At 42.5% G+C, this 243217-nt stretch overlaps 23 protein-coding genes and 1 non-coding gene across 24 annotated transcripts; 6 read left to right on the top strand and 18 right to left on the bottom strand.

Moving 5' to 3' along the window:
- Positions 1 to 217: 217 nt before the first annotated feature.
- Positions 218 to 2146, bottom strand: LOC128400635 (vomeronasal type-2 receptor 26-like). The gene is made up of 2 exons (XM_053362971.1): positions 1868 to 2146; positions 218 to 1155 (listed from the first exon to the last, which is right to left on the bottom strand). The coding sequence occupies exon 2, from the start codon at positions 1151 to 1153 to the stop codon at positions 254 to 256; it is 900 nt and encodes a 299-aa protein (XP_053218946.1). The 5' UTR covers positions 1154 to 1155; positions 1868 to 2146; the 3' UTR covers positions 218 to 253.
- Positions 2147 to 9191: 7045 nt separating this feature from the next.
- Positions 9192 to 10151, bottom strand: LOC128398954 (olfactory receptor 4K14-like). Its single transcript, XM_053360218.1, has one exon. It carries the CDS (start codon positions 10149 to 10151, stop codon positions 9192 to 9194), a length of 960 nt encoding a protein of 319 aa, XP_053216193.1.
- A 4505-nt stretch (positions 10152 to 14656) lies between these two features.
- On the bottom strand, positions 14657 to 15613 carry LOC128398953 (olfactory receptor 4K3-like). The gene has a single exon (XM_053360217.1). It carries the CDS (start codon positions 15611 to 15613, stop codon positions 14657 to 14659), a length of 957 nt encoding a protein of 318 aa, XP_053216192.1.
- Positions 15614 to 20994: 5381 nt separating this feature from the next.
- LOC128398952 (olfactory receptor 4K3-like) lies at positions 20995 to 21933 on the bottom strand. The gene has a single exon (XM_053360215.1). It carries the CDS (start codon positions 21931 to 21933, stop codon positions 20995 to 20997), a length of 939 nt encoding a protein of 312 aa, XP_053216190.1.
- Positions 21934 to 27087: 5154 nt separating this feature from the next.
- On the bottom strand, positions 27088 to 28053 carry LOC128398951 (olfactory receptor 4K3-like). The gene has a single exon (XM_053360214.1). It carries the CDS (start codon positions 28045 to 28047, stop codon positions 27088 to 27090), a length of 960 nt encoding a protein of 319 aa, XP_053216189.1. The 5' UTR covers positions 28048 to 28053.
- A 5478-nt stretch (positions 28054 to 33531) lies between these two features.
- On the bottom strand, positions 33532 to 34473 carry LOC128399901 (olfactory receptor 4N2-like). The gene has a single exon (XM_053361745.1). It carries the CDS (start codon positions 34471 to 34473, stop codon positions 33532 to 33534), a length of 942 nt encoding a protein of 313 aa, XP_053217720.1.
- Positions 34474 to 40459: 5986 nt separating this feature from the next.
- On the bottom strand, positions 40460 to 41478 carry LOC128399650 (olfactory receptor 4N5-like). Its single transcript, XM_053361293.1, has one exon. It carries the CDS (start codon positions 41460 to 41462, stop codon positions 40509 to 40511), a length of 954 nt encoding a protein of 317 aa, XP_053217268.1. The 5' UTR covers positions 41463 to 41478; the 3' UTR covers positions 40460 to 40508.
- Positions 41479 to 44018: 2540 nt separating this feature from the next.
- LOC128400024 (olfactory receptor 4N2-like) lies at positions 44019 to 44933 on the bottom strand. Its single transcript, XM_053361968.1, has one exon. It carries the CDS (start codon positions 44931 to 44933, stop codon positions 44019 to 44021), a length of 915 nt encoding a protein of 304 aa, XP_053217943.1.
- A 6607-nt stretch (positions 44934 to 51540) lies between these two features.
- Positions 51541 to 52464, bottom strand: LOC128399919 (olfactory receptor 4N2-like). The gene has a single exon (XM_053361794.1). The coding sequence runs from the start codon at positions 52462 to 52464 to the stop codon at positions 51541 to 51543; it is 924 nt and encodes a 307-aa protein (XP_053217769.1).
- A 4447-nt stretch (positions 52465 to 56911) lies between these two features.
- Positions 56912 to 57962, bottom strand: LOC128400206 (olfactory receptor 4Q2-like). Its single transcript, XM_053362299.1, has one exon. It carries the CDS (start codon positions 57960 to 57962, stop codon positions 57018 to 57020), a length of 945 nt encoding a protein of 314 aa, XP_053218274.1. The 3' UTR covers positions 56912 to 57017.
- Positions 57963 to 65830: 7868 nt separating this feature from the next.
- On the bottom strand, positions 65831 to 66781 carry LOC128398950 (olfactory receptor 4Q2-like). The gene has a single exon (XM_053360213.1). It carries the CDS (start codon positions 66779 to 66781, stop codon positions 65831 to 65833), a length of 951 nt encoding a protein of 316 aa, XP_053216188.1.
- An 8134-nt stretch (positions 66782 to 74915) lies between these two features.
- TRNAQ-CUG (transfer RNA glutamine (anticodon CUG)) lies at positions 74916 to 74987 on the top strand. Its single transcript has one exon. It is a non-coding gene; the product is annotated as a tRNA-Gln (tRNA).
- A 1342-nt stretch (positions 74988 to 76329) lies between these two features.
- On the bottom strand, positions 76330 to 77280 carry LOC128400020 (olfactory receptor 4Q2-like). Its single transcript, XM_053361961.1, has one exon. It carries the CDS (start codon positions 77278 to 77280, stop codon positions 76330 to 76332), a length of 951 nt encoding a protein of 316 aa, XP_053217936.1.
- Positions 77281 to 83453: 6173 nt separating this feature from the next.
- LOC128398948 (olfactory receptor 734-like) lies at positions 83454 to 84531 on the bottom strand. Its single transcript, XM_053360212.1, has one exon. The coding sequence runs from the start codon at positions 84529 to 84531 to the stop codon at positions 83539 to 83541; it is 993 nt and encodes a 330-aa protein (XP_053216187.1). The 3' UTR covers positions 83454 to 83538.
- A 6672-nt stretch (positions 84532 to 91203) lies between these two features.
- On the bottom strand, positions 91204 to 92142 carry LOC128398947 (olfactory receptor 4D5-like). Its single transcript, XM_053360211.1, has one exon. It carries the CDS (start codon positions 92140 to 92142, stop codon positions 91204 to 91206), a length of 939 nt encoding a protein of 312 aa, XP_053216186.1.
- A 2055-nt stretch (positions 92143 to 94197) lies between these two features.
- On the top strand, positions 94198 to 105508 carry LOC128398946 (vomeronasal type-2 receptor 26-like). Its single transcript, XM_053360210.1, has 6 exons — positions 94198 to 94228; positions 98273 to 98607; positions 99300 to 100157; positions 101510 to 101734; positions 103493 to 103619; positions 104592 to 105508. The coding sequence occupies exons 1-6, from the start codon at positions 94198 to 94200 to the stop codon at positions 105506 to 105508; spliced, it is 2493 nt and encodes an 830-aa protein (XP_053216185.1).
- Positions 105509 to 109048: 3540 nt separating this feature from the next.
- On the top strand, positions 109049 to 112382 carry LOC128398945 (olfactory receptor 4Q3-like). The gene is made up of 2 exons (XM_053360209.1): positions 109049 to 109068; positions 111428 to 112382. Exons 1-2 carry the CDS (start codon positions 109049 to 109051, stop codon positions 112380 to 112382), a joined length of 975 nt encoding a protein of 324 aa, XP_053216184.1.
- A 30892-nt stretch (positions 112383 to 143274) lies between these two features.
- Positions 143275 to 145130, top strand: LOC128399868 (uncharacterized). The gene is made up of 2 exons (XM_053361685.1): positions 143275 to 143354; positions 143976 to 145130. The coding sequence occupies exons 1-2, from the start codon at positions 143285 to 143287 to the stop codon at positions 145004 to 145006; spliced, it is 1101 nt and encodes a 366-aa protein (XP_053217660.1). The 5' UTR covers positions 143275 to 143284; the 3' UTR covers positions 145007 to 145130.
- A 7910-nt stretch (positions 145131 to 153040) lies between these two features.
- Positions 153041 to 154896, top strand: LOC128399869 (uncharacterized). Its single transcript, XM_053361686.1, has 2 exons — positions 153041 to 153120; positions 153742 to 154896. The coding sequence occupies exons 1-2, from the start codon at positions 153051 to 153053 to the stop codon at positions 154770 to 154772; spliced, it is 1101 nt and encodes a 366-aa protein (XP_053217661.1). The 5' UTR covers positions 153041 to 153050; the 3' UTR covers positions 154773 to 154896.
- Positions 154897 to 208609: 53713 nt separating this feature from the next.
- LOC128398944 (uncharacterized) lies at positions 208610 to 211224 on the top strand. The gene is made up of 2 exons (XM_053360208.1): positions 208610 to 208699; positions 210194 to 211224. Exons 1-2 carry the CDS (start codon positions 208630 to 208632, stop codon positions 211222 to 211224), a joined length of 1101 nt encoding a protein of 366 aa, XP_053216183.1. The 5' UTR covers positions 208610 to 208629.
- A 7816-nt stretch (positions 211225 to 219040) lies between these two features.
- On the bottom strand, positions 219041 to 219982 carry LOC128398943 (olfactory receptor 4Q3-like). Its single transcript, XM_053360207.1, has one exon. It carries the CDS (start codon positions 219980 to 219982, stop codon positions 219041 to 219043), a length of 942 nt encoding a protein of 313 aa, XP_053216182.1.
- A 6402-nt stretch (positions 219983 to 226384) lies between these two features.
- Positions 226385 to 227335, bottom strand: LOC128398942 (olfactory receptor 4Q3-like). The gene has a single exon (XM_053360206.1). The coding sequence runs from the start codon at positions 227327 to 227329 to the stop codon at positions 226385 to 226387; it is 945 nt and encodes a 314-aa protein (XP_053216181.1). The 5' UTR covers positions 227330 to 227335.
- Positions 227336 to 231660: 4325 nt separating this feature from the next.
- Positions 231661 to 232590, bottom strand: LOC128399765 (olfactory receptor 4Q3-like). Its single transcript, XM_053361488.1, has one exon. The coding sequence runs from the start codon at positions 232582 to 232584 to the stop codon at positions 231661 to 231663; it is 924 nt and encodes a 307-aa protein (XP_053217463.1). The 5' UTR covers positions 232585 to 232590.
- Positions 232591 to 237749: 5159 nt separating this feature from the next.
- Positions 237750 to 239499, bottom strand: LOC128398940 (olfactory receptor 11H6-like). Its single transcript, XM_053360205.1, has 2 exons — positions 239473 to 239499; positions 237750 to 238709 (listed from the first exon to the last, which is right to left on the bottom strand). The coding sequence occupies exons 1-2, from the start codon at positions 239497 to 239499 to the stop codon at positions 237750 to 237752; spliced, it is 987 nt and encodes a 328-aa protein (XP_053216180.1).
- Between the last annotated feature and the right edge of the window lie 3718 nt (positions 239500 to 243217).

Below are 243217 nucleotides of genomic sequence, written 5' to 3'. Positions count from 1 at the left end.
AATTAAGGCCAGATGCAGATTTGCTTACATGTATATTTTGACAAGAATTGCTCTGAGTCTTGTTCTCAACACATGCTACAACAGAATAATGTATGTGTAAAGGTATCATTGTTTTCCTTAAAGCAAATAAGTGAATTTTACAAATGAATTTTAAACTATGAAAATTTGGAGTCTAGAAAAAATTATATAAAATTATATACTGTACAGACAGAGAAAAGCACAAAATACAGCAAAGGACAGGTTTATTATTTCTTTAATTTTTCTTCCTTATTAGGTGTTCTCTATTGTTCAGCTCAGGCCTCAGAATGATTATGTAACATTTGGGGGAAAAGATGCAACCCAGCAACCCACCACCGGAGGCTAAGATGGAGAAGATCTCCACAGCTACCATGTATTTTCCTTTGGTGCTCAGGTAGGAAGGAATAAAGGACAGCCAAACACTGCAGAAGACCAACATGCTGAAAGTGATAAACTTGGCTTCGTTGAAACTGTCTGGTAACTTCCTGGCAAGGAAAGCCACAGCAAAACTTACAGTGGCCAGGCAGCTCATGTAGATGAGGACACAATAAAACATGGTCACAGACCCTTCATTACATTCTAGTATAATTTCTGCAGTCATTGAGTGCATGTCCACATCTGGGTAAGGGGGAGAGGTTGCCAGCCACACAGTACATATTCCTGCTTGAACTATGGAGCAGAAAAGGAGAATGGAGTGGCCTAGTCCTTTGCCCACCCATTTCCTCATCCTGGATTCTGGTTTTGTAGCCATGAAGGCCAAAACCACCGTGAAGGTTTTTGCCAGAACACAAGAAACAGCGGTTGAGAAGATGATGCCAAAAGCTGTTTGTCGGAGGAGACACGTGACCTTCTCAGGTCGGCCAATGAAGAGCAATGTACATAGGAAACAGAGCAGGAGAGAGATGAGCAGAGCGTAGGTGAGGTTTCGGTTGTTTGCAATGACAATGGGTGTGTCATGGTGCTTCATAAATGTACCTAGTACCAGAGCTGTGATCAGGGAAAGGAAAAGAGAGAAGCAGGCTAAACTGATGCCCAAAGGTTCTTCATAAGACAAGAAGCTGATATCCTTGGGTAGACATGCATCCTGGTTTCTGCTTGGATAGTCTTTGTCTGGGCATTTATGGCAGTTATTCATATCTGGGGGGAAATAAAGAAATTAGCTCCTATCATGTCAACTTTCTGAAATGTTTACTTTCTGTCTGAGAAGAAAAGAGCTCTCTTTAAATCAAAACACATATCTAGTACTGTCTGGTGCTTGCAAAGTGCTATTACTGATTTTAATTGGTTCAGAGCTGTGTGGTGCCACAGCCAGTGCCACTAACACCTAAATGTTTATTCACACTTTCCGTGATACAGCCTGTGTAAGTCAGAAGGAGTAACAAGGCCCCCTCTAGATATGATTTGAACCGCATACCATCCAATTACTCTCAATGCATAGTCATTGTCATTTGATTGGCATATTTAAACTACAGTGGTACCTCAGGTTAAGTACTTAATTCGTTCCTGAGGTCCGTTCTTAACCTGAAACTATTCTTAATCTGAAGCACCACTTTAGCTAATGGGGCCTCCTGCTGCTGCCGCGCCGCCAGAGCCCAATTTCTGTTCTTATCCTGAAGCAAAGTTCTTAACCTGAAGCACTATTTCTGGGTTAGCGGAGTGTGTAACCTGAAACGTATGTAACCTGAAGCGTATGTAACCTGAGGTACCACTGAAAGGCAATGATCACAAAGAGGCAGGATAATGCATACAGTAGATTATCTATTTTGAAACGTAAACTCAGCTATCCTTACAACACCTTTCAATTATTACTGCTGAGTCTGGATCTATTTAATCTATTTATTTCTCTTACCATCCTGGTTTGCAATCTTCCCCTCTGCACATGGGATGCAATCGTAGCAGCAAGGTGGCTGTCCCTCCTTCACTTTCTTGCTGGATCCTGGAAGACATCTCTCAGTACAGAGAGAAAGAGGCCGAGTCTATTCCGTAAATGAAAAAGCAGAAGTTAACTCTTTTTTAAACTTTAAGAAGATAACTCTTTTTAAAAGACTAATGTATCCATTCCTAATGCCCAGTCACTTGCTGTTTACACCTTTCTTCTCAGCTCTCTCCTTCACTCTCTCAATCTTCACCACTTCTCCTGCTTCCTCCTCTTCCGCTTATGAACTTAGAAGACTAGCGGTCTCCTGCACCTGCTGCTGTCGGTTCCCATTTTCTTCCTCTGGTATTATTATACCTCCCTTTCCCAACCAGCTCATTCCTCCACCTTTTAGCAAGAAAGGTGAAATCTTGGGGCTTTTCTATTAATGCATCCTCTTTAACTCAGTTTAAAATCAGTATTTTGTAAATGTAAAGATATCCTAATTCTTATGTTTATATTAATATAGATTTCTATTTTTACTTAAAATTCACATTGCAGTCTTCCAGAGGAAAGGAAAACCCATTAGTTACTCCAACTAACCACTTATGTGCACTCTCTGATGTAAGATTGCTTCAAGGTCAAACAGATCATCCACTTCATAGTTTCCTGGTCTTTCACCACGTACACCCTCTTGTGCAAGCAAAATAAATTCAGAGGCCCTGATTGGCTGGGGGAAAACCCTGCACTCCTATCTCCAGGCCTTTTCATAGAACAACTGGTATTTGACCTGGATCAAAGCACCCATATTCACATGAAGGCGCTCTGTGTTCTGTTTTGTATCATCCTTAATAAAATATTTTCCTTTACTCCTGTAGTGGCTTCTAGCAGCAAGCTTTTGGCTCTTACTCTAGTACTTGGATGCATTTGCCATGTTCTACATAGTAACTTGCAGTTTAAAAGACAGTGCGTAGACATGCAGGTGAATGATCATTGCTTATGCAAGATTGAATCTCTTTGGAATTATCTAACAATTCGGCCCTACCTCATTAAACCAACTGTGCCATGTTATGGCATCTTCATCAAGGATGAATGATTGGTCTGGAGGAGCCTGTGGATCTATCCTCCCAACTCTCACTCTGTGCAAACTTTGGTTGGTGAATATAATCCAATTGATAATATCCAAGCTAGATGCTGCCTCTCCATTCTGGTTGATGAAGACCACATCTCCTGCTGTATTGTTAAATGAGATGCTTCTCAGAAAGTGATGGAGCTAGATTGAAAGCAGAAAAGGCAACTGTTTGGAAATGGCTGCAGTTCTAATACAGAACTGAGGTATCTTTTTCATGTGGCAGGACCTACAGCAATTGGTGTGTGGTGATTAAGTCACTTGGGAGTGTAGTCAGGTTCAAGTATGGAGAGACCACCAATTCATTCTATTCTTTCTTTCTTTCTTTCTTTCTTTCTTTCTTTCTTTCTTTCTCTCTCTCTCTCTCTCTCTCTCTCTCTCTCTCTCTCTCTCTCTCTCCACTCTTTCTTTCTCTCCCCCCCCCATTCTCCTTTCTCCCCCTTCATCTCAAGAGACACTACAATGGTTTGTGACCACCTGCTCTGAGGCAGCATTTGGGGTAAATGGGGTAAAGAGAATGCTGAACATCTCTCTCGGCCATGACTACTGCTTGTTATCTGTGAACACAGTGGCATCTCAGTGATCTCCAAACTTCTGTCATACAAAACCTTTTTTTCTCTGAGAGGAATGAGCAAACTGACAACATTTTGAAAACCCATACTTTATCAGAGAATAACAGGACTCTTCCAGTTGAGGATGTTCAGCCTATTACCTGCCAAAACTGTTGATTCTGATTCTTCCCTCTTCCTCTGTATGCCATTCCTCTGTGCCTGAGTCTGGATGTGGACATGGCATGTAAAGCATGGGCCATGGCGTAGACAGCACTGTGGATGCTGTAACTGTGGCCTGTCATGCTCATTTCAAAAAATGATCCAGGAAGGCTCTCCAGCTTCTCTTCTCCAGTGCAAATATTCCCCTCCACCTTGTCTGCAGTCATATCTGGGAATACACATTCAAAGGCCTGTTGCCAGAAGTCCCTGATAAAACCATCCCCATCTGTGCTGGAAGGGTTTCTGTGCAGAACATACTGATGAAATCCTGGTGGGTTTCTAAAGTGAATTTCAAAGGCTATAGCACCATTGAATACTCTTGAATCCCAGCTCCTTTGAAAGACAAATGAAGCAAACTCAATCTGGGCAGTTGTTATCCATACTTTACTTTTTATATTGTTTATCATGTCATCATGTTCTGATAGGTATGGAAGCCATCTAAAAGATGCCATGGAATAAGATTCTCCATTTGCCACCATAACATTAGCTTTGCTGCTAAGAATTTTATGGTTTATAATTGCCCCCTGTTGTAGCATGCCATTAATTTCAGAAATAAAACTAAAATCAGGGATTCTTTCTAGGAATGCAAAACACACACCACTCTTGGTAAACATTGGGGAAATGGTTTGCACAAATCTTTCTCCATTGTCATTGTCCGTTGCAATGAGTCCAATCCACGTCCACCTGAAATGCAGAAGCAAAGAGAGAATTCCCTCATACTGAAGGGCTTCTGAGGGTGCCATCTGGTAGAAGGGAAGCCCTGGGCTTTTATCATTCATCACTGGAGCAGAGCCATAAATGAGCTAAAAAGTAAATAGAAGAATAGAAGAGACAAAGTAGATTCCTTTCACAGTATTCATATACATTATGTGCTGAACCCTGTTAGTCAAATATGCCCTTTGCCAACGTTTCAGGGTTTGTTTGCCTCTCTCTCAGTTTTTTCAAAAGACACACATGCAGATGGGCTGAAACCTGGGATCATCTCCCTTTTCTCATTTTTAAACCTTTCACTTGATGACCTTTCACAGGGGACTGTGTCTGTTTTAGTTTTAGTTTTGGAAATTTTGTTAACACTTTGATGACTGGAGCAGGGCATTGTGTCTATTTTACTTTTAAAAAACCAAACATTTTTTGAGTCGTTGCAAAATTTGGCAACGTCTTGTATAATGGATAAAACTGAATGGGGAACATACCATGCCCCAAGCAGCAGATGACCTAGACATTATCTGACTTTGTCAAAATCGCAAGTTAGATCAGATACATATTTCTTCTCTGGAGCTTCTTTCTTCTTCATGATGCACATAACCCATCACACAGCAAAACTGTGCTGATTCTTCTCAGACTTTATTTATGAACATTTATTTCACTTGCAGAACTGGATGTTATCTTCAATTTTCCGTAACTTCTTTGTGTTTGGTGCAATAAAGAAGAATAATTATGGTACTGGAACCTACCTGTCAGTTGTTTTAGCTATAAGCAATTTCCCCCCTCTTCCCCAACAGCTTTTTTGAGATGCCCTGATCACTAATTTTACTATTGGCACCTACCTGTCAGCTTTTATCCTGTAAGCAATTTCCCCTATACCCCAGTTACTCAGTTCAAATACCCTCCTAACTAAGCAGAAAGTACTACATAACCAAAAAGCAGCTGGTGAGGGAGAAGCCCACTTCCCCATCACTGGCCTTTGGGATAACAGTGTTTTAGATACAGAAAGGTAGCCGTGTTGGTCTGCCATAGTCAAAACAAAAAAAAATTTTTCCTTCCAGTAGCACCTTAAAGACCAACTAAGTTAGTTCTTGGTATGAGCTTTCGTGTGTGCATGCACACGAAAGCTCATACCAAGAACTAACTTAGTTGGTCTTTAAGGTGCTACTGGAAGGAAAAAATTTTTTTAGTGTTTTAGATGGGTGTGTAAGACGGGAAGGGGGGGGATGTGACCTTTTTTCTGGTATTGCACATTTCCCCTTATTGATGTTTGTTTGTTTGTATTATAATTATGTACCACCTTTATTTTCCAAGGATCTCAAGGTGGTGTACATGGTTGTCCTTCCAATTTCAACTTCACCCGGAACTGATTCTGAGGAACCTGCCTCTTCCTCTATGCAAGCTAATAAAGGTATTGTACATAGGTGTCCTACCTGTGGAATCTTAAAGATATCCAAAACAGTGGCCACATAAAAGGAAATTTCAGAATCAAGTCCTCCAATGACCCCAGTCAGATTATTTTCAACATCACATATATAGTTAGGGACAAAATTCTTCACCATGGATAGAAGCAGCAGTGTGGCAAGATATGTGCTCCTTGCACTGATATAGCTGTCATATAAGTGGAAGCCCAAGGTGATATTGGGTAGGATGTGAGGGTCTTCATTGATCTCCTTGACTGCAAATGCCAAGGCCACGATGTGCTGGTAAATCTTAGGCACCACCCTAGAATGAGAGTTGCAAACTTCAGCAGATCTATCATTTTACATAACAGCACAGCAATTAATTATATTGTGTTCATTCGGATTAACTCACAGTCCCTTCTACTATTCAAGCTCTTATCAATGAAAAATTCTTCCTGATGTTTAGTTGAAATCTCCTCTCTTGTAACTTGAAGAAGTTAATTTGAGTCCTAACCTCCAGAGCAAGTGAAAACAAGTGTGTTCCTTGTGACAGCCCTTGAGATATTTGAAAATGTCTATCATTCCTCCCTCATTCTCATCATAGCTAAACATACCAAACTCCCTTATCTGTTCCTCATAAGACTTGAATTGGTTTCCAGACCATCTTTGTTGCCCTCTGCACATGTTCCAGTTTGCCAATATCCAATATCCTTTCAAAACATTTATATTTATTTTTCCTATTGAGAAATGGGAGCTTCTTCAGTATTCTCTTAATTCCCAAGACACTCTTATGGATTTTTATATCAGCCTATGTCCCACTGATTTGCAAAGTTGTTATTCCTAGGTAAATGGGCAGAAGTTTGCAGCCTTAGTCATTATTTTGAGGCTGCAAGGTTTGATCATTCATCTGCTGTAATAAATAAGTGACATAGTTCTTACACGAGCTCTTCAGGCAGCGCTGGTGGGGGTTCCTCAGTGAATGCTGCTGGAGAGGAGATGAAGCCACCATGGGAAACAATGCCACCAATGATAAAATCTCCTGGCTGATGATACGTGTGAAGTGGATCTTGTGGACCTTGGAGCCTGCATTTTGCTATGTCAGCCTGACATATATTATAAGAAATCAGTTCCAGCAGCAAGAACACTAAAACAAACATTCTCACTAAAAAACCAACTGTTTGTTCTACACGGAACCCATGATTTCTCAAGCAATATTATAATTAGCTTCTCCAGTTTAAAATTGTATCATTTGAATGGTAGTAACGCCTCCTGAGATGATGCAATCTGTGAGTATGTAAGAACAGACTTGTGGATCCCACACCCTATTTAAATCATTCTGGTTAATTTTTGTATCTTTAATGTTACTTATGCAAGTGGCCACTGAAAGTCCACAGGGTTTTTTGAGAAGCAGCAGATTTAATTATAGCCCTGTTAATAACCAAGCTGGAATTTAGTTATTTATTCAGTGCTTGTGAACCCCTGTGGAATTGCAGAAGAAAATGTGTTTGTGACACATTCAGAACTGTTGTGTTTAATTCCCTTTCAGCAGATAATAAGGGACCAGTGGTGTATTGGTGAATTTTGAAGTTTGAAGTTCAGAATAGAAGACCTTGTAAAAAATGGAGACTTCAAAATGTAGTACGGTGTTTTCAGCATCTTGGAATTTGGTTGAGTGGACCTGGATCCACATCAGCCATGTGGCATGAGTATAATAGCTGCTCACCATTTTCCCACGGGTTGACAGTTTCGTAACCTCACTCTCAGCCTCCTTCCCTGATGGCCTAGGCACACACATTTGCTGGCCTTTGGAGGGGAATTCTTCTTGGCCGGTGGATCTCAAAAGGGAGGGGTCTTTCCAACCCAAAAGGCACCATAAATGGGCCAGTCAGTGGTGCCTCCTGGAGTGCAATGCCTTGCTGGCTGTGGCTATTGGCTGCTGTCTTGTCTGGCCTGGCAGTGACGCTTAAAAGGGCAGTTGCAGGAGGCTCTTGCAGTCCGGCTGGGTGAAGAGCGACACCCTCTCACCCTCCTTTATTATTTCCACTCTCAATTTGGGTCAATTAATTATCATACTTGTAAAATGTATTTTCCTTTTCAGGTCATGATCTAACATAGCTTTTCTCCCTAAGCGTCATTCCATCTAACGGCTTCATTTTTCTTGTCATGGTTGATAAAGGTTGCCGTATTCGGATCTTGGAAGGAATTTGCTTGTAGACAAATTGTCTGGCCTGGAGTTTTAGACTCCCTAATAGCAAAACATCAAAACTTTTGGTGGTTAAACCATTGGATAGAATCTCAGTCTTCAAGAACTGGGTGAAGTAGTGCATCACCCAGTACCAAACCAGCAATGTATTCTGGGTACCCCATTAGCTCTACCTGCACCCAAAATTGCCTTGAGTCCTGGCTGTTCACCCCAGGTTGAGGGTGGTGGAACTGTGCAAAGCCCTCATATTTGTGCCATTTTCTGCCCCCATTACCCAAATTACTTCACCAGCCACTGGTGCCTAAAGCTCTGTACAAACTGGGACCCAGAAACCTGAAAGATTGTCTAATGTTGTTTTAAACTGTATTTAATAGGGTGAAGGATGAATGAATAATACTGGCAATTGCAGGTTCAGGGAACCTGTGGCTCTTTAGACAGAACACTCTCCCTGAATATGGAGAGGCAATTGTTTTTGAATAAAGGGAGAATGATATTATAGCATAACACACACATATTCTAAAAATGAAATCTGTGCACAGCAATCAAAGTTTGATTTGTAATATTTTTGTGTAATTTCATATATTAAAAAAGGAGATGATGTGTCCTCCACCCCCAACTGAGAATAGAAATTGAATCCTGATGGGTGCTGCTTGCATAGGAGCAACCTGGAACCAGCAGGATCAAGCCCTGCCCTAACCAACTGCTGAGCAGAGGTTTCTGCAGGGAACATGGTGGTGAAATAGACCCTGACAGCCTTCCCACCCACCACTCAACCATTCAAAACTCTGGATCACTCCACGTTGCCCATCTCAAAATGGGACAATCTGTGCTTGTCTTCACTTGGCTTGGCCCAAGCTTTGCATGATCCAGTTTGGACTGGTCTTCATCCAAACCGCTGACAATCCCTTGTAACAGCAAAGTCTATTGTTCAAGAATGTGCAATATTTCAGCTCCATTGGATCAGCCTGGGTTATACAATCAGGAGACGGGGAAAATTTCTCCTTATTAACTTTTTCCACCACGTATAAATGCAAATTAAATAACTGACCATTTGCTATTATTCTGTGACAGCCATAATCAGCTGCTAGAGGTGGCCGCCTCATGCTGTCTAATGTTGGGGACGTCCCTGAGTGGAAACCTGCCCAGAAAGCCTTGCTGAAAGGCTTCTAATTGCAGCCTTTATCTCCTTGTTCTTCAAAGCATAGATGGTTGGGTTTAGCAAGGGGGTGACACAGGTATAGAAGACAGAAAGCACTTTATCAATCATGAACCGGGCTGATGGACGCAGGTAAATAAACAAACAGGGCCCAAAGTACATGGTGACCACAATGAGGTGAGAGGTGCATGTGGAGGCAGCCTTGGTGGTCCCTTCAGAGGGACCCCTGGAGTGGATTGTGTAGAGGATGAATCCATATGAGATGAGCAGGCCAATAAAAGAAACTAGTGACAAAATTCCACTGTTGGTGACCATCATGACCTCCAAGGGATTTGTGTCAATGCAAGCCAACTTGATGACCAATGGGAGGTCACAGAAGAAACTGTCCACTTGATTGGGCCCACAGAAAGGCACATTAATAATGAAACCCAATTGCACAGTGCCATGGAGGAGCCCACCAGCCCATGAAGCAAGGAGAAGTGCCATGCAATGAGGCCGGCTCATAAGTGAGGCATAACGGAGGGGATGGGAAATGGCCACATACCGGTCAATTGCCATGGCTACCAGCAGGAGCATCTCACTTCCTACAAACACATGGAGAAAGAAGATTTGTGCCATGCAGCCCTGGAAGGAGATGATCTGATGTTGGGCAATGAAATCCAAGAGATATCTTGGGATGGCAAAGGAGGACAGGCAGAGGTCCAGGAAAGCCAAGTGACCCAGCAGAAAGAACATGGGTGAATCTGAGAGACGGTGATCCCGGAAAATGGCTGAGAAAATGAGAGTGTTGCTGAAGACAATGGCCATGTAGAGGAGGAGGAGGAAGACAAATAAGAAGAGTTGGATTGCCCAGGTTTCAGAAAGGCCAAGCAAGACAAACTCACTCACCATTGTCCGGTTTACACCCAGCATTCTTTTTTTGCATATCACTGTGAATATTGGAAAGGGAGAAAGGAGACAGTAATGAGATGCTTCCATCACAGTCTTTGGTGAAATCAGCAAAAAGTGCATCTTTGTGTTATCTGGCATTATTCTTTTTTATTATTCGTTTTTATTTGATATACTTTTGTTAGACAGTTACATATTCCAATCCATACTTTAACATATATTAAATATAAAATAAATCCAAACAATATCCACATTTCTTCACCCGTGACATCCCACCAACTCATTGCAGCTTCTTCTTGACTGGGTCCTGAGACTCCAATCCCAGTGGATCATACATTGTTCATAGGAACACCTGAAGGTGACTTATACGGAGCAAAGCCATTGCTCCAACTAGCTCACTAATGTTTGCAGTGGAGATGGGAAATCTGAAGGTCTTGTTCCCTTTCCTACACACACACACACACACACACACACACACACACACACACACACACACCTGCCTTTCATTGAGGGAGACCTCCAGTCTATTTTACTCAGCACCATAGAAGTCCACTTTTGGGGGCTGTGGGGGCTTCAGCCCCCACAATAAAATATTTGAGGGGGCCATGCTCCCACAAAGTTGATGGAAATTGCCATTCAAATGTTTTGTGAGCACTTATGCAAGATGGGGCTTACCTGGGCATCAATATTTTATTCAAGTTGGCAGTCCTGCTCAATATAGTCTACACTGACTGATAGCTGCTTTTCCGTGTTTTAGACACAATAAATTCACAAACTTAGCTGGAGATGCCAGGAATTGAACCACACCAACTGAATGTAAACAGATGCTCTGAACCCCCTCTCCATTTTATCAACTCAACTAAGATATGCTGCCCTCCTGCCCAAACTTTTGTACACACCCTAACCCACCACTACCCCCACCAATTATTTAAATGATCAAAAGTTCCCTATCCTTGATTTAGACACAGGGTTATTGTTTTTTTTAGGATGATAGGAACCTGCTTTATATTGAATCAGAGTTGGAGTGACAAGGAAATCAAATATGCCACAAAAAAGGCCAAACAATCCGAGGTACAGTTTGCTTAAGTTCATCAGTCTACTGGGACTGGGACTGGGTAAGAAAGAAATAGCTTCTAAATGGGGACCATATTGAGAGACTTGCAATCATACTCCCTCTTGCTTTGAATAAAAGAAGGGAATTGAATTTTTAAAAACATCTCTACTCAAACAATAAGAGATCAAGTACAAATGGGGCATAGCTTTTAAGCTAATTGTATATTGGGATGGAGAATGGAACACCATAAAATCTATTCAGAATGCTTATGGATTCAAAGAGGCTAGACATTAGTGTACGCAGGGGAAATATGAGAAGGCACTCTGTACCGGGTCTTGTAACTTTAATGGAGCAAAAAAAGATGTATGTCAAATCAATATTTGGAGAATCTGGAAATAATGTAGCAGAAAGTAGATGAACAAAAGAAATAAATGCCGGTTCAAAAAGGAGTCGAATTGCAAAACTTAAACACAAAAACCTAAACTGAGATACAGCAATAACTAACTAACTAACTAAATGGAGTTTCAGAAGTGAAGTAAATTCTCAACAGGTTTTTTGCCCCTCTTCCTTTTTGTCTTTTAAAATTATTTTCTTTTGAGTTATTTTCTTTATTTTGAGTTATCTAAGTTAATTATGAAATTATTTTCTCTGAACACAAAACTGTGAAATTCTCCTGATAAAAGTTGCTGGTATGCATGTTCATTAGCAAATGAAAAAGCTGATTTTATTATTTCTTCCGAAAACTAGTACAATTCTTGTGTGTGTGTGTTTTAGCAAGATAGGAAGCTCCTTATACTGTGTCAGACCATCGATCCATTTAGCTCAGTCAGGGTTTCAGAGAGCAGAAAATCCGCAACCCTTGGTCCAGTATACCTGAAGGAGCGTCACCACCCCCATTGTTCTGCCCGGACACTGAGGTCCAGTGCCAAGGGCCTTCTGGCGGTTCCCTCACTGCAAGAAGCCAAGTTACAGGGAACCAGGCAGAGGGACTTCTCAGTAGTGGCACCCGCCCTGTAGAATTCCCTCCGATCAGATGTCAAAGAGAAAAACAACTACCAGACTTTTAGAAGACATCTGAAGGCAGCCCTGTTTAGGGAAGCTTTTAATGTTTAATACATTATTGTATTTTGATATTCTGTTGGAAGCCGACCAGAGTGGCCGGGGAAACCCAGCCAGATAGGCGGGGTATAAATAAATTATTATTATTATTATTATTATTATTATTATTATTATTATTATTATTAATGAAATGCGGGGGATTGAACCTGAGACTTGATGCACACAAAGCAGATGCCGTCCCCTTCCACATCTCATCAACTCCTCTAAAATATGCTATCCTTCTGCCTAAAGTTTTGAATGCTCACCAACTATTCCTCTTCCTAACAATCCGTTCATATTCCAATATGCAATGTGAGGTGCTTGGAGCACAGCTGTTTGGAGTTCCTCAGAGTTACTGTAGAAGGAAATTAGGGGAGATTCTAAGAAGAACTTACCCTCCAGAGGACACTGTAGAAAAGAAAGCTGGAGGTACTCTGTGTCCTCTCACAGCAGGTTCCAGCAGCTGCTCCTTCCCTACCAGGGTGTGTGACAAAAAGTGGATCGTAGCACTGTGTTTGCAGAGAGTTCATCCAGACTTCCTTTTGTGCCACATTTCTAGTCACAGGTCCGGGTGTTAAATCTCTATGCTCGAGGCAAGGGGGAAAACACCAGTGGCAGAATGATTAACAGACCATATGCCACTACCACTATTTTGTGATTCCCTTCCAAATAAGAATCTGGGTAGGCACTGTCAAGAGACTGAGTCCTCAGCTAGATGGTCAGAGTCTGATGTGGAATGGTAGACTGGATTTCTCAAGTTCTTAAGTTTTTCCTTAGCAAGGAACACAACTTCTCTAACCTCAGTATTCCAACAACGTGCTGGGAATGATCTATTCCAGATCAGGCTCCAGCCATGTGGTTGAGCCTTCTGACAGTGGTTAGACGAGATGCCTATGGTAAACCCATAAAAAGAACATGGGTGCAATAGCCCTTTCCTGCTGTCCCCCCAGCATTTAGAGCCACACCACCTCCAAAACTGAAGGTACTAAATATAGTCCCCAGGTTCTTGATGGACAATTGCATCCTTACAATGCTGACCAGTTCTGAGAATACACCCGTGTCCATCAGTATTCTAGTCACCAAAAGGCATTTGGAGCACTGGAGTTAGAGAGGGGGAAAGGGAAGATTAGCAGATGGAAACTGCTGGACAGCTCCTTGGAGCAGTCTCCAAAATGTCACTTGCCCCAGAGTTTCGCACCTGCCTGTTGGAAAAATCTAATACACCCTCAACTATTTTTTTTTCACCCACCTGCAAATCCCAGCAGATATTCCTTGAGGTTTTCTGCAGCAACTTATTCTGTAAAGCTCAGAATCAGTATGGATAACTTTGTTCTCATTCCATCTGCTGCCTATGAGTGGTGACAGGATGAGATACCTGTGTGGATGAGATCTCTGCTTAAAAGGCAGGATGAAGAGCAAATCAAGAGTTAGTGAAGTGTGTGTGTGTGTGTGTGTGTGTGTGTGTGTGATTAATGGCTCATTCTTTTTGAAATGCATTAGCTGGTGCTTTTTCTGCTTCAAGGGAGCTAGCAAAAGAAGCAATACTTTGTCACTAAGGTACACAGCTGTCCTCAGGGATGTACTGCATGTTGATTTGACTTCTGGTTTGGTTTCCTAGTTAGAAGGCAAGGGAGAACAAAAGATGGGGATAAAGAGGATTTGATTTTCTACCCCTTTCTTGAATGTGTGATTCCATCACCTCCAGCAACTGAATAATGTCCAGCTATACCAATCAAGAGGAAAGGAAGAGCAAGATATTAAGTGGGTTAACACGATTAGCAAGATGATTTGTGGCTAAACTATTTCCCAGCTGCCACCATTATTACATGTGCCTCATAACATGCATCATAAACATGCATCCATGGAGAGGTGGAACTTTTGTGTGAGTCAAATACAAATGCCAGAAATTCACAACACAATTTAAAAATTGAACTTTTTAAAGTGTCGTTTTGGAAAATTGAGATTTAAGTTACTACAATGCAATCAATGTGATGCAAGACAATAATGGGTTCATTTTAATAATAATACATTCACAATGCTTAATCTAAAGAAAAAGAAAAAGAGTTGTTTTAAAGTAGAAAACAAAATGATGGAGCATAACCCTAAGCTACTGAAACCCCAGGAAAATAGGAAAGAATACAATGACCTAACTTGGGCCTTGCAACTATCTTGCTGTTATGTGTATGTGAGTTGTCTCTGGGCTAAGCACTGGTCCTAGTGTTTTTCTGTTTGCCCCACAGCTTTCTCCAAGAAAGTCCACTGTTTACCGCTTAGGGTTATCCACCCCTCTGTTTGCCCAAGTAATTAAGTAACTAGTGATTTGAGACTCCATAGTGACAGCCTAAATCCAGTGCTAGAGGAGGGCATATCAAGCTGCTTAATGGTGGGGATGGCTCTGAGTGGAAACCTGTCCGGAAAGCCTAGACAACAGACTTCCAAGGGCAGCCTTCATCTCCTTGTTCTTCAAAGCATAGATAGTTGGGTTCAGCAAAGGGGTGACAAAAAGGGAAACAATGTCAAGCACTTTATCAATCATGAGCATGGTGGATGGACAGAGGTAAATAAACATAATTGGCCCAAAGTACATGGTGACCACAATCAGGTGAGAGGTACATGTGGAGGCAGCCTTGGTGCTCCTTTCAGAGGCGCTCCTGGAGTGGATCGTGTAGAGAATGAAACCATATGAGAGAAGCAGGCCAATGAAACACACCAGTGACATAATGCCACTGTTGGTGACCATCATGACTTCCAGGGGGTAGGTGTCAGTGCAGGCCAACTTGATGACCAAGGGGAGGTCACAGAAGAAGCTGTCCAATTGATTGGGTCCACAAAACGGCGCATTAATGATGAAACCCAGTTGCACAGTGGCATGGAGGAACCCACCAGCCCAGGAAGCAAGCCCAAGCCCCACACAATGGTGCCGGTTCATGAGTGAGGCATAACGGAGAGGATGGGCAATGGCCACATACCGGTCATAGGCCATGGCTATAAGCAGGAGCATCTCACTGCCTGCAAAGAGATGGAGAAAAAAGATTTGTGCCATGCAGCCATGGAAGGAAATGACATGGTGTTCGGAAAGGAAATCAAAGAAATTTGGAATGGCAAATGAGGGCAAGCAGAGGTCCAGGAAAGCCAGTTGACCCAGCAGAAAAAACATAGGTGAATCTGAAAGGTGGTGATCGCTGAAAATTGCTGAGAGGATAAGAATGTTGGTGAAGACACTAGCCACGTAGAGGACGAGGAAGAAGAGAAATATGAAAAGTTGGACTTCCCAGGTTTCAGAGAGGCCCAGCAGGATAAATTCGGTCACCATTGTCTGGTTTGCCTCCATCATCCTCTTCTTGCATATCACTGTGAAAATCGGGAAGCGAGAAAGAAGATGGTAATAAGATACTTCCATCAGAGTCTTAAATCAGTGAAGAGGAGCATCCTTTTGTCAGTTTCCGCTATTCTTGACTGTGTCCTGAGACTACAGTCATAGCGGATCATATGTTATCATAGGAATATAGTGAGTCAGACTGTTGCTCCATCTTACTCAGCAACAACTGCCCAAGGGATAGGGAACCTGTAGCCCTTCAGACCACAATGGCTGAGACTGATGGGAACTGTAATCCAAAGGGCTGTAGGTTGCCTGTCTTTGTGATTTACACCCCTACCTCCCACGCCCACCCCTTTCAGGAAGACAGCAAGGTGCCTTATATTAATCATTGGTCCATTTAGCTCAGTTATAGTCTGCAGTAACTGGCAGTGTTTCTTCAGGGTTTTAGACACAAGAAAATTCACATGTTGGGCACTGGATCTGTGACATTCTGAATACAAAGCAGATGCTTTGCCTCTGTGCTATGATCCTGCCCCATCTTATCAGCTCCTCTAAAATATACTGCCCATTTCCCCACATTTTATATAGACACATGCACCTGAAATCACCAACTATCAGTCTTCCTAAGAAGTAGACCACTTTGCAAAATGCAATGTAATAAGCGTCTTCAGAGCTGCTACAAAAGGAGATTGCAGGAGATTATAAGGAGAAGTTATCATCCATTGATTAGTATGAAGAAAGCACAATCAGCTTTGTGTCCTCTCACACCTCTTTTATTTATCTGGTACTTAATTGTATCTATGGATGCTGTGTTGTTTAAAGGCTTATCTTAAAGGGGAATGCCTCTCCTCTTTTTATGTCTGTCTAAAATCCATCCTAGTCCTTGGTTTCACCCCACCCACCATTTGAATAAGTTTTCCACCCCCACCTCTTTTTTGGGAAATGTGGGCTGGTAGACTGATGTTCCTCTTCCTTACCCATTCTATTCTTAGCGACTCTCAGATAGGTCTAACCATTTCTGTAAACATTAATGGAAGAGAAGGGAATGTTACAATAAGGAGTGCTTCACTATCCTACTTAGCCATCTCCTCTTCCTGTAAACTCCATTGTATTCTCACTCTTCTAGCTCACCATCTTTCCACCCCCACCTTGAAAATAGCAAGAGGCAGTTAGCTTTCTGTGACCACTGGACCTGAGCACAAGAGCACTCTTCTCTGCTGTGGATTCCAGCAACTGGTATTCAGAAGCATACTGCCTCCATGGAGGTAGAGTTGGGCCATCATGACCAGTAGCCATTGATGGCATTGTCCTTCATAAATTTGTCTAATCCTTTTTTAAAGCTATCCACATTGGTGACCATTGCTGCTTCCTGAATTACTTTCCTTCATCCATCCTGAATGATCATTCAGTTTCATTGGTGTTTACTATGTTTTTATATATGCTGTAAGCTTCACAGAGTCTCTGGGGTGTCACAGCTGGATGGGAGGGGTAATAATAATAATAATAATAATAATAATAATAATAATAATAATAATAATAATAATAATAATAATAATAATAATAATTCCTGAAAGAATTTTGTTTTCACTTTTGATGACCTTCGGATTCCACTGAGGATGCTGACCTTTCCCTTTTGTTTCTCAGTGGTCCTGTTTTCACTACATCCCTTTTGGTGCCAAGATCACTATTAGACAGGACCACAGATGTTACAGCCATGATATTCCATTATGCAAAGTAAAAAGAACCAGCTAGAGAGCTCATGGGTAGCTTGTGAGATTTACTGCTTCAGCATATTGTAATGTTCAGTAATAACGAATCGCACAAATGCACACAAACACACAGACTTTGTAAACCACTTTGAGAGCTTTTTTATGATCAAGTGGTATATAAATAGATATCTCAGTGACTTCCACCCGTTACATCATGTTTAGAGTACCAGGTGTAGGAATTCTGGAAGAATTATTAATAGGTGTTCAGCTAGGTGATCACGGTGTGATCTGGAATAGCAGTTCTAATTCATCAAATTATTACATTTTGCTTAGCAAGGAATATCACTTCCCTAACCTCATTATTCCAAAAGCATGCTGAGACTGAACCATTCCAGATCAGGCTGTAGCCATCTAGTGGAATGTTCTGTGTTCTGACAGTGGTCAACCAGACACCTATGGGAAGCCCACAAAAAAGACATGTGTGCAATAGCCCTCTCCTGCTGCCTTTCCCAAGCATTTAGAAGCATGCCACCTGTTTCTGGAGGCATTCTATATAGTCTTCAGTGTTCTGGGTGGGCAATTACATCCTAATAATGCTGACCAGTAGTCATATTACCCCTATCACCAATCTACCCACCAAAAGGCATGTGGAGTGCTGGAGATAGAGAGGGGAGATTAGCAGATGAATCTGCAGGAGAGCCTACAAAGTAATACTTTGCAGAATTTTGCACTTGCCTTTTGGAGAAATCTAATGCATCCTCAACTGGGTTTTTACTCACCTGCAAATCCCAGCAGAAATGTCTTGATGTTTTCTTGATGTTGGAGGAGACCCCTGTCTAGCTCAGAATCAGCGTGAACCTATTTGATCCAGTTTCTTCTTCTGCCTGTAAGTGGTGTGGGGCTGTGAATATCTGTGTGGATGATATAGCTGCTTGAGAAGCAGGATGAAGAGCAAATTGACAGTCAATGGAATGTGTAGGATTAATTGCTCATTCTTTTTGAAAGGAGACTGCTGAAGCTGGTGCCTTATCTGCTCCTAGGAAGCTAGTGGAAAAGGTAATGCTTTGCCACTGTGGCAAATGTTACGTGATGTCCCTCAAGGGTGAATGGTGCTGGTTTAAGTTCTGGCTTGTTTCTCTTGGTAAATGGCAAGGGATCAAAGAAGATGGGAATAGAGAAGGCTACGATTTTCTGCACCTTTCTTGAATACATGATTTCACCAACTCCACCAATAGAATCATTTCGAACTGTTCCACTCTGGGTGGAAGGAAGGATAGGATTCCAAGTGAATAACAAGATTAGCAAGATTTCTGAGAGGTAGATCTTTGTGTGAATCAAATGGTCCTTGCCTGCAAAATGTACCTAAACAGTTCTCAATCCAGAAATTCACAAGACAGACAATTTAAAAAGCATATTTTTATTACACCGGGGAGGGAGAAAACGAGGTTTCAGTCACAATGGTCTAATCAATGCAATGCAATACAGTGGTACCTCGGGTTACATACGCTTCAGGTTATATATGCCTCAGGTTACAGACTCCGCTAACCCAGAAATAGTACCTCGGGTTAAGAACTTTGCTTCAGGATGAGAACAGAAATCATACGATGACAGTGCAGCGGCAGCAGGAGGCCCCATTAGCTAAAGTGGTGCTTCAGGTTAAGAACAGTTTCAAGTTAAGAACGGACCTCAGGAACGAATTAAGTACTTAACCCGAGGTACCACTGTACCTCCATGAGTCTATTTTAATTCTAATATCCTGATACATTTGTACTCCTCAATCTGAAGAATAAAGGGCCCTTTCCAAGTGGAGAAGAAAGTAGTGAACTGTAACACTTAGCTATAGAAACCACAAGAAATTAGAATAGATGTCATTGAACTATCTCAGGACTGGAGATGTGTTCCTGAAGCTCTCTGTATGTGTGTAAGTTGAAGTCAGAAGTCAGCACCAGGAATTCTGAGTCTTCTGGACTCATAAAACTGCCCTTGCAATTGTTTTGAGTTTCAGGGCTGCAGGAGACCCCTGTCTGAAACCCTGGGTAGCCACAGCCAGCTGGTATAGACAACACTGTGGAGATGGACTAATGGTCTGATTCAGTATAAGGTAGGTTCCTGCCTACCTAAGAAGAAGGTGTGGGATAACCAGCCTCAGTAACCAACATGCTTAAGTCTAATTGATGCATGAAGGGTTAAAACCATAAAGTAAGCTGTCCTGCCAGGTTTAACTAGAGTCACTCACCATCACCTTTGTAGGAAAGGTTATCAAGTCCCTTGTTCTGCCTTCATTCCACCATGTGAACCTTACTAGTAAAGAGGTCTAAGTTGGTTGTACAAAACTCAGACCACATGGCTTAAACAATATATGTACAAATGATTTATACACAAATGATTAAAAATCACTCACCACTTTGAAACCTAAGTTTTAATGCCCATGTTTTCAGACTGCTGTATGGAAAAGCACATGAACCTGACCGTTGAAGCGTTTGTAAGCAAACCATGTGTAACTTAACAAATGTGTGGACTCTTTCTATGCTGAGGGAAGATGGGAACTTTGGGAGCAACTTAAAATGGGACATTTTAAAAGTCTAACAGCCTATATTGCCACATTTTACTTTGCTGCATATCTTGTGATTTTAAATCTCTGTTGGGGTTCTCTAACCAACGAGTACTTGCCCGAAACCTAGATGACTGAGGAATACAGAGAGATAAAACACAAGCTGAACAACTCTGTATGCAGTTTACAAAAATTCATTAACAGTAATAAATGTCATTTCAGCAACTTCTAAAACATGGAATTTTAAATGATATCTCCAATGCCAAAATAATAATGACATATGCAACTAAATAACTCAAACCCAAACAGTCCAAATACTTCTAAAATAAGTCCGTAAGAACAACTCTACATGTGTATACTTGTGCTGGTGCTATCCAGATGGAACTCCAACAATGGTATTAAAATTGTTGTGTGATTCACCTCATGTTCAACATATTGGTAATTACCATAGAATTTTCTGGATACTGCCGGTAATGTAGCTATCATCAGCAGTAGCCATTGATAGCCTTGTCATCCAGGATTTTTTCTAATGCATTTAAGGCATTCAAAGTGGTGGCCATCCCTTGTACTAGCAAAATTATAATCATCATCAAACCTTTATTGGGATCACTTACAAACATTCAGAATAAATTGGGCAATGCGATCTCATCACCATTTCAACAGTACAGTCATTTACCAAAGGGAAGAAGAGGCAAGCAATCTATTTCACCTCTGTGGGACTCCAGCAAGGGCAGGGTCCTATAGCATACTTTGGTGGCAGAAAATCAAATAGAGGAACTTGGCTACTGTCTTGGTGAGCTGCTGGTCTCTCCCCAGTAATAAGAAGCATATAACCTCTGTCTCTGGTTTCCATGTTGGGATACATAGGTGGTCTAAGAATTGCTGGCGGAGAAGTAGCAAAATCTATTGGTCAATTGGTTGCTGTGTAAAGAAGCACTTCCTTTCCTGATTGACTGAATAACCCCAAGTTCTACAATTACAAGAGGAGAAAAAAATGCACCCTATACACTTTCTCCACATCATGTATAAATGCAACAGGAACAGTAAAATAAACAACTGACAATTTACTGCTGTGTTGTGAAAATCAAAATCAGTTGCTAGAGGTGGCTGCCTCAAGCTGCCTAACAGTAGGGCCATCAATGAGTGGAAACCTGCCCAGAAAGCCTTGCCAACAGATTTCCAAGGGCAGCCTTCATCTCCTTGTTCTTCAAAGCATAGATAGTTGGGTTCAGCAAGGGGGTGACAGACATGTAGAAGACAGAGAGCACTTTATCAATCATGAACCGGGCATATGGGCGCAGGTAAATAAACATAATGGGCCCAAAGTACATGGTGACCACAATGAGATGAGAGGTACATGTGGAAGCAGCCTTGGTGCTCCTTTCAGATGCCCCCCGAGAGCGGATTGTGTAGAGAATGAATCCGTAGGAGAGAAGTAAGCCAACAAAAGTCACCAGTGACATAATGCCACTGTTGGTGATCATCATGACTTCCAGGGGGTAGGTGTCAGTGCAGGCCAACATGATGATCAAGGGGAGGTCACAGAAGAAACTGTCCACCTGATTAGGCCCACAGAAAGGTGCATTAATGATAAAACCCAATTGCACAGTGGCATGTAGGAGCCCACCAGCCCAGGAGGCTAGCACAAGCCCCGTGCAATGCCACCGGCTCATAAGTGAGGTATAACGGAGAGGATGGGCGATGGCCACATACCGGTCATAGGCCATGGCTATCAGCAGGAGCATCTCACTGCCTGCAAAGAGATGGAGAAAGAAGATTTGTGCCATGCAGCCATGGAAGGAAATGGCATGGTGTTCGGAAAGAAAATCAAAGAGATTTGGGGTGGAAAAGGAAGACATGCAAAGGTCTAGGAAAGCCAGGTTACCCAGAAGAAAGAACATGGGTGAGTCTGAAAGGTGGTGATCCTTGAAAATTGCTGAGAGGATAAGGATGTTGGTGAATAATGTAGCCATGTAGAGGAGAAGGAATAAAACAAATAAGAAGATTTGGACTTCCCAGGTTTCAGAGAGGCCCAGCAGGAGGAACTCAGTCACCATTGTCTGGTTTGTTGACATTCCTTACAGTACTTGCGTATCACTGTGAAAATTTGGAAGGGAGAAAGGAGACAATAATGAGATACTTCCATCGCAGTCTTCGGTTAAATCAGCAAAGGGTGTGCCTTTGTATCATCTGACATTATTCTTGACTGAGTCCTGGGATTCCTAGCCTAGTGCTTCATGCATTATCACAGGAACATATGTAGGTGACTTATAATGAGTCAGACTATCACTTCATCTAGCTCACTATTGTCTTCACAAGGGATGGGGAACCTGTAGCTCTTCAGATGTTGGTGTTATTCACCTCACATCATCATCCCCAAAACTGAGCATGCTGGCTGGAGCTGATGGGAGTTGGAGTCCCGCCCCCTGAGAGGGCTACCTTTTAAGATGAGAGCAAGCTGCCTTATTTCAAGTCAGATCATTGGTCCATTTAACTCAGTATAGTCTGTAGTAACTTGCAGTAGTACTTCAGGGTTTTTGACAAAGGAAGAATGCTGGAGATTGAACCTTGAACTTTCTACAGCTGAGCTATGACCCTTCATCTTATCAGCTCACCTAAAATACACTGCCCTTGTGTCCATAGTTTCATGCATACACCCCAATTCCCTAATTACCCATCTTCCTAAGAAGCAGAACACTTTCCCAAAAAACTGTAAACAGAGGGAACTTGCTGGAACTCAGTTCTGGCACCTCTCAGGTGTGTTCCAGAACAATGACAATGGGTGTCATTGCCATTCTAAGAGAAAGAGTGAGTTCATGGTGAATTCCAGCACCTCTTTTTCTAGAAAAATAGCACTGCCTGGAGCACAATCCCTTTGGGTTCTTTAGATCTGGTGCAGCAGAGATTAGGGGATATTCTAAGAAGAAGTTACCATTCAGAGAAAACTGTGGAGAAGAAAGCATAAGCTGCATGGTGCCCTCCACAGCTCTTTACTTAGTGGCAGCTCCACCACCAGGGTGTGTGGCAGTGACTACATGTTAGAATTTTAGTTGTCACCCTCCACCTCTTTTTTAAGGAAATGTGAGCTGGTGAGCTGAAGCCCTGGTCTTTCTCTTCCTCACCCATTCCATGGTTCCTTGCACATGAAGTGTAAGTAGAGTTACAACAATCACCCTGTTCTCACAGTGGCCAACCAGATTCCTGCAGGAAACCTGTAAGCAAAACCTGAGCACAAGAGCACTCTCCCCTGTTGTGGCTTCCAGCAACTAGTATGAAGAAGCATATTGACTCTGACCATGGAGGCAGACCATAGCCATCATGACTTGCAGCCTCTGATAGCCCTGTCCTCCATGAATGCATTGAATGCTCTTTTAAAGCCATCCAAACTGGAGGCCATCATTGCCTCCAGAAGTACTTTATTTCATCTGTTTCCCCTTTCAGCTTCATTGGTGCTTCCTTATTTTATTTGTGGCACTTCTGTTAACCTTGGGGTTCCATTGAGGATGCTGATACACTCTTCTTCCTCAGCAGCCCTCTTTAGGCTACAGCCCTGTTGGTGCCAAGATCACTGTTAGACGGCATTATAGATATTACCCATTGTGTTCTGCTGTGCAAAGTAAGAAGAACTAGCTAGGCAGGTCATACCCTAGGAGTTATTGTCTCAGAATATTGTAATATTCAGTAAGAATAGAATAGACTAGAAGAGATGAGAAGAGAAGAGAATAAAACTTATATTCACACACACACACAGGTATCTCAATGACTTCTATCCATGACACCATGTTCAGAGGCAGAAACAAACTGGCAGAATCATTAACAGGTTCAGATGCATTATCATGTCTTATTTTGTTATTCTCTTACAAAGGAGCATCTTGTTAGGCACTGTTGGAAAACAGAGTCCTCATCTAGATGGTCACCTTTTCCAATGTTTCTCTAAATGTTAATTTTCACATTATCTTTGAGTTTTCATACATTGCAAAAGGCACTTTCAGACCTACACTAGAATATGGCACAAACCTTAGTGCTAATTTCTATGTTATTTGCTGCCAGGGAAAAAATAAATCATTGGAAATAGTATTGAAATAAGTGGTAAACCTAGGCTATATTTCTCTATAATTTTGGAAGTGGATTTTGCATCATGTGAAAGCTCAAATGTAATGTAAAAAATAACAGTTAGGGAACTGTTGGGAAAGTGGAATAAACATGCACATACAAGCCACAGTCTGATCTGGAATGGTAGCTCTGATTTCTTAAGATCTTATATTCCGCTTTGCAGGGAGCACCAGTTCCCTAACCTCAGGATTCCAACAACATGCCGGGCCCAAACCATTATTGATCAGGCTGTGCCCATATAACTGAGTGCTTTGCCTTCTGACGCACCTATGGGAAACCCACAAAAAGGACATGAATGTAATAAGCCCTCTCCCGCTGCTGTTCCCCAGGAATCAGAGGCATGTCACCCCAGTACTCAATGTAATATATATTCTCCAGTCTTCTAGATGAATGAGTATGCCGTAACAATGCTGACCAGTTCCCACATTGTCCCATATTCCATCAGTAATTCAACCACCAAAAGGCATGTGGGGTGCTGGAGTTGGAAATGAGAAGTTTAGGTGACAGAAACTGCTGAAGAGCTCCTTGAAGGAGTCTGCAATGTGTCATTCTTCCCAAAGGCACTTGCCTTTGGACAAATCTAACACCCCCTCAAATGGTCTATATCACTCACCTGCAAATCCCAGCAGAGATTCTTTGAAGTTTTCTGGAGCAGCTTCTTCTGTTCAGCTCAGCCTCAGCATGGAGCTGTTTGATTCAGTTTCATCTTCTGCCTATGAGTGGTGTGGGGATGAGTTATCTATGTGGATGTGATTTCTGCTTGAAAGGCAGGCTAAAGAGCAAATCAAGAGACAGTGGTATGTGTGTGTAATTAATTGCTCATTCCCCCCCCCGGGGGCTGCTTTAGTTGGTGCCTTATCTGTTCTTACAGAGCGGGGGGGGGGAGTAATACTTTTCTCACTAAAGCAAGATTTACGCAGCTGCCTTCAAGGATGCATTGTGCATTGGTTTGACTTCAGGTCTGGTTTTCTGGGTAGATGGTAAGAGATAAAAAGGGGGGATAAATAGGGGTGTGATTTTCTTTCCCTGTCCCAAATGTGTGTGATTCTACCACCTATCCCAATGGAATGATATCCACCTCTAATTAGGGGAGGAGCTTCTTTTTCATTAATGCTAATGCCCCTATAGGAACGGCATCAATTTCTATATCCTTGAGTGTTGACCACTGGTTTCACTTACTTGATGACATTGACTTGTCTTGAGAGACAATGGAAGAGTGTGATATCTGGGCTAAAGTCAATCAATCAGAGGCATTGTGTGGTGTGGAGCTCTGGGGTGGCTTCTCTGACCCCAGATTTCTGAGGGGTTGCATCCCAGTGGCCCTACAACAGGCTCCCTTGCCAAGGCTCCCTTCCAGAACCACAGGGAGATGAGCTGTGCATGGGCTGGGCCTTCAGGTCTGTGCTGGCACTGCTTCCCCCTCATGGCTGGTGAAGGGAGGCCTCCTACTTGACGTCCACAAGGAGGTTAGGAGGATTCCTGGCTCTTCCAATTCTGCACCAGCAAGATCACTCAAGAAGACATGTTAAAGTCTTCTCACACCATTCTCTTTCCTCTTCCTCTCTTTCCTTCCCTCCCTCCAGTCCCACCATTGTCTCTTTCTTGTTTCCCTTTGATCACTGCCTTCTTGGTCATAATCACCTCTCAGTCAAGACAAGACAAGCCAGCTGGCTAAATCAGTTGTGGGTAGCCAATCAGTCTTCAATTCTTAGTGAGCTAGGGACTTGTCACCCACTGCATGTGAAGACATCCGCAGATTGAGCGGATGAGAGCAATAATGGGTCCAATGGGTCAAGAAGGTGATTTCTAAATTTGCTGTAGAGGGAAATAAGGGGCAGACCTGGAAAGATAGCCCACCCAGGAAGGGGTGGAAGGTTTACAGGGTTTTCAGTAGACAACAAGATCAGCAATAAGATTTTTGTTTATACTTCCCCCCGTCTATTTTATTTTTCTGTTGCAAAATTGTACACATATAAATAATAAAACATGACATGACTGACAAAAAAATGGGTAGGTAAAAAATAAATTATGGTGCAGGTAAAAATAAATTATAGTACATAATGACGACGTGATTACAGTAAACCAGTGCAATGGATTTTTCAATAAATCAATTTGGTAAACACAGAACAATAGGAGTGAGCTAAGGAGTATTGCCTGCACCACCAAGTTATGTCTCTGCTCCTTCACAGGGAGAGTAACCCCCCCCAAAGGAAGCAGTCTCCCATCCATCCTGTCTAGGGAACCACCTACTAACAGTACCTCTGTCTTATCTGGATTGAGGTTCAGCTTACTGGCTCTCATCCAGTCTATTACCAAAGCCAGACACTGGTCTAGCACATCAACTGCCACACCTGTAGATGTAAAGGAGAGTAGAATATTTATTAAAATGTCAGTAAATACTGATTGGATTAAAAACAATATTCAGGACCTCCTGATAAGATGATGCCTTGGCATAGTAAATAAGGGGTGTGCTGGTCTTTCCGGTATCCTGGTCCCCAAGCTGCATAGGTCTTTGCGTACCAGTGGCTGGTCAAGTTATTTTGGTAGCTGAGGTAGAAAATCAAAGAAATCCTAGGGTGGCACACAGCACCCCATTTGACCTGAGGCTACCCAGAGAACATCTGGTCTACATCCAGGTGCAAATCAGTTTAGGGGTGGGTGGAGCTAATGTTGAATGAGGTTTCTTAAAAAGACTTTTAAAATCTTAGCTCCCCCACCCATCAGCTGTGTGCTGTGTAAGGAAGCACTTCATTTTCAGCTCCACTGTATGAGCCCGGGTTCTAGACTAAGGAGAAAAAACTTCTCTCTAACTGCTTTCTCCACCCCATGTATAAATGCAAGAAGATCAGAAAATTAAATTTGTTGCTCTTTCGTGACACCCAAATTCAATTTCAAGAATTGCCTTCTGCTGCCTAGTGGTAGGTTCATCCCTAAGTGGAGACCTGTCCAGAAATATTTGCCAACCGACTGCCAATGACAGCCTTCATCTCTTTGTTTTTTAATGCATAGATAATAATTGGGTTCTCCACACTGTGAGCAGTAAATGAAATAACTATTGATTTTGTCTCTTTTGTGACAACCAAAATAAGCTGCCCGAGGTGGCCATCTCATGCTGACTAATGATAGGGCTGGCCTTGAGTGGAAACCTTCCCAGAAAGCCTTGCCAGCAGGCTTCCCATAGTAGCCTTCATCTCCTTGTTCTTCAAAGCATAGATAGTCGGGTTCAGCAAGGGGGTGAAACAGGTGTAGAAGATGCAGAGCACTTTATCAGCCATGAATTGACTGTATGGCTGCAGGTAAATAAAAATACAGGGCCCAAAGTACATGGTGACCACAATGAGGTGAGAGGTACACGTGGAAGCAGTCTTTGTGGTCCTTTTAGAGTGGGGCATGGAGCAAATGGTATGAAGAATGAATCCATACGAGAGAAGCAGAGCAACGAAAGACACCAGTGACAAAATGCCACTGTTGGTGACCATCATGACCTCCAGGGGGTAGGTGTCAGTGCAAGCCAACTTGATGACAAAGGGGAGGTCACAGAAGAAATTGTGCACAAGATTGGGCCCACAGAAAGGTGCCTTAATTGTAAAAACCAATTGCACAGTGGTGTGGAGGAGCCCACCAGTCCAGCAGGCTAGCACAAGCCCCATGCAATGCCGCCGATTCATGAGAGTGGCATAATGGAGAGGATGGGAGATGGCCACGTACCGGTCAATTGCCATGGCTACCAGCAGGAGCATCTCACTGCCTCCAAAGAGATGAAGAAAAAAGATTTGTGCCATGCAGCCATGGAAGGAAATGACATGGTGTTGGGCAAGGAAATCAAAGAGAGATCTTGGAGTGGCAAAGGAGGACAGGCAGAGGTCCAGGAAAGCCAAATGACCCAGGAGAAAGAACATGGGTGAGTCTGAAAGATGGCGACATCTGAAAATAGCTGAGAGGGTGAGAATGTTGATGAACAAAGTAGCCATGCAGAGGAGGAGGAAGAAGACAAAGAAGACCAATTGGACCTCCCAAGTTTCAGAGAGGCCCAGCAGGACAAACTCAGTCACCATTGTCTTGTTTCCCCATGCCATTGTCTTCTGCAAATCACTGTAAAAACTGGAAAGGGAGAAAAAGGTGGTAATGAGATACTTCCATTATAGCCTTAGCAAAGGGTATAGCTATGTGCCAGCTGCCATTACAGTGGTACCTCAGGTTAAGAACGTAATTCATTCTGGAGGTCCGTTCTTAACCTGAAACTGTTCTTAACCTGAGGTACCACTTTAGCTAATGGGGCCTCCTGCTGCCACCGTGCCACTGCCATGCAATCTCTGTTCTCATCCTGAAGCAAAGTTCTTAACCCGAGGTACTATTTCTGGGTTAGCGGAGTTTGTAACCTGAAGCGTCTGTAACCTGAAGTGTCTGTAATCTGAGGTACCACTGTATTCTTGACTGGGTCCTGGGACCCCAGTCCTAATTGTTCATACATTAGTCATAGGAAGATGACATATACTAAGTCCATTCCTCTATCCAACTCAGTATTATCTACACCAGGAGTTGAGAACCTGTGGCCCTACAGAGTCCAGCTCCTTGCCTGTGACCATTGTCCAAGCTAGCTGGGGCTGATGGGAGTGGGAGCTCAACAGATATCTGAAGGGCTGTAGTGCACACACACACCTCTTTTAGGGAAACAGCAAGCTGCCTTATATTGAGTCAGACTATTAGTTCATATAGCTCAGTATAGTTTACACTGACTGGCAGTGGTTTTTCAGAGTATTAGAGGATAAAATTCACACTCCTACTTGGACTGAACCTGGGACCTTCTAAATGGAAAGCAAATGCTCTACTAGTGGGCTATGAGCCTTCCCCATCAATGCGGCTCCTCTAAAATATATTGTCCTTCAACACACACACACACACACACACACACACACACACACACACACACCATCTTTCCAACTATCTATCTTCCTAAGAAGCAGACCACTTTCCAAGATACAATCTAAATTTGTGGAATATCTGAAGAACTACCCATTTGGGTACTCCAGTTCTGCTGCAGAAGGAGATTCCAAGGAGAATTTACCACAGAGAAGAGCCCATGGAGAAGAAAGAAGTAGCTGCCTTGTGCCCTTACACAGTGGTTTCATTTAGCATCAGCTCCACCGGCAGGGTGTTTGACTGAGACTGCATCACAGGACTGTGCACACACACACAAAGGTGGATATGATAGATCCATTGTCTATCTTCATTACTGAAGTGTATCCACTTCTTTTTGTTGTGCAAAGACTTAACTTAATATTGTGTGTTGCTCTGATTGAATTATTAATAGGCCAGATGCATTAGCTTCCCCTATTTTGTGATTCCTTTCCAAAGTAACATCTGGTTAGTCACCATAAGAAGACAGAGTGCTCAGCTTGATGTCACAAGCTGAAATCGCACTACAGTTTATTCCATTTTCCCATTTCATGAACTGTTAATTTCTGCATTCACATGATGCAAATATCACTTCCAGAACTATAGCGCCATTTAGTCCTAGTTTCCATGTTATTCCTTTCCAGAAAAAAAAAATCATTTGCAACTAATATGGAAATGAGCATTCAATATTCACTATATTCCTCTATAGTTCTTGAAGTGGCGTTTATGTCACGTGAAAGCTCTACTTACATGCAGAAATGAACAGAGAAACATCAGGAAAATTGAATAAACTGCCGTGGGTATGTAGCTGCTGTCTGATGTAAAATGACAGTTCTAATTTCTCACATGTAACACGAGTGCAGTAGACCTCTCCCACAGCTGTTCCCCAGGATTTAGAGGCCCATCATATCAGAAACTGGGTATAGTATGTAGTCTTCAGTGTTCTGGGTGGACAATTACACGATAATAATGCTGACCAGTCCTCACACTGCTGAGTGTGAGGCATTTGGAGTGCTGGAGTTAGAGAATGGGAAAGAGAAGATTAGTTGATGGAAATGGATGGAGAGCTCCTTGGAGATGTTTGCAATATGTCATTCTTCCCATTGTTTCGCACCTGCCTTCTGGAAAAATGCAATACATCCTCAAGTGGTTTCTCACCCACCTCCCAAATCCAACAGAAATTCCTTGAGGTTGCTACAGCAACTTCTTCTGTCCTGATCAGCATCAGCATGGAGCTGCTTGATCCAGTTCCTTCTTCTGCCTGTGACTGGTGTGGGGATGACAATATCTATGTGGATGATATATCTGCTTGACTGCATTAGTTGGTGTGTTATCTGTTCCAATGGTGCTAGAGAAGAAAACAATACTTTGTCACTAAGGGATGTGATACACAGCTGTCCTCAGGGGTGCATCGCATGTTGGTTTGACTTCTCATTTGGTTTCTTGGGTGGGTAGGTGGCAAGGGATCAAAAACAGGGTAATCTCCGAACTGTGCGTGTGCACTCAAACAATTGAATAATCTCCAATTCTATTAATCTTCAAAGAAGAAAGGAAGGTTGTATATGATATTAATGTTATCAAGACATTTTGTGGCTATATCATTAACCAGGTGCTCAGGTGATCTGGGAGGGACACGGGTGGCGCTGTGGGTTAAACCACAGAGCCTAGGACTTGCTGATTGGAAGGTCAGTGGTTCAAATCCCCGCGATGGGGTGAGCTCCCGTTGCTCTGTCCCTGCTCCTGTCAACCTAGCAGTTTGAAAGCATGTCAAAGTGCAAGTAGATAAATAGGTATCGCTCTGGTGGGAAGGTAAACGGCGTTTCCGTGCGCTGCTCTGGTTCGCCAGAAGTGGCTTAGTCATGCTGGCCACATGACCCGGAAGCTGTACGCCGGCTCCCTCAGCCAATAAAGCAAGATGAGCGCCGCAACCCCAAAGTCATTCACGACTGGACCTAATGGTCAGGGGTCCCTTTACATTTTACAGGTGATCTGGCAACCCTGTTACATATGTCGCTAGGAACATGCATGTACCCATGCACCCAAAACACAGACCTCTGAGTGGTAGATCAAATGTTCACTGCTCTGAAAATGTCCCTAGCCTTAAACCATTTGGTCTATTGGGCTATGGGGAAATGGGAAATCATTGTTGCCCTTCCATTAAATCTATATCAACAAATACTGGACCACTACATTTAAATGATTCCATGTTCTGCCTCCAGAATCTTACCTTGAAGATCTATGTAGATCAGAGTTTTGTTTACCCAAGAGTATGGTTATTTTTGAAGGAGATAAAAAGGTGTAATCCCAGATCCACACGTTTCACACAGTCCAGGCATCTATAAGCCCTGTGACAGCCATTTGACTTTCCAATGCCATTTTGATGCTTTGTAATAATATGCCAATTTATCTTTAACCTTAATGGGGATTCTGGCTACATACACACTATACCTTTAAAGTACATTCAAAGCACATTGTTTCCCACAAATAATTTGGGGCACTGTTACTCCTCACAGTTATAGCTCTCAGTAACCTACTCACTGTTCTACAGGGCCCATTATTATTTGAGGGGAGAAATGTGCTTTAAATGTACTTTTAAAAAATATATGGTGCACATATCCTCAGTGACCAGCTTGTAACTGTTATGGAAAAATTAATGAAATATCACTTTTACCAGTAAAACCTGAGCTGAAAACAGAGAGCAATACAACAGCCATGTTTAACCCCTAGTGAGCATCGAGACTCCTCCAGCCACATAGCAGGAAATCCTTCCCGAGTTTCCCCTCTGGATTAATAAGTATTGATAACTATTTCCACAGACTTGCCCAAAGAGCAGCTATCTCTGTATGAATGAAACAGGTTCTTGAAAATGGATTCTGGAGTCAATGTATTCACTATTTCAAAGGGTATCTCAAACTGGTTTGGAAAAGGCAAATAGCAGGCATTGCAGGCATCTTGATTAACAGACTCTTAAATATGCTGGAGAAACATGAACTCTGAGCATGACCTGATTTACAGATACAACCCTTTTTGTGCCATTTAAAGCTGCCATTTGGGGGGTAGCTTTTCTGTTACAAGGGTGGGTACTATCTGAGGGTTAAAAAATTGTAACATGCTTTTGTTCTGGGCTCTTCATCTCCCTGCATGGACAGTGGGAGACTGCTTTCAAACAGAACAATAATGATCAACAGCTTGCCTTGCTTTCTTTGTTTTCCCATTGTTTTTATCTCTGACTAACATAGCTGAAGTGCACTGCAACACCCCTGCCTTGTGGCAAAACTGTGGGCCCAAGATCTTGCTCATATCACACCTCTGTGGCAGCATGGGCTTACACATCAGTTAACACATAATGCATGTGTGATCAGGGATCTGTGAGTGAGGACAAAATGCTTTTGATTGTTGAAGATCTAGCCCTGAAACCTGAGAAAATAATAACTAACATCTGAACATTGTGAGGAAGGAAAGAAAAAAGAGCTAATTCCTTATTCTTCTTCTGGGGTAAAGGGCAGTGAAAAGGGTCACATTCTTTTCCTCTTTGGGAAGAACAAAATACTTCCCTGCTCATCTAAAGGCCTTGGCACACAGACACTGGAAGCTGCCATAGTAAGAGCTCCAGAGACTCTAGGCAGAGACACTCCAGCTATCAGTCTTAAGGGAGCTCATTAAAAAGTTTGCATTGTGCATCAGAGAGAGAGAGAGAGAGAGAGAGAGAGAGAGAGAGAGAGAGAGTGCAGGTGACCTCTGGGATGGGAGTGGAAAAGGTGAAGCAGTAGGCCTTGATCTGGGCGCTAGTCCAACAACCATTTATCCAAGGAATAAGGCAGAAGAGCGTGTCCATGGAGAAAAATTTACAACCATTTTTACACTGTTTCAACTAGCCATTTCCCCTTTCCACTCAAAAAGGAATTTAGAATCCCTTGGCTGGTGAACATGCTCAGTACTTATTCAAGAGGGTTTATTTTTTGGGGGGGGGGGGCTGCCTTCCCCTAAGGCTATTTTGCATTTTATAGTTGTACTTTTGCAAACGTGGTGGTTCTCCCAGCCTGATGATGATGATGTAAAAACTAGAATTAAATTTGAATGCAAAGCTCACATTTCTTCAGGTGTAAAGTACATACTGTAGCTTCCTGGGAGCTCTAGTTCCACCTCACAGATCTACAGTTCCTATCATCCATAACAAACTACAGTTCTCAGGATTCTTTGGGGGAAGTCATGTGCTGTAGATGTGTGCTGAATGTGCTTTAAATGTATGGTCTGAATCTATCTACTCAGTTAGGATTCCAATGTGTCCTCTTTTTCCAGACCATGTCCTCTTTTTTAGAGGTAAAGTTTCTGTCCGGATGGATTTTTTAAATTTGCAAAAATGTCTTTGGCTATAATTTCTGGATGAGACATAGACTTAACTGGTGCCTGAAGACTTGCTTTCCTCTTCTCTCCTCCTGCCCCCCTCAGCAATGTATCACAGCTTCTATAGCCAACATATAGCAGAGGTATTTAAAATAAGAGTTGTTCTAGAGTCCTCTTCTTTGCTCTTCAAAATATGTATTGTTAATCTACTGTCGTCTCTGGAATTCACTAAGCAAAGGGTGTGGAAGAAATCTAACGAATAATGATTAAGTGCAAGGAAGCATAAGAATAAAAGCAAGTATTGCAATGCTATGCCATAGTTATCTTTCACTTGTCTGGAAATTTTGAATTTTTTTCAACAGTTTCCACATAGCAACTTTGATCTCCCTGTTCCTCAGTGTGTAGATCATGGGGTTCATCACAGGGAAGATCACAGTGTGGAAAAAGGCCACCACCTTGTCAAACGGGTGGTCCTGGAAAGGACGACAATAGATATAGATAGCTGGGCCAAACATAATGAAGATAATGATGATGTGGGTCATGCATGTAGAGGAGGCTTTGTTCTTCCCTTGGCTTGAGCCCTTCCTCACCTTGACAAGGAGGGCCACATATGAAATGAGGAGGAGGATGAAACATCCAGTAGTGACCAGACCACTGTTAACAAACATGACAAACTCTAATGTATTAGTGTTGGTGCAAGCCAGCTTGATGATCTGGGTTATGTCACAAAAGAAGTTGTCCAACTCATTGGGGCCACAAAAAGGCAGTGGGGCAATGAGAATGACCTGGATCATGGAGTGTATGAAACCTGCAGCCCATGCACACACCAGCATAGCCCAGCAAACCACTCTGGTCACCACAGTGACATAGTGCATTGGGTGGCAGATGGCCACATAGCGATCCACAGCCATGGAAATAAGGAGAATGATCTCTGCCCCACCAAGGAAATGAATGAAAAAAAGCTGAGCCATGCAGTCTCTGTAGGAGATGGTTCTGCAGCCAGCCAAGAAGTTGGCTATGATCTTCGGAGTTGTGACACAGCTGTAGCAGATGTCCATGAAGGCCAGGTTGGCCAAGAAGAAAAACATGGGGGATCCCAAATGGGGGTCATGCCTAATTGTCATAATGATGAGGACATTTCCAGGTAGGATGATGGCATAGAAGAGCAGGAGTAGGGTACAGAGAAACAGTTGCACCAACCAGATCTCTGATATTTCCTGGAGAACAAACTCGACCACTACTGTATGAGTCCCATTTTCCATCCTTGCAGATTATAGCCTTGAAGTGGAACAATGATGAAGACATTAAATAGAAAACAATCACAGCATTCCCTCCCCCTCACTTGTATGCATTCCTCTACATGCAGCCAGTTAGTAGGCTGGCCAAGAAAAGATGAACCTTCTAAGTTATGTCTGGATCAACTCAATTTTGCACAGAGAAGTGTAGATGTTGTGGCACATCTCTGTGGGATGCCATTTATTGAAAAGGAAGGGGTGAGTTGGCAGATAAGGAGACCTGTACAATCTGTTTTAGAACTTCCAAAATCTTATGCTTCTTAAAACTCCAGAACATATTTTAAAAATGGAGAGAGTTTGGATCATTAGTTCAGGGTTAGGCAACCTGTGGGCCTCCATATGTTGTTAGACTACAACTTCCATCAGCCATGTTATCAGTGAAGGACAGGAGTTGTAGTTCAGAAACATCAGGAAGAGCGAAGGTTAACTAATGTGGGATCCATAAACTATATGCTCTTTCCATCTGTTGGTAAAATTTATTCTCCTCTCTGCAAATGAGCCCTCACCTTCCTCAAAGCTCCATCATAAGTGCCCTTAATTCTTAAACCTGATCATGTTTGTGTATTGCCAAACAACACTATTTATATAAATCAGCAAGTGATGGCAGCAAGACAGGATCACACTTCAAAACGACCTTGACAGATTAGAGAACTGGGCCAAAACAAACAAGATGAATTTTAACAGGGAGAAATGTAAAGTATTGCACTTGGGCAAAAAAAATGAGAGGCACAAATACAAGATGGGTGACACCTGGCTTGAGAGCACTACATGTGAAAAGGATCTAGGAGTCTTGGTTGACCACAAACTTGACATGAGCCAACAGTGTGACGCGGCAGCTAAAAAAGCCAATGCAATTCTGGGCTGCATCAATAGGAGTATAGCATCTAGATCAAGGGAAGTAATAGTGCCACTGTATTCTGCTCTGGTCAGACCTCACCTGGAGTACTGTGTCCAGTTCTGGGCACCACAGTTCAAGAAGGACACTGACAAACTGGAACGTGTCCAGAGGAGGGCAACCAAAATGGTCAAAGGCCTGGAAACGATGCCTTATGAGGAACGGCTAAGGGAGCTGGGCATGTTTAGCCTGGAGAAGAGGAGGTTAAGGGGTGATATGATAGCCATGTTCAAATATATAAAAGGATGTCACATAGAGGAGGGAGAAAGGTTGTTTTCTGCTGCTCCAGAGAAGCGGACATGGAGCAATGGATCCAAATGACAAGAAAGAAGATTCCACCTAAACATTAGGAAGAACTTCCTGACAGTAAGAGCTGTTCGACAGTGGAATTTGCTGCCAAGGAGTGTGGTGGAGTCTCCTTCTTTGGAGGTTTTTAAGCAAAGGCTTGACAACCATATGTCAGGAGTGCTCTGATGGTGTTTCCTGCTTGGCAGGGGGTTGGACTTGATGGCCCTTGTGGTCTCTTCCAACTCTATGATTCTAAGACACTAGTAACACAGACAAAACCATAAATTAACATAGACAAAACCATAAAGTTGCCACCCACTTCAAACGTTCCCACTCCTCTCAAGGTCTAGATGTGGTAATGAAAGAGTGTGTTCCTTGGCCTTACTCACAGGTACTCCAGTGGTGCGGTTGATTATTCTTTTGTGTGCTCCACCCAGGTGCAAAAGTTGAGAGTTTTGCAAGTTATACCATTCCAGCAAGTGCCAGCAAGAAGCGCTGATCAATTCCCCCCAAAATTGAGTGTGTTGCAGTACTTCAAGCAGCAGGGAGCAGGAAAAAGGCTCATGTCGATCCATTTGGTCTCTGCAGCTTTAGCTCATAAATACAGCAGGTCAGGATCACTCTTGTGTGATTCCAGCACCCATGTGTCCTGTCCACAGAAATGGCAAAGCAAGAGGCAAGCTCTTAGTGGAATTCAAACCTTCTTAGTAGTGATTTCAGCCAGAAACAAGTGTGTTATTTCAGTCAATAGGAACTACAGCACAAGGATCTCTATGGCATAACTTAGCAAATCTAGCATTTGAAACAAGGACAGTTCAGCTCTTAGACACCCTGCATCAATACAACCTAACAACAGCCAATGGGCTCCTCATTATAAGGGAAGAAAATGATCCCTAGTTTCCTTCCTGATCAGATCTTCACTCTTGTATGCTTATGCTCTGGGTAACCTAGAAATGGATAGATCTGTTGATTTTTCTTTCTCTGATGCTTATTTCACCAGTATTAAATTCATTTCCCCAATTTCCACACCAGTATGTGAACTCTCCTTAAAAAAAGTACATTGTACACATTTTTCTATGTATTTCTCCCACTTTTCATATTTATGCAAGTATCCCCCCCCCCAATATCTATGCTTTCTTTTGTTTAAAAACGAGGTGCCAATACTCATATACTGTATGGGTGAAAGTGTTGTGGGTGCTTGTCCAGAAAGTCCTTGTCCAGAAGGGAATGTGCCTGTTCCTTGAAGGGCTACAGTGGCAGAAAGAAAGGAGCAAAAAAAATAATAATCAGTTTACCTCATTCCTCCGCCAGTGGCCCAATCTACTTTCCTTCCTCTTTAGTTGTGACTAGTGAGAAGGAGGGAGAAGGGGACGACAGAGGACAAGATGGTTGGATAGTGTTCTTGAAGCTACCAGCATGAGTTTGACCAAACTGGGGGAGCCAGGGGAAGACAGGAGTGCCTGGCGTGCTCTGGTCCATGGGGTCACGAAGAGTCAGACACGACTAAACGACTAAACAACAACAACAAGTGAGAAGGAAAAGAAGGGGTAAGAAGAGCTGCAGAAGAACAAGGAAGGATAAGGAAAGGGCTGTAGAATTGAGAGAAAGCTGCCTCTTACCAGTTCCCAATTGCCCTCCCTAATTTTCTAGCAGTCCTTGAGGCACCACTAGGCTCCCTCATCCATCTCCATGGTTATATGGCTTCTGGCCCTAGGAGAGCCAAAAGTGGGGAGAAGAAGTTGCCTATTCAAGGACATCCAGGGCCCTTAGGAGCAGCTCCTTCCATTGCCTCCCAAGGACCTTATTAAAAAGTTAGCATCAAGAACTTTATTAAAAAGTCAGCTTTGGAGCTTCAGCTGCCAGGACTTCAAAGTACAATGCAGGGAAGTTTGGAAGTCCTATAAATTATCAGTTTTTGGAGGTTCGGAAGTAGCATGGGGCTGTTTAAAGCAGGGATTTCAAACAGCTCGTGCTGCCCTTTGAATCTTCAGGCAATGTGCTGACAAAGCAGACCCCCAACAGGATTGAACCCCACTGTTCCACCCATCAGGTGATGTCACCCAATTACATTAGATGATGACAGGTGGGTGTGGTTTGCAGAATATGGCCTCATGAGTCATCTTGGACTCCCGGGAGGGGCAAGACTGACCCATGGGACAGAGGTTTCCTACCCCTGAGTTAACATTTGCCCATCAACACTAGATACTGAATAATCCCTGGCTTTGCTGACATGATTGTGATAGCATTTTATCTGAACAATCTCTTCCTTTGGTAGACATGATTGTTGCATTACTGTTAATTTCTCTCATCTACTTTTGATCAGCTTACTGCAACCAGGGCCAGATTTTGGTTTGATGAGGCCCTAAGCTACTGAAGGTAATGGGGCCCTTTATATGTCTAGCTGTCCTTTATCAACAACAAATTGTTGCTGTTTTGTGTGTGTTGAATACATGCTATATGGTAATTTATGGACCTAATAGGTCCATACACAACACAAAACACTTTTCCTCTATGTAGGTTTTATTTTATTTGTTTTTTATCTTATATTTTGGAAATGTACATCCAGGTTTTTTTCCTTTACATTTTTTGAGGGCCCCAAGAGAGTGGGACCCTAAGCTATAGCTTGTTTAGCTTATACGTAAATCCGGCACTGACTGCAACTGTTAGCTGGATTGTCACTCTTTGACTCCTGCCTTTCTTGATGACTCTGCTTTTGCTTGATGGGCTCTGAAATCCTGTCAGGCCTGCTCTGGATTCTTATCAGCAGTGGAGAAATTTGCTCTTTTCCACGTTGACAGAATGCCAGTTATTAACTGGCACTGCAACATGTTCATGTAGAATCAGAAGAATCTTTATTTGCATCAGCCACTAGCCAAAGCATTAAAATAAAATGTACTGAAGATAGAGGTAAAAACTTAACAATAAAAAATACATTTTGGGGATTTACATCAATAATCAAATAACAGATCTTATTCTAATTGTCATATCTTATGTAGCCATATCTTACAGGGAAGTTGTGTGATTGGTTATTTAGATTAGTGTTGCCTAATTTGGCTTTGTGGTGCTGTTAAATAGTAAAAATAGTAAAAATAGTAAAACTGGCTATTGTCATGAAATTCTACTCAATATCACCCAGAGCAGAACTCCAATGTATAGTTAGCAGAGTAAAAACTTGTAGAATTGTAGGATTCCCAGTAAATAGACAAGAGGCAATTGTATTTCATCCAGCAGAGCTTTACTGCTATTGAAGGCAAAGTAGCACAATGGTCACAAATCCAATACATTCAGGACTGGCACTGTCCATAAGAACTCTAGTTGCAGCAGACTTAACTTAAACTTATAATAAATTATAATAAGTCTAAACCTTAACACTAAGCATACTATGTACAGAACACCACACCAAAAGGAAAGAAAGACAGAAAGGAAAGTGAAACCCAGGTTCAGCTTCTCTGAAGGAATAATCCAAACATCATGAACCTTCTGCTTGTTTCTTTCACACAGAGAAGCTTCCAGAAACCATCTTGAATTAATTAGAATAAGAAAGATCTCTACATATCAGATCAATACTTTCTGTACTAAGAAATGCAAACTCACAGCTATATGGTAAAAGAATATCAGGGCATTCAATATAGGTAGATCATGAGTTTGGATTGCACAGAAATGTATCAGGTTTTTTTTTTTGTTTTCTGTGCAATTTTAATAATACAGGGTTCCTCTATAGGAGGCTTGGGCACATAAACCCTAAATATGTCACTGGACACCAACTCCCATCAGCTTCAGCCAGCATGGCCATTGGTCAGGAATGATGGGAGTTGGAGTCCAGCAATGTCTTGAGGGTCACAACGTACCCACCTCTGCTCCATAGATTACACTTGAATATTCCTAGAATGTCTAATGATTGGAACAAAAGTTGATAACTTATTACAAATACTCGTCATTATTAGGAGAATGTTCTCAACATTTCCAACACTTGGAAGTGTGTGTAAGTAGGAAGATGTGAAGGAAACAAATGTGCTTGAAGTGTTTCCTGTTAGTTTTGTACTGTATTTTACAAAGAAAATGGATTTTACAAAGCATAAATTGTATTGCCTTTTTAACTTGTTAACTGCCTTTAAAAAGTGTGTGTGTGTGTGTGTGTGTGTGTGTGTGTGTGTGTGTGTGAAATGTGAGGATGGGGGTGTTTGCTGTCATTTTGTTGCCTGAGAACATGGGAGTGTGAAGACTTCAAGCAGGCTCAGTCAAGAAAAAATTATGAAGACAGGCATGTAATGGACTAACGATTTATGCATTGCTATGAAAGTCTGTATTTTTGGAACAAGAAGACCAAACCCTCCCTTGGGCTCAAGGGAGAGAAATAAATTGTATTGAACTCAATATATAAATAATACAGCTTGTTCAGTTGTTGCCATCCTAACAAGTAAAGATTCATCTTCAAGTTTTGTTTAAGGAGTCTATTTTACTACAAAGGTTTGGGGGTGAAACTGCAGCACAAATCTGAATGACTCAAAAATAGCTAACATTTTCCAGCATGAAGATTGGTTTTGGCAAGTTATTCCAAAGTTATTAAAAAATATGTGCTAGCTTTACTACACAGTTAATTAGACTACAGTGTTGAAAATCAATTTCACTCACTTATATCACTTTATTTCATAGAAATACTTCATTTCAAATAAACTTTAAAATTTACCTTTGATGATATGCACTCACTATAAATACACTACTGTGTTACTACAACATTAGTCCAAGAAACTGGGATGATAAAGTAAAACATAAAGTGATCACTGAAGCACTACACTCTATTTTCCTTTCAGATATCTGCCTAAATTTTATACTTCATCATCAGTCTCCACATAGCAACTTTGATCTCCTTGTTCCTGAGTGTGTAGATCGTGGGGTTCATCAAAGGGAAGACCACAGTGTGGAAAAAAGCCACTATCTTGTCAAAGGGGAAATCTTGGAAGGGGCGGCAGTAGATGTAGATAGCCGGACCAAACATGATGAAGACAATGATGATGTGGGTGATGCACGTAGAGGAGGCTTTGCTCTTCCCTTGACCAGAGCCTGTCCTCACCTTGACCAGCAAAGCCCCATATGAAATGAGGAGGAGGATGAAACATCCAGTAGTGACCAGACCACTGTTAACAAACATGACAAATTCTAATGCATAAGTGTTGGTGCAAGCCAGCTTGATGATCTGGGTGATGTCGCAAAAGAAATTGTCCAGTTCATTGGGGCCACAGAAAGGAAGTGGTATGATGAGAATCACCTGGATTATAGAATGTATGAATCCTCCTGCCCATGAACCTACAACTAACATCCAGCAAACCACTCTGGTCATCACAGTGGCATAGTGCAGTGGGTGGCAGATGGCTACATACCGATCCACAGCCATGGCAATAAGGAGGTTGATCTCGGCCCCACCCAGAAAATGAATGAAGAAAAGCTGCGCAATGCAGCCCCTGTAGGAGATGGTTCTGCAGCCAGCCAAGACGTTGGCTATCATCTTTGGAGGGATGACACAGCTGTAGCAGATGTCCATCAAAGCCAAATTGGCCAAGAAGAAAAACATGGGGGATCCCAGATGGGAATATTTCAAAATGGTCACAATGATCAGGATGTTCCCAGGTAGGATGATGACATAGAAGAGCAGGAGGAGACAACAGAGGAACAGCTGCAGCTCCCAGATCTGTGATAATCCCTGGAGAACAAACTCTGCCACTACTGTATAGTTCAGTTGTTCCATCTCCACTACTGTATGGTTCCATTGTTCCATTTTTAGAGTGCATAGCTCTGCAGTCAAATAATGATGAAGATGTTAAACAGGAAAAATCTACAAGGTGGGTTTCCCCTCTCCCCTCTTTCATCTCAAGGTTATATAAACAGTGCATACAGCCCATTGATTGGCTGGTTTGTAAGAAACCAGTGGTCCAGTTATCGTTTGGGTATCTTGTCCAGCTGCTGCTTTTTCAAAAGGCAAATGAAAAGTCAATTTCAATTGAAAAGAAGTTTATCATACTGGTATAGTTTTCAAAGTGCCAGGAATAGATGCACTTTCTTGACTAAAGCTTGGTAATCTCTTTTTTACCAAACATGCATTTCCTCTAATAAACACTGGCTTCCTTGTTTTCCTAAAAGCAGAGTTTCAGTGTGATTATATCTGGGGGAAAGCATGCTTCTCCAAGAGGGGTTCAGTATTCAGTTCAGCTTCTGCTGAGAATTCACCTCCAAATGCCAACAACATAGTCTCTGGCCATTGTCCATACTGTCTGGGCCTTGATGAAGCCCAGCAACACCAAAAGGACCACAGGTTTTCCCTCCCTGTTCTAGTGAAAGAATTGCAAGGAGGGTTATTCTCTACTGGTCATTGACTGAAATAAAAAATGAGAAAAATAGAGTGGTGAAATTTCTATTTAATAAGCATCAGTTTGAGGCTCATCTGTGCATTTCATATTTTAGTGCTCTTTCACTTGCTGCTCAACTTAATGCAGTAGAAATAATGTTATGATTGGCTACTAATGTCCTCCTTGTTAGGTTACTGGTGTGCTAATAGTTTAGGCTGAGTGCTCAGTGTGTAACAAACTCTCTCTCTCTCTCCTCTGGGCAATATATATGAGATATATACATCTTTTGAATTAGATACCCATCAGATCAGGAAGAGATAAGAAATATCCAGCTGTGGGCAGGAGTGGGTAGAGAGAACGAGCAAAAATATTTGATTAGAGAGATCCTGTGCTTATAGTGCCTAAAGGGAGTTGAGTACAGAAGTTGTTCTCTGAAGATTTATTCCCTGCTTTAGGAGTGCCTGCTTGCTTCCATCATTCTTTGCTTGGATATTTGTAAATAAAGCAAATATGCTGAACCTTACATTCCATTCCATGTATAAATAATGGGACTGAATAAACATAGGAAATAGATACACATACATAAAGGCTCTCTCTCAGATACCCACATTATGGACCTGTGAAGTAGAAAATATGCAGACACATGAGTTTTCCAGAAGAGGGACCTCAACATATTGCCTTTCTTTTTCTGAAATCCGGTCCCTCCAAGAGAAAAGGTATGATTGTTCTTCTCTCATTAAAATGTATGCAAGTTTTAGACTATCTTTTGCAACATAGAAAACAATGAATGTATGTTTCCTTTTAAACTACTAACGAGAGAAAAACAGTTTAGATAAAGAACATAAGAACACAGGAACACAGGAACATAAAGAACATAGGAAGCTGTCTTATACCGAGTGAGACCATTCATCTATCTAGCTTGGTGTTATCTGCACTGACTGCAGTTGCTCTCCAGGATTTTAGACAGGAGTCTTCCCTACCTGGAGAACCCAGGGATTGACTCTGTGGCCTCTGTACCACTTCACTATTGGTAGCAGAGAGAATTCACAACCTTGCCCATCCCATCAAAGACCTTGTGGCTACAGGAGTGAATACAGCCACTTCAGCTCCCTCACCCTATTCCTTTATCGCTCCTCTTGCTTTCTTGAAGAAGGAAGGAAGGAAGGAAGGAAGGAAGGAAGGAAGGAGTATGATGGGAGACAGAGTAGGCTGAAGTGTGAAGATGCAGCTGTCACTTACCCCCTGCTGCCACTAAGTGTATGACAGCCCTTGAGGCAGCGACAGGTCTCCTCATCCTCCCTAGCTATATTACTTCTGGCCCTGGGAGAGCTGAAGGTGAGGAGGTGTGTATCAAAGGATAAGCTGGGCCCTTGGGTACAACCCTTCCACAGGCTCCCAAGGGCCTTATTAAAAACCAAACTTCTTTTTCATTTATTTTCAATACTTCAAGGCTACTTCAAGGATGTTGAGTGGAAGCTTGTGGCTGACAACCCCATTTTGCAATCCTAACTACACTTATTGGGAAGTAAATATATTTGCATAAACATGCTTAGGAAAGTATGGTAAGGTGGGGGTGCCATGATGATTTTCTGGGGGCAGTACACAGGCTATGGATTTTCTCCTATGCTACATTCCCCAAAGGAGACACATATTTGAGAACAATGACCAAAACACCAAGAGTTCTATTGCTTTTTTAATTATTTTTTATTTTTATAAAGGTTTTGCTTTCTCAGTGAAAAAAGGGTGTTTTTTATTTGGAAATATTTATATATGATTTTTATGATTTTATATTAATATGATTTTTGTCATGTAAATACCATGGTTCATCCAAGGAACACGAAATAGTATCCATGTTCCCCAATATACATTCATTGGAGTGTCAGAAAGCGATGATGTCTACCCTATTTGCATAAGATCTACACATCCATGAGAACCCTGTGCACCATGAATCTTGGGAAGAGGGACTGATTGTGAAATCAATAATTTCTTTATTTCTTCATCAGTTTCCACATAGCAGCTTTTATCTCCTTGTTCCTCAGTGTATAGATCATGGGGTTCATCAGAGGGAAGACCATGGTGTGGAAAAAGGCCACCACCTTGTCAAAGGGATAGTCCTGGAAGGGGTGGCAGTTGATGTAGATGGCTGGACCAAACATAATGCAGGCAATGATGATGTGGGTGATGCACGTAGAGGAGGCTTTGTTCTTTCCATGGTTTGAGCTTGTCCTCACCTTTATAAGCAGGGCCCCATAAGAGATGAGGAGGAGGATGAAACATGCAGCACTTACCAGGCCACTGCTAACAAACATGAAAAATTCCAATGTGTAAGTGTTGGTGCAAGCCAGCCTAATGAACTGGGTGACATCACAGAAGTAGTTGTCGAGCTCATTGGGGCCACAGAATGGCAGAGGGATGATGAGAATGACCTGGATTATGGAGTGCAGGAATCCTCCAACCCATGAACATACCAACATACCCCAGCAGACTACTTGGGTCACCATAGTAGCATAGCGCAGTGGCTGGCAGATGGCCACATACCGGTCAATGGCCATGGCAATGAGAAGGAACATCTCAGCTGCACCAAGAAAATGAATGAAAAAAATCTGAGTGATACATCCCTGGTATGATATAGTCCTGCGACCAGAGAATATGTTAGCCATGAGCTTTGGTGGGGTGACACAGCTGTAGCAGATGTCCAAGAAGGCCAGGTTGGCTAAGAAGAAAAACATGGGGGATCCCAGATGGGGGTCCTTACAGATTGTCACAATGATGACAAAGTTTGCAGGTAGGATGATAATGTAGAAGAGCAGGAGGAGAACACAGAGGAACAGCTGCATCTCCCAGAGCTGTGACAACCCCTGGATAACAAATTCTTTCACTACAGTGTGATTCCCATTTTCCATCCTTGCAGATGTAGTCCTGCAAAACAATTATATCTGAATTGTTAAACAATAAATGATTGCAATCCCACCGCCCCCATTTATACACCTTATTATAAATGCAACCAATTGGTAGGCTGGCCAGGAGCAGATCAAAATAGCTCACAGGTTCATGTTACATTCAGATTCTGTGGCTTTTGCGCAGAGAATTGATGATTGCCTAACAGCACTGTATGGGTTAGATGTCTCAGTGATATGTGGTCCGGCTGGACTGGATGGCTAAAATATGTTCAGAAAACTAAACCCAGGAGATGAGTCACATGGACTCCTCTGCAATTAGAACATGATGTCACTGATAGTGAAGAGGAGAAATTCATTTCAGTGTACAGTTAAAGCCAAATCGATCACATTTGCACTTTCAGGAACAATAAACAAACCACAACACAACTATTCTTTGAAACTTGCACTTATCTAAATGTATTGAGCCTGGGACCTTCTGAAGTGCAAAACAGATTACCACTGAGTTATGGCCCATTTCCCAAATCTAAGGATAACAAGACTGAGATTCAGTGCTGCTGCTGCTTCTGGACCCTATACCTTCCTTCCTCCAACCCCAGAGATTCTCAAGACCATGATAGAATGATCAGATCTGACTGAAAACCTTTTGCTGCCTGAAATGAGGAATAAGATCTGGCTTCCTTAACCTCAGCCCTCCAGATGTTTTGAGACTACAACTCCCATCATCCCTAACCACTGGTCCTCCTAGCTAGGGATCATGGGAGTTGTAGGCCAAAAACATCTGGAGGGCCGAGGTTGAGGAAGCCTGAATAAGATGGTGCCCCCACCCCACAATACCACACTCAGCTGCTGATAAAACTGGCAGCTTAACATTACTTTGATACCAGAGAATCCTCAACTACACATCAACTACAACCAGCTCAGGAGGCAAAGGGCAGGCCATATGGAACACACAGTTCTGCCCTCCACATTTCGCACCATCCAGCATTTGCCACCTGAAGCAGCTTCCTCAATTTGCATAAATGGTAGCGCTGGCCATACTTGCAGAGCTCAGGGACTAGGCACAGAATATTTTGTCATTTTCAGTTTTGTGGTTTCTCATTTTTCCAATTTTAAATTCCATTCCCCACATTTCAACATCAGCTTGATATTTGTTTAGAAAAAGAGTCCTAATCAAAATCAATCAGCATTTTAATACAAATTCCTTCTAATTTTTTGCATTTAAAGTAATGACTACCCCCTTAAAGGGGACGCAGGTGTGCTGTGGGTTAAACCACAGAGCCTAGGAGTTGCCGATCAGACCCATTGCTCGGTCCCTGCCCCTGCCAACCTAGTAGTTCAAAAGCACATCAGAGTGCAAGTAGATAAAAAGGTACCACCTCAGCAGGAAGGTAAACGGCTCCTCCGTGTTCTCTTTGCTTCCTTAGTATTGATTAGCAAGGAACATAGGAACATAAGAAGGGTCTGCAGGATCAGGCCAGTGGCTCATCTAGCCCAGCATCTTCTTCTCAGTGTGGCCCACCAGATGCCAGCAAGCAGGACAACTGGTATCCAAATTGAACCAAATGATCAATAGAGGAGCAAGGGAGGAAAACTAAAGCCATGTAAAAAGACAATGTAAAAAAGAGCAGAGATGAGACAAACACTTACCCTTTGTTCCCTTTCAATTTGCAGACAGCCCTTCTGGCAGAATAAATCTTCGTCATCCTCATATTTATATTGCTTATGGAAGAAGTGCATCCAAGGATATACTGAGCCCAGAAGAAACACCTTCCACTGATCCCAGAGGACCTCATTAAAAAGGATAGCAATTTCTTTTATTTCAGTGGTGCTTCAAGGATATTGATAATCAGCATGAGGTTTGACAACCCCATTTTCTAGTCACTTCCCCATTTAATTGTCATTTTTTTATTAAACCTCAACACAGAGTAAATAACAGCTCTCCTTTTTTGTACATGAATGATACATACATGGCTATGGACTATGGGTAGTAATAACACAGTTTTGTTAAATGATTATTTTTTATTTTTAAAATATTTTTATTAGTTTTCTCAGTAACAAACATCGCAAAAAATAAACATCAAGAAAGGACTCTTAACGGGGAAAAGAGAAAAAGAGAAAAATAGGAAAAATGGAAAAGAAAAAAAATCTATTTACATATTCAACATCAAATCCAAATATGGCAATGGGAGAGTATCCTCCTCCATTGTACCTGATGGCAGCAGACTAGTTTAGTGACTGTGTAGAAACATGGGAATCTGCCTTGTACTGACTCAGATCTACAGGTCAATCTGCCTCACTATTGTCCACACTGACCTGCTCAGATCATAATGCAGTGTTGCTGGAAATAAAATTGTCTCTGCAGGGTCTTACAGATGAAGAATGAAAGATGGTTTATTGAGGAATGAGCAGATGATTAGGAAGGCCCAAAAGACTCTAAAGGATTAAAGGTAAAGGTAAAGGTACCCCTGCCCGTATGGGCCAGTTGTGACTGACTCTAGGGTTGTGCGCTCATCTCACTCTAGAGGCCGGGAGCTGGCGCCGTCCGAAGACACTTCCGGGTCACGTGGCCAGCGTGACGAAGCTGCTCTGGCGAGCCTGCACCAGTGCAGCACACAGAAACGCCGTTTACCTTCCCGCTGTAAAGCGGTACCTATTTATCTACTTGCACTTAAGGGTGCTTTCGAACTGCTAGGTGGGCAGGAGCTGGGACCGAACGACGGGAGCTCACCCCGCCGCGGGGATTCGAACCACCGACCATACGATCGGCAAGTCCTAGGCACTGAGGTTTTACCCACAGCGCCACCCGCATCCCTCTAAAGGATTACTTTGAGACAAATATTAATTCTGAGGTGGAAATAAGAGTTGTTTGGGATGCAAGTAAGGCAGTAATGAGAGGATTCCCTATACAACAAAATTTGATCAAGAAAAGGATACAGAATGAGAAAAAAGGCAATATTCTGTCTCAATTAAAAGATAAAGAGAAGAACTTGAGATCTAATCCGAAGAATCAGCAGATTCAAAAGGAAATTAAAGCACTACAGATCTAATACTCCCAGATTATAAATCAGGAAATAGAATGGAAAATAAAAATGATGAGACAGAGAAACTTTGAATCGGCAAATAAATGTGGAAAACTGCTGGCTTGGCAGTTAAAAAAGAGACAGAAACAAAGTACTATTACTAATATTGTATCAGAAGGAAAGTCTATGGAGAATCCTGCAGAGATAAGAAGATGTTTTTAGAAATACTATAAACAACTGTATAAAAATGGAAAAGAAGATAATGGTAAAATTGAGCAATTTATCCAAGTACATGGATTGCAAAAAAATCCTGAAAATAAAAAGATCCTACTTAACGGATTGATCATAAAACAAGAGGTTGAGAATGCAATAAATCAGATGCAGCTTGGTAAAACACCAGGGCCAGACAGTTTGTCAGCAAAATACTGTAAAACTTTGAAAGACTGGCTTATTCAGCCATTGATGGACGTATGCAATAAGATATTAAGAGGGGACAAAGCACCTGAAACCTGGAAGGAAGCCTTTATAACCCTGATTCCAAAACCAGAACAAGATAGGTCCAATGTGAAAAATTATAGGCCGATCTCATTACTCAATGCGGATTTCAATTTTTTTGCTAACATTCTGGCCAATAGGTTGAAGAAGGTACTAACAGATTATATTCATAAGGACCAGGCAGGATTTCTACCTGGGAGACATATGAAAGATAACATTAGGAATATAATCGATGTGTTAGAAAGATTGGAAGTTAAAAAAACCTCTAAAGCAATGTTAATGTTTGTAGATGCTGAGAAGGCCTTTGATAATGTTTCATGGAGTTTTATGAAAAGGAATTTAGAAAGTATTGAGGTTGGACAATAATTTTTAAATGGTATTAATGCAATCTATTTTGAGCAAAAAGCTAAAATTATAGTTAATAATGTGGTTTCAGAAGAAATTAGAATTGAAAAAGGAACCAGGCAAGGGTGCTCACTTTCCCCTCTGCTTTTTATTTCGGTCCTGGAGGTTTTGCTAAACATGCTAAGGAAAGAGTAAGAGGTTAAAGGTATAACAGTAGGATCCAAACAATATGAGTTAAAAGCCTTTGGTCACAATTTGGTGTTAACAAGACCCAGATTCCAGTGCAGTGAAAGCACTGGAGTTGATTAAAGAGTTCGGGCAAGTAGCAGAATTTAAGTTAAACAAGAGCAAAACCAAAGTATTGGCGGAAAAAAATAGATAATGAGGTGAGAAAAATCCTTCAGGAAAAGACAGGCCTTGTTTTTGTGAAAAAAGTGAAGTACCTGGGTGTGAATTTATCAGTGAAAAACTTGAATTTATATAAAGACAATTATGAGAAATTATGGAATGAAATAAAGAGAGAACTTGAGATTTGGTCAAATTTAAAATTGCCATTAATGGGCCAAATATTGGTGGTTAAGATGAATGTACTGCCAATGATGTTGTTTTTATTCCAAGCTTTACCAATAACTGATAATGTCAGATGTTTTAAAGAATGGCAGAAAGCATTGTCTAAATTTATCTGGCAGGGGGAAAACCCATAATTAAATATAAAATATTAACAGATGCAAAAGAGAGAGGGGGATTTTCCCTGCAAGATCCGAAGATATATTTTGAGGCAGCAGCTTTCTGCTGGGTTAAGGAATGGATTCAAATAGATAATGCTGATGTGTTAGACTTTGAAGGATTTGACAATGTATTTGGTTGGCATGCATATTTATGGTATGACAAGATATCGGCTCATAAAGGTTTTAAAAATCATGTAATTAGAAAATCTCTACATAATGTATGGATAAGATATAAAGATCTCTTGGAAAGGAAAACACCCAGATGACTTTCACCAATGGAAGCTAAGGCTCAGAAAAGTTGAATATGGAGAGTAAATAGTTGAAAGATGATGATTTACTAGTGGAAGAAAATGAAGAATTTAAACTAAGACCATTTGACCAAATCAAAGACAAATTAGATGGATGGTTACAATATTATCAGATTAATGAATTATATAAATTGGATAGGAAAAACGGTTTTGCAACAGAAAAATCCAAATTGGAAACAGAATTGTTAGATACTAATGTTAAAAAATCTCTCCAAGATGTACAATTTGTTGTTAGAATGGCATACAAAGGATGAACAAGTTAAATCTGTGATGATTGATTGGGCAAGAGATGTTGGACACAATATAATGTTGGAAGATTGGGAAAAGCTATGGAAGAAAGGTGTTAAGTTTACTGCATGTACGGTATTAAAAGAAAACATTATGAAAATGGTGTATGGTACTTAACCCCAGTGAAATTAGCAAAGATGTATCATACAAAGGATAATTTGTGTTGGAAATGTAAAGAAAAAGAAGGTACTTTCTACCATATGTGGTGGACGTGTCCCAAGGTGAAAGACTTCTGGGAGAAGATTTATAATGAGTTGAAAAAAATGTTGAAAAATACATTTATTAAAAAACCAGAAGCCTTTCTACTTGGAATAATAGGAATAGAATTGCCCAAAAAAGATGTTAGATTGTTTTTGTATGCCACTACAGCGGCAAGAATTTTATTAGCCAAAAACTGGAAATCACAAAAGATACCAACAATAGAAGAATGGCAGATGAAGATGTTGGACTTTTTGGAGCTGGCCAACCTGACTGGAAGAATCCGCAACCAGAAAGAAGAGGAGACCCAAAAGGATTGGAAGAATTTTAAAGAATATCTAGCAAAATACTGTAATATAAGATAAAGAGAAATCTCTTGGAAGTAAAAAATTAGGCCTAGGGTTACAATAAGTTGATGTAGTTAAAAATACAAATGATTGGAATATTAATAATGGAGAAGAAGTTAGTAAATTAAAGAAGTTAATATTATTAGAAATATGAATTTAGAGAACTGCTAATTAGGTGATAAAATGAAATTCAGTTAGAGGGGATTCGAGGAAGTCAGTCATCAATGTAATGCAATCAGGATTTGGAAGTTAAAATTCTTTTCTATATGTTTTTCTGTATTTTTGTGTATTGTAATGTTTTTCTTTTGTCTTTTTTCTTTTTCTTTTGTACGTGACTAATGTGAAAATTAATTTTGAAAATTGGGGGGGTAGTATTGTCCACACTGATTGACAGTGGCTCTCCAGAGCTTCCCTACACTTCCTGGCAATGCTAGGGATTGAATCTGGGAGTGTCTACATGCTCTTTCACTGAGCTATGACTCTTGCAAAACAGCTTTGATCTACAGAGAAGGGAAATGACTGGTTGTATGGTAAGGAGGGGTTGCCATGATGATTTTCTGGGGGCAGTACACAGGAAAAGGATTTGCTCCATTTCTGCACTCCCCAAAGAAGACACATATTTTAGAACAATGACCAAAACACCAAGACCTTTATTGCTTTTATTTTGTTTTTTATAAAGGTTTTATTTCCTCAGTGGGGGAAAAAGTGGGATCTTTTTTATTTGGCATTATTTATTTGTTTTATTTTATGTTAATACCATGGTTCCTCCAAGGAACACAAAACAGTATCCATGGTCACCTGTTCCCCTATATTCATTCATTGGAGTGTCAGAAAAGCCTGTGCCCCATGAATCTTGGGAAGAGGGACTGATTGTGAAATCACTAATTTTTATATTTCTTCAACAGTCTCCACATAGCAACTTTTATCTCCTTGTTTCTCAGTGTGTAGATCATGGGATTCATCAGAGGGAAGACCACGGTGTGGAAAAAGGCTACCACTTTGTCGAAGGGAAAGTCCTGGAAGGGACGGCAGTAGATGTAGATGGCTGGACCAAACATAATGCAGGCGATGATGATGTGGGTGATGCATGTAGAGGAGGCTTTGTTCTTCCCATGGCTTGAGCTTGTCCTCACCTTTATTAGCAGGGCCCCATAAGAGATGAGGAGGAGGATGAAACACGCAGTGCTTACAAGGCCACTGCTAACAAACATGACAAATTCTAATGTGTAAGTGTTGGTGCAAGCCAGTTTAATAATCTGGGTGATATCACAGAAGAAGTTGTCAAGCTCATTGGGACCACAGAATGGCAGAGGGATGATGAGAATGACCTGGATTATGGAGTGCAGGAATCCTCCAACCCATGAACATACCAACATACCCCAGCAGACTACTTGGGTCACCATAGTAGCATAGCGCAGTGGCTGGCAGATGGCCACATACCGGTCAATGGCCATGGCAATGAGAAGGAACATCTCAGCTGCACCAAGAAAATGAATGAAAAAAATCTGAGTGATACATCCCTGGTATGATATAGTCCTGCGACCAGAGAATATGTTAGCCATGAGCTTTGGTGGGGTGACACAGCTGTAGCAGATGTCCAAGAAGGCCAGGTTGGCTAAGAAGAAAAACATGGGGGATCCCAGATGGGGGTCCTTACAGATTGTCACAATGATGACAAAGTTTGCAGGTAGGATGATGATGTAGAAGAGCAGGAGAAGAACACAGAGGAACAGCTGCATCTCCCAGAGCTGTGACAACCCCTGGATAACAAACTCTTTCACTACAGTGTGATTCCCATTTTCCATCCTTGCAGATGTAGTCCTGCAAAACAATTATATCTGAATTGTTAAACAATAAATGATTGCAATACCCCTGCTCCTTTTAAAATCGGGCTCCAGCGGCGCGGCGGCAGCAGGAGGCCCCATTAGCTAAAGTGGTGCTTCAGGTTAAGAACAGTTTCAGGTTAAGAAGGGACCTCTGGAACGAATTAAGTAGTTAACCCGAGGTACCACTGTACATTATTTACACAATGAGTCCTGTCTGAATGGCTGATTCTGCTTCCCTCCTGGAGCCTGATTGGTCTTTTCCTGCAGGGCAATCAGTTGTTGCATTCTAGGATCCTACTTGCCTATTGTTATAGGATCGAAGCTTAGTACATAATACAGAGCCAGTGTTTTGTAGTGGTTAGAGTGTGGGATTAGTACCTGTGAGACATTCAGAAAAATTTTCTGACACTAAGAGCTGTTTAGCAGTGGAACAGATCCCCACAAGAGGTGGTGGACTCTCCTTCCGTGTGGTTTTTTAAAGAGAGGTTGAATGGCCTTCCAATTCTAAGATTCTATGAATTGGGTCTGGAAACTAAATGGTAGCTAGTGCAGTCAGGCCAGGATCAGTGTTACATGCTGAAACCGTCTTCCCCTGGTGAGCAACCTGACTGTTGAATTCTCCACTAGTTAAAGCTTCCTAACCTTATCCAGTGGCAACCCCACATTGTAGTAATCTAATTTAGAGGTTACCAGAGCATAGACAACAGATGTTAGGCTATCCCTGTCCACAGGGTCACCAACTGAAGATGATGGAAGGCACTCTGAATCACTGAAGTCATCTGAGCCTCAAACAACAGCAATGAATCCCAATGTACCTCCCTCACATGGTAGTGAGAGCTAAATGAGGTGGGGGAGAACCGTGTATGCCTTCTTGAGCTCCTTCGATGGAAGGTAGAACATACATGCAAAGAAACAAAACAATCCTTTCCTTGTTGTTCTCTATTCCCAAGTTTGATAACACCTCTGTCAATTATATGCATGTTTTGCATTTACTTAGAAATAGGAATCAGGGACACATACAGCACTGATGCACGAGTACAATATTGATACAAACAAATGTATCATACATACATGTCTGTGTTTGTTTTTGCCTTCTAATGCCACTATTCCTTTTTTCATACTTCATTTTCTGTTCACAATCGGCCAAATTTATACAAGGAATATTGTCATGATGATAGGAAAAGTATTTCCTTTGCAATTCAGGTAGAGATGGGTAGATCTATCAGTTTCAGGTCCTCTCAGTTTCTCATCTTTCCAATCTTAAATTCTCTATATTTACACATCACTCCATGGTTTTTTAAAAAAGAAAACCACATAAATATTTATCATCATTTTATTGCAAATTTATCCTAATATAAATATTTTTGTATGCAATTTTGAAAAATATACACAGATTTCTGCAAAACAATTTCCTTTGATCTAATCAATTCCGTTAAATATTATTTTCACTTATGTGCATTTTAATGCACATTTTGCTATATTATAAGCTATTCTGTACATATTACTTAGGTGTAGGACTAGGATGGTATTCACCTCTAGTCCTACTCAGCGCAGACACATTGAAATTATTGGACATGGCAATCTTTTGTTCATTAATTTCAATGGGTCAACTCTGAGTAGGACTTAGGTGACTATAATTCCTACACTGCAAAATTCAAACAGGTGCAAATTTCAAAGGTTGTCTTTTCTTTGGTTTGCATATTGTTCAGAAAACTAAACCCAGAAGATGAGTTACATGGAGTCCTCTGTGATCAGAACATGATGTCACTGATAGTGAAGAGGAGAAATTCAATTCAGTGTGCAGTTAAAGCCAAATTGACCACATTTGCACTTTCAGAAACAATAAACAAACAACAACTATTCTTTGAAACTTGCACTTATCTGAATGGATTGAGCCTGGGACCTTCTGAAGTGCAAAACAGATTACCACTATGGCTCATTTCCCAAATCTAAGGCTAACAAGAGAGAGATCCAGTGCTGTTGCTGCTGCTGGTGGACCCTACACCTTCTTCCCTCCAACCACAGAGATTCTCAAGACCATGAGCAGATCTGGCAGAACTCTTTTGCTGCCTGAAGATATGAATTAGATCAGGCTTCCACAACCTCGGCCCTCCAGATGTTTTGAGACTACAATTCCCATCATCCCTAACCACTGGTCCTGCTAGCTAGGGATCATGGGGGTTATAGGTCAAAAACATCTGGAGGGCCGAAGTTGAGGAAGCCTGAATAAGATGGTGCCCCCCCACTCCATAATACCAAACACAGCTGCTGACAAAACTGGCAGCTTAACTTTACTTTGATACCAGAGAATCCTCAACTACACCTCAACTACAACTAGCTTAGGATGCAAAGGGCAGACCATATGGAACACACAGTTCTGCCCTCCACATTTCCCATCCTCCAGCATTTGCCACCTGAGGCAGCTTCCTCAATTTGTCTAAATGGTAGTGCTGGCCATACATGCAGAGCTCAGGGACTAGGGACAGAAGGATTTGTCATTTTCAGTTTCTTGGTTTCTCATTTTTCCTATCTTAAATTCAGTTTCCCACATTTCAACATCAGTTTGATATTTGTTTAGAAAAAGAGTCCTAATCAAAACCAATCAGCATTTTAATACAAATTCCTTCTAATTTTTGCATTGAAAGTAATGACTGTCCCCTTAAAGCAAGAGTAGGGAGCCACTAGTCCTCTAGATATTGCTGGACTACAACTGTCACCATCCCTGACCACTTGCCATGGTATCTGGAGCTGGTGAAAGTTGAACAACAGCTGGAGGACTGCAGTTTAGCCAACTCTGCCATAAAGGCTTGAGGCAGTCAGAAAAAAACAGCCACTATGCCTCCCATCCTGATCCTCCACCACACCCCTTCCACGTTCTCTTTGCTTCCTTAGTAGTGATTAGCAAGGAAGTTAAGAACATAAGAAGGGTCTGCAGGATCCGGCCAGTGGCCCATCTAGTCCAGCATCTTCTTCTCAGTGTGGCCCACCAGATGCCAGCAAGCAGGACAACTGGTATCCAAATTGAACCAAATGATCAATAGAGGAACAAGGGAGGAAAACTAAAGCCATTCAAAAAGACAATGTAAAAAAAGCAAAGATGAGACAAACATTTACCCTTTGTTGCCCTTCAATTTGCAGACAGCCCTTCTGGCAGAATAAATCTTCCTCTTCCTCATAGTTATATTGCTTATGGAAGAAGTGCATCCAAAAATATACTGAGCCCAGAAGAAACACCTTCCAGTGATCCCAGAGGACCTCATTATAAAAGTTAGCAATAGCCAATTTCTTTTATTTCAGCGGTGCTTCAAGGATATTGATGGCCCCATTTTGACAATCCCATTTTCTAGTCACTTCCCCATTTAATTGTCTTATTTATTAAACCTCAGCACACAATGTAAATAATAGCTCTCTTTGTTTGTACACGAACTAATTATATGATACATATATGGCTATGGGCTGTGGGTAGTAATAACACAGTTTCATTAAATGAATGAAATGTATGCTAGCCTTCCCCAACCTAGTGCCTTCCAGATGATGACAACTCTCATCAGCCCAAACTAGCACATGATGGAATACTCAGAAATGTATTAAACTTCAGAGACTTCCCTATGGCTTGAGTAAATTAATGATTTCAGTGTAGAGTGATAATAGCATAGATTTCAATGTAGAGTGATAATCATATCAGGGCTTTTATTCAGCTGGAACTCATTGGAACTCAGTTCCAGCAGCTCTCAGTTGGGCACCATTGTCATAAGACAACAATGGAGGTGTTCAGGGTGAATTCCAGCATCTCTTTTTCTAGAAAAATAGCAGTGATCTTGATAATGATTTCCTATAAACCATCCACCATACTAGCAAAAGAACAGGGTGGGTCATAAAATCATATATCTTTTTTTTTAATAGATATTTATTGAAGTTTTCAAAAAATAGAGAAAAAACAAAAAAAAACAAAAAAACAATTAAGAACACATAAAATTTACATTCCTTACTTTCAATACCATATTTCCCTGACTTCCCCACACCTCCCCTTCTTGTATTCCAGTTCCAATTTTTAGCTCAGCAAGTTCTTATCCCCAAATTTTACCTTATTATATTTAATTCATTTTAGTTAACCAATTTTAACTTATAAACCTCAGTCTTTATACATCAGTACTTATTCTTAAAAATCTTTTTCTAAGGTCGACCCCAATTCCCTTCCACGAATTCCCCATTTTTATATTAGTAGCAAAACAGAATAAAAAGAAACAAAATATAATTGTACACCCTTTGGATTCCCAAAGCCCTACCCCCCCTTTCCCAGTTTCGAACCCCAACAAATGTCCATCAGTCTATCTGCTGTCAGCCTGGTGACCTCACGTCCGAGGCTCTTAATTCTCTCTCAATTCCCATAAAATCATATATCAGAGGAGTCAAAGCATCTCACATTTTATCAGTTCATGGCTGTTTAGATAATTACTTTGGAGACTTTCCAGTTAACGCACTGTGTACATCTTAGCTGCTGTGAATGTCTTTATAGGGAAGAATGCAGGGAATCACATGTCTACCTTCCCACCAGAAATCGTTTCCCTGCTTCTCAGCTTCCTCATGGCTGACTTCACATCTTTGTTTCTCAGAGTGTAGATCAACGGATTCAGCATGGGGGTGATGATATTGTAAAGGACAGAGACCAGCTTATCTACTGAGAAAGTGGAGAAAGGCCTGGCATAGATAAAGATGCAAGGACCAAAGAACAATGTCACCACAGTTAGGTGGGAGGCACAGACATTGAGTGCTTTGCGACGCCCCTCAGGGGAGCGGATCCTCACCAGAATAGTGGCATAGGAGGTCACCAGGATGACAAAGCAGCTGCTTGAGATGAGGCCACTGTTGGAGACCATGAGGAGTTCAATAACATAGGTGTCAGTGCAGGCCAGCTTGATCACAGGTGGGACATCACAGAAGAAGTTGTCCACTTGGTTAGGTCCACAGAAGGGCAGCCTCATAGTAAGGATGGTCTGGACTGTAGAGTGGATGAAGCCTCCGGTCCAAGAAGCTGCCACCAACCAGCTGCAGAGTTGCCTGTTCATTATATTGGGATAGTGCAGAGGCTTGCAGATGGCCACGTACCTGTCATAGGCCATGATGGTGAGGAGGAACATCTCGGCAGCACCCACAAAATGGAGGAAAAAGAGTTGAGCCATGCAGGCATCAAAGGAGATGCTCCTTTTCTCGACCAAAAAGTCCACCAACATCTTAGGGGCTGTGACGGTGGAGTAGCAAAGATCCAGGAAGGAGAGGTTACCCAGCAGGAAGTACATGGGTGTGCTCAGCCGGGGGTCAGAGGTCACTGTAAGCATGATGAGGGTGTTTCCTGCTAGGGTGGTTGTGTAGACCAGGAGGAAGACCACAAAGAGGGCGGCTTGGGACTGCCATGATGGGGAAAGGGCTGCCAAGAGGAATTCATTGACCCGAGTGTAGTTTCCTTCCAGGTTCTCCATTTTTCCTATGAAAGCGAGGAGAGAGATTTATTTAGTTATTTATAAATTGCTAGCAGAGTAGATTACTGTCTCACCAGCAGGGAGGCCTTTTAATTAATCAAAAACTTCAATATCAATAACAGTGATCATTTGCCTCTAATCATCTCCACTATTGGCCAAAATTCAATTCAGCGCTCTCACATAGAACAAGGAAAAATTGATAAAGCTAATGTTCCAGCATTGTGTAGGAAAAAATGGACACCTGAGCTGGCTACTGTAGTTGAGACCGGATTGAATTCGCAAACTGCAATTAATTTAAGATCAACTATAATCAATGACCTATCAACAGATTCCTCCCTGATGGTTTACGATAATCTCATTGAGTTCTTGCAGGATGTGGTCTCTGTTAACACAAACCCAGCCAGCAAGCCCCATATAGCTAAAGGGTTCAGATGGTTCGACCAAGAGTGCTGCACGAAGAAGAAAGCCTTAAGGAATTCTTATTTGGCCTATAGAAATGCTGGCCTAAACTATTAACCCCCAACTTATTTCAAAATTTAAAAAGAGTACAAAGCCCTTTTGGCTTCGAAGAAAAGGCAGTCTGAACAAAACTCCTGGTCTCTCTTACTGAATGCCTCGCTAAACAATAAAACAAAACTCTTCTGGAAACTGGTCTCTGGCTTCCTGAGCAATTGCTCTCCAGCTCCTAGCTGTGCCATTCCAGCTCAGGTATGGGAGAACCATTTTAGAAATATATTCATGAAAAATTCAAATCTCCCCTCCAGTTTTTATGATGAAGATTCGGCAGAACTGTCACTGCTCCCACAGTGGAGCCTGGTTACAGTTCCCACATTAATTGGGAACCTGAAGAGTGGTAAGGCCCCGGGAAATGACTTTATCTTAGCTGAATTGATCATATCAAATCAGCACTGGTGGGCTCCTCTTCTGGTGGCACTTTTACGATAGTAAATAACTCGGGCAAAGTATCGTCTAGCTGGAAACATGCAATAGTAGCCCCAACCTTTAAGAGAGGCCAGCCAAATGTGCCTTCTAATTATAGGCCAATCAGTCTGCTTTCAATTTTGGAAAGCTGTAGCCCCACTTTCTCTGTAACAAACCGACAACTTTTCTAAATGACTATAATATACTATCTGAAGCTCAGGCAGCTTTCCACGAGAACCACTCAACATCAGACCACTGTCTAATGCTGTCCCTCCTAGCTGAGAAGTACACCAGACAGAGGTGTACACCAGACAGGGAATACTCTTTGTGACCTTTATGGACCTGAAATCTGCCTTTGACTCCATCCTCAGATTCTAACTGTGGTCCAAATTACAGCTAGTACTAAGGATAAACACCTCCTGCATCTTATTAAAGCCCTGTATTGTGGAAGCAATTTGCAGGTTAGGTGCAGGTTGCAGGGCCAGCTCTCTGACTGTATTGAGATGGCCAGGGGAGTGAGAAAGGGATGCATTTTGGCCCCTACTTTGATCAGTTTGTTTTTGATGACTTAGAGGCAAACTTAATGGACCCTGATGGCCATCTTCCAAAAATAGGGACGAGAAAGACCCCTCTCTTGCTGTATGCGGATGACATGGCCATCCTCTCCTCAACCAGACCTGGCCTGAACTATCAACTAAGGAAATTCTCAGACTACTGCTCTGGTAATGGGTTATCCATCAATTATGAAAAATCAAAAGTCCTGGTGTTTGAGAAGAGATTCTCCCCGAGTAAATGGGTACTGGACGGTCACAAACTAGAGCAGACCAAATTCTTCCGGTACCTAGGGCTTTCTATTCCATCATTCCAAGTCCTGGAAACATCATTGGCAGATCACCTATCAAAAGGCGGAGGTAAGCAAAGTGGCTATACTTCGATTCTTTTATCCAAGGGGAGGCCATTATGTTCCACCAGCCATTAAGGTATTTAATGCAAAATCTGTCTCTCAACTCCTCTGCGCCTCAAACGTCTGGTTCAATGGCTCATTCTCCAGGTTTGATGGCTTCCAGGCAAAGTTTCTCCGGTCCCTCCTACAAGTTCCAAATTGTGTTCCAAATGCAATACTATTTTTAGAAACAGGTGAATGTCCTCTATCAACTAAAGCATGGTGGGCTGCCCTGAGATACTGCCTCAAGATCTCAGTCTTTGGCCTAGGGAAGGGGTTACTTCCATACCTAAACAATGAGTTTACCAGCTCATGGATGAAAATTATGGTTAGAAAAGCCACTTCGATTGGTATGCCACCTTCTCTCCTGTACCATCTGGGCTGTGATACTGCCCTTGAATCTCTGAGGCAAAGGCTCTGGGACATATCACATAGTGATCTCCGATCTCAATCTCATGTTATCTGTGGCCCATTAGCAGTAGGAATTCACTATGGGTTCAATTTTCAGACATCTGCATATCTTAGAAATTTGTCTGTACCAACATATCAGCATCTTTTCATCAAAGCCAGATTAAATGTATTACCATCAGAAGTGTTAAATGGCAGCCTGAGAGGTATTCCTTATCAAAATAGGATCTGTGTATAGGAATAGCTGAGATGTGTCAAGGGCCGTTTCAAGGTTCTGTTCTACCCTTTTTCTTCTGGATAGGATTTCACTGTTAGTCTTGATTGATTCCACTGTGTTCAATGGGATGGGAAAAGTGTGAACCGAATTGCATCCTTTATGCACCTGCAGTTGATTTGACTTTTTAAAGCATATATAGTTCTGCCTTAAGACATTTTAAAATTCTATCTATATTGTACAATGGGGGAGATGGGTGGCTGGAGAAGAGAGGGTTAATGGAGCCAGGAGAAAGTGCCAAAGAATTGCATATTAGTCCTGATGAAGCAGCCCAATGTTGCATTTGATTGGAAGATTGGTTGACCGTTATCAACAACCGGCCTTTTAAATGACTAAGGAATATCTGAGATGAAGAGTTCTTTCTTGGCAGTATTAAAAAGGTAAAGGGACCCCTGACCATTAGGTCCAGTCGTGACCAACTCTGGGGTTGCGGCGCTCATCTCGCTTTATTGGCCAAGGGAGCCAGCCTACAGCTTCCAGGTAATGTGGCCAGCATGACTAAGCTGCTTCTGGTGAACCAGAGCAGCACCCGGAAATGCCGTTTACCTTCCTGTCAGAGCGGTACCTATTTATCTACTTGCATTTTGACGTGCTTTCGAAATGCTAGGTTGGCAGGAGCAGGGATTTGAACCGCCGACCTCCTGATCAGCAAGCCCTAGGCTCTGTGGTTTAACCCACAGCGCCACCCACGTCCCTCTCTTGGCACTATTAGAGTGTTGCTATTTTCAGATTAGAGTCAGTCACATTCTGGCAAACTCATCTTGAGCAATTACAGCTGTTTGGAGGTCTTGCAGGACAATACACTTCCCAAAATATTGCACTTTCTGTGATCAAGAAAATGCAGAGGAAAGTGTGAGCTTACACTTCATTGATGCAATGCTGCCTAACCTCCCCACAATTAAATCAGGATGCATGCACAATAAACAAGTCTGGAAATGTTCACTGGGAACCTGAGGGGGGTACAGTGGACATTGGCAGTCTGCTAGTATGCTTACTTTCACCTCTGTTCAGATTGTATCTTTTTAAATAAACACACATATTACAGAATGCCGGAAAGCCTCCAGGGATCTCATTCCAAAGGGAACCAAATCCAGGCAATCTGGTTCAACAGGCTGTGTAGGTTTCTGAAATGTACAAGCTTGCAAACCCCAGAAAGATGAAAATATCACAAGCAGCTACCCCTCTGCCAGATGCCTTCAGCTCCCTGTGAGAATGTTTTGTCTCTGCTTGGTTTAACTTTGCTTATATCAAAAATCTTGTCCCATTTCAGTTCCTTTTGTCACAATCACTTCATGCCCCTGAGTAGTGAGAATTTTGAGAAGTGTACCATTTATTCGGCTTTGATTTCCTTTAGAAGAAAGTCACTGAGAGTTGATATCATTTTGGAATGTGTGTGTTTACTTACAACCATATAAGTCAGAGACTCAGTGTCGAAACACTCTCAGGCAGCCTTTCCTAGCCTGGCGTCCTCATGATGTTTTCAATTTTCCACCATCCCAATCTGTTCAGGTAAGCATGGCTGTACTGTGATGGTTGTTGCAGTCCAAAATATCTGGACAACAAGAATTCAAAGCCCCTTGCTTTGGGATCAGATACCTTTGGGGACAGTCAGGACTCTAACATGGTTATGGTAAAGGTACTGCTGTGACGGGAAGGGAAACAGTGTTTCTGTGTGCTCTGGTTTCCGTCAAGGTGTTCCGTTGCACCAGAAGTCATTTAGTCATGCTCTCCACATGAACTGGAGAGCTGCCTGTGGACAAACACCAGCTTCCTTGGCCTGAAGCAATGCGCAACCCCATAGTTACCTTTGACTTTGCTATTTTGGTACTTCTAGAGTGTTGCTATGGTTTTAGAGGTCACTCTCTGCTTTCTATGTGTGTCCCTCTCTGTCTTGCTTTCTCTCTGAATCAAACTGACTGGGCTAGCAGTTGACTCTGGCAATGGGAGAGTATCCTTCTTCATTGTACCGGATGACAGCAGACTACTTTAGTGACTGCATAGAAAGATAGGAATCTGCCTTGTACTGACTCAGACCTATAGGTCAATCTGGCTCTGTATTGTCTACACTGATTGGCAGTGGCTCTCCAGGGCTTCCCTACCCTTCCTAGCAATGCCAGGGATTGAACTTGGGAGTTTCTGCATGCAAAGTGGTTGTTCTTTCACTGAGCTATGACCCTCTCTCTTGCAAGGCAGGCTGTGTGGCACACAGCTGTGATCTCCAGAGCAGGGAGATAACTGATGGGTGCTGCTACCACCTCCCACCATCAATGTAATAATAATCACCATTATTATTATCCTGAGTTAGTTGGCCACCTGAAGCAGTTGCCTCATTTTGCCAAATGGTAGGGTCAGCCCTCCTTCTGTGCTTGACAGGAGACAATTGACAATATTGTGGAATAATCACAACCTACCCCTGAAATCTTTCAGCCCAGAAGCATATATCACCACAAATACTATAACAGAAATAGAACATTGATAGGCAATGAGATGCCCTTTAAATGTTATTCAACACCAACTCCCATCAGTCCCAACCAACATGGTTAGTGATAAGGGGAGTTGTAGTCTGGCAACATCTGGAGGAAATGATGGTTTCTGTTTGAAGGGGGAAATGATTAGCAAATTTGTTTCAGGTCTCCCCCATCAGCCTTGTTCATTCCACTTGCTCTCTACTTACTCAGTTCTGAAGTTGTATGGAGAATGTCTCTCCCCAACTGATCACATCTTGGAATGAGTAGTGAGAAGTGGTCTTCTATTGTCACTCAACGACTTCGAATGCTCTCTGCAAGCCAGAAAATGAGGACAATGAAAAGACATCTCAATTTATCCATTTGGATCTTGGCGAGGCAAACAGGTGCTCTGGGCATTAAGGAGTTGCATGACTCTGATTGCAAAGGGAGTTTGTTTCCGCTGTTGCTGCTCTCATGTCTCCAATGAGGGAAAGACAGAAAACTCTGAGAAGTTGTAAAGGAAATTCCCCCTCAGCCTAATTTACCTTTAATTTGCACTGAAGTCCAGTAGAGTAGATTTGTACTTTGCAACCAGCTTCTTGTTTTTCATGTTTGACACTTTATATGCTGTATTGACTTCAACTTCCATCATCCCTGACCATTGGCCATACCTTCTGGGACTGATGGGAGTGGGAGCCTGTGATGCTCTGGTGTATATATAAATGAAAGTGTGTAAATATTAGAATAATTACAGTAAACTAGTATGTGATAGTATATATATTTTGCTAAATATATAGGTGAGTATAATTTCTTTCTTTCTTTCTTTCTTTCTTTCTTTCTTTCTTTCTTTCTTTCTTTCTTTCTTTCTGGTGTCGTGGTTAAGAGCAGTGGACTCTTAATTTGGTGAACCGGGTTCGATTCCCTGCTCCTCCACATGCAGCTGCTGGGTGACCTTGGGCCAGTCACACTTCTTTGAAGTCTCTCAGCCTCACTCACCTCACAGAGTGTTTGTTGTGGGGGAGGAAGGGAAAGGAGAATGTTAGCCGCTTTGAGACTCCTTAGGGTAGTGACTCCTTAGGGTAGTGAAAAAGCGGGGTATCAAATCCAAACTCACTCTCTTTCTTTCTTTCTTTCCTTCCTTCTTTCTTTCTTTCTGGACATGCACTGGAAGCCAGTGCAGTGCATTTCAAATAATGTTTATTAAAGATTTTCTTGGTTTACAAAAGTATGTGCATTGTCTCTTTTCTCAAATTGTATAAAAATTGAAATAAGGTGTTAGGCTGGGAGAGGGAGAGATTGTGCTTGGAATGTTGGAAGTAAATAGTAACTGGATAAGAATTTTGATAGGGAAATTGACTACTGGTGGGTTTTAGTTGAAAGGAGCAGTGGTAGTTGGAGTTTCATGGGGGTGGGGTAAAGTGTTTGGGTAGCTGTGGTAGTATTAGTGAGAGAGAGTGGGGTTGGTGTTATTAATGGTCATGGTTTGGGGACAAATGGTGAGTGTATATTTAGCCTGGATATATTTAGAATGGTAGAGTAGGTAGGAGTGTGCATATGAACCGAAGTCACATCTTAAGTATGTTACCGAAACCATATACTCCTTTGCACTGAACTATTGTAAAATCATTTATTATCTCTGTGATCAATAAAATTGTGGGTGACTGCTGACTGAGGTGGGACTCATTCAGTATCTGTGAAAGCAGAAAAATAAATAATTTTTAAAAGGCCTAATAGAAATCCAGTTCAGGGCTCTAAAACTTAGTGAGAGTGGGTTACAGGGGGGTTGAAGTAGATCTGAGGGTGGTGCCAGAGAACCACATAGCTGAAGGGAAAAATGGGCAGGACAGGTGGGTTTTTGTGTGAGATACAAACCAGAATGATACAGACAGAAGTAGGTAAAGAGAATAAATGGTTTTGGCTTTAAAAAATGTAGTCCCCTAGTGAGGATTGGGTATAGAGAGAGTGATGGGGGGGAGGGGAGAGATATAGTTTCTGAAACAATGACTAAGCCTCCACCTCTGTAACTTCGCCAGATGAAATCAGTGATGAGAGGGTTAACACTGTAGCTTATTGATGACACTGTTCTCATGAGTCAATCTGCATATTATACCTTAAATGGATTTTCCCGATGCTTCCTTTGTTCTCTTGGTCTTCCTTTTCCACATTCCTCAAATTGGAAAATGTCAAGGTTAGGGCTCTGTAGAGGTGCCATTATTTTCCATCACAGAGTTGGGCTGGGTGGGTGGGTTTGAACCTTGACAATTATCCAAGCATTGTGATGCTACAAATAAAATTATGTCTGTATGTCTTTATGCTACCCACTCACTTCAGATTTCACTGCTGACTCTCTCACTCACCCCACCCCAAAATATTTGCAGAGCCACTCCTAGTCTTCTGGTCTATGGAGAAGCTCACCAACTATATTACATTTTTAAGTTACATACAACATTTCATTCACACACACACACACACACACACACACACACACTACACCATTGTATTATCCTGTATATTAATGTTATTTATTTGAACATTGATATTTTGGTTAAATATGCATACTCAGTTTATTTGATTTCATGTTATATTTTCATGTGCTTGGTCTCTTTATTTATTTGATTGCATAGGCTGTTTTCATCATTGTCAGGGAGTAATAATTGTGATTCAATCTCAAGCTTCTACCTAGGAAATGAAAACCAAAGTGCCATAATATCAGTTTTAAAACGAAGTGTCATTGTTGATTAAGCATTTGCTGGTTACATTTGTATGTTGTTGCTGTTGTCATTATTTAAATTTGTCATCAACCCTTCTCCATAAAAGCAAAAGCATGGCTGTTTAGATAGTTTCTTTGGAGGATATTCTGTGAAGGTCTTTAGAATCACGTCTCTACCTTCCCATCAGAAATCGTTTCCTTCCCTGTCAGCTTCCTTATTGCTGACTTCACATCTTTGTTTCTCAGAGTGTAGATTAACGGATTCAGCATAGGGGTGATGAGATTGATATTGTAAAGAACATGGGTCAGCTTGTCTATTGTGATAGCAGATAAAGGCTCAGTGTAGATAAAGATGCAGGGTCCAAAGAACAATGTCACCACAATTAGGTGGGAGGCACAGACATTGAGGGCTTTGCGTCGTCCCTCAGGAGAGCGGATCCTCACCAGGATGGTTGCATAGGAGATCACCAAAAGGACAAAGCAGCTGGCTGAAATGAGGCCGCTGTTGGAGACTATGAGAAGCTCAGTGATGTAGGTGTCAGTGCAGGCCAGCTTAATGACCGGTGGGACATCACAGAAGAAGTTGTTCAATTGGTTGGGGCCACAGTAGGGAAGGCCTATAGTGAGGAGTAATTGAACCATGGAGTGGATGAAGCCCCCAGTCCAAGAGGCTGCCACCAGCCAGCTACAGAGCTCCCTGTTCATGATATTGGGATAGTGCAGAGGCTTGCAAATGGCCACATACCTGTCATAGGCCATGACAGTGAGGAGGAACATCTCAGCAGCGGCCAAGAGATGGAGGAAAAAGAGCTGGGCCATGCAGGCTTCAAAGGAGATGCTCTTCTTCTCAGACAAAAAGTCCACCAACATCTTAGGGGTTGTGACATGGGAGTAGCAAAGGTCTAGAAATGAGAGGTTCCCAAGCAGAAAGTACATGGGTGTTCTCAGTTGAGGGTCTGAGGTCACTGTCAGCATGATCAGGCTGTTTCCTACTAGGGTGGCTGCATAGACTAGGAGGAAGAACACAAAGAGGGTGGCTTGGGACTGCCATGTTGGAGAAAGGGCCACAAAGAGGAATTCATTGACTCTGGTGTAGTTTCCTTTCAGGTGATCCATTTTGCCTGCAAAAGTGGAAAGAAGCATTTTTAATTATTTATTTATTTAATAAGAATATTGATAAGCGGCCAATTCATTAAAGCAGATCATGGGGGTGCAAAATAAAATAACGAAAACCTCATAAAATTGGCTGCTTTGGGAGAAATGGCAAGCTATAACCAACCAACTAAATAAATAAATAAATATATGCTGTCTCCAATGCTATTCCTACTTAGAGTAGATCCATTCAAATGAATGGCCCATCATTTTCATTGGCTCTACCCTGAATAGGACTACCATTGAATTCAACCCTAAATCACAAAACATGGATCAGATTATCAAGACTGAATCTAATCAATTCTCTAAAAGTGCTTGGCGAAACTAAAAATATTAACAACAGATGGCCAAGTAACCACTACCATAAAAACTTTCAGTTGGTACAGAAAATAAATCAACAGGAGATAACTGTGGGACAGTCAGAAAGGCTTGGCCAAGGGATTATACTGATCTAACCTGCACACTAGGGAAAATTTGGTCCTTTGAGTAACCTGGATCCAGGTTGTTTAAGCACTTTATTCACTAACGATAATACTGTTACCTCCAAGGGGCTTTTTAAAGTGTGCAGTTGGACCTAGAATGTGGATGGCATATACGCAACTTAAATCAGGGTAGAATGTGCTCAGTGTTCATACTTAAAACAAACTGTCCAAAACACCTTCATATTTCTGGCCGCAACCTCCTCTTCTTCACCATCTTCAGGCTGGTAACATTTTGCCCCATCATTATAAATACAGTGGTACCTCAGGTTACATACGCTTCAGGTTACATATGCTTCAGGTTACAGACTCCGCTAACCCAGAAATAGTGCTTCAGGTTAAGAACTTTGCTTCAGAATGAGAACAGAAATTGTGCTCCGGTGGCGCGGTAGCAGCAGGAGGCCCCATTAGCTAAAGTGGTGCTTCAGGTTAAGAACAGTTTCAGGTTAAGCACAGACTTCTGGAACGAATTCAGTACTTAACCCGAGGTACCACTGTATACTGTATAGGTGACTGGAGACATTTACTGGTGTAAGCTTTTGGACACTGACAGCAATTGCCTGGGACTGCCAACTTTCACAGGTTGATGTCAATAGCAACAACATTTTAGGTATACAGTGTAATATCTTTCTGTCTGTCCATTCAACCATTTTACATATCTGGTCTCCAGAATGTCAAAATGTATACAGAATATACAAGGTGTAGGAATTGGTAAAACTGTCAATTTCATTTTAGCAATTTCCCATTTTTGCAGCATCCAGTTCATTACATTTCTATATCAGTTTGAGGGGATGCAAAATAATAATATACATTTGGGGGTGCCAAATGTGGCCTCATAAAGGCCTCTTATTATGAAAGATTACCAAGGTCTGCCCCTCCACAATTGGCTAGGGAACTACAAAGTCAAGTTTTACAAAATGCCAATAAACCTCTAGTAACTTCCAATAGAAACTAGATCCAGTTAAGCACTACATCCCTGGAACTACTCAGGGCGTTAAACAGGATAAGGGTAACAAGTTCTGTTTTCTTTATTTACATATTCATAAACAGCATTTTCATACGCAATATTGTAAGGTGGTATATAGTCTAATTAATACCATAAAACCAATAGAAGCATCAATAAGAGCCAAGACACTGCTTGTTCTAAGCACCCTTAGAGATAGGCTAACACAATTAGTAGTGGGATGCTTTCTTCACTAAATTTTCACAGCATACAGTGTACCTCGGGTTACAGACGCTTCAGGTTACAGACTCTGCTAACCCAGAAATAGCACCTCGGGTTAAGAACTTTGCTTCAGGATGAGAACAGAAATTGTGTGGTGGCGGCGCAGCAACAGCAGGAGGCCCCATTAACTAAAGTGGTACCTCAGGTTAAGAACTGTTTCAGCTTAAGAACGGACCCAGGTAGTGCATTTTGAGGACCCAGGTAGTTCTGCATCAGGACATTTTAAAATTCTATCCATATTGTACATTGGGGGTGGGGGATGGGGATAAGAGAGAGCTAATGAAATCAATAAAACTGCCACATAATACCTTATTAGTCCTGACAAATGTCAAATGTCTCCTTTAATAAGGTGATTGGGAGATTGCTATCAATAGCTGGCTTTTTGTGTGGTCCAAGGAATATCTAAGATTAAGATCTCTTTGTGGGCCTTTTCAGGGTGTCATCATCTTCAGGTAGGATTCGGTTACTTTATGGCGAATTCAGATTGCACATTTACTGTTGTTTGGGAAATCTTGCACTCTAGACACGCTTCCCCCCAAATATTTAACTTTTTTTCTGATAAGAAAAATGCAGAGGGAAGTATGTGGCAACACTTCCTTGATGCAATGTTGCCTAACCAAATTACAAATGAATTGGGCTGACTGCTCAATAAACAGGTCTTCTGCAAGTGCCCAGAAGCTCTGCTCCCCACCCTAGCTAAGAATTGTGCAATTGAGATGCCTACCGAAGAGGAGAAACTGCAGTTGGAGGGGGGAAACATACACAGAGAGAAGGCAAGAGATGAATTTGGGACTCGGGAGTTAACAGGGTTTGGGGGGGTACTGGATTGTTCCCTGCGAACCTGATGTTGGTGGGTGCAGTGGTCCTTGACAGTCTATTAGGGTGTTTAAGCTATTCCAGCACCTATGCTCAGCTTGTATTTTTGCAAATAAACACACATATTACAAAATGCCAATAAGCTTCCAGAGATCTCCCTCCAACAGGAACCAGACCCAGGCAACCTGGTTCAAGAGGCTGGGCAGACTTTTGAAATACACATACTTGCAGAAAGAGAAATAAACCCAATCCCAGAGAGAAGAAAATAGGAGAATCACAGACCCTTCTTTCTAATTGTCTTCTGCTCCATATGAGGACTTATTGTCTCAGTTTGATTCAACTGTGTCTGCCTCAACAATCTTGGGGACTGGATGTGGTGTGTGAGATGAAGCAGCCAGAGGGTTGCTCTCCACCCATCCCCAGCATTATCACCACCACCACCATTATCCTTTATTATTTGGCTCTCCCCCCCCCCCCAAATGTGACCCAGAGCAACTTTGAAATGAAACCACCACGTGCCACCTCAAGTGATTGCCTCACTTTGCCCTGCTTCTCTGTTTGACAAGCATCACAAGACAATTGAGAGAATTATGGAATAATCACAAAATGCAAAATCTCCCCCTAAAATCTCTCAACCCCAAAGCATCTATCATCACTAATCCTATAACAGAGAATTAGAACAGGGCTGTCAATTGGATGCTGCCCAGGGTTTATTCAACCCTAGCTCCGATCAGTCCCAGCCAACATGCTCAAGGATAATGGTAGCTGTGGTCCAGAAACATCTGGAGAACACATTAGCTAGCTGTGAATTACAAGACAAGTTCTAACCCTTTTTTCGCAAGCTAGTCTGTGTCTGAAGGAGGGAAATTGGTTAGCAAATTTATATCAGGTCTACCCCATCAGCCCTGTGTGTCTCACTTGCACTCTCTTCCTTACTCACTCTGAGGTTGCACAGGGAACATCTCTTCACAGCTAATCAAATCTTGGAGTGTGAAGTGAGAAGTGGCCTTGCAGTGTTACTCAATGACTTTGAAAGCTGGCAAATGGGAACAATGAAAAGTCTTATTTAATTATCTCTTTGAGTCTTGGCACATATGTGCAGGCATTAAGGAGCTGGTGAGTGTGGTTGCAAAGGGAGTTTCTTTCCAAAGTTACTGCTCTGGTATTCCCACTGAGAGAAGGGCAGTAAACTTTGAGAACTTGCAAAGGAAATTCCTCCTCAACCCAGTTTACCTTTAATCTTCACTTAGCAAGTCCATTAGAATGGATTTGTACATTGCAACCACCTTCTTGCTTTATAAATCTGAAAGCAATCCACAGTGTTGCAACACCAGTGTTCACGGTGCTTTGCAGTATTGAATAGACCAAGACTCTGCCTACAGAGTGGTGTGGTGTAGTGGTTAAGAGAGGCAGACTCGTGATCTGGTGAACGGGTTCGCGTCTCCGCTCCTCCACATGCAGTTGCTGGGTGACCGTGGGCTAGTCACACTTCTTTGAAGTCTCTCAGCCCCACTCACCTCACAGAGTGTTTGTTGTGGGGGAGGAAGGGAAAGGAGAATGTTAGCCGCTTTGAGACTCCTTCGGGTAGTGATGAAGTGGGATATCCAATCCAAATTCTCCTCCTCCTCCTCCTCCTCCTCCTCCTCCTCCTCCTCCTTCTTCTTCTTTCCTGTTTTGCCTTAAGTGGTGAAATGAGACCGGCTGCCTGTACTCTTCCCATAGCAGAGGTTCTGGTCTAAACCAATTTTAGTAGAGTCTTTTATTTACCAGAAGCAAGATGGTATAAATAGGTGAAGGGGAACTTGTGACCATTCAGCTCTCACCCAGAAAAATGAAGTAAAGGCACCTATAACAAAACAGGAACTTTATATGTTTATATAAGAGGTTATAGCTTAACAGTGATGTTTAATAAGTCTTCACTGAAGACATTCAAGTGGACAGAGAAATGCTTCCTAGGACTGGCTATTGTTTTACTCCACCCACAGAACACTTCCAGCCCCTCCAGATCTTAACCCTTTCTTTAGGTAAAGAGAAAATTGTTTGGCCACAGACTATTCCTAATGCCAACACTAACCCACTCTGTTTCATCTATCCTATCTGAGTCTGCTCGGTTAGCCAGAGCCCACGTTGATCACAGTGCAGGGACACATGGTAGACACGGAATGCAATCAGCTTTTTATTAACAGAAAATAACAACACAGTAGAGTCCTCTGGTTTCTCTTAATCCAGCTGAGATGTTGCTGAAATTGATCACTAGCCCTGACCTTCCCCCTCTAGCCTCTCACTCTGGATTCATCCCAAGCAAACAAAGGCTATGTCGAGGGGGTGAGCTCCTCCTCTAGACCTCTTTGGCCTGCTGTTCAGCAATGTGCAGGACTCTCCTCAAGCAGGGTGTCAGAGGGGGAGGAGAGCCAGTAGGACTGGGACTGTTCTGCTGTTGGTCAGCAGGGGCAACCTCTGAGTCCTCTTTGTCTGAATCTGTGCTCACACTGTGACTCTCAGTCTCTAACCCTATCCTGGAAGGCCCTCCTTCTCCTGACCATTCTTGATCACACAACTCCCCCCCCCCCCGCGCGCTTCTTGCACCTCTCAGCTCATCCCTTCTGCAGACTGCTCTTCAGTGTTCCACCACCGTGATCCAGGATCTAAGTCATTTTCTGTGTCCTTCCTGAGGGGCTCTTGGGTGGGCAGCTTCCAATGCTCTTCCTCATCCAGCCAGTCCTTGACATCCCATTCCCCCACGCCTCTTGATTAGTTGATCTACTTGTCAGCTCCCACTGGCTGTTGGGTCACAAAGAGGCAGACCCAAGGGTTCTCCATCACAACATTCATATACATATATATCTGGTATATTTTTATGTATACACACTGCACCATATATTAGCAGGTTTACTTTCTTATTGAATACTTAGCTTATTGTTATTTTTTACAATAATATTTTAAACCTCTTTGTTTATCTGAGTATATGTGACATTTACATCACAGTTAGGAATTAACATTTGGGATTCAGTCAGAAGCTTGAAGGTAATCTACCAAAGAAATGGAAACCATACTGCCATAATATCTATTTTAAAATGAAGATTCCTTACTGTCTAAGGACTTGCTCATTAAGTTTGTATTTTGCTGCTGTTATCATCATTCAGATTTCTTAACCACCATAAAATCAAAAGAATAGTTTGGGTCCTAAAATCATACACCCAAAGTTTCAGTGCCCCTCACACTTTTTTGAAACCACATCAGTTTAGATGGCTGTTTTTGAGACACTGCCATCACATATTTTGCCCAGCTTTGCTGTTGTGAAGGTTTCATAAGCAATAATCCAGGGAATCACATGTCTACCTTCCCATCAGAAATTGTTTCCTTGATTGCCAACATGTCTGTGTTTTTTATTCTTTTGCTTTTGACTTGTTTTTATTTTGTAAAATGATTTTACTGTATGGTTCGTATTTTGAATTATCATAAACCACTATGATAGATTTCTATGATACAACAGTATATAAATATATTTATAATAAAATAAATTTTAATCATCATTTTGTAATATTTATCTTTATTTGCAAATATACAGGTTGAGCAAATATGAAGGGACAGTTAAAATATGCATGCCTATGGATGGGACTTACTTCTGAGTAGATATGGATGGGATTGCACTGTCAGTCTAGATCAAATTTGGTGTGTTAAATGGGACTTGGACTAGGGAAAGGGTAGACTGAGTTGCATCCTTTATGTACCAGGATTTGCTTTAACTTTTGAGAGCATCAGTAGTTCTGCATTAAGAAATTTTAATATTTATCTATATTGTACATTGGGGGTTGTGGTGCTGGCTGGACATGAGATGGTTGGTGGAACCAGGAAAAACTGTTGTATAAAGCCTTATCAGTCCTGAAAAAAATGCCAAATGTCTCATTTCACTGGGGGGGGGGGGGTTGGTTGCTTTCAAGAGCTGCCCCTTTGAATGGCCAAGAAGTAAAATCTCTCTTTGGGCACTACTAGAGTATCACCATCTTCAGGTAGGGTTCAATCACATGCCAGCAAATTCAGGTTGTGCATTTACAGGTGATTAGGATGTCTTGTGCAACAAACATGCCTCCAAAAAATATTGCACTTTTGTGCTATGGGACAGACAAAAATATGAATTAACACTTCCTTGATGCAATGTTACCTAACCTCCCCTTGAATAAATCATGTGGGCTCACACTCTCTACTCTCCAACACAGCTAAGAATGATGAAAACAATCTGTCTGAGAAAAGAAACTGCAGTTGGTGAAAGAAAGAAAGGGGGTAGACAGAGGGACAGAGAAATGACTTTGGGGCTCTGGGATTTAACAGTGATTGAGGTGCTGGACAGCTCCCCAGGAACCTGACAGAGGTGCATTGGACCTGGACAGTCTGGGGGAATATTTAGGATACAGCTTCACCTGCACGCAGCCTATATATTTCTGAATGAACACATATACTGGAAAAATGTCAGCAAGCCTCTAGAGATCACCTTCCAAATTGAACCAGATGCAGGCAATCTGGTTTAACAGGTTGTGTAGGCTTTTCAAATACATAAGCAAGCAAAAAAGAATGAAAGAATCCCAGAAGAATGAAAAAGGACAAACAGAGATTCCTCTTTCAGCTCCCTATAAATACTTTTCATTCCAGTTTAGTTTACTTTTGTCTTTCAACAATCTTGGAGAATGTCTGTGATGTTGACAGAGGAAAACCAGGGAGCTGCTGCCTCATAGCAGTAATATTATCACCACCATCACAAGTATCACCACCATCACAATTAGCTGCTTTTTTCACAAAACCTAACCCAAAGCAAGTTATAAAATGGTACCAACATGTGCCACTGAGGGTGATTGCCTCACTTTGCCCAATGGTAATGCCAGCCCTGCTTTTGTGCTTGATAAGGACTGCTAGACAACCGAAAGAATTATGAAACAATCACAAGATGCAAAATGCCCCTCCTTAAAATCTCTCAAAAGTAGCTATAGTCACAAATCCTATAATAGAGAATTGGTGGCAGCCAGTGGGATGCTGCCCAAGGGTTATTCATCCCCAGCTCCAATCAATCCCACACAGCATGGTCAATGGTGATGGGAGTTGTAGTTCAGAAATATCTGGAGTACACCTATCCGGGAATTACAAGACAGATTGTAACATTTTTTGCAGCCTAGTTTGTGTTTTCAGGGGGGAAATTGCTCGGTGAATTTAAAACATGTCTTGCCCTGTCCATCTCACTTGCTCTGTCCTTACTCACTCTGAGGTTGCATGAGGAACAACTCTTCACAGCCACTAAAATCTTGCACTGAGGAGTGGGAAGTGGCATTCCAGTTTCACTCAATGCCTTTGAAAGTTAGCAAGTGGAAATAATGAAAAGACTTCCTGATTTATCTTGGCAGGGCAAACTGATATGCTGAGTATGGCGGAGCTGAATGATTGTGGCTGCAAAGGGAGTTTCTTGCCAAAGTTACTGCTCTGATGTCTCCAGTGAGAGAAAGGCAGAAAGCTTTGAGGATTTGTAAAGGAAATTCCTCCCCGGTCCTCCCCGGTTTACTTTTAATTGGCATCTATTATGTGCCATGTGTAAGGTTCCATGGTGTAATGGTTAGCACTTTGGACTCTGAATCCAGCGATCTGAGTTCAAATCTCGGTGGAACCTACTCCTTAGTTTTAAGGGACTACTCCTTAGTTTTTAAGGGTCTAAACCACAGAGCCTAGGGCTTGCCAGTCAGAAGGTCAGTTGTTTGAATCCCCGTGACGGGGTGAGCTCCTGTTGCTTGGTCCCTGCTCCTGCCAACCTAGCAGTTCAAAAGCACATCAAAGTGCAAGTAGATAAATAGGTACCGCTTTGGCAGGAAGCTAAACGGCATTTCCGTGCACTGCTCTGGTTCGCCAGAAGCAGCTTAGTCATGCTGGCCACATGACCCGGAAGCTGTATGCCAGCTCCCTCAACCAATAAAGCGAGATGAGCACCGTAACCCCAGTCGGCCACGACTGGACTTAATAGTCAGGGGTCCCTTTACCTTTTCCTTTTATGTGCCATAGGATGGATTTGTACTTTGTAAGCACCTTCTTGATTTAAAAATTTGAAGGGAATTGATGTTGTTGCACCATAATTGTCTAGAGTACTTTACAACATGAAAGAGAAAAGAGTTCTGCTTCCAAGGACCTTACAGTTTAAAAGAAGGAAGGGTAGAGAGAGATAAACAGGGAAAGCGCATGTAAATGATTTAGTAGCAGCTGCTTGGATTTGGCTACAGGATAGGTGACAGAAGGGCATAGGGATCTAAGGGGTTCACAGAAAGTGACTGCTAGTTTCCCCTTCCATGTTCAGAATAGGCAATCTAGATCAGAACCATAGTGTGGGGAGAAAGGGTTAAAGACCATGCATGTCATGTCCCCAAAATAATTGGAGTAGGGTGGTTGTTTAGAAATAATTACTTTGGTAGTGTCAATGAAATATGTTTTTGGACTCAAGAGTGTTCCCAGTTCTACAACTTAAAATATCACACTATCAGGTTTATTGAATGTTATATATCAAAAACTGATATTTTTGTTTAATACACATACTAAGTTTATTTAATTACAGGTTATATTCACATGCATTTAACCTCTTTTTTATTTGATTGCCAATGATATCTACATCACAGTCAGGCAGTAATAATAGGGATTTGACCAGAAGCTAGCAGGGCTTTTGCATAGGAAATGAAAACCACAGTGCCATAATATTGGTTTTTAAAAATGAAGCCTCCTTATTGATAAAGGAATCGCTGATTAAGCCTGTAGGTTCTTATTGCTCTTGTTAATTAGATTTCTTACTAACTCCTCAGCATTAAAAAAGAATATGATGGGTACTTAATTCATATTGCAAATGTGCCAAAGCACATTTTTAAAAGATCAGTCCAATTTTTATCAAAAATGGTTGCTTTCAACACTCTCCAATTACATGCTACACCCAACTATGCTGCTGTGAAGGTCTCTATGAGCAATAATCCAGGGAATCACATGTCTACCTTCCCATCAGAAATTGTTTCCTTGATTCTCAGCTTCCTTATGGCTGACTTCACATCCTTGTTTCTCAGAGTGTAGATCAATGGATTCAGCATGGGGGTGATGATATTGATATTGTACAGGACAGGGGTCAGCTTGTCTACTGAGATAGTGGATAAGGGACCACCATAGATAAAGATGCAAGGACCAAAGAACAATGTCACCACCATTAGGTGAGAGGCACAGACATTGAGGGCTTTGCGCCGTCCCTCAGGGGAGCGGATCCTCACCAGGATGGTGGCATAGGAAGCCACCAAGATGACAAAGCAGCTGATTGAGATGAGGCCACTGTTGGAGACTATGAGGAGTTCAGTGACGTAGGTATCAGTGCAGGCCAGCTTGATAACTGGTGGGACATCACAGAAGAAGTTGTCCAGTTGGTTGGGCCCACAATAGGGAAGCCCTATAGTGAGAACTAACTGGACTGTGGAGTGGATGAAGCCCCCAGTCCAAGAGGCTGCCACCAGCCAGCTACAAAGCTGCCTGTTCATGATATTGGGATAGTGCAGAGGCTTGCAAATAGCCACATACCGGTCATAGGCCATGATGGTGAGAAGGAACATCTCAGTAGCACCCACAAAATGGAGGAAAAAGAGCTGGGCCATGCAGGCATCAAAGGAGATGCTCTTCTTTTTGGACAAAAGGTCCACTAGAATTTTAGGGGTTGTGACTGTGGAGTAGCAAAGGTCCACGAAGGAGAGGTTCCCCAGCAGGAAGTACATAGGTGTTTGCAGTCGAAGGTCAGAAGTCACTGTCAGCATGATAAGACTATTTCCTACTATGGTAGATGAGTAAACCAGGAGGAAGACCACAAAGAGGATGGCTTGGGACTCCCATGTGGGGGATATGGCCATCAAAAGGAATTCATTTATTCTTGTATGGTTTTCTTTAAGGTGCCCCATTTAGCCTGTAAAAGGGGAAAGGAAACAGGTTTTTTATTCATTCATTCAAAAATATTTTCTAAACTGCCAGCTAATTGAAGAAATCATCTCAGTGTGCTACAAAATTGCTAAAACATCATAAAATAGGTTCCTTTGGGAGATAGGACAGGTTACAAGTAAGTAAACCAAAGCTAAACCCAATGTTTTTCCCTTTCAGAGTAAACCAATTAAAATGAATGAACATGACTAGCTTTCATTTGCTTCTAAGGGAAGGGGGTAGTTTTGATTCACTTCTCTATGCATGAAACATTTATTCCAGAACTGAGCTTCTGCGTAGCTTTTTCTGGAAGATGTTTGAATAGAATATATTGTATTAAAAAGCAAGGGATTTTTTCTGGGGGTACTCAAGGTTATGCAGTACTGACACCTTTCTTTCTAGAAGAAAAGCACTGTTTAAAACCACCACTTTATTCCACATCCCTTTATCCCTTATTTACTCAAACCTCTATTGTTGTTATTGTTGCTGCTGCTGAAAACTGTCTTTTTCTTCTGTGTCCCTTCCTTCCCACTTTGTTCAGACCATTTCCATCATTTAAAAGTGACTGCTATTTTCTTTTCTGTGTCTCTTCACCACTGCTTTGCGCAAACTTCTACTGTTATAGAATCAAAGAATCATAGAACTGTGGAGCTGGAAGGGACTCAGAGAATCATCTAATCCAATGAATTTCCAATGAAGAAGAGTGAAAATTGATGTTTTAAACTTTTCCCTCTTCCATTTCTCAGCTGCCTCATGTGGGAAAGATAAAGGATACAGGGCCCTCTAATATTCCATTGTATCTACTACCATCACTCCTGGTACCATTTGTTTTCTTTAACATGAGATTCTAGATTCAATGTGGTAATTTAGAAAGGATATTTTAAACATCCATATGTGCACAACATCCATCAACTGAACTTAAGATTCTCTATCTGAATAAGCAAAGTGACAGCTTGCTCTTAAGATTCTCATATTAAAGATGAGCAACATATATCAGTATGGGTTGTATACAAAAAGGGGGCTGCAGAACAGGAGAAGGTATGGAAATGATGGTGATCACACAGAAAGGGAGAACTAAGAAGAGAAAGGAGAAGGATGGAGAGATTTAAAAAAAGAGTGAAGCTGAAAATGGAAGTGGAAAGGCGGTTGCCAACGCCCCCCCCCCCACAAAAAAACCCCCAGAGTGAATAGGAGGAATGGGAATGAGGTTGAATATGAAAACACTGGCATAGAAAGGTATACACTAAAAAGGATATACCAAGAACTCAGGCCACAAGTTTCAATATATTCGAGAGTTGAAAAGAAAAACGTGTATATTCTGCTAAGAATAACAGTTTGAAGCTAATGGTAAATTTAAACACAACGTGTAAGTACAGTAGTTTTAAGGTAAAACTAAAACGTTTAAGTACAGAAATAATGTAGTTTCAAATATGCAGTGATATAGTATAAAGGTACATAAAATACCAGTACACAACAATTATTTTGTACAAGTCTCAATGGCAGTCAAAAGGAGTCCATATTATATAGAATCAGAATAAAGAATCAAATAGGGCCGAAAAGGAGTATCCGGAGTGTGAATCAGATGTACGACTCAGTAGTGGTGACCAGGACAGGGCCCTGTTTCGGAGTAAACGCCTTCTTCAGCTCGGTTTTTTGAGGGCTATAAATCTGTTGGAAGTCTGTATCATTTAATTCTTTTATGTTTCTTTTTCGACATGCGTCTTAGATAATGGAATGCTTCCAAGTTTTCATGTGTTTCTCTGAGACTTCCAACAGATTTATAGCCCTCAAAAAACCGAGCTGAATAATAATAATAATAATAATAATAATAATAATAATAATAATTTATTATTTATACCCCACCCATCTGGCTGGGTTTCCCCAGCTACTCTGGGTGGATTCCAGCAAAATAATAAAATACAATAATTTATCAAATATTAAAAGCTTCACTAAAGAGGGCTGCCTTTAATCCAGCAGCATGTGAAAGGCACAACATTGATAAGGTCTGAATTAAAATATAGATTCTAAACCTTCTTTGCAACTCAGCTCGTGTCTGAAGGGGGGTAATATTTTTTTAGCGAATTTGAATCTGAAATACCCCATCAGCCCCATCCACCTCACTTGCCCCTTACTCACTCACTCTGAGGTCACTTGAAGATTGCACAGAGAACTTCTTTCCACAGCTGATCCAATCTCAGTCTCAGAAGCAGCATTCCGGTTTTGCTTGATGACTTTGAACTCTCCATGCCAGATGGAAAATGGGAACAATGAAGAGGATGCTTGATTTATCCCTTTAGATCTTGGCAAGGTAAACTGGTGCTATGGGCATTAAAGAGCTGGATGATCCTTGTTACAAAGGGAGTTTGTTTCCAAAGTTACCACTCTGACATCTGGCTCTGGTGTCCCCAGTGAGACAAAGGAAACAAACTTTAAGAACTTGCCACCATCTGCAAAGCACAGCAAATTCATCCTCATGCCCCGTTTAGATTTGATCTGAACTCACTAAACCCAGCGGAGTAGATTTGTGCAGTGGATTAGCCTCCTTGTTTCACAAATGTTAAAGCAATTGTTTTGTTTCATCAGCAGTGTACACAGTGATTCACATCATAAAAGCAAATAGGCCTCTGCCTCCAAGGAGCTTACAGACTAAAACTTGATTCAAGAAAAACAAAGGAAGGAAGGCTAGAGAAGGAAAGACAGGGGAAAACAGAGAACAAATCTTTAACTTGGGTTCAGTTACAGGATAAAACCCTATTGGACCCCCTGGCAGGCCAAGAACAACCCACAAACCAGAGCTCCCCCTGCCCCCGAGTTGGAGGAAATTTGTTTTCTGCTGCTCAGGAGAGTAGGATCCAAACCAAGGAATTCCAATTAAAAGGTGGGGGTGATGCTTGTCTGATGGTATGAGCTGTGCAACAGTGGAGCAGCTTTCCTTAGAAGGTACTGGACTCTTCATTAGAAGTGTTGAAATATAGGTTGAAGTCTGCCTATCCCTACCAGGGATGATTATTTATTTATTTATTTAACTTTGATCCTGCCATTCCTCGAAGGACCTTAGGAAAGCTTATGTGGTTCTCCCCCCACCCCACCCTGCCCTCCCCAATTTTATCATCACAACAACCCTGTGAAATGGTTTATGCTTAGTGAAAAGGCCTCTCCTCCTTCCGGAGGGGAGGTGTTGTGGGCGGGAGACAATTCCTGCATCACGCAGGGGGTGTTACGCCCCCTGCCCCATCCACATGGCTGGTGCGCCATGCCCCCGGTTGAGCACCCAATCAGGCGGCTTGGTGGGGGCGTGGTTTGCTGCTCAAGATGCAGCCACGCCAGCCATTCAGCCCATTTGCTCACGGGTTCATCTTTCAGATCGGGGAAACGACATTTGGCTAGGTAACATCGTCAGCAGTATTAGGGATTGGTTACAGCTGTGAGGGTATTGGCGGCAAGCCTCTTGGGCTCGGGTGGCGGTTAGGCATTGGAATGTGTTGTTGGTGTGTGGAAGGGCAAGGTGTGGCCATTGCCTACCCCTTCAAATTTGGGTATTCTGTTAAAGGAATCCGGCGGTCGTGAATCCTGTCTGATGCCTGTGTGGCGGGGGGCCATGGCATGACCCTCGGTGACATCGGGGAGAGCTTATAGTTGTATTAGCATCAACAGGCTCCCCCTACTGGTGGCTAACCCCTCTGCAGACTCACCTCTCTTCGAGTGGGTGGAGTCAAATCTTTCGTGGTCCAATGTCTAAGCCAATACCTTCTCACTTGCTGTAATCAATAAAGTTGTGGCCTTTTCTTGCCCATTAACCTTATATTCTGTGTCCACGTGTCTTTATTCCACCAAGCGGGGGTCAGGTCCTCGAACCACACAAACCGGTCCCATTTTACAGCTTAGTGAAAATCAGTGTGATTTTAAAGTGGTGGGAGCTTCTAGGCCTTATGAAGATTTTTTGTGTGAGAGTGATGCATAGAAGGAATAAAATGAACACCATGGGATAACTCGATGTGCATGATTAGACATATAAGAACATTTATTTGCTTGCAGAACGCAGTGCACTTTAAGCTTCTAAGTGGGGAGGAAGGAAACTTAGTGGAGTTGCATGTGCTGAGCTGCTAATTCCACCTTCTGAATTAAACAGTGGTGAGGGTTTATGAGGTAATCCGCAGACAAAGAAGAGAAGATTGTTCTGGCACTTTGTTATGCCATGAACAACTTGACGCAGATCACTGTCATGTAGAAAAATGGGTGTTATTGCACTTTTATGGACTGAATCCAGAGGTGCTTCTACTTCCACAATATATAAGTTAATGGTAATGTATATTGAGCAACACGGGACACGGGTGGCGCTGTGGTCTACACCACTGAGCCTCTTGGGCTTGCTGATTGAAAGGTCAGCGGTTCGAATCCCCACAACGGAGTGAGCTCCCATTGCTCTGTCCCAGCTCCTGCCAACCTAGCAGTTCGAAAGCATGCCAGTGCAAGTCGATAAATAGGTACCGCTGTGGCGGGAAGGTAAACGGTGTTTCCATGCGCTGCTCTGGTTTCCATCACAGTGTCCCGTTGTGCCAATAGCAATTTAGTCATGCTGGCCACATGACCTGGAAAGCTTTCTGTGGACAAACACCGGCTCCTTCAGCCTGAAAGCGAGATCAGTGCCACAACCCCATAGTCACCTTTGACTGGACTTAACTGTCTAGGAGTCCTTTATCTTTACCTTTTATTGAGAAATAATGTATATTTGTGTACAACTACCAGTCATTGTACAACACATGGAAGATATGCACATACCGCATGTTTTGCCCTATAGGATGCACTTTTTCCCCTCCAAAAATGAAGGGGAAATGTGTGTGCGTCCTATGAGGCGAATGCAGGCTTTCGCTGAAGCCTGCAGAGTGAGAGGCGTCGGTGCGCACCGACCCCTCTCGCTCTCCAGGCTTCAGGAAGCTATCCGCAAGCCTTGCGAGCCCCACAGGAGTCCGGAGGACGCCCCGTGCTTCGCGCAGGTGTCCGCAAGCCTTGCGCACCTGCGGGAACTCCCCCCGGGCGCACAAGGCTTGCGGGTGGCAGCCTGCAGCCCGGAGCATGGGCCGCCCTCCGGAGGACGCCCCGAGCTGCGGGCAAGTGTCCGCAAGCCTTGCGTGCCCGGCGGGTGGTCCCGCCGGGCTCACAAGGCTTGCAGGCAGCAGCCTGTTCTGGGGGCTGGGGTCGGGGGAAGCTCGGGCTTCCCCCGTGCCAGCCCCGCGCCTGGGGGGGGAAAATATATTTTTTTCTTTATTCCCCCCCCAAAAAAAAAATTTAGGTGCGTCCTATGGGGCGGTGCGTCCTATGGGGCGAAAAATATGGTAATCTGTTCATGAATGGGAAATTGTGTGTACTCCTCTCCCATACATATTGGGGGACATGCATATCTCAGCTACATCTTATACATTCTCCAGACATTAGACATACTCTCTAACAGACTTTGAGGGATGTTCATGTGTCAGACCATTTTGTACATTCTCCAGGCATAATGTGTAATGTCTGTGGTATCTTAATTTCATTATGTAAACTCTCCGGCAGGACTCAGGTAATGTACACAACTCAGTTTTTATTATTTCACAGCAGGGTTTTGTATTCTGGCATTGAAAAGATTTCTTCATTTCACACTGCTGAAGTACATTAGCACCATTTAAAAAAATAAGCTTACTCCATGAAACTGAGCTCAGTAGAACAACAGAGAGAGCTTATTAATAGTTCACTTAACCAGCATGTACACCTTTAATATAATTTACTTACAGGCATTTTATCCCATGTACTTGTTGAAAGGCAACTGATAATTTGTTAGATTTTTTTTAAGGACTGCTTCTAAAATTTTATTTCACAGGAGTCTCTGAAATAAATTTATTCTGTTATAGAGCACACTAGAATTTAGTTGGAATTTACACAAGCAGCTTTAATGCAAAAAATATATATGCCATTTTCAGTTAGAATTTTCCTATAATTTGAGCGTAAGCTGATGAAGTCAAGAAACGACTATTCAAGAGGTAATTGAATAGAATATTTTATATGGATGTATTTCAATTTAATCATGTAAGAGTGTGAATGTGTAGAGGCAGAAAGTGGTTGGGGCGATCAATCATAAGCAAAAGAAGCCACTGGAAAATTGTGGAGAAATTGTGTTTCCTAATGATGTTTCCATATTAAAACTGACCATATCTTCTCACCCTTGGTCATGCAAGGAAGACCCCAGGATGACTACCATTCTATTGATCTCATGTTTTCTTGCACAGGAGGTATCTGTTGACCACCTTCTTCATAGCTGTGGTGATCTCCTTGTTCCTGAGGGTATAAATAATGGGGTTTAGGAGCGGAAAGATTATTGTGTGGAAGACAGAGACCACCTTGTCAGGAGCATATTCATCAAAGGGTCGGGCATAGATGTAGATGGCAGGGGTAAACATGAAAATGACTATGGTGATGTGCGAATAGCAAGTGGAGAGAGCCTTGCTGGCTGACTCACCAGTGGTGTTCTTCTTCAGCATGGTGAGCAAGAAGATGTAGGAAACCAAGAGGGCCACAAAGCAGACCACAGAGATGAGGCCACTGCTGAATATCATTACCATCTCCTCAGCAAAGGAGTTAGCACAGGTGATCCTCAGAACCTGGGTGATGTCACAGAAGTAATTGTCCAATTCATTGGGTCCACAGAATGGAAGGCGGAGGATCAGCACAACTTGGATGAGAGAGTGGACAAAGCCCCCAGCCCAAGAGGCTATCACCAGTAGGATGCACAAGCGCCGGCCCATCATAGTGGAGTAGTGCAAGGGACGGCAGATGGCAACATAGCGGTCATAGGCCATGACTGTGAGCAGGAACATCTCAGAGGCACCCACAAAGTGGAGGAAGAAAAGCTGAGCAATGCAGCCCCAGAAAGAAATGATCTTGCGCTCAGCCAAGAAATCAACTAGCATCTTGGGGGCAGTGATGGAAGAATACCAGATGTCCAGGAATGCCAAGTTGGCCAATAGGAAATACATGGGTGAGCTGAGATGAGGGTCACTCCGGATGGTGATGATGATCAGCACATTGCTTGGTAGGACAATCATGTAGAAAGTGAGGAACAGGGCAAAGAGGAAAAGTTGGACCCCACGTTCATGTGACAGTCCTGTCAGGATGAACTCAGTCACTTGGGTGCTGTTCCTCAGACCCTCCAAGTGGGTAGACTTCAGCAACCTAAGTTTGGCCACTGCTGTGGTGTCCTCCATACCTCAAGTGAAGTTTGAGTGATTTGCACCTAGATAGGAAAGTGAAGTTACAGAAGTGAAGTTACAGGGAACAATGCAGAAGGCCTTCTCAGTAGTGGCGCCCACCCTATGGAATGCTCTCCTATCAGATGTCAAACAAACAAACAACAACAACAACAACAAAATTTTATTTATACCCTGCCCTCCTCGGTCAGGGCTGTGCTCAGGGTGGCTAACACCGAATATAAATTACAATAAAACATAATAGAAAAAAAGAAAAAAACAGTTAATTAAAATACAGCTTAAAATACGGCTATCTGATGTTTAGAAGACATCTGAAGGCAATCCTGTTTAGGGAAGTTTTTAATGACTGATATCTTAATGTATTTTTTAATCTCTTGTTGGAAGCCTCCCAGAGTGGCTGGGGAAACCCAGCCTGATGGGCGGGGTATAAATAATAAAGAATTATTATTATTATTATTATTATTATTATTATTATTATTATTAACCTTTGAATTAAAGAAGGGCTTCTCGGTGGCTGCTCCAGGACTCTGGAACTCCTTCCCTGGAGAAGTTAGACTGGCTCTTTCCTTCCCTGCAGGTGAAGGCTTTCTTATTCCAATAGGTTTTTGGTACCTGACTGCTTTTAAGGAAAGTGCTGTGCTGCTTTTATTATATTTTTCTGTATGTTTTAGTAGATCATATATCTCTTGTTTTCTATGCAGTGATGGGTGAGTGATTGGATCAATAAATAAATAGACACATGAGTAGATCAATTTACCCTAGTCTTTTTAAACCCCCCCCCCACACCACCCCATATTATGATTATGTTTATATCCCACCTTTTCCCCTGACAGGAACTCAAGGTGACATAGAGAAGATAGGACCAGCTTTCTTTGTTCTTATTTATGTGTTCTTATGACTTAGCATAAAAGGGACGCGGGTGGCGCTGTGGGTTAAAGCCTCAGCACCTAGGACTTGCTGATCGAAAGGTCGGCGGTTCGAATCCCCGCTGCGGGGTGCGCTCCTGTCGCTCGGTCCCAGCGCCTGCCAACCTAGCAGTTCGAAAGCACCCCCGGGTGCAAGTAGATAAATAGGGACCGCTTACTAGCGGGAAGGTAAATGGCGTTCCGTGTGCTGCGCTGGTGCTGGCTCGCCAGATGCAGCTTGTCACGCTGGCCACGTGACCCGGAAGTGTCTGCGGACAGCGCTGGCCCCCGGCCTCTTGAGTGAGATGGGCGCACAACCCTAGAGTCTGGCAAGACTGGCCCGTATGGGCAGAGGTACCTTTACCTTTACCTTTTTATGACTTAGCATAACACAGCTTCCTTTGTTCCTTAATTCACCAAGGACCTGATTAGGTGCCATCCACACCAAATAAACCTCATTCTCTCCTTTTTGTGGTGTTTCACCCTAGAGCTCCACTTTACATTTTCAAACAAATCACCAATATAAGGGAAAGTAGGAGGGAGCTGGTGGCATCACAGGAGCCGACTCTTAGGGGCCGAGGTCCCTTCAGTTCCCCTCCCAACTTGATGGGCATTGCATCTTGTGAGTGGGGCTTACCTGGGCTCCCCCCCCCACCGTTTTATTCAAGTTGGCACCCTTGGGTGGCATTGTGTGTAGGAGGGCAGAGAAGAGCCAGTGGCGCTGAGTGTGTCTGCTTTTCATCAAAGCAGCAGCTGTGACATTAAAACAGAAAAGTATTTGTAAGCTACTCTGAGCAGCTTCCTATGGGTAGGAGTTATAAATATTTATATTAAAGTGGCAAGCCTGATATTGAGGACCTCATGAAAGATGTTCTAAGTCAGCCAATCTGATCCCTTTCAGATGTAGTTGGACTATAACTCCACCTGTAGTCAAGGATGATAGAAGCTGAAAGTCTAACACCTGGAGGACACTATGTTGGCTATTCCCGTGTTTAGCAAAGGATTTAGACAACAGAAATTACTTCTGTGTCTTTTGCTGTCACTTAAACACAGGAGCCAAAGGTCCATCCGACTGGCAGCAGCTCTCCAGGTTTTCAGAAAGGTCCATTTTTCCTAACCCTATCTGAAGATGTCAGGGGCTGAACCTTTGACTTTCTACATGCAAACAGATGTTCTGTCACTGAGCTGCAGCGCTTCCTCAAGTATGTCTCTGTCACACTCCCATAAGAGCTCCTTCCTAAAAGCAACAACAGAGTCTTGTGCAATCTTAATGCCTGACACTTTTATTATGGTATAGGCTTCCATGAACTCAAGACTGCAAAAGCTTATGCCATAATAAATGTATCAGTCTCTAATGTGCCACAAAACTCTTGGTTGATTTTGCTCCAAGAATAATTACATGTCTATAGAGATTTATAAAGGAGGTTTCTCTCACACCTCATTCCTTTTCTCAGTATTTTCTTATTTATACAGTCGTACCTCAGGTTACATACGCTTCAGGTTACATATGCTTCAGGTTACAGACTCCACTAACCCAGAAATAGTGCTCCAGGTTAAGAACTTTGTTTCAGGATGAGAACAGAAATCGTGCTCCAGCGTTGCGGCGGCAGCGGGAGGCCCCATTAGCTAAAGTGGTGCTTCAGGTTAAGACCAGTTTTAGGTTAAGAACGGACCTCCGGAATGAATTAAGTACTTAACCTGAGGTACCGCTGTATATTCCTTGGTGAACAGCAAATAGTTCAGCAGTGTAGTAGCATCAGTTGAAAGCAGACTTCTCCAACCAGGTGCCCTCTAAATGTTGCACAACTACAAGTCCAACAATATCCTGGACTGAGAAGAACTGGTCTAGAACATGGGAGGCCTGGGTTGAATCCGCTAATTCCAAAATGACCTCACATGGGGGAGAAGAGAGCTCCCACAAACTCTTTGGAGGACTCATGAAATAAATGTGAAATGAACAAATATTCTTTCAGTTTCATGGTTTCCCCAATGTTAACAATTCTGTGCTCAGTTATTTCAAAACATTCCTGGTTTAGCTTGCTAGTGGAAAAGAAATCGCCACCTTGTGCTTCCTTATTCACATCTTCCACACTCCTTATTTAGGATGTGTTCAATACCTCAGGCAAGTTGGCTGCAATAGGAACCTATTACTCTCCTCTCATTTGGACCTTCCTCATCCATTAGTCAGCTGTTTCAACATTCTTGCTCTCTGATTTCTTTCCATCCTCATATCTATTGTCAGCCTTCAGTCATACCTGACTAATACACACACCATACTCACTTCTTAGCCACACATCTTTTTCTGACCTACTTCAGACAAAACTCCCATTAATGAGGGGCGATCAAAGAAAAATTAAAAACAGTACGTCCTAGCATCAATTCTGTAGAGTGCTATAGAAATAAATTTCTGAAATCAAAGAGGTATTTCTTGCTGCCTGTAGCAATCATACTCTCTGAAGGAAAAGGCATTACCTTAAAACAAAGGGCATCCTGTAAGCCTTTTATGGGGAAGAATCACTCGCAGGACCATAGGGACTATGGATTAGCAAGTCTGCATAGCACCTACCAGCTAAAGTGAAGCCACTTCTTTCCACCAGCACAGCATTTGCTCTACCTGAGAGAGCATCTTCTTAGCAACATATGATTTGATCTACAAAATGCAACGCCCTTAATGGGCTTGGAAGTTCTGGATCAGTTGGGGCCCAAGAGAGCATGAGCGACTTCTGGGCGACATGCAAGTTGCAAGGGGAATTATTAAAAGTGCAACTTGGGTTTCCCCATGGGGTACTCAGAAGGAAAAAACTTTGAGGAAGTCCCCTGGCTACTGAAAGTTACAGTGGGAGATGAGACAGGCAATGGGCCAGCATCCAAGAATTCCCTGTCTGATTCATTATATCATCGCAACAAACCTGTGAGGTAGGTTAGGCAGAGAAGCAGGGCCTAGCCCAAGGTCATGCAGTGTGCTTTGTAGCCAAGCAGGGATTTGAACCATGGTCTCCTAGGTCCTAACCACTATACCACACTGGCTGTCAGTATTATGTAGGGATTGAAAAATCTGTCAATTTCAGTTTCCCTTAGTTTCTCATTTTCCCAGTGTTAATTTCAGTTCCACACATTTCCACAGTTCACAACCACCATTATCCCTTAAAAAAGTCACCACAGAAATTTGCCAGCATTTTAGTGTACATTTCCCCCATACATATATACATATATTGGAACGACATTTTACCCAATATACACATTTTTAACAGTGTGTGCTGCATTTTTTAACAATATGCAATGTATTTTTCTACGTTCTTTTCACCAATAGATGCAGTTTTACACATACATTCCCTAAAATACAATTTTGTGCCTTTTTGCATAGGATTGCACCGGTACCTTTACCTTTTTTACTTTTACCTTTTGCACTGGTAGTTTAAGATTTCAGCAGGAGCTGCTTGGTTTGGGATTAAGATGGAATGGGAGGTAGAGTAGTTTGCTCTTGGTTCATCTATTTCTTAATAATACAGTAACACACACACACACTGTACTTTTCCGTGTATAAGACTAGGTTTTTTTCTTTAAAAATTATTCTAAAAGTGGGGGTCTTATACATGGGTAGTGCATAGGACGGACGTTTGATTGGCTTCTGCCGTGGCTTTCAGCAGCTATTGGGCATGTCATTGGTTGCTGCATCAATGACTGGTGTTGATTGGCTGATGCTGCGGCAATTGGGCGGGGCCATTGGCAGCTTCTGGCAGAATGGGGACAGACAAGAGGTGGATTTTGTGACATGTGCCACCTCCCCCCATTTTCTTAAATTTGAGTCCCCCAAAACAGGGGGCATGTTATACATGGGGATGTCTTAAACATGGAAAATTATGGTATGTGAGAAACCAAGTTTTCCAGGAAGCTTACAGTAATAATAATAGTAATAAAAACCTAGAAGAACAGAAATGTATAATACAACATAAAATGGATTGCAGAAGCAAATTTAAAAAAAACACAACTATCTCAACCTTGGAACAAAAAACATACATGGAATTGTAGTGGTGTTATTGTTGTTGTTGTTGTTGTTGTTGTTTTAAAAATCTATTTATTTAATTTTCCAGATTAATATTTACATTCACATAATAACATAATATATAAAAACAAGATTCCCAAGAATCCCTTGGACTTCCCTCCTCCCCTTTGTGGGTATTATTGTTAATACTTTCCTTCTGCATCTTTTATATTACTCCAAATTTGTGTATCTCCATTATGTCCATAGTTCATTGTAACATTATGTTATTCCAATTCCGCTAATGATTTTAACTGTTTACAATGGTTTTTAAGATAAATTATAAATTTTTCCCATTCCTTGTTAAAGCCTTGGTCATCCTGATTTCTGATTCTTCTGGTCATTGTTGCCATTTTGGCATAGTCCATCAACTTAATCTGCCATTCTTCTCTAGGAGGGACTCTGTCTTCTTTCCAGCTCTGGGCTAATAACATCTGCACAGCCGTCAGTGCGTACATAAATAATCTTTTCTGCTCCCTTGGGATTTCTGCACATAACACATATTTGATCCTGTTTTATACATTATTGCTAATTTACTCGGCGTTAGATACCATCGATACATCATTTTCATATAATTTTCTTTCAAACGTACAACATGCTGTAAATTTTAAAATCACATTTCCATAACTTCTCCCATGCTGCAAATTGTATATCATACTCAGTGTATCATTACAGATTTAACCTGTTCATCTTTTGTAAGCCATTCTAGTGAAGTGGTATTATTAATAATAATTACATCATTTTGTTTGGCTCAGAGGAGAGCCATTAAAATTCTCCAAATATTTGGCACCATCATTTTTGCCTACAATATTGATGTATGTAGACAATATTGTACAGTATTATACAGCAGCCATCCAGGATTTCAGGCAGGGAATCGTTCCATGCCCTACCTAGAGGTGATGGTGACTAAACCAGGGACCTTCAGTTTTGAAAGCAGATGCTCTCCCACTGTGCCACAACCCTTCCCTTAATGTTCAGGCTGCGAATGCCATTGCTTATGTAGCATTTTTTGTATGTCGCTACAAACACACAATTCCCTGGAAAGATGCTAGGTCTGGGAAATTGTGGTGGATGCAAAGTGGTGTGGAAGTACTTGTTATCCATAGCAGTGGTAGAAAACAAGTAACCTCAGGAAAACAAGAAGGAAGCTATTTCTTAGTGCCACTTGGAAAGGTGAGGGCCCCCAAACCCTGAGAAACCATTAAAGAATTGCTTTCCTATCACTTAGAAAATTCTGGGATGTGGCAGCCCCAATTTCTCTCCCCCCAAACAGGGTGCAGAAAATCAAGAGGTTGCTGGAGAAATCAGTAAGGCCTAGACTTCTGGATAATTGACAAATCAACAGTTAACATTTGTATGAAACAAAGGATGGGGATAACTATAAACTGTCACATAACACTAAGAAAGCTGCTGAGCAAACCTATTTGAGTAACTTCTTGCAACTTTTGTAATTTTCCAGTATATTTGATAAAGCGACTTGTGTGCTTGTCGTATGTCAACTTCTGTATACATATTTTGCACTTACAATGTTCAGAACGCCTATGGCACAGGTGTACAAGGTTTCTCTCCTGATACGCATATCAGAAAATAAAGTGATGCCTTGGCATATGCTTCAAATGATTCTCTCATGGTCTGATTTCCACAACATGGTCATTTGCACACAGCTTCACCTTGAATGGTGAAGAAACCATACACAATACAAATGGGAGTCAGTTTCAAAGTCTGTCAGGGAGTCAATTTCTTCTGCTTCTTTCCCTTGAGCTTTTCTAATGCAACTTTGAAATCTTTGTTCCTCAGGGTATAAATGAAAGGGTTCAAGATGGGAGTGATGACAGTATAGAGAACGGAGATGGCTTTGTCCATGGGGAAGCTGTGGAAGGGATGGATGTAAATGTAGATGCAAGGCCCAAAAATCAGGGTCACTACAGTGACATGGGAAGCACAGGTGGAGATAGCTTTGCTCCGGTTGGGTGCAGACCCTGCTCTGAGCTTGGCCAGAAGGATGGAGTATGACACAAGCAACACCACAAAGCACATTAAAGTCACGAGGCCACTGTTGGACACCATGAGTAGCTCCACCACAAAGGTATTAGTACAAGCGAGTTTGACCACCTGTGGCACATCACAGTAGAAGTTGTCCAGCTTGTTGGGGCCACAAAAGGGCAACTGGGTAATAATGGCCACTTGGATGATGGAGTGGACAAAGCCACCAGTCCAGGAGGCACATACCAGGGCACCACACACTGCCCCATTCATGATGACCATGTAGCGCAATGGGCAGAAGATGGCAATGTAACGGTCATAGGCCATGATGACAAGAAGGAAGATCTTGATGCCGCCAATGAAGTGGAAGAAGAAGATCTGGCAAATGCAACCCATGTAAGAGATGGTGTTGGTCTTTGATAGGAAACCAACCAACATTTTAGGAGCAGTTATGCTAGAGTAGCAGAAATCAAGGAATGAGAGGTTTCCTAAGAGGAAGTACATAGGGGTATGGAGGATAGGTGCATAAGCCACTAGGCTAGCGATTAAGAGGTTGCCCAGCATGGTTGTGCCATATACAGCCAAGAAGAAAGCAAACAAGAGGACCTTCACTTCTGGCTTGCTGGTCAGCCCAAGAAATACAAACTCTCTCACAGTGGTGTCGTTCTCTCCTTCCATCATGTGTGTTGAGGCCCCACTGATGGGACTCTGAAAGAATACAGGATAGTTATCAATAAAAGCTATGGAAGAAAAAATTAAATAAAGAAAAATTGTTCCATTGATGTTGTGGACAACGTTTTATCACATTTTGATAGGACCATGAGAAACTGCATTATATTAGTCCAGACCATTGGACCATTCAGCTCCGTATTATCCACATGGGATGGCAGTGGCTGTCCAGGGTTTCAGTTTGGGGCATTCTCAGTCCTACCTGGAGATGATGGGAATTGAACTTGGAACTTCCTGAGTGCAGATTCTCTACCACTGATCTATAGTTATAACTTGATAGAATTGGTTGGATGTGTGTTTGTCAGGAAACAAGCATCACATTGTGGGCTGTATGCAGCTGGTGGTATTTCTGGGTACAGTGGAACCTTGGGTTACATACCATCCTCCTTACAAATGCTTTGGGTAACGAGCTCCGCTTACCCGGAAGTAGATCTCCGGATAGCGAACTCTGCTCTGGGATGTGAGTGGAAGTCGTGCAGTGGCAGCGGAGGCCCCATTAGCAAAAGCAGGCCTCAGGTTAAGAATGGTTTTGGATTAAGAACGGAGCTCCAGAACGAATTAAGTTCATAACAGGAGGTACCACTGTACTCATTTTGCTCTCATTCTTAAAACATAGGAACTGCAACAAAATTGCTATGGGCAGAGCTGCTATTTTGATCTCCAGTGTTTCTACTTCATTCCAACCCCTCTCCCATTTTATATTTCCCCTTTTCATGTGGGCATTCCATGACAATGGTCAGTTCTCGCTGGGAAGCTTTGGAGTCCATTTCCCTTAGAATATTTTCCTTCAAAAATGCCACGAACACTTTGAAGTTACTCTGTGCCTTCTGGTACATCCCTCTCATGACTGGTGCTATTTTGGTTACATAAGCAATGACACTCACAGCCTGAACATTAAGGGGAGGGTCAGGGCTCCATGGTAGAGCATCTGCTTTGCACCTTGAGTCACATGGATCAATGGTGTGATTCAGTATAAGGCAGGTTGCTATGCTCATATTGGAGACAGAGGGAAAGGTAAATTTGCCCTGTACCACATCAGAGGCCACTCATATCGGATCCGACCAGCTACAGACCTATCAGCCTCTTACCTATAGTTAGTAAATTATATGCAAAACACCTCCACAATAAATTAATCAACTGGATTGATGTGAGGCTATCCTTGCGGAAGAGCAAGCAGGATTCAGGCAAGGCAGATCTACTATAGACCATTGCTTCGTCCTAGCCCACCTCATAGATAAGTACACCAAGCAATCTCACGGTGTGCTGTATGCTGCTTTCATTGATTTGAAAGCTGCTTTTGACTCACTCTCACGAGTAAGACTATGGGCTAAACTGAACACCTCAAACATAGACAAAAGATTATTATATCTGATTAACTGCCTTTATAAAGACACTGTGCTGAAAGTGTGTTGCTCTACAAATGGCCAACTTACAGGATCTGTACCAGCCACAAAGGGAGTCAAGCAAGGATGCATTTTAGCTCCGGCCCTCTTAACCTATACATAAACGACATGGTCCAGTGCCTAACATCTCCAGATTTCCATGTCCCTAAACTGGCCTCAAAACCAATCACTGTACTATTATATGCTGATGATGCGGTCCTCTTATCCCAAACAAAAATAGTCCTAAAATGATTGATAAGAGAATTCTCAGTGTATTGCCAGAGAGAACACCTGGTCGTAAACTATCAGAAAACTAAAGTTATTGTTTTCTCAAGAAAATATAGGCCCCACAGTTGGTGTATGGACAATCAACCAATCAAACAGGTCAAAGCTTTCAAATATCTGGGCCTTTTCTTCCAGTCTACGGGGTCATGGGAAGTGCCAAGACTTTGACTCGCTTTTTCCATACAAGGGTGGCAAACATATACCATCAGCCCTAGAAGTCTTCCAAGCTAAACCCCTAGCACAGCTACTATACGGGGCTCAGATTTGGACTGGTAACCATCTTAGCACTTTGGAAGCTGTTCAATCAAAGTTTCTAAGGCAGATATTTTCCTGTACCGCCATGCGTCCCAAACGCATCATTGAGACTGGAGGCAAGTCTCCCTTCAGTAGAAGTACAGACCTGGCAAAGAACTCTTAACTTCTGGCTCCGCCTAAACTCAAATCCCCCCGGTTTACTAGCCCTAGTACTTCAAGACTCCCATAAAAGTGCCTGGCTTAAAACCATCTATCCAAAACTTCACTCTTGTGGCCTATCCCCACAACACCTACTTATTATGGGCCCTACTAAAGTAAACAGTCTAATTGGTCAATGTCCAAAAAATATCAAGCATCAGAATAACCTGGCCACTAGAAGGAAAATCTGCCCTTGGTATGTTCATTTTCCACCTCTCCATTTTGATTCTCTGGCCCTATATCAGCACAAACGTATTATCCCAAAATACAGATGTGCTTTTACACTTGCAAGATTGGATGTTTTGCCACCTGCAGTACTTGAGGGTCGATTCTAAAAGATCCTGCCTGAGAAACGTCTTTGCCCCTGTGGAGATGGTAGCACCGAAACAGCGGCACACGTCCTCCTGTCTTGTACTCTCTACAAAAACCTGAGGAACGAAATCATCACCCCACTCGTACTAACCATCCCAGGGTGCTCAACCACTGCCACAATGTCCTTTCTTCTATGAGATCAAAATGAGCAGATAACAGAAAAGGTGGCTAGGTTCATAGCAGGGGCAATCAGAATAAGGGCCACTAACTGACGGCTGATTCAGGACTTTAAATTGTGCTCTTATATCAAACTTCCTTTTCTGCATATACTGTAATGTTTTACTGTCGCTATGGCCATTGGGCAATGCTAATAAAGTTTTGTCTTATCTTAAAAAAATAAAAAAATAAAAATTTGAAGGGTGGAGCTAAGGTTGCTGTTGTTTTTCTTTTAAAACAAAGAAAAGAGGGGTGAACTTCTGCCTACACCTCTGCATCATGACTATATTGATTATAAATAGCAATTTGATTGACAGATAAGATACATAGTAAGAATTTGTAATGCCCCTACAGTGGTACCTCAGGTTACAGACACTTCAGGTTACAGACGCTTCAGGTTACAGACTCTGCTAACCCAGAAATAGTACCTTGGGTTAAGAACTTTGCTTCAGGATGAGAACAGAAATCATGTGGCAGCAGTGCAGCAGCAGCGGGAGGTCCCATTAGCTAAAGTGGTACCTCAGGTTAAGAACAGTTTCAGGTTAAGAATGGACCTCTGGAACGAATTAAGTTCTTAACCCGAGGTACCACTGCAGTTATGTAATGTTATTGTTGATTTTATGCTATTATGCTGTGATTTTTTTCTTCATTTTGGAAGTATAGAATAATTGCAAATAAATAAATACACAAACTACCTGACTTCATCAGGTTTCATCTTGCCATGCTGTTTTTGACCTGGATGTCCATTCAACAAAGTATTGCTTTACATCAGAGATGGGCTAACACCTGCCTTACATGACACAATTCCACACACACACACACACACGACCCCCACCTACATATTTTAAGTCTACAAAACAAGAGTGCTTACTCAGGTTCTCTTCACTAGCTGCTTCAGGTCAAGGTCTACCAAGGCAATAATTCTATCCAACAGCCTCAGCAACTAGCACAGCCATTAGAAATGCTGTAGTAAGCCATGGGAATGTCTTAATTGACTTTGGTTTGCAGGCATTTACCTCCATTGTCCTGCTGGTCTTCAATCTAACTTGCAGCTTCATTTAGGAGTGTGGAACTGTTACATTTCCTGGTCCCACCACACAGAGACCCCACCAAGATGGAATATGTTTGTGGCTGCTGATATATCACTTCTGAAGGCAAAGGAAACAAGTATAAGCACAATGAATGAATAGTTCATGAGAAGTTAGTGACACCATATCCCAGAGCTTTGTTGCAAAGGGAATTATTAATTTGTGACTGTGCGGTGCTCATTTGCAGACAGGAAGTGAAAGAAACTTCATGTCCTCAAGAGGGTAAGGAGACAGGGAGGGTGCATTATTCTGTGTGTCAGAAAGCTCAGTTGCACATGTACAAGACTTTTTGCATCATCCTAAACCACCATAGTTGTCAATGGAGACAATTTGTACCTTGAGTGATGAGAAACATTCTAAAGTCAAATAACATATTTTGCTAAAAGGAAAACATGGAATATGTTTGGTTCTTTTTTAAGTATTAAGGGACTTTTTTTTTATTGGGACCACAATGTGCAGGAAGGGATGTTTTAACACTCCTCTCGCCACCCACAATCCCTCTGCAATGAAGCAGTTGCCCTTCATGAACAAGCTCTCATTGTCCCCCCAGTGCAGGGTTATATGTCTTTCTTTGGGAAGGGCATTCAAAAAAATCCACCACCACAAAGGAGGCCCTTTCCCTGGTTTACCAACTGCATAAGGTCCAAAGAGGTATATATAGGAGAAGGTGTTCCTTTAGGTCTCCTGGTGCCAAGCCATTTAGGTCTTTTAATATTAAGTATTGGACTTTTAATTGGAGCCCAGCATTTTTATTATCAGACATGCAACAGAGAGAATGACCATCACACTGGTTTTTGGACTTCCAGGACCACGTGAATTGATGTGATTAAGAATGTAAGAGCAATTCTACTGGATTGAACCAAAGGCCCATCTAGTCTAGCACTCTATTTTCCCTTGGTGATTACAAACAGGACATGAAGCCAATAACCCTCTTGCTGCTGTTTACCCACAGCCACTGGCCTTTTTGACAGTGGGGGCAAACCTGTGATACATCAACTCACACCTCTGAATAGTCAACATGAACACTGTTGATACTTCACAAATCTAATGATTCATTTGACTCTAGCCTTACAGCAGGGATGGAAAACCTGCGGCCCTCCATGTGGACCCCAACTGCCATCATTCTCAGGTAGTGTAGACAATGGTCAGGGATGATGGGAGTTGGAGTCCAACAAAATCTGGTGGCCCACAGGTTCCTCTTCCCAAAGGGGATCAACAATGTGAGCAATGTAACATATGCTTCCAGAAATGGTCACCTCCTCTCTGGTTCCATCCAAGGACATTAAGGTACAATTGAGAGAAACTGAGCACAAGTGACCCTCCTGTCACTTCTAAGAGAAGAGATGCAGCATACTTAGACAAACATGTTTTCTTACACAGTGTGCCTCTGGAGAGAAGATTATGAATCCTGTAATTATCTGAACGTACTCCCCATCTTGTTCACTCCCAATCTTGGCGGTTCTCACCAGACTTTGGAGAGATCATAGTCAACATCAATAACCAACCTTGAAGGCTTATATAAAATGCCCTTTTGCCATACAGAACTGGGTGGGGGAGGGACTCTGGAAGTTTTTTCTCCATGCTTTATAGTTTGTGGGCAAAGTCCTTTGATAGTTTTCCATGTGATTTTCCACCCAGAAGGTGAAATGATTAGCCCAGGTGCAGGTTTGCTACCTCAGTGACGTTTGTGTTGGAAACTGCAGGACTATTGTCAGGAGAAAGGGGTTTGCCCCCCAGAATGCTTGGTCTCTTCCTGATTCTTCTAGTTATTCAGCCTCAAAGATACAGTAAGGCAAATCTGTCAATGTGCACTTTTGACAATCCAGTCCATATCCAGCACCAGTATTATCAACCAAGTAGCTTCATCATTGGTGGAATTGCTTCTCAACTCTTATTCTTCTCAGATAGCATAATATTCAATGGACCACCCCAAATGAAGCAGATAGAGGGACTTGCGTAAGTAAAGGCACTTGGAGACAGCAGTTCTTTGGGAGTGGGACTAAATTACATCCTGAGGTCTTTGGTGCAGACACTGCTAGTGTTTTATCCATGGTTTTGCACAAGCTGTGTAATCAATATTGTAGACCCAGTCTGAAATTAGATAGCCTCCTTCCCTGGTGAAGACTTTAAATAATAAATAATCAGTGGGCATTTTAATCTCACTTTTATGGTTACTTTTCATTGATTTCATTTCATTTTGTAACCTTATTGTACACTGCTCAGAATTTACAGCGTTAAGCAGTATCAAAATTGTTCAAACAAACAAACAAATGCTGATTAAGATATAGACACTAAGACTGCTCGGTTTGGTAATGGCAGTTTCTACCTTTGTCTCTTCTTCTTTAGGGGCTCACAGAGAGCAAAAATTGACATGTGATTCTTCTTGCAGATCAGTCCCAAAGAACTACCAGCATGTCCTCTCCTTGGTGTTTGCTGTGAAGGAGATCAGTGAGAACTCTGAGCTCTTACCCAACATCACTTTGGGTTTCCATGTCTATGAGAACTACTTTGATGCAAAGATGACTTACCAGAACACCTTGAAGCTTCTCTGCGGTCAGGATATAATTGTGCCCAACTACACCTGTGACACTGAGAAGAAGATGGTAACCATCATTGGGGGGCTGGACTTGGAAACCTCCCTCCACATAGCCACTATCATAGGCACTTACAAGACTCCACAGGTGGGTCACATGCATGGTATATGGGGGATTCATCACTAGTTTAGGTTAGGTTTATTAAATTTATACAACACTTCCCACTAAAAGAAAGTGTCAGGGATTGGACTGAGGGGGACTGGACCGAGGAGGAGTGGTGGAGATTGCCCCCCTTCTCTTCAACCTTCCAGAGAAGAGGAAGGCAGTATTGATTTACAGCAGTGGTTTGAGGAAGGTCACAGATCAGAGACAGGTGAACAGAAGAGTTGGGAGGTGTTGGGAGAAGATAAGGGGGAGACAGAGACAGAGCAGCCAGCTGATACATTATCACTGGAAAGCATTCCTGACCCCCCTTCTCCCAGAACCCAGCATGCATTGAAAGTGGAAGAAAAAAGGACTCAGAGACAATTAGCCCCTGTTGGTCACTGTAATGGTAAGTGCTGTTGCTAAGAAGTGAGAGGAGAGGAGCTCAGTTGGAGCAACGCCATTAACCTAAGAGTCAGTTTACCTATGCCTCTTGCTGTGAATATTGAATAAAGACTCGGTCAGAGCTTCTTTGTCTACTTTCCTTGGCTGTCTCCCATGAGTGGGAGAAGATCGGAATTCACTGAACTCTGACAGAAAGGACCAAAGTGATTTACAGCTAGACTACAAATGCAACAATACGACATGAACAAAAACAATTCTAAAACACACACTCCCCTCCTTGTTTTTCTTAGGTCACTTATAGCTTATTTGCTCCAACAGTGAATGATCGAGCCAAGCTCCCTTTCTTATACCAAATGGTCCCCAATGAAGCATATCAGTATGAAGGGATCGTGCAACTACTTCTGCATTTCCAGTGGCACTGGGTCGGGCTCATTGCAACGGCTGACGATAAAGGTGAAACTTTTTTGCAGAACTTGATAGCAAAGCTTTCCCTGAATGGCATCTGCACTGCCTTGACTTACAGAATACCCATCATGAAATACTTTTCAGACATGGTGAACGACTTTGATATCACAAAGAATGAGATCTTTTTCTTAAGTAAGACCACCACATTCAGTGTCTTTATTGTAAATGCAGACATTCAGACCATGCTTGGGTTGAACTGCTATTTATCTCTTGAGACATATATGGGAGGTGTGTATGCTGGCAAGGTGTGGATTATGACTGCCCACTGGAGTTTTGAATTACAGACATTTCAAAGGGCATTTGACACAGATCTGTTCCATGGTGCCTTGTCTTTAGCAATTCACTCCAGTGAGGTGACTGAATTTCAGCATTTCCTTCAAAGTCTAAATCCCCACTCAGCAAGAAGAGATACTCTTACTAGAGTCTTCTGGGAGCAGGCATTCAGCTGTTTACTTTCAGGTTCTGGAGAAGAGGATATGGAGGTACACTGCACAGGGGAGGAACAACTGGAGAACCTTCCTGGGCCTTTATTTGAAATGAGCATGACTGGCCAGAGCTACAGCATCTATAATGCTGTGTATGCCATAGCACATGCTTTGCATTCCATGCACTCCTCAAGATCCAAATGTAGAGCAGTGACCAATGGAGCTATGATGGAGTCTGAAATCCTGCATACATGGCAGGTAATTAATGTGCTCCACAATAGCTACACCATTTTAGATGTGAACATTTATGTATTTATAAAAGTATTTCTAGACTGCCATGTCTATCTATCATCTATCTATCATCTATCTGTCTGTCTATCTATCTATCTATCATCTATCTATCTATCTATCTATCTATCTATCTATCATCTATCTATCATCTATCTCTATCTATCTCTATCTATCTATCATCTATCATCTATCATCTATCATCATCTATCATCTATCTATCTATCTATCTATCTATCTATCTATCTATCTATCATCTATCATCTATCTACCTACCTATCTACCTATCTCTATCATCTACCTATCTGTTAGGTTTACAGCATTATACCATGTGAGGTTTTGTACAATCAAGCAGTATATAAATTTCATTAAATATATAAATACATAAATAACATAAATAACATAAAGGTAATGGTAAAGGGACCCCTGACCATTAGGTCCAGTCGTGGCCGACTCTGGGGTTGTGGTGCTCATCTTGCTTTATTGGCCAAGGGAGCCGGCATACAGCTTCCGGGTCATGTGGCCAGCATGACTAAGCCGCTTCTGGTGAACCAGAGCAGCGCATGGAAACAGCGTTTACCTTCCCGCCAGAGCGGTACCTATTTATCTACTTGCACTTTGACGTGCTTTCAAACTGCTAGGTGGGCAGGAGCAGGGACTGAGCAACGGGAACTCAACCCGTTGTGGGGATTCGAACCACCGACCTTCTGATTGGCAAGTCCTAGGCTCTGTGGTTTAACCCACAGCGCCACCCGCGTCACATAAATAACATAGATAAGGTTAAAAGTAGAATCAAATGGCTGCAAAGCCCTCTCAGCCTAAAAAGATCTTCAAGAGGTGCCTGAAACTCCAAAGTGAGAGTGCCTGCTTGATCACAGCTGGAAAAGTGTTCTGCAGATGGGACTGGTGACAGTAAATGCTCAACTTCTAGTTAAGATCAGTCGGGCCAGTGTAACACAGAGAAGACTCAACGGTGCTCCTCAGGATTATCTCAGTTGGTATATAAGGACACAAGAGGTCCTCAAGGTATCCAGGGTCCAAGTAGTTCAGAGCTTTGTATATCAACCCAAAACCTTGAATATGGCTTGAAAACCTATGGGCAGCCAGTGTAGATGATCTAGCAGATGTCTGCCCCATCAGCAGCCTCAGCTGTTGGATCCTGCAAAAGCTGGAGCTTCTGAACGAGGCCCAAGGGCAGCTCCACAGAGACAGCATTCTAGTAATCCAGTCATGAAGTGGTATCACATGACAAGTAGGGAAGTGTGTCCCACATGCCCTTTTCCATTAACATCTATATTTTGCCTTCTTCACTTTCATTCTAGCTTCACCCTTTTCTTCAGACAATCTCATTTAATAACAGTGCTGGTGACACAATATCTTTCAATGAGAATGGTGTGTTGACAGCTGGCTTTGATATTATAAACTGGGTTACTTTCCCAAACAAATCTTTTAAAAGAGTGAAGGTAGGAAGGATGGATCCCCAAGCACCAGGCAGAGAGTTCACTATTAATGAGGATATTATCACCTGGCACAGCACATATAATCAGGTAGGATATCAAAGTAGTTCTAAGGCATATTGAGAATGCTGGGTAAATTCTTTATCTTAAAGACCAAAAATTCATTGAGGACTGGGGGAAATTTGTTGAATATCTGAAAAGAATAAGTGATGTACAAACAACGCTGGCGGGGTTTCAAGAGGCACTGTAAAAACGGAGATATATTGTTAAAAAAAATATATAGAGGCGGGAGGGAAGACGATTGGCAATATAATTTGAGAAATGTGAAATTGAGAGTAAAAATGGATGATTATCAGAGAAGTCGAAGGAAGTCAAAAATGAATCAAATGTGTGAAATTTTGGAAAGTGTTTAATTGATTTGGAAAATTAATAAAAATTATATACAAAAAAAGAGAATGCTGGGTAAATTCTATACAATATCCTTGAATCTCTGGACTTAGCCCTTGCAAAAATGTTTTTATGCGCATATGAATCTTGCCAACAGTTCCAGGAGCTGTCTGTGCTCTTTTCCCTGTTGAATTCATATGAGGAACAAGCCTTAACAAAAATAATGATATACATGCTCTTTTTTTTGGTAGTTTAGTGATTTGTGAGCACAAACTTAATGTATTAGACATTTCATTTTAACGAGAATGTGATTGGCTTTTCACCAGCTAGCATGGTGTTGTGATGAGAGTGTTAGACCAGGACTGGGGAGACCCAGGTTCAAATCCATCCAAGCCATGAAGCATCATTTGTTACCTTGTGCTAGATCACCTCATCCTTGTGCTGAAGGGGGCTCATTAACCTTGTTTGAGTCTACATCTGCATATTGAACTGCAAAATCTTTGAAATATTCAAGCAGGCACTATCCAGTGAGGCTATCAATGCCAGTGTGGTGTAGTGGTTAAGAGCGGTAGACTCGTAATCTGGTGAACCGGGTTCACATCCCCACTACTCCACATGCAGCTGCTGGGTGACCTTGGGCTAATCACACTTCTTTGAAGTCTCTTAGCCTCACTCACCTCACAGAGTGTTTGTTGTGGGAGAGGAAGGGAAAAGGAGATTGTTAGCCACTTTGAGACTCCTCAGGGTAGTGATAAAGTGGGATATCAAATCCAAACTCCTCCTCCTCCTCCTCCTCCTCCTCCTCCTCCTCCTCCTCTTCTTCTTCTTCCTCTTCCTCTTCTTCTTCTCTTTCTGCAGGACTTTATTAATAGGGGCAGGAAATCTCAGGCCCAGGGGCTAACTAGGGCTTTTGGAGCTTACTTTCTCCAACCCAACCTGCTCACTGGCTCTACTTCAGTTTTCTTCTTGGCTGGAATGTGCCATTGAACTCTGATAAGGCCCCTTGTTTGGATGAAGCATGGAAAAGTTGGTATATGTGCATATTGTACAAAGCTAAACAAAGTTTCCACCCACCAACAGCATGTGGCTCTCAGAAGGCTGCCCAGAAAGGAATGCAGTTCTTTGGCTGAAGGAGGTTCCAATCCACACCCCTGATATAAAGTTTCAGTCAGATCCAGGCTAGTGCTTCTAGGCAGTTCTCATTTGCAGCCTAAACCTGCATATCCATTTACAGGGAGCTGTCTGTGGTCCTGGTCTTCAACTTTCTGCTCTTTATTATTTGTGGATTCCAGCTAGGAACAACATCTTTGTAAATGGCAATGCCATGAAGTGAACCTGGTTTCATTAGGTACCAATGTGTAGTGCTAGACTATGATTCCTCCCTAGGGTAGAAAATACAAGCCCTCTCTCTCTCTCTCTCTCTCTCTCTCTCTGTGTGTGTGTGTGTGTGTGTGTGTGTAGGTTCTGCCTCTTTCTTTGTGCAATGACAACTGCCATCCGGGCTATAGAAAAACAAAGAAGGAAGGACAGCCATTTTGTTGCTATGATTGTGTTCCATGCCCAAAAGGGAAGATGTCTGACAACAAGGGTAGGATGTGCAATGCTCAGTGCAGAAAAGCATAGTAGGATAAGCAAAATAGCTCAGTTCTGATTGATTTCAATTCTTCCTCCCTCCCTCCCTCCCTTCCTTATTTTATTTTTATTAGATTTATTTCCCATCTTTCCCCATAAAGTCTCAGAACAGGATCCAACAAACTTTATAACACAGGTAGGGACTCCCAGGCCTTTAAAAAAAAAGTAAAGGGCCTCTGTATGGTTAAGTCCAGTCAAACCTGACTATGGGGGGCAGTGCCCATCTCACTTCAGGCCAAGGGAGCCAGCGTTTGTCCACAGCTTTTCCAGGTCATGTGGCCAGCATGATTAACTGCTTCTGGTGCAATGGGAAACCACGACGAGTGCCAGAGTGCATGGAAACACTGTTTACCTTCCTGCTGCAGTGGTAGCTATTAACAAATGTATTGTGGCATATACTTTAGTTGACCAGACTCCCTCTTTGTTCAAAGCCAGTTCAGAAATAATTCTAAGAAAGCTATGTCTTTATTTGTTCTGATTTCTGACCTGCATTTAGAAGAATCTCCAAGGGAGTTGCCGCATGATGATGCTTCATGCTGATTGTATAGGCATAACCAGACGCTGGACATTATCTGACATGTTCAATTAGTGTAAAGATTTATGCTTGTACCATAGAACTTACCCCATCCTCCCTCCTCCCCATGCACCCTAAATCAAATCTTGGGAATTCCCACAACCCTCTGGAGCAGATCTGAGGAAACTACAGGGCACACCCAGGGAGAAGAGAAGGTGGAAGTCCCATTATGCAAGAGTAAATCTTTGCACTGATCAGATGAGTTTGTTGGATTCTGCCTTTGAAAGAAACCCTAGTTGTTTCCTTCAGCATGGAATAAAACAATTATGGCATGTTATGACGGCAAAACAGTTATGGTATGTTGGAGTTAAAGAGATCATATCTCTTCGTTTTTTTGTCCATTCTACCCCCCAGACATGGATGACTGTTTCGCTTGTCAAGAAGCTCTGTATCCAAACTCCAATAAAAATGGATGCCTTCCAAAGGATCTACACTTCCTATCTTTTGTTGAACCTTTGGGCATCAGCTTGGCCATTTTGGCTCTGACTTTTTCTGCTGCCACAGTTCTGGTGCTTGGAATCTTCATCAAACATAGGAAGACTCCCATCGTCAAAGCCAACAATGAGAACCTCACCTACACTCTTCTCATCTCCCTCCTGCTCTGCTTCCTCTGTTCCTTGCTATTCATTGGCCGTCCCCAGTTGCTGACTTGCTATCTACGACAAACAGCTTTTGGAGTAGTCTTCTCCATGTCCATTTCTTCCATCTTGGTAAAAACTCTTACTGTGGTTCTGGCTTTCATGGCCACAAAGCCTACATCCCAGATAAGGAAATGGATTGGGAACCGGTTTACAATCTCTCTTGTTCTCTGCTGCTCAAGTATTCAAGCAAGCATTTGCATGATATGGCTATGTGCCGACCCTCCTTTCCCAAATTTGGACATGCACTCCTTGCCTGAAGAAATCATTGTGGAATGCCATGAAGGATCAACCAACATGTTCTACTATATTCTTGGCTACATGGGATTTCTGGCTTTTGTCAGCTTCACTGTAGCTTTCTTTGCTCGGAAGCTGCCGGATACTTTTAATGAAGCCAAGTTCATCACCTTCAGTATGTTGGTGTTTTTCAGTGTGTGGGTCTCTTTTGTTCCAGCTTACCTAAGCACCAAAGGGAAATACATGGTGGCTGCAGAAATTTTCTCCATCTTGGCCTCCAGCGCTGGATTGTTGGGCTGCATCTTTTCCCCCAAAGTATACATAATTCTTTTGAGGCCTGAACTGAACAGAAGAGAGCAGCTAATAAGGAGTAACAAGAAGAAAATAAACATCTGAAACTATTGCTGGTATAGTATTATGAAATTGTAATGTTAACTGGAAAGTTAATATGGGAATGTGGATTTACAACTTTTGGGGTTTGGTTCTAGTTACATTAATATCAGTAGGATTGAAGTATGATTCAGTTTGTCTGGCTCCAACCCAAATTCTCTTCATTCTAGGGATGAACAAATCTGTTATTTGTGGTTCCTCTCAGTTTCTCATTTTTCACAACATTCCCATATCAGTTTGCAAAGTCCTCACAATAATTCATCAGTGTTTTAGTTTTTGTTTCTCTTAATATGTACATTTTGGAAGCTTAATAAAATGCATTTTTTATATGCTATTCTCATGAATGTACACATTTTTTGCACACATGTTTTTGGTTCAAGAACTACATTGCAACATTTGGAGAAGTATTAATTTCAAAGGAGAGCTGTGTTTTGGTTCATGTATTGCTTTGGTAAATGCAAATTAGGAGCATTAAAATGTGAGCGAAACCAAATTTCTCTCTCATCTTTACTCCATGTCTCACAGAATCTTTTCTGTGAAAAAGAAAAGTCATTAAAATATTGTCACTGAGCCAATATGTGTTCCAGATCTGTAACTTAAAGCTTTATCTGCAACTCTTCAATATGCATTAGGACAATAGCCATATGTTGTCACTGGATTTCTTCTAAAGCAAAAATTTAAATGAGATGTGGAAGCTTATCCACCGGCAGAATAAATATAAGTAAAAAATAAAATCAAAATCAAAACAGTATCAATATTTTCCTTCTAATTGAGAGAACTTATTTAAAGAAACTGGGAATGTTGAAGTACTATTATATCCCCCCGCAAAAAAAAAACACCAAAAAAATACTGGCTGGATTAGTTTTATTTTTCTTGGTTACAGTTTCTGTTGTATCTCTGCATCACAAACATGCAATAGATAGGTAGAACTCCTAGTTCAATCCCTGGCAGCTCCTGGTTAGCAGGTGCCAAATCAACATGGGCAATACTGATCAAGATGGACCAAGGGTCTGGCTTAGAGTAAGACAGCTTCCTATTTTCATAAAGTTATTCTGAACACAGTGGTTGGGAGAAAATTCATTCCCCATGCTTCTCCAAATGATTAAATGTGATAGCTGGCAAATCCAGAAGGAACCCATGGTAAAAAATACTGGATGCAGGAAAGGTCAAGAGTGGTTCAGAAAGAGGGTGGGCCTGCTCATCAGGTATATTGGAAGGGTGCTATATATGGTGCCCCAATAGGGAAATCTCTCAAATATCCATATTTGCACATGCTGAACTGTTTTGGAGCTGAATATTTCCCAAAATTTCTTGAATCATTATTTTTAATTACCCTCTGGGGCATTCAACAGTACCAAGCGTTCCCCGGAGTTTTGACACCTTTGTCAACAATTTTCAGAAAAGGTCACTAGGATGTTCACAGAGGATTCATAGACCTCTATTGCAGGAGGCTCATCCAATTTGTTGCACAAGGACATCCCATGGATCACCACCTGTGTGGTTCAAGGGCAGGCAGAGCAAGCAGGTAAGTAACAAAGGCAGAGGAGCCTCTATTGCATCACTGACTTCTTGTTACATCAGACTGCTTTGATAAAGCTGATGTGCAGGCCTCAAGGAATGTGGGCAGATGGGGAATGCATCTCCTGAAAGCAATCTCCAATTTATTTAAAATATCAAGCACAAATGAGACCCACAGGAAAATGTGGCATGGCTTGCAACTTTCAGGAACATAAAAAGCTGCTTTGTAGAAAATCTGACCATTGGTCTGAATAGTTCTAGAACATAAAAAAGTCTGGCACTGAGATGCTGGGAATTGACCCTAGGAACTTCTGCAAGCAAAGCAGATGCTCCACCATGGATCATGACCCTTCCCCATCCACACAGTGGATCCATGATTCTTTATTTCCTTGAATAAAAATGTTAGCTTCACTGACAAGAAAGCCCTGCGTCTTTCATGCTGACTTGCCTAAGACTCCAGCCCCGAGGGTAGGTTAGTTTCCACACACACTCACAGATCCCTTTCTATCCTTCATCCAGGCATCCAAAATGCATTGTCAGAATTCAAAGATGCATTCTTGCCAGGCCAAAACATTCTGTGCATGAAGCAGAGCAAGTGAAGGGCGTGGCCTAAGGAGGTGTGTGTTGCCAGGGGAATGTTCCAAAGGCCAGGCAGAAAGGCCTAGAGGGCCACATTTAGCCCCTAGGTCTGAAGTTCCATACCCATGAGCTGGATGGTAAAATTCTGGATGACAGGGTGAAGAAAGAACATTTCTGAATGCTCCACCCGAGTATCAAGGAGGGATACTGCACAAACATTTTGCATTGCATCTAATGTTAGTCATACTTGAAACAGACCTGTGGAAATTAATAGTGATGACTAACAGGGCAATTAATTTCAATGGGTCCCCTCTGAGTATGACTAATGCTGAAGGAAGCCCTTTCCCTGAAGTAGTATGTGTGAGTTCCATATCTGCTAGTGAAAATAACGCTGCTGCCATCTTGATCATAACTGCTTTATTAAATTGCTCAGTTTTACTGTTTCATTGCTGAATGCAATTCATGGCAGAGTTGAAAACATATCAAACAGCCTGGAAGAAAGGGTCATGAAATAACAAGTTTGAAGGTTTTATTTGTATATACAGTCATACCACGGGTTACAGACGCTTCGGGTTACACGTTTTCAGGTTACGGACCCGCCAAAACCTGGAAGTACCGGAACAGGTTACTTCCGGGTTTCAGCGCTTGCACATGTGCAGAAGTGCCAAATCACGACCCGCACATGCGCAGATGAAGTGTTGTGGGGTGCGAACGTCTTGGGTTGCAAACTTGCCTCTCGCATGGATCACGTTCGCAACCTGAGCGTCCACTATATGTCATGATCAATACATCGGAGATGGGGCAGTATCGGATACATACTCTTGAGATTGGTAGAGTGGTACATTGGGTTAAGTACAGTGGTACCTCAGGTTAAGAACTGAATTCGTTCTGGAGGTCCATTCTTAACCTGAAACTGTTCTTAACCTGAAGCACCACTTTAGCTAATGGGGCTTCCTGTTGCTGCTGTGCTGCTGCTGAGTGATTTCTGTTCTCATCCTGAAGCAAAGTTCTTAACCCGAGGGACTATTTCTGGGTTAGCAGAGTCTGTAACCTGAAGCATCTGTAACCTGAAGCGTCTGTAACCCAAGGTACCACTGTACTTAATTCGTTCCGGAGGTCCGTTCTTAACCTGAAACTGTTCTTCACCTGAAGCACCACTTTAGCTAATGGGGCTTCCCGCTGCTGCTGCGCCACAGAAGCATGATTTTTGTTCTCATCCTGAAGCAAAGTTCTTAACCCGAGGTAATATTTCTGGGTTAGCAGAGTCCGTAACCTGAAGCGTATGTAACCTGAAGCGTATGAAACCTGATGTACCACTGTACTAAAGTCATCTGGGTTTTTAAGCTGAGGACGTTTTTTCCCCCTTCCAACTTCTGAGAAAATGCATAATCTGGCAGGTGACAGTAGAAGAGATGGGAGCAGGAAGTCCCTGGGGTCTACATGGAGACTATGGAGGAGGAAGCCAACAGGTAGTGCCCCCCTAGACTCATTGTGAAGTTGAAATGGAGGCACATGGAGGCTGGCTGAGGGCAGATTGTGGTTGGTGGGACAGTGCCCCATTCCTCCTCATGGACTAACCTCCATCACATCTCACTGGTTCATTTTTAAGGGAGAGGTGAGTTCCAATCCCAACTCAGTCATGCTGCGCCCACTGGGTTATGTAGGTTATTGTCCTTGGGCCATGCTAGCTCACAGAGTTGTTGTGAAAATGAGATGGGAACATTGGAGACCCTTGAAGGGTTCTGATACAAAACAAATAAAACACACCAATATTTACTAGCATCAGATCTTCTCCCAAGTGGGGCGGGAAAGGCCAACATATTATGAAGCAGATAAGATCTTTTAAAACAGCTTCTAAGCCTCTTCGATTTTTAATTACCTCATTTGGGACCACACAGCAGCCAGTACACTCTCTCTAGGCTGCTAAGCAGCATCAAGAAGAGTTAATCCATGTTTAGTCACATAGGGTGTGAACCAAAGACATCTATTGCAGGAGGAGTATATAAAAGGAAACTCCGAGATATGCCACCTCTTTGCTTCAAAATGGTCTGGGAGAAATTTGAGGAAAGTGCTCATTCTTACTCGTATTCTCAATATTCACAATTGCGTGGAGGATTCCCACCCCCGTCTACTCAGGTTCTCAGTTTTTCCTCACCACCATCCACCCCCACAAATGAATCCTGGAGATAATCACCATCCAACCATCCATCCAACCAACCAACCTCCCGCCCCCCTCTTTCTCCTTTTGTCCACCTAGATACTTTTAAAAGATCACAAAAGTTGGAGAATTCAGGATTGCCTTGGAATAGTGTGTTGATAGCAGAGATTGAAGGAGGTATGGACACTGGATTGCCTTCTATTGATATGAAAGTGACCATGGTAGTTATTTCTAGCAGTGCCATGACTCTTGCATCCAGTCATTTTGCTATCATAGTTATCAGCACAATACTGTTCAGAAGTAAATCCCGCTGAGTTCTGTGGTAAGTTGATTTAGGATTGCAGACTATGTCTCTTCTTCTTGACCCAGCAATGGGAATTTATTTTTATTTCTTTATTATTGTTTTTACCCTGTATTTTACTCCGTGAACCACCCTGAGATTTTATGATGCAGGATTGTTTAAAAATCTATAATATGATGATGATGATGATAACAAATTCGTAGTCATAATTTAAGTTGTTGTTAATGAGATTTTGGATCTGTTTTCTATTTGCAGCTCCCAAAGTGACTTGCAAGCAAGAAAGAGCAACAAACACAATTAATAAAAATAGGAAAAACTACAAGAATGGTAACAGTAGAATCCTCAGCATGTAAATTCCAAAGTGTCGTTGAACACAACAGGACTATGCAGACTTCTTTGAGCTGAGGTCCATTTAACATAGTGAGACATACTTCTGAGGAAACATTAATAGAACTGGGCTTTATGGACAGCAGAAGAGAACACCACCATTTATACCATAATAGTAACTCACTTGCCAAAAATAAATAAATCCCCACCTTTTAAAACAAAAAACTGATAAGCTTTTATCTGCATCTGAAACTTCAGTAATGAGGAAACCAGATCTGGTCATTGCTGTACCCACTATTGTGGATAGTCTTAGTTGTATGCACTCCAAAATTTTGCTAGACACAGAACTTGACATCCTGAAAAATCTCAGTTGTCATTCACAATCTAGTTTCTAGATCTTAATACTGTAAATATATGCTTGAAATGGTTAGTGGCATATCAAAAGTGATATTCTACTGTCAGGGACTGGGTTTCTGCACTCTACAGTCTTACCCAAACTCTTTATGCATAGCAAAAACAAAAGGAGTGTGTTTGTGTGTGGGGGGGTGCAAATCAGCAAACTCATTAATCTGCCTAATTCAGGTATAGTGCTGTTTTAAACAGAGTATTTTTCTTAAAGAGATGAATATCACTTTGAAACAGTTTGTTGCATGCAGTAACTTGGGAATAAAACAGAAGAGATAGGACTAAGGACAGGTTCTCCCATAAGGCAAAGTGAGGCAGCCTGACGAAAGGGCGTAGCGCTCATTCTACCCTATGATTGTCATTGAATCCCCTACATTTCCTGCTCCATATCTCTTAAGTTCTCCTGCACCCCTCAGATTTGGTGGAAGATATTGCCCCACCACCAGTGCTGAAACGAGATTCAACAGCCAGCTCAGTCAGATTCTGCACATGGTATGGGGGGTGCCCTCATGTCCTTCCCATCAGGCAGCAAAATGCATTGGGTTGTCCCTATGAACATGGGCTGAAGGAATGTTACCACCTTGTGCCAATTCTCTCTGTCTCTCCTACTAGAATCAGCCCTCATCATGAATGGAAGCACGATTTCAGAGTTTATTTTGCTGGGCTTCTCTGCCTCCCGCCCTTCCCAGATCTTCTTTTCTGCCATGGTGTTTGCCTGTTACACCATCGTCATTCTGGGCAACCTGTTGATCATAGTGACTGTGATGTCTGAGAAACAGCTACAACACATCCCCATGTACTTATTTCTTGCCAATCTGAGTCTTGCGGACATGTCCCTCAGCTCAGTAGCTGCTCCAAAGCTGGCTGCAGATCTGTTGAACTGTGGCCATACCATTTCCTATGGGGGCTGCATGGCCCAGATCTTCTTCCTCCATGTCTTCGGTGGTGCAGAGATGCTTCTCCTCACCCTCATGGCCTACGATCGCTATGTGGCCATCTGCCACCCACTAAGGTACACAGTCATCATGAATAGCCAGTGCTGCCTCAGGCTTCTCATGCTCTGCTGGGCAGGGGGCCTCATTCATTCCACCATCCAGATGGTCTTGATTGCCCACCTACCATTCTGTGGGTCCAATGTCCTGGACAACTTCTTCTGTGATATCCCAGAACTGATCAAGCTGGGCTGTGCAGATACATATGCCTATGAGATCCTCATGGTAGTCAACAGCAGCTTGCTAACTCTGCCATGCTTTCTGGCTTTGCTCCTTTCATACATCACAATCCTGACCAGCCTCTGTGGCCATTTCAGACAGGGCAGCGGGAAGGCTCTGTCCACCTGCAGCTCCCACCTGACAGTGGTCTGCCTCTTCTATGTGCCCTGTGCTATTGTGTATCTCAAGCCCTTCTCCAGCTCCCACACCAACAAGCTGGCCTCTGTGTTCTATGTGGTGGTCACACCTGCCCTCAATCCCTTCATCTACACCCTGAGGAACCAAGAGGTAAAGGAAGCCATGAGGAAGTTGAGGCTCAACTGTAGACTCCTCCTGGTGCCTCAAAGGAAGCAGATGTGTCAAAGGAACTGTTGTACTTAAGAGACATCATAACCAATCTGACTTCAAACAAATGCAGCATCACTTATGAGTATTCATTTTACTTGTGAAATGCATATACAGTGGTACAAGCACCTTGGATTACAAACACTTCAGGTTACAAACTCTGCTAACCCGGAAGGTTGAGAACTTTACCTCAGGATGAGAACGGAAATCGTGTGGTGGCGGTGCGGCGGCAGCGGGAGACCCCATTAGCTAAAGTGGTACCTCAGATTAAGAACAGTTTCAGGTTAAGAACGGACCTCCAGAACAAATTAAGTTCTTAACACGAGGTACCACTGTAATCATATTGAAAGGCATCGGAGGCAGCTTGTCCTTCCTACTTCAGTACTCTACCAGCCCTGTTTCCTCCTCTTCCCCATCAGTCTCAGTCCTATCCTTATTTATTTGTTCAACTTGTCTTTCTTTAGTTTATCATACAAGCACCGTACTCTACCAAACTTCTTTGCTTGTTTTCCAACCCTTTTTCATTCTATTCAAGTTACTGAATCCTATTCGTTATTGTAAAAATAAAACAACATAATTTTTTTTGGCTGTGTTTTAATGTTAGTTAGTTGCTTGCACAGTGTCACTTCCATTATTCCTCCCTCTCCGCACCAGTCTTGGCCCTTGTTGGTTAGGTTTGTGCTTCATCAAGACAAGCAATGCTACAGTCCCTAGAGTAGTTTAACAATCAATGCATCTTCCCAGGGAATTGTCACTGTGAGAGGGAGTCTCTTAGTGACTCTAAGCACTCTTAATGGACTATAGTTCCCAGGATTCTTGGAGGGGGAGTCATTACTGTTTATAGTGGTATGATACTACTTTAATTGTATAGGGCAGATGACATTTACATGGCTGGACTGTAAGCTGTTGCACAAAGTTAAGAGTCACATCCATGTCTGCATCCACTCTTTGCCTATGCTAGCACCCATCACTGACACAGGACCCCTAAAAGGGAGGAATATGAAAGCTGGAATGGAAAAGTTTTCCCACCTGTTCTCTTTCGTTGTCCTTCCCAGCTAATGGAGAATATTGATGATCAAGGGTTAATGATATAGCTCCTCTGTAGAAAACAAAGCTCAACATTCCAGGTTGGTATTAGCAAGTTTGCTACAACAGGGTCTTGTTTGCCTGCCTTCTTCATATAAAACCTTACTGATGTGGAAAGCAGGTATAAAATGCTGTCCGTCTAGATCCACAAACATTTATGTGTCACAGGCAGATGGGACTGACCAGGACCTTTGATGACCTTGATGACCTTCAGCTATTATGGCTGTTCTCACTGATTACCACAGAAATGAAATATACTGTACTGTAAATTCTCTTCCTTCTCCAGGCCTTCCTTTATAGGCTGGGGGTCACATCCCCACCCCTAGGACCACCCGCAAACAGTGGGTATTGAGCAACCAGGATTGATGATGGGTTCTATTGGCATAGAACATAAAGCATTAAAAGTGACTGCAGGGTGTCTGTGCAAAGTGACTACTATGGATGTCTGTGCAAAAGGGCCATAGATCAGTGATAGTTGCTTCAGCTGTATGTGTGGATATAGGCCTGTGAGAGTACATGATGTGTGGAGTGTGTGCCGCATGTATGCATGTATGCCTCTCTGTGTGCATGTGCTCCTGGTCTGGTACTGCCTGCTGATGTTAGGCCCACTTGCATGCAGGCCCCAGAAGGCTGGCCATGAGGAGAAAGGTTTCCTCATTTGTATGTACATTTGAGAGGGGAACATGCACACTTTCCATTTACTCCAGAGGTTGATCACACCCATTTGCACTCAGGTCCTGCTTAAGGACTTCCCATAATGGGAAGTGTGGTTGACCATTGTAAGGACAGTATGCTGAACCAGGTGTTCCTTGGATCTAATCCAGCTGCATTCTTTATTTGTCCTTATTAAGTGGAGAAACTTAGCTTCAGCACTCCAATAGCCATAACCCACTCTGCTCAATTCTTATCACATGCTCACACAGGCCAAAGCTCTTCTCTCTCTCTCTCTCCCCTTCTGCCTCATTCAAAACTTTGTTCTTTTTCACACAAAGACTTATTGCCTTTCCCATGGGTTGAGGGAAAGACAGATGTGTTCATTTAGCAACGTTGTCGCACATAGCAGAATAGCTATTTCCTGTCATTACTGAGATGAGCTTTGAAGAACCATCACTGTTTTATTCCCATGGCATCACATCACCTATATATTGCCTTATGAAAGAGTATGCCAGCCTAGCTCTGTCCAACTGGCATGATAAGCTATCAATCTTCATCTTTACTACATCCCAAGCTTTAGATTCACTAAATCGGAAGGCAATGTAGAGGTCAGCATTCCAAAGTCACAAATCTTAATGCTGTGATGACCCATTGGTCCTACTCAATATCTTCCCTGGCAGGGCTAGATCAGCCATGAACTAGCAACAGCTGCTCATCGCTTCAAACAGAGATCATACCCCAGTCTCCTATATGAAATCCTTTAAGTGGGTATAGCATGGAATGGACCTAGAATCTTATGCATGCAAAGCATGTGCCCTAACTCTGAGCAATGATGAACCATCCTGGAGACTGCACTTTGATGTCCTTTGAGCAATACGTTTATGCATATAGCCCTTTCTAGACACGACTTGGCAAGCCTGCAGCTTGATTAGTAGTAGTAGTAGTAGTAGTAGTAGTAGTAGTAGTAGTAGTGTAGCAGCAGGAGTTTTCAGAACAAAGGAAGAGAGACCAGGGGCTCGAGGAATAACACCCTTATTTATGGCTGCAGCCAGACTTCAGTCCCAAGCAGAATGGAGTCCCGATCTCTGTTCAGATCAATCTTTTATAGGTTTTTCAGAAAGCAAATCTGTATGACGCATTAACATGTAGTGCAGTCCAGAACTCTGACATGATTTATGAAGCAGGACATTCTGTTAGCCAGAAATTGACATGATTTATGAGACCTTTGACATATTACAAGATTGGACATACAGGATACAGCTTGGCAAGCAAGCAGTAGCAGTTCCTCCCTACAGGCTTTTGATCTTCAAACAAGTCCTTCAACTTTCCTTAGCTAACACACTTTCTCATCCCTTGAGTCTGCCAATCTTCTTATAGCGTCCAGCTGGTCTGGTCATGGTAACCTTCCTGAGGAATAGTTCACTCATTACTCCCTTCCTGTAGCATTCTCACAAACTTCAAAGAGACAGCCTAGATAATGTTACTTCCCTAGAATATCATATAAATCTTCCTAATTAGCATTAGCAAGCTTCCTTACTTGGGGTTCATTTTGCAAAGAGGCTTGTTACTTTTTACACAAAATTGGGGTTCAGAATAAGTTCTGTTCGGCCCTTCCTTCAGTAGTAGTAGTAGTAGCAGTAGTAGCAGTAGTAGCAGTGCCCCACCCATCTGACTGGGTTCCCCAGCCACTCTGGTTGGCTTCCAACATATATAAAAGCTGCAAAGATCTGTCATTTTAAACCAAATAAAGTACCCTCCTCCTCCTCCTCTCTCTCTCTCTCTCTCTCTCTCTCTCTCTCTCTCTCTCTCTCATGCACACACACAGAATTTTGTTTACAACATGAATAAATTATGCAATTACAACATAATAAAAGTAGTCATGAACAATAAAACATCAAAAAATGCACAACAAATGATTTCCACATAAATCATACGAGCTTTTAAAAATAAAAAAATATATCAATAACAGCAACCCCTTCCACTGCAACAACCCTGGAACAAAGACGGAAGGGGAGTTAGCATGGAGAGGATGAAAAGAGTGGAGGGAAAGCTTGCATTTGGGGGTGGGAAAGAGGGGAGGCAAAGTTTGCACGGAGCTGGAAAAGAAGGGATCTTTGCCAAAAGAGGGAGAAAGCGGAAGAGAAAGAGCACAAAAGAAGTGGGGTTGAAGATCAGCATTGGCAAAGTGTAGGCTTTGGCTTTTCCCTCTCCTCATCCTTCAGCTGCCGCCCTTCTCCAACCTAGGTGAAAAGCAAGCAACGTAGCTGCGTCACAGGGGCCTCTGATCAAGAAGGAGTCAGAAGCTGAGCTGGAAGTCAAGGCCAGAGAAGGAGAGCGGTGGGCTGCAGCCAGAGGAAGATTTAAGTGGGAGTAGCACTATGAGTTAGGGGTCAGATCTGCTGCCCTGAGGTGGTCGCCTCAGGCCCTACCTTCAGTCAAACCCTGTCTTTAGGTAGGCAGCCAATCTGTGGGTGCTCCCTAAAGATCAGGGACTTTGGATTCAGATCTCGGCATTTACCATTTCCGCCCTTTCCTTTACTGCTTTCAGTTGGACATTAATCTCCAAAATCTTCTGTATCAGTGTATTTGTATTCAATTTGTTTAGCTTTTTTAAACCTTCACCAAGCATTTTTTTAAACCTCCTTGTTCTCTTTCAAGTCATAGCACAATGTGCATTTTAACTGTCCCCACTGTTCAATCTCTCTGTTATAACCAAAGGATTTTTTGCCCATTTAATCATACATTCTTTAACTTGTTCCTCTTCCATTTGAAATTTCAACAGAAGTTTGAATATTTTTATATATTAGAAGCAACTTGTTCATCATCCTTACAGTTACATTTCAAAATCCATCTCACTTTGTTCCAAAGACAACTTAAATGCCTCTACTAGTTGTAAGTGAGAAAACCACTAGAAGTTATAACCTTCCACTGTTATTTGTTCCCTTCTTTTATAGTCACTTTTACAGTCTCCTTGGTTTCACTCTAGTAGCTCTTGATAGTTCTCCCACCTGTTTTCTACGCCATCCTCTTAGTTGTCCTTCCCAGCTAATAGAGAATGCAAGATGATCAAGGGCTAATGATATAGCTGCACTGTAGGAGATAAAGCTCAACATTCCAGGTTGGTATTAGCATGTTTGCTATAACAGGGTCTTATTTATCTGCCTTCTTCATATAAAACCTTCCTGGCATGGAAAGCAGCTACAGAATGCTGTCCATCTCGATCAACACACATTTATGTGTTACAGGCAGATGTAACTGACCAGGACCTTTGATGACCCATCTCTATAACCTCTCACTTCAATTATTTAGTCAATGGCTGTTCCCACTGATTACCACAGAGATGAAAGATACTGTAAATTCTCTTCCTTCTCCAGGCCTTCCTTTATAGGCTGGGGGTTACAGCCACACCCCCAGGACCACCTGCAAACAGTGAGTATTGAGCAACCAGGATTGATTATGGGTTCTATTGCAATAGAACATAAATCATTCAAAGTGACTGACCTAGCTTTATATGTATTTCAGATTCTTAATATAGCACATCTAATAAAGTGGTTCCTAAAGTCCACATTTACTTTATTATACCACACGTATCCATTGTATCCGAACCTTGAATCATGTCCTTCTAATTCCAAAGTCTCTTATTTCTCAGTGTCACCCATCCTTCCAACAATACCAAACAGCAGGTTGCAAAATACACCCTTAAATCAGGCAAGCCCAATCCTGAGCTTGTCTTTGCATCTTGCATAAGTTGGAGTTCAACTTGTGCCTTTTCCACCTGCCGTACAAATTTAGATATGTCTTTTTGCCATTGTTTAAATGGTGTGTCCATAGTCAAAATAGGTATTATTTGAAACATGAATGTCATTCTAGGCAAAACTTTCATCTTTATCACATAAATCCTACCTAGCAATGACAATTTTCGTTTCTCCCATCTTAAAGTATCTTTTAAAAATTTCAGCCCATGCCTTAACATAGTTATTTCTAAACAATATTCAATTTGCATTTGTCGTGATAATACCCAAGTATTTTACGTTTTTCTCATTTTGAATCCGTATATTCTCCATCAAAGTATTTTGATCTTATATTGTCATATTCTTTGTTAATATCTCCATTTTCTGGTGAGTAATCTTAAAACTCATTCAATTTATCCATGAGTCTCTTCTCCCTGTAACAGGTTTTCCAAAACTACCATCCAATAATAAGCAAAGGAATGCAGTTTGTAAGTTTCTTTTTAAATATATAAACATATCAAAACACTTCAGTGATTTCTTTTAAAAGGAACAGTAAGCACACAACTTATGCAGGAGTTTTGGGGGTCACACTTAAAATCAAAACCATGTACAGTCAAAGCACATGGAGTGCAATGGCAGGTAGGATGGCCAGCCTCTTTACCCCAGACACCCACCCCTTTCTGCCCTCTTTTAAAGTGTTAATTTTATTTGTTTCAAAGCAAATTAAGCCGAATGTGCATCTGTTAAATGCACTTGTTGCAGGCTTACCGTAAAGGGAATGGAAGTCAGTATCATTCAGTTCAATGGGTCTTACTCTCAGATAAGAATGTACAGGGACCTTCACGCACCTGATTCCCTACAGATGTTTGGGACTCCAACTTCCACCAACTCTTTGCATCACAGCTAATGAGAGTTAGAATCCAAAATATCTGGAGGCTAGTGAAGGCTGGTGCCTAGAACTGCAGCCAAATTACTTGAGTTCTGGAAGACGTGAATTAATGATATCATGCATATATGTGTTCCATGTGTAGCTTAGAATCATAGAATCGTAGAATCATAGAATCATAGAGTTGGAATAGACCACAAGGGCCATCGAGTCCAACCCCCTGCCAAGCAGGAAACACCATCAGAGCACTCCTGACATATGGTTGTCAAGCCTCTGCTTAAAGACCTCCAAAGAAGGAGACTCCACCACACTCCTTGGCAGCAAATTCCACTGTCGAACAGCTCTTACTGTCAGGAAGTTCTTCCTAATGTTTAGGTGGAATCTTCTTTCTTGTAGTTTGGATCCATTGCTCCGTGTCCGCTTCTCTGGAGCAGCAGAAAACAACCTTTCTCCCTCCTCTATGTGACATCCTTTTATATATTTGAACATGGCTGTCATATCACCCCTTAACCTCCTCTTCTCCAGGCTAAACATGCCCAGCTCCCTTAGCCGTTCCTCATAAGGCATCGTTTCCAGGCCTTTGACCATTTTGGTTGCCCTCCTCTGGACACGTTCCAGTTTCTCAGTGTCCTTCTTGAACTGTGGTGCCCAGAACTGGACACAGTACTCCAGGTGAGGTCTGACCAGAGCAGAATACAGTGGCACTATTACTTCCCTTGATCTAGATGCTATACTCCTATTGATGCAGCCCAGAATTGCATTGGCTTTTTTAGCTGCCGCATCACACTGTTGGCTCATGTCAAGTTTGTGGTCAACCAAGACTCCTAGATCCTTTTCACATGTAGTGCTCTCAAGCCAGGTGTCACCCATCTTGTATTTGTGCCTCTCATTTTTTTTTTGCCCAAGTGCAATACTTTGCATTTCTCCCTGTTAAAGTTCATCTTGTTTGTTTTGGCCCAGTTCTCTAAAACAAATCTGTCAAGGTTGTTTTGAAGTGTGATCCTGTCCTCTGGGGTGTTAGCCACCCCTCCCAGTTTGGTGTCATCTGCAAATTTGATCAGGATGCCCTTGAGTCCATCATCCAAGTCGTTGATAAAGATGTTGAATAAGACCGGGCCCAAGACAGAACCCTGTGGCACCCCACTAGTCACTCTTCTCCAGGATGAAGAGGAACCATTGATGAGCACCCTTTGGGTTCGGTCAGTCAGCCAGTTACAAATCCACTGAGTGGTAGCATAGTCAAGACCACATTTTACCAGCTTCTTTACAAGAATATCATGGGGCTGTTGAATGGTTTATTTAAATGTAAAGGTTCATCATTGTTGCACCCAATGTGTATGTCTTTAAGGGGCCAGAGCAAGGGCCAGAGTAAGATAACGAGACCCAGCTTTACAGCTGTGAAGCATAGCAGGTGCTGCTGAGTTGTATTTGATTAAGGTGTGTCAGCATTTGGGTGTAGTATATAAGGAGCAGCACCTAGCTCTCCCATTACCCTGGGGGATGGGTTGGTGGTTGGGTCTGGTTTGGTTGTTAATGTATTTAGTGTAAAAGGAGTTTTTGTTTTTCTTATTAAAGCCTTGTTTAAGTTATTTTTGAGTCCTTTCTTTTTAATGCATGATCTCCCCAGCAAGCTCTCTGCAGCGTTACCATACTGCAAACAGCCAACATCTTTGGTTATGGGCCCAGCTGCTGAGTGGATGACTGCATATTTTTGGACTCTGAGAAAGGTTTGAAAACTCCTTCTCCTGTTAGCGTAGTTCTGTGGGTCTGGAAGAGTTCCAGAATGGTTGACCGGGTTCCTGAAGCTGAGAAGGCTCTGGTCTTCCCACAGCTAACAGATGAGAACTATAGTTTATGGTCTTTTCGGGTGGAGGCGCTTTTGACCTCTAGAGAAGTATGGACCTATGTAACTGATGACCCTCCTGACCCTGTGACTAATGCTTGGTCGAAAGGAGATGCAAAAGCCAGGGCGATAATTAATTTGGCAGTCAGCGACCAGCAAGTAGTCTATATAAGAAATAAGAAAACTGCCAAAGAAATGTGGGACAGTCTTGCAGCAGTGCATGTTAGAAAAGAGTCAGCATCTGCATTGACGTTTTTCAAGCAGTTGTACCAGACGAAGTTGCAGCCTGGTGGTGATTTGGCAGCACACTTGAGACGTCTGGAGGCAATACGCGGCGAATTAATTCGAAGGGACATGGACATACCTGATATTCAGTATGTTTTTATCATTCTTTGTTCCCTTAATGAGGACTTCGATGGTATAGCTAGCCAGATATCTGCCGTTCCACCAGCACAATTAACTGTGGAAGGGGTGACGGCAAGATTAATGGGCGAGTTGGATAGAAGGGAGGCTTGTGCCATAAGCACTCCTATTTCCAGAAGTAATGAGGAACGCCATATGCAAACTTATGGTGATACAACTGTATTTAAAGCTGCAAAGCGTTGTTGGTTCTGCAATAAGCAAGGACATTTTGCAAAGGACTGCAGATCCAAAAGAAAGCAAAGTACTCCCAAGCCTGTTTCTGTTCGTCAGTCACGGTTGTCAGCCCAGCAGCCGACATCGTATAGTAGAGACAGAAACGAGCCGCGAGTTTTCCATGCTAGGACAACAGATCGTAAAAGACTTAAACGTGCCAAGTGGAAGTCTTTTGTTGTGGACTCAGGAGCATCTCAGCATATTTGCAACGATCGAAGCTTGTTTATTTCTTTCGAAGAGGAAATTGGTAATGTACATTTAGCCAATTCACAAGTCTTGCAGTCGCTTGGCAGGGGTACTGTTAAACTTGACTCTTTAAACATTACAATAGCGAACTGCATTTACTGCCCGTCAGTGGACAATTTATTGTCAGTAAGGTGCTTTGCTCGTCAAGGCATAACTGTGCGTTTCTTAAAGTCAATGTGTGAGTTTTTTGATGGGAACAAACGTCTATTATATGCCCGGGAATCTGATGGTTTATATAGACTGTATTTTCGCACCTACTCCCAATCGCCTATAAATTGCAGAGCAGCACAGTCAAGCCAGGGGTTGAGGAATGTAAGGCCTCATTCCGGGTGTGTCCATGAGGCACACAGAATTCTGGGACACCTGAATTTTGCTGATGTAATTAAGACAAAGAATATTGTTAATGGCCTCAACTTAAAACCGTGTAAATTCTTTATGCAATGTCTATCCTGTTGCAAGAATAAGATTAAGGTTGCACGCAAGGGTAGATGCTCAGATAGGAAAGTAACTGAGCCATTTGAGCGTGTACATTGTGATTTAGTTGGGCCACTCCCACCATCATTAGGAGGTTCTAAGTACTGGCTCACTCTGATAGACCAGTATAGTAGATATTGTTGGACTTATGCAATAGCTGAGAAATCCCAAGCATTTGAGAAGTACAAATTTTTTTGTAGCTGGGTAAAAACGCACTTTAACAAACCTATTAAGAACCTGTTTTCTGACCGGGGTGGAGAATTTGTTTCTGAGGATTTTGAGAAATTCCTGGAAGCGCAGGGGACTACTCATGAGTTATCTTGCCCCCGAAGTCCCTGGCAAAATGGGCTTGTTGAAGTTGTGCAGCGTGACCTACAGGCAGGGGTTAAAACGTATCTGCACGATGCTAATCTGCCCAAAGACTTTTGGGCTGAAGCGCTTAATGCGTTTTGTTATGTTAGAAATCGCAGTTATCATTCTGGTTTAGATGTCACCCCCTATGAGAAGCTGTTTAAAAAACGCCCTAATCTGAAATACCTACGCATTTGGGGTTCAGATGTAATTATGCATTATCCCGCTAAGCAGAAATTGGGTGAACGTAGTGTCCAGGGAAAATTAATGGGCTACCAGCAGGGGGCGTACAGAATTTACATACCAGCAACTGGCAAATTTCATATTACCAGAAGCATGATACAAACTGTAAATTGGAATGGAGTTGCTGTCTTCCAAGATACTGATGGTATAGATAATAAAGAGGAAGAAGCAGCAGCAGCAGGAAATGGTGCTTCTGAATTAATGGGAAAAGACGAAAAGTCTGTTGAATCTGATTTGTTTGATTTAAAGTCACAGGCACCCAAGGGGAGGTTAGATTCTCTTGAGTTTTCTGACCGTGAGCTTAGCCTACAGGCATCTCTTCAATCTGACAATGATTTACAACCTGAAACTAGTGGTTCACTTAGTCCCATTAAGTCTGAGGAGTCTGACTCTCCTTCCGGACTGAGACGTTCAGATAGAAAGAGACAGAAGCCACAACGTTTTGCAGATGAACATTTTAATACTGTGTATGCCAATAAGGCAGTTTTTGAGCCAAAAAGCTACAATGATGTTCAGAAATTACCTAAGCACCAAGCTGCAAATTGGTATAAAGCTATGAACTCTGAGATAGCTTCTTTAAAAGAGCATAACACTTGGTCTCTTGTACCACAAACCCCAGATATGAGACTTATTGATTCAAAATGGGTTTATAGAGTTAAAATGAATGACAAAAATGAAGTTGTAAGGTACAAAGCAAGACTAGTTGCTAGGGGTTTTCAACAAATTCCAGGCGAAGATTATGATTTGTGTTATTCACCAAGCGTAAAATATGAAACAGTTAAGCTTTTGTTAAAAGATGCATCACAAGGTGGAAAAGCCTACTACACAATGTTTCTCTGCTCTTAAGAGAGTGGTAATGTACCTTAAACACACCAAACATTATAGGTTGCAGTTTACAACATGTATTGACAAAGGTTTTGAAATTTTCTGCGATGCATCTCATGCAGTGGAACAAAATAATTGCAGGGGTGTGTCTGGTATAGTGTTTTGTTATAACGGTTGTCCATTTGAATGGAAGTCCCAGACACAAACCATTATTTGTCTCTCCACAACAGAGAGTGAATTATGTGCATGCGTTCAGGCCACTCGTGATGTAGAATGGTATCTGCAAGTATTTGCAGACCTACAGATGCAAGTAACACTACCAGTAAAAGTTTACCTTGATTCCCAGAGCGGACTTGCTATCCTGTGTTCAGAGACCAATACGCAGCGCACTAGAGTCTTAAGGTTACGTTTACAGTTTGTAAAGAAACTAATTGCTGACGAAATGATTGTATTTGAATATGTTCCAGGTGACAATCAAATTGCGGACATTTTTACTAAAGCACTTCCAAAGGTTACACATGAAAGACATGTACAAAATATGCTTTATGTTTTTGTTCCACAATGATGAACCGCAGGGGAAATGTTGAATGGTTTATTTAAATGTAAAGGTTCATCATTGTTGCACCCAATGTGTATGTCTTTAAGGGGCCAGAGCAAGGGCCAGAGTAAGATAACGAGACCCAGCTTTACAGCTGTGAAGCATAGCAGGTGCTGCTGAGTTGTATTTGATTAAGGTGTGTCAGCATTTGGGTGTAGTATATAAGGAGCAGCACCTAGCTCTCCCATTACCCTGGGGGATGGGTTGGTGGTTGGGTCTGGTTTGGTTGTTAATGTATTTAGTGTAAAAGGAGTTTTTGTTTTTCTTATTAAAGCCTTGTTTAAGTTATTTTTGAGTCCTTTCTTTTTAATGCATGATCTCCCCAGCAAGCTCTCTGCAGCGTTACCATACTGCAAACAGCCAACAGGGGCACCTTGTCGAATGCCTTGCTGAAATCAAGGTAGGCTACATCCACTGCGTTCCCTTCATCTACCAGGCTTGTAATTCTGTCAAAAAACGAGATCAGGTTAGTCTGACATGACTTATTTTTCAGAAATCCATGCTGACTATTGGTAATCACAGCATTCCTTTCTAGGTGCTCACAGACTGCTTAATGATCTGCTCCAGAATCTTCCCTGGTATTGATGTCAGACTGACTGGGCGATAATTATTTGGGTCCTCTCTTTTCCCCTTTTTGTAAATAGGGACAACATTTGCCCTCCTCCAGTCTGCCGGGACTTCGCCTGTTCTCCAGGAATTCTCAAAGATGACTGCCAGTGGTTCTGAAATCACATCTGCCAGTTCTTTTAATACTCTTGGATGCAGTTCATCTGGCCCTGGAGACTTGAATACATCTAAACTAGCCAAGTATTCTTGTACTATCTCCTTAGTTATTCTGGGCTGTGTTTCCTCTGCTGAATCATTTGCTCCAAATTCTTCAGGTCAGGCATTGTTTTCTTTATCGGAGAAGACTGAGGCAAAGAAGGCATTGAGGAGTTCAGCCCTTTCTGTGTCCCCTGTTTGCATTTCACCATCTTCTCCTCTGAGTGACCCCATTGTTTCTTTGTTCTTCCTTTTGCTATGGAGATACCCATAAAAGCCTTTTTTGTTGCTTTTAACCTCTCTAGCAAGCCTGAGTTCATTCTGTGCTTTAGCTTTTCTGACTTTGTGTCTACATGTGCTGGCTATTTGTTTGAATTCCTCTTTGGTGGTTTCCCCCCTTTTCCATTTTTTGTACACATCCTTTTTTAATCTTAACTCAGTTAAAAGTTCTTTAGATAGCCACCCTGGCTTCTTTAGGCACCTTCCATGTTTCCGTCTCATTGGTATTGCCTGAAGTTGTGCTTTTACTATCTCCCTCTTAACAAACTCCCAGCCATCATGAACTCCCTTTCCTTTTAGTATTACTGTCCATGGGATCTCACCCAGCACTTCCCTAAGTTTTATGAAGTCGGCTTTCTTAAAGTCAAGAAATTGAGCCCTAGTATGCTTGGCTGCTCCTTTCCGCTGTATAGTAAACTTCAGAAGAGCATGATCACTCGCGCTAATGATCCTTCCACTTCTACCCCACTAACCAGGTCATCAACATTGGTTAGGACCAGATCTAAAATGGCTGTTCCTTTTGTTGCTTCTCCCACTTTCTGGACAATGAAGTTGTCTGCAAGGCCAGTGAGGAATCTGTTTGACTTTATGCTCTTGGCTGAGTTTGACATCCAACAAATATCAGGGTAATTGAAGTCCCCCATTACTACTATCTCCCTTCCTTTTGCATGCTTGGCCATCTGTTCCAGGAAGGCATCATTTATGTCCTCCGTTTGGCTTGGGGATCTATAGTAAACTCCCACAATGAGGTCTCTGTTATTCTTCTCTCCCTGAATTTTGACCCAAATGCTCTCACTTTGGCTTTGAGGTTCTAAATCTTGGATCTCTTCACAGGTATCTCTTGGTGTGAACCAAGTACAGTAGGTTATGGCTAGATAGCTAGATAACATACCGGTAGGTTTCTTCCAGCCCTATGTGGAGATGCTGAGGATTGAACTTGGGACCTTCTGCACATAATGCAGGTTCTGCGACATTGACCTGTGTTCTCTCTTGATGTAGAATACACTGGGAGAATGTGTGTGCAATGAACAGGTTATCTAAAAGGGACCACAATCAACATTTCCAATGTGACTAGTGTGGAATAAAGTACCTCTCTCTCTCTCTCTCTCTCTCTCTCTCTCTCTCTCTCACACACACACACACACACACACACACACACACACACACAAACACACACAGAGATTTGTTTACAACATGAATAAATTATGCAATTACAACATAAAAAGTAGTCATAAACAATAGACATTAAAAAATGCACAACGATTTCCACATAAATCATAATAAAAGCTTTAAAAAATACAAAAAAAATCAATAACAACTTCTTCCACCATAACAACCCCTCTCCCTACAACTCTGCTCCAGAGCAGGTGTTCAAGTGTTGGTTAAGCAGCCTCAGTGTTTGAAGGTTGATCACATCATGCAGGTTCTGAGCCACTGACCCATGTTCCCTCTTGAAATAGGAAGCACTGGGATAATATACAGTGGTACCTCGGGTTAAGAACTGAATTTGTTCTGGACCTGAAACTGTTCTTAACCTGAATCACCACTTTAGCTAATGGGGCCTCCCCCTGCCACCGCGCTGCTGCCGCACGATTTCTGTTCTCATCCTGAAGCAAAGTTCTTAACCAGAGGTACTATTTCTGGATTAGTGGAGTCTGTAACCTGAAGCGTTTGTAACCTGAAGCATCTGTAACCCGAGGTACCACTGTATGCTCAATAAACATGTCATCTGCAAGAGACCACGATCAACATTTCCAATGTGACTAGTGGGGAATGCAGAAATATCAAGGGGCAACCCCATGGATGCTCTGTGGGAGGCTAATCTCAGCATTCCAGCTTGGCCTTAAACAGAGGTATGCTTGCTATGAGAGGGTCTTGTTTGTCTGCCCTCTTGCAATAAAATTGTGCATACATTTGGATCTGGAAAGCAGCTATGAGATGCTGCCCATCAAGATCCACAAGACCCTGTGTGGTATGGACACGTGTGATTAGCCAGGGTCTTTCATGACCCATCTCTACAGCCCCTCATGCCAGCTATTTAAGCAAGGTCTGAAGCCGCTCTGCACACTAAGGAGAAGAAAGATGTTGCAAATCCTCTTGCTCCTGCTGGCCTGCCTATATGAGCAGGGCCTATCAGCCCCAAATCCAAAGGGTGAGTATTGATGATCAGCCATGGATTGGTAATAAATTCTTATACTACAGAACATGAATGTGTAGTGCAGGGGTGGGAGGATCTTTGATTGTGTGTGTGTGTGTGTGTGTGTGTGTGTGTGTGTGTGTAATTATTAAAAGAGATATTTAAAAAGACACTTCTTAAAAACCTAAAAATAGCCTTAAAAGAATCAAGTCTTCAAAAAAGTTATATGATCTAAGAAAGTCTTTAAAAGAATCCCTTTAAAAGATTTTTAAAATTATAAAGTAGCACCGTAGAGGCCAACTGAGTTGTTTTAGGTAGACCAACACGGCTACCTACTTGAATATATATATACAGTGGTACCTCTGGTTACATACTTAATTCATTCCAGAGGTCTGTTCTTAACCTGAAACTGTTCTTAACCTGAAGCACCACTTTAGCTAATGGGGCCTCCCACTGCTGTCGCGCCGCTGCGGGATTTCTGTTCTTATTCTGAAGCAAAGTTCTTAACCTGAGGTACTATTTCTGGGTTAGCGGAGTCTGTAACCTGAAGTGTATGTAACCTGAAGCGTATGTAACCTGAGGTACCACTGTGTATATAGATGATAGATAGATAGATAGATATAGATATAGATAGATGTAGATGTAGATAGTGTTCTCCATTTAAAGTCGTTTAAAGTTCTATACCAAAAACCACAATAAATGGTATTTTGTAACAATTTGCCATATAGAGTAGAATTAATCACACAGCTTCTGCCCACACCTTTGCTGTCCTACAACCCCAGACCATAACACTAACTGGATGCTTAATTGTAGTTACTGTACAATACATCCAGGAAAAAAACCTCCTCCAATTCTTCTTTATACATTCTTTATTCACAATTTTGGCCACTAGTGTATATTGAGGTAGATTTTTACGTGGATTCCCCATATCATTGCAGTGTTTGATGCAAATGTAACCGGTTGGACACATAGCAATAAAAAAATAAAAAATAAAAAAATCACACAGCTTCTCATGTTCAAAGGTGAATGTCAAAGTTTTTGTAGCCAAATAACATCATTTGTGCACAATAATCAGGAGATATCAGGAGGCCCACAGAATGTCAAAGTTCAAAAAGAAGTATGTCTGTTGGTGTAATTAATTGGGAGGGAAAACAACACAGTGAGACCTAAGCTTGCTGAATGGCCATAGAACGTTGACTGATTGTTGAGGGTGTGGGGAATGGAAAGCACACAGGAGACGGAATAGAATGGAGTGTCCTGCAGGAGGGCATGTAGAAGATGGCAGAGAAATATCATCTTTGCCTGACTTATACCAGGTGAGTCAATTTCTGACTGGCTTTTGCTGTAACTAGATAAGAAAACAGGTTTTTCTGTAAGAAATATGCATTGGGAACAGGTTGGTGCAAGGACGCTGAACAACAATTAACCAAGTGGGAGAACTAACTAGCCATGTCTTTCTTCCTTCTAAAGAGGTCCATGGAATACTTCCCAAGAGCAAAACTAAAGGAGTTGATTTCTGTGGTGTGGACAAGTATTACTACATTGTCCGTTCAGACCTGGGCTGCTACTTGAGATCTACTGATTTCCATGAAGGCAAAGAGCTGGAGATATTTGGTCTTCACAATGCTGTCCGTGGTGGAGACCACTACCTGGCCCATAGTGATGACTTATTTTATGTTATCAAGGGGGACTCCTACCGCCGAGTAACCAACCTGAACACTGACAGTGATAGTGCGGTCTACACTCTCCATCCCAACTGCCAAAACGGAGACCATTACTTCTCCCATGATAAGTACTTTTACATTATATTCAAGAAGAAGGGAGTTTACCGCCGTGTCACCAATATGCATGAAGACCTAAATGTCGTTCAGAAACCCCTTCACCCAAAGGCCAAAGACGGTCTGTATTACTGGGGAATCAAGGATCATATATACCTTGTGAAACCAAATAGCAAATGGGGAGTTGAGTATCATCGAATGGATGACTTTTCAAACGGAAACCCTTCCACATTTTCCTTTCATGCTAGTGTGCTCAATTTCCTCCCTGGAGGCGTGTCTATAAATCATGGTAAAGCTTTTGGTGTCTGGCAGCCTGTCAAGACTTTCAGTAATAATGCCAAAATAAGTGTTGCTTGGGAACAGCAAATTGTTAGGAAGGTTGGATATGAGAAGAAAGAGATGCACAGCATGGAACACAACTGGAAAGTATCTTCGAGTGTTACAGTTGGAGCAGAAGGTCTCACTAAATTACTGTTGACGGCACAAATTTCCCTGACTGCTGAATATGGTGGGAAAAAGATTGACAGCAAAGACGAAGCATGGAGCGATGCAACTGAAGTCTCTGAAAAAGTCAGCTTCACTCTTCCTCCAAATACCAACGTTTATTTCTGGCAATACAAGCTGGGTTTGGGCAAGAGTGACATATTGTACTGCCGTGACCTGGCTTTTACTGATAATTCTAACCCACCTACTTATGTCCCATTGCCAACGGCAGCTGATTAAGCCCAAATAACATACCAATAGGCTGCCAATTCTTTCTCTGGTTTATGGTATTTAAAATTGTCTCTGTCCAGGCTCTTGTACTTCACCATCTGTGTTTCTCTTTACCTGCTTTCCTTACTTTGGGGAAGGACCTAAGCATAATGGTAACACATATAATTCACATTCAGAAGGTCTCAGGTGCAGACTCTTTCTCTGAAACCCTTGAAAGCAGCTATCAGTCTGTATACGCCCAGTGTAGATTATACTGAGCTGGACGGATCAACAATTTGACTCTATATAAGACAGTTCCCTATATTCCTAAATTCTAAAGCTCCAAGAATCAGAATGGACTGAACATCCATTACTTTTTAGGTGGGGTATGGCAGAATTGGTTGACAAATGAATGCAAAGAAACCTCTTTTGAGATCCTGGATTCCATGGAAAGATAGCTGCAGTGGTTTTTCTACCAGGGCAGCACTTCCAGTTTTGGGGTTTGCCAAAAACGAATCACTTCATTTTCCCTAGTATTTTGTGGGTTGTTGGCTTGAAACAAAAAGGGGTGCACTTCTGGGTCTGCCACTTCCTCAGCCAGTGGTGGGGATCCTTTAACCCACAGGCCAAATTCAGCTTAAAAGAGTTCCTAATTCAGCCCACAAATCAATTTCCAAAAGTTACCTGCCCTATAACTGATGGCATATGTGGAAATTTTCAGAAGCCATAAAGGTCCTAGTGGTTGGCTTCTGATATTTTCAATTTACAGAATATTTAGCTGGCTACAGAGGAGTCCTCTTTGTCCTCTCCTGCTGGAAAACAAATGGCTACAAGGGACTGTGCCTTAGTGCGGCCCCAATAGTTACAATTTTTGATCTTACATAGAAATCATGCAGAGTATGAGGCAACCATTTCCTGGCTGTATACTTATGGCTGCAAAAGTGAACATGTAAAATAGCACCAGTTTTGATTATCTGCTGTTAGGGCTCAACTAAATCTCTCAGCACCTCTCTCTGAGGGCTTTTCTTTTTCATTTGGAAAAATTGTTAAATGCATGCATTTGTTTCTGCATTCATATAATCAGGGAAATTATCTGTTTAAGAAAAATGTCAATTATTATCTTTCTCTTTCAGATTATAATTCCATCATTTGATAGTTTTTCCTCAATATTTAGTTAAAGTCAGGATCTGTTACTTTGTTTTTTGGAAATTCAAATTTGCAACTAGAGTCTTCTCCTCTAGTCTGCTATTAGTTTCTTTTAAATTTTAAATCCAAATGGAGCAGAGTTGGCAGGCAGAAGATTCCTGCCTCTGAACATCAAGTCTGCTAGTTTTGAGGGAAATTAGACAGAGGGCTCTCATGACAGAGGAAAATGAATAAAGAAATGACATTGAATATACTTCATTGGTTGTGCAGAAAAGGGAGGAAATATTCTGCAAATCAGGAGAACATTTTACAGAATATTTAGTTGATTACAGAGGAGTTCGCCCTGTCCTCTCCTCCTGGAAGATAAATTCCTTCAAGGGACTGTGCCTTAGTGCAGGTCCATAGTTACCATTTTTGATCTTACGTAGGAATCCTGCAGAGTATGAGGCAACCATTTCCTGGCTGTATACTTATGGCTGCAAAAGTGAATATGTAAAGTAGCACCAGTCTTGGATTATCTCCTCTTAGAGCTCAAATAAATCTCACAGCAAATCTCACCCACAGTTTTCCTTCTTTTTTCTTAAAAAAAGTGATAAGCATGCATGTGTTTCTGCATACAAATAACCAGGGAAAGAATGAGCACTACAAAAATGTTCATCATTCTCTTTCTATTTCAGATTTTGAAATAGCTTCATAATCCCTTTATTTCATAATTTCAAAGAATGTTTCATTAATCTGGGATTCATTAATTTGGGTTTTGGGTATCATTATTTCTTGCAACCAGTGTCCTTCCTTCTATTCTGCTATTGATGTCTTTGAAATTTTGAATTGAAATAAAATGAAGTTGGCAGGCAGGAGACTCATGCTTCTGAATATCAGGTCTGCCAGATTTCAGGGAGATTGCACAGAGGGGTCCCATTTAAGAGGAAAATGAATAAAGAGAAGACATTGGATACACCTCTGTTGTCTGTGCAGAAAAGGGAGGAAAAATTCTGCCAGTCAGGATAACATGACTCAGTCTCTGTCAATGGTTGCTGGGTCAATTTTGCTTGGAAAAATCCACTGAGATTCAGCAACTATTGACAGAGAATGGATAACATTCATATTTCTGAGAGTAAGAAGCGCTCCTCAGTGGAACCTCCTCCATTGGACGGTTAGATGGTCATTGATTAGGGACTCTCTAGTTGTAATTCCTGCATTGCAGAGGGTTGAACTACATGATGCCTGCGGTCCCTTCCAACTCCACAATTCTTCTTCTTGGCACTTGGCAGTGTTCGGGGGGGTCAAGTTCGACCGGGGGTCCGGCACACTTCCCTCGCGCAGCTCTGGTCTTCCCCCCGGGACCTTTGACTCAGCAGAGCATAAAACACAGCGGAAGAGAAGCTTGAACGTTCTTCGTGCGAAGTCAATAACTCAGGCTGAACACTGCAGTGTCCTTATCTTAAAGTCTTTATTTCTTAGCAAAACACAACAGTTATAAATCTCCTGCCTGGAGACCGAGCGGACATCTTGCTTGCTCTCTCCTTAGAGCTGACACACAGACTCACTGAAAGCACACAGAGAAATCCACACCCCTTCCGTGTTCTATGCCCGCCCTCAGAATGTGAGGCGTCATCACTCAGAACTCTTAACCCTGTAAGTTCTGAGCCCCCTCAACACCCCCTCTCGAATCACATTCTGAGAGGACTTCTGAGTGTTCAACACCTTCCCCATTGCCTTCCGCCCCTTCCTGGCATCGTTGTTAGGCACCTGTCGAACCTCACAAACCTCAGGTTCGCACTGTGCGAAACCAACCCACGCATTTGTGACCTGAAACCTCTCAGGTGGAATTCCCTTTGTAGCCCGCGATGACCGCCTGGGCACAAACTGGGGTGCTCCTCCTGACCCACTGGGGCCAGCTTGTGCGTCTTCCTCATCAGAAGACTCCCCCTCTGACTTGACACGTCTGTGAGCTTTCTCCATTATGCGCACAGGAGATGAGGGCTCACTCTTGGACACTCCCTTCACAACCTGTGGAGACGCCCTACTCTGTTCAGGGACCTGGTCTCCACCAGCAGGTTCAGGCTCTGGCTCTCTTTCCTCCTCAGAGTCAGACAGACAATCTGAGACAGTGTCAGAGCGCACTTTGCGCCTTGCCCAGCCATCCTGCTCAAAGAACTCAGCCTGTTTACTGACCAGAAGCTTGGTCTGATCACCTTCTGGGTATGCGAATCTCCACCCCTTGGTCGCGGGTTCGTACCCACAGAAGATCATTTCCTGGTACTTTGGACCACCTTCTTGCTGCAACCACTTTGGTACAGGCACCTTGGCCCTGCAACCAAAAGTGCGAAAGAAATGCACAAGCGGCTTCTGTCCGTTGAGCAAGAAATATGGGGTGTCACCTACCACTGCATTGTAGCACCTGTTCATCGAGAAATTGGCCGTTTTTACCGCCTCCCCCCAAAAACTGTGAGGCAAACCAGAGTCATCCAGTAGAATTTCGGATGCTCGAACCAGGGCTCTACTCCTCAGCTCTGCCACGCCACTCTCCTGAGGCGAAGTCACCTTGTGACGTATCCCCCTCTGGCGAAAGAAACCCTTTAGAGCAGACCCAGTGACCTCTGAACCTCGGTCACATTTGAACCCTTGCACCTTGGTGGAGAACCTCTGTTCCACCTCAGCAACCCAATCTTTGATCAGTTGCGCTGCTTCCTCCAACCTCTCCAGCAGCAATCCTCCTCGAGGCTGGCCTCTGCCGATTCTGCCTGCAGTTTCCTCACACGCACGAACAGGTTATGGAGATCAGCAATAAAGATAAGCAACGTTCGTGCGTGTGAGGAAACTGCAGGCAGAATCGGCAGAGGCCAGCTAAGGAGTAGCTGGAGCCAGCCGGGAGGAGCTCGCTGGGAAGGATCTGCCGGACCGGGAGGTGCTACTGTATCGTAAGTAAGCTGGGCTCCCGGGGAGAGATGGCAGACAGCCAGGAGTCGTCAATCCCTGTTGATAAGGTGGACGGGAGCAAGCCCTGGGCCGGGAGAAGGCAGGCACTGAAGAGAGCAGTGGGAGCCAGGCTGGAGGGGGCTGAGAATTGCTCTGAGGAAGCACCATGCCCAAGAAGCCCAGAGGGGGCTGGAAGCCCAGAGGGGGCCAGATGCTGCACAGAAGCTGGGGAACGCCCAGAGAGTCAAGGAGGGGCTGTGGGACGCCCTGGAAGCCCAAAGTGGGCTGGAGCCGTGTCTAAAAGCTGCTGCGATGCTTTGACACGCCAGAGAGACAGGCAGCCGTGTGCTGGAAAGCTGCTGGAAGCTGGGAAGAGGAAAGCAGAGGCAAGCTGTTCCTCTGGAGGCTGCGCATCCAAGTTTGGGGGTGCAGGCCAGAAAGGCCAGTCCAAGGGTCTTGAGAGTGCCCAGGCTGTTTGGCAGGAGCTGGAGGGGGTTTGCAGAGAAACCACAGCAGAAGCCAAAGGCCATTTTCCCAACGGCAGAAAAGCTGCAAGCAGTGCTGCTGGAAAGAGTGGGGGGGCACCGACGTCCAAAGGCACGTTTGAGAAGTTTTCCACTCGGAGATGTTTTGTTTGCGGTTCTCCGGAGCACCTGCGCCGAAGCTGTCCACAGCGAGACAAAGGGCAGGAAAGTCCCAAGGTCACTTCCCATGGGAACCAGCCGGGTTTCCATGGCAACAGTGGGAGCAGACGTGGGAGCGTTTTTCAACTGTCTGCTTCGATGGCGGTTTTGGACAACACCACCTGCAGCGAGAACTCCAAGGTCGGGGGTAGCAGGAAATCGGTTGCTAAAGCAACAAAGAAGGACAACTCCGGTGGGGGGAGCGTGCTACGTTGGGTTGTTGACTCAGCTGCGAATGCCCATCTGGTCACAGCACCACCTGATGGACAAATGTGGAACTGCAAAGCTGTTTCAACTGAGAAAACTGTTAGATTTGCTACAGGTGCACGGGGGCGTGTAACCCATGTTTCTAACATGTTCGTCTCTTTTTTACAGGCTGAATTGAAGGTTTATGTTCTCCCTGAGATAAAACATTGCTTGCTGTCTGTACCTTCTCTTTTACAGGAGGGATATTCTGTGAGTTTTGAAAAAGATGTTTGTACAATTTCCAGAGATGGGAAGGAGCTCGTAAGTGTTGGAAAAAATCAGAACAACCTCTTTGTTCTGGAATCACCTCTCGAGGGTGAGGGGAAAGCCACTGACCACACTCATGTGTCGTGTGCTTGCGTGTGGCACAAGAGAATGTCACATGGGTCCTGTGAGGACGTCCAGATGTTATCAGAATGCACCAAAGGTTGTAAGGTAAAAGAATGTGGTAAACCTTTGAATTGCAAGGCTTGCAGGAAAGCCAGAAACAAGGGATTTAGCCACCCCGGGGTAGAGAGAGTGACCACAAGGCCTTTTGAGCTTGTGCATGCAGACCTTATAGGTATGCCACAGCCAAGTCTGGGCCCATAACCTGTTCGGGGGGGTCAAGTTCGACCGGGGGTCCGGCACACTTCCCTCGCGCAGCTCTGGTCTTCCCCCCGGGACCTTTGACTCAGCAGAGCATAAAACACAGCGGAAGAGAAGCTTGAACGTTCTTCGTGCGAAGTCAATAACTCAGGCTGAACGCTGCAGTGTCCTTATCTTAAAGTCTTTATTTCTTAGCAAAACACAACAGTTATAAATCTCCTGCCTGGAGACCGAGCGGACATCTTGCTTGCTCTCTCCTTAGAGCTGACACACAGACTCACTGAAAGCACACAGAGAAATCCACACCCCTTCCGTGTTCTATGCCCGCCCTCAGAATGTGAGGCGTCATCACTCAGAACTCTTAACCCTGTAAGTTCTGAGCCCCCTCAACAGGCAGATTATAGTTATTCACTGTGGAATCAAAGCAAGTGTATTGGAGTTTACCTTGAGACATTTCAGAAGGCCCTTCATCTATTCCAACCCTGTGCAATGCAGGTGTTTCTCTACCTTGGTTTCCCTTGCCTAGCAGGGAGGGAAACTGAGTAGTGTGGCATATCAAGGTCCAGGAATTCCCAAGTTCTCTCCCCCCCCCCCCAGGTTCTGGTGCACAAAAGCAGAACAGCTATGTCCCTGCCACCCCACTGCAAGGCTGTTCTTATTTCCTCTAAGCCCCCACTACCACCAATTTCACCCTTCCCCAGCTGCAGGGCTGCCTGGTTTGATATGCAAGGAGAAAGGAAGGGCAGTTTCCAAGGGCCTTTTGCAATCAGAGAGCTGTGGCTTTGCTGCATACCTTAGGTACCCCATCTATGGGTATAGGGGATTTCTGCCCTCCTTTTCCATACTCACCCCTGCCCCCATATTGCACCTCACTTATGTGGTCCAAAGGAAAGCAGAACAATATGTTTTATACCAGTTGGAAGGTTGTATACAAAGGACTATCCCACTGTTTTAGAAGAAGAAGAAGAAGAGTTTGGATTTGATATCCGGTCTTTCACTCCCCTTCAGTAGTCTCAAAGCGGCTAACATTCTCCTTTCCCTTCCTCCCCCGCACCAAACACTCTGTGAGGTAAGTGGGGCTGAGAGACTTCAAAGAAGTGTGACTAGCCCAACGTTACCCAGCAGCTGCATGTGGAGGAGCGAGGAAGCGAACCCAGTTCACCAGATTACGAGTCCACCGCTCTTAACCACTACACCACACTGAACTCTGCTCTGGATTTGTGTCGAGTTTCCTCCTTAGCCTGTTCTTCCCACAAAGCTATCCTGAAAGCCATAAAGGTTTAGGATCAGAGATTTCCTTCTTTTAAATGGGCGGCATTCCCAGATTGATGTACCCCATCTTAACAGTTAAGGTCTGACCTTGTGATTACTGTAGAAGACCATAAGAATGGTTTACCAAAGGTTCTGTTGAGGATCCAAGAATTCGGACAGGTAGCAGGCTTTAAATTAAATAAAAATAAAACTAAGACCTTGGTGAAGAACGTGACAGAACAATATAAAAACGATTTACAACAACTTACAGATATAGGTATACATAAGAAAGTTAAATATCTGGGTGTATGGCTGACATCTAAAATATTAATATATTTAAAGACAGCTACATAAATACTTGGAAAGAAATAGAGAGAAACTTAGAAGTTTGGGGAAGGATGAATCTCTCTTTTGGGGGAAGTATATCAGTTATAAAAATGAATGCATTGCCAAGAATGCTATTTTTATTCCAGTCAATACCAGTGATCAGCAGCACAGGAGCCTCAAGGAATGGCAAAAAGATATTTCTAGATTCTTCTGGCAGGGGAAGAGACCAAGAATAAAATATAAATTCTTAACCGATGCTAAAGAAAGAGGGGGCTTCACATTGCCAGATTTAACACTATATTATGAGGTGTCCTGTCTCTGCTGCTTCCAGGAATGGATAATATTGAAAAATGCAGATATATTGGATTTGGAAGGACATGTCAATAGGTATGGGTGGCATGCATACTTATGGTATGAAAAAGCCAAGGTGTTTAAAGGCTTTCAGAACCATCTAATAAGACAACCAATTTATTAGAGCAAAAACACCCTGGTGGCTTTCCCCTTTAGAAGCAATATTGCTGAAAAACTCAAATATGAGAAGTAATTGGTCTACATATAGTGAGCTGTTAACCAGAGAAGAACATCAGGTGAATCTAAAAGATTATAATGAGATAAGGGATTTACTAATAGATTGGCTACAGTTTCACCAATCAATGAGATTTTTAAGATATATAAAAAGAAAGGTTTTAGTTGTGAAATACCAAAATTTCAAAAAGATTTCTTAGAAAATAATGTTCCATTATATGCATCACTTGTTTTAGAGTGGCACACAAAAGATGAACAGGTCAAGTCAGGAATGATACACTTGGCAAAGGATTTGGGACATAATATCCAGATGGCAGATTGGGAAAGGTTTTGGAAATTGGATTTGAAATTTATGGCATGTTGTACATTGAAAGAATATTATATGAGAATGATGTACTGGTGGTATTTGACTCCTACTAAGTTAGCAAAAATGTATAGGAGAAGTACTGATATCTGCTGAAAAGGTAAAGAAAAAAAAGGTACCTTTTATCTTTTTTGCCCCAAATAATTTTTATTAACAGGCCAATCAAATCACATTAATTCCAAATTACACAGCCAATTTTTTAAATTTTTGTTGGGGATACCCATGCTTCGAGCTCAGAAAGGGATCCAAACATCTCTCTTGCTGCTGCTTTAATGTACACAGTTCTGTCCAAATAGTATTCACAGTTCTGTTCAATCTTCTCTTTGTTATTTTCCTCATCTTCTTGTTATCATATATTCCTTTCTTTGTGTTCTCTGGTAGTCTCCACAAGCGGGTTGAAAACAAACGTTGTTATATCCTGTGTGGATTTTACACTCCTCCAAGAGCCATATCAAGATAGACAGACGCCATTTCCGCACCTCCGTACAAAACATTCCCAAAGTCTGTCCGTTAATTTCCACAGGCCTGCCAGTCTCTCCTCAATTTTCTCAGGGGGCCCTGCCAGGTCAAACTCACAGTCCGGTATAATAACAAGCCATGGTCCTCCTCCCCCTCGATCATCCTGTGGCCAGGCCTGCCATAACAAATCTCTTTTTATAACTGTGTCACAAAGAGCTTCCATTCCTTTCCCGATGTTCCCACAAGCCATGTCTTTGATTAGTAATTTATTTCCACACAGTTCTTAATCATCCTGCTTGTAATCAGTAATTGCAACGGTTCTTTCTTGGGGGGAGGATTATTGGGTACTCACATAAGATAAAAAAAGAAAAGTCCCCCCCCCTTTTCAGTCCCGCTCCGACATACTGATCCTTTGATGAATCTTCTTCTTGATTTATTGTTGAATCAAGCCTGTCGCTCCACTTCACAGAAATCACTTTAATTAGCAGTCTTATCTCCTGATCTTCACTCGAAATATGTGCATTTGCTTCTCGCTAATTGTTTATTTTGAGCTCCTGCAACTCGGACGCGCAATCAGAGACAGCTTCAGGGAGAGCCGTCTCCCACAAGGGCTGTGTGTCTAGTGGCCTCACCCCCTTCTTTCGAATCTGGGGGTGATTTATGGCAACTGCAGGCAAGGCAGTGTTCCCCATTTCCTTGGGGTAACAAGGGAGGCTGCATACTCCCGTATCAGCCTCTTAATTACCTCGTGTGAGCCGGAGAGATGCTATTGTCAGCCATCTTCCAATGCGCCCCTAGCGCCCCCCCAAGAAGGTACCTTTTATCATATGTGGTGGATTTGTAAGATAACAAAAGCTTTCTGGGGGATGATATATAATGAAATGAAAAAAAAAATGCTTAAAATAACTTTTGCTAAGAAAGCAGAAGCCTTTTTATTAGGAATTACATGTACCAACATACCAGAGGAACAGAATAGACTTTTCAACAGCTGCCCAGATGCTACTATCTCAGAGATGGAAAGAAGCTAAAGTCCCTACCAGAGAAGAATGGCAAACCAAGCTGATGAACTATGCTGAGATGGCAAAACTGACTGGAAAACTCAGAAACCAAGAGGATAACAACTTTATAAAATAATCAGAAAGATAGAAACAGAAGCAGGCTTTTTATTTCACTGTAGTGTAAAAATTACTATGGATAATATGGTTGATATAAAAATTAGAGTATGGATGAATATGCAGTAGTAGATGTTTAAAAGGAGACCCCATGGAGGGGATGGGGGGAAGTCCTGAGATTCAGAGAATCTCTTTATATAGATATTATTTCCCCTCTGTTTATTTGTACTTTGTATTTTTAAAAGCAATGAAAATGATTTCAAAAACAACAGCAGCAACCAGTTAAAGTCCAATTAATCACTGTGAAGAGCTCCAGATAATGTTTCGTGTAGCTTAAAAACAACAGGAGATTCGTCTTTAGACTCCCATTCTAGCAATGGTTTTACATATTTTAGAGATTATTATTTTTTGTTAAGCCCCAATGCTTTGAAGCATCCCGAGACCTCAGTGGTTCACTAGAAACTGAGCATTTTTCTTTATTCTTACCCCTTCCTCAGTATTCTTCAAGGAGCAATTTGAGGCAGTATTTTTAAAGCATTCATTGCTTATAAAGAAAAAAGATATACAATGTATTTATTAGCAGAACTTCATACTGAGAAATTATATTAACAAGTAAATTAACAAAAAGTTGTACTGCGAGGTGCTGGAGATTAGGTACACAACCGCATTTCTTCCCGCTCCCCTCCAGATTTCATCTATTGTTGTTGAGAGCCCAATTTCTGCTTTCGGTTCCTTGGGATAATTCCACCTTCGTCTGCAAACCTCCATCTCAACCCTGCTGATACATAATAGTAATTCTTATTATTGTCACAGTCTTGTTCACGGATGATCGAAGTCCCGACAGGGGACCACAGGACTGGGAGCAAGATGGTGGGGTGGGAGCAGGAATGGGGTCCAGAAACCAGGAGTCAGGAAGCCAAGAGTCCGAGGGTCAGAGACCCGGGAGTGAATAAGCCAAGGGTCCGAGGGTCAAGAAGCAGGGAGTCAAGAAGCCAAGGTTCAAGGATCAGGAAGCAAGAAGCCAAACGCAGCAAGGCAGGGAGTGTGTTGCTGTGGCAAGGAGCTGAAGGGAAATGCTGACCTTATATCCCTTCCCAGCTCTTGCCACCAGGTGCTGTGAGATACCAATGGGCCTCACCTGTGAGGCTGCGCCTTGCCTCTTCAGAATAAACTTAGAAATGTCCCAGTCCTACAAAGTCCTATTGGATCACAGGGATTGGCTCCTGCACGCACATCTGACAATTATTACTATTATTATTATTATATTTATACCCCGCCCATCTGACTGAATTTCGCAGCCTTTTGAGTGTGACTATGAGAGTTATCATTGTTTACAATCAAGTGCTATATAATTTTCACAGTATAAAAAAATTAATAACGTGTCTACATAATGAAGGACACACAGAGCCTAACCACCAGAATTAGTGGGAATGAGAGTAGCCAACTGCCCCTATCTACTAGGGTCACACATTAGCAAAAAAATCAGAAGCTTTCTCCTCTCTCGAAATGTAGACACACGAGGAAATCAATTTAACAAATGCTTGGATAAGTGTCTCCATGCAAAAGTAAGCCTCATTTGCGTTCAATAGGGCTTACTCACCATAGCTGTCAACTTTTCCCTTTTCTTGCGAGGAATCCTATTCAGAATAAGGGAGTTTCCCTTTAAAAAAGGGAAACGTTGACAGCTATGTTACTCGCCCAAAGTGTGGATAGGATTACAGCCTTAGAAACTTGCATTCTATGCTCTGAAGAGTACATTATTTACCTGCTATTTACATCCTGTAATCATTTGGTGCCTAGTGGCTATGGTTGATACCCATTCAGATGATAAATGCACTCAGAAGTAGAGGGAAATGCCGCATACCAAGCCAGACCATTGGTCCATCCAGGCCAGCACAATCAATACTGACAGGCAATGACTCTCCAGCTTTGCAGGTATGATTCTTTTTCCTGTCCCCACCTTCAGATGCTGAGGAAAGAACCTTGGATCTTTCTTTTCTGCAATGCCTGATTAAAGCATAGAATCACAGAACTGTATTGTAGGAAGGGATCCCAAGTGTCATCTTGCCTAACCCCCTGCAATGCTGGAATCTTAGCTAAAGCATCCATTGAAGATGACCATCCAACCTCTTCTTTAAAACCTCCAAGGAAGGAGAGTCCACAACCTGCCAAGGGGAGTCTGTTCCACTGTCAAACAGTTCTTACTGTCAGAAAGTTCTTTCTGATGTTTAGTTGGAATCTTCTTTCCTGCAACTTGAAGCCATTGGTCTGGGTCCTACCCTTTGGAGCAGGAGAAAACAAGCTTGCTCCATCATCCATGTGACAGCCCTTTAGATATTTGAAGATGGCTATCATATCTCCTCTCAGTCTTTTCTGAAAGGTTCTACACTTAAGCAGGAAGAACCAGATGCACAAATATAAGATGGGGACAATTGGCTTGCCAGTAGTACATGGGGAAAGGATTTAGGGGTCTTGGTAGACCACAGTCATCACATGAGTCAACAGTGTGATGCAGCACCAAAAAAAACTAATGCTATTCTTGATTGCATCAAAACTAGTCTAGTGTCCAGATAAAGGGAAATAATAGTACTGCTCTAGTCTGGCTTGGTCAGACCACACCTGGTGTACTGTGTCCGGTTCTGAGCACCACAATATAAGAAGGAAAAAGATAAGCTGGAAGAGGTGCAGAAGAAGGCCACCAAGATGGGGAAGGCTCTGGAAGTCAAGGATTCATAAGCAATGGTTGAGGGAGTTGGGCATGTTTAGCCCCAATAAGAGGAGACTGAGACGAGATATGATAGCCATTTTCAAATATCTAAAGGGCTGAGGCCACAGTAGGAGAGGGGTGGGATGCAGCTGGAGAAATATCTAAGTGGGAACGGCACTTATAAGTTGGGGGTCAGATTCTCTGCCCGGTGGATTGGGCAAATCTTGACACCTGACGTAGTCTCCTCACATGGCCTAGTGGGCAGGCAAGCCCTGATTTTAGTCAAACCCTGTTTTAGGGCAGGTAGCCATTCTTTGGGTGCTTCCAAAACATCAGGGACTTTGGATACAGATCTCTGCACCTAGCAGACAACAGAATTGTTTTGCAACCATGAAGGTCTGGTATACGTTCCTCTGCAGGTCAATGTGTTAATGACATACTTGATCTCTGCCCCATGGATGAATTTATTGGTCAATGGAGGGACATCCCCCAAACTGCAACATACATTTTTCAAAATGTTATAAATCTTAAGCATGAGCCACTCATAAAAAAACTAGTTTTGCTACCTTCTGCTGAAATTTCCCTGCTTTCTCGCAACTGATTTTACAGCTTTTGCTTTGTCTCTCATTTTCAGGATTTGGTCTTTGGCTGGTTTTCCCCCTTTTATTATTTATTAAACCAGTGAAGAACATCAGAAGAGCCCTGTTGGATCAACCACAATAGGTCAGCTTCCCGTTTGCAGAGTGGCCAACAGATGCCTGTCAGTGAATACTGGTGCATAGAACCATAGCCAGGTGATTTCAGATTACTTGAGTAGATGAAGAAGTGAATTAATTATACAATGCATATCTATGTCCCATCCCTGAAGCCAGTGAGTTAAGTAACTAGATGACACAAGACATCTTCCAGCCCTATGTGAAGATCCCGGGTATTGAACCTGGGATGTTCTACATGTAGTGCAGGTTCCCTGCCATTGGGCCATCACCCTTCTGGAAGCAGGAGGCAAGAGAGAATGTATGCTCAACAAACAGGTCATCTGCAAGGGACCACAGGCAACATTTCCAATGTGACTAGTGGGGAATGCAGAAATATCAAGGGGCAACCCCATGGATGCTCTGTGGGAGGCTACTCTCAGCATTCCAACTTGGCCTTGAACAGAGGTATGCTTGCTATGAGAGGGTCCTGTTTGTCTGCCCTCTTGCAATAAAATTCTGCATACCTTTGGATCTGGAAAGCAGCCAGGAAATGTGGCCCATCTGGATCCACAAGACCAGGTGTGTTATGTGCGCATGTGATTAGCCAGGATCTTTCAGGACCCACCTCTACAGCCCCTCACACCAGCTATTTAATAAATGGCTGCTGCGCTTCAGAGCACTAAGTAGAAGAAAGATGGAGCAAATCCTCTTGTTCCTCCTGGTCTGCATATGTGAGCAGGGGCTTTCAGCCCCAGCTCCAAATGGTGAGTATGCACTTGGTAATGGTTTCTTTTAAACAGAACATTAGTGTCTAGAGCAGGGGTGGGGGAAAGCCTTTAAATTTATATAGGGTTTTTTTTAATTAAAAAACTTATAGACTGCTATTTCATAAAAAAATATCAAAGCAGTGATGGTATCTCAGAGGTGAATGTCATAGATCCTGTAGCGAAATAGCACAATTTGTGCACAAATAATCAGAAAATATCAAGAGGCCGACAGAATATCCAACGTTCTCACAGTACAAATAACAGGAATGTGTGGGTTGGTGTAATTAATTGGGAGGGAAAACAACACAGTGAGACCTAAGCTTGCTGAATGGCCATAGAACGTTGACTGACTGTTGAGGGTGTGGGGAATGGAAAGCACACAGGAAACGGAATAGAATGGAGTGTCCTGCAGGAGGGCATTTAGAGGATGGCACAGAAATATCATCTTTGCCTGACTTATACCAGGTGATTCAATTTCTGACTGGCTTTTGCTGCAACTAGATGCAAAAACAGGTTTTTCTCTAAGGAATATGCATTGTGGTAAGTTGGTGCAAGGACGCTGAACAACAATTAACCAAGTGGGAGAACTAACTAGCCATGTCTTTCTTCCTTCTAAAGAGGTCCATGGAATACTTCCCAAGAGCAAAACTAAAGGAATTGATTTCTGTGGTGTGGACAAGTATTACTACATTGTCCGTTCAGACCTGGGCTGCTACTTGAGATCTACTGATTTCCATGCAGGCAAAGACCTGGAGATATTTGGTCTGCACAACTCTGTCCGTGGTGGAGACCACTATCTGGCCGATAAGGATGACTTTTTTTACATCATCAAGGGGAACTCTTACCGCCGAGTAACCAACCTGAACGCTGACAGTGATAGTGTGGTCTACACTCTCCATCGCAACTGCCAAAACGGAGACCATTACTTCTCCTTTGATAAGTACTTTTACATTATATTCAAGAAGAGGGGGTGGTACCGCCGTGTCACCAATATGCATACAGACCAAAATGCCATTGAAGCTACTATTTACGCAACTCTCAAAGACGGTCTGTATTACTGGGGAATCAAGGACAAAATATACCTTGTGAAACCAAATAACAAATGGGGAGTTGAGTTTTACCGAGTCGAAGACATGCTGGGTAAAAACCCTTCCACAATTTCCTTCCATGCCAATGTGCTCAACTTCCTCCCTGGAGGCGTGTCTATAAATCATGGTAAAGCTTTTGGTGTATGGCAGCCTGTCAAAACTGTCAGAAATGATGCCAAAATAAGTGTTGCTTGGGAACAGCAAATTACTAAGAAGGTTGGATATTCGAAGAAAGAGATGCACAGCATGGAACACAACTGGCGTGTATCTTCGAGTGTTAAAGTTGGGGCAGAAGGTCTCACCAAATTACTGTTGACAGCACAATTCTCCCTGTCAGCTCAATATGGCGGGAAAAGTATTGACAGCACAGAAGAAACATGGAGCGATGCAACTGATGTCTCTGAAAAAGTCAGCTTCACTCTACCTCCGAATACCAACATTTATTTCTGGCAATACAAGCTGGGTTTGGGCAAGGATGACGTATTGTACTGCCGTGACCTGGCTTTTACTGATAATTCTAACCCACCTACTTATGTCCCATTGCCACCAGCTGCTGCTTAAGCCCAAATAACATACCAATAGGCTGCCAATTCTTTCCTCTGGTTTTTGGTACTTTAAAATTGTTTCTGTCCAGGCTCTTGTTCTTCACCATCTGTGTTTCTCTTTACCTGCTTTCCTTACTTTGGGGAAGGACCTAAGCATAATGGCAAGACATATAATTTACATTCAGAAGGTCTCAGGTGCAGACCCTTTCTCTGAAACCCTTGAAAGCAGCTATCAGTCTGTATACGCCAGGTGTGGGAATGACCACGCCCCACATTAAATGGGGGACGCCCTTTGCGTGGTCGTGCGCAGCCCCCGGGACCCTATGTGGCACCATTAGCATAGGCTTGGCTTTGCCTTCCCCAGGTGGGATACCTGGAGGTCTCTGCTTACCTCAGCCAGTTGCCCAATCCTGCCTGGGGAGGCGTTGCCTAAGTAATCAGGCCAGGTAGGGGGAGGGACCACCTTGCCCACACAATAGGGTGAGGATCTTACCTGGGAATCGTCAGTTTGGGGGACTCCGCCTGACCATGCAAAACCTTTGGCTCCCTGCAGATGTTTCTGAACTTCAACTCCCCTCAGGCCCAGCCGTTCCCACTATAGATTATACTGAGCTGGACAGATCAACAATTTGACTCTGTATAAGACAGTTCCCTATATTCCTAAATATGCCAAAAACGAATCACTTCATTTTGCCTAGTATTTTGTGGGTAGTTGGTCTGAAACTCAAAGGGGTGCACTTCTGGGACTGCCACTTCCTCAGCCAGTGGTGGCTTATCCTTTAACCCACAGGCCAAATTTGGCTTAAAAAAGGTCCTAATTCAGCCCACAAATCCATTTCCAAAAGTTACCTGCCCTATAACTGATGGCATATGTGGAAATTTCCAGAAGCCATAAAGGTCCTAGTGGTTGGCTTCTGATATTTTCAATTTACAGAATATTTAGCTGGCTACAGAGGAGTCCTCTTTGTCCTCTCCTGCTGGAAAACAAATGCCTACAAGGGACTGTGCCTTAGTGCAGGCCCAATAGTTACAATTTTTGATCTTACATAGAAATCATGCAGAGTATGAGGCAACCATTTCCTGGCTGTATACTTATGGCTGCAAAAGTGAACATGTAAAATAGCACCAGTTTTGATTATCTGCTGTTAGGGCTCAACTAAATCTCTCAGCACCTCTCTCTGAGGGCTTTTCTTTTTCATTTGGAAAAATTGTTAAATTCATGCATTTGTTTCTGCATGCATATAATCAGGGAAATGATCTGTTTAAGAAAAATGTCAATTATTATCTTTCTCTTTCAGATTCTAATTTCATCATTTGATAGTTTTTCCTCAATATTTAGTTAAAGTCAGGGTCTGTTACTTTGTTTTTTGGAAATTCAAATTTGCAACTAGAGTCATCTACTCTAGTCTGCTATTGGTTTCTTTTAAATTTTAAATCCAAATGGAGCAGAGTTGGCAGGCAGAAGATTCCTGCCAATGAACATCAAGTCTGCTAGTTTTGAGGGAAATTAGACAGAGGGCTCTCAAGACAGAGGAAAATGAATAAAGAAATGACATTGAATATACTTCATTGGTTGTGCAGAAAAGGGAGGAAATATTCTGCAAATCAGGAGAACATTTTACAGAATATTTAGTTGATTACAGAGGAGTTCTCCTTGTCCTCTCCTCCTGGAAAACATATGCCTACAAGGGACTGAGCCTTAGTGCAGGTCCATAGTTACCATTTTTGATCTTACGTAGGAATCCTGCAGAGTATGAGGCAACCATTTCCTGGCTGTATACTTATGGCTGCAAAAGTGAATATGTAAAGTAGCACCAGTCTTGGATTATCTCCTCTTAGGGCTCAAATAAATCTCACAGCAAATCTCACCCACGGTTTTCCTTCTTTTTTCTTAAAAAAAGTGATAAGCATGCATGTGTTTCTGCATACAAATAACCAGGGAAAGAATGAGCACTACAAAAATGTTCATCATTCGCTTTCTATTTCAGATTTTGAAATATCTTCATAATCCCTTTATTTCATAATTTCAAAGAATGTTTCATTAATCTGGGATTCATTAATTTGGGTTTTGGGTATCATTATTTCTTGCAACCAGTGTCCTTCCTTCTATTCTGCTATTGATGTCTTTGAAATTTTGAATTGAAATAAAATGAAGTTGGCAGGCAGGAGACTCATGCTTCTGAATATCAGGTCTGCCAGATTTCAGGGAGATTTCACAGAGGGGTCCCATTTAAGAGGAAAATGAATAAAGAGAAGACATTGCATACACGTCTGTTGTCTGTGCAGAAAAGGGAGGAAAAATTCTGCTAGTCAGGATAACATGACTCAGTCTCTGTCAATGGTTGCTGGGTCAATTTTGCTTGGAAAAATCCACTGAGAATCTTCTCAGCAACTATTGACAGAGAATGGATAACATTCATATTTCTGAGAGTAAGAAGCGCTCCTCAGTGGAACCTCCTCCATTGGACGGTTAGATGGTCATTGATTAGGGACTCTCTAGTTGTAATTCCTGCATTGCAGAGGGTTGAACTACATGATGCCTGCGGTCCCTTCCAACTCCACAATTCTTCTTCTTGGCACCTGGCAGATTATAGTTATTCACTGTGGAATCAAAGCAAGTGTATTGGAGTTCACCTCCCTTTTCATGGCAAAGGGGGATTGTTTTCAGCCACCTTCCTTTGTGAGCAAACTTGACAGCAGTGTGCAGGGCCAGAGCCCAAACTGGTGCAGTCAGTGACAAAGGGTACAGAAAAACATATAGGAATCTTATCTTTGTATGGTATCCAAACACCTCCACACACACTCTTTACATTATACATCCAAACAACCAAGAGGCGTTATCAGAGTTCAATAATTCATTCTAGGATGGAAGTAATGTGGAAGGCAGGGTCCGGGGGGCAGGCTTGAGAAGTGGAGTGTTGGAGGGAGGGAAAGGAATCTTGGGAAACTTCAAAGGGCTGGATAGAGTAGCTGGGGGTGGGGTGGGGAAATAGAGCCTGATGCTTCAACCCATTTCATTATCTTTTAAATTGGGAAACATGACTGATCCTGGCTTGATTGAATTCTCCTGGTGGACGTTTTCCCCAACTGATGTCTTTTATCAAGGAAGGAACGTGTCATATCTCTGCTGTACTTTTTGCTGGGACGCATTAATTAAAGCAAGGTTGGTGTCTCTGAAGTTCCTGTGTTAAGTCTCACAGTCTTTCAGCCTGGAGTTTCAGCCTGTTTTACCTTGAGACACTTCAGAAAGCCCTTCATCTATTCCAGCCCTGCACAATGCAGGTGTTTCTCTACCTTGGTTTCCCTTGCCTAGCAGGGAGGGAAACTGAGTAGTGTGGCATATCAAGGTCCAGGAATTCCCAAGTTCTCCCCCCCCCCCCGGTTCTGGTGCACAAAAGCAGAACAGCTATGTCCCCACCACCCCACTGCAAGGCTGTTCTTATTTCCTCTAAGCCCCCGCTACCACCAATTTCACCCTTCACCAGCTGCAGAGCTGCCTGGTTTGATCTGCAAGGAGAAAGGAAGGGCAGTTTCCAAGGGCCTTTTGCAATCAGAGAGCTGTGGCTTTGCTGCATACCTTAGGCACCCCATCTACGGGTATAGGGGATTTCTGCCCCCCTTTTCCTTATTCACCCCTGCCCCCATATTGCACCTCACTTAGGTGGTCCAAAGGAAAGCAGAACAATATGTTTTATACCAGTTGGAAGGTTGTGTACAAAGGACTATCCAGCTGTTTTAGGGACTCCGCTCTGGATTTGTGTAGAGTTTCCTCCTTAGCCTGTTCTTCCCACAAAGCTATCCTGAAAGCCATAGAGGTTTACGATCAGAGATTTCCTTCTTTTAGATGGCGGCATTCCCAGATTGATGTACCCCATCTTAACGGTTAAGGTCTGACCTTGTGATTACTGTAGAAGACCATAAGAATGGTTTACCAAAGGTTCTGTTGAGGATCCAAGAATTCAGACAGGTAGCAGGCTTTAAATTAAATAAAAATAAAACTAAGACCTTGGTGAAGAACATGACAGAACAATATAAAAAGGATTTACAACAACTTACAGATCTAGTTACAGATATGTAGCCGTGTTGGTCTGCCATAGTCAAAACAAAAAATTTTTTTCCTTCCAGTAGCACCTTAAAGACCAACTAAGTTAGTTCTTGGTATGAGCTTTCGTGTGCATCTGAAGAAGTGTGCATGCACACAAAAGCTCATACCAAGAACTAACTTAGTTGGTCTTTAAGGTGCTACTGGAAGGAAAAAAAATTTTTTGTTTTGATTACAGATCTAGGTATACATAAGAAAGTTAAATATCTGGGTGTATGGCTGACATCTAAAATATTAATATATTTAAAGACAGCTACATAAATACTTGGAAAGAAATAGAAACTTAGAAATTTGGGGAAGGATGAATCTATCTTTTGGGGGAAGTATATCGGTTATAAAAATGAATGCATTGCCAAGAATGCTATTTTTATTCCAGTCAATACTAGTGATCAGCAGCACAGGAAGCCTCAAGGAATGGCAAAAAGATATTTCTAGATTCATCTGGCAGGGGAAGAGACCAAGAATAAAATATGAGTCCTGAGATTCAGAGAATCTCTTTATATAAATATTAATTTCTCCCCGCCCCCCTCCAGATTTCATCTATTGTTGTTGAGAGCCCAATTTCTGCTTTCGGTTCCTTGGGATAATTCCACCTTCTCCTGCAAACCTCCATCTCAACCCTGCTGATACATAATAGTAATTCTTATTATTGTCACAGTCTGGTTCACGGACGATCGAAGTCCCGACAGGGGACGTCAGGACTGGGAGCAAGATGGTGGGGTGGGAGCAGGAATGGGGGTCCAGAAACCAGGAGTCAGGAAGCCAAGAGTCCGAGGGTCAGAGACCCGGGAGTGAAGAAGCCAAGGGTCCGAGGGTCAAGAAGCAGGGAGTCAAGAAGCCAAGGTTCAAGAATAATGAAGCAAGAAGCCAAACGCAGCAAGGCAGAGAGCGTGTTGCTGTGGCAAATAGCCGAAGGGAAATGATGACCTTAAAACCCTTCGCAGCTCTTGCCACCAGGTGCTGTGAGTTACCAATCGGCCTCACCTGTGAGGCCGCACCTTGCCTCTTCAGAACAAACTTAGGAAGGTCCCAGACCTAATGGTCACAGGGCCTGGCTCCTGCATGCACACCTGACAATTATTATTATTATTATTATTATTATTATTATTATTATTATTATACCCCGCCCATCTGACTGGATTTCCCAGCCATATTGTTTACGATCAAGTGCTATATAAATTTCACAATATAAAAAAATTAATAATGTGTCTACATAATGAAGGACACACAGAGCCTAACCACCAGAATTAGTGGGAATGAGAGTAGCCAACTGCCCCTATCTACTAGGGTCAAAGCACACATTAGCAAAAAGATCAGAAGCTTTCTCCCCTCCAGAAATGTAGATACACCAGGAAATCAATTTAACAAATGCTTGGATAAGTGTCTTCATGCAAAAGTAAGCCTCATTTGTTTTCAATAGAGCTTACTCTCCATAGCTGTCAACTTTTCCCTTTTCTTGTGAGGAATCCTATTTGGAATAAGGGAATTTCCCTTTAGAAAAGGGAAATGTTGACAGCTATGTTCCTCACCCAAAGTGTGGATAGGATTACAGCCTTAGAAACTTGCATTCTATGCTCTGAAGAGTACATTATTTACCTGCTATTTACATCCTGTAATCATTTGGTGGCTAGTGGCTATGGTTGATACTCATTCAGATGATAAATGCACTCAGAAGTAGAGGGAAATGCCGCATAACAAGCCAGACCATTGGGTGCATCCAGGCCAGCACAATCAATACTGACAGGCAATGACTCTCCAGCTTTGCAGGTATGATTCTTTTTCCTGTCCCCACCTTCAGATGCTGAGGAAAGAACCTTGGATCTTTCTTTTCTGCAATGCCTGATTAAAGCATAGAATCACAGAACTGTAGTGTTGGAAGGGATCCCAAGTGTCATCTTGCCTAACCCCCTGCAATGCTGGAATCTTAGCTAAAGCATCCATGGAAGATGACCATCCAACCTCTTCTTTAAAACCTCCAAGGAAGGAGAGTCCACAACCTCCCAAGGGGAGTCTGTTCCACTGTCAAACAGTTCTTACTGTCAGAAAGTTCTTTCTGATGTTTAGTTGGAATCTTCTTTCCTGCAACTTGAAGCCATTGGTCTGGGTCCTACCCTTTGGAGCAGGAGAAAACAAGCTTGCTCCATCATCCATGTGACAGCCCTTTAGATATTTGAAGATGGCTATCATATCTCCTCTCAGTCTTTTCTGAAAGGTTCTACACTTAAGCAGGAAGAACCAGATGCACAAATATAAGATGGGGGACAATTGGCTTGCCGGTAGTACATGGGGAAAGGATTTAGGGGTCTTGGTAGACCACAGTCATCACATGAGTCAACAGTGTGATGCAGCACCAAAAAAAGCTAATGCTATTCTTGATTGCATCAAAACAAGTCTAGTGTCCAGATAAAGGGAAATAATAGTACTGCTCTAGTCTGCCTTGGTCAGACCACACCTGGTGTACTGTGTCCGGTTCTGAGCACCACAATATAAGAAGGAAAAAGATAAGCTGGAAGAGGTGCAGAAGAAGGCCACCAAGGTTGGGAAGGCTCTGGAAGTCAAGGATTCATAAGCAATGGTTGAGGGAGTTGGGCATGTTTAGCCCCAATAAGAGGAGACTGAGACGAGATATGATAGCCATTTTCAAATATCTAAAGGGCTGAGGCCACAGTAGGAGAGGGGTGGGATGCAGCTGGAGAAATATCTAAGTGGGAACGGCACTTATAAGTTGGGGGTCAGATTCGCTGCCAGGTGGATTGGGCAAATCCTGACACCTGATGTAGTCTAATGGGCACATGGCCCATTACATGGCCTAATGGGCAGGCAAGTCCTGCTTTTAGTCAAACCCTGTTTTAGGGCAGGTAGCCATTCTTTGGGTGCTTCCAAAACATCAGGGACTTTGGATACAGATCTCTGCACCTAGCAGACAACAGAATTGTTTTGCAACAATGAAGGTCTGGTATACGTTCCTCTGCAGGTCAATGTGTTAATGACATACTTGATCTCTGCCCCATGGATGAATTTATTGGTCAACGGAGGGACATACCCCAAACCGCAACATACATTTTTCAAAATGTTATAAATCTTAAGCATGAGCCACTCATAAAAAAAACTAGTTTTGCTACCTTCTCCTGAAATTTCCTGCTTATCTTCCCTGCTTTCTCGCAACTGATTTTACAGCTTTTTGCTTTGTCTCTCATTTTCAGGATCTGGTCTTTGGCTGGTTTTCCCCCTTTTATTATTTATTAAACCAGTGAAGAACATAAGAAGAGCCCTGTTGGATCAACCACAATAGGTCAGCTTCCCGTTTGCAGAGTGGCCAACAGATGCCTGTCAGTGAATACTGGTGCATAGAACCATAGCCAGGTGACTTGAGATTACTTGAGTTCATGAAGATGTGAATTAATTATACAATGCATATCTATGTCCCATCCCTGAAGCCAGTGAGTTAAGTAACTAGATGACACAAGACATCTTCCAGCCCTATGTGGAGATCCTGGGTATTGAACATGGGATGTTCTGCATGTAGTGCAGGTTCCCTGCCATTGGGCCATCACCCTTCTGGAAGAAGGAGGCAAGAGAGAATGTATGCTCAACAAACAGGTCATCTGCAAGGGAACACAGGCAACATTTCCAATGTGACTAGTGGGGAATGCAGAAATATCAAGGGGCAACCCCATGGATGCTCTGTGGGAGGCTACTCTCAGCATTCCAACTTGGTCTTAAACAGAGCTATGCTTGCTATGAGAGGGTCCTGTTTGTCTGCCCTCTTGCAATAAAATTCTGCATACCTTTGGATCTGGAAAGCAGCCAGGAAATGTGGCCCATCTGGATCCACAAGACCAGGTGTGTTATGTGCCCATGTGATTAGCCAGGATCTTTCAGGACCCACCTCTACAGCCCCTCACACCAGCTATTTAATAAATGGCTGCTGCGCTTCAGAGCACTAAGTAGAAGAAAGATGGAGCAAATCCTCTTGTTCCTCCTGGTCTGCATATGTGAGCAGGGGCTTTCAGCCCCAGCTCCAAATGGTGAGTATGCACTTGGTAATGGTTTCTTTTAAACAGAACATTAGTGTCTAGAGCAGGGGTGGGGGAAAGCCTTTAAATTTATATAGGGTTTTTTTTAATTAAAAAACTTATAGACTGCTATTTCATAAAAAAATATCAAAGCAGTGATGGTATCTCAGAGGTGAATGTCATAGATCCTGTAGCGAAATAGCACAATTTGTGCACAAATAATCAGAAAATATCAAGAGGCCGACAGAATATCCAACGTTCTCACAGTACAAATAACAGGAATGTGTGGGTTGGTGTAATTAATTGGGAGGGAAAACAACACAGTGAGACCTAAGCTTGCTGAATGGCCATAGAACGTTGACTGACTGTTGAGGGTGTGGGGAATGGAAAGCACACAGGAAACGGAATAGAATGGAGTGTCCTGCAGGAGGGCATTTAGAGGATGGCACAGAAATATCATCTTTGCCTGACTTATACCAGGTGATTCAATTTCTGACTGGCTTTTGCTGCAACTAGATGCAAAAACAGGTTTTTCTCTAAGGAATATGCATTGTGGTAAGTTGGTGCAAGGACGCTGAACAACAATTAACCAAGTGGGAGAACTAACTAGCCATGTCTTTCTTCCTTCTAAAGAGGTCCATGGAATACTTCCCAAGAGCAAAACTAAAGGAATTGATTTCTGTGGTGTGGACAAGTATTACTACATTGTCCGTTCAGACCTGGGCTGCTACTTGAGATCTACTGATTTCCATGCAGGCAAAGACCTGGAGATATTTGGTCTGCACAACTCTGTCCGTGGTGGAGACCACTATCTGGCCGATAAGGATGACTTTTTTTACATCATCAAGGGGAACTCTTACCGCCGAGTAACCAACCTGAACGCTGACAGTGATAGTGTGGTCTACACTCTCCATCGCAACTGCCAAAACGGAGACCATTACTTCTCCTTTGATAAGTACTTTTACATTATATTCAAGAAGAGGGGGTGGTACCGCCGTGTCACCAATATGCATACAGACCAAAATGCCATTGAAGCTACTATTTACGCAACTCTCAAAGACGGTCTGTATTACTGGGGAATCAAGGACAAAATATACCTTGTGAAACCAAATAACAAATGGGGAGTTGAGTTTTACCGAGTCGAAGACATGCTGGGTAAAAACCCTTCCACAATTTCCTTCCATGCCAATGTGCTCAACTTCCTCCCTGGAGGCGTGTCTATAAATCATGGTAAAGCTTTTGGTGTATGGCAGCCTGTCAAAACTGTCAGAAATGATGCCAAAATAAGTGTTGCTTGGGAACAGCAAATTACTAAGAAGGTTGGATATTCGAAGAAAGAGATGCACAGCATGGAACACAACTGGCGTGTATCTTCGAGTGTTAAAGTTGGGGCAGAAGGTCTCACCAAATTACTGTTGACAGCACAATTCTCCCTGTCAGCTCAATATGGCGGGAAAAGTATTGACAGCACAGAAGAAACATGGAGCGATGCAACTGATGTCTCTGAAAAAGTCAGCTTCACTCTACCTCCGAATACCAACATTTATTTCTGGCAATACAAGCTGGGTTTGGGCAAGGATGACGTATTGTACTGCCGTGACCTGGCTTTTACTGATAATTCTAACCCACCTACTTATGTCCCATTGCCACCAGCTGCTGCTTAAGCCCAAATAACATACCAATAGGCTGCCAATTCTTTCCTCTGGTTTTTGGTACTTTAAAATTGTTTCTGTCCAGGCTCTTGTTCTTCACCATCTGTGTTTCTCTTTACCTGCTTTCCTTACTTTGGGGAAGGACCTAAGCATAATGGCAAGACATATAATTTACATTCAGAAGGTCTCAGGTGCAGACCCTTTCTCTGAAACCCTTGAAAGCAGCTATCAGTCTGTATACGCCAGGTGTGGGAATGACCACGCCCCACATTAAATGGGGGACGCCCTTTGCGTGGTCGTGCGCAGCCCCCGGGACCCTATGTGGCACCATTAGCATAGGCTTGGCTTTGCCTTCCCCAGGTGGGATACCTGGAGGTCTCTGCTTACCTCAGCCAGTTGCCCAATCCTGCCTGGGGAGGCGTTGCCTAAGTAATCAGGCCAGGTAGGGGGAGGGACCACCTTGCCCACACAATAGGGTGAGGATCTTACCTGGGAATCGTCAGTTTGGGGGACTCCGCCTGACCATGCAAAACCTTTGGCTCCCTGCAGATGTTTCTGAACTTCAACTCCCCTCAGGCCCAGCCGTTCCCACTATAGATTATACTGAGCTGGACAGATCAACAATTTGACTCTGTATAAGACAGTTCCCTATATTCCTAAATATGCCAAAAACGAATCACTTCATTTTGCCTAGTATTTTGTGGGTAGTTGGTCTGAAACTCAAAGGGGTGCACTTCTGGGACTGCCACTTCCTCAGCCAGTGGTGGCTTATCCTTTAACCCACAGGCCAAATTTGGCTTAAAAAAGGTCCTAATTCAGCCCACAAATCCATTTCCAAAAGTTACCTGCCCTATAACTGATGGCATATGTGGAAATTTCCAGAAGCCATAAAGGTCCTAGTGGTTGGCTTCTGATATTTTCAATTTACAGAATATTTAGCTGGCTACAGAGGAGTCCTCTTTGTCCTCTCCTGCTGGAAAACAAATGCCTACAAGGGACTGTGCCTTAGTGCAGGCCCAATAGTTACAATTTTTGATCTTACATAGAAATCATGCAGAGTATGAGGCAACCATTTCCTGGCTGTATACTTATGGCTGCAAAAGTGAACATGTAAAATAGCACCAGTTTTGATTATCTGCTGTTAGGGCTCAACTAAATCTCTCAGCACCTCTCTCTGAGGGCTTTTCTTTTTCATTTGGAAAAATTGTTAAATTCATGCATTTGTTTCTGCATGCATATAATCAGGGAAATGATCTGTTTAAGAAAAATGTCAATTATTATCTTTCTCTTTCAGATTCTAATTTCATCATTTGATAGTTTTTCCTCAATATTTAGTTAAAGTCAGGGTCTGTTACTTTGTTTTTTGGAAATTCAAATTTGCAACTAGAGTCATCTACTCTAGTCTGCTATTGGTTTCTTTTAAATTTTAAATCCAAATGGAGCAGAGTTGGCAGGCAGAAGATTCCTGCCTCTGAACATCAAGTCTGCTAGTTTTGAGGGAAATTAGACAGAGGGCTCTCAAGACAGAGGAAAATGAATAAAGAAATGACATTGAATATACTTCATTGGTTGTGCAGAAAAGGGAGGAAATATTCTGCAAATCAGGAGAACATTTTACAGAATATTTAGTTGATTACAGAGGAGTTCTCCTTGTCCTCTCCTCCTGGAAAACATATGCCTACAAGGGACTGAGCCTTAGTGCAGGTCCATAGTTACCATTTTTGATCTTACGTAGGAATCCTGCAGAGTATGAGGCAACCATTTCCTGGCTGTATACTTATGGCTGCAAAAGTGAATATGTAAAGTAGCACCAGTCTTGGATTATCTCCTCTTAGGGCTCAAATAAATCTCACAGCAAATCTCACCCACGGTTTTCCTTCTTTTTTCTTAAAAAAAGTGATAAGCATGCATGTGTTTCTGCATACAAATAACCAGGGAAAGAATGAGCACTACAAAAATGTTCATCATTCGCTTTCTATTTCAGATTTTGAAATATCTTCATAATCCCTTTATTTCATAATTTCAAAGAATGTTTCATTAATCTGGGATTCATTAATTTGGGTTTTGGGTATCATTATTTCTTGCAACCAGTGTCCTTCCTTCTATTCTGCTATTGATGTCTTTGAAATTTTGAATTGAAATAAAATGAAGTTGGCAGGCAGGAGACTCATGCTTCTGAATATCAGGTCTGCCAGATTTCAGGGAGATTTCACAGAGGGGTCCCATTTAAGAGGAAAATGAATAAAGAGAAGACATTGCATACACGTCTGTTGTCTGTGCAGAAAAGGGAGGAAAAATTCTGCTAGTCAGGATAACATGACTCAGTCTCTGTCAATGGTTGCTGGGTCAATTTTGCTTGGAAAAATCCACTGAGAATCTTCTCAGCAACTATTGACAGAGAATGGATAACATTCATATTTCTGAGAGTAAGAAGCGCTCCTCAGTGGAACCTCCTCCATTGGACGGTTAGATGGTCATTGATTAGGGACTCTCTAGTTGTAATTCCTGCATTGCAGAGGGTTGAACTACATGATGCCTGCGGTCCCTTCCAACTCCACAATTCTTCTTCTTGGCACCTGGCAGATTATAGTTATTCACTGTGGAATCAAAGCAAGTGTATTGGAGTTCACCTCCCTTTTCATGGCAAAGGGGGATTGTTTTCAGCCACCTTCCTTTGTGAGCAAACTTGACAGCAGTGTGCAGGGCCAGAGCCCAAACTGGTGCAGTCAGTGACAAAGGGTACAGAAAAACATATAGGAATCTTATCTTTGTATGGTATCCAAACACCTCCACACACACTCTTTACATTATACATCCAAACAACCAAGAGGCGTTATCAGAGTTCAATAATTCATTCTAGGATGGAAGTAATGTGGAAGGCAGGGTCCGGGGGGCAGGCTTGAGAAGTGGAGTGTTGGAGGGAGGGAAAGGAATCTTGGGAAACTTCAAAGGGCTGGATAGAGTAGCTGGGGGTGGGGTGGGGAAATAGAGCCTGATGCTTCAACCCATTTCATTATCTTTTAAATTGGGAAACATGACTGATCCTGGCTTGATTGAATTCTCCTGGTGGACGTTTTCCCCAACTGATGTCTTTTATCAAGGAAGGAACGTGTCATATCTCTGCTGTACTTTTTGCTGGGACGCATTAATTAAAGCAAGGTTGGTGTCTCTGAAGTTCCTGTGTTAAGTCTCACAGTCTTTCAGCCTGGAGTTTCAGCCTGTTTTACCTTGAGACACTTCAGAAAGCCCTTCATCTATTCCAGCCCTGCACAATGCAGGTGTTTCTCTACCTTGGTTTCCCTTGCCTAGCAGGGAGGGAAACTGAGTAGTGTGGCATATCAAGGTCCAGGAATTCCCAAGTTCTCCCCCCCCCCCCCGGTTCTGGTGCACAAAAGCAGAACAGCTATGTCCCCACCACCCCACTGCAAGGCTGTTCTTATTTCCTCTAAGCCCCCGCTACCACCAATTTCACCCTTCACCAGCTGCAGAGCTGCCTGGTTTGATCTGCAAGGAGAAAGGAAGGGCAGTTTCCAAGGGCCTTTTGCAATCAGAGAGCTGTGGCTTTGCTGCATACCTTAGGCACCCCATCTACGGGTATAGGGGATTTCTGCCCCCCTTTTCCTTATTCACCCCTGCCCCCATATTGCACCTCACTTAGGTGGTCCAAAGGAAAGCAGAACAATATGTTTTATACCAGTTGGAAGGTTGTGTACAAAGGACTATCCAGCTGTTTTAGGGACTCCGCTCTGGATTTGTGTAGAGTTTCCTCCTTAGCCTGTTCTTCCCACAAAGCTATCCTGAAAGCCATAGAGGTTTACGATCAGAGATTTCCTTCTTTTAGATGGCGGCATTCCCAGATTGATGTACCCCATCTTAACGGTTAAGGTCTGACCTTGTGATTACTGTAGAAGACCATAAGAATGGTTTACCAAAGGTTCTGTTGAGGATCCAAGAATTCAGACAGGTAGCAGGCTTTAAATTAAATAAAAATAAAACTAAGACCTTGGTGAAGAACATGACAGAACAATATAAAAAGGATTTACAACAACTTACAGATCTAGTTACAGATATGTAGCCGTGTTGGTCTGCCATAGTCAAAACAAAAAAAATTTTTCCTTCCAGTAGCACCTTAAAGACCAACTAAGTTAGTTCTTGGTATGAGCTTTCGTGTGCATCTGAAGAAGTGTGCATGCACACAAAAGCTCATACCAAGAACTAACTTAGTTGGTCTTTAAGGTGCTACTGGAAGGAAAAAAATGTTTTTGTTTTGATTACAGATCTAGGTATACATAAGAAAGTTAAATATCTGGGTGTATGGCTGACATCTAAAATATTAATATATTTAAAGACAGCTACATAAATACTTGGAAAGAAATAGAAACTTAGAAATTTGGGGAAGGATGAATCTATCTTTTGGGGGAAGTATATCGGTTATAAAAATGAATGCATTGCCAAGAATGCTATTTTTATTCCAGTCAATACTAGTGATCAGCAGCACAGGAAGCCTCAAGGAATGGCAAAAAGATATTTCTAGATTCATCTGGCAGGGGAAGAGACCAAGAATAAAATATGAGTCCTGAGATTCAGAGAATCTCTTTATATAAATATTAATTTCTCCCCGCCCCCCTCCAGATTTCATCTATTGTTGTTGAGAGCCCAATTTCTGCTTTCGGTTCCTTGGGATAATTCCACCTTCTCCTGCAAACCTCCATCTCAACCCTGCTGATACATAATAGTAATTCTTATTATTGTCACAGTCTGGTTCACGGACGATCGAAGTCCCGACAGGGGACGTCAGGACTGGGAGCAAGATGGTGGGGTGGGAGCAGGAATGGGGGTCCAGAAACCAGGAGTCAGGAAGCCAAGAGTCCGAGGGTCAGAGACCCGGGAGTGAAGAAGCCAAGGGTCCGAGGGTCAAGAAGCAGGGAGTCAAGAAGCCAAGGTTCAAGAATAATGAAGCAAGAAGCCAAACGCAGCAAGGCAGAGAGCGTGTTGCTGTGGCAAATAGCCGAAGGGAAATGATGACCTTAAAACCCTTCGCAGCTCTTGCCACCAGGTGCTGTGAGTTACCAATCGGCCTCACCTGTGAGGCCGCACCTTGCCTCTTCAGAACAAACTTAGGAAGGTCCCAGACCTAATGGTCACAGGGCCTGGCTCCTGCATGCACACCTGACAATTATTATTATTATTATTATTATTATTATTATTATTATTATTATACCCCGCCCATCTGACTGGATTTCCCAGCCATATTGTTTACGATCAAGTGCTATATAAATTTCACAATATAAAAAAATTAATAATGTGTCTACATAATGAAGGACACACAGAGCCTAACCACCAGAATTAGTGGGAATGAGAGTAGCCAACTGCCCCTATCTACTAGGGTCAAAGCACACATTAGCAAAAAGATCAGAAGCTTTCTCCCCTCCAGAAATGTAGATACACCAGGAAATCAATTTAACAAATGCTTGGATAAGTGTCTTCATGCAAAAGTAAGCCTCATTTGTTTTCAATAGAGCTTACTCTCCATAGCTGTCAACTTTTCCCTTTTCTTGTGAGGAATCCTATTTGGAATAAGGGAATTTCCCTTTAGAAAAGGGAAATGTTGACAGCTATGTTCCTCACCCAAAGTGTGGATAGGATTACAGCCTTAGAAACTTGCATTCTATGCTCTGAAGAGTACATTATTTACCTGCTATTTACATCCTGTAATCATTTGGTGGCTAGTGGCTATGGTTGATACTCATTCAGATGATAAATGCACTCAGAAGTAGAGGGAAATGCCGCATAACAAGCCAGACCATTGGGTGCATCCAGGCCAGCACAATCAATACTGACAGGCAATGACTCTCCAGCTTTGCAGGTATGATTCTTTTTCCTGTCCCCACCTTCAGATGCTGAGGAAAGAACCTTGGATCTTTCTTTTCTGCAATGCCTGATTAAAGCATAGAATCACAGAACTGTAGTGTTGGAAGGGATCCCAAGTGTCATCTTGCCTAACCCCCTGCAATGCTGGAATCTTAGCTAAAGCATCCATGGAAGATGACCATCCAACCTCTTCTTTAAAACCTCCAAGGAAGGAGAGTCCACAACCTCCCAAGGGGAGTCTGTTCCACTGTCAAACAGTTCTTACTGTCAGAAAGTTCTTTCTGATGTTTAGTTGGAATCTTCTTTCCTGCAACTTGAAGCCATTGGTCTGGGTCCTACCCTTTGGAGCAGGAGAAAACAAGCTTGCTCCATCATCCATGTGACAGCCCTTTAGATATTTGAAGATGGCTATCATATCTCCTCTCAGTCTTTTCTGAAAGGTTCTACACTTAAGCAGGAAGAACCAGATGCACAAATATAAGATGGGGGACAATTGGCTTGCCGGTAGTACATGGGGAAAGGATTTAGGGGTCTTGGTAGACCACAGTCATCACATGAGTCAACAGTGTGATGCAGCACCAAAAAAAGCTAATGCTATTCTTGATTGCATCAAAACAAGTCTAGTGTCCAGATAAAGGGAAATAATAGTACTGCTCTAGTCTGCCTTGGTCAGACCACACCTGGTGTACTGTGTCCGGTTCTGAGCACCACAATATAAGAAGGAAAAAGATAAGCTGGAAGAGGTGCAGAAGAAGGCCACCAAGATGGGGAAGGCTCTGGAAGTCAAGGATTCATAAGCAATGGTTGAGGGAGTTGGGCATGTTTAGCCCCAATAAGAGGAGACTGAGACGAGATATGATAGCCATTTTCAAATATCTAAAGGGCTGAGGCCACAGTAGGAGAGGGGTGGGATGCAGCTGGAGAAATATCTAAGTGGGAACGGCACTTATAAGTTGGGGGTCAGATTCGCTGCCAGGTGGATTGGGCAAATCCTGACACCTGATGTAGTCTAATGGGCACATGGCCCATTACATGGCCTAATGGGCAGGCAAGTCCTGCTTTTAGTCAAACCCTGTTTTAGGGCAGGTAGCCATTCTTTGGGTGCTTCCAAAACATCAGGGACTTTGGATACAGATCTCTGCACCTAGCAGACAACAGAATTGTTTTGCAACAATGAAGGTCTGGTATACGTTCCTCTGCAGGTCAATGTGTTAATGACATACTTGATCTCTGCCCCATGGATGAATTTATTGGTCAACGGAGGGACATACCCCAAACCGCAACATACATTTTTCAAAATGTTATAAATCTTAAGCATGAGCCACTCATAAAAAAAACTAGTTTTGCTACCTTCTCCTGAAATTTCCTGCTTATCTTCCCTGCTTTCTCGCAACTGATTTTACAGCTTTTTGCTTTGTCTCTCATTTTCAGGATCTGGTCTTTGGCTGGTTTTCCCCCTTTTATTATTTATTAAACCAGTGAAGAACATAAGAAGAGCCCTGTTGGATCAACCACAATAGGTCAGCTTCCCGTTTGCAGAGTGGCCAACAGATGCCTGTCAGTGAATACTGGTGCATAGAACCATAGCCAGGTGACTTGAGATTACTTGAGTTCATGAAGATGTGAATTAATTATACAATGCATATCTATGTCCCATCCCTGAAGCCAGTGAGTTAAGTAACTAGATGACACAAGACATCTTCCAGCCCTATGTGGAGATCCTGGGTATTGAACATGGGATGTTCTGCATGTAGTGCAGGTTCCCTGCCATTGGGCCATCACCCTTCTGGAAGAAGGAGGCAAGAGAGAATGTATGCTCAACAAACAGGTCATCTGCAAGGGAACACAGGCAACATTTCCAATGTGACTAGTGGGGAATGCAGAAATATCAAGGGGCAACCCCATGGATGCTCTGTGGGAGGCTACTCTCAGCATTCCAACTTGGTCTTAAACAGAGCTATGCTTGCTATGAGAGGGTCCTGTTTGTCTGCCCTCTTGCAATAAAATTCTGCATACCTTTGGATCTGGAAAGCAGCCAGGAAATGTGGCCCATCTGGATCCACAAGACCAGGTGTGTTATGTGCCCATGTGATTAGCCAGGATCTTTCAGGACCCACCTCTACAGCCCCTCACGCCAGCTATTTAACAAATGGCTGCTGCGCTTCAGAGCACTAAGTAGAAGAAAGATGCAGCAAATCCTCTTGTTCCTCCTGGTCTGCATATGTGAGCAGGGGCTTTCAGCCCCAGCTCCAAATGGTGAGTATGCGCTTGGTAATGGTTTCTTTTAAACAGAACATTAGTGTCTAGAGCAGGGGTGGGGGAAAGCCTTTAAATTTATATAGGTTTTTTTTTAATTAAAAAACTTCTAGACTGCTATTTCATAAAAAATATCAAAGCAGTGATGGTATCTCAGAGGTGAATGTCATAGATCCTGTAGCGAAATAGCACAATTTGTGCACAAATAATCAGAAAATATCAAGAGGCCGACAGAATATCCAATGTTCTCACAGTACAAATAACAGGAATGTGTGGGTTGGTGTAATTAATTGGGAGGGAAAACAACACAGTGAGTCCTAAGCTTGCTGAATGGCCATAGAACGTTGACTGAATGTTGAGGGTGTGGGGAATGGAAAGCACACAGGAAACGGAATAGAATGGAGTGTCCTGCAGGAGGGCATTTAGAGGATGGCACAGAAATATCATCTTTGCCTGACTTATACCAGGTGATTCAATTTCTGACTGGCTTTTGCTCTAACTAGATGCGAAAACAGGTTTTTCTCTAAGGAATATGCATTGTGGTAAGTTGGTGCAAGGACCCTGAACAACAATTAACCAAGTGGGAGAACTAACTAGCCATTTCTTTCTTCCTTCTAAAGGGGTCCATGGAATACTTCCCAAGAGCAAAACTAAAGGAATTGATTTCTGTGGTGTGGACAAGTATTACTACATTGTCCGTTCAGACCTAGGCTGCTACTTGAGATCTACTGATTTCCATGCAGGCAAAGACCTGGAGATATTTGGTCTGCACAACTCTGTCCGTGGTGGAGACCACTATCTGGCCGATAAGGATGACTTTTTTTACATCATCAAGGGGAACTCTTACCGCCGAGTAACCAACCTGAACACTGACAGTGATAGTGTGGTCTACACTCTCCATCGCAACTGCCAAAACGGAGACCATTACTTCTCCTTTGATAAGTACTTTTACATTATATTCAAGAAGAGGGGGTGGTACCGCCGTGTCACCAATATGCATACAGACCAAAATGCCATTGAAGCTACTATTTACGCAACTCTCAAAGACGGTCTGTATTACTGGGGAATCAAGGACAAAATATACCTTGTGAAACCAAATAACAAATGGGGAGTTGAGTTTTACCGAGTCGAAGACATGCTGGGTAAAAACCCTTCCACAATTTCCTTCCATGCCAATGTGCTCAACTTCCTCCCTGGAGGCGTGTCTATAAATCATGGTAAAGCATTTGGTGTATGGCAGTCTGTCAAAACTGTCAGAAATGATGCCAAAATAAGTGTTGCTTGGGAACAGCAAATTACTAAGAAGGTTGGATATTCGAAGAAAGAGATGCACAGCATGGAACACAACTGGAAAGTAGCTTCGACTGTTACAGTTGGGGCAGAAGGTCTCACCAAATTACTGTTGACAGCACAATTCTCCCTTTCAGCTCAATATGGCGGGAAAAGTATTGACAGCACAGAAGAAACATGGAGCGATGCAACTGATGTCTCTGAAAAAGTCAGCTTCACTCTACCTCCGAATACCAACATTTATTTCTGGCAATACAAGCTGGGTTTGGGCAAGGATGACGTATTGTACTGCCGTGACCTGGCTTTTACTGATAATTCTAACCCACCTACTTATGTCCCATTGCCACCAGCTGCTGCTTAAGCCCAAATAACATACCAATAGGCTGCCAATTCTTTCCTCTGGTTTTTGGTACTTTAAAATTGTTTCTGTCCAGGCTCTTGTTCTTCACCATCTGTGTTTCTCTTTACCTGCTTTCCTTACTTTGGGGAAGGACCTAAGCATAATGGTAAGACATATAATTTACATTCAGAAGGTCTCAGGTGCAGACCCTTTCTCTGAAACCCTTGAAAGCAGCTATCAGTCTGTATACGCCAGGTGTGGGAATGACCACGCCCCACATTAAATGGGGGACACCCTTTGCGTGGTCGTGCGCAGCCCCCGGGAGCCTATGTGGCACCATTAGCATAGGCTTGGCTTTGCCTTCCCCAGGTGGGATACCTGGAGGTCTCTGCTTACCTCAGCCAGTTGCCCAATCCTGCCTGGGGAGGCGTTGCCTAAGTAATCAGGCCAGGTAGGGGGAGGGACCACCTTGCCCACACAATAGGGTGAGGATCTTACCTGGGAATCATCAGTTTGGGGGACTCCGCCTGACCATGCAAAACCTTTGGCTCCCTGCAGATGTTTCTGAACTTCAACTCCCCTCAGGCTCAGCCGTTCCCACTATAGATTATACTGAGCTGGACAGATCAACAATTTGACTCTGTATAAGACAGTTCCCTATATTCCTAAATATGCCAAAAACGAATCACTTCATTTTGCCTAGTATTTTGTGGGTAGTTGGTCTGAAACTCAAAGGGCTGCACTTCTGGGACTGCCACTTCCTCAGCCAGTGGTGGGTTATCCTTTAACCCACAGGCCAAATTTGGCTTAAAAGAGGTCCTAATTCAGCCCACAAATCCATTTCCAAAAGTTACCTGCCCTATAACTGATGGCATATGTGGAAATTTCCAGAAGCCATAAAGGTCCTAGTGGTTGGCTTCTGATATTTTCAATTTACAGAATATTTAGCTGGCTACAGAGGAGTCCTCTTTGTCCTCTCCTGCTGGAAAACAAATGGCTACAAGGGACTGTGCCTTAGTGCAGGCCCAATAGTTACAATTTTTGATCTTACATAGAAATCATGAAGAGTATGAGGCAACCATTTCCTGGCTGTATACTTATGGCTGCAAAAGTGAACATGTAAAATAGCACCAGTTTTGATTATCTGCTGTTAGGGCTCAACTAAATCTCTCAGCACCTCTCTCTGAGGGCTTTTCTTTTTCATTTGGAAAAATTGTTAAATGCATGCATTTGTTTCTGCATGCATATAATCAGGGAAATGATCTGTTTAAGAAAAATGTCAATTATTATCTTTCTCTTTCAGATTCTAATTCCATCATTTGATAGTTTTTCCTCAATATTTAGTTAAAGTCAGGATCTGTTACTTTGTTTTTTGGAAATTCAAATTTGCAACTAGAGTCATCTCCTCTAGTCTGCTATTGGTTTCTTTTAAATTTTAAATCCAAATGGAGCAGAGTTGGCAGGCAGAAGATTCCTGCCTCTGAACATCAAGTCTGCTAGTTTTGAGGGAAATTAGACAGAGGGCTCTCATGACAGAGGAAAATGAATAAAGAAATGACATTGAATATACTTCATTGGTTGTGCAGAAAAGGGAGGAAATATTCTGCAAATCAGGAGAACATTTTACAGAATATTTAGTTGATTACAGAGGAGTTCGCCCTGTCCTCTCCTCCTGGAAGATAAATTCCTTCAAGGGACTGAGCCTTAGTGCAGGTCCATAGTTACCATTTTTGATCTTACGTAGGAATCCTGCAGAGTATGAGGCAACCATTTCCTGGCTGTATGCTTATGGCTGCAAAAGTGAATATGTAAAGTAGCACCAGTCTTGGATTATCTCCTCTTAGGGCTCAAATAAATCTCACAGCAAATCTCACCCACGGTTTTCCTTCTTTTTTCTTAAAAAAAGTGATAAGCATGCATGTGTTTCTGCATACAAATAATCAGGGAACGAATGAGCACTACAAAAATGTTCATCATTCGCTTTCTATTTCAGATTTTGAAATATCTTCCTAATCCCTTTATTTCATAATTTCCATCAGTATTTCATTAATCTGGGATTCGTTAATTTGGGTTTTGGGTATCATTATTTCTTGCAACTAGTGTCCTTCCTTCTATTCTGCTATTGATTTGTCTGAAATTTTGAATTGAAATAAAATGAAGTTGGCAGGCAGGAGACTCATGCTTCTGAATATCAGGTCTGCCAGATTTCAGGGAGATTGCACAGAGGGGTCCCATTTAAGAGGAAAATGAATAAAGAGAAGACATTGCATACACTTCTGTTGTCTGTGCAGAAAAGGGAGGAAAAATTCTGCCAGTCAGGATAACATGACTCAGTCTCTGTCAATGGTTGCTGGGTCAATTTGGCTTGGAGAAATCCACTGAGAATCTTCTCAGCAACTATTGACAGAGAATGGATAACATTCATATTTCTGAGAGTAAGAAGTGCTCCTCAGTGGAACCTCCTCCATTGGACGGTTAGATGGTCATTGATTAGGGACTCTCTAGTTGTAAGGGTACAGAAGAACATATGGGAATCTTATCTTTGCATGGTATCCAAACACCTCCACACACACTCTTTACATTATACATCCAAACAACCAAGAGGCATTATCAGAGTTCAATAATTCATTCTAGGATGGAAGTAGTGTGGAAGGCAGGGTCCAGAAGGGCAGGCTTGAGAAGTGGAGTGTTGGAGGGAGGGAAAGGAATCTTGGGAAACTTCAAAGGGCTGGATAGAGTAGCTGGGGGTGGGGTGGGGAAATAGAGCCTGATGCTTCAATCCATTTCATTATCTTTTAAATTGGGAAACATGACTGATCCTGGCTTGATTGAATTCTCCTGGTGGACGTTTTCCCCAACTGATGTATTTTATCAAGGAAGGAACATGTCATATCTCTGCTGTACTTTTTGCTGGGACGCATTAATTAAAGCAAGGTTGGTGTCTCTGAAGTTCCTGTGTTAAGTGTCACAGTCTTTCAGCCTGGAGTTTCAGCCTGTTTTACCTTGAGACACTTCAGAAGGCCCTTCATCTATTCCAGCCCTGCACAATGCAGGTGTTTCTCTACCTTGGTTTCCCTTGCCTAGCAGGGAGGGAAACTGAGTAGTGTGGCATATCAAGGTCCAGGAATTCCCAAGTTCTCTCCCCCCCCCCCCAGGTTCTGGTGCACAAAAGCAGAACAGCTATGTCCCCACCACCCCACTGCAAGGCTGTTCTTATTTCCTCTAAGCCCCCGCTACCACCAATTTCACCCTTCACCAGCTGCAGAGCTGCCTGGTTTGATCTGCAAGGAGAAAGGAAGGGCAGTTTCCAAGGGCCTTTTGCTATGGTTGATACTCATTCAGATGATAAATGCACTCAGAAGTAGAGGGAAATGGGAAGGTGAGAGATTGGTTGCACTATCATCAAATAAATGAAGTGTTTAAATTGGACAGTAAAATTGGCTTCCAGGTGGAAAAATCAAAATTAGAGACTGAACTGTTAGAATCCAGTACTAAGAATTTGTCAAAAATGTATAACTTGCTGCTGAAATGGAATACACAAGATGAAACGGTTAAATCAACTATGATTAAATGGGCTCAGGACATTGGTCATAATATTTTGTTCGCTGACTGGGAAAAGTTGTGGACCACCGGGATGAAATTTACGGCATGTAATGCCTTAAGAGAAAATATAATGAAAATGATTTATAGGTGGTACATAACCCCAGTCAAGCTTGCAAAGATCTACCACTTGCCTGACAATAAATGTTGGAAATGTAAGGAAAAGGAAGGTACATTTTTTCACCTCTGGTGGACGTGCCCGAAGATTAAGGCATTCTGGGAAATGATCTATAATGAACTGAAAAAGGTATTTAAATATACTTTCCCCAAGAAACCAGAGGCCTTTCTCTTGGGTATTGTCGGCCAGGGGGTGTTAAAGACAGATATAACTTTCTTTATGTATGCCACAACAGCAGCTAGAATACTCATTGCGAAGTACTGGAAGACGCAAGATTTACCCACACTGGAAGAATGGCAGATGAAGGTGATAGACTACATGGGCTTGGCAGAAATGACGAGCAGAATCCGAAACCAGGGAAAAGAAGCGGCGGAAGAAGAATGGAAAAAGTTTAAGGACTATTTTAAGAAATATTACAAAATTAATGACAGTTAGAATGATGTTGGACTAAAGTAAATGGTTACTATTAGTAATGGTTAAGACAAGGAGAATAAGGATGATTAGCTTAAATTTATAGCAAAATAAGGGAAGATTTGCTGAACAATTGATTAGAATTTGGAATACAGAAACGGGAGGCATGAGGAAGTCGAAGAAGAAAGGTTTAAGAAATTAGGATATGAAATGGTACTTGTTTCTTGTTTTGTTTTTTGTCTTCTGTTTGTTTATGTATGTTTTGTTTGTATGAATATAAAAATTGTTTAATAAAAATATTATAAAAAAAAAAACAGAAGTAGAGGGAAATGCCGCATACCAAGCCAGACCATTGGTCCATCCAGGCCAGCACAATCAATACTGACAGGCAATGACTCTCCAGCTTTGCAGGTATGATTCTTTTTCCTGTCCCCACCTTCAGATGTTGAGGAAAGAACCTTGGATCTTTCTTTTCTGCAATGCCTGATTAAAGCATAGAATCACAGAACTGTAGTGTTGGAAGGGATCCCAAGTGTCATCTTGCCTAACCCCCTGCAATGCTGGAATCTTAGCTAAAGCATCCATGGAAGATGACCATCCAACCTCTTCTTTAAAACCTCCAAGGAAGGAGAGTCCACAACCTCCCAAGGGGAGTCTGTTCCACTGTCAAACAGTTCTTACTGTCAGAAAGTTCTTTCTGATGTTTAGTTGGAATCTTCTTTCCTGCAACTTGAAGCCATTGGTCTGGGTCCTACCCTTTGGAGCAGGAGAAAACAAGCTTGCTCCATCATCCATGTGACAGCCCTTTAGATATTTGAAGATGGCTATCATATCTCCTCTCAGTCTTTTCTGAAAGGTTCTACACTTAAGCAGGAAGAACCAGATGCACAAATATAAGATGGGGGACAATTGGCTTGCCGGTAGTACATGGGGAAAGGATTTAGGGGTCTTGGTAGACCACAGTCATCACATGAGTCAACAGTGTGATGCAGCACCAAAAAAAGCTAATGCTATTCTTGATTGCATCAAAACAAGTCTAGTGTCCAGATAAAGGGAAATAATAGTACTGCTCTAGTCTGCCTTGGTCAGACCACACCTGGTGTACTGTGTCCGGTTCTGAGCACCACAATATAAGAAGGAAAAAGATAAGCTGGAAGAGGTGCAGAAGAAGGCCACCAAGATGGGGAAGGCTCTGGAAGTCAAGGATTCATAAGCAATGGTTGAGGGAGTTGGGCATGTTTAGCCCCAATAAGAGGAGACTGAGACGAGATATGATAGCCATTTTCAAATATCTAAAGGGCTGAGGCCACAGTAGGAGAGGGGTGGGATGCAGCTGGAGAAATATCTAAGTGGGAACGGCACTTATAAGTTGGGGGTCAGATTCGCTGCCAGGTGGATTGGGCAAATCCTGACACCTGATGTAGTCTAATGGGCACATGGCCCATTACATGGCCTAATGGGCAGGCAAGTCCTGCTTTTAGTCAAACCCTGTTTTAGGGCAGGTAGCCATTCTTTGGGTGCTTCCAAAACATCAGGGACTTTGGATACAGATCTCTGCACCTAGCAGACAACAGAATTGTTTTGCAACAATGAAGGTCTGGTATACGTTCCTCTGCAGGTCAATGTGTTAATGACATACTTGATCTCTGCCCCATGGATGAATTTATTGGTCAACGGAGGGACATACCCCAAACCGCAACATACATTTTTCATTTTCAGGATCTGGTCTTTGGCTGGTTTTCCCCCTTTTATTATTTATTAAACCAGTGAAGAACATAAGAAGAGCCCTGTTGGATCAACCACAATAGGTCAGCTTCCCGTTTGCAGAGTGGCCAACAGATGCCTGTCAGTGAATACTGGTGCATAGAACCATAGCCAGGTGACTTGAGATTACTTGAGTTCATGAAGATGTGAATTAATTATACAATGCATATCTATGTCCCATCCCTGAAGCCAGTGAGTTAAGTAACTAGATGACACAAGACATCTTCCAGCCCTATGTGGAGATCCTGGGTATTGAACATGGGATGTTCTGCATGTAGTACAGGTTCCCTGCCATTGGGCCATCACCCTTCTGGAAGAAGGAGGCAAGAGAGAATGTATGCACAACAAACAGGTTATCTGCAAGGGAACACAGGCAACATTTCCAATGTGACTAGTTGGGAATCCAGAAATATCAAGGGGCAACCCCATGGATGCTCTGTGGGAGGCTACTCTCAGCATTCCAACTTGGCCTTGAACAGAGGTATGCTTGCTATGAGAGGGTCCTGTTTGTCTGCCCTCTTGCAATAAAATTCTGCATACCTTTGGATCTGGAAAGCAGCGAGGAAATGCTGCCCTTCTGGATCCACAAGACCAGGTGTGTTATATGCCCATGTGATTAGCCAGGATCTTTCAGGACCCACCTCTACAGCCCCTCACGCCAGCTATTTAACAAATGGCTGCAGCGCTTCAGAGCACTAAGTAGAAGAAAGATGCAGCAAATCCTCTTGTTCCTCCTGGTCTGCATATGTGAGCAGCGGCTTTCAGCCCCAGCTCCAGTTGGTGAGTATTGAACAGTTTGCGCTTGGTAATGGTTTCTTTTAAACAGAACATTAGTTCATTTGCCCGATAATAAATGTTGGAAATGTAAAGAAAATGAAGGTACATTCTTTCACCTTTGGTGGACGTGCCCTAGGATTAAGGCTTTCTGGGAAATGATATATAATGAGTTGAAAAAGGTATTTAAATATACCTTCTTAAAGAAACCAGAGGCCTTTCTCCTGGGCATGGTCGGCCAATTGGTGCCAAAGAAAGATAGAACTTTCTTTATGTATGCTACAACAGCAGCAAGAATACTCATCGCAAAATACTGGAAGACACAGGATCTACCCACTCTGGAAGAATGGCAGATGAAACTAATTGACTGTATGGGATTGGCAGAAATGACTGGCAGAATCCGTGACCAGGGAGAAGAGTCGGCAGAAGAAGATTGGAAAAAATTTAAGGACTACTTACAGAAATATTGTAAAATTAAGGAATGTTGAATGATGCTGGATTGAAATTGTGTGGTTTCTAGCTGTAATGGTATAAAGGAACATGAAAAAATGGTTCTTTATAAGTAAAAATTTAAGGTTATAATAACTTAAGATGTTGGATAGAAAATAAGGTGTTTTTATAAGCTGTAATGCTTTGAGTTAAGGATTTGCTGAACAAATAATCTGAAATGGAATACAAGAAGGGGAGGTATGAGGAGGTCAGAGAAATATGTTATTGAAAATTAAGTATTATGAACTATATATGTCTTTTTAATTTTTTTGTTTGTTTTTTGTTTGCATAAAAATTGAAAATTTTAATAAATATCTTTTTAAAAAAATAATAAACAGAACATTAGTGTCTAGAGCAAGTGTGTCCAAGGTGTCCAACAGACTGTCCAAGGTTCTCACAGTACAAATATCAGGAATGTGTGGGTTGGCGTAATTAATTGGGAGGGAAAACAACACAGTGAGTCCTAAGCTTGCTGAATTGCCACAGAACGTTGACTGACTGTTGAGGGTGTGGGAAATGGAAAGCACACAGGAGACGGAATAGAATGGAGTGTCCTGCAGGAGGGCATTTAGAGGATGGCACAGAAATATCGTCTTTGCCTGACCTATACCAGGTGAGTCAATTTCTGACTGGCTTTTGCTGTAACTAGATAAGAAAACAGGTTTTTCTGTAAGAAATATGCATTGGGAATAGGTTGGTGCAAGGACGCTGAACAACAATTAACCAAGTGAGAGAACTAACTAGCCATTTCTTTCTTCCTTCTAAAGGGGTCCATGGAATACTTCCCAAGAGCAAAACTAAAGGAGTTGATTTCTGTGGTGTGGACAAGTATTACTACATTGTTCGTTCAGACCTGGGCTGCTACTTGAGATCTACTAATTTCAATGGAGGCAAAGACCTGGAGATATTTGGTCTTCACAACTCTGTCCGTGGTGGAGACCACTACCTGGCCCATAGTGATGACTTATTTTATGTTATCAAGGGGGACTCCTACCGCCGAGTAAGCAACCTGAACGCTGACAGTGATAGTGTGGTCTACACTCTCCATCCCAACTGCCAAAACGGAGACCATTACTTCTCCCATGATAAGTACTTTTACATTATATTCAAGAAGAAGGGAGTGTACCGCCGTGTCACCAATATGCATGAAGACCTAAATGTCGTTCAGAAACCCCTTCACCCAAAGGTCAAAGACGGTCTGTATTACTGGGGAATCAAGGATCATATATACTTTGTGAAACCAAGTAGCAAATGGGGAGTTGAGTATCACCGAATGGATGACTTTTCAAACGCAAACCCTTCCACATTTTCCTTCCATGCTAGTGTGCTCAACTTCCTCCCTGGAGGTGTGTCTATAAATCATGGTAAAGCTTTTGGTGTCTGGCAGCCTGTCAAGACTGTCAGTAATAATGCCAAAATAAGTGTTGCTTGGCAACAGCAAATTGTTAGGAAGGTTGGATATGCGAAGAAAGAGATGCACAGCATGGAACACAACTGGAAAGTAGCTTCGACTGTTACAGTTGGGGCAGAAGGTCTCACTAAATTACTGTTGACGGCACAAATTTCCCTGACAGCTGAATATGGTGGGATGAAGATTGACAGCAAAGACGAAGCATGGAGCGATGCAACTGAAGTCTCTGAAAAAGTCAGCTTCACTCTGCCTCCGAATACGAACATTTATTTCTGGCAATACAAGCTGGGTTTGGGCAAGGTTGACGTATTGTACTGCCGTGACCTGGCTTTTACTGATAATTCTAAGCCACCTACTTTTGTCCCATTGCCATCAGCAGCTCATTAACCCAAAATAAAATACCTATAGGCTGCTAATTCTTTTCTCTGGTTGTTGTTGTTGTTTAGTCGTTTAGTCGTGTCCGACTCTTCGTGACCCCATGGACCAGAGCATGCCAGGCACTCCTGTCTTTCACTGTCTCCCGCAGTTTGGTCAGACTCATGTTTGTAGCTTCGAGAACACTGTCCAACCATCTCATCCTCTGTCGTCCCCTTCTTCTTGTGCCCTCCATCTTTCCCAACATCAGGGTCTTTTCCAGGGAGTTTTCTCTTTTCATGAGGTGGCCAAAGTATTGGAGCCTCAGCTTCACGATCTGTCCTTCCAGTGAGCACTCAGGGCTGATTTCCTTAAGAATGGATAGGTTTGATCTTCTTGCAGTCCATGGCACTCTCAAGAGTCTCCTCCAGCACCATAATTCAAAAGCATCAATTCTTCGGCGATCAGCCTTCTTTATGGTCCAGCTCTCACTTCCATACATCACTACTGGGAAAACCATGGCTTTAACTATACGGACCTTTGTTGGCAAGGTGATGTCTCTGCTTTTTAAGATGCTGTCTAGGTTTGCCATCGCCTTTCTCCCAAGGAGCAAGCATCTTTTAATTTCGTGACTGCTGTCACCATCTGCAGTGATCATGGAGCCCAAGAAAGTAAAATCTCTCACGGCCTCCATTTCTTCCCCTTCTATTTGCCAGGAGGTGATGGGCCCAGTGGCCATGATCTTCGGTTTTTTTTGATGTTGAGCTTCAGACCATATTTTGAGCTCTCCTCTTTCACCCTCATTAAAAGGTTCTTTAATTCTTCCTCACTTTCTGCCATCAAGGTTGTGTCATCTGCATATCTGAGGTTGTTGATATTTCTTCCGGCGATCTTAATTCCGGCTTGGGATTCATCCAGCCGAGCCTTTCGGATGATGCATTCTGCATATAAGTTAAATAAGCAGGGAGACAATATACAGCCTTTACATACTCCTTTCCCAATTTTGAACCAATCAGTTGTTCCATATCCAGTTCTAACTTTAGCTTCTTGCCCCGTATAGAGATTTCTCAGGAGACAGATGAGGTGATCAGGAACTCCCATTTCTTTGAGAACTTGCCATAGTTTGCTGTGGTCGACACAGTCAAAGGCTTTTGCATAGTCAATGAAGCAGAAGTAGATGTCTTTCTAGAACTCTCTAGCTTTCTCCATAATCCAGCGCATGTTTGCAATTTGGTCTCTGGTTCCTCTGCCCCTTCGAAATCCAGCTTGCACTTCTGGGAGTTCTCGGCCCACATACTGCTTGAGCCTAACTTGTAGACTTTTAAGCATAACCTTGCTAGCGTGTGAAATGAGTGCAATTGTGCGGTAGTTGGAGCATTCTTTGGCACTGCCCTTCTTTGGGATTGGGATGTAGAATGATCTTCTCCAATCCTCTGGCCACTGCTGAGTTTTCCAAAATTGCTGGCATATTGAGTGTAGCACCTTAACAGCATCATCTTTTAAAATTTTAAATAGTTCAGCTGGAATATCATCACTTCCACTGGCCTTGTTATTAGCAGTGCTTTCTAAGGCCCATTTGACTTCACTCTCCAGGATGTCTGGTTTCTCTGGTTAAGGGTACTTTAAAATTGTCTCTGTTCAGGCTCTTCTTTTTCACCAACTGTGTGTTTCTTTACCACCTTTAATTACTTTGAGGAGGGTCCCTAGCACAATGGAAACACATATACTTTCCATTCAGAAGGCCTCAGGTGCAGACCCTTTCTTTGAAACTGCCGAAAGCAGCTATCAGTCTATATACGCCAGGTGTGGGAAAACTTTGGCTCTCTGCAGTTGTTTCTGAACTACATCACCCAACAGGCCCAGCCGCTCCCAGTGTAGCTAATACTGAGCTGGGCGGATCAATGCTCTGACTCAGTATAAGACAGTTCCCTATATTCCTAAATTCTAAAGCTCCAGAAAGCAGAATGGAGTGAACATCCATTACCTTTAGGTGGGGTATGGCAGAATTGGTTGACAAATGAATGCAAAGAAACCTCTTTTGCCAGCATGGATTCTATGGATTCTAACCAAAGGTTAGAAAGACAGCTGCAGTGGTTTTTCTACTACGGCAGCACTTCCATTTTTGGGGATGCCAAAAATGAATCACTTCATTTTCCCTAGTATCTTGTGGGTAGTTGGCCTGAAACACAAAGGGGTGCACTTATGGGACTGCCACTTCCTCAGTCAGTGGTGGGGATCCTTTAACCCACAGGCCTAATTCAGCTTAAAAGAAGTCCTAATTCAGCCCACATATCCATTTCCAAAAGTTACCTGCCCTATAACTGATGGCATATATGGAAATTTTCAGAAGTCATAAAGCTCCTAGAGGTTGGCTTCTGATATTTTCATTTTACAGAATATTTTGTTGGTTACAGAGGCGTTCTCCTTGTCCTCTCCTCCTGGAAAACATATGCCTACAAGGGACTGAGCCTTAGTGCAGGTCCATAGTTACCATTTTTGATCTTACGTAGGAATCCTGCAGAGTATGAGGCAACCATTTCCTGGCTGTATGCTTATGGCTGCAAAAGTGAATATGTAAAGTAGCACCAGTCTTGGATTATCTCCTCTTAGGGCTCAAATAAATCTCACAGCAAATCTCACCCACGGTTTTCCTTCTTTTTTCTTAAAAAAAGTGATAAGCATGCATGTGTTTCTGCATACAAATAATCAGGGAAAGAATGAGCACTACAAAAATGTTCATCATTCGCTTTCTATTTCAGATTTTGAAATATCTTCCTAATCCCTTTATTTCATAATTTCCATCAGTATTTCATTAATCTGGGATTTGTTAATTTGGGTTTTGGGTATCATTATTTCTTGTGATTACTGCCCTTCCTTCTATTCTGCTATTGATGTCTTTGAAATTTTGAATTGAAATAAAATGAAGTTGGCAGGCAGGAGACTCATGCTTCTGAATATCAGGTCTGCCAGATTTCAGGGAGATTGCACAGAGGGGTCCCATTTAAGAGGAAAATGAATAAAGAGAAGACATTGGATACACCTCTGTTGTCTGTGCAGAAAAGGGAGGAAAAATTCTGCCAGTCAGGAGAACATGACTCAGTCTCTGTCAATGGTTGCTGGGTCAATTTGGCTTGGAGAAATCCACTGAGAATCTTCTCAGCAACTATTGACAGAGAATGGATAACATTCATATTTCTGAGAGTAAGAAGCGCTCCTCAGTGGAACCTCCTCCATTGGATGGTTAGAGAGTCATTGGTCGAGTTGTAATTCCTGCATTGCAGAGGGTTGAACTACATGATGCCTGCGGTCCCTTCCAACTCTACAATTCTTCTTCTTGGCACTTGGCAGATTATAGTTATTCACTGTGGAATCAAAGCAAGTGTATTGGAGTTCACCTCCCTTTTCATGGCAAAGGTGGGGATTGTTTTCAGCCACCTTCCTTTGTGAGCAAACTTGACAGCAGTGTGCAGGGCCAGAGCCCAAACTGGTGCAGTCAGCGACAAAGGGTACAGAAAAACATATAGGAATCTTATCTTTGTATGGTATCCAAACACCTCCACACACACTCTTTACATTATACATCCAAACAACCAAGAGGCGTTATCAGAGTTCAATAATTCATTCTAGGAAGGAAGTAGTGTGGAAGGCAGGGTCCGGGGGGCAGGCTTGAGACGTGGAGTGTTGGAGGGAGGGAAAGGAATCTTGGGAAACGTCAAAGGGCTGGATAGAGTAGCTGGGGGTGGGGTGTGGAAATAGAGCCTGATGTTTCAACCCATTTCATTATATTTTAAAATGGGAAACATTACTGATCCTGGCTTGATTGAATTCTCCTGGTGGAAGTTTTCCCCAACTGATGTCCTTTATCAAGGAAGGACCGTGTCATACCTCTGCTGTACTTTTTGCTGGGACGCATTAATTAAAGCAAGGTTGGTGTCTCTGAAGTTCCTGTGTTAAGTGTCACAGTCTTTCAGTCTGGAGTTTCAGCCTGTTTTGCCTTGAGACATTTCAGAAGGCCCTTCATCTATTCCAACCCTGTGCAATGCAGGTGTTTCTCTACCTTGGTTTCCCTTGCCTAGCAGGGAGGGAAACTGAGTAGTGCGGCATATCAAGGTCCAGGAATTCCCAAGTCCCCCCCCCCCCAGGTTCTGGTGCACAAAAGCAGAACAGCTATGCCCCCGCCACCCCACTGCAAGGCTGTTTTTATTTCCTCTAAGCCCCCCTGCCACCAATTTCACCCTTCACCAGCTGCAGAGATGCCTGGTTTGATCTGCAAGGAGAAAGGAAGGGCTGTTTCCAAGGGCCTTTTGCAATGAGAGAGCTGTGGCTTCGCTGCATACCTTAGGCACCCCATCTATGGGTATAGGGGATTTCTGCCCTCCTTTTCCTTATTCACCCCTGCCCCCATATTGCACCTCACTTAGGTGGTCCAAAGGAAAGCAGAAAAATATGTTTTATACCAGTTGGAAGGTTGTGTACAAAGGACTATCCAACTGTTTTAGGGACTCCGCTCTGGATTTGTGTAGAGTTTCCTCCTTAGCCTGTTCTTCCCACAAAGCTATCCTGAAAGCCATAGAGGTTTACGATCAGAGATTTCCTTCTTTTAGATGGCGGCATTCCCAGATTGATGTACCCCATCTTAACAGTTAAGGTCTAACCTTGTGATTACTGTAGAAGACCATAAGAATGGTTTACCAAAGGTTCTGTTGAGGATCCAAGAATTCAGACAGGTAGCAGGCTTTAAATTAAATAAAAATAAAACTAAGACCTTAGTGAAGAACGTGACAGAACAATATAAAAAGGATTTACAACAACTTACAGATATAGGTATACATAAGAAAGTTAAATATCTGGGTGTATGGCTGACATCTAAAATATTAATATATTTAAAGACAGATACATAAATACTTGGAAAGAAATAGAGAGAAACTTAGAAGTTTGGGGAAGGATGAATCTCTCTTTTGGGGGAAGTATATCAGTTATAAAAATGAATGCATTGCCAAGAATGCTATTTTTATACCAGTCAATACCAGTGATCAGCAGCACAGGAGCCTCAAGGAATGGCAAAAAGATATTTCTAGATTCATCTGGCAGGGGAAGAGACCAAGAATAAAATATAAATTCTTAACCGATGCTAAAGAAAGAGGGGGCTTCACATTGCCAGATTTAACACTATATTATGAGGTGTCCTGTCTCTGCTGGCTCCAGGAATGGATAATATTGAAAAATGCAGATATATTGGATTTGGAAGGACATGTCAATAGGTATGGGTGGCATGCATACTTATGGTATGAAAAGGCCAAGGTGTATAAAGACTTTCAGAACCATCTAATAAGACAACCAATTTATTAGAGCAAAAAACACCCTGGTGGCTTTCCCCTTTAGAAGCAATATTGGTGAAAAACTCAAATATGAGAAGTAATTGGTCTACATATAGTGAGCTGTTAACCAAAGAAGAACATCAGGTGAATCTAAAAGATTATAATGAGACAAGGGATTTACTAACAGATTGGCTACAGTTTCAGCAATCAATGAGATTTTTAAGATATATAAAAAGAAAGGTTTTAGTTGTGAAATACCAAAATTTCAAAAAGATTTCTTAGAAAATAATGTTCCATTATATGCATCACTTGTTTTAGAGTGGCACACAAAAGATGAACAGGTCAAGTCAGGAATGATACACTGGGCAAAGGATTTGGGACATAATACCCAGATGGCAGATTGGGAAAGGTTTTGGAAATTGGATTTGAAATTTATGGCATGTTGTACATTGAAAGAATATTATATGAGAATGATGTACTGGTGGTATTTGACTCCTACTAAGTTAGCAAAAATGTATAGGAGAAGTACTGATATCTGCTGAAAAGGTAAAGAAAAAGAAGGTACCTTTGATCTTTTTTTTCCAAATAATTTTTATTAACAGACCAATCAAATCACATTAATTCCAAATTACACAGCCAATTTTTTTAATTTTTGTTGGGGGTATCCATGCTTCGAGCTCAGAAAGGGATCCAAACATCTCTCTTGCTGCTGCTTTAATGTACACAGTTCTGTCCAAATAGTATTCACAGTTCTGTTCAATCTTCTCTTTGTTATTTTCCTCATCTTCTTGTTGTTAACATATATTCCTTTCTTTGTGTTCTCTGGTAGTCTCCACAAGCGGGTTGAAAACAAACGATGTTATATCCTGTGTGGATTTTACATTCCTCCAAGAGCCATATCAAGATAGACAGACGCCATTTCCTCACCTCCGTACAAAACATTCCCAAAGTCTGTCCGTTAACTTCCACAGGCCTGCCAGTCTCTCCTCAATTTTCTCAGGGGGCCCTGCCAGGTCAAATTCACAGTCCAGTATAATAACAAGCCATGGTCCTCCTCCCCCTCGATCATCCTGTGGCCAAGCCTGCCGTAACAAATCTCTTTTTAAAACAAAAAAATTTTTTCCTTCCAGTAGCACCTTAAAGACCAACTAAGTTAGTTCTTGGTATGAGCTTTCGTGTGCATGCACACTTCTTCAGATACACTGAAACAGAAGTTGCCAGATCCTTCTATATAGTGAGAAGGTGGGGAGGGGTATTCCTCAGAAGGGTGGTGGGAATGGGTGATTGGCAGATAGCTGTGATGAGCCTGTTGATGACTCTTAACGACTGCAATAAACTACCTATTGCAGTCGTTAAGACAGAACCTCAAATCCCTTCATTTGAATTTTTTGGGTTAAGTCTTTTTCCATTGTGATCTGCTCTTGCACTTGTGTAGTCAAAGTAGGTTCCTGAAAGAAGCCCTGGATGATCTCTGTATCAGTGTTCTCTGTTAAATCATCCTTACAGGCCACAGCAGTCACAAAGTCCCTCTTTTCATACATCATATCAGCCATTTCATTCATCCTGTCGATCTTATTATGCAACTGTTCCAGCAAGGCGCTTGTTTTGCAGAGAGCACTCACCAGCGCTTTCCCCCAACACATTTTCATTGAAAGCCAGACAGCCTTTCCCACGATCTTAATCTGACAGCTGTAGAAGTTCCTCGGTGAACTGCCGCAACAATTTGACAGGCTCCCTCTAGAGGAGACAAATTCTATTTGTATCCATTTTTGTGTGGCAAATCCAACCGAGAAATAGTTACTTTCATTTTCCAAATGTTCAAGTGCTTTCAAATATTTTGTTTCTCTAAGATGCAAAAAGCAACATTGGATTCAATTTGTTTCCCTTCTTTTGCTATCTGTCTTAAGGTTCCCTTCAGGGTCGACGAACGTCTCAGATAGTTTCTGTCTCTGACACCCCGTTCCCAGGTCAGAGATGGTGGAAAACGTAATTTTCTTTATTCCCTCTCCAGATTTAGACAGTCAAGATTCACCCCCCTTTACTCTCACTTCCAGGGGAGTTTTAATAGTTGTAAATGATAGGACTCTCGAACTTCATACACGACTTTCCTGGCTAATTAGCTTGAAAGGTTTTTGCTTCAATCTGTTTACAAAAAGTGGAAAGGTTGACTTCCTGTTTTATACCTTCCCGCTTCAATGCCAAATTAACTTATTTTTAGTCCAATTTTTAGTCCAATTTTCCGTTTCTACTCACGGGTACTTCTTTTAGAGTCCAATTGTCTACAGGAAAAAGTCAGCACTCTCCGGCAACGGCTATGCGGCTTCACTCCACAGAGGTAGCGGTTGATTCAAAACACCGCGCTGCTCACCCCACGTCTTTTCGGGACCCCAAAAAAGGGGTTTCCCTATGAGTGGGGGAGGCGCTCCTGGTGTCAGCCGAATCCCACATCCCCAGGCTTCATCTGCCTGGGGTTTTTTAAGGGTCTCCGCCTTTGCCGCGGCGGCAAGACCCGATTTCTGCAGGGCGGGTTCCTCCCGGTCAGAGGAACTCCGCCATTGCTGATGGCGCTAACCCGGAAGTTATTTCCACACAGTTCTTAATCATCCTGCTTGTAATCAGTAATTGCAACGGTTCTTTCTTGGGGGGAGGATTATTGCGTACTCACATAAGATAAAAAAGAAAAGCCCCCCCCCTTTTCAGTCCCGCTCCGACAAACCGATCCTTTGATGAATCTTCTTCTTGATTTATTGTTGAATCCAGCCCGTCGCTCCACTTCACAGAGATCACTTTAATTAGTCTTATCTCCTGATCTTCACTCGAAATATGTGCATTTGCTTCTCGCTAATTGTTTATTTTGAGCTCCTGCATTTCAGACGCGCGATCAGAGACAGCTTCAGGGAGAGCCGTCTCCCACAAGGGCTGTGTGCCTAGTGGCCTCACCCCCTTCTTTCGAATCTGGGGTTGATTTATGGCAACTGCAGGCAAGGCAGTGTTCCCCATTTCCTTGGGGTAACAAGGGAGGCTGCATACTCCCATATCAGTCTCTTAATTACCTCGTGTGAGCCGGAGAGATGGTATTGTCAGCCATCTTCCAATGCGCCCCTAGCGGCCCCCCCAAGAAGGGACCTTTTATCATATGTGGTGGATTTGTAAGGTAACAAAAGCTTTCTGGGGGATGGTATATAATGAAATGGGAAAAAAATGCTTAAAATAACTTTTGCTAAGAAAGCAGAAGCCTTTTTATTAGGAATTACATGTACCAACATACCAACATACCAAAGGAACAGAAAAGACTTTTCAACAGCTGCCCAGATGCTACTATCTCAGAGATGGAAAGAAGCTAAAGTCCCTACCAGAGAAGAATGGCAAACCAAGCTGATGGACTATGCTGAGATGGCAAAACTGACTGGAAAACTCAGAAACCAAGAGGATAACAACTTTATAAAATAATCGGAAAGATACAAACAGAAGCAGGCTTTTTATTTCACTGTAGTGTAAAAATTACTATGGATAATATGGTTGATATAAAAATTAGAGTACGGATGAATATGCAGTAGTAGATGTTTAAAACGAGACCCCATGGAGGGGATGGGGGGAAGTCCTGAGATTCAGAGAATCTCTTTATATAGATATTCCCCCCCCTCTGTTTATTTGTACTTTGTATTTTTAAAAGAAATGAAAATGATTTCAAAAACAACAGCAGCAACCAGTTAAAGTCCAATTAATCACTGTGAAGAGCTCCAGATAATGTTTGGTGTAGCTTAAAAACAACAGGGGGACGCGGGTGGCACTGTGGGTAAAAGCCTCAGCGCCTAGGGCTTGCCAATCGAAAGGTCGGCGGTTCAAATCCCCACGGTGGGGTGCGCTCCCGTTGCTCGATCCCAGCACCTGCCAACCTAGCAGTTTGAAAGCACCCCCGGGTGCAAGTAGATAAATAGGGACCGCTTACTAGCGGGAAGGTAAACGGCATTTCCGTGTGCGGCTCTGGCTCGCCAGAGCAGTGATGTCACGCTGGCCACGTGACCCAGAAGTGTCTTCGGACAGCGCTGGCCCCCGGCCTCTTGAGTGAGATGGGCGCACAACCCTAGAGTCTGTCAAGACTGGCCCGTATGGGCAGGGGTACCTTTACCTTTTAAAAACAACAGGAGATTCGTCTTTAGACTCCCATTCTAGCAATGGTTTTATATATTTTAGAGATTATTATTTTTTGTTAAGCCCCAATGCTTTGCAGCATCCCGAGACCTCAGTGGTTCACTAGAAACTGAGCATTTTGCTTTATTCTTACCCCTTCCTCAGTATTCTTCAAGGAGCAATTTGCAGCGGTATTTTTAAAGCATTCATTGCTTATAAAGAAAAAAGATATACAATGTATTTATTAGCAGAACTTCATACTGAGAAATTATATTAACAAGTATATTAACAAAAAGTTGTACTACGAGGTGCTGGAGATTAGGTACACAACTGCATTTCTCTCCGCTCCGCTCCAGATTTCATCTATTGTTGTTGAGAGCCCAATTTCTGCTTTCGGTTCCTTGGGATAATTCCACCTTCTCCTGCAAACCTCCATCTCAACCCTGCTGATACATAATAGTAATGATTATAATTGTCACGGTCTGGTTCACGGGCGATCGAAGTCCCAACAGGGGACGTCAGGACTGGGAGCAAGATGGTGGGGTGGGAGCAGGAATGGGGGTCCAGAAACCAGGAGTCAGGAAGCCAAGAGTCTGAGGGTCAGAGAGCCACTAGTGAAGAAGCCAAGGGTCCGAGGGTCAAGAAGCAGGGAGTCAAGAAGCCAAGGTTCAAGGATCAGGAAGCAAGAAGCCAAACGCAGCAAGGCAGGGAGTGTGTTGCTGTGGCAAGGAGCCAAAGGGAAATGCTGACCTTGTATCCCTTCCCAGCTCTTGCCACCAGGTGCTGTGAGATACCAATGGGCCTCACCTGTGAGGCTGTGCCTTGCCTCTTCAGAATAAACTTAGAAATGTCCCAGTCCTACAAAGTCCTATTGGTCATAGGGAATGGCTCTTGCACGCACATCTGACAATTATTACTATTATTATTATTATTATTATATTTATACCCCGCCCATCTGACTGGATTTTCCAGCCTTTTGAGTGTGACTATGAGAGTTATCATTGTTTACAATCAAGTGCCATATAAATTTCACAGTATAAAAAATTAATAACGTGTCTACACAATGAAGGACACCCGTGGCCTAACCACCAGAATTAGTGGGAATGAGAGTAGCCAACTGCCCCTATCTACTAGGGTCAAAGCACACATTAGCAAAAAAATCAGAAGCTTTCTCCTCTCCAGAAATGTAGACACACGAGGAAATCAATTTAACAAATGTTTGGATAAGTGTCTCCATGCAAAAGTAAGGCTCATTTGCGTTCAATAGGGCTTACTCACCATAGCTGTCAACTTTTCCCTTTTCTTGCGCGGAATCCTATTCAGAATAAGGGAATTTCCCTTTAAAAAAGGGAAACGTTGACAGCTATGTTACTCGCCCAAAGTGTGGATAGGATTACAGCCTTAGAAACTTGCATTCTATGCTCTGAAGAGTACATTATTTAGCTGTGAGTAACAGGTACACACTGTATTTGCACCCATTAAATATAAGCTATCTACATCCTGTAATCATTTGGTGGCTAGTGGCTATTTTATCATGTTGAACGCTATGGTTGATACTCATTCAGATAATAAATGCACTCAGAAGTATAGGGAAATGCCGCATACCAAGCCAGACCATTGGGTGCATCCAGGCCAGCACAATCAATACTAGAATCATAGAATCATAGAGTTGGAAGAGACCACAAGGGCCATCGAGTCCAACCCCCTGCCAAGCAGGAAACACCATCAGAGTACTCCTGACATATGGTTGTCAAGCCTCTGCTTAAAGACCTCCAAAGAAGGAGACTCCACCACACTTCTTGGCAGCAAATTCCACTGTCGAACAGCTCTTACTGTCAGGAAGTTCTTCCTAATGTTTAGGTGGAATCTTCTTTCTTGTAGTTTGGATCCATTGCTCCTTGTCCGCTTCTCTGGAGCAGCAGAAAACAACCTTTCTCATTCCTCTATGTGACATCCTTTTATATATTTGAACATGGCTATCATATCACCCCTTAACCTCCTCTTCTCCAGGCTAAACATGCCCAGCTCCCTTAGCCGTTCCTCATAAGGCATCGTTTCCAGGCCTTTGACCATTTTGGTTGCCCTCCTCTGGACACGTTCCAGTTTGTCAGTGTCACAGTTCCAGTTTCTTGAACTGTGGTGCCCAGAACTGGACACAGTACTCCAGGTGAGGTCTGACCAGAGCAGAATACAGTGGCACTATTACTTCCCTTGATCTAGATGCTATACTCCTATTGATACAGCCCAGAATTGCACTGGCTTTTTTAGCTGCCGCGTCACCCTGTTGGCTCATGTCAAGTTTGTGGTCAACCAAGACTCCTAGATCCTTTTCACATGTACTGCTCTCAAGCCAGGTGTCACCCATCTTGTATTTGTGCCTCTCATTTTTTTTGCCCAAGTGCAATACTTTGCATTTCTCCCTGTTAAAGTTCATCTTGTTTGTTTTGGCCCAGTTCTCTAATCTGTCAAGGTCATTTTGAAGTGTGATCCTGTCCTCTGGGGTGTTAGCCACCCCTCCCAGTTTGGTGTCATCTGCAAATTTGATCAGGATGCCCTTGAGTCTATCATCCAAGTCGTTGATAAAAATGTTGAATAAGACCGGGCCCAAGACAGAACCCTGTGGCACCCCACTAGTCACTCTTCTCCAGGATGAAGAGGAACCATTGATGAGCACCCTTTGGGTTCGGTCAGTCAGCCAGTTACAAATCCACTGATTGGTAGCATAGTCAAGACCGCATTTTACCAGCTTCTTTACAAGAATATCATGGGGCACCTTGTCAAATGCCTTGCTGAAATCAAGGTAGGCTACATCCACTGCGTTCCCTTCATCTACCAGGCTTGTAATTCTGTCAAAAAACGAGATCAGGTTAGTCTGACATGACTTATTTTTCAGAAATCCATGCTGACTATTGGTGATCACAGCATTCCTTTCTAGGTGCTCACAGACTGTTTGCTTAATGATCTGCTACAGAATCTTCCCTGGTATTGATGTCAGACTGACTTGGTGGTAATTATTTGGGTCCTCTCTTTTCCCCTTTTTGAAAATAGGGACAACATTTGACCTCCTCCAGTCTGCCAGGACTTCGCCTGTTCTCCAGGAATTCTCAAAGATGACTGCCAATGGTTCTGAGATCACATCTGCCAGTTCTTTTAATATTCTTGGATGCAGTTCATCTGGCCCTGGAGACTTCAATACATCTAGACTAGCCAAGTGTTCTTGTACTATCTCCTTAGTTATTCTGGGCTGTGTTTCCTCTGCTGAATCATTTGCTCCAAATTCTTCAGGTCAGGCATTGTTTTCTTTATCGGAGAAGACTGAGGCAAAGAAGGCATTGAGGAGTTCAGCCCTTTCTGTGCCCCCTGTTTGCATTTCACCATCTTCTCCTCTGAGTGACCCCACTGTTTCTTTGTTCTTCCTTTTGCTACGAACATACCCATAAAAGCCTTTTTTGTTGCTTTTAACCTCTCTAGCAAGCCTGAGTTCATTCTGTGCTTTAGCTTTTCTGACTTTGTGTCTACATGTGCTGGCTATTTGTTTGAATTCCTCTTTGGTGGTTTCCCCCCTTTTCCATTTTTTGTACACATCCTTTTTTAATCCTAACTCAGTTAAAATTTCTTTAGATAGCCATCCTGGCTTCTTTAGGCACCTTCCATGTTTCCGTCTCATTGGTACTGCCTGAAGTTGTGCTTTTACTATCTCCCTCTTAACACACTCCCAGCCATCATGAACTCCCTTTCCTTTTAGTATTACTGTCCATGGGATCTCACCCAGCACTTCCCTAAGTTTTATGAAGTCGGCTTTCTTAAAGTCAAGAAATTGAGTCCTAGTATGCTTGGCTGCTCCTTTCCGCTGTATAGTACTGACAGGCAGTGACTCTCCAGTGTTGCAGGTATGATTTTTTTTTCCTGTCCCCACCTTCAGATGTTGAGGAAAGAACCTTGGATCTTTCTTTTCTGCAATGCCTGATTAAAGTATAGAATCACAGAACTGTAGTGTTGGAATGGATCCCAAGGGTCATCTTGCCTAACCCCCTGCAATGCTGGAATCTTAGCTAAAGCATCCATGGAAGATGACCATCCAACCTCTTCTTTAAAACCTCCAAGGAAGGAGAGTATACAACCTGCCAAGGGGAGTCTGTTCCATTGTCAAACAGTTCTTACTGTCAGAAAGTTCTTTCTGATGTTTAGTTGGAATCTTCTTTCCTGCAACTTGAAGCCATTGGTCTGGGTCCTACCCTTTGGAGCAGGAGAAAACAAGCTTGCTCCATCATCCATGTGACAGCCCTTTAAATATTTGAAGATGGCTATCATATCTCCTCTCAGTCATTTCCATAAGGTTCTACACTTAAGCAGGAAGAACCAGATGCACAAATATAAGATGGGGGACAATTGGCTTGCCGGTAGTACACGGGGAAAGGATTTAGGGGTCTTGGTAGACCACAGTCATCACATGAGTCAACAGTGTGATGCAGCACCAAAAAAAGCTAATGCTATTCTTGATTACATCAAAACAAGTCTAGTGTCCAGATAAAGGGAAATAATAGTACTGGTCTATTCTGCCTTGGTCAGACCACACCTGGTGTAATGTGTCTGGTTCTGAGCACCCCAATATAAGAAGGATAAAGAGACTGTCCAAGGTTCTCGCAGTACAAATATCAGGAATTTGTGGGTTGGCGTAATTAATTGGGAGGGAAAACAACACAGTGAGACCTAAGCTTGCTGAATTGCCACAGAATGTTGACTGACTGTTGAGGGTGTGGGAAATGGAAAGCACACAGGAGACGGAATGGAATGGAGTGTCCTGCAGGAGGGCATTTAGAGGATGGCACAGAAATATCGTCTTTGCCTGACCTATACCAGGTGAGTCAATTTCTGACTGGCTTTTGCTGTAACTAGATAAGAAAACAGGTTTTTCTGTAAGAAATATGCATTGGGAATAGGTTGGTGCAAGGACGCTGAACAACAATTAACCAAGTGAGAGAACTAACTAGCCATTTCTTTCTTCCTTCTAAAGAGGTCCATGGAATACTTCCCAAGAGCAAAACTAAAGGAGTTGATTTCTGTGGTGTGGACAAGTATTACTACATTGTCCGTTCAGACCTGGGCTGCTACTTGAGATCTACTAATTTCAATGAAGGCAAAGACCTGGATATATTTGGTCTGCACAACTCTGTCCGTGGTGGAGACCACTACCTGGCCCATAGTGATGACTTATTTTATGTTATCAAGGGGGACTCTTACCGCCGAGTAAGCAACCTGAACGCTGACAGTGATAGTGTGGTCTACACTCTCCATCCCAACTGCCAAAACGGAGACCATTACTTCTCCCATAATGCCAAAATAAGTGTTGCTTGGGAACAGCAAATTGTTAGGAAGGTTGGATATGAGAAGAAAGAGATGCACAGCATGGAACACAACTGGCGTGTATCTTCGAGTGTTACAGTTGGAGCAGAAGGTCTCACTAAATTACTGTTGACGGCACAAATTTCCCTGACAGCTGAATATGGTGGGACGAAGATTGACAGCAAAGACGAAGCATAGAGCGATGCAACTGAAGTCTCTGAAAAAGTCAGCTTCACTCTGCCTCCGAATACGAACATTTATTTCTGGCAATACAAGCTGGGTTTGGGCAAGGTTGACGTATTGTACTGCCGTGACCTGGCTTTTACTGATAATTCTAACCCACCTACTTTTGTCCCATTGCCACCGGCAGCTGATTAACCCAAAATAAATTACCTATAGGCTGCTAATTCTTTTCTCTGGTTAAGGGTACTTTAAAATTGTCTCTGTTCAGGCTCTTGTACTTCACCATCTGTGTTTCTCTTTACCTGCTTTCATTACTTTGGGGAGGCTTCCTAGCACAATGGAAACACATATAATTTGCATTCAGAAGGCCTCAGGTGCAGACCCTTTCTCTGAAACCGCCGAAAGCAGCTATCAGTCTATATACGCCAGGTGTGGGAAAACTTTGGCTCTCTGCAGTTGTTTCTGAACTACAAGTCCCCTCAGGCCCAGACGTTCCCAGTGTAGCTAATACTGAGCTGGGCGGATCAATGCTCTGACTCAGTATAAGACAGTTCCCTATATTCCTAAATTCTAAAGCTCCAGAAAGCAGAATGGAGTGAACATCCATTACCTTTAGGTGGGGTATGGCAGAGTTGGTTGACGAATGAATACAAAGAAACCTCTTTTGAGAGCATGGATTCTATGGATTCTAACCAAAGGTTAGAAAGACAGCTGCAGTGGTTTTTCCACCATGGCAGCACTTCCATTCTGGGGGTATGCCAAAAATGAATAATTTCATCTTCTCTAGTATTTTGTCGGTTGTTGGCATGAAACTCAAAGGGGTGCACTTCTGGGACTGCCACTTCCTCAGTCAGTGGTGGGGATCCTTTAACCCACAGGCCTAATTCAGCTTAAAAGAGTTCCTAATTCAGCCCACAAATCAATTTCCAAAAGTTACTTGCCCTATAACTGATGGCATATATGGAAATTTTCAGAAGCCATAAAGCTCCTAGAGGTTGGCTTCTGATATTTTCATTTTACAGAATATTTTGTTGGTTACAGAGGAGTTCTCCTTGTCCTCTCCTCCTGGAAAACATATGCCTACAAGGGACTGAGCCTTAGTGCAGGTCCATAGTTACCATTTTTGATCTTACATTGGAATCCTGCAGAGTATGAGGCAACCATTTCCTGGCTGTATGCTTATGGCTGCAAAAGTGAATATGTAAAGTAGCACCAGTCTTGGATTATCTCCTCTTAGGGCTCAAATAAATCTCACAGCAAATCTCACCCACGGTTTTCCTTCTTTTTTCTTAAAAAAAGTGATAAGCGTGCATGTGTTTCTGCATACAAATAATCAGGGAAAGAATGAGCACTACAAAAATGTTCATCATTCGCTTTCTATTTCAGATTTTGAAATATCTTCCTAATCCCTTTATTTCATAATTTCCATCAGTATTTCATTAATCTGGGATTTGTTAATTTGGGTTTTGGGTATCATTATTTCTTGTGATTACTGCCCTTCCTTCTATTCTGCTATTGATGTCTTTGAAATTTTGAATTGAAATAAAATGAAGTTGGCAGGCAGGAGACTCATGCTTCTGAATATCAGGTCTGCCAGATTTCAGGGAGATTGCACAGAGGGGTCCCATTTGAGAGGAAAATGAATAAAGAGAAGACATTGGATACACTTCTGTTGTCTGTGCAGAAAAGGGAGGAAAAATTCTGCCAGTCAGGATAACATGACTCAGTCTCTGTCAATGGTTGCTGGGTCAATTTGGCTTGGAGAAATCCACCGAGAATCTTCTCAGCAACTATTGACAGAGAATGGATAACATTCATATTTCTGAGAGTAAGAAGTGCTCCTCAGTGGAACCTCCTCCATTGGACGGTTAGAGAGTCATTGGTCGAGTTGTAATTCCTGCATTGCAGAGGGTTGAACTACATGATGCCTGCGGTCCCTTCCAACTCTACAATTCTTCTTCTTGGCACTTGGCAGATTATAGTTATTCACTGTGGAATCAAAGCAAGTGTATTGGAGTTCGCCTCCCTTTTCATGGCAAGGGTGGGGATCGTTTTCAGCCACCTTCCTTTGTGAGCAAACTTGACAGCAGTGTGCAGGGCCAGAGCCCAAACTGGTGCAGTCAGTGACAAAGGGTACAGAAAAACATATGGGAATCTTATCTTTGCATGGTATCCAAACACCTCCACACACACTCTTTACATTATACATCCAAACAACCAAGAGGCGTTATCAGAGTTCAATAATTCATTCTAGGAAGGAAGTAGTGTGGAAGGCAGGGTCCGGGGGGGCAGGCTTGAGACGTGGAGTGTTGGAGGGAGGGAAAGGAATCTTGGGAAACTTCAAAGGGCTGGATAGAGTAGCTGGGGGTGGGGTGGGGAAATAGAGCCTGATGTTTCAACCCATTTCATTATATTTTAAAATGGGAAACATTACTGATCCTGGCTTGATTGAATTCTCCTGGTGGAAGTTTTCCCCAACTGATGTCCTTTATCAAAGAAGGACCGTATCATACCTCTGCTGTACTTTTTGCTGGGACGCATTAATTAAAGCAAGGTTGGTGTCTCTGAAGTTCCTGTGTTAAGTGTCACAGTCTTTCGGTCTGGAGTTTCAGCCTGTTTTGCCTTGAGACATTTCAGAAGGCCCTTCATCTATTCCAACCCTGTGCAATGCAGGTGTTTCTCTACCTTAGTTTCCCTTGCCTAGCAGGGAGGGAAACTGAGTAGTGTGGCATATCAAGGTCCAGGAATTCCCAAGTTCTCCCCCCCCCCCAGGTTCTGGTGCACAAAAGCAGAACAGCTATGCCCCCGCCACCCCACTGCAAGGCTGTTTTTATTTCCTCTAAGCCCCCCTGCCACCAATTTCACCCTTCACCAGCTGCAGAGCTGCCTGGTTTGATCTGCAAGGAGAAAGGAAGGGCAGTTTCCAAGGGCCTTTTGCAATGAGAGAGCTGTGGCTTCACTGCATACCTTAGGCACCCCATCTATGGGTATAGGGGATTTCTGCCCTCCTTTTCCTTATTCACCCCTGCCCCCATATTGCACCTCACTTAGGTGGTCCAAAGGAAAGCAGAAAAATATGTTTTATACCAGTTGGAAGGTTGTGTACAAAGGACTATCCAACTGTTTTAGGGACTCCGCTCTGGATTTGTGTAGAGTTTCCTCCTTAGCCTGTTCTTCCCACAAAGCTATCCTGAAAGCCATAGAGGTTTACGATCAGAGATTTCCTTCTTTTAGATGGCGGCATTCCCAGATTGATGTACCCCATCTTAACAGTTAAGGTCTAACCTTGTGATTACTGTAGAAGACCATAAGAATGGTTTACCAAAGGTTCTGTTGAGGATCCAAGAATTCAGACAGGTAGCAGGCTTTAAATTAAATAAAAATAAAACTAAGACCTTAGTGAAGAACGTGACAGAACAATATAAAAAGGATTTACAACAACTTACAGATATAGGTATACATAAGAAAGTTAAATATCTGGGTGTATGGCTGACATCTAAAATATTAATATATTTAAAGACAGATACATAAATACTTGGAAAGAAATAGAGAGAAACTTAGAAGTTTGGGGAAGGATGAATCTCTCTTTTGGGGGAAGTATATCAGTTATAAAAATGAATGCATTGCCAAGAATGCTATTTTTATTCCAGTCAATACCAGTGATCAGCAGCACAGGAGCCTCAAGGAATGGCAAAAAAATATTTCTAGATTTATCTGGCAGGGGAAGAGACCAAGAATAAAATATAAATTGTTAACCGATGCTAAAGAAAGAGGGGTCTTCACATTGCCAGATTTAACACTATATTATGAGGTGTCCTGTCTCTGCTGGTTCCAGGAATGGATAATATTGAAAAATGCAGATATATTGGATTTGGAAGGACATTTCAATAGGTATGGGTGGCATGCATACTTATGGTATGAAAAAGCCAAGGTGTATAAAGGCTTTCAGAACCATCTAATAAGACAACCAATTTATTAGAGCAAAAAACACCCTGGTGGCTTTCCCCTTTAGAAGCAATATTGGTGAAAAACTCAAATATGAGAAGTAATTGGTCTACATATAGTGAGCTATTAACCAAAGAAGAACATCAGGTGAATCTAAAAGATTATAATGAGATAAGGGATTTACTAACAGATTGGCTACAGTTTCAGCAATCAATGAGATTTTTAAGATATATAAAAAGAAAGGTTTTAGTTGTGAAATACCAAAATTTCAAAAAGATTTATTAGAAAATAATGTTCCATTATATGCATCACTTGTTTTAGAGTGGCACACAAAAGATGAACAGGTCAAGTCAGGAATGATACACTGGGCAAAGGATTTGGGACATAATACCCAGATGGCAGATTGGGAAAGGTTTTGGAAATTGGATTTGAAATTTATGGCATGTTGTACATTGAAAGAATATTATATGAGAATGATGTACTGGTGGTATTTGACTCCTACTAAGTTAGCAAAAATGTATAGGAGAAGTACTGATATCTGCTGAAAAGGTAAAGAAAAAGAAGGTACCTTTGATCTTTTTTTTCCAAATAATTTTTATTAACAGACCAATCAAATCACATTAATTCCAAATTACACAGCCATTTTTTTAATTTTTGTTGGGGGTATCCATGCTTCGAGCTCAGAAAGGGATCCAAACATCTCTCTTGCTGCTGCTTTAATGTACACAGTTCTGTCCAAATAGTATTCACAGTTCTGTTCAATCTTCTCTTTGTTATTTTCCTCATCTTCTTGTTGTTAACGTATATTCCTTTCTTTGTGTTCTCTGGTAGTCTCCACAAGCGGGTTGAAAACAAACGATGTTATATCCTGTGTGGATTTTACATTCCTCCAAGAGCCATATCAAGATAGACAGACGCCATTTCCTCACCTCCGTACAAAACATTCCCAAAGTCTGTCCGTTAACTTCCACAGGCCTGCCAGTCTCTCCTCAATTTTCTCAGGGGGCCCTGCCAGGTCAAATTCACAGTCCGGTATAATAACAAGCCATGGTCCTCCTCCCCCTCGATCATCCTGTGGCCAAGCCTGCCGTAACAAATCTCTTTTTAAAACAAAAAAATTTTTTCCTTCCAGTAGCACCTTAAAGACCAACTAAGTTAGTTCTTGGTATGAGCTTTCGTGTGCATGCACACTTCTTCAGATACACTGAAACAGAAGTTGCCAGATCCTTCTATATAGTGAGAAGGTGGGGAGGGGTATTCCTCAGAAGGGTGGTGGGAATGGGTGATTGGCAGATAGCTGTGATGAGCCTGTTGACGACTCTTAACGACTGCAATAAACGACTGCAAGAATCGTCAACAGGCTCATCACAGCTATCTGCCAATCACCCATTCCCACCACCCTTCTGAGGAATACCCCTCCCCATCTTCTCACTATATAGAAGGATCTGGCAACTTCTGTTTCAGTGTATCTGAAGAAGTGTGCATGCACACGAAAGTTCATACCAAGAACTAACTTAGTTGGTCTTTAAGGTGCTACTGGAAGGGGAAAAAAAATTTGTTTTGACTATGGCAGACCAACACGGCTACCTATCTGTAACCAAATCTCTTTTTATAACTGCGTCACAAAGAGCTTCCATTCCTTTCCCGATGTTCCCACAAGCCATGTCTTTGATTAGTAATTTATTTCCACACAGTTCTTTTTTTTTAAAGCTATTTATTGAAGTTTAACAAATACAAGAAAAATAGAAAGCAAACAATAAAAAATTACAATAAAAAAGAAAAAAGTATAAAAAGAAAAACAAAAAACATTTTATAACCAAAAACATTTAAAGAAAAAAGGAAAAAAGAAAAGAAAAAGAGAAATCTCTAATTTCTTAACCTTATCTTTCATTTGCTTATTTCCTTGACTTCCTCACACCTCCCTTTTTGTATTCTGGTTCCATTAATTAATTCAGCAAATTCTTTCCATCTTTCTCAATTTTTGAATAATTTATCTTAACAATCTGCCTTAATTAATTGAGTCAGCAAATCCTTACCATCTTTCATCATATTTTGTTATTCAATTTACCCTAATATTTGACCTTATCTTGCCATAAAGTACCTTAACACTTAATAGCTTAATATTTATTTACATACCTCCTTATATTATTTCTACTAAAGCCAAATAATTTCATACCAACATTTTCCCTAACATTCAAATTTAACACTAATTCCCAAAATAGAAATTTCCCTTTATATTTATCCAATTTCCATCCAACGTCCCTTTTCCCTGGTCTCGGGGTAAGTCAGTCCCTAATGTCCATACCATCTAGTCCATCAACCTGGTAATCTTACATCCGAGGCTCTTAAGTCTCTCCCATGCCCCTTCTGCACATCTTCTTCTTGTTGTTTATTTTTGTACATCCCCTTGTCCTTTGCTAGTCTCTTCCTTACTTTCTTTCCTTTCTCAATGAGGAGTAGATCTCCGGGGCGTTCCAACACAAAATTATCGTCACCTCCCTTCATCCAACCACCCCACTCCCCCCAGTCCCACTCCCCACATCCATCAACCTGATCCAAGAAATATTTTACAGCATGCTTCAAAGTCCCTCCAATGACAAGAACCTCCTCAGCTCCCCAGCCCCTCTGGCGTGCTCCTGATGTCTTCGAAAGCATTGGTTTGTACTCCTGCAGAACCTCAAATACCTTCATTTGAATTTTTTGGGTTAAGTCTTTTTCCATTGTGATCTGCTCTTGCACTTGTGTAGTCAAAGTAGGTTCCTGAAAGAAGCCCTGGATGATCTCTGTATCAGTGTTCTCTGTTAAATCATCCTTACAGGCCACAGCAGTCACAAAGTCCCTCTTTTCATACATCATATCAGCCATTTCATTCATCCTGTCGATCTTATTATGCAACTGTTCCAGCAAGGCGCTTGTTTTGCAGAGAGCACTCACCAGCGCTTCCCCCCAACACATTTTCATTGAAAGCCAGACAGCCTTTCCCACGATCTTAATCTGACAGCTGTAGAAGTTCCTCGGTGAACTGCCGCAACAATTTGACAGGCTCCCTCTAGAGGAGACAAATTCTATTTGTATCCATTTTTTGTGGCAAATCCAACCGAGAAAAAAGTTACTTTCATTTTCCAAATGTTCAAGTGCTTTCAAATATTTTGTTTCTCTAAGATGCAAAAGGCAACATTGGATTCAATTTGTTTCCCTTCTTTTGCTATCTGTCTTAAGGTTCCCTTCAGGGTCGACGAACGTCTCAGATAGTTTCTGTCTCTGACACCCCGTTCCCAGGTCAGAGATGGTGGAAAACGTAATTTTCTTTATTCCCTCTCCAGATTTAGACAGTCAAGATTCACCCCCCTTTACTCTCACTTCCAGGGGAGTTTTAATAGTTGTAAATGATAGGACTCTCGAACTTCATACACGACTTTCCTGGCTAATTAGCTTGAAAGGTTTTTGCTTCAATCTGTTTACAAAAAGTGGAAAGGTTGACTTCCTGTTTTATACCTTCCCGCTTCAATGCCAAATTAACTTATTTTTAGTCCAATTTTTAGTCCAATTTTCCGTTTCTACTCACGGGTACTTCTTTTAGAGTCCAATTGTCTACAGGAAAAAGTCAGCACTCTCCGGCAACGGCTATGCGGCTTCACTCCACAGAGGTAGCGGTTGATTCAAAACACCGCGCTGCTCACCCCATGTCTTTTCGGGACCCCAAAAAAGGGGTTTCCCTATGAGTGGGGGAGGCGCTCCTGGTGTCAGCCGAATCCCACATCCCCAGGCTTCATCCGCCTGGGGTTTTTTAAGGGTCTCCGCCTTTGCCGCGGCGGCAAGACCCGATTTCTGCAGAGCGGGTTCCTCCCGGTCAGAGGAACTCCGCCATTGCCGATGGCGCTAACCCGGAAGTTATTTCCACACAGTTCTTAATCATCCTGCTTGTAATCAGTAATTGCAACGGTTCTTTCTTGGGGGGAGGATTATTGCGTACTCACATAAGATAAAAAAGAAAAGCCCCCCCCCTTTTCAGTCCCGCTCCGACATACCGATCCTTTGATGAATCTTCTTCTTGATTTATTGTTGAATCCAGCCCGTCGCTCCACTTCACAGAGATCACTTTAATTAGCAGTCTTATCTCCTGATCTTCACTCGAAATATGTGCATTTGCTTCTCGCTAATTGTTTATTTTGAGCTCCTGCAACTCGGACACGTGATCAGAGACAGCTTCAGGGAGAGCCGTCTCCCACGAGGGTTGTGTGCCTAGTGGCCTCACCCCCTTCTTTCGAATCTGGGGTTGATTTATGGCAACTGCAGGCAAGGCAGTGTTCCCCATTTCCTTGGGGTAACAAGGGAGGCTGCATACTCCCATATCAGTCTCTTAATTACCTCGTGTGAGCCGGAGAGATGGTATTGTCAGCCATCTTCCAATGCGCCCCTAGCGGCCCCCCCAAGAAGGGACCTTTTATCATATGTGGTGGATTTGTAAGGTAGCAAAAGCTTTCTGGGGGATGGTATATAATGAAATGGGGAAAAAAATGCTTAAAATAACTTTTGCTAAGAAAGCAGAAGCCTTTTTATTAGGAATTACATGTACCAACATACCAAAGGAACAGAAAAGACTTTTCAACAGCTGCCCAGATGCTACTATCTCAGAGATGGAAAGAAGCTAAAGTCCCTGCCAGAGAAGAATGGCAAACCAAGCTGATGGACTATGCTGAGATGGCAAAACTGACTGGAAAACTCAGAAACCAAGAGGATAACAACTTTATAAAATAATCGGAAAGATAGAAACAGAAGCAGGCTTTTTATTTCACTGTAGTGTAAAAATTACTATGGATAATATGGTTGATATAAAAATTAGAGTATGGATGAATATGCAGTAGTAGATGTTTAAAACGAGACCCCATGGAGGGGATGGGGGGAAGTCCTGAGATTCAGAGAATCTCTTTATATAGATATTATTTCCCCTCTGTTTATTTGTACTTTGTACTTTTAAAAGCAATGAAAATGATTTCAAAAACAACAGCAGCAACCAGTTAAAGTCCAATTAATCACTGTGAAGAGCTCCAGATAATGTTTGGTGTAGCTTAAAAACAACAGGAGATTCGTCTTTAGACTCCCATTCTAGCAATGGTTTTATATACTTTAGAGATTATTATTTTTTGTTAAGCCCCAATGCTTTGCAGCATCCCGAGACCTCAGTGGTTCACTAGAAACTGAGCATTTTGCTTTATTCTTACCCCTTCCTCAGTATTCTTCAAGGAGCAATTTGCAGCGGTATTTTTAAAGCATTCATTGCTTATAAAGAAAAAAGATATACAATGTATTTATAAGCAGAACTTCATACTGAGAAATTATATTAACAAGTATATTAACAAAAAGTTGTACTACGAGGTGCTGGAGATTAGGTACACAACTGCATTTCCCCCACTCCCCTCCAGATTTCATCTATTGTTGTTGAGAGCCCAATTTCTGCTTTTGGTTCCTTGGGATAATTCCACCTTCTCCTGCAAACCTCCATCTCAACCCTGCTGATACATAATAGTAATGATTATAATTGTCAGGGTCTGGTTCACGGGCGATCAAAGTCCCGACAGGGGACCATAGGACTGGGAGCAAGATGGTGGGGTGGGAGCAGGAATGGGGGTCCAGAAACCAGGAGTCAGGAAGCCAAGAATCCGAGGGTCAGAGAGCCAGGAGTGAAGAAGCCAAGGGTCCGAGGGTCAAGAAGCAGGGAGTCAAGAAGCCAAGGTTCAAGGATCAGGAAGCAAGAAGCCAAACGCAGCAAGGCAGGGAGTGTGTTGCTGTGGCAAGGAGCTGAAGGGAAATGCTGACCTTGTATCCCTTCCCAGCTCTTGCCACCAGGTGCTGTGAGATACCAATGGGCCTCACCTGTGAGGCTGCGCCTTGCCTCTTCAGAATAAACTTAGAAATGTCCCAGTCCTACAAAGTCCTATTGGTCACAGGGAATGGCTCCTGCACGCACATCTGACAATTATTACTATTATTATTATTATATTTATACCCCGCCCATCTGACTGGATTTCCCAGCCTTTTGAGAGTGACTATGAGAGTTATCATTGTTTACAATCAAGTGCCATATAAATTTCACAGTATAAAAAAATTAATAACGTGTCTACACAATGAAGGACACCCGTAGCCTAACCACCAGAATTAGTGGGAATGAGAGTAGTCAACTGCCCCTATCTACTAGGGTCAAAGCACACATTAGCAAAAAAATCAGAAGCTTTCTCCTCTCCAGAAATGTAGACACACGAGTAAATCAATTTAACAAATGCTTGGATAAGTGTCTCCATGCAAAAGTAAGCCTCATTTGCGTTCAATAGGGCTTACTCGCCATAGCTGTCAACTTTTCCCTTTTCTTGCGAGGAATCCTATTCAGAATAAGGGAATTTCCCTTTAAAAAAGGGAAACGTTGACAGCTATGTTACTCGCCCAAAGTGTGGATAGGATTACAACCTTAGAAACTTGCATTCTATGCTCTGAAGAGTACATTATTTAGCTGTGAGTAACAGGTACACACTGTATTTGCACCCATTAAATATAAGCTATCTACATCCTGTAATCATTTGGTGGCTAGTGGCTATTTTATCATGTTGAACGCTATGGTTGATACTCATTCAGATGATAAATGCACTCAGAAGTATAGGGAAATGCCGCATACCAAGCCAGACCATTGGGTGCATCCAGGCCAGCACAACCAATACTAGAATCATAGAATCATTGAATCATAGAGTTGGAAGAGACCACAAGGGCCATCAAGTCCTACCCCCTGCCAAGCAGGAAACACCATCAGAGTACTCCTGACATATGGTTGTCAAGCCTCTGCTTAAAGACCTCCAAAGAAGGAGACTCCACCACACTTCTTGGCAGCAAATTCCACTGTCGAACAGCTCTTACTGTCAGGAAGTTCTTCCTAATGTTTAGGTGGAATCTTCTTTCTTGTAGTTTGGATCCATTGCTCCGTGTCCGCTTCTCTGGAGCAGCAGAAAACAACCTTTCTCCCTCCTCTGTGTGACATCCTTTTATATATTTGAACATGGCTATCATATCACCCCTTAACCTCCTCTTCTCCAGGCTAAACATGCCCAGCTCCCTTAGCCGTTCCTCATAAGGCATCGTTTCCAGGCCTTTGACCATTTTGGTTGCCCTCCTCTGGACACGTTCCAGTTTGTCAGTGTCCTTCTTGAACTGTGGTGCCCAGAACTGGACACAGTACTCCAGGTGAGGTCTGACCAGAGCAGAATACAGTGGCACTATTACTTCCCTTGATCTAGATGCTATACTCCTATTGATGCAGCCCAGAATTGCACTGGCTTTTTTAGCTGCTGCGTCACACTGTTGGCTCATGTCAAGTTTGTGGTCAACCAAGACTCCTAGATCCTTTTCACATGTACTGCTCTCAAGCCAGGTGTCACCCATCTTGTATTTGTGCCTCTCATTTTTTTTGCCCAAATGCAATACTTTACATTTCTCCCTGTTAAAGTTCATCTTGTTTGTTTTGGCCCAGTTCTCTAATCTGTCAAGGTCGTTTTGAAGTGTGATCCTGTCCTCTGGGGTGTTAGCCACCCCTCCCAGTTTGGTGTCATCTGCAAATTTGATCAGGATGCCCTTGAGTCTATCATCCAAGTCGTTGATAAAGATGTTGAATAAGTCCGGGCCCAAGACAGAACCCTGTGGCACCCCACTAGTCACTCTTCTCCAGGATGAAGAGGAACCATTGATGAGCACCCTTTGGGTTCGGTCAGTCAGCCAGGTACAAATCCACTGAGTGGTAGCATAGTCAAGACCACATTTTACCAGCTTCTTTACAAGAATATCATGGGGCACCTTGTCAAATGCCTTGCTGAGATCAAGGTAGGCTACATCCACTGCGTTCCCTTCATCTACCAGGCTTGTAATTCTGTCAAAAAACGAGATCAGGTTAGTCTGACATGACTTATTTTTCAGAAATCCATGCTGACTATTGGTGATCACAGGATTCCTTTCTAGGTGCTCACAGACTGTTTGCTTAATGATCTGCTACAGAATCTTCCCTGGTATTGATGTCAGACTGACTGGGTGGTAATTATTTGGGTCCTCTCTTTCCCCTTTTTTGAAAATAGGGACAACATTTGACCTCCTCCAGTCTGCCAGGACTTCGCCTGTTCTCCAGGAATTCTCAAAGATGACTGCCAGTGGTTCTGAGATCACATCTGCCAGTTCTTTTAATACTCTTGGATGCAGTTCATCTGGCCCTGGAGACTTCAATACATCTAGACTAGCCAAGTATTCTTGTACTATCTCCTTAGCTATTCTGGGCTGTGTTTCCTCTGCTGAATCATTTGCTCCAAATTCTTCAGGTCGGGCATTGTTTTCTTTATCGGAGAAGACTGCGGCAAAGAAGGCATTGAGGAGTTCAGCCCTTTCTGTGTCCCCTGTTTGCATTTCACCATCTTCTCCTCTGAGTGACCCCACTGTTTCTTTGTTCTTCCTTTTGCTACGAACATACCCATAAAAGCCTTTTTTGTTGCTTTTAACCTCTCTAGCAAGCCTGAGTTCATTCTGTGCTTTAGCTTTTCTGACTTTGTGTCTACATGTGCTGGCTATTTGTTTGAATTCCTCTTTGGTGGTTTCCCCCCTTTTCCATTTTTTGTACACATCCTTTTTTAATCTTAACTCAGTTAAAAGTTCTTTAGATAGCCACCCTGGCTTCTTTAGGCACCTTCCATGTTTCCGTCTCATTGGTACTGCCTGAAGTTGTGCTTTTACTATCTCCCTCTTAACACACTCCCAGCCATCATGAACTTCCTTTCCTTTTAGTATCACCCAGCACTTCCCTAAGTTTTATGAAGTCGGCTTTCTTAAAGTCAAGAAATTGAGTCCTAGTATGCTTGGCTGCTCCTTTCCGCTGTATAGTACTTCTTTAAAACCTCCAAGGAAGGAGAGTCCACAACCTGCCAAGGGGAGTCTGTTCCACTGTCAAACAGTTCTTACTGTCAGAAAGTTCTTTCTGATGTTTAGTTCGAATCTTCTTTCCTGCAACTTGAAGCCATTGGTCTGGGTCCTACCCTTTGGAGCAGGAGAAAACAAGCTTGCTCCATCATCCATGTGACAGCCCTTTAGATATTTGAAGATGGCTATCATATCTCCTCTCAGTCATTTACATAAGGTTCTACACTTAAGCAGGAAGAACCAGATGCACAAATATAAGATGGGGGACAATTGGCTTGCCGGTAGTACATGGGGAAAGGATTTAGGGGTCTTGGTAGACCACAGTCATCACATGAGTCAACAGTGTGATGCAGCACCAAAGAAAGCTAATGCTATTCTTGATTACATCAAAACAAGTCTAGATAAAGGGAAATAATAGTACTGCTCTATTCTGCCTTGGTCAGACCACACCTGGTGTACTGTGTCCGGTTCTGAGCACCCCAATATAAGAAGGATAAAGAGACTGTCCAAGGTTCTCGCAGTACAAATATCAGGAATGTGTGGGTTGGCGTAATTAATTGGGAGGGAAAACAACACAGTGAGTCCTAAGCTTCCTGAATTGCCACAGAATGTTGACTGACTGTTGAGGGTGTGGGAAATGGAAAGCACACAGGAGACGGAATAGAATGGAGTGTCCTGCAGGAGGGCATTTAGAGGATGGCACAGAAATATCGTCTTTGGCTGACCTATACCAGGTGAGTCAATTTCTGACTGGCTTTTGCTGTAACTAGATAAGAAAACAGGTTTTTCTGTAAGAAATATGCATTGGGAATAGGTTGGTGCAAGGACGCTGAACAACAATTAACCAAGTGAGAGAACTAACTAGCCATTTCTTTCTTCCTTCTAAAGAGGTCCATGGAATACTTCCCAAGAGCAAAACTAAAGGAGTTGATTTCTGTGGTGTGGACAAGTATTACTACATTGTCCGTTCAGACCTGGGCTGCTACTTGAGATCTACTGATTTCCATGAAGGCAAAGACCTGGAGATATTTGGTCTTCACAACGCTGTCCGTGGTGGAGACCACTACCTGGCCCATAGTGATGACTTATTTTATGTTATCAAGGGGGACTCTTACCACCGAGTAAGCAACCTGAACGCTGACAGTGATAGTGTGGTCTACACTCTCCATCCCAACTGCCAAAACGGAGACCATTACTTCTCCCATAATGCCAAAATAAGTGTTGCTTGGGAACAGCAAATTGTTAGGAAGGTTGGATATGAGAAGAAAGAGATGCACAGCATGGAACACAACTGGCGTGTATCTTCGAGTGTTACAGTTGGAGCAGAAGGTCTCACTAAATTACTGTTGACGGCACAAATTTCCCTGACAGCTGAATATGGTGGGACGAAGATTGACAGCAAAGACGAAGCATGGAGCGATGCAACTGAAGTCTCTGAAAAAGTCAGCTTCACTCTGCCTCCGAATACGAACATTTATTTCTGGCAATACAAGCTGGGTTTGGGCAAGGTTGACGTATTGTACTGCCGTGACCTGGCTTTTACTGATAATTCTAAGCCACCTACTTTTGTCCCATTGCCATCAGCAGCTGATTAACCCAAAATAAAATGCCTATAGGCTGCTAATTATTTTCTCTGGTTAAGGGTACTTTAAAATTGTCTCTGTCCAGGCTCTTGTACTTCACCATCTGTGTTTCTCTTTACCTGCTTTCATTACTTTGGGGAGGCTTCCTAGCACAATGGAAACACATATAATTTGCATTCAGAAGGCTTCAGGTGCAGACCCTTTCTCTGAAACCGCCGAAAGCAGCTATCAGTCTATATACGCCAGGTGTGGGAAAGCTTTGGTTCTCTGCAGTTGTTTCTGAACTACATCACCCAACAGGCCCAGCCGCTCCCAGTGTAGCTAATACTGAGCTGGGCGGATCAATGCTCTGACTCAGTATAAGACAGTTCCCTATATTCCTAAATTCTAAAGCTCCAGAAAGCAGAATGGAGTGAACATCCATTACCTTTAGGTGGGGTATGGCAGAATTGGTTGACAAATGAATGCAAAGAAACCTCTTTTGACTGCATGGATTCTATGGATTCTAACCAAAGGTTAGAAAGACAGCTGCAGTGGTTTTTCTACTACAGCAGCACTTCCATTTTTGGGGATGCCAAAAATGAATCACTTCATTTTCCCTAGTATTTTGTGGGTAGTTGGCCTGAAACTCAAAGGGGTGCACTTCTGGGACTGCCACTTCCTCAGTCAGTGGGGGGGTTCCTTTAACCCACAGGCCTAATTCAGCTTAAAAGAGGTCCTAATTCAGCCCACAAATCCATTTCCAAAAGTTACCTGCCCTATAACTGATGGCATATATGGAAATTTTCAGAAGTCATAAAGCTCCTAGAAGTTGGCTTCTGATATTTTCATTTTACAGAATATTTTGTTGGTGACAGAGGCGTTCTCCTTGTCCTCTCCTCCTGGAAAACATATGCCTACAAGGGACTGAGCCTTAGTGCAGGTCCATAGTTACCATTTTTGATCTTACATTGGAATCCTGCAGAGTATGAGGCAACCATTTCCTGGCTGTATGCTTATGGCTGCAAAAGTGAAAATGTAAAGTAGCACCAGTCTTGGATTATCTCCTCTTAGGGCTCAAATAAATCTCACAGCAAATCTCACCCACTGTGTGTTTTTGCATACAAATAATTAGAGAAAGAATACAAAAATGTTCATCATTCTATTTCGATTTCAGATTTTAAAGTATTTTCATAATTCCTTTATTTCATAATTTCCATCAATATTTCAATTATTTGGGATTCGTTAATTTGTGTTTTGGATATCATTATTTCTTACAACTAGTGTCCCTCCTTCTATTCTGCTATTGATTTCTTTGATTTGAAGCAGAATGGGGTTGGCAGGCAAAACACTCCTGCCTCTGAATATCAGGTCTGCCAGATTTCAGGGAGATTAGACAAAGGGGTCCCATTTTAGAGGAAAATGAATAAAGAGAAGACATTAGATATACTTCAGTTGCCTATGTGGAAAAGGGAGGAAAAATTCTGCCTGTCAGGAGAACATTACTCAGAATTTTAGGGGTTGTGACCGTGGAGTAGCAAAGGTCCACGAAGGAGAGGTTCCCAAGCCGGAAATACATGGATGTTTGCAGTCAAAGGTCAGAAGTTACTGTCAGCATTTCCTACTATGGTAGCTGTGTAAACCAGAAGGAAGACCACAAAGAGGATGGCTTGGGACTCCCATGTTGGGGATATGGCCATCAAGAGGAATTCATTTATTCTTGTGTGGTTTTCTTTTAGGTGCCCCATGTAGCCTGTAAAAGGGGGAAAGAAACAGGTTTTTTATTCATTCATTCAAAAATATTTTATAAGCTGCCAGCTCACTGAAGAAATTATCTCAGTGTGTCATAAAATAGGTTTCTTTGGGAGAGAGGGCAGGGAATAAGTAAGTAAGTAAACCAAACCCAAACCCAATGTTGTTCCCATTCAGAGTAAACCAATTGAAATGACTGAACATGACTAACTTTCATTTGCTTCCAAGGGAAGCGAATAGTTTTGATTCACTTCTGTATGCATGAATTATTTATTCCAGAACTGCTCTTCTGCATAGCTTTTTCTGGAATATGTTTGAGTAGAATATATCATGTTTAAAAGCCAGTGCTTTTTTCTGGGGATACTCCAGGTTATGAAGTATCAACACCTTTCTTTCTAGAAGAAAAGCACTGTTTAAAACCACCACTTTATTCCACATCCCTTTATTCCATCACTCCTGGTACAATTTATTGTCTTTAACATGAGGTTCTAGATTCAATGTAGTAATTTAGAAAGGATATTTTAAACACCCACATATATACAACATCCATCAACTGAACTTAAAATTCTCTATCTGAATAAGCAAAGTCACAACTTGCTCTTAAGATTCTCATATTAAAGATGAGCAACAGTATGGGTTGTGTATACAAAGGGGGTTGCAGAATAGGAAAAGGGAGTGCTTTTTCTAGGGAAACGCAGGGGTACACATACCCCTAAACATTTTGTGAATCTAAGTTTGGTCTCATTGAAGGGCAGTATTTCAATACGATAGGAAAAATGAGAGTACGCCTAAACATTTCTTTTTAGGGGAAAAAAGCACTTGTAAAAGGTATGGAAATGATGGTAATCACACAGAAAGAGAGAATTGAGAAGAGAAAGGAGAAAGGTAGAGAAGTAAAAAAGAGTGAAGGTGAAAATGGAGGTGGAAAGGGGGTTGCAAAAAAGGAAAAGAATGAGTAAGAGGCATGGGAATGAGGTTGAATAAGCACTGGCATAAAAAGGTCTACAGAATGGGAATTGGACAGAGCACAATAGGGCTTTACAGACTTCTGTGGGCCCAATGTCCTGGACAACTTCTGTGATATCCCAAGAACTGATCAAGCTGGGCTGTGTGGACACATATGCCTATGAGTTCCTCATGGTAGTCAACAGCAGCTTGCTAACTCTGCCATGCTTTCTGGTCTTGCTCCTTTCATACATCACAGTTCTGACCAGCCTCTGTGGCCATTTCAGACAGGGCAGTGGGAAAGCTCTGTCCACCTGCAACTCCCACCTGACAGTGGTCCCCACCTGTTCTCTAAATCATCCTCTTTAGTTGTCCTTCCCAGCTAATGGAGAATGTTGATGATCAAGGGTTAATGATATAGCTGCTATGTAGGAGACAAAGCTCAACATTCCAGGTTGGTATTAGCATGTTTGCTACAAGAGGGTCTTGTTTATCTGCATTCTTCATATAAAAACTTCCTGATTTGGAAAGCAGCTATAGAATGCTGTCCATCTCAATGCACAAACATTTATATGTTACAGGCAGATTTAACTGACAGGACCCTTGATTACCTATTTCTATAACCTCTCACTTCAGCTATTGAATCAATGGCTCACTGATTGACACAGAGATGAAAGATACTGTAAATTCTCTTCCTTCTCCAGGTCTTCCTTTATAGGCTGGGGGTTACAGTGAGTATTGAGCAACCAGGATTGATTATGGGTTCATTGGCATAGAACATAAAGCATTCAAAGTGACTGCAGAATTCCTATGGGGGTCTGCAAAAGGGCCATAGCTCACTGTTTGCTCGTTCAGCTGTACGTATGGATAGAGGCTTGTGGGAGCACATGATGTGTGAAGTGTGTTACGCACGTATGCGTGTTATGCCTCTATGTGTGCATGTGTTCCTGGTCTGGTACTTCCTGCTTTTGTTAGGCCAGAAGGCTGGCCATGGGGAGAAAGGTTTCCTCATTTCTATATACATTTGAGAGGGGAGCATGCACACTTTTCATTTACTCCAGAGATTGATCACACCCAAGTTGCACTCAGGTCCTGCTTGAGGACTTCCCATAATGGGAAGTGCAGTTGGCCATTGTAAGGACAGTATGCTCAACCAGCTGTTCCATGGATCTAATCCAGCTGCATTCTTTATATGTCCTTATTAGGGGGAGAAACTTAGCTTCAGCACTCCAATAGCCATAACCCCCTCTGCTCAATTCTCATCACATGCTCACACAGGCCAAAGCTCTGCCTGCCCCCCCTCCCTCTCCTTCTGCCTCATTCAAAGCTGTTCTTTTTCACACAAAGACTCCTTGCCTTGCCTGTCCCATCGGATGAGGGAAAGAAAGATGTGTTCATTTAGCAACACCGCTGCACATGGCAGGATAGCAATTCCTTGCCATTGGCTTTTCCCTTGCCATTACTGAGATGAGCTATGAAGAACCACCACTGTTTTATTCCCAGGGCATCACATCACCTATATTTGCCTTATGAAAGAGTATGCCAGCCTAGGTTTCCCCAACTAGCATGACAAGCTATCAAACTTCCTCTTTACTACATCCCAAGCTTTAACCATAGATTCACTCAACTGGAAGGCACTGTAGAGGTTAGCACTCCAAGGTCACAAATCTCATTGAGTTGGACCCATGGCTCATCACAGCATTATCTTCCCTGGCAGGGCTAGCAACAGCTTCTCATGGCCCCAAACAGGGATCATACCCCAGTCTCCTATATGAAATCCTTTAAGGGGGTATAGCATGGAATGGACCTAGAATCTTATGCATGCAAAGCATGTGTCTTAACTCTGAGCAATGATGAACCAGCCTGGAGATTACACACTGATGTCCTTTGAGCAATACGTTTATGCACATATCCCTTTTTAGACACCATTTGGTCAGTCTGCTTATTAGTAGTAGTAGTAGTTGTTGTTGTAAGTGATAGTAGTAGTGTTAGTAGTACCCCACCCATCTGACTGGGTTCCCCAGCCACTCTTGGTGGTTTCCAAGTTATATAAAAGCTGCAAAGATCTGTCTGTTTGGAACTGAATAAAGTACCTCTCTCTCTCTCTCTCTCTCTCTCACACACACACACACACACACACACACATACACACACAGAGAGAGTTTTGTTTACAACATGAATAAATTATGCAATTACAACATTAAAAAGTAGTCATAAACCATAAAACATTAAAAAATGCACAACGAACGATTTCCACATAAATCATAATAAGAGCTTTAAAAATATATATAAATAACAACCTCTTCCACTGCAAAACCTCTCTCCCTACAACTCTGCTCCAGACCAGGTGTTCAAGTGTTGGTTCAGCAGCCTCAGCGTTTGAAGGTTGATCACATCATGCAGGTTCTGAGCCACTGACCCATGTTCCCTCTTGAAATAGGAAGCACTGGGATAATATATAGTGGTACCTCGGGTTAGGAACTTAATTCATTCTGGAGGTCTGTTCTTAACCTGAAACTGTTCTTAACCTGAAGCACCACTTTAGCTAATGGGGCCTCCCCCTGCCACCGCGCTGCTGCCGCACTATTTCTGTTCCCATCCTGAAGCAAAGTTCTTAACCAGGGGTACTATTTCTGGATTAGTGGAGTCTGTAACCTGAAGCGTCTGTAACCTGAAGCATCTGTAACCCAAGGTACCACTGTATGCTCAATAAACATGTCATCTGCAAGAGACCACGATCAACATTTCCAATGTGACTAGTGGGGAATGCAGAAATATCAAGGGGCAACCCCATGGATGCTCTGCGGGAGGCTAATCTCAGCATTCCAGCTTGGCCTTAAACAGAGGTATGCTTGCTATGAGAGGGTCGTGTTTGTCTGCCCTCTTGCAATAAAATTGTGCGTACATTTGGATCTGGAAAGCAGCTATGAGATGCTGCCCATCAAGATGCACAAGACCCTGTGTGGTATGGACACGTGTGATTAGCCAGGGTCTTTCATGACGCATCTGTACAGCCGCTCACTGTGGCTATTTATGCAAGGTCTGAAGCCGCTCTGCTCACTAAGGAGAAGAAAGATGTTGCAAATCCTCTTGCTCCTGCTGGCCTGCCTATATGAGCAGGGGCTATCGGCCCCAAATCCAAAGGGTGAGTATTGATGACCAGCCATGGATTGGTAAAAAAATCTTTTAATACAGAACATGAATGTGTAGTGCAGGGGTGGGAGGATCTTTGATTATGTGTGTGTGTGTGTATAATTATTTAAAGAGATAGTTAAAAAGACACTTCTTAAAAACCTAAAAATACCCTTAAAAGAATCAAGTCTTCAAAAAAGTTATATGATCTAAGAAAGTCTTTAAAAGAATCCCTTTAAAAGAATTTTAAAATTATAAAGTAGCACCGTAGAGGCCAACAGAGTTGTTTTAGGTAGACCAACACGGCTACCTACTTGAATATATATACACAGTGGTACCTCTGGTTACGTACTTAATTCATTCCAGAGGTCCGTTCTTAACCTGAAACTGTTCTTAACCTGAAGCACCACTTCAACTAATGAGGCCTCCCACTGCTGCCGTGATTTCTGTTCTTATCCTGAAGCAAATTTCTTAACCCGAGGTACTTTTTCTGGGTTAGCGGAGTCTGTAACCTGAAGCGTGTGTAACCTGAAGCGTATAAATGGTATTTTGTAACAATTTGCCATATAGAGTAGAATTAATCACACAGGTTCTGCCCACACCTTTGCTGTCCTACAACCCCAGACCATAACACTGACTGGATGCTTAATTGTAGTTACTGCATAATACATCCAGGAAACAAACCTCCTCCAATTCTTCTTTATACATACTTTATTCCATCACTACCAAAGATGAATGGTTTGGTCTCATCAGTCCTCAGAATAAATTTAATTTAATACAGTTTGCTGCATTATATTCTGAATTAGATTCTCTTTCAAATGATATATAAAGTTTATGAATTTTTTGTAAAAATGACTGGTGTTATAGCCATCAAAGCTAAGAAATACAGTACAAGTTTTCATAAAGTTTTTCACAATTTTGGCCACTAGTGTATATTGAGGTAGATTTTTACGTGGATTCCCCATATCATTGCAGTGTTTGATGCAAATGTAACCGGTTGGACACATAGCAATAAAAAAATAAAAAATAAAAAAATCACACAGCTTCTCATGTTCAAAGGTGAATGTCAAAGTTTTTGTAGCCAAATAACATCATTTGTGCACAATAATCAGGAGATATCTGGAGGCCCACAGAATGTCAAAGTACAAAAAGAAGTATGTCTGTTGGTGTAATTAATTGGGAGGGAAAACAACACAGTGAGACCTAAGCTTGCTGAATGGCCATAGAACGTTGACTGATTGTTGAGGGTGTGGGGAATGGAAAGCACACAGGAGACGGAATAGAATGGAGTGCCCTGAAGGAGGGCATGTAGAAGATGGCAGAGAAATATCATCTTTGCCTGACTTATACCAGGTGAGTCAATTTCTGACTGGCTTTTGCTGTAACTAGATAAGAAAACAGGTTTTTCTGTAAGAAATATGCATTGGGAATAGGTTGGTGCAAGGACGCTGAACAACAATTAACCAAGTGGGAGAACTAACTAGCCATTTCTTTCTTCCTTCTAAAGAGGTCCATGGAATACTTCCCAAGAGCAAAACTAAAGGAGTTGATTTCTGTGGTGTGGACAAGTATTACTACATTGTCCGTTCAGACCTGGGCTGCTACTTGAGATCTACTAATTTCAATGAAGGCAAAGACCTGGATATATTTGGTCTGCACAACTCTGTCCGTGGTGGAGACCACTACCTGGCCCATAGTGATGACTTATTTTATGTTATCAAGGGGGACTCTTACCGCCGAGTAACCAACCTGAACACTGACAGTGATAGTGTGGTCTCCACTCTCCATCCCAACTGCCAAAACGGAGACCATTACTTCTCCCATGATAAGTACTTTTACATTATATTCAAGAAGAAGGGAGTGTACCGCCGTGTCACCAATATGCATGAAGACCTAAATGTCGTTCAGAAACCCCTTCACCCAAAGGCCAAAGACGGTCTGTATTACTGGGGAATCAAGGATCATATATACCTTGTGAAACCAAATAGCAAATGGGGAGTTGAGTATTACCGAATGGATGACTTTTCAAACGCAAACCCTTCCACATTTTCCTTCCATGCTAGTGTGCTCAACTTCCTCCCTGGAGGCGTGTCTATAAATCATGGTAAAGCTTTTGGTGTCTGGCAGCCTGTCAAGACTTTCAGTAATAATGCCAAAATAAGTGCTGCTTGGGAACAGCAAATTGTTAAGAAGGTTGGATATGAGAAGAAAGAGATGCACAGCATGGAAAACAACTGGAAAGTATCTTCGAGTGTTACAGTTGGAGCAGAAGGTCTCACTAAATTACTGTTGACGGCACAAATTTCCCTGACTGCTGAATATGGTGGGACGAAGATTGACAGCAAAGACGAAGTATGGAGCGATGCAACTGAAGTCTCTGAAAAAGTCAGCTTCACTCTTCCTCCAAATACCAACATTTATTTCTGGCAATACAAGCTGGGTTTGGGCAAGAGTGACATATTGTACTGCCGTGACCTGGCTTTTACTGATAATTCTAACCCACCTACTTATGTCCCATTGCCAACGGCAGCTGATTAAGCCCAAATAACATACCAATAGGCTGCCAATTCTTTCCTCTGGTTTATGGTATTTAAAATTGTCTCTGTCCAGGCTCTTGTACTTCACCACCTGTGTTTCTCTTTACCTGCTTTCCTTACTTTGGGGAAGGACCTAAGCATAATGGTAACACATATAATTCACATTCAGAAGGTCTCAGGTGCAGACTCTTTCTCTGAAGCCCTTGAAAGCAGCTATCAGTCTGTATACGCCAGGTGTAGATTATACTGAGCTGGATGGATCAACAATTTGACTCTATATAAGACAGTTCCCTATATTCCTAAATTCTAAAGCTCCAAGAATCAGAATGGACTGAACATCCATTACTTTTTAGGTGGGGTATGGCAGAATTGGTTGACAAATGAATGCAAAGAAACCTCTTTTGAGATCCTGGATTCCATGGAAAGATAGCTGCAGTGGTTTTTCTACCAGGGCAGCACTTCCAGTTTGGGGGTATGCCAAAAACGAATCACTTCATTTTGCCTAGTATTTTGTGGGTAGTTGGCTTGAAACAAAAAGGGGTGCACTTCTGGGTCTGCCACTTCCTCAGCCAGTGGTGGGGATCCTTTAACCCACAGGCCAAATTTGGCTTAAAAGAGGTCCTAATTCAGACCACAAATCTATTTCCAAAAGTTACCTGCCCTATAACTGATGGCATATGTGGAAATTTTCAGAAGCCATAAAGGTCCTAGTGGTTGGCTTCTGATATTTTCAATTTACAGAATATTTAGCTGGCTACAGAGGAGTCCTCTTTGTCCTCTCCTGCTGGAAAACAAATGGCTACAAGGGACTGAGCCTTAGTGCAGGCCCAATAGTTACAATTTTTGATCTTACATAGAAATTATGCAGAATATGATTCAACCCTTTCCTGGCTGTATGCTTATGGTTGCAGAAGTAAACATGTACAACAGCACCAGTTTTGATTATCTGCTGTTAAAAAGGTAAAGGTACCCCTGCCCGTACGTGCCAGTCGTGTCTGACTCTAGGGTTGTGCGCCCATCTCACTTAAGAGGCCGGGGGCCATCTGCTGTTAGGGCTCAACTAAATCTCTCAGCACCTCTCTCCGAGGGCTTTTCTTTTTCATTTTGAAAAATTGTTAAATGTGTGCATTTGTTTCTGCATGCATATAATCAGGGAAATGATATGTTTAAGAAAAATGTCAATCATTGTCTTTCTCTTTCAGATTCTAATTCCTTCATTTGATATTTTCCCCTCAATATTTAGTAAAATCTGGATCTGTTACTTTGTTTTTTGGAAATTCAAATTTGCAACTAGAGTCATCTCCTCTAGTCTGCTATTGGTTTCTTTTAAATTTTAAATCCAAATGGAGCAGAGTTGGAAGGCAGAAGATTCCTGCCTCTGAACATCAAGTCTGCTAGTTTTGAGGGAAATTGAATCATAGAATCATAGAATCATAGAATCATAGAGTTGGAAGAGACCACAAGGGCCATCGAGTCCAACCCCCTGCCAAGCAGGAAACACCATCAGAGCACTCCTGACATATGGTTGTCAAGCCTCTGCTTAAAGACCTCCAAAGAAGGAGACTTCACCACACTCCTTGGCAGCAAATTCCACTGTCGAACAGCTCTTACTGTCAGGAAGTTCTTCCTAATGTTTAGGTGGAATCTTCTTTCTTGTAGTTTGGATCCATTGCTCCGTGTCCGCTTCTCTGGAGCAGCAGAAAACAACCTTTCTCCCTCCTCTATGTGACATCCTTTTATATATTTGAACATGGCTATCATATCACCCCTTAACCTCCTCTTCTCCAGGCTAAACATGCCCAGCTCCCTTAGCCGTTCCTCATAAGGCATCGTTTCCAGGCCTTTGACCATTTTGGTTGCCCTCCTCTGGACACGTTCCAGTTTGTCAATGTCCTTCTTGAACTGTGGTGCCCAGAACTGGACACAGTACTCCAGGTGAGGTCTGACCAGAGCAGAATACAGTGGCACTATTACTTCCCTTGATCTAGATGCTATACTCCTATTGATGCAGCCCAGAATTGCATTGGCTTTTTTAGCTGCCGCGTCACACTGTTGGCTCATGTCAAGTTTGTGGTCAACCAAGACTCCTAGATCCTTTTCACATGTAGTGCTCTCAAGCCAGGTGTCACCCATCTTGTATTTGTGCCTCTCATTTTTTTTGCCCAAGTGCAATACTTTACATTTCTCCCTGTTAAAATTCATCTTGTTTGTTTTGGCCCAGTTCTCTAATCTGTCAAGGTCGTTTTGAAGTGTGATCCTCTCCTCTGGGGTGTTAGCCACCCCTCCCAGTTTGGTGTCATCTGCAAATTTGATCAGGATGCCCTTGAGTCCATCATCCAAGTCGTTGATAAAGATGTTGAATAAGACCGGGCCCAAGACAGAACCCTGTGGCACCCCACTAGTCACTCTTCTCCAGGATGAAGAGGAACCATTGATGAGCACCCTTTGGGTTCGGTCAGTCAGCCAGTTACAAATCCACTGAGTGGTAGCAAAGTCAAGACCGCATTTTACCAGCTTCTTTACAAGAATATCATGGGGCACCTTGTCAAATGCCTTGCTGAAATCAAGGTAGGCTACATCCACTGCGTTCCCTTCATCTACCAGGCTTGTAATTCTGTCAAAAAACGAGATCAGGTTAGTCTGACATGACTTATTTTTCAGAAATCCATGCTGACTATTGGTGATCACAGCATTCCTTTCTAGGTGCTCACAGACTGTTTGCTTAATGATCTGCTCCAGAATCTTCCCTGGTATTGATGTCAGACTGACTGGGCGGTAATTATTTGGGTCCTCTCTTTTCCCCTTTTTGAAAATAGGGACAACATTTGCCCTCCTCCAGTCTTGGACAGAGGGCTCTCATGACAGAGGGCTCTCATGACAGAGAAAAATGAATAAAGAAATGACATTGAATATACTTCATTGGTTGTGCAGAAAAGGGAGGAAATATGCTGCCAATCAGGAGAATGTTATCCAGTGTTTGTCAATGGTTGTTGGGCAGATTTTGCTTGGAAAAATCGTCTGGGAATCTTCTCAGCAATACTGACGGAGAATGGGTAATATTCATATGTCTGACAGTAAGAACCACTCAGCAGCTGAACCTCCTCCATTGAGGGTTCGATGGTCATTGGTCACAGATTTTTTTAGCTGTGATTCCTTCATTGCACAGGGTTCAACTAGATGAAGCCTGAAGTCCCTTCCAACTTCACAATTCTGTGATTCTTCTGCTTGGCAGATTATACTTCCTCACTGAGAAATCAAAGGAAGTATACTGGAGGGCAGCTTCCTCTTTATTGCAGTGGTGAGGAAACTTTTTCAGCCTGAGGTCCATCTTCCCTTATGAGCACACTTCCATGACCACATGACAGCAATGTGCAAGGCCAGAGCCCAAAGTGGGGCTAGTCAGTGACAAAGGTTGCAAAGCAGCAAATGGGAATGTTACATTTGCATGACAGGATACCATCTAACACCTTCACCCATTCACCTTCACCCAGGGGCTGAATAACACCTGAGGTTTCAACCCATTTCATTATCTCTTAAATTGGGAAACATTACTGATGATGGCTTGATTGATTTCTCCTGGTGGAAGTTTTCCCAAAACTGATGTCATGTATCATGGGATGTATCATATCTCTCCTGTACTTGTTCCTGGGAAAAAATCAATAAAGCAAGGTTGGTGTTTCTGAAGTTCCTGTGTTAAACATCACAGTCTTTCAGCCCAGAGTTTGCTTGCCATTCACTGCAGAAAGGGATTCGAACTGAGGTTGTGTGGTTGTCTGGAACTGAGTAGCTTAAGACTCCCCCATGATGAACTCAATTGCAACAGGCAGTGTAGCCAGAAAATGTAAGAAATAATTGTTGCTGTTGGCATCCATCTGTCTTGAAAGACAATGAAGTGCACTTCCAGTGGTGAAGTAAAACCACTGCATTATCAGCACAGAACTGACCTCTCTGTGGCACAAACCTGAGCAATGTGTATGGAGGTCCTGGGCTGCCCAGATGGGAAGACCCAAAGGGAAGCGTACAGAGCACCATCCAAATGTCTTAGGGACTTGACTCAGGATTTGTGCAGGCTTTACTCCTTAGCCTTTTCTTCTCCCAAAGATGTCCTGCAACTCAGCGGGTAAGTGTAAGTGTTGCCATACTAAAATATTGAGTTCTGCAGAAAGGGTCTTAATAGGCACCAGTAATAGCAGCAATAGAGCTGCATTCAGCCCATTCAGCAGAGAAAAAGGTTTGAACTACTTATAACATCCACAGATGTGATCCAAAGGACTCCAACTCCCATCATCCTCAACCACTGGCCATCCTGGCCTGGGCTGATGAGAGTTGGAATCTATGAGAATCTCAAAGCACCAGGTTGGGTAAGTTCTTCCTAATGCTGATTATTATCCTGCCATTTGTGTGACTAAAATGTACCCCATCTGACAAAGGCAAGACTCCTGATCTTTGCTCCACCTGCTTTTGCCTGTGGCTATACCCATTACTCAAAGATGGTCCCTGGAGGGCTGCTCATGGAGAGATGTGGTTCTCTGCCTGGAAAATGGACCCCATCCCTGTTCTAAGCACCACATTATAAACAAGCTCTCACGCCAGCTCAAATTAAAAGGGTAGCTGTGAGCGTTGCTCAGGTGGTGTTCTTTGGAGAGAGACAAAAACCCCATGACATTACGAGGCTCTTTTGCCAATGCGGGTTTCCAAGGCAAGTGATGGGCCCAGCAGCACCAGTAGAGAAAAACCCCTAGCACCCCTCAAACTGGGACAATCCTGCTAGGGAAGCCAGATACCCACTGGCTTTCTCACCAGCAAACTCTCAAGAGGACGTCTGTAGAAGACCTTTGCATGGCAAGCCATGCCCCCTTATGCGAAAGGAGACTCTAAGGAAAAACTTTCTGAGAGTAAGAGCTGTTTAACAGTGGAACAGAGACCTTGAGAAGGTATTGGACTCTCCTTCCTTGGAGGTTTTTAAGGAGAGGTTGGATGACCATCTGTCATGGATGCTTTAGCTGAGATTCCTGCATTGCAAGGGGTTGGAGCAGATGATCCTTGGATCCCTTCCAACTCTACAATTCTGTGAGTCTATACAATAACAATAATGAAGGTTATAAGAGGCACTAATGATGATAACAAAGACATTCTCATTTTTTTATATATTTTTTGCAACCAGCAGAATTAAAATGCAAAAGTCATTCTATGCTGTAACATGGCAAGTTGCCAGGGAAAGCTGCACGTCTGAATGGACAAACCACTGCGAAAAAAGGTACAGGTAAAGGTACCCCTGACCGTTAGGTCCAGTCGCGGACGACTCTGGGGTTAGCGCTCACCTCACTCTATAGGCTGGCGACAAAACCTACCAACAAACAAAAGGCTGGACACAGAATAACAGCATAACAAGGAGAAGGGTTTAGTTTCTCAAGTTCCAATGAGCCCTCTGCACAAGCTTCTCCTGTGGAAAAGTTGCAAAGATCTGTCTGTTTACAATGGAATAAAGCATACCAACAATAACAAACTCACACACACAAATGAATTTTTCACTAACCTATTGCAGCTCCTTAGTGAAGCAAATACACTCATACATATATACATTTGTATCCCACCTTTCCAAGTTCAAACCATGATGTCTGGCTTACCACATGAAGAATTAGTTGTAATGACAACATAATAAAAATAATCATAAGCAATAAACAAAACACCAAAAAGTGCATAACCAAACTGTATGATTTCCACATAAATCGTAATAAGAGCTTTTTACAAAATTAATACTGTGGTACCTTGGTTCTCAAACCTAATCCGTTCTGGAAGTCCATTCCAAAACCAAAGCGTTCCAAAACCAAGGCACACTTTCCCATAGAAAGTAATGCAAAACAGATTAACCTGCACCAGACTTTTAAAAACAACCCCTAAAACATCAATTTAAAATGAATTTTACTATCTAACGAGACCACTGATCCATCAAATGAAAGCAATAATCAATGTAAGGTAAAGGTAAAGGAACCCCTGACCATTAGGTCCAGTCGTGGCCAACTCTGGGGTTGCGGTGCTCATCTCACTTTACTGGCCGAGGGAGCTGGCATACAGCTTCCGGGTCATGTGCCCTGCATGACTAAGCCGCTTCTGGTGAACCAGAGCAGTGCACGGAAACGCCGTTTACCTTCCCTCTGGAGTGGTACCTATTTATCTACTTGCACTTTGATGTGCTTTTGAGCTGCTAGGTTGGCAGGAGCAGGGACCAAGCAATGGGAGCTCACCCCGTCGCAGGGATTCGAATCGCCAACCTTCTGATTGGCAAGTCCTAGACTCTGTGGTTTAACCCACAGTGCCACCCATGTCCCTCAGTGGTAATTCCAGAAGTGCAGCTCTTCACACATTTCAGGCTAGCTGCCCACAAAACATTAGAGGAGATGAAGTGATTCATTTTTGACATACCCCAAATCTGGAAATGCGGTTTTTGTAAAAATGTTACCCTGCAAAGGATGTCTGGAGATACGCTGGTTCTTTTAGCCAAATAAACACTTACAAGCATTGTGGAAAGAGATAAGATTTATTGCAGTCTGCATAAAGCGTAAAATAGTCCCAAGGAATTATTTGCAGATTGTGGACCCAGGGCATAGGTTACAAAGACAATTTATAGCACTTTCCCATACATGATTCCCTTGCGCCTGACCCTTTCCAAGGCTCTGATTTGACTAATGTCTGCTTTTACCCCAATAGAAAGGGATCTTGGGCTACTATCATTCCCTCTAATTCTGATACTGAGGCTCTGGGTACCATTCATTATGTAGCCGCATGTTAATATATATATATATATATATATATATATATATGAAATTTATATAGCACTTGATTGTAAACAAACAAACAAAAAACCTTCAGGGTCACACTCAAGAGGGATGTATAGCAGGGATGAGGGGGAAATTTGCAGGAGAAGAAGAAAAAATCCTAAAGGTGGAAATGTTCCAAAGTAAATTTGATGGCAATGGATGGAAACTTGAAGGGGGGGGAGGGAGATAAATGAAATTGTGTACGTAATCATCAGCATTCAATACTATTGTTTTGTTGCAGATTCTACTTGTTTAAATAATTTTTCAAAAACATAGGAGCCAACTCCCTTGGCCCCCTCAGTAAAATATTTGAAGGGGCTGCCCCTCCCACCAAAAGGTTGATGGGCATTGCCATTCAAATGGTGTGCATGCACCACATCTTGTGATTGATCAATATTTTATTCAAGTTGACACACCTGCTCAGTATGAAGTTCTGCTAAGAAATACATTGTACATTTTCTTCTTAATAAGCAATGAGTGCTTTAAGAATTGTTCTTTGAAGCAAAGGTGGCAGGCGACCCTGGAAATAGACAATCTACTGCATTACACACACATCCAGTGTTTTGTACATGCCTGAGAAAATGCTGACACACACACACAGCCACACACTTTTAAACTTCAATTACCTCAATGGTCCCCACTCCATTCTCCACAAAATTCTTTTGAAAGTCCCTGCTGATTCAAAACTGGTTTGCCTTACAATACAGGGCTCCCCTTTGAGGACATGTAAGGGAGACAGACCTCATAGGTCCTTATACAATATTCAAACTGCTATGACATATGCGTTCTCTTCCACTTGACTCAAGAATGCATTCTTCCCTCCTTCTACTTTCTCTTTCAAATAGGAAATTCTAGGATGACATCTTTTAAAATTTCACCCCATAACATGGCTATGGAAAACTATTAGTAGACTCCAGTCACACGGCTATTCAGAAAGCAGGAAAAGTCTGAGGCACTCTTACAGTTGACTAAATACTCCTGGGAAGAACTACTTGTACATTACCTACTTTTACACAAGAATGGAAGAAAATGCAGTGGTTTTTTCCACCGCCCAATAGCCTCCTTCATTTCTCTGTTTCTTAGTGTATATATGATAGGATTCAGTGCAGGAGTGACAATGGTGAAGAATAAGGAAGCCATTTTGTCCACACTGGAGCTGGAGAAGGGTACAAGATATACAAAGAGGCAGGGCACAAAAATGAGGCTGACTACAGTCAAGTGAGAGCTACAGGTAGACAGAGCCTTCCATCCACTCTCCTTGAAGTGGCCTCGAAGGGTGGCCAGAATGACACCATATGAAAGTAGTAAAATAAGGAAGCAAACCAGGGAGAGGAGGCCACTATTAGCCGCCATGAGTATTTCTGTGATGTAGGTATTGGCACACGCCAGTCTCACCACCTGTGGAACATCACAGTAAAAATTGTCAAGTTCATTTGGTCCACAGAATGGGAGTTGGACAACCAGGATAAACTGAGTGGCAGAGTGGATGATGCCTCCAGCCAAACAGAGTAAGAGGAGCCTAGTGCAACGTGGGCGGTTCATTCTGGTGGTGTATGTCAGTGGGTGGCAGATGGCCACATAGCGATCATAGGCCATGAGGGTGAGGAGGAACATCTCACTGCCCCCAGAGAAGTGAAGGAAGAAGATCTGTGTCATACAGCCACCAAATGAGATTGTCTGGCCAAAACTGGCCAGGTCTGCTACCATCTTGGGGACAACCACGGAACCCACAGAAATATCAAGAATGGATAAACAAGCCAGGAAGAAGTACATGGGGGACTGGAGGAGGCGGGGCTCTGCATGTACAGTCACCACAATGAGGAGGTTGCCCAATAGGATTACAGTGTAACAGGCAAAAACCAGGACAAAGAGAAATATCTGGATGGAACGGGAATTGGAGAGACCCAGGAAGACAAACTCAGTGACACAGGAGATGTTCATGGAGATGGATGGACCTGAATAGGAGAGAGATACAATGGGTGTTACCATGAACAATTTTCATCAACCTATTCTACTATTCAAAGATAATACAGAAAAACCAACTATTGTGATATTTTCATATGTCAGCTACTACTACTGCTGCTACTACTACTACTACTACACTAGTAATTGCAACCTTAGATAAGATTCAGTTGTTATATCATCTTTTAAACCTTTTAATATGATATTGACTTTATAATTTAGAAGCATACATTGTGATGTTCCAATTATAACCATTGTCAATTATTTGAATATTTTTCTGTTGCTTGATGTAGTTCTAAATCATTCTAAATATAAAATATTAGGAATGTAAGAAGATCCTGAGGACTTTAATTGTTTTTAAAAAATATTTTTTACCCATCAAGTGATGAGAGAGAGAGTTGCATATATGCAAATGTACATCTTTATAATGTCCATTCATTATTCATAATTCTCTTCTCTCACCAATAATAAAATATTTGTGAACTGTGGGGGAGGTATCTCCCTGTAATTAAAAAACAACACAAATTGTATCGATACATTTTTTTGCCAAATCATTTTTATTGATCTTCCAAATTTTACCAACTCAGCCACAAAGACAAAATGAATACAATTTTTCCAAAAAAATGGTTTCCCACACTCCGTTCTTGATGTGTCCAAGTTTTCCTCTTGTTAATTAAAAAAAATGTTTTTTTTTTAAAAGGAGATCTCTTAATCTTCATAAGAGATCATATTTAATATATCCAAGCAATATTATTAGCAGGACATGTTATCACACTGTACAAAAGCAATATTAAATCAACTGCTTATTTTTGTTTAAATAATTATCTTTGTTTAATCTTTCAGTGATTCGTTAGAAAAGAATCCAGAGTACCAACTTAACTATCCAGTGGATTCTCAAACTTTCACAAGATATGAATTGGATTATGGAACATAATTAAAGATTCAGTCAGATCTTTTATACCAAACTAGTAATAAGGAAACTATTACCCCATCCCACCCCAAGAAACAGATGCATTCCTCAGTGCATTGCAGATATTCTGGAGAGAAAGAAAGATGCAGATATCTGTATGATTCAGTTCTTCCATAGGCTGACTCTTCTATAGTCTACAAGCAGAATGGTTTGTATTTGCCACAATGTGCTTTAAATTTAAAAAGCAAAGGTGTAGACAATGCATGAATGTCTTAACAGTGCTTAGCATCTGTCTGTCTCCAGAAAGAATGGAATGTGCCTCTGGGGGTGAAGTCAAGCCACTATGCAAAAGTAAGCCTCATTGGGTAGATTCAGGTAGGTAGCCGTGTTGGTCTGACACTGTCAAAATATATATAAAAATAAAAATAAATTTCCAGTAGCACCTTAGAGATCAACTAAGTTTGTTCTTGGTACAGTGGTACCTCTGGTTAAGTACTTAATTCGTTCCGGAGGTCCGTTCTTAACCTGAAACTGTTCTTTACCTGAAGCACCACTTTAGCTAATGGGGCCTCCTGCTGCCGCCAGAGCACGATTTCTGTTCTCATCCTGAAGCAAAGTTCTTAACCCGAGGTACTATTTCTGGGTTAGCGGAGTCTGTAACCTGAAGCGTATGTAACCCAAGGTACCACTGTATAAGCTTTCGTGTGCATGCACACTTCTTCAGAATATTGGGTGGTACTCATTCAGACGACAAACATACTTAGCAGTATGGAAACTACTACATACCAAGCCAGACCATTGGTCCGTCCAGGCCAGCGTTATCAATACTAACAGGCAGTGACTCACCCAGGCTCCAGGTAGGATTTATTTCCCCCAGCCCCACTTTGAGATGCTGGGGGACAGAACCTTAAACCTTTTCTTATGCAAAGAATGTTTAAAGCATGGGCCATAGCACAGTGTTAGAGGATCTGTTTTGTATGCAGAAACTCCATACTCAATCCCTGGCAACTCAAAGTAGGGCTAGCAAAGAAACCTGGTCTGAAACCCTGCAGAGACACAGCCTGTCCATGTAGACAATACTGAGCTGGATGGAACAAGAGACTGATTTGGTAAAAGGCAGCTTCCTATGTACCATTAAGTTACAGCCCCTCCCAACTATAAATCCATTTCAGCATAACTAACAATGCAACTAGGAACACTTTCCCATATTATCAGATTCAGAGGAATAGGCTCCCACAACAACAACAACAACTAGAACCAGAGATGCAGTGACACTGTCAAAGCAATTCTGCATGCTTGGGACATGGAACATACTCAGATCCAAATGATCCCCCACCCCCATGTTAGCATCTACACTGCCTTCACTCAATATCTTCTTCTCGTTAAAAGCAAGACATATATCAATGACTCAGTGTCTCTGCAATAATGAGCCCACCTCATATTCAGCAACTTGAGAAAAACCTGGATTTCCATGACACCTATCTCTGATGCCTACTTACCGTATTTTTCGCACCATAGGACGCACTTTTCCCCCTCCAAAAATGAAGGGGAAATGTGTGTGCGTCCTATGGTGCGAATGCAGGCTTTCGCTGAAGCCTGGAGAGTGAGAGGGGTCGGTGCGCACCGACCCCTCACGCTCTCCAGGCTTCGCACACCTCTCCGCAAGCAGCAGGAGCCCAGTGCTGGGCTCCCGCTGATTGCGGAGAGTTGCCTGCATGCTGAAGCCTGCGCGCGCTGAGCTCAGCGCGTCCAGGCTTCGCGGACCTCTCAGCAAGCAGTGGGAGCGCTCCCACAGCTTGCAGAGAGCTGCCTGTTTGGGGGCTGGGGTTGGGGGAAGCTCGAGCTTCCCCCGCCCCAGCCCCGCGCCTGGGGGAAAAATAATTTCCCCCCCCTTTATTTCCCCCCAAAAAAACTGGGTGCGCCCTATGGTCCGGTGCGCCCTATGGTGCGAAAAATACGGTACCATTCATGGATTCAACACTCTGCTCTGTTTCTCGCATACCTTATTTTCAACCAGCATTGATCTGTCTTAATATATTCCCCGGGGTCACTGTTCTCCCAAGATGGCACTGCAAGGATAAAGAAAGACTCAGGGGGGAAGTGTTAAGCACAAAAGGAAAGATATGGGAAAGTGATAAAGAAATTTGGAAAGTCTTCTCAGATCTCTGTGTAACAAGAGCACAACCAGGGCTTAAGAGCAAGCATGAAGAGCAACAACTCACAACAGCATCAAGTAGGAAAGTTTTAGATAGAACTCAGAAATCCTGATGCCCAGCTTTTCCTTTCACTCTTAAGCATAAGCATAAGACCACTTATGCTTAGACCCAATGTGCATCTAGTGCACTAATAGGTTCAAAATCTCTCAATCACAGCATCATGGGTTTCTCATCTTTCTCTACACCTACCATCACTTCAGCAAACCCTATTCTCTTTCAAGAGCTCAGGGTGAGAGATCAGCAGTGCAGTCCATGCTATTGGCTCAGTCTATTTCTCATCCAAGATTAGAGGTTCTTTGGAAAAACATCAGTAGCCATAAATACATTACTTTGCTCTGCTTCCAATTCCAGAAGATCCAGCAGGGTCTGGCAGGGGAATGAGTCCTTCTTCTTCTCTCAATGGTGAGCCAAGAATATATCTAAGATATTTCAGCAACCCATGATTGCATCCTGGGGGGAAAGGGGTCACAAAGGCAAATCCCAGTATGCTGATTAATATACTTTTGCCAAAAGAGATAATTGTTGATTCATAGATGCTGCGCCAGGAGCCAGAACTCTCATCCCTTTTGTCTCCTGCATGAGAAAGAAAATGTACATATGTGCTCAAAATCCAGAACGTCCAGTTAATATGATTGTAACAATGGTACAACCACAAAGTCACAGCCATCACACTGTTGCATACCACCCCAATCTCCAAGATACTAGGGGTTCCAGGTGTCTATCCAGGGATCAGTTTTCTTGGAATAAGGAACAGCAGAGACCACAGACTTTGTGTTATATATGATTTATTTACCCATATATACAACCTGAGCCTACAATGGAGGTGCTCACCACCTCAAAGGTCTTGCTTCTTCCCTCGTCACAACCTTGGATTCAAGCAGAAATCAAAAATAGTAGCTCATGATAATAATAATTATATTTATAATATTTATAACCTGCCCACTCCTGGTGGCTCCCAACAGAATATTAAACAGAATAAAACATCAAACATTGAACATTAAAACAGGGGTGCCTTCAGATGTCTTCCAAAAGTCAGATAGCCATTTATTTCCTTGACATCTGATTGGAGGGCATTCCACATGGTGGGCACCACCACCGAGAAGGCCCTCAGTCAGTAGAGCATGAGACTCTTAAACTCAGGATTGTGGGTTGAAGCCCCGTGTTGAGAAAAGATTCCTGCTTTGCAGGAGGTTGGACTAGATTACCTTTGTAGTCCTTTCAAACCCTACAATTCTATGGCTCTGTCTCTCCAGTTGCTGCCTGCTTCTAAACCAGCTCTCTCACAGCACTCTGGCATCTTCTTTCTCTTTAGCAGTCAGGTGAGGGAGGGGGACCCATCCACTTGCCCTCTAGCACGGAGCAGCTTCTTTTATTATACTAATGACCTGTACTTGGGGCCCTTGCCTGGCTAATTCAGCAAGGAGATCCTTCATTAGATTTTAACACTGGATCCAGGGATTAGATCCAGGAATTAGATGGCACTTGCGCATCATATAGCCTAACCTGCTTCCCCTTGCCCACAAAACTTACAACTGTATTTTACTTGGAATTATAGGAATAATATAAGTGCTTTTCTGTTACACTGGGTGTCTTGGGGGTCTGTTTTAGAATTATGAGTCCAACTCCAATCCCATCCCATCCCAAGGAGTGCACTAATGTATACCCATCCAAGTTGTAAATGGAAATCTTTTTAATGTTTAGGGGGCCTATTTTGTGACCAGATTTCTCTACCAGGCATGCCCCTCATTTACAATCATTGCCCTTTGTACAAGGGCACAAGGAGAAGGGGACGACAGAGGACGAGATGGTTGGACAGTGTTCTCAAAGCTACCAACATGAGTTTGACCAAACTGCAGGAGGCAGTGGAAGACAGAAGTGCCTGGTGTGCTCTGGTCCATGGGGTCATGAAGAGTCGGACATGACTAAATGACTAAACAACAAGAAGAAGAAGGGCGTGAAACTGTGGAAAATGAGGTGAATGTTGGAAGATGGCCTCTCCATGGCAAGTTAGCCAATGGTCCCTTATCTCAACCCCAGCATTGACTAGTTGGGGTAATATGCAGATTTGGGGACCCAGATGTCAAGAGGAATTCATGGACGTTAACAAAGTTATTAATAATAATTGGATGAGTATTCAATGATGCAGGTGTCCCCAAATCTGTAATCCAATCACATTGTGTCATTATCAATGTGAGATAGCATACCAATGGATGCCCATAGCCCCATCTCCATCCACATATTCAGCGCCAATGAGCTGTTAAGAAATGCATGTCCTCAGCAGGATATGGAGGAAAGTCTTGCCATGGAGTGCAAGTGTGCAGCTCCCAAAAAGGGGATGTGGCCCTTGGGTTGAAAACTATTCCCCACTGCTTGTGTAAACAGCAGTGTAACCCTGATTGGTCGCAATGATGCAGAAAGGAAGCTTCCCCTCTCCCCACCATTGCACCCCACCAGTGGGTGGGTGGATAACCTGATGTAAAGTCTCAAAAGGCCTGATGAACTCGTGACTTGTATCACTTTATGATAGCACAAACACAGTCTCCCTAAATTCCAAGTAATATCCAAATGGGAGATCCTGAAAAGCAGGGATATTGACTGACAGACAACACATTTCCCTATATCTGTGCCAGAGAGGTGACTGAGATTTTGAGATGTGTTCATTTCTGACAATACAGCAGACTGGGTCCGTGTGATTTTGTCTCATTCAAAGAAAGCCATTGCTTTAAAAATAAAATAAAATAAAAGTTACTTAAATATTGTCAACCTATTTAGTATACCAACAGTTCAATGTCAATTTTATCTAAACATTTAGGCAGGGGTGGCTAACTTCCACCCTCCAAATCTTGTTGGTCTACAACTCCTTTCAATCCTGACCATTGGTCATGCTGGCCACAGTTGGTGGTAGTTAGCATCCAACAACATATGCAGAGCAACAAATTAACCATCAGTGGTTTAAGCGTTGCCTGTACTTTGTGGTAGGCAAGATAAAATTGTGGAAGGAACTAACATTTACATTCACTTCAAAATTCAGATCTAACCACTACAACCACGTGGATTCAAGGAGAACATTTCTTTCTATCTGTGCATATGTGGGCTTTGCACAGCAGCTCCTGGGACACTAGCCATAGAATAGGCACCGCCAAAGACCTCTAATTATACAGAGAGCTAGTTTTCCATTTGCTTCAGTGACAAAGCCATTCAATAATCAGGAGACGAATGTGCGACTGTAGTAGGTATAATATTTTGGGGGAGAACTCATTTTTGTCCATGGACACAAGAACGGAAGAAGATGCAGTGATTCTTCAACCGAACCATAGCCTCCTTCATTTCCCTATTCCTTAGAGTATATATCATAGGGTTGAGTGCAGGGGTGACTACGGTGTAGAATATGGAAGCCATTTTGTCCACACCAGAACTGGAGAAGGGTACAAGGTACACAAAGAGGCAGGGCACAAAAAAGAGGCTGACCACGGTCAAGTGGGAGCTGCAGGTGGACAAAGCCTTCCCTCCACTCTCCTTGAAGTGGCCTTGAAGGCTGACCAGGATGACACCATAGGAGATTAGCAAGATAAGGAAGCAAACCAAGGAGAGCAGGCCACTGTTGGCTGCCATGAGTATCTCAGTGCTGTAAGTATCAGCACAAGCCAATCTGACCACCTGTGGGACATCACAAAAGAAATTGTCCAGTTTATTTGGTCCACAGAATGGCAGTCGAAGAACCAGGACCAGCTGTGTTCCGGTGTGGATGAGGCCTCCAACCCAACAGGATGCCAGGAGCCTCCTGCAACGTGGGCGATTCATTCTGGTTGTGTATGTCAGTGGGTGGCAGATGGCCACATAGCGATCGTAGGCCATAACGGTGAGGAGGAGCATCTCGGTACCCCCAAAGAAGTGAAGGAAGAAGACCTGGGCCATACAACCACCGAATGAGATTGTCTGGCCATAATTTGCTCGGCCTGCCAACATCTTGGGGATAACCACAGAGCCCACAGAAGTATCAATGATGGATAAGTTAGCCAGGAAGAAGTACATGGGGGTCTGGAGGAGATGGGAATCTGCATGCACAGTCACCACAATGAGGAGATTGCCCAGTAGGATTGCTGTGTAGGAGACTGAGACCAGGACAAAGACAAGGAGTTGGATGGAGTGGGAGCGGGAGAGACCTAGGAAGACAAACTCAGTGACACTGGAAGTATTCATAGAGGTGGCTGGATCTGAAGAGAGAAGAGACAAAGACATGTTTAGAGTCAGTAGCTCTTGTCCATCTTTTCCTCACTGTTCAAAGACATCACAGAATACCCTATTGTTGGGATTTATGTATAAGTATGACAAGAAAGATTAACCTCAGGTAATGATATTCAGTAGACTTAATATATTTTATCACATTACACAGTGATAAAGCATGTTTTTATTGCAATATCTTAGTTTAAATTATTAGCATAGAACGCAGAATACTAACACAACTAGGCAGTGGATCCTCAAAGTTCCACAATGCATGACTTTATGGAACATATTGTCAGGAAGATTCATTGTAGTCTTTCCTGCCACACCAGCAATAAAGACTTTTTTTAAAAGGAAAGGAAAGAAATCACATGGACCCAATCCCTTTCTATGTTCTGATAATCTTCCCTTCTCACCCTATAGCAAGTAACACCTTCACTATGCTTTCAGCCACCCCTCTCTTTCTCTGACAAACCTAATCATGTCTTAGTTCATATTCAGTGTGTTTTCAGGCATAAGTTTAGAGAAATGGGTGTTTAAGTCTTTCCTCTGTTCAAACTATTTTATTAATTTTGCTCAACATCTCTAGTGAATTCAATCAAAAGAGTACCAGAACTGAGTTTCAGAGCCATGTTAACATTGCCAGCTTTCATGCAAACCAAACACTGCGTAACACTGACAAAGCATTTTGGCTTTGATCCGGAGATCCTGAGATTCTGAGATCCCACAAATTATATCTTACCCTGAAAAAAAATGCAATCATGGCTTGGACTATCAGCCTCCATAGTGCCTAGTCTTCTGTGCTTCACTTGACCCTGAAGCTATCATCAAAACCTGTTTGCTGCTCAAGGAGCTACTCTTGGCCATCAGACAAAGAGCAAATAAAAGAACCAAGAGATTAATGCAATAAATTATTTGACCAAAGTTTCTTGCTGTGTGTATTCATATCCATTTCTACTTAGAAGTCCCATTGAGTCCAGTACTCCCAGGAAGTTTGGATCAGATTGTAGGCTTAAAAACCTGCAGTCTATACTCAAACTCAAGATCAAAGGGAGAAACGTGCTAGGAGGAAGGCATGCTTGGCAAACCCTCACCAAAATCAACTCCTGCCTGGAAACCTATGTCCCCACTGTGGAAGTACGTGTGGATCCAGAACTGGCCTCCACAGTCACTTTCGGACTCACTTTTAAAACTGTGTTCATGGAAGACAATCTTACTCGGCTACCAGTGATCACCAAAGAAGAAGAAAAAGAAGACTGTCAGTATTGACACAAATTACACAAAAACCTGTCTATTTATATTCTGCAACTGTTTGGATGGCCAGTGACTATTTTGCCAATTTAAAAGTTGAGGGGGAGTCCTCATTCAGATACTAATACAGTAGATTCATGCACACAGGCAATTGCTTCATGCTATGTCAGTCCATTTGCAATATCGCAAATGGTTTTCATATAGGTGCTTTCATACAGGAGTGTTTCCAAGTAATACCTTGAATAGAAACTGGAAACTTTCACACACAACATGTGCACTCTACACCTGAGTTTCAACCCCTGCCTAGTATCAACCCATTTTAGTGTAACTAACAATGCAAGCAGTAGCAATTTGTGGGAAGGAGTGATAATGCTTACCTGACTTTCCATCACTAGAATCACTGTAGCTTACTGGGAGGGAGAGGAGAGTGGAGAGGGGCCTGGCAGGTCAGTGTGGTGCAAACAAACCAGCAGAACTGCCAGAATGCATCAGCAGAACTACTGGTGCATTGGTACCATGCCATGTTCCTTGCAGTCTTTCCCTCTCCCATCTGGTAGGCCATAGTGAAGCTGGTGGAAGCTCAAATAACCAATCAATCAGTTTATTACAGTCAGAGACCAGGAAGCTCCCTTCTTACCCACTCTGAATGCAACAAATAAACCATTTCAGAGTTAGAACTTCATTAGAATGTGTTCTTACAGTCACACATATACCGCATTTTTCCATGTATAAGACTAAGTTTTCCCCCTAAAAATAATGTCAAAAATTAGGGGGTGTCTTATACATGGAGAGTGCTGAGGGTGGATTTTCTTAAACCTGAGTCCCCCAAAATAGGGGGCATCTCATAAATGGGGGCATCTTATAGACAGAAAAATACGGTTACTTAGGCATGCAAGGACACCGCCAGAGCAATGCTGCATGTCTGGGTTACTGAGCACACTCGGTTCCAAATCTCATTTTTGCAATAAGCAGATATGCCTTCTCACTAAGTTCATGTATCCAGTACTTCAATGATCTAGTGCTCCCACAATGAAGCCCTCACCTCATATCCAGCAGCTTGAGAAGATATTGGAACCCCAATACAACAACCTCCGGTGCCACCTCAATGGTATCTTTCTTTCATTCAACATTCTACTCCTTTTCTCACATACCTTGTTCTCAGTCAGCATTGATCTGCTTTAGGGTGCCCTCCTGTGTTATTGGTCTCCAGAGATTGCACTGCAAAAGTGAAGAAAGATTCAGAAGAAAAACGTTAACGCTAAAGGGAAATAGGAGGAAAAAAGGAAAAAAATATTACTAGTTTTCTATGATTTCTTTATAACATGACCAACATCAGGGCTTGAGGGCAAGGAATGAATTACCTTACACAAGCGTTAAGTGTGGACTATCAAAACAGAATTCAGGAATCCAGATTCCCAACCTTTGCCAAACACAAGCATAAGACCAAAGGTCAATCTACCATCCAATCTTCTTACAGCAATAGGCAGGCAGATGCCTTCAAAAGCTCAAGGACAGCATAATGGGTTTCTCAGCTTTGTTTGAACCTACCATTTCATTTTAAACCCTATTTTTCTTTCCCTCTATTCTAGAGATCAGCAAAGCCTGTTCATTGTAGCAGCTCAGAGTATTCCTCACGCAGGGCTACTGGAAAAACCTCCAGACTGTAATTTGGAGAACTAGATGTAACCATTCATTGCCTTTTTCTGCTTCCAGTACTGGACACCCAGCAGTCTCTCTAACTATGGAACAAAGTATCCTGCAGTTTCTCTCTATAGTGGGAGTAGAAACACATCTATAATATTTCAGGAGCTTGTGATTATACTCTGGGGGGCAAGGGGCAGATCCCTGGTCCCTTTCGGAGACTTTTGCCAAAAGAGTTTATTGCTGAATCAATCATAGAGGAAGCACTAGGAGCCAAAAATCTCAAGTCCCTTTTGTCTCATGTATTTCACAGAAAATTTAGGAAGGTGGCCAAAATCCAAAGAGACTGCCTAATGCAATGAATATAACTATGCAACAACAAACTCACAGTGGTGCTATGCTATCTGGAATATCAAAAAGTTGGCACAGAAGACTGAATCTCTATTGGCAGGATGTCCCACAGGACTGGGCTGATGACTGTAAAGGCTCAATTTCTCATTGTTGTAAAACAAGACTCATCAACTCTGGGAAAGACCAAAGATGCTCCTGCGTCTTGTTGGAATAAGATAGCTCCAAGGCAATTGGACCAATGATTCTTAGCCTAATACAACAATACATTGTTGCCTAGTTGCAGCAATATGTGGATATCAGAGCATCACCAGAGCAAGGGTTACCCAGGGTTCCACTCAGAGATTGGGACATTGTGCAACAATACATTTCAGGTCTGTTTGCTCCAGACCATTGCAGTTACACTGTTCCTAGCTCATCAGTGAGCCTGGTGCTCTAATGCAAACTGAATTCTACTTTTGAATGTTATATAATGAAAAATACAACTTTACCAATATAATTTTTCAAAGAAGACAAACAACTTTATTAAACAAATAAAATAATGTCATTTATAATGTTTTTAAACCATGAATATGCACAACATTTTTGTCATATCAACAGTTCAAATACCATTGCATTCAAACAATAAGGTAAGAATGGCTAAGCAGTGGTCCTCTGAATATTGTTGGACTACAATTCTCATCACAGTAACCATGGGCTACACTGGTTGGACACATGTCCAACAACATCTGGAAAGCCACAGGTTAATAATAATAATAATAATAATAATAATAATAATAATAATAACAATAATAATAATAATTCTATATTTCATACCCCATCCATCTGGCTTGGTTTCCCCAGCCACTTTGGGTGGCTTACAGCACATAAAATATTCCTGCCACTACCAGGAAGGCCCTCTGCCTGGTTCCCTGTAACCTCACTTCTCGCAGTAAGGGAACTGCCAGAAGGCCCTTGGAGCTTTATGAAAAGCTTATCAACCAACCACCCATCAAGAAAGCAGGAGAGATCTGGGAGTTATTAACAGATACATGTTTTGGGGAGAGAGTTCAACTTTCTCCCATCACAAATCAATGGGAGAAAATGCACTGGTTTTTCAACTGGCCCATAGCCTTCTTCATGTCCTGATTCCTGAGAGTATATATGATAGGGTTGAGTGCAGGGGTGACTACAGTGTAGAATGTGGAGGCCATTTTGTCCACACTGGTGTTGGAGAAGGGTACAAGATAGACAAAGAGGCAGGGCACAAAAAAGAGGCTGACTACGGTCAAGTGAGAACTGCAGGTCGACAGAGCCTTCCCTCTACTCTCCTTGAAGCGGCCTTGTAGGCTGACCAGGATGACACCATAGGAGATTAGCAAGATAAGGAAGCAAACCAGGGAGAGGAGGCCACTGTTGGCTGCCATGAGTATCTCAGTGACGTAGGTATTGACGCAAGCCAATTTGACCACCTGCGGAACATCACAGTAGAAATTGTCCAGTTCATTTGGTCCACAGAATGGGAGTCGGAGGACCAGGATGAGCTGGGTGGCAGAATGGATAAGACCTCCAATCCAGCAGGATGCGAGAAGTCTCATGCAACGTTGGCGGTTCATTGTAGTTGTATATCTCAGTGGGTGGCAGATAGCCACATAACGATCATAAGCCATGAGAGTGAGAAGCAGCATCTCGCTACCCCCAAAGAAGTGAAGGAAGAAGACTTGGGCCATGCAGCCTCCATAGGAAATGGTCTGGCCATAGCTAACCAGGTCTGCCAGCATTTTAGGCACAGCCACAGAAGCCAAGGAAGTATCAAGAATGGATAAATTAGACAAGAAGAAGTACATGGGGGACAGAAGGAGGCGGGGCTCTGCATGTACAGTCACCACAATGAGGAGGTTGCCCACAAGGGTTGCTGTGTAGCAGGCAAAGACCAGGACAAAGAGAAGGAGCTGGATGGAGTGGGAATGGAAGAGACCCAGGAGCACAAACTCAGTGACACTGGAAGCATTCATGGAGATGGCTGGGCCTGGGCGGGAGAGAGGCAAGAAGGTGTTAGTTACTATTGGCACCTCTAGACAATCTATTCCATACTATTCAAAGACAGCACAGAACAACTCACTATTGTGATCTATAAGTATTATAATCAAAAATAACATCATATAATTATATTCAGTAAAGTTAATTCATTTTATTGCATTGCACAGGGACATATTATTACAACATATCTATTTAATGGATTATAACACAGAATAAAAACTCAATTAGACAGGGCATCCTCAAAGTCTTGCAACATATTACTTGGATTATATGGATACTATTATATACTAAGCAAATCAGGGAGATTCAGTCAAGTCTTTTCTGCCAAACCAGCCATGAGGAGACTAATATTAGAAAAGGGCAGGTGGAATTATCATCCCCAATGCACTGTAGTCCTTTGGGGGAAAACAAATATGCAGAATTTCATTCATGCTTACAAACACAATTCCAAGGAGTTGGTTTTTTTTAGCATAACTTCATAATGAGAAGTTCCTTTTGCAAGGGAGACCTGAATCAAAATGTTGCCATGTGCCGGTACTTAGAATTCTAGCTAAACCATTCCATTTCCCTCTCACCATTGTTTCCTTACATGACCATTGTACACCATCAATGCTCTTTGAGTTGTTTAGGGCATCCCTCCCACCACATTGTGGAGCTTCTTTCTTCTTCTACAATTTCATGCCTACATGCCTACATCTGCTCTCCCATCCCTCTTGTGCATGGCTGGTGTCATCTGACTATATAATGAATGACACTCAACCTAAAGTTCAGGGAATGATAATAGCTAATTTCCCCTATCCACTAGCATCAAGTTATACATTAGTGGAAGATTCAAAACTCAGAAGATTCAAAATTCAGTCTTCAATTAATCTTTTTTTCCCCTCTCCCCCCATATCAGCCATATCAGCCCACCAGCCCCTAGAAGAAGTTTCACTCGGCCCTGAAGCTATCATCAAAATACATTTGCTACTGAACCAGCTAAAGAGTGAATATATGACTCAAGATTTACACACATCAAGAGACTGATGCAAGCAGGGCTTTTTCTAGTGGGAGCTCACCAGAACTCAGTTCTAGCACCTCTCAGGTGGGCGCCATTGTCATGATAAGAGAACAAGGGAGGCATTCATGGTGAGTTTCGGCACCTCTTTTTCTAGAAAAATAGCACTGGATGCAAGTAATTATTTGAGTCAAATATCTTGCACTGTTGCAAACCTTTCCATCTCTACACAGAAATATATCCTATTATATTCAATAAGACCTACTCCCAAGCAGTGTGGATAGGATAGAAGCTTGGATTATCTGATGGATAAATAATTCATTGTGAGTTACTACCAGTAAATGCACATTAAATTAGAAGCTGTTTATATTCCGTAATTGGCCAATTGTTATTTTGTCAAAATGAAAGCTGGGGAAAGTTGTAATTCAGATGCTCAATGAGGCAGGTTCATGTACATGGGAACATAGGAAACTGTTCCATACGAACTCAGGGCATTAGTTCACTAAGCATTGGTTCACCAGTGATTTAAATAGGATCCCCCCCCATCCTTACCTTGAGATGCCAAGAAAAGAACCTGGGAGCTTTTTCATGAAGAAAATATTCTTTACAAGCGCATCCTAACAACCCATGTCAGCATTATCAGGTTCAGAGCAATATGTCATCCCAACCACAGCCAAGAGCTAAGAATGCAGTGACACTGCCCAAACAACCCCTGGGACACTGAACATACTCAGCTCCAAATGTCTTATTTTCTGTGAGCATTATCCCTCAATACCTTCTTCTCACTAACGTCAAGACATACATCAATGGCCTAGTGCCCCCCTCCCAAAATGAAGATCCCACCATCTCCAGCAGCTTGAGAAGATCCTGCAGCCCCAATACACAAACATCTGATGCCCACTTAAGAAAACCTTTTATGGCTTCAAGTCTCCCTCCCATTTCCCATGTACTGTTTTTCATTAACCAGCACTGATCTGTCTTAGAATATTCTCCAGGGTCGTTTGTCTCCTGAGATAGCACTGCTGGGAGGAATAAGGATTCAGGGCAAACGTGTTAAGCATTGAGGAAAAGGGGAGGAAAAAAGAGGTCCTTTTGGAGAGAAGGACATAGCTCAGTGGTAGAGCTATGGTCCCCTATTCAATTCCTGGCAAAACCAAACATGGCTGGGAAAGACTCCTGGTCTTAAACCCTGGAGAGGAGCTGCCAGTCAGAGTGGACAATACTAAGAAAGACAGGCCAATGGTTTGATTTAGTATAGGTCTGCTTCCTATGTTCCCTCTGCTCCTGGTCGTCTTGGGCTTTTTTCCACAACAAGGCCACCATCAGAGCTTAAGAGCAGGCAATATATCACTCACAAGAGAATCAAGTCAGAAATGTTGAAATCCTGATCCTCAGCTTTTCTATTCACTCTTAAGCAAAAGCATAGGAATTGGTCTGTCTTCCTGGATTCAACCAAAGGTCCATCTCGCTGAGCAGTCTGTTGACAATAATGGGCAGGCAGATGCCTTCAAAAGCTGTCAAACACAGCATTTTCTTTCTTTGTCCCTAATCATTCCTACTATCATTTCCAATGCCCTCTTTATTTCTAAAGCCATGAGTCAGAGATCAGAAATACTTCCTCATGGTAGTAGCTCAGATGATTCATTATCCAGGGGTGTAGGTAAAATACACAGACTATTCTTTGGAGAACCAAGAACACCCATAGCAGTTATCTTTGCTGTAGCCTCTCTACCAAGGAAACTGGTGACGTGCTCATTTTCTCTACGGTGAACCAAGATACACACCTGGAATATTTCAGTGGCCTATGATTATGCCCTGGGGGAAAGGGGTCACAGAGGTAGATCCCGGATCCCCATGCAGATGCCTTTGCCAACAGAGATAATTGCTGGATCATAGAGATAAGGCTAGGTGCCAGAAATCTTGAGTCCCTTTTGTTTTGTGCACTAGGAAGAAAATGTAGGTGTGAGATCAGAATCCAAAGAGACTACCTGATAAGATGACTACAGTGGTGCTGTCTTACCTGGAATAACAATATAGTCCCATCACACTGGATTTTGTGAGTTGTGGTTAATGTTTCTCTGAGTCCCATCCCTTCCCAGGATGTACCAAGATGCCTTGGTGCCAGTACAGGTCATTTTAATGTTGAGCCAAAACGGAGGGCACATTTTGTCACCCAATTTCCCTGCCAATGCTCTTGCTTTTCTGTTATATCTTTCATTCATTCATTTGTAAAAGCAGTAGCAGTGAGGACTGCTTTCTGGGGGGGGGGTGCAGGTGGATACGTACCCCTAAACATTTGTGTTGCCCCGACGGACTAACCAACATGCCAGCTGTCTCTGCAGTAGCAGTGCGGACTGCAGCTCCATCATTCTCCCCTCTGGTGCCCGGGAAGGTGGAGTCTGGGGTGGCCACAGTGAAGGCAAAGGCACTCCTCCTCCTCTTGCTGGGCTAGAGCCAGCTGGCGAGCGCTCACCCCTCCTTGCTCAAGCCGACTCTGCCGTCACTATCACCAAGGGCCTTCCTGTCCTCTCAACGCCTCTGCTGCCTTGAGTCCCTTGTCCAGGGGTTGAGGGGGAGGAAAGGGGAGGGGGAGCAGCCAAAATGAGAGTACCCCTAAACATTTTTTAAAGAAAAAAAAGCACTGGGTAAAAGGATGTGAAATTATGGGGAGAGGAGTGGATGTTGGACAAAGATCTTTCTAAGGCAATTAATCCAAGACGTTGACAATCAAATCAAGAATAGATAGCTAGTTGGTGCAATGCCCACTTCAATGTCCTTTCAAATATCATTTCTATTGAAAGTAAAGCACTGTGTATGGATAAAAACTAGATGTGTATTGGATAATGCAACTGCCAGACAACCACATTGCTTTTCTTTCAGTGTGATGCATATTTGACTGAATTGATTATCTCCACCCACCTTCGTCATGACTAAAAAACTATTCTCTTCAGCTGAATGTGGAGGGAAGTTTTGCTCCAAAGTTGAGATTCGCAATGCAACTGCCATAGCAAGACAGGGAGTGTTGCCTCATCATGTGAGCAAAATGAATGCATTCCCCTTTCCATCCCCACAGATGGCCAATGAAAATATCTGGATTATCATACATGATGTTGTTGGAATTCAGTTTGCAGGGGTCCGGAATTTCGGGGTCACACATTAATGAAGTTGATATAATATCCATCTACAAATAATAATAATAATAATAATAATAATAATAATAATAATAATAATAATAATAATTTATTATTTATACCCCGTCCATCTGTCTGAGTTTCCCCAGCCACTCTGGGCAGCTCCCAATCAAGTGTTAAAAACAATACAGCATTATTGACTGTGACTATGCATGAGTATAGGATGCTTTTTCTGTTAAAGGTAGCAAGTGCACAGAAAAAGGCCGAAAATGGCAGAACATGGAAAGTGAAGTCAAGTTTGTTTATTAAAAGGCTACATTTGTGTTCAGATGGTAAATGATGATGTGTTTACCCTTTACTAAAACACACACATACACTGCCTATATAAGCACATCTGTTTGGAGTTTCCATTGAATTTTTTTTTGCATTTTTGCATTTTTTTATTGCATTTATAACATTTCTGAAACACAAATCACACCAGTGTGTTTATCACTTTAGGAGGAAAAAAACACGCCCACAGATAATCTTTTTAATGTACTATTTCCAGTCAGTGTGCAAAACAGATTATTCATTTTATTTTGTTTTATGACATATTTTCAATGGATACTGCCAAAATGAAATTATAATTTAACTGCATTCCAGAAGCATAGTTGGATATCTTTGGAATGCTGAGCGCCAAGCATTGAGGTCCTCCTTGATCCTGCATAGATACTGGTCATCCTGACTGGTCATTAAGGGTTGTATCCAATGCTATCTGTGCAAAAACAGATCAGATTTCTGCTAGCACAATGGGACTTTACCTTCTCAAAGTCTGCTTTTGATGGTTCCTCCGGAGGAGATTTTGGGGGTTATGCAAGGGGAAAGAGAGGAAGGTTAAGTCACACTATACAAATAGATGTCAATTCATGCAGTGTTGGATTCTACCCTATGGACAACAACTGTAAATACATTCATTTTAATAAATTTGAATACATGCTTGGGTGTTTTGTGACACTTGTTTCCTTCAGCCTTATTAAACTACCATCTTTCTCCTCAACCATCTTTCCTTTTTCCTCAGCAACCTGCCCACGGCTTCTTTCACCTGGTCATTCCTCAGGCAGTAGATCAAGGGGTTAAGAAAGGGTGTAATTGCCGTGTAGAAGAGTGTGACTGCCTTAGTGACTGCTGAATGAGTTTTTCCACTTGGAATCAAGTACATCGCTGCTACTGAGCCATAAAAAAGTGTGACCACAACTAGGTGAAAAGATATGGTAGCAAAAGCTTTCCTACAAGTGCCTTGCTTAGAGGTTTTCATCAGGGTGAGAATCACAATGCCATAGAATAGTAGAACAAATAAGACATTGATTAAAAACAGAGCATGCATGAATATCTGGCAGACAAGGGGAACATTTCCGAGTGGAGGGCAGGCCAGGGACAAAATTGGCCCAGGATCACACAAAAAATGGTCAATGATGTTAGGTCCACAGAAGGACAACTTGGAGATCAAAATCACTGGGATGGGGTACCACATGAAACCAACAACCCAACATGCACCTACCAGAGCAGAACAGGAATATTGGGACATAATTTGTGGGTAGCGAAGTGGGTGACAGATGGCCAAGTACCGGTCCAAAGCCATGGCTGAGAGGAAGAAGCATTCAGTGTTGCCAAGTGAGAAGAAAATGTAGAACTGGAGGAAGCAGGCATGGAAAGAGATGAACCCAGGAGGAGACACCAGGTCAAAGAGCAGTCGGGGCACAGTGGTGGACACATAGCACATCTCCATCCAGGAGAAGTTGCTCAGCAAGATGTACATGGGGAGCTGAGCCAGGTGGTTATCTAGGAAGACCACTGCAATGATGGTGATGTTCTCAGCCATAGTGAGCATGTAGAGAATGGCAATGAAGACAAAAAGCAAGTATTGTTTCTGCTGTTCAACTTCAAATCCAAGCAAAATGAATTCCTGCACCGCAGTCCTGTTGGCCATCTCTACCTGGAGTCAAATAATATAATCACTATTGCACAGCATAAAGAGGTATACAGTTGTTTAAATACCATTAGCTTACATTGAAAAACAAAGGTTGTACAGACTTGCCATTTCAGAACGCTGTGGGACATTTCTTCTGCCCACCCTATGTTACAGTTCACAAGTTATTGTTCACCCAAAGCACCTGTTTCTCCTGGTTAAGTATAAAATATAACATAATGCACTTAAAATATAGTGCTTTGAGGCATTTAATTCTGATATCCTAGAGCTTTGCATATCCCCTGTTCTGTTAAAGTCTCTCTCCTCTCACACACCACTGAATCCATAAATAACACCAAACTGATAGTGTGCCCAGCTTACTTTATTTTAAAATGATAAAGCAAGTGGAGCAGAAAACCTTGATTTAAATAATATATTTGAGATTCATTGTACAATTTACATGAGAAAGAGTTTGTTCTTTGAATTATATCTTAGAACCAATTGCTGCTGCTTTTTTACAGAAGTTAGATTTCATTCTATTGTTATGCATTCCCAAATGCCTTGCCCATCCTTTTGATGAGAGAACAGCCGGTATTTGAGTTGCAGCTTCTACATTTGCTTTATTTGCAAGTATAAAAGCACAATGGAAATAAATAGGGTCCTGTAAGAATGCAAAATAAGTGGAACTCCTGCTTCAAGTCCCCTGAAAAAGACAACTAAACCACAATAATGCTTCTTAAATTCAAACTCCAACTCTAATCAGTGCCCCTCTAACTACAAATAATATTACCTTCCGAAAGAGATATTTTCTAGCCATTAGAAGTGCACCTATTTCAGCTATTTACAAGTTATCAGTCACACAAAGGGGGGTTTCCAGCCAATAATTTAAGCAATGCATATGCAAGTTGCGGAGGGGGTCTGAGTGAAGGGAAACGGTTCAAACCCTTTGACTTTATAAAATTTGGGATCTAAAATCCAGGATGTAGCTTAGAATCATTGGCATTTCCCATGATCCTTTCCTCTTACTCTAAATTCTCCCCACAATCATTTTGCAATGCTTTCTCAAAATTTCCTAGAGGAAGCCACCCCACGAGAAATGACATTCAAATCCACAGTTCCCACCCAAGTTTCTTTTTTGCTGGCAATGACTCCCATAAGAAGATCCTTACTGGGCCACATCAAAGGCCCATCTAGTCCAGCAGGTGGCCTATGGGAAGCCCACAAGCACAACACAACTACAAAAACACTCTCCATACCTCAGTAGGAGTCAAAATGCTGCTCTGTCATCCAGGAAAAACTCCCTAGACATTCATGACATGATTTGGGGGAAAGGTTGTCAATAGGAGTTAAAACATTGACTCATAAAGTAGAAGGCTCATCAGAAGTGAAGCAACAGAATCTGGGGTGGAGGTTAGTCTTCTCTGTGCATTTAACTGGTAGTTGTCTTCCAGACAGATGGTGTGAAGGACATAAAGGACCATACTGCAGTTCTGGAGGAAATTAAAAGTCACCAGATATATGTACATGCAGACTAGAGTTCAAATGCCCCGATCAGTGTCGACTACAGCTTTAATCAGAAACTGAAATGAATCTTGGGAATATCTCCTTCAGGAACAATTAAAAAAAAAAACAAAATAGCACCCTTTGGGAGTGGGATGCAATGTTATACCACAGGCTGCCTCCCTCCACTTTGGTATGATGCATGCCTCCTGTTTTTCCAAAACACTACCTCTTCCAAATGTTCTTAAAGAACAAATTGAATGGCCAAAGCTCAGAGCACATGAACCAGAGCTGGTGTGATGTATTCTTCTTAATATTATGATCATTAGTTTATAGAGTGCCAATAATTTTCTAAATTCTGCTTACTGATTGGAAATAATTTTGTCTCTGCCAACAGGCTTCCATTTGAGAAGATGTGACACAAAAGGGGAAAAGGAATGAGGAGGGGAAAGGAAAACAGGCCAACTCAGTTACCAGTTCTAAACAATTATGTAATTGGACTTGCTGTAGCAACTTCATGTTACAGTACCAGGGCCTTTTTTTTCTAAAAATAAAGCACTGCAATTAGCTAACTTTTTAATTCCCATGCAACAACCAGCTACCCTGGGCCATTACTCTAGGGTGTCATATATTGCAAAGAAGACCTGGTATATATTGTTACAAAACTTAGGTGCATCTCCTTCTCTTTGTGGAGAGTGGTGTAGCAGGGTCAGGTGGTTCCCGGTGCAGATTTTTTTGCCGCTACCCCCACATTGAAATTCCCCCTTCCTCCCACTTCCCCCTGTGAAAGACAGCTGTGCAGGCAGCTATCCGATGTAGATTCTGGCTTCTCCTCTTTCCTCCCCCCCCCCCAGTGAAAAACAGCTGTGCAGGCAGCTATCCAATGTAGATCCCGGCTTCTCCCCCTTCCTCCGGTCCAAGTCACGTGGCCTCCCTGAGAAGAGAAGGAGGAGGCAGAGCCACGGCCAGGCTCAAGGGTTGGTGATGGTGTCCTGGAGGTTCGGGCTTGCACTGACCTCTCCCCACCCTCAGCCTCCCTGCCCCGCCCCACCCCGCCCCACCCCACCCGCTTCTCCTTTCCCACCAGGGCAACCTGTGGCAGCGGAAGGAGCATGACGGCATTATTTGTCTGAAGGCACTGCTTTCTTTCGGGGTCTGGGAGTGGGCGCGTTGAGCATTTTGTCACCCCCTTCATGATGACACCTGGGGCAGCCCACCTCTACCACACCCACCTTCCTCCTCCGCTGTTTGTGGAGTGGTGATGAGGCATCTGATCAAGATTTGTATTTTAAAATGAGCTTAAAATATATATATATTTGTAAATGTTTGTATCTCTCATGCCAGGCAGAAACCATACTCTGGCAGCTGGTTATCTTCTTGATCAAGGGCCCCCCTGATCTATAGCAGTGCCTCAGGGTTGTAAGAGGAAATTACAGGCTAGGAGCAAAAGGTCACACTGACCATACAAATTATAGAATAATCAAGTTGCAAAACACAATTAAGAGTTGGTAAATAGTAAGAATTATTGTGCCTCCCATTAGAGACGAGCCACATTTTCATAAGGTTAAAAGGGCAAATAAACAGCAACTGGACTAGGCAAAGCAGCTCTCTGAAACTGCTTAGAAGCTTTAGAGAAAACTTAGAATTTAGCTTAGCTTTTACTAAGTTCCCTTTCTTCTAAAAAAAACTATATATGTTATGAAATATATTGGCTTAAATGTAATTATGCAAAGGATTTAGAAAGTAAGAAATGTTAGATTCTTATTTCATAGAATCATAGAATCATAAAGTTGGAAGAGACCACAAGGGCCATCGAGTCCAAACCCCTGCCGAGCAGGAAACACCATCAGAGCACTCCTGACATATGGTTGTCGAGCCTTTGCTTAAAGACCTCCAAAGAAGGAGATCTTTCATAGATGGTGTGTGAGGAGGTGAACCCAAAATATCTGTTTAAGATAAAAATTAGAACCATTAGCCATCTGTTTTGCAGGGAATAGGGCAAGAGGGGCCAAAGGTTATCTGGTAATTAAGGTGCCTGGTCGAGGTAAATGTAAGATATATGACTACTTATTTGCCATTTATAAATAGAAGAAAATATAGCTCTCTGTCTCCCATAACAGGTAATAGGAAATCTTTTATGATTGGTTCTAGCAAACAGCCAATAGGAATTTCAACCAGGCTGATTGGACAGAGGCAGCCAAAGGGAGGAGAAAGGGGGCTGGATTGAGGAAATTTAAGTGCTGGCCATAATGGCAGGAGGGCAGGCCAGAGCTTGGTAACCATATACCACTGTGCCTCTTATTTATTTGTCCGACAAATAAATTATTATTTTAATTTCTCTATTGCTGCGTTGAATATTTCATTCCAGCTAAGCGTTAACCACAAGCAGGGTGCTACAGTAGCAAGAGTCCACGGGGCTCCAGGCACTCACCCAGGATCTGTGTTGCTTTGGAGAATTGAGACATGGTGGGAGAGTGCCGTAGCTTTAAGAAATATGGTTTATTTACCTCTTTACACCTTCTGTCTGCATGGAAGGAGTCCAAGTCTTATATCAAGTTCATTTCAAGAGGAGCTTATCCCCCACAGAAGTGCAGCCAGCCTTCAACCAAGATATTCCCCTGTCTCTTTTCCCCCTTCTTCTTCTCAGCAACCCCTGCTCAAGACTCTCTTTTCCTGTTCCTTCAAAGGGCAAAGGGTTCCTCTCAGATGGCCCATCAACACCTTTTGTCATATTAACAGATTTGCTCTCCACTAGGCCAGCCAAGCTGGTTTGTTATGAAGAACGTTCTGCAACTAAAAGTTTAAATTAAACTTATGGGCCTTGACAATGTTTTATTTCCAAAAAGGAGTCAGTTTTCATGCATCTACAATAGTGGTATGGTCCCCCTTTCTATAAGCAATTATTCATTCCAGAAACACCTTAACCAGAATCAGTTTTGTTTGGAGGAGAGGAAATCAGACATTTGTGCTATTTTGGCAATATTTGTTTTATTTCCATATTTACAAGTGAAGAATAAGTTGAGGCAAGCAGCAGA

This window comes from Podarcis raffonei, chromosome 13 (genome assembly GCF_027172205.1).
Source record: "Podarcis raffonei isolate rPodRaf1 chromosome 13, rPodRaf1.pri, whole genome shotgun sequence".
Taxonomy (NCBI): Eukaryota; Metazoa; Chordata; class Lepidosauria; order Squamata; family Lacertidae; genus Podarcis; species Podarcis raffonei.
Note: the sequence above shows the minus strand (reverse complement) of the source record. Positions and strands in the feature narration are given on the sequence as shown.

Excerpts from the sequence above, each read along its gene's own strand:
- LOC128400635 (XM_053362971.1), bottom strand. The coding sequence starts at position 1,153 with ATGAATAACTGCCATAAATGCCCAGACAAAGACTATCCAAGCAGAAAC.
- LOC128398954 (XM_053360218.1), bottom strand. The coding sequence starts at position 10,151 with ATGCTGGGTGTAAACCGGACAATGGTGAGTGAGTTTGTCTTGCTTGGC.
- LOC128398953 (XM_053360217.1), bottom strand. The coding sequence starts at position 15,613 with ATGATGGAGGCAAACCAGACAATGGTGACCGAATTTATCCTGCTGGGC.
- LOC128398952 (XM_053360215.1), bottom strand. The coding sequence starts at position 21,933 with ATGTCAACAAACCAGACAATGGTGACTGAGTTCCTCCTGCTGGGCCTC.
- LOC128398951 (XM_053360214.1), bottom strand. The coding sequence starts at position 28,047 with ATGGCATGGGGAAACAAGACAATGGTGACTGAGTTTGTCCTGCTGGGC.
- LOC128399901 (XM_053361745.1), bottom strand. The coding sequence starts at position 34,473 with ATGGAAAATGGGACTCATACAGTAGTGGTCGAGTTTGTTCTCCAGGAA.
- LOC128399650 (XM_053361293.1), bottom strand. The coding sequence starts at position 41,462 with ATGGAACAATGGAACCATACAGTAGTGGAGATGGAACAACTGAACTAT.
- LOC128400024 (XM_053361968.1), bottom strand. The coding sequence starts at position 44,933 with ATGGAAAATGGGAATCACACTGTAGTGAAAGAATTTGTTATCCAGGGG.
- LOC128399919 (XM_053361794.1), bottom strand. The coding sequence starts at position 52,464 with ATGGAAAATGGGAATCACACTGTAGTGAAAGAGTTTGTTATCCAGGGG.
- LOC128400206 (XM_053362299.1), bottom strand. The coding sequence starts at position 57,962 with ATGGAGAACCTGGAAGGAAACTACACTCGGGTCAATGAATTCCTCTTG.
- LOC128398950 (XM_053360213.1), bottom strand. The coding sequence starts at position 66,781 with ATGGATCACCTGAAAGGAAACTACACCAGAGTCAATGAATTCCTCTTT.
- LOC128400020 (XM_053361961.1), bottom strand. The coding sequence starts at position 77,280 with ATGGGGCACCTTAAAGAAAACCATACAAGAATAAATGAATTCCTTTTG.
- LOC128398948 (XM_053360212.1), bottom strand. The coding sequence starts at position 84,531 with ATGGAGGACACCACAGCAGTGGCCAAACTTAGGTTGCTGAAGTCTACC.
- LOC128398947 (XM_053360211.1), bottom strand. The coding sequence starts at position 92,142 with ATGATGGAAGGAGAGAACGACACCACTGTGAGAGAGTTTGTATTTCTT.
- LOC128398946 (XM_053360210.1), top strand. The coding sequence starts at position 94,198 with ATGCGTCCCAAACGCATCATTGAGACTGGAG. Across the intron at positions 100,158-101,509 it reads AAATCCTGCATACATGGCAG|CTTCACCCTTTTCTTCAGAC; the intron begins GTAATTAATGTG and ends CTTTCATTCTAG. Across the intron at positions 103,620-104,591 it reads GAAGATGTCTGACAACAAGG|ACATGGATGACTGTTTCGCT; the intron begins GTAGGATGTGCA and ends TCTACCCCCCAG.
- LOC128398945 (XM_053360209.1), top strand. The coding sequence starts at position 109,049 with ATGGAGGAGGAAGCCAACAG. Across the intron at positions 109,069-111,427 it reads ATGGAGGAGGAAGCCAACAG|CACGATTTCAGAGTTTATTT; the intron begins GTAGTGCCCCCC and ends CATGAATGGAAG.
- LOC128399868 (XM_053361685.1), top strand. The coding sequence starts at position 143,285 with ATGGAGCAAATCCTCTTGTTCCTCCTGGTCTGCATATGTGAGCAGGGG. Across the intron at positions 143,355-143,975 it reads TTCAGCCCCAGCTCCAAATG|AGGTCCATGGAATACTTCCC; the intron begins GTGAGTATGCAC and ends TTCCTTCTAAAG.
- LOC128399869 (XM_053361686.1), top strand. The coding sequence starts at position 153,051 with ATGGAGCAAATCCTCTTGTTCCTCCTGGTCTGCATATGTGAGCAGGGG. Across the intron at positions 153,121-153,741 it reads TTCAGCCCCAGCTCCAAATG|AGGTCCATGGAATACTTCCC; the intron begins GTGAGTATGCAC and ends TTCCTTCTAAAG.
- LOC128398944 (XM_053360208.1), top strand. The coding sequence starts at position 208,630 with ATGTTGCAAATCCTCTTGCTCCTGCTGGCCTGCCTATATGAGCAGGGG. Across the intron at positions 208,700-210,193 it reads ATCGGCCCCAAATCCAAAGG|AGGTCCATGGAATACTTCCC; the intron begins GTGAGTATTGAT and ends TTCCTTCTAAAG.
- LOC128398943 (XM_053360207.1), bottom strand. The coding sequence starts at position 219,982 with ATGAACATCTCCTGTGTCACTGAGTTTGTCTTCCTGGGTCTCTCCAAT.
- LOC128398942 (XM_053360206.1), bottom strand. The coding sequence starts at position 227,329 with ATGAATACTTCCAGTGTCACTGAGTTTGTCTTCCTAGGTCTCTCCCGC.
- LOC128399765 (XM_053361488.1), bottom strand. The coding sequence starts at position 232,584 with ATGAATGCTTCCAGTGTCACTGAGTTTGTGCTCCTGGGTCTCTTCCAT.
- LOC128398940 (XM_053360205.1), bottom strand. The coding sequence starts at position 239,499 with ATGGCTAGAAAATATCTCTTTCGGAAG. Across the intron at positions 238,710-239,472 it reads GAAAATATCTCTTTCGGAAG|GTAGAGATGGCCAACAGGAC; the intron begins GTAATATTATTT and ends ATTTGACTCCAG.